Raw genomic sequence first — 282,227 nt, 5'->3', positions numbered from 1 at the left:
ATATTTGACAATATAATGAAACCTATCAGCATAAAACAAAGACAAATATACATGTTCTCTATGCCTGAAGAGTTCACAGTCTAATGGAAGAAAAAGCACATGCATAGATAATTGTAATATTAACTGATGAGTGCTATAACAAAGGTATTTCAAAGCTTCTGGAGTAGAAAGTCTGAGGGATGAGGAGGAATTCACAGGAAAAGTGAAATATTCCCTGGACCTAGAAAGATGACCTGGGACAGAAGAAAAAAATATTTTTTCATTCCCTGAATGGACATCCTTTTGGATGCACACACTAGGATTATAATCCAATATATGGCTGACCATCCCCACAACAAGAATTGACCAAATGATAGGGAAAAAATTGCCCCATACATTCCACCACTGCCACAACTATGTGGGTATCCAGAAGGAATTTCCAAGGGCAAGATTAATGGCTTGCTGCCTCACACAGTTTAAAAACTATTTAGAGCAAGGATCGTTTCTTATTCTGCTTTCTATTCTTTGGCACATAAAATAAAAATTATTGTAGACCGCTTAAAGAGCTGGTCTCTTGGTCAGAAATGAGAATTCCCTTCATTTTGTGGTGTGTCCTCTGAGTCCAGAATTTAATCCTCACCAGGCACTTCACTTCTCATTTTTGTAAAGCTTGTTAATTTTGAGAACTTAAGACTTTTCTCAAAATTAACATCCATTTTCTTATTGCTCTAAGAGGATGTGGTGATGGCTGATACCATTATATTATTTAAATTCAGTTAAGTGCTGAATCCAATGTTACACAAATATTAATTTCTATTACTCAAGCTACAGAAATCAAGAGGCATTGATACATCTTAAGATGTTATGGAGAAGACAATGGGCAAGAGAAAATATCAACAGAGGCGGCCCATAAACAGGATATAACTGACTCTGGGAAGTTGTCCAGCTAAAACAGTAAAGGAGATGATCTTGAAGAAATTGATCGTCAGTGGATTTTGTGCTATGTATTTCGGCATAAGAATCTGTCTAACCCTGGGAAACCTTTAGGTTAGGAAGATTAAAGTCATTCTAGGACTCATTGTTTCAAGCATTTGGCTGCAAACTTTGAAATCTGCTCTAGTACCTCAATCCTAGAGCAGTTCATAGCTCTAAACAGCGAGCAGGATTTTTGCAGCCTGAGACTCTGTAATCAGAGCCCAGTCTTTCCAAACCTCCATCTCCCAGGCTGGTTGGCAATCAAACAGACCCAAAGGAAATAAACTAAAGGCACTTAGAGTTTTCTAATTAAGGCTACTAATAACAGAAGGGTTTCATATGCATAGCTTAAAAAGAGAAAGGGGTAATTGGAGACTATTTAAAGATAAAGTAGGACGGTTCGGTAATAGTCATCTATAACCAAAAGCTGTCTTAGCTCTACACGGAAGCTTTGGCAAATACTAACATTCTGACTTAAAAAAAAAAAACTTAGCTACGTGAGCCTAAAATCAATTTTGGAAATATGGAAATACATGGAAAATTAGTTGTATATAAATATTATTCACAAGCAACATTTGCAAATCAATTATTTACTTGGAGGAATTAGAGAGGATACTTGCCCAATGTATCCTCTCTATGTATGTTTAGAATTTAAAGTTAAAGGCAAAATGAATAATTTTAAGAATCTGGAAGGGTTGAACAATTCATATTCATTACCAGTAAGGAAGAGAGATGACATTTTCATTGCCTACTTTTTGATTCATTTGAAAAGCTTCATGCTAAATAGCAGGGCAACTGCCATTGTAAATACATCTGTCAAATAAGGCCATGGAAAGTCACTGCCACTGCTGGGACAGGGTCTTCTAAAATGAAATTTTAAAAAAATAGAAAACTAATTCTGACAAATATTGCTAATCAAACAACAGTGGCTCACTTTGATGACACTGTGCTAGGTTCTCCATTTCCTCCAGCCAGAGCAGGCCAGCGACGCCAGGCAGGGATCTAGGCGAGGCCGGGACGAACTCACAGCTACAAAATAACATTGCAAACCCCTGAATTTGTATTATTCATTCTTTAACTTTAAAAAACAACAATAAACAAAACGGGAAAAAAAAGCTTCCTTATTAATAATTTCTCATAATCCTCTCAATAACACTATGAGACAGAGAGGATATCAATTACTTTACAAATGAGGCATAAAAGGCTCCAGAAATTTGCATAACTTGTCCAAAGTTCCAAGACCTAATAAATAGAAATCTTAGAACTAAAACTGATATTCTGCCACTTGAAGTCAAAGAAATCTTTCTAGTATACCAAACTATGTGCCGTCTTGTCCCCATTTTTAAGTTGATGAGCAACAAAATTGATTTGACTTCTCCTTGCAGATGTTTCATGGAATTCTTCTAGCATTTACTAAATATTAAAGTATTAAAACCTTGGTTAAAGCAAGATAGAGAAAACCTGGAAGTCATCCTGCATTTGTTTTTGTTACACATGGGAACCAAGGAGACAACAACATCCACTGGCCCAACTTCTGCTACCAGTAGTTGAGTACTGGTATTTTATGTCCTTGATGGCCATATTTGATTTTTTTAAGAGACAGAAAATAAACAAAAACTTTATGTGCTGTTTCCTCTGTTTGCAAGAACTGTGACCTTTGACTCTCATAAATCTATTCAAAGCTGAAGTCTGGAGATTGGGTGTTTCAGGAATGTTCAAAATATAGCTTGAGATTTATAGAGCTGCAAACTTTTCTTGGCTTTTCTTGGTTCCTTTTATTTGATAAAAGTTAACTGGTAAACAAAGTGGCTGCACATCCTCTACAAAACATCCATTAGGCTATCTTGCTTTATACCAAACTAGAGTTTGTTTGCACAAAGAATTAATGAGAGGGGTTATTGAAGGACTTCAGTCTCTTCCTCCACTCGGACAAATTATTTGCAATAGCCGCACTAATGAACGCAAATAAAAGTAATTGATATTCTAATGTATAACTCACTCACTTTTAGGGAGTCTAGATCCACTGTTAAAACAGGAAAAAGTATTTCTTTTAAAAAGTCTTCGAAGGGGCTTAGTGTTAAGACAGTTGAAATTTCTATTAGTGTATCCAAAGGCCATAGTGCTCCAACTAGCTCTGAGCTAGATCTCAGAAAGCTGAACACAGCAATTTTCTCAAGTGGTTTCAGCCTTGCTGTTTAAAATGTAGCTCTATAATTAATGCTGTATATTATATCTTTCAGAATGAGTGTATTGCTGGTATTTAAATTAGTTAGAATTAACATATTTCTGTATCTAGAAACATTTCAAGTTTGAGAAAAGCCTCAAAATATATTTTAAGAATATATGATTGGAGCAGAAGACTGAAATAGTGTTGTGTACCAAGCTACATGGTATAGATAAATGGCATTATTGACCTTTCTGTCTGAAATCACAAGTCCTCAACATAGAGATAGAATGTCTTGCTCCCATCTTTGGGGAGTCATCCGAAAACCTCACTTGACAGCCATACCCAATGTGGAAAGATTTCTGACTACCCTGTTTCGTTAGAGCAGCAGTTTCTCACGTGGAGTGCGTGCATTCCAGAGAATACACAAGGTGGTCCTTTTATATTAATTTTTAACTTAAAAAGTAAGAAAGCAACTAAGTTTACTAATATTTAGTATGCAGACTGAAACTGGTTCCATCATCAAGCCTAAAGGTCAGAGAAATTTAGGGATTATATTATAGTAAATTTCAGGATTATATTACATTGAGTAGAAAAATATTTACAATTTGTACTGAAATGAGGAACTGACGTGAAAATTCTAGGTACCATAAAGAGACTGGTTGTCTCATAGAAAAATCCTTTAAAAAGTTGGAGAATTTCAACATGAGTTACATGTTTTTCTCTTACAAAAAAACAACCGTTCCAAATTTCTGAACTTTTCTATGGTTAAAAATGCTTGCTTAGCAGTATTTAAACACACACACGCCCTTAATATGTCCCAATGTAAAAGAGGCATTTTTAATAAGAAGTGAGAAAATGATTGTTTTGGAAAATAATTTCTGCTATCAAGACAGAATTTCGAAAACAGATGTTTGGCAATGTTTTCATCATTATGCAATTTTGTTACTGCAAACAATTTGTGTGTCAATTATAAAACACTCATCTGCGTTCTTTGAAAATTAAATGCTATATATTTTATAGAAACATATAATGTTTGTTAATTTGTGTTAATTCTTTATCTAGAGTTTTTGCATCTGTGCTTATAAAACAGGTTAGCATATGTACTGCTTTCCCCACCTTCCCTCTGACTTTGGTTAGTAGAGAAACTTCCTTATTCCTCAACTTTTGAAAGTGTGCCCAAAATAGATGTTATCTATCCTGCAAAGATTTAGTAAAACTTGTACTTAAAAATTGTCTGGTTTTGTGACCATTTTATGAGTAGATTCTTGAGTGCAGACTAAGTGACTATAGATTAATTAGATTTTTTTAAATGTCTTCTCCTGTCAATTTCAATAATGTAGTTTTCTAGAAAATTGGCCAGTTCACCCAAGTATTGGTATAAAAGTTCCTTATTGAATTTACCATTCATTTGTAATGTTTCTGTTCTACCTGTAGTCTTGTTCCTTTTTTATTCACAGTATTTTTATTTCCTTTTTCTTAATAAATTTTGTCAGAGAAACTTCTTCCTAAAGAAATAGATTTTAGATCTATGTTTCTTTGTTTTGTATTTAATTAATTTTTGTTCTATCTTCTCTATCTCCTGAGCTTACATCCCGAGTTTATTTCCTGAGTTTACTTTGCTTTTCTCTTTCTAACTTTTGGTGCTGAACTCAAAGAAAATTACATTTCAATATGTCTGCTACACTACTATACGAATTTAGAATAAAACTCCCTACAAATCATTTTAACTGCCTTCCACAAGGTTTAGTATGTAGCGTTTCATTACTGTTTAATTCTAACTTTCATTTTGATTTCCTCACATTGGCATGGTTTAAAGCATAGTATCTGAAATCAAATTGTCTGGGCTTTCAATCTTAGCTCCATCGTTCATCAGATCTGTGCTTTAGTTTCCCCATCAGCAAAATAATAAGAACAGGAGCAGAACCTACCCCTAGGGTTTTTTGAGGCATATATAACGCAGATGGCACAGTAGGTGACTCATGCTGAGCACTCTAAATTGGCTGGAGCCATCATCATCATCTCAACATTATCATTATTAAATCCATGAAATATTTTAGACAGTGTTGCTTTAAAATTCAAAATGTATGAGTTATATTCATATATTCAAAGTATATTGTTATATAACTTTATTGCCTATGATCAGACAGTATCATATTGATTCATTGATACTTGTTGCAATTGGCTTTGTAGCCTGGTATATGATCAATTTTTGTCTAAGTTTCATGAGTGTTTGAAAAAAATATTTTTATTCTGTAACTGTTGAGTGAAGGATTTGGTATACACACATTAGACCAAATGTGTTAATTGTGTTACTCAATTTGTCTGTGTTTGTAACAAAATGTGTATGATCGATACCAATACTTCACAGAGTTGTGTTAAAATCTTCTATGTGGATTTATTAATCTCTTCTTGAAATTATTTCAATTCTGGCTAATAATGTGTTGGAGGCTATGTTGTTAGTTGCACACAGGTTCAAACTGCTACATGTTCTTGGGAAATAGTAGATTTATCATTATAAAATGATCCTCTTTATCTTTAGCAAAGCATTTTTGGTTTCAAGTCTATTTGGTGTGATATTAATATAGTATTTGTCTAAGACATTTTTCCATCTGTTTACTTTCAACCTTTCTGTGTCATTTTTTGCTCTGTTTCTTACAAAGTACATACATTTTTAAAAAATAAATAAAAATTTCTGTGCTTTGATTGGTCCAAGGTTTAATCAGTTTGCCACTATTGAGGAGTTTTTATATTTGGATTCCTCTCCACCATCTTGTGATGCGTCATTCTATTTTTTTGTTTTCCTCTCCTTTCCTGACATCTAATGAATTAATTGAATTATTTTTATTCTCTCTTCACAATTTTGGAAGTTTTTTAATGGAGACTCATGTTTTGTTTTTAAATTTTGAACATATGAGTCTAATTATCTACTAGACCATTCACATGGAAATATGTGGTAACTGAATGGAAACAAGGGTCATAAATTTAAGAAAGAGGTAAGTATTTTAGACCAGCATTTTCATTTAAACCAGTTTAGGTTTGGACACTCTCCAGATTGGAACACTTTTTAACATCGAAAATAAAACTTCTTTGCCAAAATTTTTTTTAAAAAAACAATTTATTGAGACTGGTTTCCAGAAATTGTCCAAATAATTTTTTTAAAACATAATTCAAGGTTTTTTTCCCCATTTCTTTAAATCTCAAAGTTTCTTTGGCAAATTCATCCAAAATACTCCATTTTTATTTTAGAACTTATACTTTACATTTGTGTAGCAGAGTGTCCTGAATCGACGTTCATAAGGATATCTTCCTCTAATCACTAGTGGCTTATAACTTCCCTTTAAAACATATAAATATCTTTTAATTAAGTTGTCATTCTCAAAGATGTTTTGTAGAAATATTTATGAATCATACATCTATAAATTCTTATTCTTTGCTCTCTCTTTCCCCTTTGCACCACTTAGATGCATAATTTATAAAGTACTAGAGAAGACAAGGCTGTACAGTAGACGGGCCTCAGTCCCTGGCACTGTGTGGAAGACCTTGGTCCCTGAAACTACCTAGGAACACCTGATCAACGTTTATGTGAGCAAGAAGAGAACTCGTATTGTGTTAAGCCATTGAAATTGTGAAGACTATTTGTTACAGCAGCTGCCGTTATCTTACTGATACAATTCCATGTTAATTTTTTTAATTCACTCCAACAATTTGTCTTTTTAATTGATGTATAAAAACATTTAGAGTGATTATTGATATAGTGGAATTAATATCTATCATGTTTAACTGTTCTAATCGTTGCTTTTATTCTTTGTTTCTTCTTATTCCTTTTTCTGCCTTCTTCAGTTTCAAGTGAGCATTTTATATGATTCTGTTTTATCTCCTCTGTCAGCAGATCAATTATACTTCCTTTTAAGTACTTTTAGTAGTTGACTTAGAATTTCAAATATGCATTTTTAACCAATCTAAGTTCACCTTCAAATAACTATGCTACTTCACATGTGTATACAAGTATCTTATATGAGTATTTCCAATTCTCCCTCCTGTCTCTATTCATATATTCATTTCACTTATCCGTGTCTTATAATAACCCAATACATTGTTGCTATTATTGCTTTAAACAAATAGTTATCTTTTTAGTGCTATTAAAAATGAGAAAAGTGAAAGACTTCATTTTACCTTGATGTATTACATTTCCAATATACTTCCTTTCTTCAGGTAGGTCTGAGTTTCTGACCTATATCATTTTCCTTTTCCCTGAGAAGGAAATATTTTAATATTTCTTTCAGAGTAGGTCTACTGATGATAAAGTGCCTCAGTTTTTGTTTGTCTGAGAAAGTCTTTATTTTTCCTTTACTTTTGAAGAATAATTTTGCTGGATATAGAATTATATATTGATGTTTTTTCTTTCAAAACTTTAAATATTTCCCTCCACTCTCTTCTTTACATGGTCTCTGAAGAGACCACTATAATTCTTCTCCTTGTTCATCTATAAGTAGAGTGTATTTTTTTCTCTGGCTTCTTTCAAGATTTTCTCTTTGTCTTCAATTTTCTGCAGCTTGAATATGATACACCTAGGTGTAGTTACTTGGTAGTTGTTTGTTTTTGGGGGGGGAATGAGGGGGTGGGGAGGGTGGTATTTATCTTTCTTGGTGTTTTCTGAGCTTCCTGGATCTGTGGTTTAGTGTCTGTGATTAATTTTGGAAAGTTCTCAGTCATTATTACTTCATATACTTCTTCTGCTCTGTTTCCTCTTTCTTCTCCTTCTGGTATTCCAATTATGCATCTACTACATTTTTTTTTTTTTTTTTTTTGCAGTTGTCTCACAGTTCTTGGATGTTCTGGAACTTTTTGTTCTTTTTTTCCTTTACCTTTCAATTTGCCAAGTTCTATTGACCTGTCGTCAGTCTCACTAGCTCTATCCTCAGGCATGCCCAGTCTACTGATGAGCACATCAAAGACAATTTTCACTTCTGTCTTGGATTTTGAGCACTTCCTTTGATTCTTTCTCATAGTCTCCTTCTCTCCACTTATGTTACTCGTCTGTTCTAGCATGTTTTCTGCTTTTTCCTTTAGAGTCTCTTACTTATTAACCATAGTTATTTTAAATTCTGATAATTCCAACATCTGTGTCATATCCAAGTCTGATTCTGATTCTTGCTTTGTCTCTTCAGACTGTGTTTTTCTTGCTTTTTGGTGTACTTTGTAACTTTTTTTTGAAAATCAGACGTATTATACTATTGTCTGCTATAAAGGTAGGTGCCAGAGTATTCCATTTCCTCTAGTATATTTGTTTTTATTTTTCCTGTTGACTTTGGTCTTCCCTAAGTATTGTTCTTCAGAGACAGTCTGCATTTTACAGCTCTTTCCATTATAATCCACTATCATTACATTGGAGCCCTGTTGGAGTGGTGATAGTGTGGAGGAGGGGAGGCATTCTATAATCTTATGGTTCAATCTCAGTTTTTAGTAAGCCTGGGCCCCTGGGTGTGACCAAGTACTTCTCCATGGAAAAACTTTCTTCCCCCTTAGGTGAGCCCAGAAGGCTATCTGCAGTGAGAATACCCTCCCCCTAGCTGGGACAAGGCTCTGGTAAAGTCTTATCTCCTCTAGCACATGCCTTTGTTATGGAGAACTCTCTGGAAATATTTCACAATGATTACTCTTCCCCTCTCCATGCCAAAGCCACAAGAGGATCTTTCTTGTATCTTCACTGTGAAAATCCAGTGGGGTTACTGGACTTTAAAGCTCAAGGGGGGCCCATAAAACCGAAGCCTCCACAAGTTTCTCAATCTCATGCTAGTCTATATCGAGCCTCGTATATTTCCATAAAATTATCATGAAAGTGTCTCTACCAGATAATGGCACCAGGAACTCCTGCTCCAGGTAAGTAGATCTTGGCTGTGACTCTGGATTTGCCCATCTCACCAAAATTTGGGGTGAGAGTTTGCCCTGCAGCCTCTGTTCTCTGAATGGTCCAAGAAAAGTCATTAATTTTAAGTGCATTTAGCTTCATTGTTCTAAGGACAAGAGTGATGACTTTCAAGCTTTGTTGAAACTGAAATTGGAAGTCTTATTTTTAATTTTCTACTTAATTGATAATTCTTCCTATTGCACAAACTAACTTCTCTTATTCATTGCCTATGTGTCAGTCTCACGTTTTTAATGTGCTGTGGAATAAGAATACACAGAAGTCCTTCTTTCTTAATGTGGAACAAAATCACTCACAGAAGACAAGTCTTTGGAGATTTTCTAAAATCATAAATAAAATCTGTCTCTAGAAAGCAGGGGTGACCATGAACAGAGCACTTGCCCTGCATGCCAAAGAAAGAGGACCATGGTCTTTTTGAAACATTTTTTCTAACTGAGCTTAAGATGGTCACCTAGACTGATTTATGGGAGTGTAAGTGGAAGCCAGGGCAGGAGTAGGATTTCCTCAAGCATATTCCTTGTGCCCTTATATCCTGCCCTCACCACATTGATTCAGAGCTAAGGGTGTGTCTGACAAATGCTTAAGGCATGTTCCCATAATACTTCATTATGTGCCAAGGTAGTCATCATCCCCTGCAAAGTAGTGGTGTCTGGGAACCAGTTATCATTCTCAAATAATAAAGGCCATTCATTTTATTGACATTTAATATGCATGAGAACATTTATGACAGAACTCATATATATTTCTCACCATGAATATGTGGCATTAATTATCAATACTGCTCCAGGGAAGAATATGTTTATGACATTATGAAGCAGATCTTTCTGTTAAATAGGATGTTTGCACTTGGTAGGAAATCATTGTGTTGGTTAATTTGGCCTAGTCTCTGAGGACGTCTTTCTGCAACCATCAAAATTTTTCTCCATGGGTTGCATTTCAAAAATATTTGATATTACATTGTATACCATGCTGGTAGAAAGTTGTGTTTAATATTGTAAAATATTACAATTTAGGCATTACTTGACTAGAATTGGCTATCTGAGTCAGACTTCATTTGAAAACAAATGTGATACAGTAAAGGAAAAAGAATATAATAGTCACTATTTCCGTATAAGATACAATGACAAGTAAGCGTATTAGCTGGCATGCCTACAAAGACCATATAATGATAATAGTAATGGCAATTTAAGAAGTAATATTTTCAGGAATGAAAGACCTGGAATGAAAGTTCTTTCTGGACCTTTCTGGAATGAAAGACCTTTGACTCCCCTTATTTTCACAACAGTTTTTATTTGGATATTTTTGTGAAAAGCAGAGAAGCCCTATAAGGGTCTTTCAGAATAAATTGATCCCTAGAGTCCTTTCCAGATTAAAAAGGCAGTGGTCCTATATTTGTCGATCAGATGAGTAAAGAACCTATCGTGGAACGATCTGCCCTAAAATTCTCGATTCATATAGTAGGATCAATTACTGAAATATCAACCTTCAGTGCCAGAGCTTGGAAAGTTTAAAATAAAAGACAAGTTTCAAAGTGTTACTTTACTTCATTAGACCCAGCCCAGTAGAAAATGGCTATGAAGATGTCAGAACTGGCTAAGAGAATGAATGTTTCCTGTCATTTTTGGGTTCTTGTCCCAACACTTCCACTTATTAATTTTGTGTCTTAGACGAAGTCTCTGAACTCTCTGAGCCTCAGCAGAGAAACCTTCTTCACGTCCTAATCTCTAAGATGAATTTAACAGTATCTCCCAGGTGGGCAGTGGTGAGCATTGTATGAAGCAATGTGAAAAAAAAAAGGTTCAGCATGAAGCAAGTCTTCCAGTAGCTACTTAACGCTCAGACTTGTCTCCTTTTTTCTTTCCTTCCTTTTAATCCAACTAACAAAAGTATTTTCAACTTACTGGTTGAGAAACTGGTATAAAATTCCCCTTGGGGCTATATTTATTTAGAAATGCTCAGATAAATAACTATTTTGTTTAGTGTTTCAGGGAACATAGTCCAGGTTTGATGTGGTCCCAGATGCATGATTATGGTTTTATAAGGGAAGCAGCACAGACACACATACCATCTATAAAAATAGGGGCAACAGGGGCCAGCCAGTGGTGTAGTGGTCGAGTTCACAAGCTCCACTTCAGTGGCCCATGGTTTCCAAGTTCAGATCCTAGCCACCACTTGTCAAGCCACATTGTGGTGGCATCCCACGTAAAATAGAGGATGATTGGCACAGATGTTAGCTCAGCAACAATCTTCCTCAAGCAAAAAGAGAAAGATTGGCAACAGATTTAGTTCAGGGACAATCTTCCTCCAAAAAAAAAAAAAAAAGAAGAAGAAGAAGAAGAAAAGGAAACAAATAAAAAAGAGAAAAGAAAAAGTAGGAGCTACAATGACTACAAAAGTGATGAGTAGTTGAGAGGATCCAGAATTGTGTTGGTGGTTTGGAGGTCACTGGATCTTAGAGATATTGTCCTGGAAGAAGTGAGCCCTAAACTATAATTTGAAGGAGAGAAAGGGAAGTGATGAAGCAGAGGAAAGACATTATCCAGAGCCAACATCTGGGTTGACAAGAAGTATCAAGGTCAAGTGGAACATGGCTGTTAATGTGGGCAAATACCCACCCAGGCAGAGGCTCAAGATTCTTGTTCTACCTAATGATTACCCAGAACTCTCAAATAGTCCATACCTGAGTCTGCCCTGAGCCAGAGTTATCTGTGCTGCAGGCTTTTTTATTTCCCTCACTTCTCTCCATTCCATCAAACTGTGCCTGTCCCACATCGAGTACTGCAATATCTTCTTTTCCATTTTTAAAGCAGACTAAGCTTGTCTGACATAATAATATTTACTAATGTGAGAGGAGTGTATTTATGAAGTCCAAAATCCAAATTACCCAAAAAAGTAGTAATAAAAACTTCAAAATTTTCCTAGAGCTATCCCAGAATCCACTAATCAGAATAAATAGAACCTGTAAACAAAAAATAAAAATTGAAAACTGACAATTTTCTATTCCAAAGAATGAACTAACACATACTTGAGATATGTGATAAAGATGGTGAAATAATTGCACATATATTTATTGAAACCATTATGAACTGAGTTGTAGCATAATCTAAAATTATATAGGCATTTACTTAGATAGCAAAAATACTTAATTGTAAAAAAATTCTACCTTTGGGGATATATTATAATAATTTATGATATGAACAATTGAAATCATAGATGGTTTAAACAATCAAATGCCATAATGTTTTCTCCTGAATTTTTAGACTGCTTCAGAAACAGAGGTAGAAGTTCGTCTCTATGTTCAAACTTCATGCTTGAAACTATCTACAACTATTATCACAAAACATCATTATCTCAAAACATTATCTCAAAGCAACATGCTTGAAACTAGCTACAACTATCTTCTCATCCAAGAAAACCAAAAAGTATGTACTCCATAAGGCATCAAAACATAAAAGGTTATAGTTGCAAAAAATAAACCTATTTATACATTTTTCTCTTGAAAATATTTTTATATTAGAATGTATATTCTTACTTCTAAAAGGTGCATGCAAACCTCATTGAATTTAGTATCTTCATTATACACACTCAGAAGCTTTTAGTAAACCAAGTTAAAAAATAACTAGTACTTTTTCTCATATTAGTTAGTAATCACACACAGAAAACAAACTCAAACAAGAAGTAAGACAGTCACAGCATCCTCTAGGTGGTAACAATATTTTTTCTTTAATTAATGTCTGAAGGCTTTCAAGTTCTTAGAGAACCATATGTCCATTTTACATCCCAGATTTAGCAAATGTCAGACAGAGATCTCTGGTAAGGAGGTACAGACATGTGACAAAAGTCACCTCCTGATGCCACTGCTAAGTTTAGGATCAACATCCTCTTGCCTTGGAAAGATGGAAGTGAGGAGATGTCTGTCTCAAACACTTATCATCGGTGTCTGATCAATGCCACATATTTAATATATTTTAGGAAAGGACAGCCCTGCTGTGTGGATGCTAAGCCATTGTGACTCTGTATGTCTTGCTGGAGAGGTTTTTGTTCTCCTCCTCAAAGCCCCAAGTATAGTTGTATATCCTTGTTGTAAGTCCTTCTAGTTCTTTTATGTGAGCCGCTGCCACAGCACGGCAACTGTCACACAGGTGGTGTGGTTCCACAACCGGGAAGCAAACTTGGGCCGCTGAAGTGGAGAGTGCCTAACATTAACCACTACGCCATCAGGGCTGGCTTGAGAGTTGCTTTGATTAATATACCTGTTTACCCTTGCCAGATTTTAAAGCCCTGCAGCACTGAATATAAACTATAAATTTTGAAATCAGGAATGGAAAAGAAATGTTGGTGGGGGGCCCACTGTGTATCAAAATCTTGCATGTATGTATATCCTTTGATCCAGGAACTTTGCTTCTGAAAGTATAAAGGAAATAATTAAGTATAAACATGCAATTATATGGACCTTCATTGCAGAATATTTACAACAAAGAAAAATTGTTCTCGAAGTGTCCAAAAATTAACAATAAGTAAAATGTCCAAAAATATAAGATAAATAAAACAGAGTATTTTGCAGCCCTAATAAAAGTGGTATTCCAAACATATTTAGTCACATGGAAAATGTCCATGTAATAGCTACACAAAAAAATGAGTATAAAACAGTAGGTTAAATGTGATCCCATTTTTTATTGCAAAGAACATATGTATATACAAAATAGTGGTGCTCTCTGGAGGATTGGATTATAATTGAATATAATTTTATTTTTCCTTACCTACATTTTCAGGTTTTATTCAATTAACAGCTATTACTTACATAATGAAAAGTTCCAAAATAGTGCTAATAGAAAATGGGGGTAAAAAGGGGCAAAATAGAGAGGTTTTCCTCTTGCCTCTCTCCTGTAGCTTAAAATATACATCAGAGAGAAAAACAGATTAAGTACATTAGAATTAAAGCAATCAACAATAAGCACTAAAATAATACAAGTAAAATTTGACCTACTTAAATTTGTATAAATATGTATGTCATATCGTGAAAAACAATCACGAGATTTAGGGGAGATTAAGTATGTTCACATCTGACTTTCTGTTGAATTTCTGGATGATCTTGGGCAAGTCACCATTACAGTCATCATACTCATAGAACAAGATGCGAGGAGTAGATGATTTTTGAAAGCCTTTCAGATCTAATATTCTACCTATGACTGGAAAATCCTCTTAATTTGAATTACACTGTTGACTTCCTTCAGCCGTAGGGGCCCAACACCAGTTTCAGCAATTGTGCACAAGGTCGCCTGGGCAGGGACTGTGTCTTGCATAAATATTTACCCTTTAAATAAACTTCCTTCAAATAATAACAGCTCAATAAATATTTGGTAATAAATCATTCTTCTTACCACATTCATATTTTCATGCCCTCAGGAAACCTGTCCCGAGATATTTCCAAAAATTTGATTGACTTGTCTACACAAATAGCAATGGCTAGTCTAGTCTAAGATCCAATACTAATGTAAAAACTAATTATAACAGGACACAGTACACACTCGTTGAATAAGCTGTTCCCATTCAATTCTCAACATGAGAGAATGTGGCACCCAAAAGCCACTGAACACCATTGTTCTCATGCTCTGTTAAAGCACTAAGACGTCTTTCATAGTGGCTCTGTTTGATCCATCTTCCTGATTTTTCCCTTCCCTCTGTTCTTCAGAGGAGCATAAAATTGTTTTGGTAATTTCATCAGCTTCAGAAGCAGCCAGGGTAAGTGTGCTGGTTAAAATGTTCAGTGAGCACATCTGTCAGCATGTTCCACATGAGAAACAAAAGATTAAGGCTGCAATCATAGCTTTAGGAGCTAGCAGGCAGAATGGGTAGCTAGAGCAACTCAAAGTCAGAAAACCGACAGGCGAACGGCATGGACACTAAGGAGAGACAGCCCCAGAGCAGACAGCTCCTCATTGACCAGCAACGGGGCAAAGTGAAAAGGTTGGGGAAGATTGGAAAATGAAGAGCCATCACTGTACTAAACTGATGCAAATCGCATTCCCTGTTATTCCTCTATAATTTATTTTTATTTATTTAGTTTTAGATTGGTAAATGGAAAATATAGTATATGGTTGAATTAACAAAATTAATCAAAACCTTCGAGACTTAGTGTGGTGACCATTTTGCAATACATACAAATACCAATTCATTATGTTGTACACCTGAAACTAAAATAATGTTATATGTCAACTATACTGCAACAAATGTGGCCTAGTGGTTAAGACTCAGTGCTCTCATCACCATAGCCCAGGTTCGTTTCCAGTTAGCGAACCACACCACCCATATGTTGGTTGTCACACTGTGGTGGCAACATGTTGCTATGATGCTGAAAGCTATGCCACCAAAAATTTCAAATACCAGCAGGGTCACCCATGGTGGACAGGTTTCAGTGGAGCTTCCAGATTAAGACGGACAAGGAAGAAGGACCTGGCCATGGAAAAAAATTGGCCAGGAAGACCCCATGAATGGCAGCGGAGCATTGTCTGATAGAGCACCAGAAGGTGAGGGGATGGCGCAAAAAGACCAGGCTGGCTTCCATCTGGTGTACGCAGGGTCCCTAGGAGTCAGAATCCACTCAATGGCACTAACAAAAAAATAACCTTAGAAAAAAGAAACTTTCAATTTTCTAGTTACCATGTAGTGCTTAACGTGTTGTAAAATATTTAGTAAAACTAAAGATACTTATTTACCAGCATTATATTTACTTTTGAAAATAAGGATCAAGAAAGAGATCAACTATTAAAATAAGTGCAGCGAATTATTTTAAGTAGAAAGATACACCCAGAAGGAAAAAGAAGGGCTTCGAAGGCAATCGGAAATGTTTTCTGGGACTTTTGGTATAAAAATCAGGGGTTCAGCTCATGGGTCCCTTTTAATACTCCACACTTAATCACAACGGACTTTGGTTTGGAAACCTTTTGTGTTTTAACCATCATCAGTCAGGTAAGTCAAAACAGCAATGTTCAAAAGGCGTCTGTTGTTTAATTCTTGGCTACGTATAAAGACTCCAGATATTGTACATGTGTATGTACAAGGTACAAAGCTTTTCCTTTCAGCAGTGTGCTATCATTTGTAAACTCACGTAAATGTTTCTAATTGTGGCTATGCAAAAAACACGTAATAATGCCTCTAATAAAGCCTCTTCTTGAGAAATAAGCTATGGTGATTGCATTATGTTGCATACATATGTGTCTATTATATAGCATACGTGAGAATATAAAATATGAGGTAAAACAGACCCAGAGTAATCAACTGTAAAATGTATTTCATCTAAGCTGCATGGAATTTGAAGAATACTGCTGATCCATGAAAGTCTAGTTAAGATGCTGCTTGTTCCGTGAACATCCCAATTCACCCCCTGGAAGTGATTTTTTCCTCTTTGAGCTCCACCAAAATTTTATTTTCATCTCCTCTCTACATAGTCTAACTATTGTGTTATGCATTTCAGGATTTATTTTGGATACTTTGTGTTTCAGCTAGATTGTCAATTCCTTGAGAGAGAAAAGTACAACTTAAAAATATTTATAAACTCCATCCACACCCATACACGTTGCTTACCATATTCTAATCGCTTAATAAATATTTGTTGGATGAATTCTTACCTTCTTTTCCCCTAGACAGCTCTAGAGTTAGAGGAACAATGACCTTTATAGCTTTTATTTATTCTGATTTTCTCCTCAAATGGAATGACCAGGAGATCTCAAAATCCAGTGAGAGACTCCAAACAGAGCTGATAAGAAGTGTGCAAGTTTGGGGCCGGCACATGACCCAGTGGTTAAGTTCTCATGTTCTGCTTCAGCAACCTAGGGTTTTGCTGGTTCAGATCCTGGGCATGTACATGGCACCATTCATCAGGCCATGCTGAGGCGGTGTCCCACAAAGCAGAACTAGAAGGACTTACAGCTAGAATACACACCTATGTAGTGGGGGGCTTTGGAGAGAAGAAAAGAAGATTGGCAGCAGATGTTAGCTCAGGGCCAATCTTTTTTAAAAAAAAGGCACACAACTTCTCACTGAGTGATCTGTAGAGGAGCAGCTCTCTCTAGCCCCTCACCGTTCTCAATCATTTCTGTATATGACTTGAAACAACGGCACAGTTCATCATCCAAAGGCAGAAATTTCATCCTTGTGAATAACCTGGAAGATAGCAATGACCACTCAGCCAGAGGCAATAAGAAGTTTGGAGTAAAACACAATGATGAAACAGGGCCAACATTTTCACCTTGATTGAGGCCTGGTCCGCTGAGGGGTGGAGAACCATGTGGCTACCTGAATTAGATGTCAGTGGGGCACAGAACAGAGAGCACTGGATTGGGAGCCAGAGGCCTCGATGCCAGTTCTTATCTGCCACTAGGTGATTCTTGACTAAGGAAACATCACTTAATATCACTGGGCCTCAGCGTGTTTTCGGTTCTCTTCTCTTGTAAATTGAAGAAGTTAAAGTCCTTATGCTCTGATGTTCCTATAAGCTATTAAATTCTATGATTAGGAATGAAATATATCTGAAGCTTCTTGGTGACTATTCAACCTCACGCAGTATTTCGAGGATTATTTTAGGCATGGTATCTGAGTCTGGAACAGATGATAATGATAGTAATAATAATAATAGATAACATTCATTTACTTGATAGATATTTGTGAGGACCTACAGTGTGTCAGGTGCTGTTCTAGGCAATAAGGATACAGCAGAGAACAAAACATGTGTGGCTTCATGGAGCTTACGTTATAGTCCAGGGAGATAGTGTTTAACAAATAAAATTCAGTGTGTCTGATTGTGATGAGGACCACGGAGAAAAATAATACAAAGATTGGTGATGGAAAGTGCAATTCAGTGCATAATATTGAATACTTATTAGGGGGCACACGTTTGACATATATTCTCTCATTTTATCCTAACAAAAATCCTATGCGATTATTTCTTCATGCCTATTGTACAGATGGGAAACAAAAGTGGGCACAGAGACATTAATTAAATGTCCCAAGTTCACAGAGATAGTAAGTAATGAAATTACAGAGTCTGTGCTCTAATCACTATGCAGGACTGGCTTCTGCCAGATGATATTGTAGCACAAGTCTATAATGATTTCATGAACCAAATTAAGCACACAAATTCTGCGCATTTAAAACTCTTTCTTTTTCCCACTACATTTATTGTATAGAGACTACCGAAAGAATGTCAAAATTTTTAGGAGTTTGCATCCTGATGTGATTTTGGCTTAATCCGTGCATCCTGGGCAATAAGTTTCAAGAGCAGTGTATAACAATCATAATTAAAAGATCAAAATTGAATAAGAGAAAAATCATTACCGAGGCTCAATGCTGTGGTCCTCAACCTTCAGCCCTACTGGGATGGTGAAGTGTTCTCAATGGATAGACCCTAGAATACCCAAAGCATCCTTGTACATTGAGCCTATGGAAGAAGATACATGAGTCACATTTCAATGGAGCTTAACATCAGAGGCTGTAATAGAATCAGATTTCACATGAAGCAGAGACACACAGGGTGACATGGAGGAGTGGTTACGTACGTGGGTTCTGTACTCAAATAGACATGGCTTCAAGCTTGCTCCCTCACTAGCTCTATCCTCTTAGAAAAGCCTACTGACTTCTGTGAACCCTAGTTTCCTTAACTTAAAAGAGGAATAATTGGTAATATCAACATTATATATTTTATGTGAGAATTTAAAGAGATCATGTATGTTAAAGGCTTAACACAGTACTGGCACTTAAGAAATCTACAACAAATGCTATCTACTATTATTATCATGAATAGATGTAGCAACTTCAGAAAAAAGAATTTGCATCCCCAGGAGATAAGAGGTTGACACCTAACAGGATACTTAACGTTATTTTTCAAAGCACACACTCTACACATGAATGTAGTAGGAACCACTACTCCCCCTTCCCAAATTACTGCCTGGGGAATATGTTTAAACACTAATAGTTAACAGTAGCAGCATTTCCAAACAAAAAAGGGCAATGACATAATTTTGACTTGTTTCTGTACATTTATGTAAATGTCAGCTAATGAGTGTCTTACAATAAGAAGGAATGAAGATGACTCCACTAGTATGTAAAAATATTCGTATAGACTCAGCCCCCTTTGTCAACTCACAATAGCCACTGATGATCTGATCATTTCCTCTCATCTGTGTTTGGATGACTTGAAGGCACTTCCCAGCAAGTAACCTCATAATATTAAAGCAATGTTCATTCCCAATTTATACCAGATTTCAGCCCATCGTATCAACAGCCCATATAGCCAAAGAAAGAGCTCTCTTACACATTGTTTCCATGGTGTTTATGTGTTTCTACCCTAAACAGACAGATGCAGATTGAGCAATGCATGTCAATCCCATTATGAGGCTGTGAAATGGGCAGTTTTGTTACACACTCATGCAATCACACACATTGTGAACATCCTGTTTATTTGGCTCATCCTCTGATGATTGGCTGTGGTGTATCAGCACATTACTGACAGCTGGGAATTTCTCCAGTGGAACATGCCTTTCCTATGACAAACATCCAAAGAGCAACGGGAACATGTGTCTGCCCACTGTGTCCATACAAAACAGCACAGTTTCTCCAAACGCAGAGCATGTTGGGTGCTTGGGTTTTGTTAGCTCGCCGCCGAGGGGCCCCTGATGACCTTTAGAGGCCGTATGAAATAATACATTCTTGGACCCCTATTTCCGGACTGCTTTGGGCAAGGTCAGGATGGCAGATATCCCACTTCCACAATATCAGATGTTACGGTAATTCCTTTTAGCTAATGTGTAAGAGCAAAGGAATGCCTTCAAACCTCATCTAGGCCCTGTGGAATCTGTTGAAAATGCATGACAGCTGTGGGCTTTGGCGAGGCTGTCTGTGAATGTATGAGATTTGGAAACAATTCAAAGCTAGAAATAACTGTACAACTCATAACCCTGCACCACTGCTCACTCTCTCTTCCCATCACTCATTTCACACACACTGTAGCTGGGTCACCATCTCATCCTCATGACTTTCATGCATTCTTCGTGGCCGGGAGCTAGGGTAACATCTTCCACGTACAAACACAGATGTGAAAAGAAAAAAGAAGCAGGGGCAGAGGTCAAAGCAACAGAATGATTTTAATAAGGCACAAGCACAGGAAATTGAGAAAGAGCCTTTTTTTTAGTATCCAACTGGGAGTTGAGAAGCAGCAGCAAACTTACACACTTGTTTAAAAGCCCATCTGCAGTTAGAATCATCATCGAGTTTTCCCGTGATTTATGGAGGCACTCATTTTCTTAAACCTGCATTATTTTTAAAGGCTGTGACTATTTACACTTAGCTCTTGCCACTTTTGTATGTATTCTATGCCCCTCACCACATACTCTCTCACAGCAAGAGTTTGTACATAACGTTTTTGAGCAGAGTAGGATAATTAGGGGAAGGGACTGAGAGAAATGGGGTCTGCTCAACAACTCTGTTTTCTTAAATCAAATGACTAAGACCCAAATACCTTATTGATTCTGACCTCAGAATTCCTCCTTTTGCCATTTTGTCTTAAATAGCATCTCAAGATTCAAAGACATTCTGCACCTGGATTCATAAACAATATGACAGCCCGGGAAACACTGGCTCCCCTCTTGTGACTTCTCTTACTGCTGCATATATTTAACATATTACCTCCTGGCATAATCAGTTTGCTCTAGGAGAGTTTTTCCTTTCTAGTTAACCCCAGCTTTGACACACATGGTGGCTGTGTGTCACTCACTAACAACACAGACTCCTGGATGGTCTAAAATAAGCCACACATTATCATGATCCAAAGTTTGGCCAAGATAACTCCCCTTGATGGAAGATTTAAAAGTAAAGACTTATTTCTAAAGCTAATATTGTCCCATTGATATCCTAAAATAAAACAAAAACACACATATAATATTTAAAAATAACTTAGGGAATGGAAAACAATGTAAAGGGGGAAAATCAATTCCTACTGAGAACTGGCTGGATGCTGTCAAGCTCCTCATCAGCCAGCTGGATCTATTCAAGTGTTCAGAAGCAAAGAAAAAATTACTCTGGCCATCCATGCACTAAAACTTCTAACACCTAACTCAAAGAATAGATTCCCAAAGAAACTCACTTGAGGGAGTTTGCTACAGATGCTCACTTGGGGACATTTACTCCCACATTAAGATCAATTCTAACAATCTGTGTTATTTGGATTCCCAGGTCACACTGGATTAGAAACAGTGCATTAAAGAAAGACATGAGAGTAGAGTGCTGAGGTACAGGAGAGTGCTGGCAACAACCAGAAGCACAGCTGGCCAGCTCCTAGCAAGAGAAAAGAGCAAGGGTTCAGCAATGTGATTATTCAGGGCGTTTAGGACAGAGGTCCCAAAACATGCAATAGAGCACAGAAAAATAATGGATGGACATAATGTTGATCCGCGGTCATCGAGGAAAAGATATGGTCTATACAAGGATTCATGGAAGTGTATAACACATTCAAGTCATATTCACATAAAAACCATATAAAATCAGAAATGTAGGTACTTCAGAGGATCTGATTTCCTTTATGTCTAAAATAATGTGGAATACCTCACTGACCCCAAGGAACAAATTTTTTTAATTGCTGTATTTAAATACAAAAGACTTATAAATAAGAATTTAATATCAGTGTTTCACTTTTCTTAAGCTCATACTCCACAAGATATATTTACCTGCCATCAACTTTATTTAAGCACTTCCTAAACAACTTCAAGAATATTTTACCATGAAAACAAAACTAAAGAGACAGAGATTATGTTTCTATCACCTATCTAAAAATTGTGAACATTGTGAACATATCCTTCTATACACACACACACCCCACCACGCCAACGACAAGTAGGACTGAAAGGAGAGGTGTGCCTTCCATGTCAGTTTCACAGAGAGAAGGGAAGCAAATTAGGCAAGTGAGTGAATTAGGCAAGAGTAGGGGACAGGGGCATTTCAGATGGAGAGCATTCATGCACAGAGAGTCAGGCAAGAGGTAGAAATGCTTAGGAATTAGTTTATCTAGATGGAAGAGAGATAGTGTTCAACTCCCTGTCTCATTATCCCTACTCTGTTGTCTGGATTTCACACTGCTAACTCTTCCTGGCTTTGAAATTCCCATGCCTTGTCATGACCATCAAGGGAATACACCAACCTGGCTCTCATCCTCTATCTACGACTCTACAAGTTTGTAAACTCCTTTTATAAAATCTACAATGGACATCAGCACCACATCCCCTTCTTTTGATAACTACCCTTTATCCCATTGTATTCATTTCCTAGGGCTGCCATAACAAATAACCACAAATTGAGTGGCTTAATACAACAGAAATTTATTCTTTCATAGTTCTGGAAGCTAGAGGTCAGAAAACAAGGTGTCAGCAGGGTCATGCACTTTCTGAAGGCTCTAGAGGAGAATACTTCCTTGCCTCTTTCAGTTTCTGGTGACCCCAGGCATTCTTTGGCTTACGGCAGCATAACTCCAATCTCTGCCTCTATCTTCCCATGCCTTCTTCTCTGCGGGTCTGTGTGTCTCCCCTCTTCTTAGAAGAGCACCAGTCATTGGATTTAAGGCCCACCCTAAATCCAGTATGATTCATCTCAAGATCCTTAGCTAATGACATCTGCAAAGACCTTATTTCCAAATAAGGCCACATTCTGAGATTCTAAGGTGACCAAATTTGGGAGAGACACTATTTATCCCACTATAGTGACTTCCAAATCAAGCACACTTTATAGTATGATTCTATACGTCTGGCTATGCATAAATATTCCAACGATAGACATCTGTGGAAGCAAATTGGTGCTCATTCAATAGCCATTCTTGTCCCCTTCTTCCCTAGTCTTAGAGATCCATCTCCAAAGTTAACTGCTGAAAGATCTGGATACTTGCTTTCCCAAGCTCCAGGAGGCCAGGAGTGACCACATGACTCAGTTCAGCTGCTGTGATGTGAGAGGAAGTGCAATAGAGACTTATTTCCTAGGAAGTTAATGAAGCTTGAGCTTAGGATCCCATACTCACAATGACCCAGGCCAAGGCCCTACGCCTAATCTTGTATTTTTAATATTGTTCTTTTTTTCTTAAATAAGATCCCGAAAATTTTATTAGTTGAGGCCCTGCTACACCTGAAATGTGGTAGTTTTTCTCCTGACCAAAACAGAATTTCTCACAGAGAGCTTTCTTTTCTGCCTCTTTTCTTCCTGCTTCAGACACTGCCGTAAGGATATGATTATTACAGTAACAGCGGCCATCTTTCTATAATGAGTGGAATGCTGAAAGAATCCCAGATATTCTGCCCCTTGACATCATTTAGCACTGAACCAGCTCTGGAGCCATCTCCCTCCAGATTTCTTGTTATGTGAGAAAAATATGCAATAAGGGGTTATTTAGGTTTTCTCTGACATGCAACAAAAAGTATCCTAACTGATTTGGCACTGTTGTTAGTGCCATTCAGGGGATTCTGACTCCCAGTGACCCTATGTATGGCAGAACAGAACCCTGCCCAGTCTTTCTGTGCCATCCTCTCACCTTCCGGTGCTGTATCAGATAATGTTCTGCTACTATTCACAGGGTTTTCATGACCAGCTTTTTTCAGAAGTGAGTGGCCAGGTCCTTCTTCCTAGTCTGTCTTAGTCTGGAAGCTCCACTGAAACCTCTCCACCATGGGTGAACCTGCTGGTCTTTGAAATACCAGTGGCATAGCTTTCAGCATCAGAGCAACATGCAGCTGCCACAGTATGACAACAACAGCAAGTGGTGTGGTTCCCTGACTGGGAAATGAACCTGGGCCGCGGTGGTCAGAGTGCCGAGTCTCAACCACTAGACGACCAGGGTTGGCTCAGCCCTTAACCTGAGCCAATTAGAGCCTTACCAGAATTTTTGGACTTGAGACCCAGAGAATCTTTTCAGTGTCCCTTTGTTGGCTGAAATCACAAACTAAAATTCTGGAACATTTGGTTAACCGAATTCTTGCCATATGGATAAAACCACTCTGCAGAAAGAGAGAAGAACGAACTTAACACAGAGATAGAAGCATGTCTAAGAGACAAGAAAGAAGCCTGATACTCTGGGCCTTGATTCACAAAGTGATGAGAGATTGTGGCCTTTCTCCAGTCGTGGTTGTCCAATTATTTCATAACTTATCTTCCGATTAAAATCCTCTCTCTTGTTTAAACTAATTCAAGTGGGATTTCTTTCACTAATGAGTTAAATAGACTAATTAATAAAGCTTCCTTTCCTTCTCCCATATGGTACTATTCCCTGTGTCATTTTATTCTCATCTCTCTTTCCCTTCTGCTAAGCAGCCGGAGTCCAACCCCATGGCTTCAAATGCCCTTAGTGATAAAGAGCGAACTATGCAGTCACACACACCTGTGTTTACTTCTTGGTTCTGTTACTTACTGGCAATGAAATGTTAGCACGTAACCAGCTCAAAGCCTCATTTATATTATTTCAAAGAGAAGGATCATGGTAATATCAATCTCATATTGTTCTCAGAAATAAATAAACTGGTATGTTTAGAGCATTGATAGCATTAAATGTATAGAGCATTTAATAGAGTGCTTGACACATAGTAAACATTTATGAAATATGCTGATTATCATCACATAGGCAAATGTTATCACTATAATTTCTGAACCACAAAATTTTTCCAGGCATTAGGAAAAATTGCAAAGTGTTTAGAGATTTCAGAAGTAGAGATCACTCTTATCCTAAGTACACTTTCTTTTAGAGAGTATTACACTTGAGTAAAAAGGATGTCCTCATTTGGGCCCGACACTTTAGAAAGTCCTGTGCATTATAAACACACAAACCAAACCTATAAAAGAATACATGAATGCCCTGTCACCTAGGATCCAGTAGGTAGAGCTGATCCAGCCCAAACTATAAGTTTAAACACTGGCTCTCATGACAAACCTCCTTCAGTTCCCAAATAATCACTTCTTCAAATCACTTGCTATTTGTCCCCAAAACAAAAGATGACTGTATCTGTATGCCATGGTGTGTCACCAGGTCAGCTACTGCCGACTTCAGAGATGATATTGCTTCACTACGTGGCAAAGAACTGAGCATCAGAATCAGTTAGGTAAGAGAAAACACAAATTAATGAACTTGTCATGTCCTTCGCAGCATGGATGCAATAGATTCTTGCATAATGAAGCATCTTCCCCCAGGTGTTGCTAAGCGTGCATTTTCCTCTCCTTATGTTCCAGGTGTGACATCTAAACATATTCCTACTTTAGTAAATTAGGATATTTGCAATAGGTGCACATGGAAGCTGAAGAACAGTTCTCAATATTAAACATTTCACATTTTTCTTAAATTTTAGTAAATGTAGCTCTAGAAGTAATATGCATGACCTGTGCTATTGATTTTTTTATATTACCATATGGATTTAGATATTGCTTTAAAAGATGGTAAAATCAATATACTATTGATAGTACTTTATTCAAGGAAGTTAAAATATTTTCTATGATGGTAATATTTTGTCATAAACTTCCATTAAACCATTAAAAAGGTTGAATGTGATGTGTAAAATTCATGATCATTTAGAATTAAATGCTGCTTTCAGAATTTTGTTGGCAGTTCCAGTTAAGATACCCTCGATAGATTTCTCCAAATTGAAAAAACAGAAGTCTCGGAGGGATTAGATCAAGATAGCGGAGTAGGAAGATCTTTAGCTCATCTCCTCCCACAGACACACGAAAACTACAACTACATGAAAAACAACTATTGCTGAGAAAGAGCTGAAGACTAGCAGAACAGATTTTCCATAACTAAGGATATAAAGAAAAAGCCACAGCAAGATGGATAGGAGGGGTGGTGACACAGTCTAGTCAGGACCCACGCCACCAGCACAGTGACACAAAAGCAGGAGGGATATCACAACTGCAGAGGTCTTCCCAGACAAGCAAGGGGTCCAAGCCCAAGAACAGGCTTCCTGGCCCAAGGGACCTGCACCAGAAAGATGAGACCCCATAATGTCTGGCTTTGAAAACCAGTGGGGCCTATGTCCAGGAGAGCTGGAGGGCTATAGGAAACCAAGACTCTGCTCTTAAAGGGCACACACACAAACTTAATCACTCTGAGTCCCAGTGCACAGGCAGTAGTTTGAAAAATACCTGAGTTATATGTGAAGGAGATTCATCAACCGATTTTAGGACACGTGCCAGAGGAGCAGGGATCTGTCAAAACTTCCTCTGGGCAAAGAAGCACTGACAGGCAAAATGGGGATACAATGGAATGTGCTCCAAACAAAAGAACAAAACAACACCTCATAAAAAGAACTAAGTAAGATGGAGATAAGTAAAATACCAGAGAAAGAGTTCAAAATAATAGTCACAAAGATGCTCACCAAACTTGAGAGAAGAAAGGATGAACACAGTGAGCCATTCAACAAAGAGATAGAAAATAAAAAAAAAAAAGACTCAATCAAAAGAATACGACAACTGAAGTGAAAAATACACTAGAGGGAATCAACAGCAGATTCAATGATGCAGAGGAATAGATCAGTGATCTGGAAGACAGGGCAGTGGAAATCATCTGATCAGAACAGCAAAAAGGAAAAAGAATTTAAAAAAATGAGAACAGCTTAAGCGACTTCTGGAATAACATCAACTTACTAACATTTGCATTATAGAGGTCCTAGAAGGAGAAGAGAAAGAGAAAGCAACAGAAAACCAATTGAAGAAATAACAGCTGAAAACTTCCCCAGCCTGCTGAAGGAAACAGACATCCAAGTCCAGGAAGTACCGAGAGGCCTAAACAAGGTGAACTCAGAGTCCCACACCAAGATACATTGTAATTAAAATGTCAAAAGTTAAAGAAAAAGAGGGAATTTTAAAAGCAGCAAGAAAAAAACAACTAGTTACATACAAGGGAGCCACCATAAGACAATCAGCTGATTTTTCAGCAGAAACATTAGAAGCCAGAAGGGAGTAGCATATTCAAAGTGCTGAAAGGACAAAACTTACAACCTTTAATACTCTACCCAGGGAGGTTATCATTCAGAAGCAAAGGAGAGGTAAAGAGTTTCCCAGATAAGCAAAAGCTAAAGGAGTTCATCACCACTAAACTGGCCTTACAAGAAATGTTAAAGGGACTTCTTTAAATGGAAAATAAAAAACCATAATTAGAAATAAGAAAATTATGCAAGAATAAAATCTCACTGGTAATGGCAAAAATGTAGTAAAGGTAGTGGTACAACCATCTATACAGATAGTTTGAAGGTTAAGAGACAAAAGTAGCAAAATCATCTAAATCTACATTAGGAAAGAGATATAAAAATAAAAAGATATAAATATGACACCAAAAATGTAAAACACTGGGAGAGAGTAAAAATATAGTGCTTTTAGAATGTACTCAAACTTCAGTGACAATCAAAATAAAATAGACTGCTACGTAGGTTGTTATATATGATCCTCATGGTAATCACAAACCAAAAACCTATAATAGATACACAAAAAGGAAAGAGAAAGAAATACAAAGATAACACTAAAAAAAGTTGTCAAATTACAAGGGAAGAGAGCAAGAGAAGAAGAAAGGAACAGAGAAGAACTGCAAAACAATAAGAAAACAATTTTAAAAATGGCAATAAGTACATATCTATCAGTAAGTATTTTAAATGTAAATGGACTAAATGCTGCAATCAAAAAACATAAGGTCATTGAATTGATTAAAAAAAAAAAGACCCATGGGGCTGGCCCCGTGGCCGAGTGGTTAAGTTCGCGTGCTCCGCTGCAGGCAGACCAGTGTTTCGTTGGTTCGAATCCTGGGCACAGACATGGCACTGCTCATCAAACCACGCTGAGGCAGCGTCCCATATGCCACAACTAGAAGGACCCACAACGAAGAATATACAACTATGTACTGGGGGGCTTTGGGGAGAAAAAGGAAAAAAATTTAAAAATCTTTAAAAAAAAAAAAAAAGACCCATATGTGTGCTTTCTAAAAGAGATTCGCTTCAGATATAAAGACATAACAGACTGAAAGTGAAGAGATAGAAAAAGATGTTCCATCCAAATGGAAATTAAAAGAGAGCTCGGGGAGCAATACTTATATCAGAATACATAGACTTTAAAACAAAGACTGTAACAAAAGACAAAGAAGGACATTAAATAATGATAAAGAGATTAATCCAACAAGACCATATAACACTTGTAAATATCTATGCACCCAAGAGAAGAGCATCTAAACACATAAAGCAAATATTAATAGACATAAAGGGAGAAATTGATGGTAATACAATAATAGTAGAAGACTTTAACCTCGCTCACATCAATGGATAGACTATCCCGACAGAAGATCAATAAGGAAACATTGGCCCTAAATAAGACATTAGACCGGACGGACTTAATAGGTATCTACAGAACATTACACCCAAAAACAGCAGAAAACACATTCTTTTCAAATGCACATGGACATTCTCCAGGATAAATCACATGTTAGGCCACAAAACAAGTCTCAATAAATTTAAAAAGACTGAAATTATGGCAAGCATCTTTTCTGATCACAACAGTATGAAAATAGACATCAATTACAAGAACTGGACAAAACACAAACACATGGAGGGTTACCAAACAACATGTTACCAAACAACCAATGGGTCAACGATGACATCAAAGAGGAAATCAAAAAATACCTTGAGACAAAGGAAATTGGAAACACAGCATTCCAAAATCTAAGGGACACAGCAAAAACAGTTCTAAGAGGGAAGTGCATAGCAATGCAGGCCTACCTCAGGAAACAAGAAAAACCTCAAATAAACAATCTAACCTTACCCCTAATGGAACCAGAAAAAGAAAAAACAAAGCCCAAAATTAGTAGAAGGAAGGAAATAATAAAGATCAGAGTGGAAATAAATGAAATAGAGACTAAAAAAATAAAACAATAGAAAAGATCAATAAAACTAAGAGCTGGTTCTTTAAAAAGATAAACCAAACGGGTAAATCTTTAGCTAGACCCATCCAAAAAAAAAAACAAGAGAGAGAGAGGGTCCAAAGACATAAAATCAGAAATGAAAGAGGAGATACTACAACTGACACTACAGAATTACAAAGAATCATAAGATATTACCATGAACAATTATACCCCAACAAACTGGACAACCTAGAAGAAATAGATAGATTTCTAGAAACATACAATCTTCCAAGAGTGAATCAGGAAGAAGGAGAAAATCTGAACAGACTAATGACTAGCAATGAAATTGAATCAGTAATCAAAAAACTCCCAACAAACAAAAGTCCAGCACCAAATGGCTTCATAAGTGAATTCTACTGAACATTTAAAGAAGAGTTAATACCTGTCCTTCTCAAATTCTTCCAAAATATTGAATAGGAAGGAATGCTTCCAAATGCATTATATGAAGCCAGTGTTACCCTGATAACAAAACCAGACAAAGGCACTATAAAAAAAAAAAAATTACAGACTAATATCCCTGATGAACGTAGAGGCAAAAATCCTCATCAAAATATTAGCAAATCAAATTCAACAATACCTTAAAAGAATCATACACTATGATCAAATGGGATTTATTCCAGGGATTCAAGGATAGTTCAATATCCACAAATCAATCAACATGATATATACCACATTAAAAAAGTGAAAGATAGAAATCATATGATCATCTCCATAGATGCAGAAAAAGCATTTGATAAAATTCAACACCCATTTATGAAAAAACTCTCAACAAAGTTGGATACAGAGAGAACATACCTCAACATAATAAAAGCTACACATAGCAAATTCACAGTTAACATCATACTCGATAATGAAAAGCTAAAAGCATTTCCTCTAAGATCAGGAAAAAGACAAGGATGGCCTCTCTGGCCACATTTATTCAACATAATATTGGAATTCCTAACCACAGCAATCAGATAAAGAAAAAAAACGTAAAATGCATCCAAATTGGAAAGGAATAAGTCAAACTGTCACTATGTACAGATGACATGATAGTATATATAGAAAACCCTAAAGACTCCACCAAAAACTATTAGAACTAATAAATGAATTCAGTACAGCTGCAGGATACAAAATCAATATACAGAAATCTGTTGTGTTTCTACACACTAATAATGAACAATCAGAAAGAGAAATTAAGAAACAATCCCATTTACAACTGCATCAAAAAGAATAAAATATCTTAGGAATAACTTTAACCAATGAGGTGAAAGACCCATATTTTGAAAATAATAAGATTTTGATGAAAGAAATTGAAGATGACACAAATAAATGGAAAGATACACCATCCTCATGGAGTGGAAGAATTAACATTGTTAAAATGTCCATGCAACTTAAAGTAGTCTACAGATTCAATGTAATCCTTATCAAAATATCAATGGCATTTTTCACAGAACTAAAGCAAAGAATCCCAAAATTTTTGTGGAACCACAAAAGACCCTGAATAGCTAAAGCAATCTTGAGAAAGAACAAAGCTGGAGGTATCGTCATCCATGATCTCAAACTATATTACAAAGCTATAGTGATCAAAACTGTATGATACTGGCACAAAGACAGTAACAGAGATCAACGGAGCAGAATAGAGAGCCCATAAATAAACCTCCACTTACATGGTCAATTACTCTATGACAAAGGAGGCAAAAGTATACAATGGGGAAAAGACACTCTTTTCAATAAATGGTATTAGGAAAACTGGCCAGCTACATGCAAAAGAATGAAACTGAACCACTGTCTTACACCATATACAAAAATAAACTCAAAATGGATTAAAGACTTAAATGTAAGACCTGAAACCATAAAACTAGAAAACATAGGCAGCCAGCTCTTTGACATTAATCTTAGCAATATTTTTTGGCGATCTGTCTCCTCAGGCAAAGGCAACAAAAGCAAAAATAAACAAATGGGACTACATCAAACTAAGAAGCTTTGGCACAGTGAAGGAAACCATCAGCAAAATGAAAAAGCAACCTACTGAATGGAAGAAGATATTTGCAGATGATATATCCAATAAGGGGTTAATATCTAAAACATATAAAGAACTCATACAATTCAATATCAATAAAATAAACAATCTGATTAAAAAGTTAGCATAGGACCTAAATAGACATTTTTCCAAAGAACATACAGATGGCCAACAGACATATGAAACGAGGCTCAACATCACTAATGACCAGGAAAATTCAAATCAAAATCTCAATGAGATATCACCTCACACCTGTCAGAATGGCTATTACAAAAACACAAGAACTAACAAATATTGGTGTAGATGTGGAGAAAAGGGAATCCTTGTACCTTGTTGGTGGGAATGTAATGATGTGGCCACTATGGAAAACAGTATAGATGTTCCTCAAAAAGTTAAAAACAGAATTACCATATGATCCAGCAATTTCACTTCTGGATATTTACCCAAAGAAAATGAAAACAGTAATTTGAAAAGATATATGCACCCCTATGTTGATTGCAGCATTATTTACAAAAGCCAAGATATGGAAGCTACCTAAGTGTCCATCGACAGATGAATGGATAAAGAAGATGCGATATATATATATATAATGGAATATTCCTCAGCCATGAAAAAATGAAATCTTGTCATCTATGACAGCATAGATGGACCTAGAAGGTCCTATGCTAAGTGAAATAAGTCAGACAGAAAGAGACAACTACCAGATGATTTCACTCATATGTGGAATCTGAAAAACAAAACAAATGAACAAACAAACCAAAACAGAAACAAACTCATAGTTACAAAGAATAAATTGGTGGTCACCAGAGGGGAGGGGAGTGGGTGGATAGGAGAAACAGGTGAAAGGGATTAAGGGGAACAAACTCCTAGTAATAAAATAAAAAGTCACAGGGATATATTGTACAGCATAGGGTAGGCAGTCAATAATATTATAATAACTTGTATGGTGACAGATGGTTACTAGACTTGGCCATGGTGATCATTTTGTAGTGTATATAAATGTCAAATCACCATGTCGTATACCTAAAACTAGTAATGTTGTATATCAACTATACTTCAATAAAAAATTAAAATAAAACAATAAAGGTACAAGCCCTGAAAATACACAACCCCAGGGGAAGCAAAAGAAAAGAAAAGAATTCAGGAGGTTGGCTACACAATGATCTGAATGTACTTAACACTACTGAATTACACTTAAAAATCGAGAAGATAGCAAATTTTATGTCATGTGTATTTAACCACAATTAAAAAGAAAAAAATCACAAAAGTCTCAGAATTGTGATGACTCAATAAATGTTGTCTAAATTGGCATCACTGCCAATATATCATAATTACATAAAAAAACCTTGATTGTAACAAAATTACTGATTTTGCTGAAATGAAGACAAGAAAAGAAATTTAAGAAATAAATACATAATAATTTATTACTCGTGTTTTTATTTCATTACTTATCCAGACAATGCCAGTTGATCAACACAGAATATAATAGTATTGTGATAATAGTAAATTTAGTAATCTTGGGTATTATGCCAATTTTCAGTTATATAAACACCATAGTCTTACACATTTTTCAATTTTCACATTACCTAGCTATCAAGGTCCCCGGCTAGATTTATGTTTTTTAAACATTTAGACAAAGGATATATAGATCTCATTCACACTTCAGTCCTAGGCCTTGTAAATGTTAACAGCAAGTCTAGTTTTGAAAGCACTTTATGGGTTAAGGACAATCTGAATTCAGCTTTGAAGTACAGGTACCAATTGAAGAAATATCAAATAAAGTTGGGATTGGGCAAACATGTAATGAGGCACCACGAAAGATGAGCAAGCATGCAAAGCTGGGCATGCCCAGGAGGGGCCAGAATGTAAGGGCCATGAGAGCACAAAATGTGTCTGTTTTGTTTATTGATGTATCTTTGGAACCTAGAACAGTGCTGGGCACATAGTAGAAACTCATAAATATTTATTGAACGAATGAATGATAGCAAAGAGACTAATTTGAGTAGAAGGTATATATAAATAGAAGGTATATAAGGTATATAAAAGGTGTATATATATATAAAGGTATAGAAAAGGTATAGAAGGATGGGAGATAAGGCTTAAAGGATGGGGTTAGAAAATAGTTCAAATGATGTTTTATTGAAATCATCAGAAAACAGGATTGACAGACATCCTCACCCTTCTATTTTCTCTTCAACACAAGGACAATGTTGTTCTAGGCATGGGAATTTTCATTGGAAAGTAAAGAGATTATTGGAAAAGAGAAAAGAAAGAAAGAAGAACTTCACATGAAGGATCTTCAGGAGCCTAGGCAGACCTCTAGAGGTTTTATTCGTATAAGGACTCAACACCTTCCTGGGAAGAACAGTGTGAAAATGCTTGGGAAATGATTGTGAGTTCAAAGACTGGGATGACTAGACAAGCGGCGAGGGATAGAAGCCACCTCTTCACCTCTTGGGACACGTTTCATAAAACACAAGAAACATCCTTCAGTGGGGCATGTCTCGGAGCCATGTCCTTGTCCAGAGATAGCGCTCAAAACAGTGTTCACAAGGAAGAGGACTGTGGAGTGCAATATTACTGGTTTCATTTACTGCATCTTCTGATTCAGTCCTTAAAGGAACCCTAAGGTCCCCATGAAAGAAGAGCTTTGGATTAAAATAGAAGAGTGATTTGCATGAAAGAATCACGACATTGAAAGAAAAGGAAAGAGATTAAGAAAAGTTCCTCTATAGAACCCACCAAAAGATTCTAAGGGTATAGAGGAATGTGTGCAGAACTTTATAGCTAGAACTATGGAAAGAAGAGAAAAAAAGAGAGTAAATTTCGTGAAATGTTCAATCCTCCCAAATATTCTAAGTTGGTTGTGTAAGTTTTAAAGTTTTCTGCTCAGCCACCAAGTGTCTACAGAATTCTCATAAATATTTCCCTTTTAGTTCATAAATATTTTTTTGTTAAAATTCAGGCTTTGGTATATGCCTCTTAACCTGGGTTCAGATTTCATAGCAGAAAAAATATATAAAATCTCAAAGGAAATCATAGCCAAATTGTTGAGTTTTAGTTGGTTTTAGGTCAGAGTGCAAGACTCCATCGATTTTTATGTAGTTTCCATCTAAAATAAAGAAATACCCAAATTTGCCTAAAACTTGGCCCTAATTCTTCACTGTATCTGGGGCCAAGTTTTTCAGTGAATCTGGCACAAGGATAGAGCTTTTAACAACACCTGAGACCAGGTGAACTTTTTTTAATGATTTTGATGCTAAAATTTTATAAGGTTATAGAAAATAAAAATTTTCTGTAGGCCATATATTCACTCGATGAAGCTTAAGGACAGAAAATAAAGTTTCCTAAAGGAAGCTATCATACCATACAATTCCTTTGTACTTTAAACTGATGGTTTCCCCAAAGCAGGCATATAATAATTCCATGTTTCCATGTGGCTGAAGTCTCAGTTAAGACTTTGAAACATAGAAACAAAGTTCAAATATTCCTTTCCTATTAGTGATTCCTTCCATCCAAATTTCATAAGCCAAGGTCAATAAGAATAAAATGTAAGAGTGAATGGAGGTTTTGAAGCAACAGATTATTTATTCTGTGGTTGTGATGAAGACATTAGGTAGGGAAGTAAAATGAAATTCTATAAACTGACTTCATGAAAGTTAACAGTTTTCTTAAACTCAGAAACTAGAAATTCCAGTAGGAACATAATTTATCTTAGTTCTAAAGTATTAGTAAATTGCTGAGAAGTAGAGTTTGATTCCCTATCAGGGGGAAAATAGTAAATTTTTTTTTTTTGAGGAAGATTAGCCCTGAGCTGACATCTGCTGCCAATCCTCCTCTCTTTGCTGAGGAAGACTGGCCCTGAGCTAACATCCATGCCCATCTTCCTCTGCTTTATACGTGGGATGCCTACCACAGCATGGCTTGCCAAACAGTGCCATGTCCGCGCCTGGATCTGAACCGGCAAACCCTGGGCTGCCGAAACAGAACGTGTACACTTAACCGCTCTGCCACCTGGCTGGCCCCGGAAAACAGTAAAATTTAAATTTTAAGCCAAGTTATCTTCCTCCAAAAATATGCTTATATTCTAGATGTTTCTACTGGGGATTAAGTTAACAAGTCTTTGACAAGTTATTTCCATATTCCCAATACATACACCACAGAAGACATGAACTCTAGCCTTCAAGGTGTATAATTTAGGTGAACCAAGCAAGGCAGATGAAGAACTAACTACCAGAACAGAAAATAATCTGCAATCCAAGTGCTAGATTGTACGGAATAGAATTGGATTTTAGAGAATCCAAAAAAAAGTTGTTAAATTTTAAGAACAAATAGGTCTTGAGTTAGAGATTAATTGACTCATATCCCACTCTTAGTGAATAACTATCATTTACAGATACTGGGTGAGCTTGTGGAAAGTCAAAGATGACAGAGTCCGTACTCTTTACAAAAAAGGTCTACGGGGGACACAGACATATACATGGGGAAAAAAGACAGTAAAATTCAGCAAGTAATAGAAACACGTTCAGGGTGCAGTGAGGCACAGACGGAAGGCACAAGACTCCTCCAGGAAAGAGAGTGGGCGGAGGGTGCACTTGAAGGAAGCTTGGGCACCAAACACATAAAAAGGAAAGGGAGGTGGTGCTAGGTAGAGAAACCATTTGAACAACAAAGACAGTAGTTAAAATGATCAAAGCTTGTAGGATAGGTATAGGGTAGGGATCAAGAAATAAACAGAAATACTGTTGAGAAGCACTGGGAGGTAAGGATGGATAGTTGAGCTGGGGCTGGATATAGTGGGGTAAATTCAATGGTAGCCCCCCAAAAGATATGTCTATATCTTAATCCCCAGAACGTGTAAATGTAACCTATTTGGAAAAAAGGTCTTTGCGAGAATAATTAAGTTAAGGATCTTGAGATGAGGAGATCATCCTGGATTATCTGGGTAGGCCCTAAACCCAATGACAAGTGTTAGTTTCTAAGAGTGAGGCAGAAGGAGATCTGTCACCAAGGAGAAGGTACAGACAAGAGGAGAGGCACGATTAAGACTGATGCAGAAATTGGAATTTTGCAGCCACAAATCAAGAAATGTCAACAGCTACCAGACACTGGAAGAGGCAGAGAACAGATTCTCCACTGAAACCCGCAGAGGGAGCACGACCTTCCCGACACCTTGATTTTAGACTTTCGTCCTCCAGAACTGTGAGAGAGTAAATTTCTGCTGTTTCACTCTGCCTAGCTTGTGGTAGTTTGTTATAACAGCCCTAGGAAACTAATCAAGAGGGCCTTGAGTTCCACACTGAGTCTAGGCTCTAGATTAGTGGGCAATTATTTTATTTTGCTGTAGAGGTGATTTAAAAATGGGATACAAGAGGGGCTGGCCCCGTGGCCGAGTGGTTAAGTTTGCGCGCTCCGCTGCAGGCGGCACAGTGTTTCGTTGGTTTGAATCCTGGGCACGGACATGGCACTGCTCATCAAACCACGCTGAGGCACCATCCCACATGCCACAACTAGGTGGACCCACAACGAAGGATATACAACTATGTACCGGGGGGCTTTGGGGAGAAAAAGGAAAAATATAAAATCTTTAAAAAAAAAAAATGGGATACAAGATTGATAGAGAGTTACAGCATGAATTATAGGGAAGGAAACCTTTTAATAAGCTATTATAATAATTCAAGAAAGAGGTCGGAAGATTATTGTCAAATGTATTATTTCCAAAGTCATAAGACAACATAATTCTCACACAGATACATAGTCAGGGTTTTACGGATTTATTTATAAGTAAATCAGCAGGACGCAAAACTAGATCATCTTGCCGATTAGTTATACTGAAACCTACTAACCAATGTATGTAGAATTAGTGAAGGAAGAAAAGAAATCTGTAATGAGATTGCTAAATTACAATGACAACAACAATAAAAAAGATTACTTTCCTTGAGGACCAGAAATCATAAATTTTGGATTATCTTCTTTACTGGGCTGAAAACATTTGCGTTACTACCAGAAAAATAAACAGGTGAAACTTCTCCATTTTCTACAAGTTAAGATTTGTGCTTACAAAGTTATAAAATGTTTGTATGGATACCAGTAAACATCAAGTCAAGGAAAGTTACATTCTTAAGACAAATGACCTTTAGATAAGCTTGTTAGACAAGCCATAGCTACAACGCAAGTCACACAGTTATCTTTTTGTCTTACTTCCAAGTTTGGGAAAATTTTTTCTTAGTATTTTAAACACAAGTTGACTCAAGAATAGAGGGGACATCATGTATTTTAGAGATCTTGCAAAGAACGAATTTACAAGGCTTACCTTATTGTTAGGAGAATTAAATAAATTAATACATGCAGAGCCCTTGAAGGAGCACCTTCTCCAATATTCCTGGAGATTATCTTGATACAATTTGTTTGGAAAATCTTCTAGGAGGATATATATATTGGTGAGGAAGATTGGCCCCGAGCTAACATCTGTGCCAGTCCACCTCTATTTTGTATGTGGGATGCTGCCATGGCATCGGAACCGGGAAACCCCAGGCCGCCAAAGCAGAGCACGTGAACTTATCCACTACTATGCCACTCGGCCAGTGTGTGTGTGTGTGTGTGTGTGTGTGTGTGTGTGTGTGTGAGGAAGATTGGCCCTGAGCTAACATCTGTTGCCAGTCTTCCTCTTTTTGCTTGAGGAAGATTGCCACTGAGCTAACGTCTGTGCCAGTCTTCCTCTGTTTTATGTGGGATGCTGCCACAGCGTGGCTCTATGAGCAGTGCTAGGTCTGCACCCAGGATCCGAACCTGTGAACCCCAGCCCACTGAGGCAGAGTGCATAAACTCAACCACTATGTCACCAGGCCAATCCCTCCAGGATATATATTTTTTTTCATTGAGTTCATAATACTTTACATCATTGTTAAATTTCAGTTGTACGTTATCTCTTGTTCATCACCATATAAGTGCTCCGCTTCACCCCCTCTGCCCACTCCCTACTCCCCTTCCCCTGGTAACCACTCAACTGTTTTCTTTGTCCATGTGTTTGTTTATAGTCCACGTATGAGTGAAATCATATAGTATTTCTGTTTCTCAGTCTGGCTTATTTCACTTAGTATAATTCCCTCCAGGTCCATCCATGTTGTTGCAAGTGGGATGATTTTGTCTTTTTTTATGGCTGAGTAGTATTCTTTTGTGTATATATATATATATATATATATATATATATACTACATCTTCTTTTTTTTTTTCTGCTTTATCTCCCCAAACCCCCACTGTACACAGTTGTATATCTTAGTTGCAGGTCCTTCTAGTTGTGGGATATATACCACATCTTCTTTATCCAATCATCGGTCAATGGACACTCGGATTGTTTCCATGTCTTGGCTATTGTGAATAGTGCTGCAATGAACATAGGGGTGCATGAGTTACTTTGGATTGTTGATCTCAAGTTGTTTGGGGTAGCTACCCAGTGGTGGGATACCTGGGTGATATGGTATTTCTATTTTTAGTTTTTTGAGGAATCTCCATACTGTTTTCCATAGTGGCTGCACGACTTTGCATTCCCACCAGCAGTGTATGAGTGTTCCTTTTTCTCCACACCTTCTCTAGCATTTGTTATTTTTAGTTTTAGTGATTATAGCCATTTTAACCAGCATAAGGTGGTGTCTTAGTGTAGTTTTGATTTGCATTTCCCTGATGATTAGTGACGTTGAATATCTTTTCATGTGCTTATTGGCCATCTGTATACCTTCTTTGGAAAAATGTCTGTTCATATCCTCTGCCCACTTTTTGATTGGGCTATTTTTTGTTGTTGTTATTCAGTTGTGTGAGTTCCTTATATATTATGGAGATTAACCCCTTGTCTGATATATGATTTGCAAATATTTTCTCCCAATTGATTTGTCTTTTTGTTTTGATCCTAGTTTCTTTTGCCTTGAAGAAGCTCATTAGTCTGATGAAGTCCCATTTGTTTATTTTTTCTTTTGTTTCCCTTGTCTAAGAAGACATGGTATTTGAAAAGATCCTTTTAAGTTCGATGTCAAAGAATGTACCATCTATATTATCTTCCAGCAGTTTTATGGTTTCAAGACTTATCTTCAAGTCTTTGATCCATTTTGCATTTATTTTTGCATATGGCATGAGACAATGCTCTACTGTCATTCTTTTGCAAGAAGTTGTCCAGATTTCCCAACACCATTTATCGAAGAAACTAGCTTTTCTCCATCGTTTGTTCTTGGCACCTTTGTCGAAGATTTGCTGTCCCTAGATGTGCAGTTTTATTTCTGGGCTTTCAGTTCTGTCCCATTAATCCGTGTGCCTGTTTTTGTACTAGTACCATTTTGTTTTGATTCCTATGGCTTTGTAGTACATTTAGAAGTCAGGGATTGTGATGCCTCCAGCTTTGTTCTTTTTTCTCAGGATTGCACCAGCAATTCAGGGGTCTTTTGTTGCCCCATGTGAATTTTAGGATTCTTTGTTCTACTTCTGTGAAGAATGTCATTAGGATTCTGATTGGGATTGCATTGACTCTGTAGATGCTTTGGGTAGTATGGACATTTTAACTACGCTTATTCTTCCAATCCATGTGCATAAAATCTCTTTCTATCTCTTTATGTCATCATCTATTTCTTTCAATAATGTCTTATAGTTTTCATTTTATAAGTCCTTCACTTCCTTGGTTAACTTTATTCGTAGATATTTTATTCTTTTTTTGCGATTGTAAATGAAATTGTATTCTTGAGTTCTCTTTCTGTAAGTTTGTTATTAGGGTATAGAAATGTAACCGATTTTTAAAGATTTTTTTTTTTAAAGATTTTATTTTTCCTTTTTCTCCCCAAAGCCCCCCAGTACATAGTTGTATATTCTTTGTTGTGGGTCCTTCTAGTTGTGGCATGTGAGATGCTGCCTCAGCGTGGTTTGATGAGCAGTGCCATGTCCGCGCCCAGGAATTCGAACCAACGAAACACTGGGCCTCCTGCAGCAGAGCGCGAACTTAACCACTCGGGCACGGGGCCAGCCCCTGTAACCGATTGTTGTAAGTTGATTTTGTACCCTGAAACTTTGCTGTAGTTGTTAATGATTTCTAATAGCTTTCGGATGGATTCTTTAGGGTTTTCTATATATAAGATCATGTAATCTGCAAACAGCAAGAGTTTCACTTCTTCACTCCCTATTTGGATTCCTTTTACTCCTTTCTCTTGCCTAATTGCTCTGGCCAAAACCTCCACTACTATGTTGAATAAGAGTGGAGATAGCGGGCATCTTGTCTTGTTCCTGTCCTCAGAGGCATGGCATTCCGTTTTTCCCCATTGGGTATGATGTTGGCTGTGGGTTTGTCATATATGGCCTTTATTGTGTTGAGCTAATTTGCTTATATCCCCACTTTGTTAAGAGTTTTTATCATAAATGGCTGTTGGATCTTGTCAAATGCTTTCTCTGCATCTATTGAGATGATGATGTGGTTTTTATTCCTCATTTTGTTAATGTGGTGTATCACATTGATTGATTTGTAGATGTTGAACCATCCCTATGTACCTGGAATAAATCCCATTTGATAATCATGTATGATCTTTTTGATGTATTGCTGTATTTGGGTTGCCAAAATTTTGTTGAGGATTTTTGCGTCTACGTTCATCAGTGATATTGGCCTGTAGTTTTCCCTTTTTGTGTTGTCCTTGTCAGGCTTTGGTATCAGAGTGATGGTGGCCTCATAGAATGTGTTAGGAAGTATTCCACCTTCCCTAATCATTTGGAATAGCTTGAGAAGGATAGGTATTGAATCCTTTCTGAAAGTTTGGTAGAATTCTCCAGGGAAGCCATCTGGTCCTGGGCTTTTATTTTGAGAGATGCTTTTGATTATTGTTTCAATCCTTTACTTATGATTGGTCTATTCAGATTATCTATTTCTTTTTGATTCAGCTTTGGGAGGTTCTAAGCGTCAAAGAATTTATCCATTTCTTCGGGATTGTCCATTTTGTTGGCATATAGCTTTACATAGTATCCTCTTATAATCCTTTGTGTTTCTGTGGTATCCATTGTTATTTCTCCTCTTTCATTTCTAATTTTATCTATCTGAGCTTTCTCTCTTTTTTTCTTTGTAAGTCTGGCTAGGGGTTTGTCAATTTTTTTTATCTTCTCAAAGAACTAGCTCTTTGTTTCATTGATCCTTTCTACTGCCTTTTTTGTTTCAATTTCATTTATTTCTGCTCTGAATTGTATTATTTATCTCCTTCTTCTGACTTTGGGCTTTGTTTGTTCTTTTTCTAATTCAGTTAAGTGTGGTTTGAGGTTGCTTATTTGGGATTTTTCTTGTTTGTTAAGGTGAGCCTGTATTGTGATGAATTTCCCTCTTAGTACCACTTTTGCTGCATCCTATATAAATTGGTATAGTATGTTTTCATTTTCATTTGTCTCCAGATATTTTTTTATTTCTCCTTTAATTTCTGAAATGATCCATTTGTTGTTCAACAGCACGTTGCTTAGTCTCCACATTTTTGTCCCTGTCTCAGCTTTTTTCTTGTAATTAATTTCTAGCTTCATAGCATTGTGATGAGAACAGATACTTGTTATTATTTCAATCTTCTTAAATTTATTGAGGCTTGCCTTGTTTCCCAACATATGGTCTACCCTTGAGAATGTTCTGCGCACTTGAGAAGAATGTGTATTCTGCAGTTTTGGATGGAGTGTTCTATATACGTCTATTAAGTCCACCTGGTCTAGATTTTCATTTAATTCCACTGTTTCTTTGCTGATTTTCTGTCTGGATGATCTATCCATTGATGTGAGTGGAGTGATGAGGTCCCCTACTAGATTGTGTTATTCTTAATATCTCTTTTTAGGTTTGTTATTAGTTGCTTTATGTACTTTGGTGCTCCTGTGTTGGATGCACAGATATTTATAAGTGTTATGTCCTCTTGATGGAGTGCCCCTTTGATCATTACATACTGCCCCTCTTTGTCTCTCTTTACCTGTCTTATCTTGAAGTCTACGTTGTCTGATATACATATTGCAACACCTGCTTCCTTTTGTTTATCATTAGCTTGGAATATCATCTTCCATTCCTTTACTCTGAGCCTGTGCTTGTCATTGGAGCCGAGATGTGTTTCCTGGAGGCAGCATATTGTTGGGTCTTGTTCTTTAATTCATCTCACCACTCTGTCTTTTTATTGGTTCAGTCCATTTACATTAGCTTGATTATTGATATATGAGGGCTTAATGCTGCCATTTTATCACTCGTTTTCCCATTCTCCTGTATTTCTCTTGTTTCTTATCCTGTGTGTTTTGCTCTACCAATTGAGTTATGTAGTTTTTTATGTTGAGTTTCTTTGTTTTCTCCTTATTTATTATTTGTGTTTCTCTTACGCTTTTTTGTTTAGTGGTTACCACGAGGTTTGTATGCAAAATCTTATAGATAAGATAGTCCATTTTCTGATGACCTCTTACTTCCGTGGACTAAACTGATTCAGTCTCGTTCCTCTTCCCCTCCTGTTTCTGTCTCATCTTATTCCATCTTGTGTGTTTGTGGTTAAAATGACAAGATATATTTGTTTTTGGTGATTTCCTTCTCTTCATCTTTAATGATATACTTGAGTATTTGCTAACCTGTTTTCTGATTTTGTCTACCTGTTTATCTCCTTACTCGTTTGTAAGTTTTGTAACCACTTTCTCCCTTTTTTTTTTCAAGTACGAGGGCCTTCTTGAGGATTTCCTGTAGGAGGCATCTTGTGGCTATGAACTCCCTTAGCTTTTGTTTATCTGAGACAGTTTTTACTTCTCCATCATATAGGAAAGATATTTTTGCTGGGTAGAGTATTCTTGGCTGAAAGTTTTTGTCCTTCAAAGATTTGAATATGTCGTTCCAGTGTCTCCTACCCTGTAAGGTTTCTGCAAAGAAATCCACTGAAAGCCTTATAGGGCTTCCTGTCTATGACATTTTCTTCTGCCTTGCTGCCCTTAGTATTTTTTCTGTCATTCACTTTTGCCCATTTCACTACTATATGCCTTGCAGTAGGTCTGTTTACACTGACATATTTAAGAGATCTGATAGCTTCTTTCACATGGATTTCCATCTCCTTCGCCAAGCTTGGGAAGTGCTCTGCTATTGTTTCTTTGAACAAGCTTTCTGCTTCATTCTCCTTCTCTTCTCCTTCTTGAATACCTATAATTCTTAGGTTGCATTTCCTAATTGAGTCAGATATTTCTCAGGGACTTTCTTCATTTCTTTTTAGTCTTAGTTCTCTCTCCTCCTCTATCTGGAGCATTTCAATATATGGATCCTCGACTATGCTGATTCACTCCTCTATGATGTCCACTCAAGTGTTCAAGGAATCCATATTTTGTTTTATCACATCCATTATCTCATTCGTCTCCAATATTTCTGAATGATTCACCTTTATAGTTTCAATCTCTTTTGTGAAGTAGCTCCTGAACTCATTGAATTATTTCTTTACCTTCTCTTTTAACTTGTTAAGTTTTTTGATGTTAGCTATTTTGAATTCTCTGTCATTTAGGTTACATATTTCCATGTCTTCAGGACTGATTTCTGGGTACTTGTCATTTTCTCTCTGGTCTTGAGATTTAATGTAATTTTCTGCATTCCACTGGGATCCCAGGCACTGGAGCCAACCCTGGGCAAGTTAGGGGTAAGCGCACTTTCTTCTGCATGCTCTCACAAGCTTACTCACTCTGCCCTCACTATCTGCTCTCTTGGGGTGTTGGCTTGATGAAGTGGACCCTCGTGATAGATTTCACCTAGTAGGGGGTTTCACCTAGGCTACGTGGATCTTTGATGTTCGCACTAACAGGCTCTCCATCCCTCCTTCCTTCCCTCTTGGCAGCTGCATGCAGTTCCAGAACTCAATCTTTTGCAGAGAGAGTGAAATTTTCTCTTACCCCATTCCACCTCCTCCAAGGGGGGCTCCAGTCTTTTCACCCTCCAATGTATGGCTGCGTGGTTCTCTCAGACATCTTTTGTGTTACATGAATGTCCTCTTTGGAGTAGGAATGTCTTTTTTATTGTATCGTGGAGGGGAGAGATCCCAGTAGAGGTCACTCTGCCATGATACTGACATCAGTCCCCTACAAGATATATTTTTAATAAAATACATTTGTATTCCTGTATTCAATAATATCTGAATAGCTACTGTGTATATAAAGTTACATGATACTTTCCTTCAAGGTCTTTATCATTTTGCTAAGATTTGAAAGTATTAAAGGTTTAACAGATGAAATAATAAAAGAAGAAAATATTATATAATAAATGTCAACCATATTTAATTGTGTCAAAATACACAATTTTCTTTTTATGTAGGGCTTAAATGTACAGTTTCTTGGAGAATTTTTGTGTGCTCAGGGAAGTTAATGAGATATGATTATGAAGCTAACAAGATACTAGGTTTCATAAATGACCAGGAAGAAGAATCCTGATTTTGCTTGAATAAAACATAAAAGGGACAAAATTAGGGCTTGATGAACTCCATTCACTTAATTTGTCCTCAAAACAGACTTAGTGACACGATTAACTTCCTCAGAAATATGATACAAGCAGAAGCCTTTGTTGGCAGCTGATGAAAAAGTATCATAATTTTTTTGTTAAATAAAACAATTTGAGAATTTTAAGAGGAGCAGTAAATGTACTAGCAACTTCTATTTTAGTGGCTTCACAAAAGAGAACTTTATGTCAACTTACATAATTAAATTTTGACTTTAACATTGGAATTTGTCCAGTACTGTCCATATGATCCAACAAACATAAGAAACTTGTTTCCAGGATGCCACTTCTGACCCATGAATCCAATGAAAGTGCTTAAATTTAGTTCCCACAGTGCCTGGTTCATAACTATTAGAGCACTTATTGTATTGTATTATATTTTTTCTTACTGTCTCCCACAATGGAATGCTAGCTCCTCAAAGACAGGAACCATATTGTTTTCATCACAAAATTCACAGCGCAGTGCCCGAAACATCCTAGATTCTCAATTAATAAATATTAAATTGTAAAGGAATGTATTCATAAGTAAATGATAGATTTGGGGGCATTTGTCACAAAATGAGATTAAGGTAAGTTTGCTAATATTATATATATGATACCTCTAAAGATGATTTACCTCATTTTGTACCATGACTATAGAAAAGTCCCCTCAAAAGGAAATATCGTTAGGAGTTTATAATCGAAAGTATTAAAATATCTACACAAATATATACGGAGAGATATATACTGAGCGAAACCAGAATATGTCACCCTAAAATATACCACTTTGGCGTATTGATTATCTTTAATTAAAGGCACTCAAGAAACAGCATGTGCAAGGACACTCGGACCCTCCTCTGTTTCCCTTGTGTCTCTGGCACTACTGAAATTTCTGCTTTCAGAAGAAAAAATCAATTAAAATTGGTGACTTCCTGGGGCAGCTGGGCTGTGTAGCAGTTAAGCTCCTGCACTCCACTTTGGTGGCCCAGGTTCACAGTTTGCATCCTGGGCGTGGACTTATACATTACTTATCAGGCCATGCTGTGGCAGGCATCCCACATATAAAATGGAGAAAGACAGGCACAGATGTTAGCTCAGGGCCAATCTTCCTCAGCAAAAAAGAGAAGGATTGGCAGCAGATGTTAACTCAGGGCTAATCTTCTTCTTAAAAAAAAAACGGTGATTTCCATTTCTTTAGGCAATGCCTCCTCTAAACCCAGTTACTGAAATCAGATGATATAATCAACAAAGTAAGATGTTACAGTAATTTAGCTGTGCCAATGGAGGATGCTTTTAATGGTGGTTTTAGTCGTGTTCCCATTACACCCGGCAGTGGTGTCCCCCTCTGGAGCTTCCAGTCATAATTGTGATGAAAAGAATTGGAGAAAAACTTAGTGAAAATGATTAAAGATCTAGGAAACAGACACCGTGGTGAAAGCCTAAAAGAATCAGGATTATTTCATTCCCAGAAAAAGTTGGCAGATTAAAAAATGGAATGGTATGGATGGTGAGCAGTTGTTCTCCATTCCCAAGGAGCATAGGTAAGGGAGGCAGGATTCAAGATCAGCAGAAGGAGGGATTATTCTCCCTATCACTCCAGTCCAACATACTGTCTGTCCCACTGCCATGTGTCTCAGGTGGCCTCCCTTCTTCTCAGTGGTAAGCCTCTTCTATCTATCTACTCATGGCTCTCCTTAAAAGTCCTTCTCTTGAAACATTTTCTCTAGCTACAAAAGTTGGGGAAAACTCTCCCATCACACTACCTTTATTCTCTGCAGCAATTATTTGAACCTATCTTCTCTGAAATCTTTTCAAAGCATTTGATTAAGACAGGAAGCCTCAAAGGGTCTCAGATTTCTTTAATGTCTTAAGTCAAAAACAAAAATGTACTGATGTAAATGAAACACATACACATTTTCCAAAATATTGGGATACGCAATCAGGAAGACAAAATTTTTAAGGAGATGGATGCCAGGTTGTGTTGTTACCTAATGGCTCAAATCTAAATTCCTTTTCCTATCTTTTTAAACTCTCCATCAGCTACAGTCCTGATTGGAGGCGGGTGAGTGAAGATGGAAAGGATGAGGTTGCAACATCCCTTACAGACTTAGAATAACAAGTCCTTGAAATAACATAGGGTCATCAGTGTTCATTGAGGCACTTATGATAACTAACTTACTGCATGAAATTTGTCCCCTAATCATGGGCTTCTTTTCCCCTTCCTGATACTGGCAATAACCAAAATGACTACAGAAAAGCCCAAAGAGAACAAGGACGGATGGTATTCAGAACATCTTATCTGACTTCAGTATTTGTAGCCACTGATGGTTCTGAATGATGTTTTCAAGCAGAATGATTATTTTCCTTTGCTGATTCACCACCAAACTATCATGAAGAACCAGTGATTTGGGTACAAAAGATGTTTAATAAACTGAATTAAATTCAGGCTCTCCCATGAGTTCCTCCTTTTAAATAATACTACCAATCTGATACCCAATAAGATAATTACTGTTAATTTAAGATTAATTATAAATCTTAAAGTCCAGTGCAACAATTTATACAAAATCCCACAAGAACTCAAATAAATTTATTTTAGCATCAATTAATAGACAACATATAAAATTAGCAGAGACTCAAAACTCTTAACTACTTTTATCTTAAAAATATAAAAATGAAACCCTTAGCAGAGTTACAATTCTCTATGAGGACAAGCCAGAGTCATCCCATGTTCTTAAAATTCTAAGAATGATTTATGTTTTTGAATTTTAGTTGTACGTGTGCTTGTGTATGTATATGCATGTGTTTTTAAAAGGAAGACGATAGGTTTTCTGTGCTTCCACATGTGTCAAATTTTTGAAAATATGTAAGAGCTATATTTGCACCGAAAAATTCGAACCCAAAGGGAAAAATATGAAAAAATCAATTAAGAGGGGATTATAATAAGACCTGATTTACAAGCTTAAGTGCACTTTTCAAATATTCTAAGTCACATGAGTCCTTTGTATGATTTCATTTTCATCACACAAAACTGAACAGAACAAAAGTTATGAATAACAAAACACTTACGATCACTCAAGTGAAAATAGACACCAAAAAAATCAATCCAAGTAACTTTGAGGCTCAGTGCTAACAAACAATTTTATTGCATGTGACCAATTTTGTGGCAATTTTTTGTAGAGCTAATGACATTGAGGCTGCCACAGTATTTCGTCTTTTGGTCTGCATTTATAGAACAGATTGGGAGGAAAAATGCCTATGTCAGAGTCCAACTAAAAAGAATTTGTGCAATGCTTCCAAGTTTCTAATTGTATAAATATTCATGTTTCCAAACTGCATGTAATAATTAAAGTAGTGTGTTCTACCTCAAGAAAATCCATATTTCACATTGGATGTTGCCCATGGTAACATGGACTAGGAGCACATTTCTGCGCTGTTACACATGCTTTTCATTTAGTGGCTAAAAATGATATAGCCATGTGATAGGCAACCAAAAAAAGCAAGCTGATGGAAAAAGGCCTTGGAAGTATAATATCTTTTTTAATAAATGTTTTTATCAAAATAGATTAAACTATAATTTTAACCAGGTCGAGGCTGCCTCCTCAAAGCAGCATAGGAAAGTTTCACCCAAGCGTGTGATAATCAAAGTGACCCCTTATTCATGTGATAGAGTAATAAACATCCAAGAAACACAGCTGCCTGTTGGGCTAAATTAAATGTACTTCCCTATTGTGAGAGGTCTTCAAGGAATCTTACAAATAAATGGCTATGAATCTGGTAATATCTCATTGGTTCTCCACGTTTTTTCTCATCCTTGTTATTTCTTCCTACTCTGCTCCCTCTAGATCCACAGTCAGATAAAGTAAATGGGAGATGATCAAGCCACCTGGTACTTCTGGATAAATGGAACTAAAACCGAAAAATTAGGGAGCTGAAATGGGACAAATGTGACTATTTTCCCATAACGCTACTTCTTATTGGGCTTCTACCAGATGCCAAAAAAGGTGCTGGACACTTCATACGTTGTCACTAATCCTCCTTGTCAGTAACAACCTTCTGATATATGTAGCAGAGACAGCATCAAAAGCCAGGTCTCTCTGACTTCAAAACCCACATTTTTTCCACCATGCCCAATTTCCTTCCTTTGGGGCCTACGCTGGAGCTCCAAAAAGGTACAGGGTTCCAATGTTCCAGTTGAATTAAATGATTGAGCAAAACAGGTTTGCAGTCAACAGAGCCAAAAATACAGAAGACAATTTCTTCCCTATTTGGAAGAATATCTCTTAAAGGTCAGTTGTACTCACACAATTATGATACAATGATTTTATGGAATAGGATCCCGCTCACACAGATAATAGAAGCTAATTGACTTAAACCATCACACGGAAAGAGATCACCTGTGGTTGTAGTTGCGTGTATACACAGCAGAAAAGCAGAAGTCTAGTCTCAGGGTGTTTGAATGTGGAGAGGGAGTAGAGGTTGCACAAGCAGCCGCAGGTGAGGCCTTTGCCTGAATCACATATTTCAGGTGGCCAGCCCAAGAGCGAGAAAGGGCATGATGCCAACTTTCCCCATTTCAGGGGCTGAGGAATGTCAGACGAATGTGAAAGATACCAGGGCTGTGCTATCGCACCTCACAATAATGCGTGTCTTCAAGGTCAGATCCATCTCTATTTGAACGTAAACTATACGTGGCTCTTTTCATGGCTCCATCCCTCCAGAGAACCAAGATTTCTCCTTGTGCTCTAGACAGACCATCTGACAATTTACCTAGCTTAATAGACCCAATAAACAATTCTTGCATTTTGAAAAGTTCTGCTCATATGCAAAAGGAGAGTTTTCTTGTTTCTTATTGAGCAGAACCCAGTTACTGCTATTTATTTCCTAACACCAGAATCTTATTGCAATTTTTGCTAAAACAAATATTCACAAAAGGAATTAATGCAAAAGGGAACTCTTCAGTTTGATTTATAAGACAATCTAGGAAAATGAGTATGCTTTAATATCTCTCTTACCAGGCAGATTTGTGCATTACAGCAAATCAGCCTGATAAGATTATTGAAGTTTATTAATGAAATTCCCTAGGAACTAGCCCTTGGCATTACATAATAATACATAAAATAATCCTAAAAATGAGGTTATTCTTGGTTCATTCTGTTGTACTTTTTCAAATCATTCACGGTATTTAATAGCAACATTAATATGTTCTGAGGACTTGCCACATAAATACACTCATTATTATCAGATAAACGCACATTGCAAGATATTTGGAGTTGACGTTCATGTAATGCTTTCACATTGGAGAATAAATCTGTTGTCCATTTTTTATAAGTGACAATAAAGACAACAATTTGCCTGTGAATTTTTTCCAGCTGCATATAGTATTGACATCATGGGTAGGAAATATCCCTACGAGAGTAAACTAGATAGCAAGAAATGGCATATATTTAAAACTCCATAATACAGCATGCTATGGGAATATTTTTCTTGGACATTGACTATTATATAAATATTTTCAAACGTTTACGTTAAGTACATCTCTATTCATATTGTTTGAAAGAAGTCCCATCTTAAGTTCTCTGAGAACCTTTGAAAAAGATTAAAAGGTTCTCAAGTGACTATGAAAACTAATATAACTTCTGCTGTCTCCAATTTCAACAGCCAGATTCACAAGCTTCATCTGATTTTCAACGACTAATTTCATAGATTTAAAAAAATAGTCCTTATAATAGCCAAGGTTCCAGTAAGCTGTTCTTCAGAGGTCTGGTTTGATAATTACTCCAAGCTCCATGAGAAATGCAGTATTTCCAACACATATCTAGCAGCACACCTGTGTCCTCTGTGCAGCCTGGTCTCCTGTAATCTCCATGTGAGTGTTTCCAACCCCGTTGTGTCTTTTGGGTCTCCTCCATTCATAGAGGGACACAAATGGAAACGGTTTGATGTATGTTAATTGATGTTTGTCCAAGCATTATAAAGTAATAATCCACAGGAGCCACAGAAGCTTTTACAAGGCAAAGTCAAGGGAACAATCAAAGTTTGGAGTGGATTATTACCAGTCCACACCCAGGCGAAGCTGACTTATGGCTTTTCATCCTTCCACAATGATACTATAAATAAAGCAAAGAAATTTTTGTTCTTGTCTAATCCCCTCTATTATGTGGTCTTGCATGCCGTCTCACGCAATTGATGCCGTCTACACTGCAAGCTCGCCATGAGGCAGGGGTAGGTTACAGGGCTTGTCTACTGATCTCACACCGTAACCCACTGGGACCTTAGGGCATAGCATGTCCCTGTTAGGTAAATCTCTGAAGTATAAGAAAAGAGTTCATAAATCAAAAGAAAGAAAACAGTTTGGAAAGTTGAAGTTAAAATGCCCCAGATGCACTCTCAGGAAATAACAGAAACAGCTAAATCTAAGTTGTTGCTCAGTGGAACACTCCAGCTTTTGCTTCCACTCAGCAAAAACAAAAACAAAGATCGCTCGTATGTATAAAATGGTATCCTATGCTTCTCCTTCAAACCGTCCAAAAAACAAGCTTTAGCTGTCCATAAACGAGGAATGAGAACACTAGAACCATCAGCACAACTGAGTAAATTGTTATATAATCATTTCAGCTGCAGCAACCAGGATATTTGAACACCAAGAAAAGGCATGAATTAACTCCTTTCTTTTCGGTTCCTTATTTGTGTAAAAGGCCTCAAGGCATTAGCAACTTTGTGTGTTCACTTAATTTCTTGGAATTACATAAATACACATATGTTCTAAGAAAAATAAATTAAGCAACACCTGCAGGCCATGCTCATTTCAGCTGCCTTTAGTCATTAATATTTTGTCCTTTAGAAGAATCAGAGTGTGAGTGTACAGTGAGTGCATGTGTTTGTGAGCATGTGCTGCGTACATCCCTTCTACCTGGCAGAAAGCCCACCGCACCATTTATTTGGTCATGATACAAAGCTAACAATCATGCCTGATTTAAGACAGACAATAGGGAGTCAACATATTAATAACATGGTAAATATAAGCGGTTTGGGGAAGTACTTAATCTGTTCTAGTGCCACCACCCTGGAAAAGTGGGTATAGACATTTTATAAGGGTTATTCAGAAGTTACTCACATCATGCCATAGACGACAAAGGTTTATGACAGTCAACTCAGCACTACACGCCCTGGAAACAAAAATAGCTATCTGTTAAATTAATGAATAGACATCAGAAAAACATAATATTGTGAGTGTGTGTGTGTGTGTGTGTGTGTGTTGTCAGTTAGTTGAGTCTAAAAAAGCTAGACTGGAAGAAATTTAAGGAAGATTATTCCAACTTGAGAATGGATAGGAAGAATTAATGTCTACATTACTGTCTAGAGGCTGTAGCGCTGTTAATAAAAAAAAAAAAAAGAAATCTCAAAAAAGAGATTTTGCTTTATCATTGATCAGCAGAGAGATTGATTGGCCTTAGGTCAGATGTTCATTCAATGACTGGGAAGTTGGAAGAGGCCATGGGATCATGTTGCTTTCCCAGGACTGTAGGAGGACAAGTTTTCCTAAAAACGGGTGTGAGCAGGACAGGCAGTGAAATGGATTAATAAAGACATTATCAAGATAAAGTTTGGAAAAAATAGCAGAAATGTTTACTCATAAATTTGCAAAGAAAATGACCAATCTTTCCAGAAAGTGTACATAGCTTCAGAGTGGGAGCAGTTTTATACCCAGACAGACACTTGATGATTTGAGGAAGGGCAAGGATTGTTTCAACGATTCAAATACACATGAAGTGGACTGTATCCAAATGTCACCTAGAGAGGCCCTCACTTAGAAAAAGGCTTTGGTTAATAAGCCCTCATCTTCACCAAACCAGGATTCCATGTGTGGAAGTCAGATTGATTCTGAGAACTGTGCAATGCAATTGGTAGAGAAACCGGTCTGGTCTGACAAATGTTACCACAACCACTACTGGTTTGATCAGTAAAGACTGAGGATTTTTCAAATATTGAGAGGTAAGAGAATCAAATTTTCTCTTGAAATCAGAAGCCGCCTTGGCTGCTGAGCCTGCCTAGCTTTATGACCAGGGTAGGAGCTAAGGGAGGATCTGGGAGAGGTGAAGGTATTAGTACAAAGATTGAACCTGGAAAAAGGGGTTCCCATTGTCTGCGGACTTAAGCCCTAACCCTTTAGCATGGCATATAAGGCTGGTGTGTGATCAATTCTTTCCAATCTTCCACATACACCCTGTGCTTTATGCATATCAGAAGTCATTTTATCCCTCAAATGCACCATGTGCATTTCACAACTCTGTGCATTTGCATATACACTCCACTTTGCCTGGTTTGCCTTTTGCTACCTTTCCCAACTTGTGAATTTCTGCTCACCTCCCAAAGCCCCAGATCAAATCCTGTGTCTTTTCTCTAGCTCTTCCTTATTTCCAGGTACTTTTAACATTCTTTTAGCATTGCACTTATCGCATTGTACCAGTTATTAATTTGTATACAACTGTCCTCTGAGACACTGAGCTCCTGAAGGATTAGGACATTTTCTTATTATCTTTATGTTACCAGCACAGTGCCTAGCAAATAGTAGGAGCTCAATAGACGGTTTCATAAGGAAAAAAGGAGATGCAATTCAGAGAATGCAGAAAATATTCACAATCAAAATTATTAACGCAGAGAGGATTTTGGACAATTTTTAATGTTTACCAAATCTCCCCACCTCCCAATACAATATGTCTAAGTTTCTCAACAGAAGGAAAGTTTCTCAATTAGCTTTAAAAAGTTGTGATAGCATGAGCATGGTTAAAAAATTAAGAAAAAAGGCAAAAGCATCATGACAACAGAAGAGAGGACACTCTCTCACATCCATAAGACTGTTGACCAAATGAAGGAGCCCTCAAGACAGACTTTGTCATAGAATGAAGCACCTCAAGGTTAACATCATAAAAAAAAAGAAAGCCTCAAGATGAAGATGAGAGTGATGAGAAATAGCCTCATAAGATTTCCAAGAGGCAGAGAAAGTAATAGCAGCAATAGAAAGTAGCAAGGGAATGAATCAAAACCAACAGCAGTGTTACAGCGTGATTTTCATAGCCGTTACACTGGAGAATAGATGTTAAAAATATAGAGTCTAAAGTCTGCCTCCCTAAGTTTGAGTTCTATCATTTACTAATTATGTGCACTTAGGAAAATTACTTCTCCTCTGTGTTACTGAGATGCAAAATGAGGATACTGATAGAATTATTCCATTATCCCTCATCCCATTGCTGTGAGGTTAAATGAGGAAGGATGTATCAGGACTTACACCAGTACCTGTCAAAAATTTTCTTGATGATCTTCCTTTAAGAGGGCCTGTCCTGGCAAAGCATAGGTTGTACGTGTTATAACACCAAAGCCTTAGGAACATAAAACAAAGATGCATAACCACAGATTAACCTCTGCTCTAAACAAACCAACCAGGGGTTTGATACCCAGTGAATCCTGAAAACACGTACTGATTTTCTTTTGCATGGAGCACTGAGAAAAGGGAAGTTAAGCCACAGGGGCAGTTTGATGCCCAAGCTATGAAGCAAAGGAAGTCAAGTTCTTCAATAGACCTGGATAGGAATATTAGCAGACAATGGTGTTCTAAATCGCTTCACCATTCTTCCATTGGTACGCAAAATCAACACTCAAGTACAGAGGGAAAAATTGGGCTTTTAAATAAAGTAGATCTGGATTTAAATCCCAGCTCTGCCAGTTATTATGTATGAGAATGAACCTCAGATAGGCCTACAGCCTGGGCCTTCTAAGAAATGGCATTCCTGGGGAAATTGACCTTTGATTCACCTGGTTCCACAATAACCATTCAAGAATCTGCTAGGGTTATTTTGTACCAGTGACTTGCAGATGGTCACCCAGATTGAAAAAAAAAAGCTCATCTGGCAGAATCATCACCCTCTGCAGCATGTATTGACTGCACCTGCACCTCCATCTGGGAGTAAACTTTGTGGCCTCCTGCTTTGTGTAATTGGTACCATAAGCTTCTACATCCTTTGTGATTAAAGGAAGTTCACATCCTTTCACTTATGTCTAGGTGTCTCTCCATCCATCATTTCCCTATACTGTGATTACACTATTGTGACAACCACATATTGACCCTGGACAAATTACCTAAACTTCTGAGTCCCAATCCCTCATCTGCAGTACCTGGTATGTAATAGCAGCTCGACAAACGATAGCGATGATTATAAAATGACCTTTTATAAGCTCTCAGCTTCAATATGGTTTATCTTTGTTTACACTCTTTCTTACTTCATATATTTAATTAGTCACCAAGTTCCATCAATTTATCCTTCAAGATATTTATTCTATGAGACTTCCTTTTCATTTCCATAGGTTTATAAAACACTATATCCCCTACTTTCTTGGAAATTTATGGTACATGTTAGTATATTAGAGATTAATAATTCCTAAAAGAATACACTTTAATTTATTTAACTCAATATTTGCCAAATGAAATTGCCTTTGGAATTGTTCTTTTCCCTACAAAGTTACCTCTCTTCAAAACTTTCAAAATTTATGTTCCATAGGACAAGATTTGAAAAACCCAGGTGTATCTATTAAAGCCAAAGCTCCTTGATTCATAACCCGACATTCTTTACTTCAACACTCTAATCTGACCAAAATCTCCTTTAGTGCACTATCTTGTCTCCTTTCCTCCATAAAACCTCTACTAAACTCATTTATTAATCATTTTCTGAATAGATTCTACATTTTCTACCTTTAACTTTTTCAACTTTTTCTACTCAGCCCCCTAATCCACTCCCTAGACAATCCTGGAATGTCAACGCCTCTTTCCCCACCCTTCAGATCTTACCTGGCCCCTGAGATTCAGCTAAACCTGACCTCTCTTACCCATTGGATTCTGAAGGACCTCCTCCCTCCGTACTTGTAGAACATCTAATTTGACTTTAAAGTACATATTTCTTTATTTAAAACATGAGCAGTTTGATATAGTCTGTCTCTTCAACTAAAATATTAGCTCCTTGATCATATGTCTCCATGTCTTCATATACCTTATAGCATCTGACATAGCATCTAACACAAAATATTAACTCAGGGGCCGGCCCCGTGGCCGAGTGGTTAAGTTTGCATGCTCCGTTTTGTCAGCCCAGGGTTTCACAGGTTCGGATCCTGGGCTCAGACATGGCACCGCTTGTCAGGCCATGCTGAGGCAGCATCCCACATGCCACAACTAGAAGGGCCCACAACTAAAAGTATATACAACTATGTACCGTGGGGCTTTGGAGAGAAGAAGGAAAAATAAAATCTTTAAATGGTGTTGGTTCAACTGGTTATCCTGCTGTAAGAAGTAAATTTGGACCCCTATCTTACTTCATACACACAAATAAACTCCTGATGCAAAAAAAGATAAATGTAAAAAATAAAATAAAAGTTTAAAAAAATATAATAACTCAAAAACTATATGTTGATTTGCTTTACGGAAATTATCTTCTCTCTTATAATGTAAATAGGCATGTAGGAGCTTTAGCCATTGCATGAAAATCCCATATTTTTAGCACTCTGTGGTGGCTGTAGTCAGACCACACAAAGATTCAAAAGCTAGGCTGGAAAGCTTTGAAAAGAAATTGAATTATTCTGAAGTTTTATGCTCTTCCATCATCAACTAAGATCAAACTATAGGCCATGAAAAGCTTTGGCCTAAGAAAAGATTCAGAATAAATGAAGGTAGTTTTCTACTTAACTTTACAATGATAAATAATCATACCAAATATTGATGTTAGTGAGGGTATTAACAACATATTACTAAAGGATTTTATCTCGCTAAATTTGACTCGTTTTTATCTTGACTTATGTTACAAAACAAAGTAGTCAAAATTTATACTCACTGATATTGTAAATTTTATTTTAAAAATCTACCTTTGTAGAATAGAAATAACAACTACTATCAGTGTTACTTTTGCTTTTCTCACCAAATATGATAAAATTCCAAAAATTTAGATCTAGGAAGAAATTCCGTCTAGTGATCTTAACCCAAGCCATTTAGTCACCAAAACAAATAGAGTTTCTGTGACTCCTTGTTTGCTTTCTAGTTCCACTATGTGTGGAAAATCAATACAAAGCTAGGGAAAGCCAAGAGAGCATATCCTCTATGTAGTTGCATGTTAAAAATGGAGCAGTTTTAAAAGTAGATATTACATGTGTGGGAAAGTATGATGAGGCCACACTGGAAATGAAGGCTGTTACTATTCAGAGATTTGGGAGAAAAGTCAAAGACAAAAGAGACAAGGTAAAGTGGCCGTTAACTATAGGTTAAGGGTCAGCATATTTATAGGAAGGTTAAATAGCTGCAGTTTTGTATGAGATTAAAAACTTGTTTTTGCTCTGGTTCTAATCAACGTTAGCCTATAAATAGGAAGTTTCTACTGTTATTTTAGATCAATTTGTCTTCCCAAATATGTTGCCTCATCATATAACTATTTAAAATGCTTCACTGAAAATTAATGCAATAAAAGTGAAAAAGCAAAATCCATTTAGCAGTCCACTAAAAAAGAAAGATTGGGTATGACCTTTCTTCTTCTGGATATTGTCCCCAAGGAAGCAAACTAGAAATTGTACAGAAATCTACATGTGGTACTTGCATATAATCTACATGATATATCACGTAAAATAATTTTCCTCTCATACATTTTTGGGTGATTCATTCATACAGTAAACTTTTATTAAATATGTTATTTAAGAGAGAGACTATTTTAGGTATACATGGTCTTAATAAACATGGTAGAGGACCACAGTTTAACAGAAATTGTAGCCAACAGAAAAAATTGATTAAAGCAGAGAATCACCAAAAAAATGATGCACACATACCTTAAATACTTCGTTCTAACTCAAAACATATAAATGCATATTCATTTGCCAATCTTTTGATGTTGGGCCAGATTTTTTTTTTAGTTTGAATCCATCCTTTTTCTGTCCAGCATGAACCAAATACAAAATGTATCATTTAAGATTTCCATTTGTGCTCTTTAAAGTGAAAATGTAAATATATTTGAGAAGCAACATAAGTACATATCTTTCCTAGATGTTTGCAACATCTTCCAATATTTTACAGTTGTCTTGGTTACAACTAATTTGGCAGCATTTTTTTAGTATCTATCTTTATTGACTCTTTCAAAGCAACGCTTTTCTTGTTTGTTTCGCGTTCATATTCTCATTTCTTTAATCTCTAATTAAATGCTTCAATTCCAAAAGAAAATATACCTGATAAAAGTTGATCTTCAAAGATACTGTTAAAATTGTCCTTAGACTTGTAGGGTGGCATTAGAACAGAAAGAAGATTCTTTCTTGTGTTTACAAAGCCTTTGTGTAGACAGCAAATGTATCTCACATTTCATGTTTCCTCCTTCTGTAACTATAAAATTTCTGGTACACTGGAGAGTAGTTATTTTGTAAATAGTTGTTGACTGAATGAGGGTGCACAATTAATTATCCAATCTTTACAGTACATGCAAACCATACATGCATGAAACAGTGTGTCTACTACTAATTCTTTTAGCAAGCAACATGACATACTGAAAAGAGCGTGGATATTGTTGTTAAACAGACCAAAATGCAGATGCCAGCATATGTGGCTTCTGGTGAGTTATTTAACCTAAATCTTAACCTCTCATCTGTATAAGAGAGCTAATAACACCAACCTCAGGAGTCATTATGAAGATGAAATAAGATAATATACTGAAAGGGGTCACAGGTGGGTTCTCCAAGAAGCAGACTCTGAGAAGGAGTTGGAATGTAGAATGTTTATTAGAGAGTGCTCTTAGAATCAGCACCCATGGCAGGGTAGGGAAGGAAGCAGGACTGGGCAGATGGAACATTGAGCTTTGACCCAGGCCTGACAACAGTTTCAGCTGACTCCTCAGAGAGTTTTAGAGCTAAAACAGGCCATCAGATTTCCCCAGGTAAAGCCAAAACGGTTGGACTTTTATACCTACCCTTTGATCAGTCATTGGGTGTGGGCCTCCCTGGGAATGGGCTGACCTTAGGCAAGGTGGCTCTGTGCAGCTGAGGAAATCCCTGGAGGGGCTGACAGCTGAAGGCTGCCAGTGGACAGCTCTCCCAGCAGCTGGGCAACACACTCATTTGAAGAGGATCTGGGCCCCCAATCTCCACATTCACCACAAAAAGCCTGGCACATGACGTCAGAAAAACAAAAGGTAGCTCCCTTTCCTTCCCATCATCAGGCCCTCTCAGTCATAACAGAGTACCCAATCTCTTTGAGCCTTCTCCCAAGTCACAATCGCTGCCACCACGCCCTCCATTCTCAGAGAAGTTTACCTACTTCTTGGCTTTTTAGCATTGGAAGTACCCCCTCCCTGATCATTTACTACTTTCTCTATCTCAACTAAACACATACTTTCTCCCTCTGCACTCACAAACTTGTTAAAAGCACCTATATTTTTTTCTGCGATAAGGTCTATTATTTTACAAGTGTATTATTTTATATTTTTGTTCATCTGAATGGTCTTAATTTCTCTATTTGTATTACCTGTAAGGATCTTAAAGAGCAATAGTGCATTTAACACTTGATAATATTTTAAAATTTTGACCTATGCATCAAGAGGCCAGCACCATCATTTCAGCCCATATCAAACATCCAGTCCATATTCCTTGAAGACCGAAGAGACATCTAGAACGGGGGCAACGACTTCTAACCAGAGCTCCCGCTACAATCAGTTTTGGAAATTGGAGAATGAATTGAGCTCTTCTGAAATACAAATTTTTCTAGTAAGTAAATATCAGAGTTTTGTGAGCTCAGAATGTATCAGGGATTTTAAAAGCCCAGCAGAAGTTAAGTTTGCATAGTCCTACGGGTGTCCGGGACCTGTTGCTGCATGAGACGTAGGTCAGCTAGTCACCCCATAAATGAGACTGCCTTCCCTGAGCCCTCTCCCTTCTATACATGGGGCTTTCTTCTCTAATGACCTCCCCCTAACCCTGTAATCTGCTTTATGGTTTAGTTTTGGAGGGTTGGAGGGAGGGGTGTTTGTTTTGTAATCAAAAATTAACTAAAGGAATGAAATAAGGATCATGGAAGCCTTCAGAATCATCAGAGAATAAGAATACTTCAGAAAACTTGCCCCATTCCCCTAAAATTGAGATCATGATACCCTTAGCTATGTGAGAAAATAAGAATAAAAATCTGATCAAAGTAATCAACTACCATACTATTTCTGAAAATAGTCCAGCCTGTGGCTATGCAAGGGGTGGTCTGGGTCTTTCCACAGATAGCAAGGACATGACATCATCCTCCTTTGAACGGCCATTTGGTTGGAGGGGAGGAGAGTGCTGTTTGCTTTTGTGTTACTTACAGTCACTGGGCTGCTTTTGGACTAAATTTGCTTCTGATGTTGCATTAGGCAGCTTTTATAGTGAAAGAAAGGTCTGGAGTTTTCAACAATTCAAATAAGCATTGACTTTGAATCCTAGTTGCCTCTGTGTGTGTGAACATTCCCCATCGTACCTGTTGTTAAGAAGTCTGAAAACCCTGGGAAGAGAAATGGGAGAAAGAAGAAAGGAGGAGGGAAAGAAAGTATTGGGGAGGAGTCAGGAGTGGGGAGAGGAAGAGAAAGGAAGAAGGAGGAGAGAAGGGAGGTATTGGAAATGGGAGGAGAAAGGAAGTGGAAGGAGGAGGAGGAGAGGGAAAATGGTCTCAGAGAAAATCAGAAATAGAATGGAAACTCCATATGTGGCCAAAGCCTGGAAAAGTTGTCTATATACACACACATGTATGTTTGTGTACACATGAAGCCATTCATGCTCCTCAGCTATATTATACACAGAGAACTAGGAGAAGTAGGTAGGGAGAATGAATACATAACGGGTTCTCATGGGTTCTCATTATGTGCCATGTGCTGGCGTTGGTGCCTCACTCTCATTAGCCCGCACATCAATCCTATGAAATAGGTGTTACCATTTACAATTTACAAGTAAGGAAACCAGCGCTCAGATGGGAGGTAACTTACCCAAGGTCATAGAGATAGCAAATGGCAGAGTGAGGACAGAAATCCAGTTCTTTTTGACTCAAAAATCTTTGCTCACAGTGAAAAATGACTAATGTTAATTAAAGATCTCATAATTTCTCATCAGTCATTCTAGCTTATAGTTGGTCATGAAATAGAATATGTGGCAGTAAAGATCAGACGTGTAGCTGTCATTGGATCGAGTTCCTAACACAATGACAGCTGCATCCAGGACAGTCTCACTATAGAATACTCCTTCTCATCTTAGATACTGACAGTGTTATGGCTGGTTATGCCTGAGGATGTTAGGAGTTTTCCTATCTTTTTGTGTCTAGCCACAACTCTTCACATTGTGGGAAGAGATTTCTCTCCCATGGACAAAAACCAGTGCTCAGTCTCTGCATCTATCACTCAGCGTTTCCATCAGAGGCTGCGACTTGAGTGAGAGCTGCAGAGCAGACGCTGCCTCAGGCATGTGCTTTAAGACGGTGGAAATCTCCTGCACCAAAATAAATATCTGACTCACCTGTCAGTTGAAATCTAAAGTTCCACAGTTATCATCTTAAGCCAAGCAGAAAACAAATTTTTTGTAGGAGCACAAAATAAGGTTGTGAACCCAATTTACAGCGTTCTAAAACTTCCTCCTCTCAGTTTGTACCAGGAATACAGACGCTGGGAGGACATTATCCAAACCCAGCAGTATTGTCAATCACCAGGCACCCCACTTACTCATATTCTTCCTCTGGAATCCATGTTTCTACACATTTTTAATACTGTCTAAAATTTCCTCTACATTAAACCCATATGTTGAACTTTTTATCTATTATCTGTGTTCAATTCTTTAACATGTTTTTTGAGAAGCTTGGAACATGACACAAAAGAAAACTAAAGTAAGAAAAGTCAAGATGTTGCAAATGTTTAGCTGATATAATCCAGGGGTATGGAAAAAACTTCATGGGTATTTGCTACAAGATTTTGGCATTATATCCTCGTAAGCTATCCTATATTTAATAAGTATGATTGGTGAATATTCTCTACTAATGAGTAACAGAAAAACTGTGAAATAAAATAAAATTCCAAGGATGTTAAAATGTTATGTTGTGTTCAAAACATATAATAAATTTCTAATTTTGAAGGTTAAAAAAAGGCATTCAACTTTAGGGCTGGGATTTGTTTAATATTTTGTTTTATTTTGAAATAATTTTAGATTTACAGAACAGTTGCAAGGAGAATACAAAGAATTCCTTTATAGGCTTCACCCAGTTGTCCCTAATATTAACACTGACAGAATTATGGTACATTTGTCAAAACTAAGAAGTGGACATTGGTACAGTACAATTAACTAAACCACAGAATTTATTCGAACCACCAATTTTTTCCACTAATGCCCTTGTACTATTCCAAGATCTCCAGGGTACTACATAGCACTTAGTAGAATTTTTTTAAAGGACCATCTGCTTATTCTAAATCCATGAAATAAATGGTGGACAGATAGTTCATTTAAACGCCACCAGATGCTTGCAATTCTGGGTCTTGTCCTCATGAGGGAAAAACTGTAGGAAAGATTGAAAGAGGATGTTCAGACATCTCACAAAGACAGAGGGCTCCAACTACACCCTCAGCTGGACCCCAGGCTTCTAACACCAACACCATGTCCAGGTTCACAAAGAATTGTCATCCAGCTATCTTTCTGTTGGATCCATGCTGATTATTTACCTGGCTCGTGAAGTGTCTAATAATTTATAATCTTTTTAATGAATATTTGAGTTGTTTCCAGTTTTGGTCTATTATAAATAGTGCTGTTATGAACTCTTATACATGTCTTTTAGTGAGTACATATTTCCATTGAATACATACCTACAAGTGGAATTTCTGGCTCATAAATTTTGCATATATTCAACTTTTAAAGAGCCTACCAAATATTTTTTCAAAGTGATTATACCAATTCACACTCTCACTAATAGCACCCCAGAATTCCACCTGCTCTACCGTTACCAACATTGGATATTGTCTTTTAATTTTCATCCTCCTAGTCGAGGTGTAGTATTATTGCATTGTGGCTTTAATTTAAATTCCCTGATGAGCAATGATGTGGGGCACATTTTCATATGATTTATTAGCCATTTGGATACTCACTTTTAAGAAGTATCTATTCAAGTCTTTTGCATGTTTGTCTACTGGACGGTCCTTTTGTATTTTTAAATAATTCTTTACACAGTTCTCTACACATTCTGGAAAAAGGGCTTTGGTCAGAAACACACACATACATTTGTTGGCTGGTAACAATTCTCTCCACCTCCACTCTGGTATTCTTCTTTCAACTTTCTTTTCTGTAAACCTCTTCTCACCTTAAAAATTCTCTACGTCCTATGGTTATTTTCCAGCCCAATTCTTACTTCGCCTATCTGCTCCATTAAACACGTGTAAAAGAAAAAAGACACTGTCAATGAAAATAATCCATAACCAATCTATAAATGAAAATTTCGGTGAGTTTATTCTGAGCTGAAATCTGAGGACCACGGCCCAGGGCCTTTCTTCCAGAAGGAAGAAAGGGCACAAAAGAAGTGAGGTATACAGAGTGGTTGTATACCCCCAACCAGGACGTTTCACATATGATTGAAATGTCCCTCCCACAATAGTCACAAGATTGCCCTGTCGGCACAGCACTTGATGGACACAGCAGGTAGTGGGTCTGCTATCTCAGCGGGCATAGCAGGAGGCACGCCTATTGTCTCGAGCTGGGTGGTCACAGGTGAGCGCAGCAATCAGTTCCTAGCCTAAGGAAAGATGCTTAATCCTTAAGGGAATGCCAACTTGGGAGTGGGAGGGAAGTTGCACCTTTATCTCAAGGGTGTTTGTTCTTGCCATAGGGAATATCTAAAGCAGATAGACAATGCGTGCTCAACAGCCGGTCAGGCCCTTTTGGAAAGACAGGGCGGGGATTAGGTTTATACCAAATGGCTTCCTCATATTCTCCAATATATCCTATTGCTTGCCATTTTTATTTGTCAACACACAAACTAAATATATAAAGCATACATTAATTTTTAGCTTTCTTGTTAAGTGACGTTGATGGAGAATAACAAGTAATAGAAAGTAGGTGTCATACTGCTTTAGAAACAAGAAAATGAAAGTAAAAAATATTCTAAGAAAAAGGGGCCTCCGTCAAAAACCAGAACCAAAAGTACAAGGACAGTGAGAAGCACACAGTTGAACTTAACATGAAATGTCACCAGAGAACTGAAACGTAAAGGGACCACCGGGCCTCCCAGGGTATAATTATATGATAATGAAAGGACCCCATAACGTGATCCCATTGAGGTTCTCTGATAGGCAGCTCCCTAAGATTGCCTCAGGGAGGGACTGGGCAGGGACCTGGGCGGAATCTTGAGTAGGAACAAAGGAAGGAGTGTTTTATGGCTATGCAGAAATATGTAAATTCAACCATCAAAATCCATGCAGGTCTGAGAACTTCTGGGACACCTCAGAAGTACTGCTCTTCTCGCAGTCCCTGATCAGGTCAGCATGGCAATAAATCATGTAGCTGCCTACCCAAATTGCCCTCTGTTCAAATAAATGGTTGGCATTAAAGAAACCAAGGACCAGGAATTGTGACACTCGCTTATCTACTGCCCTGTTCAAGCTGGCCTGTTAAATAAGTCGGAGCGGACTGCATCTTCACTTTCTTCCTTGCCCTTGTCCCCTCTCTGGAGACCTCTGACTGCCCCGAGTGGGGAATTGACATGTTGCTGTTTTCCTCTTCATTGTCACCATAACGGTGTCCATCATATTCTGTTTGGGGGAAAATAAAAGTTTAAGAGAAGAAAATATCATTAATGACATTAATCCCCATGAACACAGGACCATTCTTTTCTTTGATTCAGGTCCATACCTAAATGTCTTCTACAGAGGCAGGTATAAAGTGACTACTCATTTAACATTCTAATAAAAACAGTGATTTTTTTTTTTAACAAACAGAAAAATGGGCAGAGTGATTTAGTAAAGGAGATATCTCTACTCTGGGGGATCCTATCCTAGGATGATATGGGGTTAGGGTACACAGATAATACAAAATATACCTTAGAGTTAAGGAAAATAGGCCAAAAGAGGTGAAATCCTACTTGAAAACCATTTGGTTCAATATATTTTAAAAAATCATTTTCATAAATAAGCAGATGGCCCTAAGAAACTGCTTTGCCAATACGATTACAGGTAATTTTATTAAATTCTCAATAACAGATATCTACCAGGCCTACTTATGTGAAATACTCTGCCATTTGTCATCTAAGTTGTAGCTGCATTTGCCTTCAATATTAGGAGAGTTTTAAAATGATGGCCAAAACCAGTGTCAAGAATGAGTCAACCACCGGAAGAGCTAAACCAACAGGACTTAAACAAAGTTAAGAAGACAAAATGAAAGAACAGAGTACAGTATGGACAGGGAAAAACTTAAGTGTAGAGCCAAAATACAAACAGGAAAACGTGGAAGGAAACCTCAATACCCAGTTCATACGGCTGATGCTGTTGATGAAAATCTTCAGCCCAATGGCTCCACGTAGACGCCTCTGTCTCACTCTTCACAGTTGGAATTTGAGAGATAGGAAAGAAAATGCTACCTTCACTTTTCTCTCCACTCCACAAGCAAAGAAGTTTTGGTTCATAGTCAAGATATTCAATGAAATCTCAGCAAAATCCTGTGTCAGGAAATTAAAATTACTTCATAAGGAACTGAATAGGTTCATGAAAATATATAAAGATGGTATCTTACAACTAGGTAGTGCTATATACATGTAAACCATAACAAATGGCCATTATTATAATCATTTTATAGGGAAAAAGTTATTTGGAAAGTTGTAAATGAGTTAAGATTTTAATATGCCTAACATAGCGTTAGGCGTGGAGTTTATCTTCAATAAATGCTAACTGCTACTATTAAATCATTATTATTAAAACATAGTTACTAGGGATCATGGATCATGTTCACCAAGCATTAGATAAAGTTTTGTGATATATCTGATGTAAATAAATAGTAGAAATTCAAATTGTAATCAGGGTCCTGATTTCCTAATTCTTATTCCTTTAGATTACCTAGTCTTTGATCCTAGGGAAGTTACGCACTAATGTAATTATAATGATTAAACATAATGTTAAAATAAGTAAGCACATAGTACCTATCATTTCACCACTGCCCCTTCCAAGCTTCTCATTCCCACAATTTACTGTAAAAAAAAAAATCAGTTTATTTGAAGTGGAAGATTATGGTGCAACTGGAACAATTCCATGTCCATTAAGCATACCAGATCCACTGAGACTGAAAAATCCCAGCAACACAAGGTCAAAATATTTTTTAAATTGTTTTTCTTCCAAAAGTTTCTAGAAAGCTACATCTTTTTCAAGCATTCAAGTCATCCTGGTACCATTGAAATAAAACCAATGTAAATACACAAATCTGAGAATTTACCTCTCTTTGTCTTTCAAAAAAGGGTGCTGCATCCCAGATTCAGAAAGAAAAATTCATCTGGACACTGTGAGATTTCTGGAATTCCCAATTTTGCAGCAGGTAAAACACAGTGAGAAATCTTTTCTTGGTAGCCAAACCAGGAGGAATGCACCTGAAAACAAAGGTGGAAAATGTTTCCTTCAGAGTGTTGTTTTTTAAAAAATTATGCTGTTTCCCATAAAGGAAGATGGTACAGTTGGTTCATTATCAAAGGAATGTGTGTCTTAAGCTAGTCATTATTCATGTCACCCATTTGTACCAGGACTAACTAACCCAACTAGGCCTCCTGGATGCCCCAATCCCCATCAAGCCAACCAACCTATGCTCCTATTCTCTCCTGGAATTTCCATTGCTCCTCACAGATCAGTTATTCTCTGAAATGCCACATACTCCAAAATTACCTTTCCTCATTCACTCCAGTTCTGTGAAATAATAGGAAAAAACGGGTATATATATAGACTGGTTTCTTCCCCCAGTCCCTGGCGTATAGCTCCTAAAATCCTTATAATTTCCTAAGTGATAAGAATACTAGGAGCATTTTTTATTAGGATATTTGTCTTTGATCCTGGTTCCTGACACAGAGCTCCTAAATTCCTTGGAATTTCCTGGATAATAGGAATGTCTTTCGTTCTAATGAGGCAACTCTTGGTGGGCTCCTGGATAGTTTCAGATAGGGGCTGGTCACCAGAAAGGCCAAACCATGATCATTAGAAGCTTGGAACTCTGAGACCCACTTCTCTTCCTCCAGGAGAGACTGAGTTAATGATTGATCATGCCTATGTGATGAAGCCTCTATTAAAACACCCCAAAGTATGGGGTTCAGCAAGCTTCCACGCTGAACACACGGAGGACTGGGAGGGTGGCGTGCTTGGTGAGGGCATGGAAATTCTTGGTCCCTTCCCTCAGAACTTGTCCTGTGCATCTCTTCCATCTGGATGTTCATCTGTTTATTTTAATGATAAAAGAATGATACAGTTATCCTTGTATAATAAACTGGTAAATATAAGTGTTTCCTTGAGTTCTTTGAGCCATTCTAGCAAATTATCAAACCCAAGGAGGGGGAATAAGACACATTCTGTGACAAGCAGTGTCAGAAGTGAAGTGAAATGTGGCAGTAGTGTGAGAGTAAAGGAAACACACAGGAGTGTTTCTCATATACAAGTCCCTAAACTCTTAGTCTTATCCCAGGCTTCCCTCAATAACCCATCTCCCCCATCAGCAGTTTCCAATTAGGAGCAAGCCAGCTAGTGAAGCCAATTTAATCTAAGATCTAAGATTTTGAAGGGACTATTTGTTAATATAAATGACTCTCTAAGTGGTAGGGCTTAAGCAATTTGGGGAGAATGGGAGTTTGGGGTCTATCCCAGTACCCTGAGACCGGTCCTTATACCCTCTAGCCCTGATCTTGTCATTCTTCTGTTAACATTAGATCCTCCTGCTGACCAACAACAAATGTTTAAAAAGAGGTTACCCAAGATTCAGAATGCAGTCAATTCCTTGAATCAGACTTAAATTAACTTGTTGGTATTGTTATTAGACCTGACATCTAGGCCACTTTAGCATCACGCTCTAGTTCCTTGGTACCCAAGTGTGGTCCACAGACCAGCAGCATTAGCATCTCCTGGGAGCTTGCTAAATTTGCACAATATCAGGGCTCCCCCTTAGACCCACTAAATCTGCAAGGATTTGCAGACACAGTAAAATTTGAGAAGCTGCTGTAATTTACAGAGCTGAACATCACTAGCAAGTTTTTAGCAGGTGATATGTGGTTGCACTAAGTGTGTGAGCTGATCTCCTGCTCTTTGTATTAGCAGGAATCACGGGGATGTCTGCAGAGCATCTTTGTTCCTATCTGGTCCATGTGAAGTAATGGGAGAAGAATGTCCTGGCAGTAGCAACAGCAGAGGCTGGAAGCAAGCTTTGTTCTGTTACCCTCATCTCTTCTCAGCTGCTTTCAGACTTCAAAAATGAACTTTCTGGTTTCAACATTCACACCATCTTATAGTCATTATGGCAGAATGATATCTGGACTCCGCCTAGGCACTGTATTGACACCTTGGCTATGCATTAGGTTACAAAGCCAAAACCAAAGCTAAGGGGCGTTCAACATAATTGCTCCAAATGACAGAAATACCCAGGCATAATTCTTTGATGGGCCTTTCTATTGCAAAGATATGTAGAGAGAATCTGGTTATCTACAGCAACTATCAGATAATTCTGTCATGTTCATTTCATACTTTGGGAGGTAGAAGAGTGAGGATGAGAGATATAAAATGAATGCACTGGCCATGCATATAAGTCAGCCATATCACCTAGAATGAAAAAATTATCAAGTGGTCTCCAAATAAGGAGTAAAACCAAGTCTCATGTTTGATTCATGTGTCTATGGAAAACGTATTTATTTCATTTCTAGGGACTACGTAGGCCATGAAAGCTGGTAATGTGTCAATAGTCAGGCTTCTAGCCTTCAGACTCACATTTGGGGACAAAGAAAAAGAATTCTTGGGATCTCAATAGCAAGGTCTAGTGGGAGAATTGCATGTGTTCCTCCTAAAACTCTCCCAGCTAGCCTAATGGGAATACAGAATAGCATATAATACGTATTTCTGCACAAGTTTTCCATGAACAGAAAAGGGGCCATAATGGAGAGTGTATACAGGAAATCAAGAGATGATCAGAAAATTATAATAAAACACAGTCTGTCTTAGCAGAAACGGTAACCTGGTCAAAACCACATCCTAGTAAAATATTTTGCCAGCATCCTCTGGGTATTGAGTACCTTTTTTGCTTTTGCTTTCTCATTAGAAATGCAAACATTATGTGTGGTTTATTTTTTCCCTCAAGAATTTCCTCAGTGGCCTTTTCCCACTAGTTTTGATGTCCTCATGAAATTAAGAGAAAACAACTGTGGGAAAGGAATAAGTGTGTATAGCAACCAGCAACCCATAAGCGCATAATCAACCCATGCCTAGGTCTCTAAGGCTTAAATACCATCACAAAAGGTGCATAGAAAACATCGGGCACTGTAGTCCATGAACACTTGGTCTGTACAATGTTTGCTTTTCACAGAAACCTGTCTCTATAATTTCCCTAGCTCAGGCTCTGCTATAATTACTTCCTCCACAGCTCGTACACTACCATGCATGCCTCAATATTACTGTAAGGACATCTCCTGGGCAAGGGTCGTGTCTTTTAAATTCTTCCTACTGCCACAGGTCAGAGTTTGGTACAGTGCACACAAAGGCACTCAAGGAGTACTCATTTTTTAAAATGCATGAAACTCTCATAACTTTCTAAGGCAGGAACTCGAAAGGAAGGTTAAATTTTTCTTTGGACAGACGCAGAGGGTTCAGTATGGTGAAGCAATAAAAGTGCTGTGGGCCAGTGAGCAGTACAGCCAGCCCATAGAATTTAACTATACGTACATGCACGAGGCATGCTGGGAGGAAATTCTTGGCCTGAGCTACCTGAGGCCCTGGACCCTCCTCCAGCCATTGAGAGGGGAGAGGTGGCCTTGGCTTTTATGTCTGTTGGCTTTGACCTAGTCAGGGAAGATGCCAAAGTCAGGTCTGGATTGCTGATCGTTTCCTTGGACCCCCAGAACCACAGGGCAAGCTTCCTCTCATACTCATCATATTCATTTGTCAACAGCCCTGAAAATATGAATAAAGAAAGGAGAGACGGAGAAAGAAGGAAAAGGAGAGGGAGAGAAGCGTAGGAAAGAGAGAGAGAAAGGAATAGCCCCCATCCCCCCAGACACACACACACACACACACAACATAGCCCAGGTCTACCAATTTGGTTTAAGAGATTTAGTTAAAGCTGCACTATCTTCATTAATGCCATCAAGAAATTTCAACTTTAGGCAGCCTTTATCTTCATGGCTTTTTCCTTAACTACAATACCCTGCTACTATTTTATTTTCCATGCCAATTCTGCATGACTTATTTAGCTGTCAGGAAAATGCTGTGTTACAGTACCACAGAAGACACTAAACTTAATAGAAAGTCCTCTAACATTTTAGTCCTGAATTTTTACTATTAAGCTTTCTTATTCAATCCCAAAAGAAACAGTGAGTAGGGTAACAATGTTTAATTTAACTACTTCTTTGAATTTTGAAAATGATTTCAAATTAGCCCCTGCTTATATTTGGGGAAAATGTTAAGTAAAGTTCTAAAGTAACTTCACTTGACAGCAAATTTTCAAAATAAGTGATGACCATAGAGCCATGTCCAACTTCGGATAGATGTGTGTAAGTTCTTCCCAGAAGGTTGACTACCCCTGGCATTGCTAAATCAGGAGGGGACAGCCCACAAGTCTCCCTTTGGCAACAAGCACCCACACGTAGTCAGAAGTACATAAAAGGAAAAAGTGAAAACATCCTCTGTTTTGCCAAAAGCTTGTCTCAGTGTCTCCTCCGTTCTGGCACCACTTATCTTCCAGAGCCTGGACCCCACCTATTTTGATAACTCAGTGATGAAAAATTCTAGCTACTGATGCTTATCCTCTGGACTTGACCTTTTCTCCTTCTAACCTCTGACATCCAGTACTACCCTACTATGAATTCAAACTCCTTCCCTTAGTCTGTCTAAAACCAAATAAGCCCCTCCTGCCAATTCATACTTTTTGTCTTGCTCATCATAATCATTCCTGTCCTACTGCTTCCCAAAGGGATAGTTGGGCATGAGTTTGCATGCTACAAGGACTAGCACTCCCCAAACAGAAGACATCACATACTTCTCAGAACCAATCACACACAAATTATCTAAAGAGTCCATTCAAATACACACCCCAATATTAAAGAAAATGTGGTGTCGCTGTTAAGATTTCTCCAGAGAGGAACTTGTGGTGAAAACCTTAAAAGGTGGGAATGAAAGGGCACAGCTTTCACTATATTAGGCACACTTACTTGACCTTGACCACAGAGAGGTTGAGACTCAGCTATGAAACAGGCCAGGAGGGCAGTGAATACTCCACTGTCTGTTCACCTCCATCTTTGTGGCCACCAAGGACCACGTTAACTCCTTCCCAAAGTTAACCCCATCACCAGCTGAGCTTTGGAGGAGAGCCCACTATCTGCTCCACTCGCAAATACCTTCTTAAACCACCTTATACGAACAGTTCAGTTCTCAGGCTACTCCAGCACAGCTGTGGCCAGCTGTGCACAGCCTCCAGCCCCGCCGTGGATTATGTACCAGATGATTCTTGTCCACTGAAAATACTAGAAACAACAAGGAATACATCGTACTGCTGAGAAATTGGATCCACCAAGACAGACCAAAGGAAAGCTATGACATTCGAGGAACAGGCAAACATTTCTCCTGTAAGCATTTACTGAAACAGGTATATTGTGAGGAAATTAATCTCTCGGATTCCCAGACACACATTTATTTTTTGCTTCCTTTGTTTTTAATTTTCTTTCTTTCTGGTGGGAGGAAGTTTAGGAGAAGGAGAAACCCTCTTATACTTTTCCCAATATGTTTTCTTTTCTTCTCTGTCAAAGACTGTAAAAACAACTTTGGATACCCTACTGGAATGTTGTCACAGCTCTGAATTTGGAAACTGATATAACCATGGCCTTAAAGGACAAGGAACAGAGGCTCCACGTGGCCTCATGAGTAACACTTTTTAAAACTCAAAAAACTGACCAAGATGTGAGAACTAACTTGGTCCAGCCAATTATTTCTATGTATAAGAGTAAACAATTAAAATTCTAATTGCTGCTTTTAGATAGATAATTGAAACGCCACGCAGTAGCTCGGTGTCTTCAAGGTAAAGGTAACTCAGAAGCATTAACCATTTGAGCATTATTAACCTCTTCAAGACGTTTCTTGGCAGAGGTTTCCGATGGCTTTCTCTGAGGTTCTGTCATTCTTTCCCTCCTTCTGCTCTGTGTCTTCCCACACTCAGTGAATGGAACATTTGGATTATTTTTAAAGTAGGTGAGGGAAGACACTGAGAAAAAAAAATAATTGGAGACCAGAGTTACTCTCTAGTAGTAATAAATATTTAACTTAAAAAATGCCTAAAAGTAAACCTCATCTATATGGGCAGACGCAAGGCTTTGAAACTCCTCCTTTGTTCACATACAAGATCTTTGGAAAAATAATCCCAGTATTCAACTATAAGAAGTTGAATGAGCCTCTATTTGATTCACTTTTTCCCGATGTACCAAAGTCTACTAAAGTTTTCCTTTTCAAAGAGCTAAGTGAATTCCTGCATCTTCTCCTTACTTGCTAATTATTGAAAGAGATGATTCAATGCCAAGTTTGAAAATGTAAGAAGCTTTTATTACTAAGGGTCAATATTCAGAGCATAGCAAAACAGTTTACTTCATGATACTTCTTAAAATTCTTTTCCCACTGACAAATTTGGCCCTTTCACAGAGGCAGGATCAGTGAGCTTCTGGAAGGAGAAAGCCTCGGGTTTGCCAAGAGTCTCCCCTACTGGGCTGATGACACCTATTAAAACTCCAGAAAGGAAAATCCTCCAGAGGTCAGGCAGCAGGAGCTGCAGTCCCAGGTCCCAACTGTTTCTCCATTTGAAGTGAGTCAGGCAATGGCGCACCAGCAGTCCAAGTATATGAAGGAACCTGAACTGTTCTGCCACGTTAAAGGCATCCTCATGAAGGGAAGGGGTCATGCAGAGACGATGCTACTGTTTCTGTGAAATTTTAGTAGGACCCAGAGCAAGCTGCAAATCCACTTGACATTCCCCTTTTTTAATACCAACCTCAGCCCACAATGTGTCTCAGGGCATTAAAAGGTGTTTTTGCATCACAGAAACAAATTTAAAAGAATAGGTTTCATCAAAGGCATGTTCATTCTGCATTTAAAATTACAGACAAGTAGGACTCGGGGGCAGACAGAAGAACGGGAGTCATCTGTGGCAGAAACTGCTACAGTCGTCCCTCATTATCCATCCTTTCGTTTTCTATAGTCATAGAATTCCTGAGCTAGCTGGGCATTTGGCCTCCTGGAATAAAGGCTCTTTTTCCCAGCCTCTTTGCATTTAGGTGTAGCCATTTGTCTAAATTCTGGCCTGAGAGATGTAAACAGAAGTGATATGTGCAACTTATGGTAAATATCCTTAAAGAAAGAGGGTGAGCTGATCTCCTTCCTTCTCCTTCTTCCTGCCACTTGAAATGTGACATGATGGCTGGAGCTAAAGCAGCCTTCTTGGACCATAAGGTGAGCTTAAGAGAGATCATGCGTAGTGAAACAGCAAGCTCAGAGGCACCTATATCCCTCAGAGTTTCGTGGAATGCAGCCTTGCTAATAGCATCGTACTTCTTTCCTCCAGACATATGGCAGAGGCATAAACTATCTCATTTTGAATTTCAGTGTTACTTTAAACCAACTCTTCTCCCAATATATCATCCAACACATTTTTGACAGTGTCTTAGCTCGAAACGTTTCCAGATGCAGTTTGTTTTTGTTTTTGTTTTTTTAAATATCTCCATAGCTTTAAAAAAAAAAAAAAAAGCCAAAGTTGCCATTGACATAAGAGTTTCCTGCATACTTATTTCCAAGCAGAAGAAAATTAGGGAGTTTTTTCCTCTCCCTCGCTTGCCATTTACTTTCATACCACATCCTATTTCACTTTTCTCACCCAGTCTATATTCTGGAGTTTTTAGCCATCTACAGGATGGATTTTTCAGCAGTTATAACATGTACAAAAATGAAGTGTTCAAGGAGCTTTAGAGATCTTTAAAAACACTTTTTTGAGAACAGCCATTTTAGTACTGCAAGGCTTTAGACCAATTAAGAGATCAGAGATCAGCACCAATATCTTCTGAGAACAAACTCGCAGCCTCCCAACTTAGTAGGAACTTATTGAAAATTTTTTTTAAAAAATCTAAATATTAGGGGCTGGCCCTGTGGCTGAGTGGTTAAGTTCGCGCGCTCCGATGCAGGCGGCCCAGTGTTTCGTTGGTTCGAATCCTGGGCGCGGATATGGCACTGCTCATCAGACCACGCTGAGGCAGCGTCCCACATGCCACAACTAGAAGAACCCACAACGAAGAATATACAACTATGTACTGGGGGGCTTTGGGGAGAAAAAGGGAAAAAAAAAATCTTTTAAAAAAAAAATCTAAATATTAATCAGTATTCCCCAAATGTGTTCACTCATGTGAGGAGCTACTACTGGGAAAAGTTATTTATGGTCAAATAAAGTTCCTTGGTTATGTCCATCCTGCACACACACACACACACACACACACACAGAAGTGTAATCTTTGTGAGGTCAGGAATAGTGCCTGGCACATGTATTTATTTACTCATAACTATTCGTAGAATGAATCAGTGCAAAGCTTCCTGGACTGTTATTTTTATTCACCTGTTTCTCTCTTCCATCCCCCCTCTAAATGTGGGTTGATGGCAGGGAGGAGAACAAGAAAGACTCTCAGGACAGGCATCAGGATAATTAAAGTAGAGGGGCCACTGACTAAAGTACGAGATCTGCGACATTCTCCACTCAAAGGGACGCCACCAGACACAAAGATAGCCTCCTCCCCTCCAGAATTAGACACACTCAGCTTATTCCACCAAAAATTCTGCGTTGATCTAGTCACACACTTGCTTTAAACCTTCCATACTTGGCAACTGGTTCACTATAGCACCATTATTTAATGGTAGAATAGTTGAAAAGAGTCTGGATTTTGAAGTCAAGGAGAACTGAGTTCAAAGCTCTTTCATCACTTAGTTGAGGGAGTAAATTCACCCCTCTAATGTTCTCTCCCTCTCTTTTTTTCCCTGTTAAACAGGGATGATAATGTTAAGTACCCCACTGGATTATTGCAAGGATTAAATAAAACACTGGTACAGTGTCTAGCACGTGGCACCACCGAATGTACAAATGATGGTGGTTGTGGTCAGGAGTCCTTGCGGGAGGCTATCCCAGAGCTTGTCTGGGAGATGACTGGCTGACTTCCCTGGGTGAATGAATGGGCACGTACCAGGTCAGCTGTCTAGATCTGCCTTTCTCTTCTGATAATTAAAGACTTGAACAAGATAATTTCTAGGAACTATCTATCCAACTCTTATATTTGACTCTGTTAAAATAATTGAAAAAAACATTAAGCACATATTTCTTTTTTCTTAATCAGAATGTGGGGAAATAGCATATTTGTATTGGCTATTTCTCACTTGTGACTCACTTGTTGGATGACCTTTGTCAAGTCTAAATATATTAAACTTCATACCCCACATTTATCAAATAATTGGGAATCCTGTGATTCACACAACTGAAGGGAGTATTGAGAAAACCGTTAAACAAATCCAGAAAGAATTCATGCAAAAGACTTGAGTTTGTTATCCAAATTGAATGATTTTCTGAAATAGTTTTATAAATTTAACATATAATGTCATTATCTTTTGTGAAAATTATTTTTTACCTAAAATTGCTCACTGTCTATGTCAACCATTTGAATCCATGAGCTGTGTTAAATAAGTGTGGGATAATAGAATATGTTGGTCTCTGCCCCCAGTTCCCGGCACAAAGCTCCTAAAGCCCTTAAAATTTCCTAAGTGATAAGAGACTAGGAGCATCTTTTGTTCTTATGTTTGGTCTCTGCCCCTGGTTCCTGACACAGAGCTCCTGAACCCCTTGTTTTTCCTGGTTTATAGGAGCATCTATTGTTCTAATGAGGTGACTCTGGGTGGGCTCTTGGATGGCTCCTGGATGAGGGCTGGTCACCAGAAAGACCAAGCCAGAATTAGAAGCTTGGAATTTTCAGCCCCACCCCCTATTCTCTTGAGAAGGGACAAGGGAGAAGGGCTGAAAATGGAGTTAATGATCACTCATGCCTACCTGTTGAAGCCTCCATAAAGTCCCAAAAGTACAGGGTTCAGAGAGCTTCCAGGTTGGTGAACACATCCACACCGGGAGGGGGATGCACCCCAACTCCACAGGGACAGAGCTTCTGTGCTTGGTACCCTTCCAGACCTCACCCTACGTTATCTCTTCATCTGGCTGGTCATCTGTATCCTTTATCATCTCTTTTAATAAACTGGAAAATGTAAGTAAGTTTTTCCCTGAATTCTGTGAGCGATTCTAGCAAATTAATCAAACTCAAGGAGGGGGTCACTGGGACCTCCCATCTACAGCCGGTTGGTCAGAAGCACAGGTGATAACCTGGGTTTGCAACTGGCATCTGAAAGCCGGCGGGGGCCGGGGTGGGGGGGGGTGGCAATCTTGTGGGTCTGAGCCGTTACTCTGTGGGATCTGACACTATCTCCAGGTAGATAGTGTCAGAACTGAGTTAAATTGTAGGACACCCAGCAGGTGTCACAGAGAATTGCTCATTGGTGTCAGAGTAAAACCTCCACAAATGTGGTGACCAGAAGTGTCAGAAGTGAAGTGTCCTGTGTGAGCAATAAAGGAGACACATGGGGAAGAAACACACAGTAGGGAAGAACTGGGTTTCCCCACAACAAGCGAGAAAGACTGGGTTGTTCTTCCATTTCAATAAGTGTATACCTTGAGATTCTAGAAGCATTTTTCTCCTAGGCAAAGTATAGAATATGCTAAAGACTTTTACATCAAAGACATGAGATTTTTGGAAGTGTAGACAGTGAACAGGAAGCATTTTGCTTAAACTATGGCATATAGGAGTCTAAGTGACTTTTCTATCATCTATGTCAGAAAACAATCTACACTGCATGTGGTTCCATAAGAGTAAGATACTTTATCCTTTGAAACGTCTGGCATTCAACTCGTCACCATTAAAATGACTAAAATAGCATGGCCTGCTTCTTCACTATAAAAGTCGTGAGTCAGCCCCAAATCCCTGGGTGCCTGTTGTCCTTGAAATACAGAGGGGCTGAATGCTCAGAGTAAGTGCAAAAAAATTAGTTCTGAAACTTTTGGACAAATAAGGAGAATCACTCTGAGCAGAGACTAAATGGGACTGGAACATATGGTTGGTTTCTGCAGCCAAAGTACATAATCAAGTATAACAAGACAAAAGCTTAATACCAAACTTGCCAGGGGAACTTGTTTTGTCGTTCTGAAATCTGCTCCACTTTAAGTAAATCTTCCCCAAACCAAAAACAAATATCTAATCACACACTATGTTATTTATCAGTCTTGATTCACAGCACTGATTATGAAGGTAAGAAATCGGTCCACAAGTTAGAGAAAATCCTGATTACTTAAATTTAGTTCTCTGGCAGAGAAATTGCTTAATTTAAATGTGTCTTACTGAAGATATATCTTATACATATCTACAATACCCCATGAGGTACACTTCTCAAATTACTAGAAATCAATCAATAAGTCAATCTCTTTATGCACTCAACACTGAGGCAGCCACATTGAAAGACATAAAAGACAAGGCCCCCATCCTCATGATTGCTGCCAAATTAATTGCACAGTTACTAATATTTGTAAACGCCAAGTCAAAGAGCTTAATAAGCATGCAATCATTTAATATAATGACTGGCAATTCCAGTTCTCGAGTTCAATTGATTCAAATAATAGTATTCTGACATTAATTTATATGCTTGGAAATACCCCCTAACTTGATTGTCACCGCTCAAAATATCTACCTACATGTGGAGCCATCCTTTCTGTCCCTAGCACTACTTCTTCCTGGAAGTGGCTTCTGTTTCTCATTTAAAACCAGATCTTTATCTTCGGCCCATTGTTTCCAACACTCCTCTTGGTCTAGCTCTGGCCTTTCCCACTTTCACAGGCTTTTCATCCTTTCCTTGAGTCCTTCCTCCTCTCTCCTCTAAAAGTCAGACGCTAGTATCACGTCCACATATCTAACACCTGGAACAGTACACAGCAACATTACAAAGTTTATATACACATATCAAATTTGAGAATAACTATGTATGTTTCAAAGCCAAGCTCAAGCCTTACCTTTTCCCTATTAGAGTTGACTGTTTCCCCTAAGAGGAATAAGCCCCATGTTATGCCCTCACCGATATCTGTTCAGATTTCTGCCATGGCACCTATGATACTAGGGTATACATCGTTTATATAGTTTGGCAGTCTGGAGCTCTTCTTCCAGAACTGCCCTCCCCATCTCTATCCATGTAGCTATTTCAAAAGCAGCCGAATTTTTACATGACCCTTTCCCAATGGCCGCTCTTGACTGATCCAGAATTGGATGCCTGGTCTAAGCCAAGATGATCAAAGAATACCTCAAGAATTTTTTAAACTGAAGCTTCAAAAGATAATTGATCCCTCTGCTTTGTGGAAATCACAGCCCTGATAGTGAAGAGTTGCAGTAGTGAGCTCACCACCACCGTGAATAAATCTGGCCTGCAATGAGGGACAATAAAGGTGTCACTCTGAAGAAAAACACAGAAGTAAAAGAGGGATATTCGGTCCTAGTGGGAATTACTGTTGCCAGTTGTCCTCAAGGCTTGGCTGCATCCCTGTCTTTTCATGCTTTGTTTGTTCAGACCTTCACTGGATTCTATAGGCCAATAAATTCCCCATTTTTCTTAAACTAGTTTAAGTTGGGTCTCTGTCACGTACAATCTAAAGAGTTCCAGCTACATAATTACCCATATTTTTTCATATGCCTGTTTTCCTTCCACATACTGCAAGCTTCTGGAATGCATGAGACAAGTGTTATTCCTCTCCAGTGCTAAGCATGACTCCTGGCACACAGTAGCCGCCAAATGAATAAATAAATGAGAGAATGAATGAGTTAAGTGAATATACCATGAATTAACGAATCTAGATCAGTAGCTAGTTATTCTATTCAGTAGTCACATATATTTTTACTCTGGCCATTGTCACTGTCTTAGGTCCTAAAGTAACTAGTTTAAGCATTTAGTCAATCTGAGAAGGGAGATGGAATAGAAAACATATACAAAGATAAACATGTAAACATAACTAGCCATGGAAATAGCTACTTATCTTGTTTATTACTGGTTAAATAACAATTTATATTAGGTAAAAGAAAAATCAACATCCTTTCTAAGCTTCTGACAATTTTAAACTTGGGGACCACCATGATACCAAAGCAGATACTAAGTAAAAATTCTCTCTTTTTTCCTGTCTGACTTTAATAACATCTATCTCAATACATTTTCACACAGATCTTTAGAGACCCAATAATTATAATACCAACGAAAGCTTTAAAATTTGAGACAAATGTCATTGTAAAGATATTTCATGAAATCATTCCTTTAACGGAGTAACAAAATGTTTCCTACACAAGGATAAATTTTTAAGAGAATAAAAGGGAGCTTGAATGAAGATAGTGTGGTTGGTTTATATCCTTTTCCCACACACACAAAAAATATAACTGGTGGTGGGAGTGGCCTGGGTCTCACAATACTGCAAGATGACTTGTATGTGAACCACATAAACCACCCACAATGAGATGTTCATTCGTTCAGTTCAACGCAACAGAAAAATAAGGAGGGCTCTAGTCCTCCAAACTTCACAGGGACATATCGTCCTCTGAGATTTCCACTTTGCTTCTGCTTTTGTCCAGATTATCTTACATTCCGGAATTCTAGACTTAGCCAACGCCAGCTGGGTTTTTCAAGTTTACTAAGGTCTAAACTTGAAGCCCACAGGAAATAGTGTGAGCAGCTTGAGGGTTTGAAATGTGGAAAGGGCTCTCAGGGGCTTGCAAATAACAGCTTTTTGTCAAATCAGCTCAATTTAGCTGGCAAGAGACTCACCATGCAGCTGTGGGGAGGTACGCGGACAGTCCCCCAGCTACTGTAGCCATCAGCCAACTATTCTTTCTCAGAAAGGATTAATCAAAATCATCAGTGTTTACTCCTTAATGTCTTATTTCAAAACTATTAATATTAAATTTCTGAGACCTCTAAGAAGAGATTTCATACCACCTTTTGTAACCTGTTTGAACGTTCCATCACAATGTCAGGAAATCTTGATTTTAAATTAAATTCCTCAAGTTGCAGCCGAAGTGTTTTTCCATGTTGTCTTCTTGGGGGAGATAAAGTACAAATAGTCACCCTCTTCAAAGTCTTATTTTATGATCAAATAACCATCTGTGTGATTCTCCTCAGAACCGTTCCCAACTTCATCTTCATAAACTGTGAAGTCTTAAACTGGATATAATGCTCAAGAGGAGTATTTTATAATCTCCCTTAACCAAGGTTAATTTAAGTCACAATTTAGCTGTGAACCTTCAAGGAGTGCTCCGCCCTCAACATATATATCCTCACAATACACACCGGCACTTCCTATAATCTCACAAGGGAGTGTCCAGAAAAAGCCATCCATGCTCATCCTTTCCTCTCCCTCCCATACACCTCAGCCCAGGATAATGTGAGTTTTGCTCATACAATTAAAATTGTTCTTGCCAAGATCTGAGCTGACAAATCTAAGGAAGATTGTGCGGTTCATATCTTAGTAGACTTCTTGGCAGTGTTTGTCTACCATGCTTCCTTCTGTCTTGGTAACATCACTTTTTCTTCTTCTCAAGAAGCCTCTTTTAAGTTTCCTTCAAGGAGCCTCTTTGGCTGCCTTTTAAATGTTGATTATCCCCATGGTTGTGGTCCAGGCGCCCTCTCTCTTCTCATTGTCTTTGCTCTCCCTGGGCCGGCCCTCTTACTCCCACAACTTCATCTACACTTACATACCAATAAGCATTAGATCAACATCTTCAGCTCAGAACTCTCATAAATTTCAGTTCGTTTTATACAATGCCTGCTAGAGATTGCACCCACAAATACTTCAAATTCAACACATTCAAACTTCCATTTTTCATAAGCCTATAAGTCACCCTACATTACATATGTAGTAAATGGCACAGCATTTACCAGACTCTCAAGCTGGAAATCTGAGTCATTCTTGCCTCTTTTTTTATTCATTCATTCATTCATTTATTCACTCAACAACTCTCCATATTTTCATTTCCCTTGTTTCAGTACTTGTGCAATATACTTGGGATAAAATAGTGAACAAAGCATATAAAGTCCCTACCCCTGTAGAATTTACAGATTAGTGACAGAAAAACAGGTTAAATAAACTTCCCCATAAATGCATTAGTGTTACAGATTGTTATAAATTTAATGAAGCAGAAGTATAGAGTGCAATAAGAGTGTAAGCAAAAGAATCTACATCGGGCTTTGAGGAAGTCACAGTAAGTTGAAGGATGAGTAGTTAAATCTCCCTGGTTCTACGCCTCTCTTTTAACTCCTTGACAACATACACATGTTCATTAGAATCCTCATAATTTCTTCTGTGCCTAAGCCAGAGCATAAATCTTTATTTCTCACCAATTACAACACCCATTCTCCTAAAAAGTAAATCCGATTCCTGTCACTCTCACACTAAACATCCCTCAGTATCTTCCCTTCAGCATAAGGTCAAAATCTAAAGCCACTCAATAAGGCACATAAGGGCCTTCACGATCTGACTAGGGCCTTCTCCTTCTATGGAAACATTTGTGCTTGCAGAGTACCTCCTGTGGGCTGTCTTTCCCCTCCTCCTAACCCATTCATTGATTATTTTCCATTCATTTTTTAGTACTCATTCTAAGATTACTTCAGTCCAGGACATCTAATTACCCAACTCCAGAAAGCAACCTTCACATGGGCTTCAGGAGGTGCCATTGGCAGGGAATTCAAGGTGAATAGCGCACATCAAGAGATGCACATGGATTCAGTCCTGCCCCCAATCGTGGTGTAGGATCCCTACAGTAGAGATGTCATGGGGCCTGGACACAAATCTGTCAGAGTGCTCACATCACTATATTGCTCCTGCTTGTTTTCCGTGACTTCCCTAGGTTGACCTCCCTGAAGGCAGGCCATGTGTTTGTCTCTACGTGGAAGCACATAGCAGCATGCCTGGTACATAGGATACATTCAAAGATCGCTTTTGGAAATTTGAAACAAAATTAAATACTATAAAACAAAAAGGAAAGAAAATAAAATAATGGACAATGGATTTTGTTATTCTTATGCAAGTTGGTACGAGAGATTATGTCTTTGATTGTCAGGCATTTTTCAGTGAGTGCCTTAGGGCATCTTCCTCTTTTCATTCTTTTGCCCCTAAGAACATAACTTGTTAATAATCTGCTTCCAGTATTGCACGGCCCTACCTCTCCAGAGATAGCTCCTCCGAGGACACTCTTGTAATGTAATCAAGTGAAAATGTTCTTTCTTTTCATCTAAATTGGAAAGCTGTTTCCTTGACCATAAGAAGAAGATGTATAAAACAGGAAACGCTTCGTTACCATACAAGTGCACACTGGTTGCATTTTAATTACTAGTGCCATCTCCCTTCTCTCTCTATCAATCCTAGGAACCTCTCTGTACATCTTGTCTCTTCTGAGGGAGTTTGGTCGCTTACTTAAAATAATAGATTCATATTATTCATACATAATATATGTTATACACAAACATATGTATATACACACGCACATATATATGTAAATGGATGCATAAAATCTTGGGTTTCCTTACAATTATATTAGTAATACCTCCTCATTGCAAAACAAAATCCAAATGTTTGTAATAAATAAATTTCTCCTACTTTCCCCATCCAAAATTTTTTGACTTAAAAAAAAGTGAGAAATCTAAGTCCCCTTTTACCCTTTAAGATCTACTCTCCAGAGGAAACAAATATTAATAGTATTTAATAGTGTGATATTTTCCTCAATTTTTACCTATGTTGATATCTTCATAATCATACACATATATCGCATATAGAGTTCTATTTATTTTTTTTACAAAAATGGAATTATGCTATATATATTGGTCTTCAACATGGTTTTTCATTTAATATATCATGAAGGTATTTCCAGGTCAATATTTTAGATTTGACTCATCTTTTTAAGACAGACTTATAAATTTCTACAGCGTGGATGTATCATAAATTTAAACATTCCTCATTCACAGCCTTTAATTTATAAACACTTCCTTTTGTTTTGGTGAGGAAGACCGTCCCTGAGCTAACATCTGTGCCAATCTTCTATTTTGTATGTGGGATGCCACCACAGCATGGCTTGATAAGCAGTGTGCAGGTCCGCGCTCAGGATCCGAACCCACAAACCCCAGGCTGCCAAAGCAAAGCACCAGAACTGAACAACTAGGCCACCTGGCTGGCCCCCTATAAACACTTTTTAATTGAGTTGGGGAATGGGAAAAGAAGAATAGTTAGGCCATAGGCCAGGGGCCGGGTCTCCCTATGCTGCCATGTTCCGGCATGGAACATTAAGAATTTCAAGAATTCCAAACTCAAATGTAATTTCCTGGTCATTAGGAAGGTATATTTTCAAAGTAGGACAATATAACATATTTTACTTAACATTTTTTTAGTTTAACTTAGAATTTTTAAATATTTAAACAAACGATATGTGGACCTTCATTCATACTTTTACAGCAGGCCCCACAAATGTCAAGGAAAGCCCTGAAATGTAGAAATCATTTCGTAATACTAAACAAGAAAAGAGAGAGAGAGAGAAAATAACAAAAGTAGAGAGAGAACCACAAATACACAACATTAAGAATGGAAAGTGGACAACATTACTAGATACAAGAGAAATTAGAGAATACTAAGAAAAAGAATGTTATTTAGACAACTTCATAGGAAACGTACTTTACCAAAACTGCCTTATGTTTAAAGAGAAAGCCAAAATAGTCCTATAACATTAAATAAATTGAGTAAAAAAAAAAAAAGGAGAAGGAAAAATTTATCATGAAGGAAAAATAAAATAACTGGGATCAGATAGTTTTACCAGTAAGTTCTACCAAAACATCCAAGAGACAGAAAATTCCAATATTATGCATATTTTTTTCGGAAGAAATAAAAAAACAAAAGTTTTCCATTCATTTCATGAGACTTTTAGACTTTAGATTTCAAAACTAAAGAAGGATATATAAAGAAGGAACATTACAGGCTAGTTTCACATACAAATATTGATGCAAAAGGCTGAATCAAACATTAGCAAGCTAAATCCGGTAATTAATAAAAATAGCATGCTATACCAAGTTTGGTTTACCCCAGAAGTACTGGAACGATTTGCCATTAGAAATTCTATCAATAAAACTCATTACTTTAATAGTTTTAAGGGGGAAGAAAGTGTGACCATCTCAATAGATACAGAGAAAGCATTCAATAAAACTCAAATTTGAATCATACTAGAAACTAAGAATGGAAGGATATTTCCTGAAAGAGATGATGAGTACCTAAAAAAAGAGAAATCTTCAGCAAAAGTTATATTGAATAGTGAAACACTAGAATAAGTATTCCCATTAATATCAGAAACAGGCCAGCCCCGTGGCTGAGTGGTTAAGTTCACGCACTCTGCTTTGCTGGCCCAGGGTTTCGCTGGTTCGAATCCTGGGTGCAGGCATGGCACCGCTCATCAAGTCATGCTGAGGTGGCATCCCACATGCCACAACTAGAAGGACCCACAACTAAAAATACACAACTATGTACCAGGGGGCTTTGGGGAGAAAAAGGAAAAATTAAAAAAAATCAGAAACAAGTAAAGGAAAAGAAATGAAAGGTTAATTCCTAGAAGTGGAAGAATTGAGCCATAGGGAATAAGTATGTTTAATTTTAAAAGATACTATTAAATACCCTCCCAAGGTTTTGCTATTAAAACCCCCACTATCAATATATGAGTACCCATTTCCCCACATTTCTATCAGCATTGAATGTTGTTAGTCTTTTTAATCATTGCCATTTGATCAAAAAGAGCAAATTTCATTTTAGCTTTGTAAAGTGCCTTTTTATGTTCTTTGCAGAGTCTTACTTATACTTGAGGTGGCTGTAGCATACTATTATACAATTATTACCAAATTGAGGGGGAAGGGGAGACTGAAAGAAGTTGCCAGTAGTCTTAACTGAGCCTGATGTTTTCAGTCACAGAGGAAAAGTATCTTGATAAAAACTTGACCAAAAGGAGATAACAAGCTTGTGCAGCAGAACAACGTTATCTGCACAGAACTTGAGCCAGGAAATCCTTATCTCTGCCTGATGCTCTGCTCCAGCCACCATGCCCTTCCTGAGACTTCACTGGGGGCGCCAATGAGATAGTTCTGGTGCTCCCAACCATGGAACTCTCACAGCCACAAGGGAAGGCCTCTAAGATCCCAACCTGGAGATGCTGCCCTCAAGCAGTGGCCCTTGGGTGAATGTGTGTGGTACAACTTCTAATGTCTCAAGTCTAGAAGTATCCTTGAGACAGATGTACCAACATATGTACTCTCCATGCTCCCAGAATCTATGAAAACTCAATGATAAGAAAATCAAAGAGCCAAATTCTCTTAGGTTCTTGTTTTAACTTCTTTCTTCCAGCAAAGACCCCTTTTCTGGATGGATGAGCTTCGACAGAAACCCATTCTGTGACCATAGATTCAGGATGAGAGTTTATAACCTAAATCTTTTGCTTAAACCACCAGGAACAGAAGAGCTGAGATACGTTTCAGAGTCGGATGACTTTTGAAATCCTTCCTAGCATCTAGGCTGCTGTTATTTCTTGCTCTCCTTCAGGGACAACCATAGTCCTTCCTCACTGAGCATACCAGGGGTAAGATTTAAGACTTCAAGCCAAGAAGTCCTTGGATTCAGATAGTGCTGGATTAAACAGCAGCTCCTCCAGGTAAAGGCAGTGTGACCCTGGGCAAATTCCTCCAAACCTTCATTTCCTCACCTGTCCTATGAAGACAATAAAGCTCTTCACTGGGTGACTGGGAGGATACAAGGAGGTAAACGCACTTGAATCATTCCTGTCTCTTAATAAGTCCTCACTAAATGGTAGCTATTATCACTTTTATTTCTCTCAAAGAATTTTCCCTTCTAGGTTCCCCAGTCATTTCAGTTCTTCAGCAGTTTTCGCACCTCATCAAAGAGCTTCCAGATCCAGCCTTAGATGAACTAAGAATCACTGTCACATATCTTGAGCGCAATTCATAGCTATGTCCATGTTGCACCCTCTAGTGGTGGCTCAGGGACTATCTGACTCTTTGGAGGTGCTTGCTTATGGCCTCTGGGATGACTTTAGGGGTAAATCTAACTTGCAATGTCAGGTTCATGCTCTGCACTCCCAACTTCACCCATTGCTTGGCTGTGGTGGTGCTCGCAGGGCACTGATACACCCTCAAGTCTGAGTGAGGCTCACACTCTATAAGGCAGGATGGGGCAAATCGCCGATCACTTCTACCAGGCAGCAACCAGGAGACTCAGTTACATCAACACATTCACCATCATATGCCCACCTGGGACCATTGGGTACATGGATGCAAATTTTATCTAGAGATAGCCCTGAGAATCTCATGGTTCTACAACACAGATGACAGATGACTAATAAAAGCCTATTAATTAATAGCTTGAGATTATATCTACACTTGGGCTTGGCTGTTCCAAGGTAGTAAAACCAAAACATTGGTGTAATTATAGAAGACCCTTGACAAATTTGTTGACACAAAATTCCAGCATAGATTTTCAGTTCAATATGAGAAAAGGAAACAAGAGCCAACACACTTGCTCAGTGTTAAATGCTATTCTAAGGGCCTTGCATGTATTGGCTCATATAATCCTCAAAACAACATTACAAGGCATTTATTTTCCCCACGTTTCAGATGAGAAAACTAAGGCACAAAAAGGTTAATAAATTGCCCAAGGTTAGCAGCAACAAAATGGCTGAACTGAGTGAGTGACAAATGGCATAAAGAATGCTAAACTACAACTTTAGAAACCTCACCATTGAAAGAAAAGAAAAGACATATGACATGTCTTAACACAAAGCAGACCTCTATCAATGTAACTGGATGATGACAGTAGGATGGTGAAAGGACTCAGCATGAGGAAGGGAACTTTGAAATTGCTGAAACAATCCAATCAGCTTCTCCCTGAAATTCAGACAGTGGTTAGATCTGAGGTGAAGAACCACCAGGAACTCCTCTTGCTCTGCGTCACACTTCCTAAACTCAAGCCACGTCTCCTGACATAAGACTCTAAAACATACATTCCACTAGGAAAGATGAGAGATGTAGCGATTCTCCCTAAGAGGCTCCTTCACCATTCACAAAGATGAAAATGTGGACAAATATCCATGTTAATCATGCTTTGAGAAGTTACTAATATGATGTATTTGTTGAGAAGTGACTTAACAAGCTAAGAAATTAACCCTGAAACGTGCCGTTGAGTGGAACTGATTTTGCACTGCAAGCAATGGTTATCTGGTTCACGAGTCTCTGGATCCTCCGTTATCAAATTATTTCATCTTGGCTGCAGAGGACCACTGGCTTAGTGCTAACAATGTGGTTTTCAACTACTGTCCTGAACTGAATCTGCATCAGTGAAACTTTCCTTGGCTTTTACAGCTTAGAGGAAGTGAGTCCTTTTTGAAGTACAGTCCCTAATAATCCTACACTCAGAGGTGGGGATCCTCAATCAACCTCAAACACTCTAATAGAGCCCTGCAGAATCCAAGCCACCAATATTTGCAGGCCCAATCACATTGCCTCGTCATCTCTCCCCGACAGGAGGTTTTGTAGCATAGACACTCTTGACCTACTTAAAGAACTCTAAGCTCCTGCAGTAAAAACACATGCATAAATATGTACCAGATGCACAGATCAAATTTAAGAGGAATAGATTATGGACACGGAACTGTCAGCATGGCCCTCACAATGACGTTTTTTCATCCTCCCATGTGGTGTCCACCTGCGGTGCATTGTCAGTGGGTTTGGTTGGAACTCAGTAGGTTCCCACTTTCAAAGCTGGCTTTGTGCCTATGGGATTTTTTTCAGCTTTGTTTTCAACAATGTGCCTGAACAGAGAACTAAAACCATCTTTTAAACTGAATACTTCTCCCTTACAAATTCCTCCGTAAAGGAGGATTGTTCTAGTATTACCATTAGAAAGATTTTGGTTGGTCTCATTTTTTACCATTAACAACACAATAAAATTACACCAGGTCAACTATGGGAGCCCAGTATTTTATTTTTACAACTACCCTCCCTAATGAAAATGCTTCCTATGAAACATGTACCAAAAACTTTTCTGAATAGAGCCTTAAAAAAATGTTTCAAATATAGATAAAATAGAACAAAGAATATGGGGTCCATTGACCTGGGGTCAGTTCCTAGGTTCATCTTGGACAAAAGAATAAATTCCCTTTGTACCAATCAAGCATCCTGCCTCTTTACCACCCACGCGTGTTGAGAAGCAATTCTGGCAGCCTACTCAGCTATTCAGGAAGAGAGCGTAGATACGAAAGGCTCAGAACAGCTCTTCCAGGTTTTGTGCTTCTCAAAGACGAGTTCTGATCCTGCATTTACTCATATAAAGAGCTTCATCAAACTGAATGTAAGTTCTCTGAAGTTCTTAAAACCAGACAATCTCCTGGCTGCAATTACTAGAAGTGGGACTATTCCCAAAGGAAGTCAATTACGTGATAAGAATATTGGAATCTCCTACCTCTTTGTTGCATAGCTAACATTTACTGAAGAGTACCACGATATGTGCTGGGCTCTTTTAGCTACATTGCTGCTAGAGATGTAGAACCTGAATCTTATGTTATTTAACCAAGAATGAAAGAACAGGAATAAAATGTCCACCCTGAACTCATCAATTAAATTGAAAGATTCCTTCATTAGTAATAATCAGTCACTAAGGTCCCTCTATTTGGCCCAAATAATCAGAGATCCATCCCCTTCCCTCTATTCCCAACTACTGCAGCCTTAGTTCAGGCCCTCAGTGCTTCTTGTCTAGATAATTATAATAGCTTCACACTTGTTTCTCCTGCCATCAGACTTGACCGCTCTAATCCATCATTCCCACAGCAATCTTTATACGGCATAAATCTAATAATGTTTCTCCTGGAATTACAATACTTCAATGGCTCCGATAACCTTGTAGATAAACTTCAAACACCTTATCATGGTTTCTAAGGGACTTTAAGAACCAAACGGTACCTGTTTCTCCAACTTCGCCTCCTGGGCTTCCCACACATTCATCCTCTCCCTAGGCAGGTTGGCTCTTTGAGTCGGGACCTCAATGCTGGGATAGGCAGCAAGTACATAAAGCCAGAGGGCAAGTAGTGAAGTATATACAAGGATAGAAAGTGTTAAGGATCACAGACCCCCAAAAGCACTTCAAAACAAAGGATCAATGAGGTGACTGTGGGTGCTTAAGCATGGAACCAAGGAGACAGTGGGGAGTGAAGAAGTAAGGTTAAAAATTGAGAGCAGAACCAATTATGCAAGGTGAGAAAGTTCTGGAAATCTATTGTACAACATTGTCCCTATAATTAACAATGCTGTATTGTACACTTAAAATTTTGCTAAGAGGATAGATCTCATGTTGTGTTTTTACCATAACAAAATAAAATTTTTAAAAAATGAAGAGTGAAGGGCAGTAAACCTGAGAGACAGTGGACTTCTGCCCGCCCCAGGCCATGCTGGTTCCTTTAATATACTCTCCTCCCTCTCTTTCCTTGCTCTCACCTGGTTAACTTCAAGACTCATCGCATATATCATTGCCTCTGAGAAATATTCTCCAAACTCTCTTAGTTGAGCTGGACCTCCTGTATGTGCTGTCTTAATATTCTGCTTCTCTTTATTTCAATACCCCTTTCCTCATTGGTATAATTGTCAATATGGCTCCCCACTACCCTTGGAGAGCAGCACATCCTAACTATGTGTCAGCAAGTAACTTCACCTCTGAGCCATATGTGATATTACGGAATTAGAATCAATAATACTTGAGGAATATTTTCTTTTTTTAAATTCTACAAATATATTACTATTTCTTTACATGCAAGTGGACCATGAGACAATTTGAACAAAACTGATATTAAACCCATCACTATAAAACCAGGACTGCTCAAAACAATTCAATCAGGTGCTATTTATCACAGCATCTCCTCTGTTCTCTGTGTAAGAACACGGGAGCACAGACCTTTCCAAAGATTCCCACAGGGTCCTAAAGTTTATGATTTTAGAGGAGAAGACACAATTATTTTCTTTAGGAGTTCTAAGTCCTGAAGTTACCAAGACAGCCTGACAAATCAATCTTTCTCCTGATGGATATAAAAATCTCAACCGGGCTAATTACCTCAGTTCTCCCAAAAATAAAAGTAAAGAATCACCTGTTATTATCCCACTTTGAAAGTTTTAAAAATTAACCCCATGATTTCACAAATATTTTGGTTTTATTTTATCCTCATTGTCATACCGTATTTTTAAAATACGTAGAGTTTTCGTACTGACTTTAGAGATGAGAGTGCAGCTGAAAAGGACTTAGAAATGTGTCCAACATTATCCAGCAACCTAAAGGCAAGAAGAATACCTTAAAAAGCTAGCAAGGCAAAAAGTTGGGGGTAGGGCAATGGGGTTTTTTTCTTAATACCAATTTGAAAAAAAGCATCCTTCCTAAAATTGAACCTGATTGCTTTTATCCTTGTCTTCTTCTGAACTTCACATCCAACACTCTTTCACACTGAACTTGGACTCTATTCAATGAACTAGCATTCCATAATTAGCCTGGGAACCTGAGATGTTTCCCAACTAGTGAATCAGTGAATGCAGAGGACATTCTGATTGTAAGAATGAAATAAAGGTTGGTACCCAAGTAAACAGAATCGTGGAAATGTCATGGAATGGATAGCAAGAAAAGAGAAAAAAACATTATATATAACCAAGTCAGAGTTATCTGGGGAGGAGAGGGGTAGAGTGGTGGATATATCAATAATTTTTTTTTTTTGGAGGAAGATTAGCCCTGAGCTAACTACTGCCAATGCTCCTCTTTTTGCTGAGGAAGACTGGCCCTGAGCTAACATCTGTGCCCATCTTCCTCTACTTTATATGTGGGATGCCTACCACAGCATGGCATGCCAAGTGCTGCCATGTCTGCACCCAGGATCCGAACCAGTGAACCCAGAACCGCCGAGAAGCGGAACGTGCGAACTTAACCACTGCACCGCCAACCCCTCAATAATTTTTATAAGATGTATGAATGTATAAGATTTACAAGATCAAAGGCAAACGAGAATCTTAACAAATTGTTTCTTGCTGATAGTTTTCAGTATTTTAATGATTCTGATCACCATAGATTAGATGTGCCTGGTCTGCAACTTCCTATCAACGGAGTCTAAATATGTAAATAAATCTATATTGTTGTAATATGAGTAGCTTATTATTCTATATTGCTGAATAATATCCATTGTATGACTGTCACAATTTGCATATTATAAATAAAGCTGCTATAAACACTCTTGTCAACAGATTTTGTAAACAAATATTTTCACTTCTCTTGCATATATACCTTTTAGTGGAATTGCTATGTCTTAGGCAAATGTATGTTTAACTTTATAAGAAATCGCCAAATAGTTTTACAAAGTAATTCTACAATTTTTATGTCTTCTGGTGGTATATGAGAGTTCCAATTACTCCACATCCTTGCAAACATTTGGTGTTGTTTTAAATTTTGTTCATTCTACAGAGAGTAAAATGCCACATCATTTTGCAATCTCATTTATTTACATCTTATTTGCAAAAAAATTGCATTTTCCTAGTGATCATAGACTGTCATCTTTTAGATCATTGTCAATCACTTGGACATTGATATATCTTTTGTGAAGTTTCTGTTCAAGTATTTTGGCCACTTCGAATTGAATTTTCTGTTTTTTATTATTTTTATGATTATTTTATAAATATTGGTTGCAAGTCCTTTGTAAGAGATATGTATAGAGAGTCAGTCTGTCACTTGATTTTTCATTTTCTTAGGATTTTTTTGATAAAGAGAAGTTTTTGATTTTATTAAGAGTATACTTATTTTGTCTTTTATGGTTAGTGCATTGTGGAACTTTAAAAATCTTGTGCATGTACAGTCCTGAAGATACTCTCCAGTGTTTTCTTCTAGGAGTTTTATGGTTTTAACTTTCACGTTTAAGTCTATGATCCATAAAGGAATAAAAGATCATGTTTGTTGTAAGGTAATAATCAAAGTTCTTTATTTTTCATATGTTTTTAATGCGATTGTAATTTTTAAAAATACGTTCTCCAATTGTTTGCTACAACTATAAAGAAATGCCATTGATTTTTTTAATATCTGGAAACCTTGATAAATTCACTTGTCAGTTCTCGTAATGATTTTGAAGACGTCGTAGAATTTCCTGGGTAAACAACTTGTTGGCAAATAAAGACAGTTTTATTTCTTCTTTTTCTATCCGTTTGTCTTTTTGTTTATTGCATATTTGCAAGCTAGGACTTCTAGAACGATGTTAAATAGAAGCGGTGACAGAGATTTCTTTGCCCTTTTTTCAATCTTAGGGGAGAAGTGTTCGAAATGTAAGTCTGATGCTAAGATACCATCTATAGGCTTTTCACAGATGCTTACTATCAAATTGAGGAAGTTCCCTTCTATTGTTGGTTCTTGAGAGACTTTATCAAAAATTGAGGTTGAATTTTGATAAATGCTTTTGCCGTATTTATTGAGATGATCATATTTTTTCCTCCTTTATTTTGTTAATTTGGTGAATTGCATTGATTTCTTTTCAAATGGTAAACCAACCTTCTGCTTCTGGGATAAACCACAACTGACCATGATGCCTTAACCGTTTTATCTATTGTTGGATTCAATTTGCTAATATTTTATTGAGAGTATTTTCATTTATATTCAAGAGAGATACTGGTCTGTAGTTTTGTTGCAATGTCTTTTTCTGTTTTCTTTATCAGGCTATTATTGGCCTCATAAAATGAGTTGAGGAATAATTCTTCCTTTTTTTCTGAAATTTTTTGTAAATTTGGTACTATTTTTTTCTTACATGTTTGATAGAATTTACCAGTGAAGATATTTCGGTCTTAGTTTTCTTGGAGAGAAATTTTTAATGAATATTTCAATTCCCATAATAAATAGAGGACTACTAAGCTTTACCATTTCTCCTTTTGAAATCAATTTTGGTATTTGTGATTTTCAAGGACTTTGTCCATTTCCTCTTAGTTGTTGGCATAAATTATTTCAAATATCCCTTTATTCTTCTTTCAGTGTCTAGAATCTGCAGGTATACACCCTCTTTTAATTCTGAGACTGGTAATTTATGTATTCTGTCTTTCTTTCTTGATCAGTCTTGCTAGGGGTTTGTATTAGTTCCCAATGCTGCTATAACAAACAAATAGCCACAAATGCAGTAGCTTAAAACAACAGAAATGTATTCTCTAAATTCTGGATGCTGTAAGCCTGAAATGAGTCTTACAGGGCTAAAATCAAGATATCAGCAGGGCTGGCTCCTTCTGGAGGCTCCTGGAAGTAATTACTCCTTGCCTCTTCCAGTTTCTAGTGGGTACTGGCATTCTTGAGCTTGTGGTCACGTCACTACAGTTTCCGCCTCCTTTGTCACGTTTTCTTCTCTTCTGCAGTCAAATATCCCCTGCCTCCCCCTTACAAGTACACTCATGATTACATTTAGGATCCACTCTCATAATCCAGGATAACCACTCATCTCAAAATTTTAATTTAAGTACATCTGCCAAGTTCCTTTTGCTATTCTATTCTATATTTTATTGGTCTCTAACCTTACCTTTCTGTTATCTTTCTTCTAATTACTTTGGATTTAATTTCTTCTTCTTCTAGCTTAAAGTAGAAATATATCATTGACTTTAAACATTTTTATTTTCTAACATAAGCGTAAGAGCTATCAATTTCCCTCTACACAATATTTTATTTCTATCCCAAACTATTTTGACATATATTCTTTAGTTGAGTACATTCTCTAATTCACCTTGTGACTTCTTCAACCCATGAGTTATTTAGAAGTATTTTTTTGTAATTTTCAAGTATTCAGGGATTTTTCTGGTTATGTTATTGTTATGGATTCTAGTTTTATTCTACTGTGGTCAGAGGACTGTCAAGGACTGTGAAAGATTTGAGAATTTGCTTTATTTGCAAGCTAAAAAGTTAATCTGCCACGAATTTGTGGATGCTGGTAGAACATTCTAGATTCCTAGGTCAGAGACAAAGGACTTTATTACCTACAACAATAATAGCAACCAGATGGGGCCAGCCTGCTGGCATAGTGGTTTAGTTCATGGGCTCCACTTTGGTAGCCCAGAATTTGCAGGTTCGGATCCTGGGTATGGACCTAGTACTCCTTGTCAAGCCATGCTGTGGTGACATCCCACATAAAATAGAGGATGATTGTCACAGATGGCTCAGGGCCAATCTTCCTCATAAAAAAATAATAATAATAGTAGGCAGAGTATCAGCATTTATGCCAGTTCCCTGAGCTTTAATTCCCACAGAGTAATGTAAAGAGAGCCGGGCGATACCTGCACATGCAGTGGGTTGTGATATAGGAGGGAAACACCAAACTTAGGGAATTAGAATCTTTCATAATCAGCAGGATGCCTACCTAACCTTTTCCCTATAGGTCACTAAGACTCCATTCATTTATTTTTCAGTATATGTTCTCTGTGTTCTTCAAAACGGATAATTTCTATTGACTTGTATCTAATCAATTTCATTGACCTAACCCTTCCTTCTGCTGTCTTCAATCTGCTATTAAGCCCAACTATTGAATACTTCTTTTCAGTTATTGTACTTCTCCATTTTAGAATTTACATTTGGTTCTTTTTCATAGGTTCCATTCTTCTGTTGAGATTCCCCATCTGTTTCCTCATTATGAACATCTTTTCCTTTAGGTCCTTGAACATATATGGCTACTTCAAAGTTCTTGTCTGCTAATTCCAACATTTACGTCAACTCAATCCATTTGTACTAGCTGCCTTTTCCCATGACTAAAGGTCATATTTTCCCATTTGTTCACAAGTATAAAAAATTTTTCTTGCATACAATACATTGTGAATGATATATTCAAGAGACACTGGATTTTATTATATTCCTCTGAAGAGTATTAATTTTTGTTCTAGCTTGCAGTTAAATTACTGGTTGACGAATTTGAACTTGAGGAGACTACTTTTAGGGAACCTCCATAATTGTGGAGACTTTGTTAGGTCATGTCTTACAAGTTTAGCCCTTTGTACTAAAGTAAATTTCTTAAAGAACTTAGTCTACTAAGTGTGGTCCTTTAGGGGTTTTAATAAAAAGCCCAAGGTCTTTATCAAGTTTTTCTAAATAAGCAGGACTCAAACTCCAAAACATGACTCCCCTCTGGTGGGCTCTGTTAAAACATTTGTTCAGTTCTTTCAGCCTTTTAGCATTTCTTTCTACTAGATTCCTTAAAGTCTCTGCTGTGCACATTAAGATCAAAGCTCAGACAAGGATTTGAAAGACTTTATACATAGAATTTAGTGCTCACTCATTTAAAAGATTTCCTCCCTAAATTTCTAGTCATCTTTGCAGCCCCAAAGTCTATCCTCTTACACTTGCTTTGGGTCACTCTCCAGGGTTTTCAAATAATGGGGGAGGGGGTTATTATATTTGTGCAGAGTTTATGATTGTTATGTATAGGAGAGTAAGTCTGACACAAGCTACTCTGCCCTCAGCGGAATTGAAACCCAACTCCACTCTGACTTAAAACACCAAAGAAATATAATTATCAAAGCATATGCATAATAAGTAAATGGAAATAAAAGATGATCCAAGGAAGAGAAAATTTTCCCATCTGACATCTATGAAATGGGTGAAGCAAACCAATATAATCTACATTGCCAGAGATGGGATTAACACTATAACTAAAACTATCATATTTATTTTATTAGAAATAAACCCGGGAATAAGAAAAAGGGGAAGATAAAATCATTGATACCGGGGCTAGCTAAGTCTCATTTGGAAATTAGTAACATCATTTAATCCTGTTCTACCTTGATTCCGTGAATGTTTTCTTGTAGGTATAACAAAGCCAGAATTCTATTTTGTGTGTGTGTGTATTCTTACCTACAAGTGTAAAGAGAATACATAATCCATACTAGAGGTGGAAGGGAATCTAACATTTTCATCTTGGCTGACAACTACGGGTGAAAATAAGCAAGCTTTTTACATATCATTTCCAAGTACGTGGGGCCAAAAAAGAAATATATATTTGAAAAATAATGCAACTATTGAAGCCAATAGTAAAGTCAGAAAAACAAACAAACAAAAAAACCCACATAGGTAAATGGAGACATTTCCAAAGCTAGAAGTATTTAATGCTGAAGAGCAGCCTACCACCTGAAGTTTTCGTTTCTGTGAAAAACATACACGAACCCATAGCAAAATGTGTAAATATTCTAAACTCTGTGGACCTCTCCCATCACAATTGCTACATCCTGAAAAGGGTCAGTGATGCCCATAGACACAAGACACTGCCTGAGGCAGCAACATCTATCACAATGACAATTTTCTATAGCAATGCTTTTCAGAATTTAACTTGGATAAAAATCACCAAAGATCTTCCTAAAATGCAGATTTTGTGTTGTGAGTGCCTCCTTAAATTTTGCATCCTAGGCACCTCTCTGGCCTGATTCTAGTCCTGACCATGCTGACCACGTGAGACAGTTAAGACAAGAATCGGAATGAATTGGAGAATTGAGACTTCAGGAAGAAAAAAGAAATACCAAACAGGGGAAGGTTGATTAGACATGTGACATAAATTTCATCCACTCGGAGTTATACTGGTTATAATTCTTCCTTAACTCCTGCAGTACCTGGGAACACAGGAAAGGAAGGAGTAGGGCTCCAGATTTTGTATTTCTAACAAGCTCTTAGGTGGTACTGCTGGTTCAAATCCACACTTACAGCAGCAGAAGTCTGGAGCCCAGATGGATTATTACTCATGATCAGGGGTCAGGCGGCTAACATCATGTCCTGATTCCCAGGGATTTCATTTCTTTAAATAGGAAAAATCAAGACAAGGGCAGTTCTTAAAGCACAAAATCTCAAGAGGCACTCAGTCTCAGGTATTGACCTTGCACTTGAATGACGCTGAGAGTGAATGCCTCCTTAAATTTTGCACTCAAGGCACCTCTCTAGCCTGACTCCAGTCCTGACCCTGGGTGATAGTTAAGACAAGACTCAGAATGAATTAGGGAACTGAAACTTCAAGAAAAAAAAGGAATACCAAAGAGGAGAAGAGAGATTGGAAATGTGACATAACCTTCATGCACTCAGAATTACACTGGTTATAACTCTTCCTTAATCCCTGCAATGTCTGGGAGCACAGGAAAGGAAGGAGTCAACCTGCTCACTCAGAACAGTAAGAACATCATAGTAGTGGAATACTGCAGAAAGTACCCCAAATTTTTTTGGTGGCTCAGAATTTATACTTAAGCCATTAAATATTTCACAAAGTTTGAAGAAGTTTTTCACTGAGCTTTTGAGTGACAATTTGCTAATTTTATAAGCAATTGAAATCAAACAATCAAAATCAAACAAATTCAAGAAAGAATAATAAATAAGAACCTTGTTTAACTTCCTTGAGGGTTATGAATTATGCTATTTAAAAATTATGAGTAGAGTAACATGGAAAAGTGACATAATGTAATGTTAAATGAAAAATATATACGATATAAAATTGTATTTACAATGTGATTACAACTATCTTTTGAAAAATTATGTATAGCAGAAAACTATAAAACACTTCAATTTCAACCAATGGTTTTCTTTGAGCAACAGAACGATGGTTGATTCATTTTTCTTCCTCATATCCCTCTTTTAACAGCATGTGTGATTTTTTTTAATTAAAATGTTTATGTGTTATTGAGATGACTCTCATCCAGGTTTGTTCACACAGAGATTCAATCAACAGAGAATCTAACAACTCATTTGTCAATTATCTAGAAGTTTTGTTTGTTTGTTTCTCTGTTCTTGCTAGGAAAGATTGGCCCTGAGCTAACATGTGTTGCCAATCCTCCTCTCTTTTTTTTTTCCACCCCAAAGCCCCAGTACATGGTTGTGTATCCTAGTTATAAGTCCTTTTTTTTTTGAGGAAGATTAGCCCTGAGCTAACATCTGCTGCCAATCCTTCTCTTTTTGCTGAGGAAGCCTGGCCCTGAGCTAACATCCATGCCCATCTTCCTCTACTTTATATGTGGGATGCCTACCACAGCGTGGCTTGCCAGGTGGTGCCATGTCTGCACCCGGGATCCAAACTGGCGAACCTCAGGCCGCCGAAGCAGAATATGCACACTTAACAGCTGAGCCACTGGGCCAGCCCCTGTAAGTCCTTCTAATTCTTCTGCATGAGCTGCAGCCGCAGCGTGGCTACTGACAGACGAGTGGTGTGGTTCCACGCCTGGGAACCAAACCTGGGCTGCCAAAGTGGAGCATGCTGAACTTTAACCACTAGGCCATCAGGGCTGGCCCAAGAAGTTTTACAAAGCCAGTCCTTACATTAAATTTATAGAGTTAAGCATCAACTAGAACAATCATTACTCTAGACAGAATTCTAGTCAACAAGGAAAAATTTCAGGCGAAGTTAAAATGGAATCTGGTCACCCTACAGTTCATGAAAGTCAAGAAAAGAAACATGAGGCATATTCAGGCAACTGCCCTAGACTTCAAAAGAGCTGCTGTTTAAAAGTTTTAAAAAAATTAAAACATACATGATTCTACAACATTAGACTCTAAAATGTGAAGGCAGATCAAGAGGATTAGGAGTGATCACAATGGTTCTGGCAACTGGAAGCAGAGAGTTCAGGCTGCGATGGGATTACACAATGAATCAGAGGCTGTCAGGTAAAATTTTCAAAAAGCTAAAAACAGGATTGTCATATAATTGTAGAATAAATAGACGTCAAAGTCTTAATTAACTCATTAATGAGGGGACCAGTAAGAGGAAAAGCTGCTTCAAAGAGCATTTGAAGAATTAGGTATTCACAAACATTTTTAAGAGAGAGATTTAAAATAGTCTTGCTAGTTAGGAACAAAACTGGTTAATGTCCTAGATGGCAATAAAACTATGATCTTTGGATTATCATTTCTACTACACAGAAATATACAAGTTAATATGTAATTTCACATTGTCTAAACTTTAATCAAATAATAACAAAGCTGACACAAGTGCATTCTCCTCGAGATAAATCATCCTTGGGTGGAACAGCTGAACAATGCTATTAACATTAACGTTGCTCCTCTTTTGTCTTATTTCTGTTTTTTGGATAGTTTTTCTTGTAAGAGGTAAGAAAGGCTTCCCAAAGAAGGTCATGTTTAAACTGCAATTAGAAGACAAACAGGAGTTTGCTGTACAAAAGGGCAGGCTGGGAGCATTCCACGCCAAGGGAAAGGCATGCTTGAAGACACAAAAGGAAAAGAAAATGGACTCATAAGTAAGGACAATTATAAGGATGCAAAAACTTGCAAAATGGTGTTAGGAAGGCTAATTAAAGTCTCATCTCCCTGCCAGCAGTCTTGCCCCTTCTGGTTTATTCTCTAGACTTCAGTCAGTGTGATCTTTTTAAAGAGCTCATTGTAAATTTGATCATTTCAGCTGTGGGTTTACAACACTCCAATGTCTCCCCTTTGCTTACTGAAGATGATCCAGCCCTCATAGGCTGATTCCTAAGTTTTTTATTTGGAATCTTCCTAACCATCTCTCTCCATCTCCCCACTTGGATCCTGGGATCCAGCCTCGCTCAGTCATTTAGTTTCCTTCCGTTGCGTCTCATTACTCTCCTTCTGAAATGCCTTTCTCACCTTGTCTGCCTTTATCAGTAATTCTCAGCCTTGGTTGGCTGCACATTAAAATCATTGGAGAACTTTGAAAAAATACTGATGTCCAGATCCTAACTGCAGATCAACTAAATCAGAATTCCTGGGATGGATCGCTATGATCAAACTTTGTAAAGTTGCCCAGGTGATCTGAATGTGCAGCCAAGCTTAAAAATTAATAATATCAAAGGGCAAAGCCAAAAAGTCACTGGCTTATATAAGCTCCTCCTGGTCCCTCAAAGTTCCTCTTAAATATCATGCCCTCCATGAAATACTCCCCAACTGCCTGCTCCTGCCCTGCAGGATTACTTATCCTGCTCTCAATACTCCCACAGCCCTCGGAACGTGCCACCTTGGAGTCTGCAATGATTTATAAGTAAGTATATCTCAATGACAAGGAATTAAAAACTCCACTATGTCAGAGACTATATGTACTCATTTTTTAATTTCTATCATTTAGTACCATGTCTTACCTATAGAAAGAATTATGTTAATGATGAATGAATGAATATATTAGTGATGAATGAAAGGAGAAAAGGAAAACAATTTTTAAAAAGCTTCACAAGGATTGAGGTTTGCAACAAAGATGCTCATGGTCCAAAAGGGAATAGATCCTCACCTTGAGACTGACAGTGTATAATGACAAGCGATGAGAGAAATTAAGACTCCTCAAGTTCACTCTACAGTCTAATTAGATTGCTACATCAGGATCCTGACACAAATACAAGCACTTAAAAGGTCCTAAGACTGTCTTTTTAGCTTTTCACTGAAGAAAAAACATACAAGAAGAAAAAGTCTTATCATATGTGTACAGCTTGCTGAATTTTCACAAATTAAACACAATTATGCAAGTGGCCTTCAAATCGTTACCAGTATCGCAAACTCTCTGGCCCCTCCATACTCCCTTCCCAGTGCCTATTCACCCCCGAAGTACCACTGTCCTCACTTCTAACACCATAGATTGGTTTCACCTGTTTCCCTAGTTTATAGAAGGAACCATCAAGTTTTTAGTATGTATTCTTTTTTTTTTTTGAGGAAGATTAGCCCTGAGTTAACATCTGCCGCCAATCCTCCTCTTTTTGCTGAGGAAGACTGGCCCTGAGCTAACATCCATGCCCATCTTCCTCTACTTTATATTTGGGACATCTGCCACAGCATGGCTTGCCAAACGGTGCCATGTTCGCACTGGCGAACCCCAGGCCGCCGAAGTGGAATGTGCGCACTTAACTGCTGCATTACCAGGCTGGCCCCTTAGTATGCATTCTTTTGTGGCTTTTTCATTCAACATCGCAAGACCTTTCCGTATTGGTGCATACTGTGTAGATCATTCATTGTTATTGTCATATAGTAACCCATTATTTGAATAGAGTACAAATTATTTATCCATTCTACTGTGTATAGACATTGGTTATTTTCTAATTTTTGCCTATTATGAATAAACTGCAATGATATTCTAACACATACCTTTTTGTGATCGTAGGAATGCATGTTCGCTGGGTATATACCTAGGAGTAGAATTACCAGGTCCTGGATGTGCATATGCTCACCTTTAGTAGACACTACTAAGCATTTTGCACCAGATTTATTCTTCACCTGCACTACATGAGAGATCCAGTTCCCTCACCAACACCTTACATTTTCCACCATTTTCACCTAGGCTTTTTGGTGGTATCCCTTTGTGGTCTTAGTCTACATATCACAATGTTTAGTACAGTTGAGCACCTTTTCATCTGTTTATTGTACACTTGAATGTTCTCTTTCATGAAGCTTTTGCCCACTGTCTTATTGGGCTGTTGTCTTTTTCTTGCTAATTTGTGAGATTTCCTTATATATTATGAGTACAAGTTCCTTTTTAGATACACGTACTACAAGCACATTTTCAGTCTCTGATCATGTCTTTGGGTAAACAGTTCTGACTTTTATTATACCCCATCGTGTCACTATTTTCTTCTATGTTAAGGTTATTGATTCCCGTTTCAACAACTTTGTCTACCCGAAAGTCAGAAAGATGTTCATCTATATTTTCCTCCAAATGTTTTATTATTTTATCTTTTACATTTAGATCTACAGTCCATCTGGAATTGGTTTTTGTATATATGGTGTGTGACACACTTTTTGTCACATGAATATCCAATTAATGCAGCATCATTTATTGAAAAGAGCATCCTTTCCCCACTAGACTCCAGGGTTACTTTTGTCATAGACCATTTGACCATATATGTATAGGTCTGTTTCTAGGCTTTCTATTCTATTCCAATGGTCAGTTTGTCCATTCTTATGCCAATATCATACTGTCTCAATTGCTTACTATATCTTTATAATAAATCTTTATATAAAATAATGTAAATACTCCAGTTTTATTCCTCTTCAAGTTTGCCCTGGCTCTTATTAGGCTTTTGTCTTTTCATGTGAATTTTAGAATCAGTTTATCAAATTCAACTTCTTAAAAAAACCTACTCACATTTTTTTGATATTACATTGACTTTATGGATTAGTTTGGGAAGAATTGAAATATTATCAGCGTTGAATCTTCCAACCCACGAACATTGCATTCATTTAGGTCTTCTTTGACTGTTCTCAATAATACTTTAAGGATTTCAATGTAGAGATATTGCATATCTTTTATCGTATTTGTTCCTAGTTTTATATGTTTTTTGTTATCATAGTAAATTATATTTTTGTCCGATGCCCCTAAGACCACCCCCATGTCCAACGATACTGTAGGTGGACTCACAGGACCCAGCATATGTTCACAGTCATGGCCATGATTTATAACTGCAAAAGGGGACAAAGCAAAATCAGCAAAAGGAAAATGTTCACGGAGCAAAGTCCAGGGAAAACCAAGTGCAGGCTTCCCAGGGTCCTCTTCCAGGAGAGTCTTACAGGACATGCTTGATTCCCCCAGCAATAAGTTGTGACAATACATGCAAAACGTTGTCTACCAAGGAAGTTCATTATAGACCCAGCGCCCACCATAGCAAAATTTCAGACCCTCGGAAGGAAAGCAGACGTTCAGAATAAACCCCATTGTTTGCACGGTTCAGGCACAGTGAACAACTCTTACCGGTTAGGGTCATTGGAACCCTCCCGAAATCCAAGTTCCCAGACAACACTAAAGGCCAAGCTTGCAAGCAGGCCGTTTTAGGGATAAGCATTCTCAAGTCTTCTGTGTTAACTCTTTTCTGAACAGTATTTTTTAGAATTTTATTTCCTATTTGGTTTTGGCTGGTATATAGGAATATAATTGATTTTTAGATATTCATATTATATCCAGTGACCTTGCTAAATTCACTTATAAAAGTGTATGTACAGATTCTTCTAGATTTTCTAAGTACACAATAATGTGGCTATTGACTTTGTTTTTAATAGAAATTTTGAATTCCTTCCCCCAGGATGGAAAAAAAATAATACAATGATTTCATCAAGCTATAATTTTCTATTATTACATAACCACAGTGTGAAATGTAGTACAGAAAACAGCCAAATACTTCCTTCCTCTTTCAAATTTACAAAAATGAAGGAGAAAGAGAGGTATAGACATTCCCAAGTTTCAGAAAAGCAAGGAAGCCTATTACAGTATAGTATAATAGTATAAGAATATAATATAATATAGTAGTACAGTACATAGCACAATACATGTTATAATATGTATATGCATAACCATTCAGCATTCCCAGTCAGAGACATTTTGGAAAACAATCCTTTAGGTATGGATATATAGTCTTTCTAATTTGGTTTGCAATTGGTGATAAAATTATCTCATTCCAAAACAAGTTGAGAAGCTCTGCTCTAGGCGAGAATGGAATGGCAAGCCATTTTTCTCTACATCCTCTTATTGTTAACCCTTTTTACAATCACTTTATTCTTTCTTCATAAATTTTCCTTCACAAAAAGACTTAATTAATGTATATAAGTTCAGACTCCCTTATGCAAGTGTCATACATCTATGCAGCTTAAGCAAAAAGGAAATTTCATTGTTAGAAAAATGGTGTCTTGGGGCCAGCCCAGTGGTGTAGCAGTTAACTTTGCGCACTCTGTTTCAGCAGCCCGGGGTTCGCCGACTCGGATCCTGGGTGCAGACCAACACACCACTCATCAAGCCATGCTGTGGCAGCATCCCACACACAAAACAGAGAAGGATGGGCACAGATGTTAGCTCAGGGCTAATCTTCCTCACAAAACAAAAAAAAAGAAAAATGAAGTCTCACAAAACCTGTAGATAAAATTGGGGCTGTGGCTCAGGAAGTCCTGATAACTCTCTGGCCATCTTCTCCAGTCTGTCTGCGTAATTTGCTTTCTTCTCTCTCACACTCTATAAAATGCTTTCTTTAGCTCTCTGATGTACAGAGCTGAAAATCTGGCCTCAAAAAACTCTTGAACTGTAGTATTTTAGAGCTTCCGTCATCAGATGGATATCACTTCCTTTGTCTCCCAAATCAGAAAAGATTACAAAAAATATATGTCTTTATCTAGCACAGATTTTATCATCTATGTAGCTTCATTTCATGATGATGATGATGGTAACGGCAGTGGTTAGATTAGAAGTATATTGCCCCATAATCATCCATGAATCTCAAGGGCCCAATTTAATTGCTGGTGCTCTGATCACCAGTATAGGACCACGTCCCACCTCCTCATCACCTCAGCTATTGATGGGAAAAGAAGACCCTTCACAGGATCAAGCTGAGCCCCATCAATTTAAGAACTGAGCACGGCTAATTCTGGACAGGTAGATGCCAAGATCTCCACCTTGATGAGTGCTATGTACTGAATTGTGTCCCCCCTAAAATTCACATGTTAAAGCTCTAACCTCCAAGGTGACTGTATTTGGAATATTGCCTTTAGGAGGTAATTAAGATTAAATAAGGTCATCAGTGTGTGGCCCTGATCTGATAGGATTAATGGCCTTATAAGAAGAGGAAGAGAGAGAGAGAGATTTCTCTGTCTCTTTCTCTCCATGCACACACACCAAAGAAAGGCATATGCGGACATAGCCAGAAAGCAGTCATCTGCAAGCCAAGGAGAGAGTGCTCACCAAGCACCAAATGGACCAGAACCTTGATCTTGGACTTCTGGCCTCCAGAACAGTAAAAAAAGAAATTTCCATTGTTTAAGCAAGCCAGTCCTGTGGCGTTTTGCTTTGGCAGCCCGGCTGACTGAGAAAGTAGGCATAGACAAAGACCAACAAATCTTCTTTGTAATTCTGTCTAACCCTACTGTCTAACCTTATTCCAGTTTCTGGTCTTTCCCACTTCCTAGCCTAAGTCTGTTGATCTCATCAGTGACCCTATCAGACAACCCTGATTTAGCCTCCCTCAGCATCCCATCCCACAAGCCCATAGACACAGGAGTCACTCTGAAAAATCCACTCTCTTTTCACAAACTTGTGTTAGTCATCACTGATGAGGATTTTAGGCTGGTTACTTCTAAAACTGCAGATGAGAAGCAGGCTCCAAGGACTGGAATTTGCTTGCTCTATGAGAGATATTTGCATTTGTGAAGGAAGGGGGGATGACCTTGTAGGGACCTGAAATTGGCCACCCCAGGATATGTCTCTTTGGCATCAGGATTGTTTGGGGCTGATTGCTTTTGATAAACTGGGACAGGGAGGGAGGCTCTGGGCAAGGAAACTTGCCTTGTTAGGACACATTTACATTTGTAAGGTAAATCTCTATCTGTAAAAGGCGCCTCCCTCTCTGTACCAGGAAGAAGAAGAGAGATGACCTTGCCCCTAGAAACTCTTAATGGGGAAGGCAAGAACTAAAGTTGGTTGCTGTCTGGCAATCGCATGTAACTGATTTAGGGTGGTGGCTTCTGACCTTTACTTAATCCAATTTGATTCTTGTCTAAAAGTCATGGGATCACCAAATGACCAGACCCCACCTGCACTGGTACCATTTTAACTTTTTTTTCCATGTTCTTTCCTTTGTCTTGTAAAGAGATGACTCACATACCCATTCCTTATAAAATTAGCCCTAACCCTCAACTCAGGGCAGCAGCGGCTCCTCCTGCCCGTGGGCCCTGTCCCCACGCAACAGCCTGATTGCCCATGGGTCCTGTCCCCGTGCTATTCCACACTATTCTTTAAATAAAAGAGCACTACTGCCAGATCTTGAGAGTCCAAGAAATCTTTCTTTTGACTCCTCGGCTCACCGACCCCGCATCAATCACCAGATTGCTTTTTCTCCTGAGTCCTCCTATCTGGGCACCATTAAATTCCTGAGACCTCTACCTTTTCTCCAGTTTATCATTCTAAGTCTCAGGCCTGCAGCCAATCTGTCCACATCTGCTGGACTTCAAGCTCCTGCCCCTGCAAGACCAAGGCAGCTTCTACATGTAGACAGAACTCTACATAATACCAGTCGTGAAGAGCAGATGGAACGCCAGCTCTTCCACTGAACGCAAAGGGATCAGCAAAGGAAGAAGGCCAGTCCCCAGACAAGTCCCATTACCGATCCTGGAAAATGTAAGAGGGCTAGCCTGCCACTAGCTTATTGTAGTTTATTTTTCCCCTCATTCTGCCTACCTAAGACCCTTAAACTCCTCACTTTTCACATATCTGTAGGCTAATCCCATGTGAGAAACACTTAGATAAACAAGTGTGACAGCTCTGCTTGAGGCCCAGAAAGAAGGCTCTTTCTAAAAGGGGCCTTTTGGTTGTTTTCCCAGGTAAGATGTTTAAGCGTTGATCCCTGTTGCCTGAATTCCTTTCTCACCACACCCAAGGTCATTTTAATGAAAATTCCAAAGTCCAAGCCAAGAGGATAGAATTGCTCTTAATCCTTCAGCAGTGCAGTCATTCGATCCCTAGACCCGCTGGGGTGATTATTGTGTGTCTGCAGAGAACAGCTAAGCAGACAGAAGAAGGAAGTGGCCACCACTGCAGGGGGCTGGTTTCCTGACCCTTAATTCTGTGTTGATGTGCTGTTGTCACTTCGCAAGACTCAAGGGCCTATAGTCCGCCCAGCAACCTTTCTCCTTATCACCTCAAGAAAATGTTGACTGTCATAGTTATTCCTCCCCTTTCAGAGAAGATCACAAATCCATTGATATTTTGTTAATGTTATTTATTTTATTGAGAAAATGGAATCAGAACTATTTCCTGGTTTTCTCACGCCCAGAGGAGGCTAAGGCTGATGTGAAACATGAAATTATACTTCTCAACACCCTGATATCTGTTGATGAGGATTTTTAGGCTGCTTAATTTTAAAATGGCTTATGATGAGGATTTTTAGGCTGGTTAGTTTTAAAACTACAGATGAGATTCAGGCTCCAAGGAGTGGAATTTGTTTTGCCCCTTTGTTGGGAAACATTTACATTTCTAAGGGAAACCTCTATCTGTGAAGATGCCTCCCTCTCTGTGCCAGGAAGAAGGGGGAATGGTCTTATCTCTAGAAGCTCTTAATGGGGAAGGCAAGAACTTAAGTTGGTTGCTGTCTGGCAATCTCATGTAACTGGTTTAGGGTGGTGGCGTCTAACCTTTCTAACCTTTACTTAATCCGATTTGATTCTTGTCTAAAAGTCATGGGATCACCCAATGACCAGACCCCACCCGCACTGATACCATTTTAACTTTTTTTCATGTTCTTTCCTTTGTCTTGTAAAGAGATGAATCATATACCTATGCCTTATAAAATTAGCCCTAACCCTCAACTCGGGGCAGCAGCAGGAGCTCTGACTGCCCGTGGGTCCTGTCCCCACGCACCAGCTCTGCCTGCCCATGGGCTCTGTCCCCATGCCAGCGGGGGCAGCAGAAACTCTGACTGCCCATGGGTCCTGTCCCCATGCTATTCTACTCTCTAAATAAAAGAGCACTACTGCCAGATCTTGAGAGTCTAAGAAATCTTTCTCTCGACTCCTTGGCTCACCGACCCCGCATCATCTGTGACTTAGCATTTCACTGGAATGTTGAAAAACCCTGTTGTAAAAGGAAATGGAAAATGAAAGAAACAACTAGGGTGCTTTTGTATTTTTTTAATTTGTTTTTATTTTCCTTCTAACTTCCTGAGTGATGGGGGAATGTAAAGGCTGACGACCAAATGTCTGGGATGTTCTGGGACCTCTGTCCCCTGAGCCAGATAGGCGTACATTCCCCAGTGCTGCAAAGACTAATCACCAGCCTAGGTCTTTCCGAACTCATGACCAGACTGAGCGGCAGCCCCCAGCTTCCTGTCACGCTGAACTCTGGAAGTCACTGATTGCCGTCCTGGCCAACCTGCCGCCAGCCTCCAGCAAACCCGCCAAAGTCATCTGCTTTGGTATTTTCTTGCCTCTGAGATTAAAGGGGCAGATGCTTCCCAATAACTCGTCGAGCGGAAGGCAGTTGGGGGAGCTCTGCTTCAGGGTGAAAAGCAGACTCTTTTCTTTTCAGGCCCTCGAGGCAAACATGACTAGGGAGTACCCCTCTCAACAGAAGAAACGTGCCTTCTGAGTTTACTAACACTCAGGTTTAAAAAGATTGGAAGCTTGAAGAGACTTTTGGAAACTGAACATCTAAGTCAAGATAAAATTTGAAGAATGAGCATTGTAAATAATGTCTTTAACTTTCTCATTTTTCCTACCAAACACAAAAGTGCGTAGGGAAGATAAAAGTGAATCTGATGATTTTTCTCACACGAATGGTACCATGTCAACCTATGTTCTGTACTCTCTTTCTCTTCCTCCATCCCCCCAAATTTGCTCCCACTGGTCCTGTTCAGACAGAAAGGGAGGCGAGGAGCGAAGAGGCAGCCTGTGGCTGTAGCAGCCCCTCTAGGCTGGGGGCATGTGGCGCTCCTGCCATTCCTCAGAACTGGGCCACCTACAGCCCCTGGACTTTGACTCTCAAAAGGCACAGTACAACACAACAGTTTAATTCAAGCTGCTATGGACAGTATGTTTGAACTCCTGGATTTACTTAGAAATATGCCTAACTTCCTTAAAGAAAGTGAGAATTTTTAGATTTTCTTCTCATTCTTGCAGAAAAAAAGGACAAGTTAAAGAAAATCAATGTTATTTAAGTCTGCCAAGAACACAAAAGATCCCTATCCCAGAAGACCCTCTATAGCTCACTGCCTGTCCCCTTGCCTCAGCCTGCACCTGTGCATGCACACGGAACCATGAAGCCACTTCAATCATGCCACTGCTACAGTCTTCTGACTTTTTCAGGAAACCCGAAATAATCCTCTCCATCTAATTGTTGGCCCCATACACAACCTCCTAAGTAAACCAATAAATGTTTGAACATTCCTTGCAGTTTTTAATCCCACGTTAACTTCTCTGGTCCGCCAAACACCCTGAGAGATGTGATTTTCCTTTCCCGGTTCCTCAGAGAGGGAACTGAGGTTCAAGAAGGCAAGAAAAATAAGGAAATGGAGTAAAGATTGGAACCCAGGGCTTCTGGCTCTGAATCTTCAGTCAGATTGTAGTCTTATATCTGTGGTCACTCACAGGCCATTTGGCCTTGGGTACATTGGATCAAGTATCTAGGTGTAGATTCCTTTATTGCCAAAAAGAGGAGAAGAAGGAAGCAGAGGACAGTTGAGCCAGCTGATGTTTATGGTCTCTTAATTTCTACAGTTCCATAAATTCAAGAGCTTTCTCAGGATGCCTGACTGGCCCTGGCCTCTTCCCAGGTTTCTTGAGAGTAATCAATAACGACTTTTTGCCTCTTCTTTGTATAAGCAAGTAATCAGCTGAAGTCGCCACAGCTTTTGAGAGTTCCATCAAACTGGCAAATTCCCATCCAACGGGAAGGCTGTTGCCCTTCTCAAAATCCCTGCAGACCTATGTGGCTTATGCCCACTGAAATCTAGACTCTACTCTAACCACTAGCAGCTGTTATTTCCATTTTTCCAATGAAGACTCAGATGTAAGCCACCGTCCCCTCTCTTCAATTCCTCCCCTACCCCCACCAGACACCACTCACTGAAAGCATTGGATCACCTACCTAGCAGATTTCACTGAAGCTGAAGCTCACCAAAGAGGTGCCATCACAGCACTTTAGATCAATACGCATTATGACATAGCCTCTTCTTAAAAGTACTCTGCCACCCTAGCCCACACAACGTTCTCATTGGCTGGCATGTCGCAGGCAACCCCTTGCCAGCTGTCTTGATGCTCATACTCTCTAGCACCACCACAGTCAGGGGAGGGGGAATGGAGGGCTGGCCTTTTCATTCAAAGGACACAACAAGATTTTCTAAATAAAAATCCATCACCTCCAGTGAGTGCTTCCCTCCTTTTGGGTGAGATGTAGCTGTAATCAGCTGTGTTTTAAAATGCATGCTTTTTCTCTTTGCCACACTGATGTCAACCAACGTGGTAGAGTGGAGAGAGCACTCGGATTGCAGCCCAATCCTCTTTTCACATCTGGGTCTCAGTTTCCCTGTCTGAAGGAGAAGGGGCTCAGAAAAGAATGAATTCTTAACTTTTTTTGGAAGAGGAATTCTTATGAATTTCTACCAAACTTGAGCGTGTTGGAGAGGGGAGGGAAGAATGCAATGCAGGCCATGGGCTGCAGGTGACCGCACAGCTGCTGAGATCAAGGACAGGGCGAAGCAGAAGGAGCCCACTAGCTCAGCAAAAGGAAGCGAGAGGTGCTAATGCCCTGGACCGAAGGCAGCTGACCTGGTCCTAATCCTAGCTCTGCATCACTTTTAGAAGCGTTGATTTTAGTCAAATTGCCTGACCTGTTAAGATCTCATTTTACTCATCCGTGTGAAAATGTGTAATCTCTGCTGCTTCTATCTCACAGGGTTTATATGCAACTGAAATGAGGTAATGTGTGTGAAATTATATAAAATATTACCCAAAATTGATAACATTGACTAGGAGCTGGCAGTCAGTCCCACTTCACTGGCCAGCAACATCAAGGAGCTACCCAGGGTAAACGGTTCATCCAGTGTAGATTTCGTTAAATGGATCACAAATCCTACTTACCGGGATTGTCTTCTATCAATTTTATGTCAGTTTTGTAAAACATAAACATCTTAGAAAATATAGATAGTCATATATAATGCCGGTGGGTGAAATCTGATTGCAATTGTCATTTGTGGTGAAATATTGACACAGGTAGGCTGTGTCAGTGTCATATTTGAAACATACGTTTTTATGAAACTCATAGGAGGGAATAGAGGAAGAAACGTAGTATTCCTCCTCTATATTTTATTTTCGAAGAACACAAAATTTGGAGTATTTCATTATTATTATGGTATTATTACTATTTTTATTGTCCTGTTTATCATTATTATTGTGGTATATGGATTATTTCCCTTTCTAGCCATTAACCTAGATAATCTAAAGCCTCATCCTTTAAGATCAAAGGAAGATTTATGAGATATTAAAAAATCATTGCAATTTATTATATTAATTTGTGCTATCAGTTGCATCATTCAGAAGTTGTACAAATTGAATTCACAAATATCAGAGCTTTGACAGATCAAGAAATAGAAATTAGGTTTTGAACATAGAGGTTTCAGGGAAGAGAATAATAGGATTAAGATTCAAACCGTGGTCAAATTAAAAAATAAATATTCTCCACACAATAATTTATTTCCTTCAAGTTCAAGGGACTATGAATATTGTTAACTACATATACCATGCTGCATTTCAGCATTATTTACTTCACTTTTTAAATACAGATTATGTGGGCTTTTTACTGGAATTATAAAATTTCTACATGATTACAAATGATAAATAAAGAGAATAAAATCTACCCCTGAGAGGTAACCACTGTGTAAGTTCCTGGACTGAAGGAAAGGCCCTTGAACACTTGGAGCTTACACCATTCAAACTACCTTGGAGGAAAATGGCTTCAACCAGTGTCATCTCTTCCTCCTCGTTCCCTTTCAGTTGCTCTGGATTTGAGAGCTCGCCTTATGGAGCAGGGCTGAAGTCAGGCACGGCCCCACCCCGGAGGATGGAAGCAGGGCCCACAGCACTAACCAAAAGCACAGCTGGAGGAAGCCTGGCCCTTCCTTGGACCTCTGCTGAAAGAAGTGGTCTCTCACACTGAGTGGCACTAAACACACCCAGGCAGACGCTCATTTTATGAAATACAAGCGCAGAGTGAACAAAGAATGTTACAAATCACTCAGCCTGGATAACTGCTGCCCCAGCAACTCTGCACTGCTTGTGAAGGCTGCTCCGCATTCCAGAAAACCAAAAAGAGAGCCCTGATAAGATAACCAGGTAATTAATGAGGCAATTTCCCCTTCCTGCTCACATGCTCTTTTTTTTTTTAATATAAATTCTCATCATGTTAAGTAATAATACACTCTTTTCCTGTAACCTTTAAGAACTTGGCCAAATGGAGGAGTACAAACATGTTATTCACACTTTTTGTGTCTATTTTTTCAGTTTTTAGCCTATACACACACAAAAAAAGTCTTATACATATATTCAACCTTTTTGGGTTTTTGGGTTTTTCTTTGCTTTATTTTTTCTTTTTTACAGAAACGATTTCATCTTCTAGTTTTAATCAGCTTTTTTTTCAGTTACATAAAGTGGACATTTTCCATGGTGTCAAATATTCATTTACTATAGTGAATTTTTAAACAATTTTAGCAGCAGAATTATTTTCTCAGTAAAATTGTATGTGGACCTCAATGTATAAAAAAAATCAATAAAAGCTTAGCTATATTAAAATAACGTGATGGCGATGGCCTACACCTCACTTACGCCGTCCCACCCCTTCCCCCCACTCAAACTGCCCAGGGAAGACAACAGAACGTAGGTCAAGAAAACCACTTCTGCTGCATCGTTTGAATGAACATATGGCATTACATATCGCTTACTGCTCAATTAAAAAACATTCTTGTACATTTTTTAACCTCTTTAGGTAAATTACTTAGACGGTCAGAAGAGAAATCATTAGGCTCAGAATTCCATATCAGGCAAAATCATTAATGACTACCTGGCAAGGGTCAGGCATGATGTAAAAACACTTTCCCTGCCAATCTGTTTCACTCCGGATCCTGAGCTAAAGTATTTTTACAATTTGAGATTCTGAACCTTGGCAGATAATTCACGTATGCCAAATTGTTATGTAATCATTGAAATAACAAGGCTTTGGAAGCACTAAGGAGATAAATAGAGCAATTTGAGCTTTTTTTCTGGTCTGAGCAGGAAAATCTATCTTTGAATTACCTGTATGGCCACACAGAGCATAATTTCCCAATGATACTGTTACTCAGCATATTCTCTCCAGTGGCAGCCTGGCCTCCATCCTGGTCATAATTCCACTTGAAAATAATGAGCATCATAAAGAACAGTGGGTCCCCTACAGAGCATCTTAGTTTAAGAGTCTGAGTAACTGATTGAGTATGACCGAGTTTCACCAGCACTCTAAAGTGTAAAGATAGCGTCATGTTCTAAAGAGACTTTTCTGATAGACTATTGGTACATTTCAGTAGGATAAGAATTCAGAAGATTGGTGCCGCAGATGTCAGAGACTGACACCAGTTGATGGAAAAGAACATGGCACCCTTGTGTTCTAATAAGTGGTTAACTTGTGGTAAGTAGAATTTGCTGGGCTTCTTTGAAATATGACCAAACATGCTGCCCACCCTTTATGGGCAGAACCTCTAACATTTGTTTGCCAGGAAAAACAGTTGTGCGTGTGTATGTGTGTACAAACAAATGCTTTAAGCAATAAACTTCTTACTCCTTCATATCCTTTCTGCCCCTTTATGAAAAAGGATTATGTCAGGCTTCAGTTGAGATTTACTTCAATTTCTAATCAAACAAAATATATGTTCCCACCATATTCATATCCACATTAGACTTTGAACATGAAAAAAGCTACCATCCTAGCATTTGATTTTGAGAGCAACAGCAACAGAAGTATTCAGTGAACCATCTGTCAAACAAGAAAATCTGTGACAGGCCAGGAATGTGTTATGAAAGAGTGAAAGAGAGGTTAAAGAAATCAAGGGAGAAATTAGATGATGGGAATGAGAAAAGGAAGAAGAAATGAAAGCAGAAGAAAATTTGGAAAGCAAAGAAGAAATCAAAACGTTCTTTAGAAGTAAAGACTTGAGCAAAAATTTAAAGCATGGACACTGAGGTTGATTATGGAAAAACTGCTTAACCTTTGCCCCAATTTCTTCTTCTATAAAATGCATCCCATCTATATTATAGGGTTTTTCCCAGTGATAAATGAGGAAATGAAGGTACAGCATTAGCAAGATAGCCAGAGAGAAGTAGATATTCAATATATGTTAGCTATTGGCATTAGTCAGTGTAATTACCTTTAAAGGTGTTGTAATTATTTGCATTATTTATAGAACTTACATTACCATTTTATATAATTTCATCTTTTACTTGCTAAAAATGGATTATTCTAGATTTGAAATCTTGCCATTCTTCCTTCTTAAAAATTTTTTAATACTGGTCATAAAGTTTATAATATACAGAATAGTAGGAAGAAATTTTAGTAACAGTCGAACCAGTTCATGAGGTATAATAGTTAGTGATCTCTAGCCCAGCTCTTTAAATCAAATTTTTCCCGTATAAATAAAGCTGAGATCAATTTCCTATTTTTTAATGCCCTGCCCAAACATGGTTTGGCTGTCCCAGGATTTTAGGAAAAGCATCTAAGTCTTTCCCCAAAGTTTGTACTCTTCCCCAACTCCTCTTCTCTTTCCTGTTTTATATCACCAAAATCATTTCCAAAATTAAAAATCTCACTTTGCATAAGTACTCATCTTAGAAGGGGAATAATCTAATCATTTTTTCAGAGTAGTTAGCACCTCTAAATTTAAATTTACATCTATGTTCTAACCTGATTTTCTTTGGTAAAAGTGAGCTCTGAGGACAGAAGCTATATTTCCTTCCTTTATATTCATCACGGTAACCATTTCTAACCTGTCCATGGAGCAGATAATCAATTAATATAAATTAATGAATAATGTGTTTACTAAAGAGAAAAAGACAAGAAGCAGAGGTTAATTTCAAAGGTCATCCAATTTCAGATTCCTAATGAGAATTCACCGAGCCTTTTGGGTTTCACCTTTTTCACCATGATTGAAATGCCAAGTACAAGCTGACAGTCTGCTAACAATCCTAAAAGAAAATATATTACCGTGATTGTAGAGGGAAACTGGAAGCAATTTTCTCTTGGGTTGGAGGTTTAAACAAACAGGAAGCCCTGTTTAGGATTTGTCTTCATCATCTTTCATCACGAGTCAGCCTGACTTCCTGATGAAGAAATGTGGGACTGCTTTCAGATACTCAACCAAACTGGACAGAAATGCCAACTCGACAATCTCCAACTTTAAATCCAAAGTTGCTATTTCTGAATACCCTGTCTCCATCAGACCACAACTCTCTGAGTAAAATTTCGCCTCTTAATCTCTATGAGCAGTGGCCAGAAAATGAGTCTTTGTTGGTATCTAACCTCATAAAAGATCTCATTTTATTTCTACTATCAAGTAACAGGAGGATATGAGAAACAAACCATATAATAGAGAATAATAATTAATAATCATGGACCCCTTAAAGAGTTTTCTTCTCAGCATTAGTAAGATAGTTTTTGGTAGCTACTTAAAAATATTATTTATGAAAAGAAATGTGAAAGATTTTCTACTAAAATCTTGTAGTTATTTCAGGATGGAAAGTGCATAATATCTCAGAATTTGTCTCTAATTTATATATCAAAAATATACTTATCAAAGTTAGCAGTATCTTCTTAAACTTCAAATTTCATGAAACTATTTAGGTTAAACTACCATTCCTAAAATAACAAATACATCAATTTTCAGGGAAAAGTAAAACTTGAGGATTTTTAATGTTTAAAATTTTAGGGCAAACTACAAATAGAAACTTCAAAATGACTAGTATTTTATCTAATATAAAGTGGAAAATACAAAATCAGGACTGTTGTTACTATAAAAATTATAAAGAATTATCAATTCACGTAGTGGACTTTTATCTACTGAGACTAGATATTATTTCACCTGATGAATTTGCAAGAACTATTCTCACTGATATTTCCAAATTTATTCCAAGGTTCCATTCTCATAGTATTCTTGAAAACTTTAGATTAATGTAAGAGAAAAAGAGGGATTATAATACAGAGAGAGAAACCAAGAGTAGAGTCATCAAATACGATTTGTTCTAACAATAAGAAACATGTGCTATTTAAATATATCCTGACTCGCTTAAATTCTAGAAGTCATCGATTAATGTTGAAGCCCAGAAGAAGACAATGCAGGCAATGACCACATCACAAACCTTCCAGATGTTCCTTGAATCCACAGCTGTCTCCTCACGTCTCAGCCTATGACAACCACCATTCAATCTTTTGTACTGCCTTTCAAAATTGCATATTTAATATTTATTTTTTTTTAAAAAAAGGAGCAAAGTAGAAAGAGGAAAATAAACTTGAACAAAGACATATACAGTTTTCAGTCCAAGAAAATAAAATGTGCATTTGTTGAGAAACATGAATGAATTTCCTTAGAATGATGCAACACCGCCAAAAAAATCACAGGAGTCATCACCATGGGTGGTAGGATGCTGAGTTTCCCACAGGAAGCAGCTCAGGTAATTGCTTGTTTGTTTTTGTACTGAGAAGCACTCTATTATGTGCCCACGGGTTTCTTCTATGAGAAAATCTGCTGCATGGCCCATTTTGTTTCAAGTATTTCATAGGCATTTGTCTCATGCGTTTAGAAGGTCCGTCATCTTTATAAGTGTTCTGCAGAAGAAATGACTAAATGGGAAATACATGTTGTTGGCAAACAAGCTATATTACAGCATAAGAGAAACGTCTACAAATAACGTAAAGATAAGAATTCCAAGTTCGTATATATCGTCACTTCTGGAATAAGACCACAAATCCGAGAAGGGTTAGATGATCTGTCTGGCTAAGCTGCCTGGAAGGAATTCTAATGTTGAGGCCACTATTAGGCAAACCCCATGAAAGGACGTAAGGGTTACCGCAGCACTGCCTCCATCACTGCAGATCCCAAGGAGGTCAATTTAAGAGTTCTACAGAATAACTCTGGGCTGCGTACACTGCACCATGCACCATGCTCCCTGGTAAGAATACAGAAATGAATATGACGTGGTCCCTGCTGTCATGAAATTTAGCCAAGCAGAGAAAACAGACCCATAAACAGATCATTTCAAAGTAAGGGAGGACATAATGACAGAGCTATTCCCAGCAAGTGGTGGCATCCATGGAAAAGGAGGTCATTTGGTCCACTAAGAAGAAGGGAATTGAGATCTCCCAAGAAAAAAAGAAGAAGAAGAAGAAGAAGAAGAGAAAGGCTGTTCCAGAAGCTTCCCAGAAGAAACAATCCCCAGGCTGAGCTTTGCAGGATGGGTTGGGGACATGCAGTTAGCAAGGTTGAGATGGGCAGAGGAACATTCCAGGTTACAAAAGAGTGTGAGCAAGGACACATAGGCCCAAAGCAAGGTGGGATGTGCTAGCAACTACAAGCCACTGAGCATCACCAAGGTATAAACTTAAAAGTGGGAAGATGAGGCTGAAGAGGCCTGGGCCTCGGAGAACATGTGCACCATGTTGAGGAGCCTGGATGCCACCCAGTGGGTATTGGAAGTACCCAGAAAACAAAACTCCTCCAGTCCCGTCGCTGTTGCCCCCTTGTCACCAGCACACAGGACAGTTGTGAGTCCATACCTCAGAAAGTGGGGGGTGGAGAAGAAGTACCAGCTTGTTCTTTCTCCTCCCACTGCCATCCCTGAATTAATGTTAACTCTGCTCCTTTTACAGCCTCATTGGATTGAATACAGGGTATCTGGGACACGGACTAGAAGGCTAACAAGCGTCACAAAGAAGCAATATTGGAAGAAATGTTAATTCTAATACAAGGCAAGGGAAAAATACATCAATAGCTAGAAAACAGAGAAAGAAGACCAGCAGGAGCAGAGGAGCAGGCATGTGTAGTGGCATCTGTAAAAACGTGCGAGGACAAGATGGTGAACAACCGGGAGCACATAGGAGCACATAGGGCTCCTCCTGAGACAGTGTACCTAGGTTTGTTTCACATGTAAAGTATTATTTTGATGCTTAAATAAGTGATTTCCATACCTATTGTAAAAGAGGTATAATTATAATGAGATCCATTCCCAAAACTTCACATAGAAACTAGTCCCACTACTTTATAAGCTGCTCTGTATCCTCTTATATAAAATAATCAGAAGAGGAAAAAGAAATATATTTGGAAAAGTTGAAGGAGAGAGTTGATCTGAGAAAAAGAAAAACACAAGAAGGAAGGCTGAGAAAGGAGAAGAAATACAAACTCCGTCTGTCATAGTCCCCGATCTTTTGTGAATGCTTATGACATGCTACCACGAGGACCACACTAAAGGCCTGAACTGCACTGCATTTCGTCCTCAAACAGCCTTACTATTCTTTTCCCCCTTTTACCAATGAGGAAACTGAGGCTTAGAGAGGTTCAATAGTAGAGTTGGTAAACTGAAGCCACGCAAGTAATAAATGGTAGGGCTGGAATTGGAACCCAGGCAGTCAGAATCCAGGCTCCTGAGTGGGACAAGTTTGCTCCACCAAAGAGAACAACTCCGGGTTGAAAGCATGCATTTAATGAGGCAATTCAACCCCAAAAAAGAACCCAAAAAAGGCTTCCCTGAACACAAATGTCATGAATAAAACAAAACAAAAAAACAAAACTAGTTTTAATTCTCTTCAGAATATCTATGTTAAGAAACGATGATGTCTGTGCTATTTTCCACCACGCTTCAAGTGCAGGGCCATCAGTTTTGAGGCATAAACAATTTGTTACTAATAACAAAGCATCTTGGTTTGTAAATAAAAATTCTACAGAGAAAAAACAATTCTGCACATCTAGAAAGAAGCTATAAACTATACACCTTAATTTATGTATATACACATATCCTCCCATCTAAAACAAATATAAGCAAAAATATTTAAATAAACCACAGTCTAATCTGTCAAGATACCTTGAAACAAAGTTTACCTTCTAAGAGACAACCTTTGTTCTGTTTTCAGTATATCTTAACCATGTTCAGAAACCCAGCCCACATAATAAGATTTCTATTTCTAAGACAGTGGTGAATATGATGCCTGATATTTTTACTTTTTATTTCTAAATGCAGTCAAGTTCTAACTGTTCCTGCAGAGGAAGAAAACCCACAACAGAAATTATTTGCCTTTTTTATTTAAAATGTTACATCTTCAAGTCATATTTTCCACAATGCAAACATGTCCACTTGTTGACATGCTCCACGCTAGCTGAAGTGACACAATCATTTCAAGCCCCTGAATTTAAAATTGAAACGTCTTTTTCTTCTTTCAGAGAAGAACCACCCTATGATTAAAACTTTCCACAGTTGCTTTTAAAGTGCTTGAACTTAAAAAAAAAAAAGTTCTCCTCTATTTTTATCAGAAATTACCCTCCCCACACAAACACTGTGGCTGGCTCTGTGAGTGGTTGGCAAGTTGGGTTATTTGCAACAGGAGGCTCCCCTCCCTCCATCCCCCACTCTTTCCAGGAGCACAAATGGATAACTGCCTTTGAGGATTTCCTATCCTGTTCCACTGCCCCCTCCAAACACTGGTTCCTTTCCCCTTTCCAGCTGTGGCTTCCCTCAAATTGCTGAAACTGCACAGAATGTCCTCTTAACCTCACATGGTTGCCACAGAAAGTCGAGTCTTTGGATGATACAATGGCTAAACCATATCACCTATTCAAATCTTGTCAAAGAACAATCTCTCTGAATCGCTTTTGAGGTTATCATGTGTCCATCTACCCAGCCTTTATTAAGCCATTGTCATTATTAAATTACATATTCACCCAATACTTACTGGGCATGTATATTATGCAAATCACTTTACTAGGCCATGCAGGAGAACACTTATGAGATGACGTGACTGTCCTCTGGGAACTCATAGTCTCGAGGAAGTCAACGCAAGCCTACATAGACATAAAAGGGAAATGCTACTGATGTACTAGAACAGGGAAAACAAAAGGCAGAGGGAATGGGAGGGTTAGGAAGAGAGTAGGAGTTATTGACATTACCAAAGAAAGGTTTCATTGACATTTTGAGATTCAGCTAACTGAAAGATCAAAAAGCACATAAAATTCCAAAATAAAGAGGGACCACAATTCCAAACAACTAGAATACAAATGGCATTCTTTTTTTGAAGAGGGTTTGATCTAACAACATCTAAGTGTTTACAGCTCTGAGAAAAATCTGTGAGAAGTATAATAAAGATTCATATGAATCAAATTTTAAACCATATTCATTGAAAGGAATCAACTAAATGTCCCCAGGGAACTGGATGAGACTGGAACTTCTCTCTAGCTTATTTTCATTCTAATTGCAACAGTCTACACTAATTGGTGCCACTCTCCCTTCAGACAAAGCTCCTTTGGTGGTCTGAATGGCTCAGGTTTAATGAAGCCACCATGAGGCCTTAACCATATTCTTACACAGCTCTGCCACATTTGACCTTCATTCAACAAACGTTTGCTGAGCACCCACTACATGCAAGGCTCTGGGCTAAGAGAAATAACGATGAACAAAATACAGGCCTTACTGGTAAGGAGCTCACAGCAGGAAAGCCTACCCATAAACAGTTTCCTGAAATGAGATGGGGGAGGCATTGAGAGTAAGGAAAGGAACTGTGGACAAACAAGGGAGAGAGTATTTAAACGGAGGAGGGGAGAGAGAAATTTTCCAGGGAGATCTCACAGGAAGGTGACCGCTGAGGAGCATCCAGAAGTATGCTTGCTTTCTTCCTACAGAACAGCAACCAAATTTCTAGGAATGAAGAAAAGAGCCAGAGTTTAAAAGGTCAAATTAAAAGAGTTAAATATGCTGTGTAAAAGGATTTATACTTTATCCTCTAGGCATTAGGAAGAATTTTAAACTACTGAAGAACTTTAAACAAAATGAATGAATGTATATATGTGCGTGTATATATGCGTAGATAAATATATATGCACACACATATATATGTAGATAAACACATATGTATATTATATTTATATGTATACACATACGAAATGAATGGATATTTATGTTATCTATATCTAATATTATATTAATGTTATAATGCTTAAATGTTATAATTAATATTGTATTAATTACACATATGGCAAATTGGTGCAAGACAGATGGGAGAAATAAAGGTAAAAGCAGGAAGATGAACTAGGAGACTACTCCAGTAGTTCAAGTAAGAGATGAGGAGGATTTGAACTTTATAAAAACTGGAATTGAGAGAAAGGGATGGAGAAATGTTTCAAATGTATAACTGATAAGTCTTGATTACCAATTGCATGTGTGAGGCTGAGATACTAAGAGGAATATGGGAGGATCTCCAGGTTTCTGACTTACAGAAGGGGTGGGGACAGAATTGCCATTAAGGTATATTGAGCATAATAGAGATAGAAGTGTTTGAGATAAAAGAAAATAAGTTGATGAAGCCTGTTAACTATGAGGTGCCCATGAGTCAATCAGATGGATTCATCCAGAAGATATCCAGAAAAATTTATTAGAACATCCTGTTCCCCAGACAAAGGTACTTGGGGGAAGTGGAAAGAACAATCCAGATTGAGCATATCTTAGACTAAAAATAAACATTTAACAGAAAGGTAGCTGGAAAACTCAAAATACTTGGAGATTAAACAACACACTTCTAAATAACACATGGGTCAAAGAAGACATCTCAAGAGAAATTGAAAAATATTTTGAACTAAATGAAAATGAAAATACAACTTATCAAAATTTGTGGGATGCAGTGAAAACAGTGCTTAGAGGGAAATTGCAGAAAGGAAGAAACATCTAAAACTAATAAACTAAGCTTTCACTTTAGGAAACTAGAAAAAGAAAAGCAAATTAAATGGAAAGTAAGCAGAAGAAGCAAAACAGTAAAAAATTAAACCAGATATCAATGAAATTGAAAAGGAGAAATCAATAGAGAATATCAATGAAATCAAAAGCTGGTTCTTTGAAAAGATCAATAAAATTTATAAGCCTCTAGTCAGAATAACTAAAAAAAAAAATGAGAAAAAACAAAAATTACTAATATCAGAAATGAAAGAGGGGACATCACTACAGTCCCCATGGACATTAAAAAGATAATAAAGGAATACTATGAACAACTCTCTGCCCACAAATTTGATAAGCTAGATGAAATGGATCAATTTCTTGAAAGACACAATCTGCCATTACTCACATAAGAAGAAATAGGCAGTCTGAATAGGTCTATATCTATTAAAGAAGAGAAAGTACCGGGCCCAGATGGCTTCCCTGGTGAATTCTATCAAACAGTTAAGGAAGAAATTATACCAATTCTCTACAATCTCTTCCAGGAAATAGAAGCAAAGGGAATACTTCTTAAGTCATTCTATGAGGCCAACATTATCCTAATACCAAAATCAAAGATATTACAGGAAAAATACAGATCAATGTCTCTCATGAACATAGATGTAAAAATCCTAAACAAATATTAGCAAATTGAATCCAACAGTGTATAAACATAATTACATATTATGACTTATTAAAATGGGATTTATCCCAGGTATGCAAGACTGGTTCAACATTCAAAAAGCAATAATGCAATCTATCATATCAATAGGCTAAAAAAGAAAAATCACATAATCATATCAATAGACGCAGAAAGAACATTTGACAAAATCCAACCCCATTCATGACAAAAACTCTCAGTAAACTATGAATAGAGGGGACCATCCTCAACTTGATATGAAGAACATCTACAAAAAACCTACAGCTAAACATCATATTTAATGGTGAGAAACTAGAAGCTTTCGCACTATGATCAAGAACAAGGAAAGTTTATTCCGTCTTGCCACTCCTTTTCATCTCACACTGGAAGTGCTAGCTAACGCAATTAGATAAGAAGAGGAAAGAAAAGGTATACTGATCAGGAAGGAAGAAGTAAACTGTCTTTGTTCTCAGATGACATGACTATTTATGTAGAAAGTCTGAAAGAACAGACAAAGAACTCCCGGAACTAACAAGCAATTACAGAAAGGTTGCAGAACACAAGGTTAATATACCAAAGTCAATTGCTTTCTTATATATTAGCAAAGAACAATGGAACTTGAAACTTTTCTAAAAATACCATATATCCCAAAAAAATGAAATACCTCGGCATAAACCTAACAAAATATGCATAAGATCTAAACACTTAAGGGTTATAAAGTATTATATCGTCCTATATATGACTTTCTGCTAAGTTGAGAATCTTTTAGTTTTAAGAATTATGTAGTAGAGTATCTTCTTCAGGGTTTTAGTCCCGTAATAAATCAATTTATTGATGTGCATTAATTAAATAGCTTCAGTACTTACAAGCTACAAATGACTGTGCTGGGAACTGAGGACAGAAAGACCAGTAAGAGACTGTTCTGACCTTATTTAATTAGGGTATTGAAGAAAGAAAGGGGGAGTGAGGGGAAGTCAAAGAGGAGGAAAGTTTAGAGTGGCATTTGGTCTTTTATGCCCCTGGTTGCACCTACTTTATAGCTTTATTTGCCTCTTGGGGGTGGGGAATAAGAAAAGGCACCTAAGCCAGTTTACAATTATTCGGAGGTTTCCTATATGAGATCCTGTCAGCCAGATCAAACGTTAAGATGGCCAAGTCCTGGAACCACCCCACTAACAGAGTTTCTTCCCTAAGTATCACCTGAAAAGAGCAAATGTGTTGGCCTAGAATCTATGCCATAGGGTGTGGACATCAAACCAAGGATCTCTAAGACAGGAAAAGTGCTTATCTTCCCATTAGAAACACACTTCAAAGGATTAGGCACACACTTCAAAGAGTGTTTATCCTCCTGTCTCTTGGATGCCTTGGTCTAGTAGCCAGTGCTAACACTCCATTAACACCTCATTAGCCCGGGCTCAAGAATGCTGGAAAAGAGTCCTGGACCTGGGAAGCATCCCCAGACTGAAACTAAGAGGATTCCTCCATTTTTTTTTCTTTTTGAGGAAGATTAGCCCTGAGCTAACTACTGCCAATCCTCATCTTTTTGCTGAGGAAGACTGGCCCTGAGCTAACATTTGTGCCCACCTTCCTCTACTTTATACGTGGGATGCCTACCACAGCATGGCTTGACAAGCCGTGCCATGTCCACACCCGGGATCCGAACCTGCGAACCCCTGGCTGTGGAGAAGCGGAATGTGTGAACTTAACGGCTGCGCCACCGGGCCGGCCCCTCCTCCATTTTTCTTACCACTTTTGTAAATGCTCCAATGGTCAGTCAATCCCCCAAAATCATATATATCTGAATTCTAAAGTTGGTGTCAGCTAGATAAACATAGTAAGGTAGGACAAATTTTAATATCCAGGTATCATATATCCAAAATTTCCTTTAATAATGCACCGAAGTGGGCATCAGGTCTAAGACCAACTTTGGCAACCTGTGTCTCCAAAATCCTTAATAATGAAACTTTGCCCTCAATCACAGACTCTGACAATAACTTCTTGGTGTTTTCTACTTTCTGTACACTAGAATTCCTGTTGCCTTTACACCGTTTAATCCAACAAGTCATAGTACAACACCTTGAACGTTGCAAGCACTGAAATTCTCATAAAACAGTTCGAAACATTTGTTCCTCACAAAAAGAAAATCATCTCCCTGAGGATTCCATTATTAGCATGTGGAATCTGCTTCCAGAGCATCCTGCAAGAGAACAGGACTCCCTCTACAAATTTTCCCAGATGCATTTCACATAGTACCCACTAGACTGAACAGTCAAACCCACCAACATAAAAACTTGACATAAACTGTACAGTTGCCAGATAACTAAGATTTCCAGAAACTTGGTTATTTGAATGTTAAAGGAAGGTCAAGATTCCTAACTTATTAAGGGGAAAAAAGAGTGAGACCTCTTGACGCTGGTTTTTGTTCTAGAGTTCAGTACAGTAGTGACTTTCTTTAAGTAGCTAAAAAAAAACCTGGAACTATATGATGAAAATGAATGACTAATATCACTTTAAAGTAATGGACATTTCTGAGAAAACTGGGTCAGTGCACTTCAAATCTCATGATTTGAAATGACCTTGTTGAAAGGTCAAGTTTTCCATGGAATATTGAGCAGTGATTCCACTTGTAAATTCCAACTAATAAAGAATGAAAGGGAGACCGGACTCGTGACCAAGTGGTTAAGTTCACGTACTCCGCTTCAACGGCCCAGGGTTTCACCAGTTTGGATCCTGGGCGTGGACATGGCACTGCTCACAAGGCCATGTTGAGGCAGCGTCCCACATGCCACAACTAGAGGGGCCACAACTAAAATATACAGCTATGTACTGGGGGGATTTGTGGAGAAAAATCACATACAAGAAAAAAAGATTGGCAGCAGTTGTTAGCTCAGGTGCCAATCTTAAAAAAAAAAAAAAAAGAATGAAAGGAAAAACTCTTATTTGATATCTTGTGAAAAACACACCTAAGATAAATGTCATGTGTGTAATGCTCAGCGTAGGAGCTGGGCAATTTACTGACTGTGCAAATTCTATTTTGTTGTTAAGGATCTGATGAATGATTTAATGAAAATAATACAAATAATACAATTTTAAAAAGTAAAAGAAAAGTATACAAAAGGGAGATACAATGAAAACTGATAGTTTCTCCCAGTCCTAATGTCACTTACCACCATCAACAGTTTCTTCATCAAACACACCATTCATAAATTTATGCATATTTTTACTCAGCTGGACACATATTATATACACTGTTCTGAACCTTCCATTTTTATTTCATAATATATTTGAAGATCTTTCCATATTCATATATACAATTTCCTTTTTAATGGCTACATAGTATTCCACTCTCATTCAACTTCACTTTGGGTTATTTCCACTTTAGTAAGCTAGGTGTGAAATTTTCTTTTTTCAGCATCTGGTTTCAATGTTGTGGTAGTTTTGTAAAAACAAAATGGAAGCCTTTCTCTACTCAGCTCCAGTATGTGGAGCTTCGATATCTTTTCTCAAGGTTTGAAAGACTCACATTTAAAATACCATGAGCCTTGATCTTTTTTAAAGAGATAGCACTTTCATAAGTTTTTTCATTTTCTTCCTTGCAATTGTTCTGTTTGAGTTTACCTTCTCATCTGATATTGATTTTTGTCATATGCATGACCCTAGAAAATCATTGATGGATCCAGGTTTTCAAATGTATTTGTGAAAAAAACCTGAATATTTCTCACAATTTCCTCTGCATCTGGTTATTTTTCCTTTGGTTTCTAATTTTGTGTGTTTTTACTATCTTCTTTTTTCTTTTTAAATAGATTAGCTAGGGATTTATCTGTGTTACTGGGAGATTCATTTATGTATTAGTTCTACCATTTTCTTGTATTTTAATTTACTAATTTTTGCTGTTACTTTTATTAAATCTTTACTTCTGCTTTCCTAAAGATAGTTTTACAGGTCCTTTCCTACCTTATTCTGTTAAAAGATTATTTCACTTGTGCTCAAGGCCATGAATTGTCTCCTGAGCATGGCTTCAGCTTATAACATAAGTTCTCATATGCAGTGTCTTATTATTGTTATTTTCTACATGCTCTGTGAGTTCAGTTCTGATTTTTCTCTTTGGTCTAAAAATTGTTTGGGAGTTGTTTTTGTTGTGATTGTTGCTTTTAATCTAGATGGTTGGGACTTTATTTTATTTTTGTAATAAATGTCTAGTTTCAGTATACTATGATCTACTACTATATTATGCACTCTTTCTAGTTTATAGAATTTATTGAGAGGCTTCTTTGTGCCCAGATATGTGTTTGTCTGTTTGTTTTTAAGATTCTAAGAGCATTAGAATGAGACCATCTTCTCTGATTTCAAGTCAAGGAATTTGTATATATATATTGTTTAGATTTCATCATCATGTACATTTTTAAAGAAAGATGCATGGGTATTCTTTTCCTCGCCTTCTTTCACATCTGAAATGATCTGTCTGTGTCCTTTATACTCAAACAACTTGGCTTGGTCCAAAATTCTCAAATTCTCTGGGAACAGTTTCCTTCCTTCATAACTTTCTCTTCTTCGATTCATTGTTTTCCTTCTATGACCTTATAATTTCACATAAGTAATATTGTCATTAATCTATTTGATAGTGTGAAGAACTATATGTTTGAAATGGTTTTTCTACTTGGGGGCATAATCCTTATTGTGATGTGAATTAATCATCTGCCCTATATAAAAGCAGCAATAATAAAATAATAATAACTTGTGGAGCACCTTCTAGGTGACAGTTTACACGGATTAGCTCCCATTCCTCTTTTGTCTTTAACACCTGTGTATAGATCCCGTGCTCATTCTTTTCAGAAAATGTCTTTGAATGCGGATAGTTCTTTCAGGACCAGCTGAGATTGGTATGGGAGGAGCCAAGGCGGAGAACTGGGACTGCAAGTATCTTGAATTCAAATATATTGTCTCCAAGCACTTTCTCACTAATTCTGAGGTCTACGTGTATCTCCACTTACATGCTCCCTGAATTCAAGTTGTTAAACTTCCATTTGTCCCGTCCCCATGCCTCAGCACAGAATGAAGAGGACATCTTGCTGGGGCATTTGCAAAGCGTCTGTGGGTCCTCATAACCACTTAACTGACTATCCTAAAAATAATGTACGCATTTTTATATACACATACATTTTTGCATACTTGCCTTTTATATACACATACATAAGCTTATTGTAAGTTTTACAAATATAAAAGATGTATAGCACACAATTTACAAAATAATAATAAAAAAGGAATTGTAAAGTCCATATAGCTGATTGATTCTCCCAGAGTGCTTTCAATGAGTTTTGCCAAACCCCATCTATGGTTGTGACTGACAAACGTGTGGTTCTGACGTAAACACTGGACGACATTTTCATTTATGTTAACGAGTATGATGAAAGTAAAACAGCAAAGATGTACACTTGGGAACTTCACTTCTTCATCAATGACTTGAGCAACTTATTTGCTGAACCAGATAACAGATTAAAACACTACAGGAATATTTCCTCAACTTTTTGTGCTACAGGCATTCATTGTTAATTTTAATCAGCATTATTAACATATTTCCCATCACTTTAAATAATAAACAAAACAATAAATCAAGTGCTGATTTGTAGCATTTGCAGATTTTCATGCTATAATACTTCCACTATGGCTGATTTCAAACCACCAACATGAGCTCATTGACCCCAGGGTTGGGAAGAAATGCACGGTGGGGCACTTCTGCATAATATTTTCACCAATCAGATACAATCGATGTAAATATCTCAAGAACATAGATAAGAGTAAAATATGGTAATTAAGGAGTGATGAGTCTTGAGTACTTATTACCTTTGTTTCTAACGTAATTTATGGTAAGTTTATAATTTAATTTTTAATAATAACTGTGTTTAACAATCAGCTTGCAAAATTTCAAAAATTTACTAATTGGTTCTAGAGAGCAGACATGAGTTGGCTCCAGCAGACCACAGAAGTCTTCAGCTGTCTGTGATTCCCTAACAAATCTGTTTACCTTTTAACATCTTCCTTCTTCCTAGTGGTCACCTACTTGTGATGAAACGGTATGTCTGGGTAATTCTGTGTTTACACCCTGACCCTGCTCCTCCTTGGCTGTGTAAACTGGAATTCAATGACTCTCCTGCAGCCAGTCCAAACACCTAGACTTGGTCATTCCAGGGAGAGATGCTTGGTTGGGCCTTTTAGGACTGGACAGCCAACTTGTAAAGCTCTCTACTTACTGCCAGAGATCACAGATGTGTGTGCCAGCAGGCTGAAGCTATCTCAGTTTGGTCCTAATTTCCCTGTTTTGGGCACCTATATTTTGTTGTCATGGTTTACAAAGTTTGCATGTGCCTAGTTTCATTGAAGATGGCCTTTCTGATTTGTTTTTCATCAATGTTGTTGTCTATTATTCCAAGGAATAAACAGGGATACAAATCCATTTCCTCCGCCATCTGTAGTCAAAAATCTGCACTTGGTCTTATATTGAAACGTTTTTCACTTGAGAGCCAAGTTCCTCTTTACAAGCAATGCCCTCAAGATACAAGATACTATAAGAAAATTAAGTACAGAAGTACTAAAATAAATGTCCCTCACAAAGAAAGTGCTGAGTGTATAGAGAATGATTACAACAGTGAAAAAAACTACTGTATGTGAGGACGTTTGCCGATCATATACAAACGTTTAAAGAACCAGAGCTTTTTTAAAATCTCAGCTGAAATGCATTACACACATTGTTTAATGATAAGAAAAGAGGAACTCTCTGCATGTGTTTCCCCTATAAATAGAAGAGACAGTTTTTAAGGAGGGAAAACAAGGACATTGACTCAGTATCAAGTCATTCCAAAGTGGTGGATTCTGTGGTATTTGTTCTCTGTGTGTGGAACGTTTACAATTAAAAAAAAAAAAAAAAAAGCCCACACCATTCCCACAAAGTCTTCTATTTGCTGAAAGGAAACATGTCATTGGGCAGAAGAGCACTAAAGAAAAAGCAGAGGTATGTGATTAACATTCTCAGTGTTTCTTTTTTTAAAATACAGATTTGTTTCAGAACACTTTCAGATATATCCTAATATTATAACATGGAACTACTTGAACAAATGTCCATTTTGGGTATATCCCTTCTTCAAAAGTCACCTCCAAATGAGAAAAAAATGATGGTATGACCTAGCGCAAGATAGAAAACTCTGTTTCTGGGAAGGATGTGGAAGGATATGTGAGACAGCAAGAACTCACTCAGTGTGAAACTGCTTATCAGGCCAAAAGTCCGCTATCTTCCCATAGGAAGTTGTAGGAGGGGAGTGCTGGCAAATCTTATCTTCTAAGGGAGATAGATGGTCCCTGGAGTAACAGTGACTCCATCAAGTTTTCACTGAAGAGTTTCCAGATACATAATATCTTTCCACAAATAATTTGCTCTCGAAAGGCAGCCCCCAGACATGGGAAGCAGAAAGAATGGCTAACGGCTGTGGAATTTTCTGAACATGAACAGTAAAGAATGTAAGTCTTTGTAATTAAGAAATGAGATCACTTTGAAAAAATAAATGTCTAGAACCAGGGCGATTGCACGAGTAGGCACGTTTTTGGAGCCTCATAAAAATGCATTCTAGAGATTAATCTGTACATCTGTTTCCAGAGACTTCATTCAAAAGTTGACGCTTTTGTACAAAGAACGCCCTGGCGCTGAGTGTGATGAGCAAGCAGCGTTGCCAGCAATGTACTCATAAATCTGGGGGAAATAGTGCATATAGACTGCAGCCACCCTCACGAAAGCCCTGCAACCGCTCCTTGCCCCCGAAATTTAGAGGCTTGAGTAGAGGGAGAAAATAAAAGCAATATAGAGTGTGAGAAGAAAGTAGCCTAATATATAAAATAAAAGACAAAAGCAGACTGGATTACGCCAGCAAACCATCTGCACAGCTGAAGGCTCCTTCAGGCAGAAGAGGCTCCAGTGTTCCTGAATCAATTGCTTCCCATTCACAGGCTCGCTGTATAGGGCTAAATTCAAAATGGCTCTCGGGAAATTCCTGCCAATCCTGTGGTCTGATTTTAGGCTCTATTTTTCCCTTTCTTTTTAAGACCCGAGGATGTAAGTATGTATCAGTGCTGTAACCTTGCCAGCGTTCACTGGAATGAGTCAAAGGGACCTGGCATTAAATCACAGGGATTTGAGTTGCTAATAAATACAGCAGGCCCCATCCATTGTTGATTAATTCTGACTGAAATCTAAACACCAAACAACAAACACTCTTCTGAACTGCTCTGGTACCCATTAGTTTGATGTGTTTATTAGACTGGGCTGTGTTCTTTCAAGTTTATTAACAACAGATTAAAAAACTGCAAACAAATCTAGGTTTCCTTTTATGATTTAAAAGCGCGGGTACCATTTACTAATGTTTTTAGGGTTTGACAGTAAACCTAAACAAAACTAAAACATACCATCATGTCAAATTAAGATCTTGGTACCAAGTATGAATAGTTATTGTCAATGTGCAGCTCCCATTATTCAAACAAATAATCGAAATTTCTCTTAATCCTATAACTTTTAGAATTGTCATGTTTTTCAAATCCATCCTTGATTTTTAAAAAAATTATATATAATTTATAATAAAAGATTAATAAGATAGTTTCATGGGATTCAATTATATTTGTCAGATAGCAGAGTTCCTGTAGGTTAACTTTGAATTGGGCCGACTGACACGTGGTCATAAATATGATGCATATTATTTATTAGCAGTGCTTAAAAGTAAAAAAAAAAAAAATTACAAGCGAATTTACAGTGTGTAAAGATAATCAATGTGCCTCAGTATCAAAGGTTCAAGAGATCAAAGACCACATGGACAAATTGTCAAACTTTTTGAATGTATTAAATCTGACTATTAACACCTAGGTGGAACCATGGGAATTTCCAAGGTGTATACTTTTAACAACCTGTGTAATAGACACGAAAGGCCCATAGAGAGTCTCAAAAAAGGCTCAGTTACTGCTATTTCAAGTTCATCAGTGGAACTGAAGATACAGAGACACATATGCCATATTTATAGCCTCAGGAAAATTACCATAAAGGCTATTTACCTTAATTCAAGCTGTCTAAAGACTATAAATAGATTTTACTGGCTTAAAGACCATATATTTATATCCTGTTAATAGTTTTTGCAAACCATGTAATTTTAAATAAGTCTTTTTAAATAACATATGAAGAGGAATAATTTTCAAGTTTTGGCTAAACAGAAAACTTCTTGTCAAATCTAGAGCCTTGGAAGAATCATCATGTCTTAAGGTCATGTGAGGCAACATCTTGATTGGAAAAGCCTTCCATAAGTGCATCTGCTATTGCATTCACAAAATATTCCAACCCAAATCTGTCACGGCAATATCTGGATTTTCCCCAGAGCTTCCCAGACCACCAGAGCTCAGCTCAGCAACTCCAGAATTAAATCATTACCTCCTTTCATCTTAAGTCATGTCCTCTTAATTTTTACAGCATGTAAACTACCAAGCTTCTATTCTCTGTTTTTTTTTTCACAAATGCGTAAAAGCCACGACAGTGAAGATCAGAAAACGAGTATAACGGATTACAAAATTGATTGGTCTATTCAACCCAAAGGTTACTGTTATTATGGTGGTATTGATGGTGATTATGATTATGTGAGCCAAGAGTAATGTTTGATTTTATAACATCTGTAAACAAATTCTTTTTACCAAAAGAAAGCATTATAAACATTTCAAAGACCATATGGTATGAAAAATACAGCATTGTGCCTAAAATGGTAAAGATCCAGGCACCTCATGTAAAAAAAAAATCATTGCTACTTGGCATCTAGTATATGCCCCCATGAATAACTGATTGATTGATAATCAATTGAATACAGAGAGAACAAAAGAGCAGAGAAGGGAAGTGGAGAAGAGGAGAGGAGAGGGATGAAGTGGGGAAAGGAACAAAGAAAAGGAGAAGGGTGTACTGAAGCTTTTATAGTAATAAACAAATAAAACTAAAAGAATAAAAGGATAAATGACACTGATGATCAACAATGAATGACTAAATATTTTGCTGTTACCAATTAGAAAGCTAGCACTTTATAAAACTGAACCTCACATTGTCAATTTCCTAAAGAATAGATACATATAATTAGATCTTGTTATCTTTCAAGATAGACATAGATAATGGGGGATTTTATGGGAAATTCATCTAGTTTTCTTATAATCTTATTTGAAACAAAGTTGCTTATCAGAAAACTAATTGGCATTTGAGGTTGGTATCCTAAGCCTTTAATAATGTGGCCCTAATAAATTTTCCAGACGTTTCCCATGGTGCCGTGATTTCCCATTCACGTGGTCTTGGCCCTGTCATGTGTTTTATGTAGAACTCTCTCCCTTTTATATACATCTGTCAACATTAAACCCGTTCTCCAAAGTCTACCTCAAAGGCAACAGAGTTAATGAAAAGAATATCAGCTGTGAGAGAGATGACCTGTTCCAGAAGGAAACCTAGATGAAGAAAAATGAGCAATAATTACATGAACCAAACTATCTTAAAATTGTGTGTGCAGCTTCCTCCAGAAATTGCGCCATGAGCAGGATTATTATAGATCTCTATTCTCTCAGTTGAAAATGAATCTTCTTCTAGAGCTGTTAACTATTTATTGAGCACCTACCATATGCGGAGTCCTATGATCCTCGCCCCAAGGTGTTGTTATTAACTGCCTCGTCTTCCTGCTCCCCAGGTTTGTTCTAAACCATCACTTTGAACCTCTGCTTAGACATTGAATACGTTCTGCCTTTTTTGGTGTTTTGTTTTGGTTTTGGTCATTGTTGATTTTTCTCAACACCCTCTATAGAAAGTCCTCAAAAACAAAGAATTTGCCTTTAGAGCCCCAATGTCCAGAGACTGGCACACAGCACATGCTAAGTGATTATGAGTTGAATTAAGTGAAGACATAACACTGACTTTTAGAGAATGAGATCCAAAATACAAAATCCACCTTAGCACCACTGGGAGATCGCTAAAGCCCAAATCACAAAACATGTGAAAGGATTCCCAAAAGCAGTGGAGGCGGGATCAAGGAAAGGTGAGGGGAAAGTTCCAAGAGGGTTCTAGGATGACAGAAAGAGCCGGCAAAGTAGTCTTCTCAGAGACGAGGGGCACACTCTACGGTGCAAAACCTAAACCCCGATTTTTGTAAGAGTTGAAAGAACGTGTTCCATCTGGTCTTAGGAATTTCCCTGTGCCTGGTTTGGTTCCAAGAAGCAAAGAAGATGGGGATCAATGAGAAGCCACACAAACAGGCCATATTTGCAGGGAGCAAGGAAGAGAAAAGGAAAACTTTGTACTGTAAAGAGACAAACATATACACACAGAGAGGACCTCCCTAGACAGCTGCCCATCTCCTGAGGAAAAGTAAAGGCTAACCAAAGTTGTACACAAAAGCCTGAGTTATCAGACAAATTTCAATTGTCCTGAAACAAGCCCTGACCCCTCCCCAGTGTGAGCCTCCTACAGGTACCTGGCCCCATAAAAACTCATCTCATTCAAATACAGGTTACCCAAAAAGACATTTACAACATCGACTCAAAGTTACTTCACAGAAAAGGAGTAAAGGAGCAGAAATACTGTCAGTGTCGCGATCCAATGTACACACCAGGATAGATGAGGAGAGGGCTGATAGCCACTCTGAGTTTATTATAACCAGAGTTTCAATATATACATAGCTTACAGCTGTTAAACATACACAGGTGTTCTGGACAATGTAATTAGCGGATGCCAAGAATTCTTAGTGATTTCTCAAGGAGCCCTCCCTTGGCCTCTGTTTTGATATTATCATGTTATTGCTGTGCTTGTATATTTTATCTCAGAGCAGGCAAGTCCTCCTAGGCAACTGCTCCTCTTGCTCCTGATATCAATATCGTGTCTCCATCTGTGCCCCCAGGAAACCGCGCCCGGCTTAGGTTGCCTCCCCCTGGAGGTCTTACCCATCATTGGCTGACCAGCCTTCTCACCTCTGGGTCACAGTTTGTTGGCAAGCCTTTTCCAGTGATTATTAACCCTTCCTGCATCAGAGGCGGCTACAAATACTAATGACAGACACAGACAAATGACAGACACGGACTAGTCTCCAGAAAAATTTGCCATTGAAGAGATGAATACTGTGACTAGACATTTTCACCGTTAATTTGAAAACCTCAAGGAGGTGATAGCTTCTATGATGCTGGAGCACAAAGCTGTAGGTACAAGAGTCAAGAACTCAAGAAACAATGAGGCTACAGGAGGCAACGAAACACGAACATATGGCTTAAGGAAGGAACAGAGGAAAAAACATGATTATCCAGAAATGAAGATGAAAAGAAGGTGTGTGAGGGAAAATAGACACTGCTGAAGTACAGCAAAGGACTTGGAGGATAAAAAGAGGAAATCAACCCCAAAAATGGAAATAAAGAGATAAAAAGGATTAGAGAAAAAGTTTATAGATAGAGAAAGTAGTGAAAAGAAATTTTTCACAACTCAAGGAAGAAAACTAAAATAATGGAACCACACATATTCTTAAATATAATTCAAGCAACTTTCTGAAATGACAGAGAATTTGAATCTATATGCTAAAGAGTACAGTGTGTCCCAAGAAAAATTAGCCCATAACTGTCAACAAGTAAATAGCAACAGGTAAAATTTAAAGAAGACAAGAAAATAGGCACTGAGAAGCCAGGCAAAAACACCAAGTGATTTACAAGGGAGAAAAAGTCAATCTCACATATTTCTCAAAAGCAAGATAGGGTTAAAACATAGTGAAGCCCACTTATGATAGAAGATAGTGTAAATGTAGCTGCACCACATCTGGAAGATAGAGAAGCCACATCCAGAAACTCCTCAAGGAAAGACAGTGACCCTATGACTTTTCACCCAGACAAACTGTCATTCAAGGATAAAGATAACAGACAATTTTGCACATTGAAAAAGTCGAGGAATAATCTTCAAGAATATCTGGCCCCCTGTTATTTCAAGGAGATTCTGGTTCACTTTTTCCCTATCAACATTTCAATTTCTTAGAAGCAATCTGGCAAGAATATGAATTCATGTTATGTTGGAACCCATAGGCTCAGACCCCTTCTCTCAGCTACCTTAGCCTTTCGGCTACAAGATATGAGAGATTCATCTAGAACAGTCAAAGAAGTTCCCTGGACCCAGTGCCTTGAGCCAGAAAAGCAGAACGTTGAGCTCGTCCTTATTTTCCTTAAGTTCTCTAGCATAACGGGAAGCAACTAACCTACCTCATCTTGAATTTTTCATTACTGCCTTCACGGCCTAACGAAACAACAGACACTTGGTCTGACAAAACACACATTTCACACAGCACCTGGTTCAAGGATATCACAAGCGATACTTTAAGTAACTGCTTTGCCACTACATGCCATGAACAACCGGTATCTCATTTTCCAATAGTAACCAGATTATAACTGCATTCAAATCCAACCAGCTCAGATAACCAATCCCAATTTTCTGTCTTTAAAGGCCTAGTGCCATCACCCCACTCCTAGTATTAAATATGGTATCCATGGAGGTTGAACTCAAGAAACAAAAAATGTTCTAGCTATTGTAAGCAACAAAATATTTAATTCGGGGACTAGGACACTTTTGAAATCAGTGGAAAGTCTAGAATACCAGGAGTTAGGAGTTTGCCTCTGGAAACATTGAATTCAAGAACATATGACAGTGGCTCTACTTTGGAAATCAGGAAGCCTCAGCAACTGCCTCTCAACACCCATGAAAGTGGTGATCAGACACGAGAACACTGAGTGCATCTCTACAACCATTGCAACTTTGACCTCTAATTTTACAGGTCAAGTAAAGTCTCAGTAGGCTGCCCATCTACTTCAATCTTAGGGACCAATGGAGCCAGAAAAACTGATTCCAGCCACTCACAATGCCTCTTGATATTCATATCTCCATGACTTTGATTGACATTTGAAGCAGCAAATGACTTCTGCCTCACTTCCCCTCTTCTCAATATCACACGAGTGCATCTAGTTAGCAAGATCTGGTTGGCATCCAGAATCCTATTGAGCAAAGTTCCAGAGGCAGAGTGGACTCCCTGGAGATCACACATCAAAAATGTGGTCTTAAAGACAGACCCGGGGTCACGGTAAGCCATAGGACAGCCTGAGGATTCTTCCCTCTGTATGATGCACAGGCCAAAGGGGAACCCCATTGCTCTCTGCAATCTCTCAGCCTCACCACCACTATCACCACCATTCACCTAGCCCACACCCCTCTCTTACCACCATTCAGCCCTTTAATTTCTTACATCAACATATGGTAGGAAGAGGCATATTCTGAGCATTTCTATCACACTAACCATTCAAGCACTCACTCCCTTACTTTGCCCAGATTATGTCAATAAAATGATGATCTGAGATGTAACCAAAGCCAGCCAAAATTGACAGATTTTGACAAAAACCCAACTAAGGTCCAGTTTAGGATCCTGTAAATACGAAGCTGTTATTGAAAACTGGAAGATATAATAGGAGGCTGTGTCGATGAGCTAACAGCATATTCATCTCAGATATAAAAATAAAATGTCATTACTAATGGTAATATAACATGGATTCTTATACTTGAGTAAGAAACTTCTAGGCTCCATCGTATACTTCTAAAGATATCACACCTCCACAGGACTTCAGAAAAAGAAAGGATTTTAACAATCATCTTGTCCAAGCTTAAAAATATGTTACCCAAATAAACCTAGGGCACCATATAATATCTCAATATAGTACCATTTTGGTGAAAACAGTCCAGCAGCCAAAATTTTTAAATGTTTTAGTTCTTTATTCAATCTTTTAAAGAAAGACCAGAAGGAAATTTATATTCTTTTTACGGAGGAATCCTCCAAAAAAAAAAAAATCCTCTGTCCTCATTACTGCTTTTGTCAATATTCTACACAGACTTTGCAGTTGTTCTCCTGATCTCATACCATCAACAACTAACTGTCAAAAACAGACACCCAGACCTAATCCCACCCCTGTTCTATTTATTAAATAGATCTACTTAGCCTGTTTTCATTAGTTTTTATCCCTACTTTTCCCAAAACTCAGAGATCCTAGGAGCTGATCCAGCCAACAAAACTTATTCCTCATTGGGAAATGTTTTGAATGAGCATCCATGAAAAATTGGGGGACCTTGCTGCATATGTATTTATTCAAAAGACAGACCCATGTTAACCCTGGTAATTGAGCAGAAAAACAAAACTTGAATAATTGGTTTTTGAGCTTCTTATGTACTAACCAGCAAATTTAAGTTCCTGCTCCTTAGAAACACTGTATTGCCAAAAAGAGAAAACTGATCAGAAACAATCTTTGGATGTGAACTAACTTGACAGGTAAACAACTGTACTGTTACCAGTGGCCAAACTACAATAGCATAGAAAAAGCCATTTCTCCCTGATTTGGTCCCCCCAAAAATGAAGAATATCCAATGACACAATTCTTAGTCAGTTAAAAAGGTTTTATCCAAGAGTGATGTGTAAATCTCCATATAGGTTTATTTCTTTGCTAGCAAAAAAAGAGAAAAAAGCAAACATTTGTTATTGTTGGCCCTTAGCAAAATGTTTCCATCAGGGGTAAAGTCAATTTCTTGCATCTGTTTGAGAAGAGCCCATAGACTGGCATATCAATCGCAATAAATTCGTTAGAAGCCAGTTATCTAGTCAAACAAGAATTAGCAAAATATGACACAATCCACTCCAGATACTACAGAAAAGGCAAAAAGATGAATGGATTCTGGTCCATGCAAGAAAGAAATTTATTAATGTAGAACAGAGAAACCTGGATCTAATCCTCAAGAGAAAATTATATCTATCAAAATGTACATCTCTAATGCATGTTACCAGTAGGAGTACAAGTTAAAAAGAAAAATTTTAAATATTTCCAAATATTTTATTTTGCGCATACATAAGAACTAATTTCTTAGTGGTAAGAACAATGGTTTGGGATATAATAGGAGCTCTAATTGGCTTCCAGGCTTACAATTAAATAGTTGTATACTAAAGGTTATACATTTTAACTTGGTCAGCTTGTCAGTAATGCAATTATCTTCTTATTTGCTAGATGTCTCAAATGAGACAGATACTACTCAAAGTAACAGAAATTACATAGAGACCAAAACAAAAGCTGCCCCTCTCTGATGGAGCCTACCTGCGGTTTGAGGGGAAATTCGTACACATAAATAGTATCACCAATAAATATATGATCATTAAGAGATAGCCTAGAGGGAGAAAAAAGGAGGCAGGAGAGGGAGTGATGCTTACTTTGAGACTTGATATGAGGAGTTAGCTAGGCAAAGGGTAAGTAAAAAGTACATTGCAGGCAGCAGGAATGGCATGTGCAAAGGCCATGAGCCTGAGAAGAGGTATGTTTTAAGAAACACATGAAGTCTCATGCTGTTGAGTTACGGTGAGCAAGGAAGAGGGTGACTCCTGACGGGGTTGCAGAGGGTGGGCTGGGGTCAGACCATACAGGTTTGCGCTAGGTAGTATAGAGGGTATTCAAAGAACAATAACAATTGAAGGTTTTTAATGATGGGAGGACTTGTTATAACTAAAGGGAACCTTCTGTAACTCTCCTCAAACTTGAAATCCAAACTCCTTACTGTGACCTAGGTAGTACAGCATCATCAGAAAATATTGTCACACAAAAAACCGTCCTAGGACCAACTGCAGTGGAAGCTTTAAAAAGAGTCGCTTTTCCCCTATAGCTGGTACTCTGCCATTAGTGAAATCTGTTTGTCCTGCAGAGGTGGGTGGATGTGCTGTTAGGAAACCATCTGGTAGCTATATTCCACATTAGAAAGTCAGAAGATGAAAAACACAAACATCATAAGAGAAACAAAACAAAACAAAAAAGAGCGAAGGACATCAAGAGAATTCACATAAGAGAAAATTCAAATAGTTAAACTTATGAAAAAGTGTTTAACCTCATTAATAATCAAAGAAAAACAAGTTATAATGAAACAAGATGCCTTTGGACCTCTTAGATTGGCCACTTGGATTTAGATTGGCCATTTAGATTGGCTAACACTTTTTAAAAGCTCGTACATGCACGGTGGGACCGACGCTCCCAGGCTCTGCTAGTCTGGGTTGCAAATAAGTGAAACCTTCCTGGAAAGCAAAGTGACAGTATGTGTCATGATCCCTAAAATAGTCAGTAATTATACTCCTAAGAGTCTATCCGGAAAAACAGTGAGGAGAAATATGATTTTTTTTTTTAATTTACAAGTTCAATGAAATATTTATTTTAGTGAAAAATGAGGAATCTAACATTGTAAATGTTCGACTGTTGGGGAACAGTTAATGAGACACTAAATGACAGAATATCGTGCAGCCAAAAAAATTTGCAAAATAATGTCTGAGTATCACAATTGAGAACAAAATGTTTTTAAGACTATGTGTGAGCTTTACAAGAAGTAACAAAGCCATACTAAGATACACTCAAAATAAGTGATCAGAATATCAAGATGGAACTATTTCTGACAGTATGAAGGGCTAAGGAGACAGATCCAAATTCTTAGCGATTAAAGGGTATGGATTTCAGGGCCGGCGTGGTGGTGTAGCAGTTAAGTTCGTGTGCTTCACTTCGGCAGCCAGGGGCTCGCCAGTTCAGATCCCAGGTGCAGACATACACAACACTTATCAAGCCATGCTGTGGCAGGCATCCCACATATAAAATAGAAGAAGATGGGCACAGAAGTTAGCTCAGGGCCAATCTTTCTCAGCAAAAAGAGGAGGATTGGCAGCGGATGTTAACTCAGGGCTAACCAGGTTCAAAAAAAAAGAGGGGCGATGGATTCCAGTGAATCTTTCCCTTGTTGACTGGATTGCTAAAGGACTACATCCTAACAATTAGGATGTATCAGAAGTAAATAGGGCCTCATAGGAACTAAAGTTATCCTTCAAACAATTTCAATTTCCAAAATTGAATTGGAGTAATCCCTGACTGCTAGTGGCTACAGATGCCTAGATGAAGAAAATACAAATACTTTTAGGATAAAGATAACATTATCCTAGGCCTAGAAAATTTTAAAGCAAACAAAGAAAAAAAAAGTATCTTCAAATAATTAAAACGAAAGCTGAATTCTCAACAGAAACAATGGAATAGATGGAAAATTATGAAAGAAAAGACCACCAACCCAGAATTCTATACCCACAGAAAACGTCCTTTCAAAAAGAAGATGAGACGAAGAGAGTGAGAGAGAGACAGAGAATTCTCCTATATTTCTTCTAAAAGTTTTAAAGATTGAGATCTTTAATCTACACGGAATTGACTTTTGTGTGTGGTGTGAGGTAATATTTCAATTTCATTTTTTTCATTCTGTAACCAATCATGAAATAGATACTCTTTCCCTACTAAAGGACCATTCCACTGTTACAGTAAATCAAGTATCCATGTGTGTCTGGGTCTATTTCTGAGCTCTTTTTTGTTGTTCCACGGATCTGCTTAATTCTTTAGCCATACCAAACTGACTTAACTACTATAATAAGTTTGGTATGTAGTGGGGCAGTGTACATCATTCTTCATCAAAAATATCGTAGCTATTCGGGACCTTGGCAATTGTACATAAATATTAGAATCAGCTTGTCAAATTTAAAATAAGGAAACCTATTGGAAGTTTGATTCTTCCAATCCTTGAGCATGATAAATGCCTCCTTTTATTGAGATATTTTGTCTTTCAATATAATTTTATAATTTCTTCCATAAAGACCTTGCGCTATTTTACAAGATTTATTTCTAGGTACTTGATACTTTCACACTATTGTAAATGACATTTTTAAATTTCACTTATTAAATGCTTGCTGATTTATATAAAGGAAATTTACTTTTAAGTTGATTTTATAAATGGCAATCTTGAAATGCTTTCTTATAAACTGACAATTCAGCTGTGGATTCTTGGGAATTTTCTAGGTACACAATTAAATCATCTTCAAATAGTAGCCGTTTTCTTTCTTCCTTCCTATCTTTACAAAATTTATTTCTTTTTCTTGCCTTACTGAGCTAAGATTACCGATACAATGTTAAAACATCCTTCTTTTATTCCCAATAGTACTGAGAATGTTTTCAATACCTCATCACTTGGTATTTTATATTTAGTATAGTTTTTTTCCACACACCCTTTATCAGGAATATGCCTTTAATTCCCAGTTGGCTAAGAGTTTTTGCCATAATAGGATGTTGAATTTTATCAAATGCCTTTTCTCTCACATTGAAATGATTTATATGACTTTTCTCTTTAATCTGTTAGACACTAATTGATTTTCTAATGCTAAACCAAACTTACATTCATGGACAAATTCCAACTTGGTCGTGAAATTTTTTCTAACACATTGTTGGGTTTGGCTGACTAATATTTTGCTTAAGAATCTAGTGTATACGTTTAGGAATGAGTCTGATTAGTCATCTTTATTCTTTATGCCCTCTTTGTCGAGTTTTTGTTGTCAAGATTATACTAGGCTCCTAAAATGAGTAACTGATTTCCCACTTTTTAGACACCTTGGAATAATTTGCACAATATTGGAATTACTAATTCTTTAAGTATTTGCAAGGACTCTCCAGTTTAAAAAGCCTGGTCCTTGAGACTTCTTTGTAGGAAGAGTTTTTAGCCACTGGTTTGAAATCTTTATTGGTTAGTTTTCTATCTCTTCTTGAGTCAGTTTTTAAGAGCATTTGGCCACTTTAAGTTTTCAAAGTTTTTGGCATGAAGTTCTTGAGAGTAGCTTTTGATTATTTGTTGTTATTACAGCATCAGAAACCTGTCACCCTTTTTATACTCTTCATTGGATACTTGTGCCTTCTCTCCTGTTTGCCTTGCTTAACCTGACTAGACTTCTTGAGATGGAGCTTTTTCTATCAATTTTTATCCTTTCTTTTATAATAAAAGCATTTAAGACTATAACCCTGGAGCCGGCCCTGTGGTCGAGTGGTTAACTTCGCACACTCCACATCCAAGACCCAGGGTTTCACCAGTTTGGATCGTGGGCAGCCATGGCACAATTCATCAGGCCATACTGAGGCGGCATCCCACATGCCACAACTAGAAGGACCCACAACAATTTACTGGGGTGATTTGGAGAGAAAAAGCTAGAAAAAAGAACATTGGCAACATTTGTTAGCTCAGGTGCCAATCTTTAAAAAAAAAAAAAAAAAAGAAGAAGACTATAAATCCCTTACTAAGTAGCACTAGAGCTGAATGTCACAATATTTTATATGTAGTATTTTCGATAATGTTTAGTTCTTAATATTTTCTAAACTGCATCATGACTTTTTATTTGACTCATAAAGTATTTAAAAGTATTTTTCTTTATTTCTAAACCTATGGAGTTTTTCTAATTTTCTTTTTGCTATCATTTCTAACAATTGTTGTCAGAGCATGTGGTCTGTCTGACATCCATCTTTAAAATTTATTGAAACGTTTTATAGCCCAATGTGTGGCTAGCTTTTATAAATGTTCTATGTCTATTTGAAAAGCTGTGTACTGCTTGTGAAGAGACTCATCAGTTTTCCCTAACAACGTCTTTCTCTTCATTTGTGAACGATAGTTTTCACTATATACAGAATTCGAGGTTGAGAGTTATTTTCTCAGAAGATACTATTCCCCCCAGCTGTGTGGATTCAGCCTGCACATCAGCAAAGGGGCTGGGCTGTGGCTACCAATTCTCAGGGATTTTTTTTCCCTTACATTCAGAATCCAAGTTTGAGACAGGTAGTTTTTCTTGAAGTTCCCATTTGGGGGTTGGGGGAGACAAGGAAGGTTGTATTCATCCTATTCAAATGGTGCAGTCCTATGGTATCTCGACTCTGTGGATACCCCTCCTCTTAGACAACTTGGGGAGGCCTGGGCTTTGGCCCCCACCCTCTGAGCTCAGGTTCAGTAAATACCTTCAGGGTGAAAGCCATGTTCGTGGCTGCGCTTACCTCTGAGTGCCTGCTCTCACTCAGTACCTGCTCTAAACACCTTCTTAGGTTGCCAGCACATGGATGCATTCAAGAAGACTTTTATTTATCATTTTAAGTTGTTTTCAGGTGAAGAGTTTATTCTGGTCCCTGGAATATCATGTTAGAGGAAAAAATTGTTTCCAGTCAGCTTTTAGTGCCCTGCTTCTAATATGAATACACAACCAAAGATCATCAGACATTTGAGGAAAATCTCTATCATGAAAGATGTAGACAGACAAAAACAGGAGGAAAAAGCAGCTTGGAAAAACAGCAACAGTACAGGCAGAAAACTTCCAAACTATTAATATCCTGAGAGACATAAGAAAAGATGTTGTATCTGTGAAACAAAAATCGTTTAACAGGTATGTCCACAGAATCTAAAAGAACTTGGGAAAAATTTTAAAATCTGAGAATGGAAATGAAAATCTCAATAGATGTGTTAGAATATAAACTTGAGAAAATCTACCAGAAAAATAAATTTAAAAAATAAACATGAGAGTAGACAGAGAGAGACTCTGAAACAGAGAAGAAGAAAAAAGATAAGCAAATCAGAGGGGTAGTCCAAGAGAACTAACATTCAACTAATAGGAGTTTTAGGAATAGAGAACAAAGAAAATTTACCAAAAATAAAGGACATGATTTTTCAGATTGAAATATTCCTTTGGGTGCCCAGCAAAACATACAAAACAGGTACATATTAAGACATATTGTCATAAAATTTTAACATACTGAGGACAAAATATGCTAAAGTATGGAGTAGAGGGGACATGTCGAAAACAAAGACTCAAGAGTTATAATAGCCCCAGAATTCTCTAGTGTTACATTAGAAGCAAGTCGAAACTGGCACGATGGCATCAAATTTCTGAAAGACATTTATTTCCAACCTAGAGTTCTATGACAAACTCCCAGTAAAGTAGGAGGATAAAATAAAATTATTTTCAAACACACAAGTTCTCCAAACATGTACCCTTGATGCACCCTTTTCCAAACACATTCTGAAAATTGTGTTAACCAAAACAAGAGAGTAAACCAAGGAAGAGGAGTATGTGGTTTCCAGGGAACAAGAAGTCTAACATCAGAGAGAATCAAAGAGAATTCACGGTATGATAGTGAGTGATCGCAAATAACAAGTGCAGAGCCACAGGCCCAGAGAGATTCTCCAAGAAGATGAATTCCACAAAATACATGTTAGCATGTACTGAAGGGGGAATTAGAAAAATGACCTAGAGTTTGCTGTTGATAAGAATGCAGAAAAACAATCAGATACACAACCAGAAAACGAAGACAATGGTTAACTCCAGGAAAAATAAAACGTTGCGCAGGAAAGGAAGAGTAATCGTAAAAAACTGCATGGTTCAGTCAGAAATAGTATTTACATGATCATAAGAATGTAAACTCCCGGTACGAACCTAAGCAAAATTGTAAGTAAATGTATTGAAAAAAAATGTAGGACCAAAGTGGGTGTGTGTAGGTGACGGGGTTTGTGAGAGACAGCTAAAGTCTCCTTACTCTCTGAGGAAGTAACAAGCAACACCTAACCTGAAATATTAAGAAGCAGCAACAGAAACACGTCATTTGAAGATGTGGAAATAAATACAAAGAATCAGCTTACTTTGTTGAAAATGATGGCCTCTGAGAAGGGGAAAAAGGGAAGAGAGTTTAGGGGGAATTTGTGTAACAATGGTTTTGTGTAATAAAATTCATAGAAAAATTGACACTTTCAACATACGCATATTATAATTTTAATTTTTAAAAAACTTCGGAAGATTTGGCCACTACTCTGTTTGGGTGTTTAACGTGGGACATCTGAACACTATAACATTTAAATGTTTTTATTTATTCTCCCATTTTACAGACTAAAACCAACCTAAGACAACACTTATGCCAGGACACCTGTACCACAAGGAGCTCAGGTTACACTGGAGAAGGGAAGAACGTAAGAAGTCCTGCCATGTTCCTCTTGGCTTGAGTGGCCACCTCCTGAGACGCTGCCCTGTGGCATATGCTGATGCATTACTGGGTCCTTACACCTGACAGCGCAGTGGTTATGAGAAATATGTATGGTTTTCCTTTCATATGATGTAGTAGAATCTTGCCAATAAAAGGCACTTTTCACCCACTTTGGGTATCATCATCTCTTTCTTATACTTTATACCTTTACAAGAAGCTTCTCTTCCACCACATAAGAGGCTTTTCCTACATTATTTCTACTGTCCTGAAAATATTTTTCTCACCCACCCCCTCATTCTGATATGACTACCAACAGCATTCGTGAAGCTTTATGCACACTTTGGGGTGGGGAGGGTGACAGTGCTCTCTGGTTTTTACTTTACACAAATCATTTCATATGTTTCACATTTAAGGAGGTCGGACTTAGTCACTCATTCAATCTTTCTAAAGCTCTACTATGTTGTGGTGCCAGAGCCCATAATGACCATAAAACAGGTTGATTTCAAGCCGAATTGCACTGGAAAATGACATTTTGCATTTTTATTGGCATTTTGCAGAGAACATATTCTTCTCCAGTTATTGTACTTTTAACACTAAAATACTGAGAAATAGTCTTTCCATATGTATTGTAAGAAAAAATATTTAAAATTTAAGATTTATTCCCTCCTATTATAATTTTTATTAGCATTTTAAGCAAGTTCAGTGCCCATCAGACCCGGGTCCAGTTATTTTTATTGATGCCATATAGACAATCCATAATCAAAACCACCAGCAAAAGTGCTATGTCTCCTCTGCTTCTGCCAGAAAATTGGCAGAAAATTCTCATTTAAAGCTTGCAAGAAAAATCCAGAGGAAGCTTGCAGAAATCCTTTATGCTATATTTCCCAGCAACCGAATATTTTCCTGCCTTTGAAAACTCAATTAAATTTTACTTCACCAAAAGTGCAAAAACCAGGTGGCACCTAAGAATCCATCCCCACTCTGATTTATCCTTATAAAAATAACACTGTGATCTTTTGCAACAAATACTATAAATCCATTTTGACCACCCTAGCAAAACGTTATGTCAGAGACCATGAATATGGAATATTGATTTTCCCTCCAAGCATGAGAGGAATAAACTTGACTAGAGCATAAATCTCTTTCTGCTCTGTGTACTTCACCAAGAAAACAGTTATTCTGCCACCCTATGTGGTCCTATTGCCTTTGTGTTCCAAACTCTCCGGGGTGTTCTGTCTTACAAAGGATGCTTACGTAAGCTCAAGCCACATTTTGAAAGAAAATTCCTCAAGTGACCACTTAAGCCCCTAACTTCCCCTAAACTTCACCCAGCATCTGAGCAAGCTGAGATTGACCTCATCCTTCTTCAGGGAAACCCAGTTACTGTTTCTTTGCGGGCTTAGAAAGGAGAGCAGTTGGGTTTCATTTTTCCTGTACTTATGCTCGATTAATATTAATCTAACTGGACCAATCTTCCAAGAGGCCTGAGCTGAAGAGAAGCAAACTACGAAGACTTCTGGCAGCAACACCAGCTTTTGTAAATCTGAGAATTATCTCAGTTTTGCTTGGTTCTGCCAGGGCCAAAGTTGCATCCACACTTTGTTTTATTACCGTGTCGAACTGGTAGAGACAGAACCACAAAGCAAGTCAAAGTACTCAGCAGAGTTCAGAATGCCTTCAGCAGGTTTCTTGGAGAAACTTTGCTTTGGAGAGTCTGCCGGGTTTCTCAGGAAAGCCTGGTGAAGCCAAGCGACTGTTCAAATTCACTTAGAGGGTTAGGGCAGCACCGGGTCTAGAACCAAGTTTTCACATCTCCCTCCACCCTGTCAACATTAAATGGCAATCCTTAGGCGCTAAACTTGACAAGCCAAAGCTGACATCCTGCTGCAACCAGATATGGGGCTGGATTCACATGAAAGGGCTGAGTTAGAGGGAGAAGTTTAGAGATACACAAATGAGAGTTGCAGCCATTAACTTTCCCAAGAAAGAACACATGAATAGGGTACATTTAATCTGAAAAAGAGTAGTCTTAAAATTTGTGGTTGTGACCACTGGTGAATAAACTTGAAGGCCCAAGACACGATGATTTGAAATTTTGCTGAGATTGGAAGGTTAAGTGGCCTGTGAGCCGAGCCTCAAGTCCAACACGCATTGCTCAGCAGAGCTTTTTTGTTCTGGATTTCTCCTCTGCACAAAGTAATGCTCATAGCGTTACATTATTTTTAAGTTACTTTATAAAGAAACATGGCCTAGGAGAGGAAGTCAACTAGACGTGTGAATGAGGAAATAAAGCAAAAGCAAGAATATCTGAGGAAACGATGTTCCTTAGGGTGAAATAGTAGGTAAAGTACATACTATTGAACTTGAAATGAATAGCCCCACAATCATTCAATCAATAAACCAACAAAAAAGTATTCTTTGAGTTCCTAATACATGCCTGGGCTAAGTCTTAGAGGTACAGTTGTGAATACGTAACACACAGTTCATGTCCTCAATGATTACAAATAACCAAATTCAAACAAGATGAGTGTTATAGAAGAGGAATACAGGGGCCTCAGGACCATATCACCAAGGAGCCTGACATTGTCCTACAGGTCAGAGGATACCTACCTGAATGAAGCTAGGACCCGTACTCCACATGGAAAGAAGAGTGTTTCAGCAAATGCCTCAGTCAGTTCAAAAATTATATTTTATGGAGAAAATGATATATTTTAGAAGTCTTTGCAAATATGAGACTTCTCGAAGTTCTAGAACTGTTTATCCCTTAACAACATTAATGATGTGAGAATGGCTGAGGGCTGGCAACTGTTAGGAGGTAAGACGATGAAGAGGATCTAGAGATGGAAACAGAAATGCGGCGGAGAGATGAGAAGAGGCGAACAGTAGTGTGAAATGCTTCAAGGGGTTTAAGCAGAATAAGGAAGAAAAAAAGGTTTCATTAGACATCTTCGAGACAGTGGTTTAAGTGGAATGGAGGGGTCACATGACTGCAAGGGTTTAAGAAGGGCTTATGTGGACTGGAAATGGAGGGAGCAAATAAATCCTCTCACTCCTTCGAAGTCGTCGCACATGTTCATGCTTCCTTCCTTCAAGGACCTCCTGAAATCCCACTCTTAAGAAATTATCTTTAATGGGAAGAAGAGAAGAGGAACACTCTTGCTTGCTTTTCCTCAAATGTCACCACAAACTGTCACTAAACATTAGCATTTTCTAAACATCTATCTTATTTATTCAACATTTATTTCACACAATCAAATGCTTTTAGATGGGCAGCACACCAGAGAAAATATTTGTGGTTCTGAATTACTGATGATTAAATCAATAAAATCACTGCTATTCGGGACTGTTCTAGGAACACTTCCATATAGAGAGTCTTAAAAGAACGCCCCCCTCATAGCTGAGCCAGCTCCACCTCTCGTTCTGTAAGGCAAAGCAGCCCCACTGTTTCCCACGCTCAGGCGACTTTGCCACTCACTCACAGCTCTTGGCTGGATCACTCTCTGCTCAAAAGCATTTCAGATTTCCTTTACCTCCATAAAAAAGTGAGCTTACCTCAGCTTGTCCTAAAGGGTCTTCCACAACATAGCCCCAGCTTAGCCAAGTTCCAAAATTACCTTTTAAAAATCTTCCACTTCTGTCCAAATGACCTACTCCCTATTCCTCATGCCATTCCCTCCTGAATGCAAACCAATCTCCTCCCTCATGTGCACACATTTCTACTGGAGGACTCTGCCTCATGCCGTCCGTTTGACCATAATGGAGAGAACATAGAATATTTGTAACAGTGTCTGGCAATGCTTGGTACTCAATACATTTTCTTTCCTTTTCCTCGCTTCGGTAGGCTGTTATTAATGAACCGTCAGTTGATGATCCAGCTTCTATTATATCCTGTATGCATCTTGCATGATTACTTATTGTCTGCTTATCCTTTTTCGCATGTTATTTTTTTGTTTTAAATTTTCTAAATTCCGGAAAGTAGAAATTCTGTTTACTGCCATTGTAAAGCTTGACTTTTAGTCACCCCATAAATACTTCTGGATGATGATGGTAGCTCATTTTCCTCAAATGAATTAGTATATACAATGCACGTAATTAATTAAATTATAAATTTATCTATCATAGGATTAGCATACAAGTAAGTCAAAGGATTACATTTATACTGTCCATACAAATGTCATTCTACAAGAAAATATGCTTTTATTTCACTTTAAAATCAAGCCTATCTCCCAATAACTTTCCTGTTTCATCCTATTTCATGTCACTATGAAACCCATGTCTGGGCTTCAAGAGAGATTCTGAAATTTTTTAAGTTAATATTTTTTAAATCGAATATCAAGTACAAGTTAGTGGTATGCAAAAAAACTACCTCTCCTCCTGTTTAGGCAAATCCTATTTTCCACACAATAAAGTATGCTCAGTACCTTAAGGAATATATATAAAATCTCTACGTTTTAGTTTTCCAATAAGTTCCATTTTCTGCAAACATATATAACATTATGGTCTTACTTCTCTGTTTAGGTGGCTACATGATAATGACATAAACATTCTTAACCCACATTTATTATAGAGTAAAGCACCATTTTTCACACTAAAAATAACTGCTAGTGAAGTTGTACAAAATTCAATGATTGCTTCCAAAACCTTTTTCAACTGCTCTGTTTCATAACCATAAAGTTTTGAACCAAAGGGGTTTGGAAAGAAACTGAAACCATGTGAATCAAAGAAGATGGGAACAAGAATAATGAAAGTTGACTGATGTGAAACCCACAAATCTCTCCTAGTTTTAACCAAAAAACCATATAAGATGACTGTGCTTTCCTCTCCTCCAGCTCCTCCCTTCTCTGACCACCACCACCACACATCCCTACCAGGACCTTCTGCTATGTTCCATGACTGTAACTACACTGAAAACTCTAATCTCTTCCCACCTCTTGAGAAAATGAGCAAATGCTAACCACCTGGTCTAGTAATTATCAATTCCAAACTATAACATCCTTTGCAGGTAGCATTCAATTATTATTGATTAATTCTACAAACTCCTACTGAGGAGATGACTTTTTCTTGAACATTTGCAAACTCTGCCTATATCTACACAACACCACACCTCAGTTAATTAAAAAAAATTCAAATACTTAATTAGCTATTTTGTCCATGTAGTAGCATGCAAAGGATTTTTGGTTTCAGAGGAAGGTTTTTAATTAATTAAATATAAATTTAATAGCTAATACGTATTAGATATCTATTAATATCTAATAGATACTAAATTTTATTTTAAACACACAAATCCCACAAGCAGCCTAATACTATAAAAACTCGAAGTAGAAAAACCATCTCTATAGGCAAGGTGGTAATATATGAAAAAAATATATATTAATACAATACTGACAAACCCAGCAGCTAGTTCTTGGTTTTCTTGCCTTCTTGGTATGACTGGACCATATTTGGTATGGCCATTCCATTTCATGGGCAAATCTTCGAGTGTTATAAAATGCAGACTGGGACACCTCAGTTTCCACCTACTGCTTAACAGGCTAAGAAGAGCAGCCTGCTTGGAAAAGCATAAATAGTACCAAGTACATTTTAAGTTGAATTTCTGGCCTTTCTTAAAAGACAAATCCTTTCTTGACTCCTTGGAAATGCCTGATTTCCCTGGTGTTGCTTCTGTCCAGAGTGAGTTTTCCCCACTCTGCGTAGGCGCTGTCTCAGAGGCCATTCCTGTGAAATTTGTCCGCACAGAAGGCAGCAGAGTGTGAACTCAAAGTCCCACCGTATGGAGCTGTCCTGTTGACAGTGGAGGGGTGGGAATGTGGGGGAGTTATGGGATTTGAGATTTAGAGCCCCTGAGAACATTCTCTTAATTTCCCCCGTATACATGCATACCTCCAACTGATAGCTCTCTCCTAAGTCATCTACCATAGATACAACTCTCCTGATGTACAATTCAAAGTTACGGAGAGTAGTTTGAATGAGTATTTATTTACTGCATAAGCAAAATCAACTCATGATGGAATTATTAGCACTACAGTACTACCATCAAAATTATAACAGCTTCTAACGAATAAATGAGCATGTGTGAGAACAGCCGGAACCCCTCATCTCCAAACCGAGTTGAGGGGAAAATAAGAAAAATACTGTTAGAGCAGATCAGATTGAAACCCTACATCTTGTCCCAGGAAGAGAAAAAATGTGAAAATGTCCTAAATAAAACAGAGCATCTCTTTACTTGCTGATTTATTGAAGTTATTCAGTTGCTACTTGCTTTTTACCTTCTAAATACCTGAAAAGTAGATAATGAAAGAGGTAGAGTGAACAAAGAAGAGGCTAGAACATTTAGAATTATTGCCAAAAGCTATCTTCAAACCTCCAGTTCAACCATGGGTCAAAATAACGAAACAGTAATTATCTAGTATATTATCATTATACAAATTTCCTGCAAAGCTTATAGGCAAATAACGGTAGGTAAAATAAATTTTCTTTGATGAGAATTACCATTTCACATCCTAAGAGATAATTCTTCAATCATTCACAGCTCTCCAGTGTAATCATCCTTACTCTCCCGACCTTATGTAGCTCTATCCTAGGAAGTCTGAAGATCAGAAAAGTAATCAGCAGGGCCCAAAAGGAGTGATTAAGGAAAAGTTTTTATATGAGTTCTAGGATACTCAGACTTTAACTTTCAGTAAATTAACCTTAATTTCTCATCAATATTGTCTTAGATTATTAATATAACTTGTTCATGCTTTTAATCTTTATGAATATCTATATGAGCTTAGTGAATAATGAAAATTATGGAGAAACGTAATGCATTTGTTTACGCTGCTGCTGTTATCATTTTAAATTACAAAAAAAGAACTTTCCACAACCAAAATGTCCATCAATAAAGGATTTATTGAATAAACTATGGCATATCTGTACAGTGGGATACTATACTATTCTAGTGGCAGCTCTAAAAGGAATGAGCTCTCTCTCTATATAACTCAGTGATCTCCACACAACATTATTAAGTAAAAAAAAGGAGGGGGGGGTGAAGAAAAGTGTGTAGAGTTTATAAGGGTTCATCTGAGAAAGAGTAGATATAAACATATACACATCCTTATTAATAATAATAAATGAAGGATTAAATCATAATTTTTCAGAAAGTGAACACTGACGAGGGAGGGAGGCGGGAATGAGGCGAAGGAGACAGGGTGAGGAGCCAGGCTTCCTTGAGTACGCCCTGTTCTGTACATTTGACTCTGGGACCACAAAAGTATTTGCATAATTATAAAATGAAACTACATTTTTAAAAAAGAGGCCCTAATAATAAAAGGAAACAAATAAATAGAAATACGTATCCGGTTTGTGGCAAAACCACACAGGGAAGAACTATTTCAAGTAAACCTGAAACACAATACGTCAACAGTGAGAGAGACTCTAGGGATTAAAAAGACACGCAAAAACACAACCGAAAAAAGTGCACTTTTCAATAGTAATTTCACTGCTGGTAGTGTTGGTATTGTTATCCTGAAATTATTGTGTATGTGTATTGGGGAATAGAGGAAATGGGTAGTTATATTGGTGTCATTGAGAAGAAACTGGATTTTCAGCATTAAAAAAATGCCCTAAAGTCAGAGGCAACCCTGTTGCCCTGATTTCAATTGCGTGTCTCAAGATGAACTCATAACGTAGTTTATTTTTATTTTTAACTAATTTTTGTAAAGGCTAGAAACAATGACCAACCCAATAGCAATGATCACCCCTACTGCCCAGATTGTATGTTCTTGAAATACCATTGACCACTAAACGGAACTAGGACTTTTTGGAAAAATACCTCACTTCAGATATGAGGCAGCAAATGTACAAGATGGTTTCTGGAACACCTTATCGCATACAAGAAAGCCAGGACACTACCAGATACGTAGGATCATATCAATAACACTCAGGAGACAGTTTGAATAGACCTCCGCTGGCCAAGGATGGACCAATCTAAGCATCAACAAGAATAACTGCAATAAATTGAAACACAAATTATAACCACATAACAACAACAACAACAAAATACCCTCATACATCGCCTCTGGAGACTGTTAGGGAACCCACTCATTCCCTTTGACAACTGATAAATATTGGGAAAGAATGAAGCGATGTTTTTGCCTTTCCTGTACAAACTGAAGCTCATGGTAGCAATGTAATGATAAGAGGAAGTTTCTCTTTTAAAATATTCCAAATAATAAATAAAGAAAAAAATGAAAGAATAATAGCGTTACCATTTTGCAGCCTTTAATGAATTAATGGGTCTGGAGCTATACGAACCAATATGGTAGCCACTAAATCTGGCTATTTAAAGTTATTAAAATTTTAAAAATTAAAAATTCAGCTTCTCAAGCACACTAGCCACATTTTAAGAGCCACATGTGGCTAATGGCTACCATATTCAGACACAGAACAGATAAGGAACATTTAGTATAGATATAGAACCTAGTATATAGAATATAGTAATGACATAGAGCATTTCCATCACCACAGAAATTTCTGTTGGGAAGTGCTGCTCTAGAGTCTACCCTAGACAATGAACTTCAACTGCTGCTAGACATTGAGTGATAGAAATACACAATAGGACCTTGCCAAAAAGAAAAAATCAAACCTGAATAAAATTAAGCCTCTGGCTCTAGCTACCAATTTACAGGAAATATAGGGAACAGAGGAATGTATTACACAACACCGTGGGGATCTAGTCAGCAAAATTCCAGATTGTGGAACACTATCCAGAACAAATGACACAGCTCTGTTAACAAAAACATTACAAAAGAAAAATTAATGGAGGGAGAAACTGAAATCTTGTAAATTTCATGAGATTTAAGAAACATATCAAATAATTGCAATATAGCCCTTATTAAAAGCCTGTTTCAAACAAACTATAAAATAAATAATTATAAATTTTAAAACGATTGTGAAAATTTGAACAGGACTGGATATTTGCTGACATTAAGGAACCATTGCTGACTTTGGTGAGGCATAATAATGATATTAAGGGGATATTTTAAGCATTTTTACCTTTTAGGTGCACACTGAAGTATTTACCGATAAAGTGATACAATGCTAGTACTCTGCTTCAAAATGATCTGGAGGTGAGACCTTGGGGAAGCAATAAAAGAAACAAGATTGGCTATAATTCTTTGTTTGGAGCTGAATAATGGGTACATGAGAGTTCATTATTTTTCTCTCTACTTTTGTGTGTATTTGAAATTTTCTGTAATAAAAAGCTCATTAAAATTTTTCATTCCGTCAGCCAATTATAATCCACTGTCTTATAAATCTGTTAATTACAGATGAACTAGCAACAATATTTAACCATTCCTCATCTGTGATGGAACAATTTATACGGCAAATCTTGATAGAGCTCATTGCAACACAAATCTCCATTATAAGATGCTTAGACTTTATATTAAATAAAAGATTTTTTCCCCCAAGTAACAAAGGAAAATATTTATCTTAATTAGAACATTTCTCAGTTTAAAAAAAAAAAAAAGGCAGCCATCACTCTTAATATGACACCAGTAGGGGGAGATAGATGCTGGATTTCCTCTGGGAAAATCTTTTCAAGAAACAATCTATGTTTAATCTGACAGTCTGGATGATTGGTGGGGGTAGGGGGCTGGGGGGTGGGGAGAGAACACTTTCTTACTGTGTTTTCGGTAAAAAGCGTGTCCTCATTCTCAATTCTTTAGCCTTTCGTTTCCAAGAAAGGAAGTGTTCATTCTGCATCATTATAATCCATTTTCCAGTCTAAATATATGTTCAAATTACAGTAATAACTCTGTCCGTCCTTCTGTTCCTGTCTTATTATCTCCTTAACAGACTTTCTAGATATTATTCAAGTACTTTTTTAAAAAGTAACCTCTTTTCATCTCCCATGTATAATTCTAATTTAACATTTGAATTAAGCCAGTATTCTTGTAAATAATGTCATTCATTTATACAACTATTTCTTGAATGTCTACTATGTACAGGGTATTGTGGTTAGTGCTGGAGTTATCATGAATAAGAATTTGTTCCTACCCTCAAGTGGATTATAGTTTAGTAGGAGAGCATAGCATACAGTGAGATAAGATAGGGGATGTACATGACAGTATGGGAGCCCCTGGAAGGGCAGCTAACCCATCTTGGAGAAAGACTTCGCAAATGGAATATGCAATAATGTCTTTCATTTATTCATTAGTTTGTTTAGTTACTCAACATATACTCATTTTATCCATTCAACAAATACATACTGAGCACCTTTTATAAAAAAGATACAGTGTTCTCTTTACCCAAACCACCACAAATTCTTCTTGCTTGAGATATGCCATCTTTGACAGAGTGTGCCTGACTATAACAATGAACAGTTCTAAACAATTTTTCTTCATTTTGTGAAATTGACATTTTCAATATAAATTCCTCCTTCCACTGGAAAACCCCAGTGGTATTCAAATATCACTTCTGGGTATTTTGTACTAATTTTTAAAAGTATTTTATGCTATGTCCCTATTTAAAACTAAACAGATGCCGGTTACACATTCTCTCTCTTCAAAGGTTACACAATTTCTTATGCTGTTTAACTAATTCATTTAAAATACTCTTGTTGTCAAGGCCACAACTCTACAGAAAAGACTTCTTTGTTATGTTCTCCCCCTTCACTAAACCAGAGTGAATTTACATAGTCATCTCATAGCCAATAAAGAGAAATTTCTCTTCCAGGAGTTACATCCCTTCGGCTACGGCCTTTTACTCCTCTCTGAAATTTCCAGGTGTTACCCCTCCTCCACCCCACCACAGTCCACACAAGTAGATAGCTTAACATGCACTTAACCCTCTTATTTTGCGAGAAAATTTGACTTACAGAATAGTCCCTACTTGGCAACAGTACTGGGTATTCAAAAAGTTCCACAAGGGGCTCTCTTGTACTACTTTTATTTTATGTCTCACAAAGGCTCCTCTTTGTAAACTTCCAACCTAATCTCAACTCCTTCCTTCCCTGGGTCCAAGCTGATAATCCCATTCTGAGATTCCTGAGTATGGGATCTTTATCTATTTGGCCCCAGACCTCCCAATTCTCTTCAGGTCAAAATGGTGTCTGAGCGGCTCCCCACCACCACCTCAGCCAGCATCTCCCTGAGTGGTCCTTTCAGGGGGTCTCTGATTAGCCTTTAGTTTGCTTCTGGGCATTAAGCTCCACGTTCATCTTTCCTTTCTCAAAAGTGCTTTCTGAATTTTGTTTCCCTCACAGCCGCTTTCCTGTTTTCTGTTTATAACCTGCCCTTGCTTTCGTGTTGCTTCAGCCCTTCCGTTATGGATTATCTCCATCGAGTTCTCTCAAGCTTCCTCCTCTCAAAATTTCACTAACGTGCTCTCCTATCTTTTTACAATTCTGTCCTCTGAGCTATTGAGCCCACTGGTCTAGTCTGCAGGTCGCATCCTCTGATGGACAGTTCTCTTAGGTTTCCAGATACTCCTTCTCTCACATAACTTCCAGCCACCACCAGACAACAACTTTTTAAGGGGGTTAGTTTTCTCTTCCGAAGACCATGCCTCTGAACTTTTCGCTTTCTTTGATCTAGCCATTCGCCACACCTCGCATGTCAACTGGGATCTAGCACACACAGTCCTTTCAAGTATGCAGCTATTTTTACTCCAATAGAAAGGACTGTTAGGATACAAACTATATCCAGATGAGTGAAGTTACAAATATGTGGCTCCGTGTTACTCGGCTTGGCAGAGGTTTACAGCATTAGTCTCTTCCAAGCCCTTCCTGGGTTTACACCATTTCTTGTCACAGGCAACTCGCCTCACTCTGATCCTTGGGGGGTTTCTTCTATTTTCACTTCCTGGGGCAGGTCTTGTCACTCCCTGCAATTGTTCGGTCCTTTTCTGCCTTGACCTCCAGGGCACATGCTCAGCATAATCGTCCTTCTCAGATCATATCCCTCAGCAGTTTAGAAGCATCCCTCACGCACTGGCTCTTTCCTAGTTCCTTCTAGACCTTCTTTGCTCTTCTTTTCAATAGAGGTCTTGTTTTGAATTCGCCAGCAGATTCACTTTTCACTTTCCGTCAGTTCATACTGGAGCTCCCCTCTCTCACTCACTCAAATTTTTATTTTCTCTAAAGCTTCAAGCTTATTTGCAACTGTGCTGCCAGCATTCCTAACCTCTTGGATGAAAAATCGCCAGGGTCAAACCAGACACACTAACATAGTGACTTTCAACCAACCCTCACTCCCGAATTCTGATCAGGGATCTAACTATACTAATATTGTTTTAACCTTAATTACATGTGTTCTTTCAATAGTCTATCTCCGTTTTATTACATCTAGTTCATAAATCACAGCGTTTTGAAGGGGAGTATATTTTGATACAAGTTTTCTTTTGGCAATCCCTTTACTGTGCCCTCATTATTGTACTCTGGGTAAAGGACATAAATACAGTGTAGTTATGCATATTGATTTGGAATAAGAAAAAACAAACCCAGGAACCCTGAAGTGAGTTACCTAAAGGATCGAAGTCCGCCATCTAACCTGGGCTGCAGATCAGAACTGCCTGCGGAAGAAGATCTGCCTCTCCCTCCCCCCAGGGATTCAGACTCAGGACCTCTGTGGGGAGCTCAGAACCGCTGGTCTAAAGGATTCTTGAGACAGTGACATCAATAATCACAGCGAAGGTAAGGAGCCTGGAAGTCCATCTCTGTGAACGAACTAACGTAAGTGATAAGACTGGTACTCTGTGCTTTTGCTTTGCCCTCATGTTGCCTCTTGTCATAGAACTGCACTCCACATGTGCTCCCCCACTCCTTTGGAGTCCCCTCCTGACCTTCTAAAGTAAACTGATTTTTTAGATGAGTAAACAACCTAATACTGCTTACTAAAAGAAAAGAAAGGGTGAAGGGTCATCACACTCAATTTTTACATTGTGTTTTGTCATGCTAATTTATCTTTGGGGATGTATGAGGATTTATTTCTGCACCCAGAATGTCCCTTTAACTAATCTGTCATTTCATAGTCATAAGGTGGAGATGGCCAAACCAGGATTGAGAAAAGTACTTGGGGGAAGAGGTCTCCAGAGAGAATGGAAACAAAGAAAGTTACCTAAGACCTGACCTGTTCATGCACCACTTATTGGATGACCACTTCTTGTCTACAGAATGGCAGACACTGTTAGTCCTTGCCAATATCTACAGTCAAATTTACTAGCCCCTTATTCATTTCAGGAGACCAAGTTCATAGGGAAAAAAGGAGGGTGGCTAGTTTCTATATGTTTTTGTCAGACCCAGACTTATTATTCTACTACTTATCCCACCTCCCATTTTCTTTCAATGTTGTATATACAATAAGCAAGAGAGGGAGAACTTCTTTCTCTTCTAAGAAATAGCAAGAGATCTTAAGTAATGATCCCTCTGATATGTGTCAAGTGCTCTTGCTTTATTTCTGGTTTTGCTGTTGGATTGCTAGCTGTTCTGACATTACTGATGATTTTTAGGTAACTTACACTCCCCAGAGGTGGGGCAATTTACTCTCTAAAATATTTGAGAAAGTATGAGGTAGAAAGGCCTAGAGCAACAAATCTGGCTTAATCTTAGCCACATCTAATCATCTATGTGGTTCGAAGGAAGCCCTTTATGCCTGAGACTCAATTCACCCCTCTGTAAAATGGAGACAAAGACCTACATAAAGGATGTTGAGCATCTTAAACAACATCCATTAAGTACCTAGCATAGTTCCTCTCTCATAGTAGATGGCAATATTATCATTATTCATCACAACTCTTAAATGTCAGCAATAGTTTTTGAGACTCATATATGAGCACCACCATAAGCCATAAGTTTTAGGAATAGAAGAGTTTGTCGCTAAATATATCAATGGTTCATAGATGAATACTTCAAATAATCTATCACACAGCCACACCACTCCCTATCATGCTGTCAAAAAGCTCTTATCAAGCAAGAGGATATGTCATATGAAAGAGACCAAATATACTGACCCATATTACATAACTACCCTGTTTTAGTTTTACCACTGAACTATTTGTTAGACTGAATGTTTTGTTTTTGTTTATTTTCTGTTATTACTTGCAGCTGTTCCAGGAAAAGGAAGGAAGGAAGCCTCTTCCTTTGGATGCTGAAGCTTTAACTTGCATTTAATTTTGAATAGAAAGCAAGGAGGAAATACGAGTTATCAACTCAAACTCCATTTTTGCACACCCCAATGGGTTGAGTGGCCCCTTGCCACCATCACACACAGATCATGGACCTAGAGCTGGGAGAGAAGAAATCTCCCTAACAGCAAACCTGCCTGGATACAAAAGAAATAAATAGTCTAAGTGGCATTCACCCATTCGTGTCAAAGTAAATAATCCCAGAGAAATCGGGAGGAAAGAATTTAACCTACATTCTTTTACTTCACAACATAGTCCCAGATATGGTCCTTGGTTTTATTTTCCTAACAAGTCATGTTCTTAACATGATACTGCATTAAAATGAAAACAGTCATTTGTCATGGTTCCAAATATTAATGTCTAAGATAAAACTGATGTTTCTATTAATTTCTAGCTGTTGGAGTTTCTGTTTCCTCAAATCTCTTCTAGTTCCAAAATTCTAAAATTCTTTGAGGCCTTGGGGATGACTTGATTCACTTTCCTTCTATTGCATAGCATATTAGACCTTCAGAGAGGCCCTTCTCCCTATTCGGAGAAAAACTCACTCAGATGGGGGCCGTGTGTCTTCAAAAGCGGATTACCTGCTGGCGATCACCAGAATGGTAACACCCAGTCAAAGAGCACCAATGGACCGGCTAAGCATTTTAGATATAGTAGTTTACTTAATCCTCCAAACACCCTAGAAAACAAGTTTTCACTTCCACTTGTCATAAGAGAGGCTTCAAGAGATTAAGCTGCTCAGGTCACAGTTTGGTAAAATCTGGAACTAGTAAAATCTACATCTCCCTGACTCCAAAACTTGTGTTCTTTTCTTTCTGCTGCACTACCTAGAATAAAAAGCGACATGTGCAAGTAAATTCTTCCATCTGACAGTGTGAGAACCTGAAAGCTGACTACAAAGTCTACCCCCAGCAAATCAGGAGCAAAGCCTGAGGGCTGGATCCCAGTAGCCCCGAACATTCAACAGCCATGTTCTCATTGATCTTCACAACGTCTGACTTTTATTCTAAAAATTTAACTGCCAACATTTAAAACTGTGCAGAATTCACCTAAAAACCAGAATAAGTGGCAACCTGGGCTCCACATTCCCACGTGGCAGCTATGGAGGAAGCCGAGCAGCAGCCACCACTTTGGATGCGACACTGCCTCCCCCATACGCCGCAGCCTGCCCTTGGCTCACTTCGCTTCTGTGCCTGAGCCCTAGGGCTTCCGAGTTTGTGACCCCTCCTTTTCTCCATGGCATCCAATCCAGAGAAATGAGAAGGGCAAAATGTTCTCAACTTCATAAACATACAGTGTGTCAAAAACCATAAGAAAGGAAGCAACTTGTACCTTTTCTTCAATGGTTTCCTCTTGGGGATGACCCAGAGATTGTGAGGGTTTGGAGAACAGCCGAGGGCCTTCAATTAAAATAGTTTTGTCTTTGGTTACTACCGGAATAAACCTGTAAGCAGACAGCTGTTTCATGCCAGATGAAATTCTAGTCTTGGGTGGGATGGCAGAGGTTTATGACTTCAGACGAGAAACAGGCAGGAACAGATTATATTCTTATGCCAAGTTCCTTTCTTTATTGTCATGGAAGCAAGAAGAGAAATGCAGAAAGGGGAGAGCTTTGCTAGACCGGTGTTTCACTCAGGCTTTCTGCTAGGCATCAGGAGCTGCTCAAGATTTTGCAAACACTTTTACAGGAAAATAAGGGCTATAGAAAACCCCTAAAATTAAAACAGAGCTGGAAAAGAATAAAGACCATGCATTTGTCTTTAAACTCAGAAGTAGGAGCCCCTGGGATTTGGTATTCTATAACAAGACTGGAAACATTATTAACATTAATAAGTAAACATCTGGATTGACTTGCAGTCTAAATTTAAGTGTCCTAAATATTTTGGCTCTATTTTAACTATACTGCATTTTGCTAAATTCTCCGGTGTTTCTTTTGTCCTTAGCTTACACTTCATTTTCTTCTGGCTCTTTTAACTCGGGTCTTGTTTTCCATGAAAATGAAACTTGTTATATAAATGTTTAAGCACCAAATGTCCATAAAAAGATACGGAATTGGTCTTGATTTCATTCCTCATATTTGTACAATGTGGGTCCTTTACACACTCATGTCCTTTTAATTGGAACCGTATAATCACACCATTTGCTTTTCTTTCTCTCATGTAATACTTTGTGCTATATCTAATTCTAAGAGTGTCAAAATTTACCAACAAAATTTTCATTGAGCTAAAATTAAAACTTGAGGTCATTATGAAACTGTTAATTCCATTTTTTTAAAGTAAAATATAGCCAATGTTAGCCCAGTTTGGGGTAGTAGTAGGGAGAAAACACACAAAACATGGCGGCATAAACCAGATTAAGTCATAATCGTGGCCAAGTTTCACTTGGATCCTCAAGTGTACTCCAAAAGCAAGAATAAATGTAAAAGTGAAGGTCAGCAAAGCAAATCTCCACCAAGAAAAGGGCAATAAAACCAATGCAAAATTGAATGAGCCAGCTACAGAGAACTGCCCTCATAAACACAATGCTTAGACTTAATCTGTTCCTCGCCACCTTCATTTGAGAACACTGGTCTCTCCAGTCCCTGGACTGCTGTTGCTGCCTTGAGCTTTTTTTCTAGTTGTAAGCCAAGGGGTTGCTATGCAAAGTCCCAGTGCATGGAACCAGAGTTAATCATTCACAGGCCCTTTTGCCTGAAATAAGATGCTTTTCATTTCCCTTGGCTTATGTGAATAATGAAAAAGGAAAACAAACAAAGGAGATAACTGCACTATGTTAAAAGATAATCCCTTAGCATAACTATTGTCTAGAAGGCTGAGCACCACAGGCAGGCAAAAATCCAGTCTGCATTCAGTGACGACGCTGACATTTATTTATAAGAGATTATGCCGTGACAGAGCTTCAAGTCATTTAGAAATGCTCCTATTCCCCAAGGCCTCCGCTATATTTATACGCAGGATCCCATATTATTTTTCCTGGTGTTATGGCAACAAAGATTTCAATGTTTACAGAGCTATCAAGTTCTGACAGGCCAAGCTGGGGACTTTGCATCACTGGCTCGCATTAAAATAGAGCAAGGGACCTGGGGAACCAGGCAGAAGCTCGGCTGTCTGAACAACTAATACCTGAATGGGACAGAGGGAGGAAGCAGGCAAGCGGAGCACTCACACAACGACTCTCCCCCGCGGGAATTTGCCCGCATGATCCTGTGGTTTAAGGAATATTTTACAAAGTCGGCCCGACCTAGCAAGTCATCTTAAACCCAAAAGAAAAGCAAATCCCAAATTCTTACTACAGTTTTGTACCCCGCGTGGATGTTTAAAGCTCTGTTGAATAGAGAATGTTAGAGTCCATTATTAGACCTCTGGGTAGAGGAAGGGGAAATGAAAATGCAGTGGGCGAAGAAAGGGGAGAACAAGCACCCTCTCCATCCCCACTTTTTGTTTTCAACTACATGATGGAGAGGAGCCCAGAGCGCCTTCGCATCTAATTCAGTCATTGCCCAGGGCTCAGTAGTTTCTAGCACAGTCCCACTCTGGGGCTAATTGCTGTATGAAGCTGGCTATGAAAACGTCCTAGAAATATTTGTATCTCGCAAACAAAATTATTTTGAGAACTTGCCACCTACTCCGTGAAATAGCAATGTGTCAACAGGACCTCACCGGCTGAGGTCCTCCGCATGGAAGTTGTTTTGTAGAGTTTGCCCGAACCCCTCCAGGCTCCGCGACTGACACACAGAACTAGAAATCATTAAAACACAAGTCCTTCCAAGCATATTCTTTGGATATCTTGGTTCTGGTGGAAGCAGGAAATAAAGGCCAAAAGCTTAGCTTCAGATACAACAAGCCACCTCTTTCCAGTTCTAAATGTGGGCCAGGAAAACAATCAAGTCAGAGGAAAACACAACAAGAAGTTCTAGGCCATGTTTCTTCCTTTCTTTTCTTTTCCTTGAGTATGTGTGTTCATAAGGGTATTGGTGCTAATTTGGTTACAAAAGTGTAGGATGGACTTTACAAACGTGTCTAAATTTTGTTTTTTTTAAAAGATTGACACCTGAGCTAACAACTGTTGCCAATCTTTTTTTTTTCTCCCCAAAGCTCCCCAGTACGTAGTTGTATATTTCAGTTGTAGGTCCTTCTGGTAGATGCTATGTGGGACGCCACCTCAGTGTGGCCTGATGAGCAGTGCCACGTCCACGCCCAGGATCCAAACCAGCAAAACCCTGGGCCGTCAAAGTGGAGTGCGCGAACTTAACCACTCAGCCACGGGACCAGCACCATAAATTTTTTTAATTTGAGATTTTGTTCTGTTTAAAATTGTAAATAGCAAGAAATATGCATGTTTCCTAATGCTTAAAATGAACAATCCAAAAAATAATAAACTGTGACTTACCATGTAACGTAGGACATGTGAAAAAACATTGTTGACATAGTACGGACTTTCAATTTACATAAAATAGACGTGAAAGTATAGGGGAAAGACAGACTAGGAAAAAAGACCTGACCACCCACTTCCCAGAAAATTGGCCACAAAAACCCTAGGAATAGCAGCGGAGCATTGTCGGGTACAGCACCAGAAGGTGAGAGGATGGCGCAAACAGACCAAGCAGGGCTCCGCTCTGCTGTACACAGGGGCACTAGGAGTCGGAATCAACTCGACAGCATTAACAACAACAATGGAGGAAATGGCATAAATACTAATTGCAATAAACGTCTCTGTGTGTCTTTCTAGATAAACTGGACATGTATAAGAAAATAGCTAGAAATGAGTAAGTGTGACATCACAGTCTTTCTCTTTGGAAGTCAGTAGGGTTGACAGGGCTACTCCCCAAGACTAGTCGGAAAGACTAGTTGGAAAGCCTGTAAGAAGAGAGTTGGACATTTTGTTCTCTATACACGTCAGGCCCATCCTCTCGTTAGCAACGGTGACCCCTGTTTGCAATACCTGTTGCTGTGACTTTGCCTTTGTTTCCTCAAAAGCTGACTTGGTTCATGGTTTGCCAGCTCCCTTCAGATCCCAGCAAGCAGGCTAGATTATCTGTGGCTGGTCTTCCCAACAATCAGAGACCAAAGGATATTGTTTGAAGCTGTGCTTCAGCGTGCCTTTCTTATGTCTTCTGGTCAATCCACTTCAGTTTACCACACGGCAGCTGCAAAGGCAGCTAATGTTCTCGTCTTCATCATGACAACAGTCTTCATCAGCAGCAAGAATTTATTACAAACACAATTAATGGCCCAGGTATCTTTCATAAGCACTCTTTCAAGAAAATTACATAAGCTTGAGTCTTACCATGAACTCTGCAAATGTATTATTCATTCATTTAACAAATGTTTCTTCCTTTAACTTATGGTTGACACGACACAGTACACTAGGGATGCAGCCATACGCAAGGTAAACAAGGTCTTTGCCTTTGATGGAGCTTCAATTCTATTGGAGATAGCCAACAAATACAAGTAAATCAATCAGTAACACAATTGCTAGTACTAAATATGCTAAAGAGGAAATCAAGAGGACATTATGATAGAGATTATGGAATATCTTCAGATACTGGGTACTTAAGAACTTCTTCCTTGAACGACATTTAAGAAGGGACTTGCTGGATAAGAAAACAGTTCTGAAACTAAACAAACTGGAAGCATTTCATTGATGGTAAACATAATGCTGTTTAGGGCTCTTAGTGACTACTTAAAAAGTCAAATAAAATATTTCTGGCACATTTTAAATCTCTCAGTCTTCTGGAAGATTGGATAAGATAATTTGGGGGGAGATATGTCTTAGTCCAAAGCTTGATGCTACATTGTTAACTAATTCCATCTGTTGACTTCCTGTGGATATTTTGGCTTCCACGACAAAACCGGGACCTTCTTTTACTGAAGGAAGATATAGAAAAGAGTTTTGTTGTATTTTTTTTTAAAGATTGGCACCTGAGCTAACATCCATTGCCAGTCTTTTTTTTTAATTTCTTCTTCTCCCCAGTGCCCCCCAGTACATAGTTGTATATTCTAGTTGTAGGTCTTTCTGGTTGTGCTATGTGGGATGCCGCCTCAGGAAGGCTTGATGAGAGGTGCCGTGTCCACGCCCAGGATGTGAACCGGTAAAACCCTGGGCCACTGGAGTGAAGCGTGCGAATTTAACCACTCAGCCACGGGGCTGGCCCCCAGAAAAGGGTTTTTAATCTGGCAGACTCATGAGGGAGTTCCCTTAGTATCCATTCTGAATTTATATGCAAAGTAAACCATGTATGGTTGATATATACAATTCACTAGTGAGAACATCTAACACATTTATTAGTTTTTTAAAGGGCTCTGTGACCCAAAAAAGGATATGGTCATTCAGACAAAATGGGTCTAAAGTAGTCCATTGCTCTGGAAATTTTTCAAAGAGTTGACTTGTTGTATTCAGGCCTTCAACTAATTGGATGAGGCCCACCCACATTATGGGAGGCAATCTGCTTTACTCAAAACCTACCAATTTAGATTTTAATCTCACCCACACAAGAATACCCTCACAGAAACATCCAGAATAATGTTTGACCAAATATCTGGACACTGTGGCCTAGAAAAATTGACACATAAAAATAACTGTCACAAGGTATATACTACATCCTAAAGGACAGTGGTCCGGACTCACAGGGTGTCATTTCCAAGCTGCTGCCTTAGGTATGCCTACAAGAGACCATTCCAGAGCCCTATCTGCCCACTGCTTCTGGATGATGGACAATGTGACATGTGGTAAGATGGGGTCCCGTGGTCATTTATCCATTGCTACACCTCCTTTGCTGTAAGATGGGTCTCTTGGTTCAAAGAAATGTTTTACCAGAACTCACGTCAATAAATGAGATACTCTGTGAGCCCTTGGATTGTAGGGAAGTTCAGGAACTTCAGGCAGGAAAGAAAATTCATACCTGGAAATACATGTAAATGCTAGTCATGACAAATCACCACCTTTTCCATGAAAAGTGTCCAATATAAATAACTTGCCATTAAGAGGCTGGTTGGTGTCCTTGAAGGTTAGTATTATATTAGGAGTCTCTGCTGCAGACAAATTGCACATTCAGCAGCAGTAGTTAGAAGAACATATGCCTTTGTCTCCGCCACCATATCTACCCAGTTCATGGGCACACTTTGGTAGCCAAAGACAAGATACTGTGATAGCCAAAGATTAAGAATGGCTAGCATCCACTGGGTGAGTCATCCTATCCACCTGATCCACCACTGGATGGTCTCTGGTGGGCATTACACGCAATAGAAAGATCCCAACACTTTGTGCCCACTCTCATAAGTCCATCCAACTGCCTCTAACCTGACCTCTTTGTCCTCAGTCTTCCAATCTTGCTGCTTTCAGACTCCGGACCAAACAGGAAAACCATTCTCTACCATCTGGAAGTTTGTGTGAGTCCTTACATAGGGCCACTTCTCCCTCTACACAAAGAGGATAACCAGGTACACTGCCCAAAGCTCTGAGCACTGGAAGAAGTACTTTCTACCATTATCCTTCTGGGCCATCCATAAATGGACTTTGCTAAACCAACATACTGAGCTGATCTATCTGTGAACCAAGCTCAAGATTTTTTCCTCCTCTATCAGCTAGTCATGAAGCTATAGGTGTAAACTATGGGAGAAGCATTATTGCCATAGCATAGGTGACACGGGGATTTGACCCACATATTTCTCAGAATTACACGTGCCCTGTGGACCTTCTGGTGCCTGATTCTGGATACAGTACTTCCATTGTATGACGGATCACTGCTGAGTCCACTCAACCTTATGACTAGTGGGTCTAAAAACACCCAACTCAAGATGGGCAGTTCTGGTCATGTAGTCATTTGATGTCCCATGCTCATATGGCCAATCTCTACTAGGGCCAGTAGTAGACCAGAAGCTGCTTTGTGAATGGTGTATAGAACCTGGTTGCAGATGGTTGTTCTAGAAACCTGGGTTCTGCACTGTGATTCTCCTATTAGATCTTGCCAGAGACTGCATGTAGCGTCTTCATGACATATTCCTCTAGAACCATGGGATCTACTCAATCAAAAGACCCATGAAGCAGGGCTGTTTGTACTATAGCCTAGACCTACTTGATAGCCTTTACTTCTCTGCCTCACTCAAAATTGGAAGCCTTCCGTATTATCTAATAAGTGGATCCGGGCAATATTTCCAAGTGTGGTATATGCTGCTTCCAAAACACAAAGAGGCCTAACAAATGTTGTGCTTATTTTTTAAGTGGTAGAAACTTAAAGGTGCTAAAACTTATTCTTTCATTTAGAGAGTGTATTAGGGTTCTCCAGAGAAACAGAAATAGTAGGATATATATACTTATTGAAAGTATACTTACTAAAATACATACTTATTATGGAAAGGATACTTATTGTGAAGAGTTGGCTCACATGATTATGGGGGCTAGGAAGTCCTGTAATCTGCTGTCCGCAAGCTAGAGAGCCAGTGGTGTAATTTGGTCCTAGTCTGAAGGCCTGGAACCAGGGGAGCTGATGGTATAAATGCCAGTCTGAGGGCTGGAGATGAGGTGAGACGTCCCAGCTCAAGCAAGTGAGGCAGGAAACAAACAAACAAATTCCTCATTCTTCCAGCTTTTGTTCTACTCAGGCCCTCAAAGGACTGGATGACATTCACGCATGGTGGAGAGTGCAATCTACTTTACTGAGTCCACTGATTCAAATGTTGATCCCTTCTGGAAATACTCCTACAGACACACCCAGAAATAATCTTTACTCTGGGAACACTGTGGCCAGCTAAATTGACACATAAAATTAACCATCACAAGTCTACCCTTTGTCAACTTAGTACCCATATAGACCTCCTTAAACCCATACTTAATCTCCAAATAAAGACAATAACAAGCACATAATTATGCCTAAGGTGCAAAACTCTCCTGCATACAACCAAAAACCTACTCACCCCTTCCCCAGAAGAGGAGGTAAAGTCCTCGAGTGATGTTTACTCTTCCCTTGATATCCTATAACTTAAATACTGTGATGTAAAATTAACCATACCTAAATACTATAATATAAAACCAATACACTTTATATTACACAATAAAGGAATAAAAGAGGAAAGAAAACAAAGGTTGTAGCTGGTATTTATAACTACCTTCTTCCACTATCCATTCTGTATTCCCATTGCCTTCAGGAAGCACTCCAGCTGGTAGTGGTTCCTGACATTGTGGGGTGACCCAAACCTTCATTCCTGAAGGGTCTGGCCTATTAGTAGCCCTGCCTGGATTGGGTTGTTGTAGTTTTCCATTGACGTCAATCACAGGGCATGCTAATACTAAGAGAGGCCCTAAGGGATCTCCTGTATCCCAGACATACTCTTCTTTACCTCCATTCTGAAGTAGAAGTCCAATTTCCCCTTAGTAATTGGAATCAGTCACCCCAGCCAACACAGTAGCTCGCTCTACGTACTGATTCAGAGACATCAAGAACCCAAAGAGGCTGGGCAGCAGTCTTACAGTTCAATGGAATCAGTTTTGTGTCTCCTGGTGGCAGTATACCTCCCTCTGGAACTAAGAACTCTAGGCCAGCAGAACATGAAGTTGCAGAAACAGGACGCAAAAAGTTTGATAGTAGGTCACTAGGAGTAATAGTAAGTGATGCCACTCTGTTTCCACTCCTTGATTCCTGAACCCAAGAATCCTGGCTATTGGAGAAACAGCACCATATACTGGACACTGATTCAGAGCATATACGGTCTTCTGGAGAACCTCGCTCCAGCACTAAAAGGTACTGCCACCTAGCTGGGGCTGTAACCAAGTCTTCAAAAGGTCTTTTCACCATTCTATCAAACCAGCGGCTACAGGATGCTGGGGAACATGGTAGACCAGTGAATTCCATGAACATGGACCCATTTCTGCACTTCTTTTGCTGTGAAGTGAAATCCTAGCATGCCCCAGACTATTGGAGCCCTAACAGCTTTACTGATATGGCAGACTCCTAAATCTTTGTACTTTCTCTCAATCTCTATAGTATGTGTGTCTTACCAGGGCTTCCAAAGCACTTGTCATTTCCTGTTCATGTATGATTAACATGCTGCCACCAATATAATGAATCAAATTGACGTTCTGCAAAATGTCTAGATGATCAATGTCCCTTCAAACTGTATTATGACAGAAAGCAGAAGAGTTAATTTAGGCCTAGAGAAAGTCTGTGAATGTACTGTTTTCCATCCTGGTGAACTGCTTCTGATCCTTGTTCAAACAGGTATTGAAAAGAACACATTTGCCAACTCAATAACCATATATTACCAATGAGAAGCAGTGTAAATCTGTTCTAATAAAGATATCACATGCAGCACAGCAGCTGTATTGAGGCTACCACTTGGTTAAGTTTCTGGTAGTCCACTGTCACCTGCTGGGATTCATCTGATTTCTGCAGGAAGTAGAATGATGTATAAATGGAAATATAAATAGGTTGACCATCTATGTTGGTTTTAAGTCTTTGAGGATGGTGCTAATCTCTGCCATTCACACAGGGATTGAGGGACAGAATTATTTTTGATTTACTGTCTTGACCTGGGGTGACTTCTACTTGGTCTTTTCTATTAAAATAGCTCTTACTCCATAGGTTAGGGAACCAATGTGAGTATTTTACCAGATGCTAAATATGTCCACCCTGATTATTCAGTCAGGAAATTGGAAAATGACTACCAGATGGGTCCAGAGATCCACTGGACCCAATTTGAGACGGGCCTAGGCCAGAACTTCATTTATCACCTGACCTGCATTCTCCCTCACTCTAACAGAGAAGCCAGGAGAGTGTTTTGGGTTCCCAAGTAACAGTATCATCTCAGATCCTCTACCCATCAGCCCTTTAAAATCTGAGTGTTCCCCAGAATCTGAGACAAAAACTCCTGTGCAAATGATCTATTAGGAAAGTTCTCTCAGACAGAACTGCAAAGGGACTGGGAGAAGAACGGAGTAGGGGGAGAAGTGGAGGAAGAGTGTAATTTCAGGAAAAGTTCCAGCCTTGAACGAATCTGACAGATGAGCTTCCAAGTTGAAAATTATAACCAAGAGTAAGTTATCCAGATGGGAGGCAAGGGAATTGGTTTTTCATATTCCTACATCAGTCAGTCATTGCTTAAGTGCCACCAAGACACAAGGAAGAGAATCAATGTAAACTTCTAGGCACTTCTGGCTTTCTTGAGGTGGAGGCCCCAGTGACAGACAGTCTTCTGAAGAGAAGTGCAGGTATGGCTTGTCAGCTGCAGAAGCACATGAAGCTCAGGGAGAAGGGTACGCAAACAAAGGTAAACGGGGTCCCAAGGGTCCTGGTGAAGCATCAACTATATCCACTACAGTAGTTAAATGGCAGACAAGAGCCGAAGGGTGATAAAACTAGAAACAATTAAAAGGGACAAAAAGCTGGTGAAGGAAAAGCTAAATATGGAGAGCTAACATTAGTGTGAATGGATGGTCCAAGACCAAAGGCGAAGTGGGAAAGCTTCCCATAATGCAAACATTCACCTCTCCCCACCCATTTCTCCAACAGCTACTGACACACTCCCCATCCCCACCACATCCCTCAGAACCATTACCAACCAAACAAGCACCCACACTGTACATCCCATTAAACTTGTTTTATTGGTTTACTTGCATCTTAAGAGGAAATACTGCCTCTGTAGTGTAGCTTAGTACAATTAAACATACAGAGGGCAGACACGCTGGTTTGGGGGAGCTAAGGGGCCTTGTACAAGTTGCTTAGCCTCTTCAATCCTTAGTTTCATATTTTAAAATGAGGACAATAATACCCACAACACAAGGATTTTTGCTGGTTAAGTTTTAAAATCTATCAAGAAATGACTAGCACAATGCCAGACATATAGTAGGCACTAAATAATAGTTTCTTTATTTCTTTAGACATGGTCCGGAACGAGACTGTACATTTTTTCCTTGAAATTCTTGAAAACAACTGGATTCCTGTTCTGACGTGGTCCTGGGGCAGCCTATTAAAAAGCCCAAAGCCTGAAGAGTGCAAGCTGATGTAATGCTGGAAGATCTCTCAAAAAGAAGGATCTCATCATTTTTCTCTAGTTTTAGTTTCTATAGTGAGAAAAAGATTATTTTTATAGTGTATTTGAACAAATAGAACGGATTTATGTTTCAAAATATACGAAGTCGATTTCATGTGTGATTATATATCATAACCTCTGACATTTCAGACTGTCACCATTGTTTTCCTCTTGAACATCAGGATATTAAGTTTCAGCACATAGGTGTCGAGGAGAAAGGTCTCATAGAGTGTGGGGACATGAGGCCTGCTCTGACAATGTTCTACAGGAATCTATATCTCCACCTAAGTTGAGCATCTAAGCACCAACTAGCAAGGAAGCAATAGTCCCATCTATCAAATGAGTCCTGAGAGAAACAGAAAGAGAAAGCAGGTGATGAGGAGATGAAGAGGGAAAATGTGTAAGACACAGAGGGAGGGAAAAGGAACAGAGGAAATTATGCGAATAGATAATAAATTAGTGAACAATAATTATTGGCAAAGCAGTTAATATAAGATGGACAGTTCTGGCCTACTACTTGTAGTTTCTAATCTCAGAATCAGTCTTCCAGGCTGGATGAATGGATGGATGAGTGGAGAGATATTCATAGACATAGAAGAGATAACCATTGATCGACAGCTGTTGAAATGAATTATTAAGGAGGAACATATTCCAAATTTCTAAACGGTTATGCACTATAGCTCCCAGATGGAGGCTTTATTTTTCCATGTATCTTTGTCATTTTCCTTCTCTGTCTTACCACCTGGTGCCTTTTTGTTCCTCAGCTTGGCCCCATAAGAATGCAAGTTGCTTGGCAACTGATCCATCCACTCAAGTGTCTTGAGGAAATAACCCTAGTTCCTAGGATGGTGCATGATCCAAGTTATTACAGTAAGCTCTAGTGTTTACACCTAAGCCTGAAGAGATAATCCTTGTTCACAGTATTTCCATTGCAGTCTACGAAAATCCACGTACAAGCCAAAAAAGGCAAATGAGAGCTACATGACTGTTCTTTCTTTCAAGAACTATTCATTTGACAATATATGAACAGATGCTGGTGCAAATTAGTCTAATGCTGAAATCTTCCTTGGTCAAATATAACCAGGAAACTGTGTGGATGCAGGTAGGCAAACAAGATGACAATTTTTAGGTATTTCCAGTGTTCTAAATAATAGAAGCCACATAATCCATATATGACTGAAGTGCTGTATTTTTTGCTTGAAACCTTCAGCATCTCCAACCTAGAGCTTACAAACACATACATACACACATACTCTTCTAGCTGAACTTCCTACTTTCCACACTTCTCTGACAGAAGAGTAAAGCACAAAGAGGAAACTGGTAAATTAATGTTTTCTTCAAAGGTTTCAGGGCTCAGAGAGCTAGAGACAGAGGTCATTTCTTCAGGATCCACGAGGCACAGAGAATGGAAAGGGTCCATTGGTTTATATGGACAAATTTATTAGCCAAAAGTACATAAATCTGCTGAGCCAGACACAGGTGGGTGGCTTGGAATGCTTCTGTCCCATTCTGTTTTCAGTATCCTGGGAGGGAAACTCCCACACACAGCACAAAGGCCAGGTTCATCCCATTATACCCATTACAGCTAAAACATTGTTTGTAAACTTATTTTTTCCCTTAAGAGGCATGTTACTATGTGCAGGAGTTCTTAATAAAATAAGCATTCCCTTTCCCCAAAATTTAACCATTTAGATTCTCATATATGGAGTTTTCTTAAGCAAAACACGTATATCTTTGTCATTAATTGGTATTTAAAAAAAAAGCACGAAGAATTGAGTGAGTAAAACTCAGACACCTCTATAAAATCTTTTCCAAAACTAATAAATGCACACAAGTATGGGGCCATTTGGAGGCAGTCTCCAGAGCTGATGTGATGAAGTTCTATTTTGAGAGGAGTAATCGTTTTATTTTTATTTTATTTTTAAGTACTATGCAATAATGAAGTCTTCCCTATAGTCTGTAGTAAGTGGTGTGATCTCAATCCATCCAAAATCTGACAACAAAATCAGGACATTTTACTCTGAATTAAGAATATCAAAAATGTGTACAAGAAAATTAAAATAGTCAGATTTTTTTTTCCTGAGGAAGATTGGTCCTGAGCTAACATCTGTTGCCAGTCTTCCTCTTTTTTTTTCTCCCCAAAGACCTAGTACATGGTTGAATATCCTAGTTGTAAATCCTTCTAGTTCTTCTATGTGGGATGCCTGCCACAGTGTGGCTTGACGAGCAGTGTGCAGGTCTGCACCCAGGATCTAAACCGGCGAACCCCGTGCCACCGAAGCAGAGTGTGGGAACCCAGCCACTATGCCACCGGGCCAGCCCTAGATTTTTTTCAACTAAAAACTTGGTAAAGATTTTGAAGGATCATGCCCAGTATTGCTGAGGAGTCGGAAAGATTAGCATTTTCATGTATTATTACTAGAAGTGTAATGTGATGTCAACTTTTTGGAGGAAAATTTGTCAATATACATCAATTTTTTTTAATGCACATAGTTCAATCTAGAAATTCTATTTCTAGGAACTTGCACTTAGAAAAGTTGAGTACTAAGAAATAGCTGAAAAGATGTCCATACATATAGTTTATAATAACAAAAGGAAACAGCTTATAAGTTCAATAATAGGAGATTTGTTCAAGCATTCATTAGACAATTTGTTTTTCACATATCCCACTCTTCTGGGAATACAGCAGTAAATAAAAAGAGTTCATTGCTTTCATGGAGTTTACATTCAAGTGAGGGAAACAGACATAATTTAAAAATTGCATAGTTTATAAAGACAACAAGAGCAGTTGATTTAATTGATATGGGATGTGAGAGAGGATTAGAGGTGAATCTGAAGATTTTGGCCTGAGCAACTGAGTGAACAGCTCTGGTGAATCTCTCAGACAGAAAATATCACTTCGTCCCACCCTGTGCTGTGTCCTCAGGTGAAGAGGGGTAATGAAAAACCCAGACAAGTTTGAGAGTGTCTAAAGAAAGAGGAAATAGGTGCCTAACTCCCCAGGGAAGTTAGGGGAAAAAGTTTCACGAAGAATCCTGCACGCACAAAGCAGTCACCACAGAGAAGGGCAGCTGGCCCCGTCTAGGCGGAGTGGGAGGATGGGAGTAGAGGCATCTACTCCAAGAGCATCCTAAAGTCTGTGTGCCACCAGCGATGAGTGTCTGAGAAAGAGCAGGGTACCCTGAGGAGTCTAGTGGAACAGAAAAGGGGGAAACAAACTCACTGATGAGCAATTATGACTGGGCATCATGGCAGGAGGGTCATGGACAACAATAGAAAGAAGCATGTTAGAGTCAGCAGGTGCCAACAGAGGAAGGCGTGGACTGGAAGTCTGCTCCCCGCTGGTTTCATGGTACAGCGGTAAGCCCTTCCCCCACTCCCAGTAGTCAACACAAGAACAAAGACAGAGAGGAGGAACCTGAACTGCGCTCACCCCTGGAATGCTTGAATATTACTGAACTGACAGTTTACCAGAAATAAACCAGATCTGCCATTCAGAATAAAGGCCCACAGGAGTCCAGGTTGAGTTACAGAAAATTAATATTACTCCTTTCTTTCCCTTCCTTCCTTCTTTCTTTTTTTCCTTCTTTCCTTCCTTTTTTTTCTTTTTTACTTTTTGTATGCCTGAGTTTGAGGCTAAGAAATCCACACCCAAGATATGGAATTCAAATACCCTCTAGGTGCTCCAGCTTATGGGTCCCAGGAAGGACCTGTTTAACAATTACTCACTAAGACAAGACATAGCAGATGCTGGTGAGAATGCTGAGAAAAGGGAACCCTTGTACATTGTCGGTGGGAATGTAAACTGGTGCAGCCACTATGGAAAACATTACGAAAGTTCCTCAAGAAATTAAAAATAGAGCTGCTATATGACCCAGCAATCCCACTTCTGGGTATACATCGAAAGGAAACGAAAGCATTATCTGGAAGAGGTATCTGTACTCCTGTGTTCACTGCAGCATTGTTCACAACAGCCAAGGTATGAAAACAACCTTAGTGTCCACCAACAGGCGAATGGACTGAGAAAATGTAGCACAGATACACAATGGAATATTATTCAGTCTTTAAAAAGAAAGAAATCCTGTCATTTTTGACAACATGGAGGAATCTGGAGGGCATTATGTTAAATGAAATAAGCCAGACAGAGAAAGACAAATATTGTATGGTATCACTTATATGTGGAATCTAACAACAACAACCAAAAAAAACCTCATAGAAAAAGAGAGTAGAAAAGTAGTTTCCAGAGACTAGAGGTGGGGGAAAAGGGAGAGGTTGGTAAAAGGGCACAAACTTTCAGTTATAAGATGAATAAGATCTAAGAATCTAATGTATTACATGGTAACTATAGTTGATAACACTGTGTCATATAATTGAGATTTGCTAAGAGAGTAGAACTTAAATGTTCTTACCAAAAAGAGGTGAGGTGATGGATATGTTAACTAACTTGGTGGGGGGAATCTTTTCACAATGTGTATGTACATTGAATCCTCACGTTGTACACTTTAAATATCTTACAATGTTATTTGTCAATTATACCTCGATAAAACTAGAGGTGGAAAAAGGCCGAATAAATTAATTAATTAAATAAACAAACAATTACCCCCTAACTCTTCTGGATCAATAGTTGTACTTTCAAGTGGTAAAATATGAGCCCACCACATCTGAGTCTTTGGGACTTCCCAAAGAGCTGGCACTATGACACTGGTGGCTCTGCAGCCTTCTGCCCTGGTTGTTGCCCTGACCACACTGCCCCATTGACTCCCTGCCCTTGACCTGTCCAGTCCACTCTCATTGGGGCAGTGTCGCTGCTCAATTGTCCACGTGTTACTGATGAGGCAATGTTTTAATAGGAGGGAATTTTTCATGACTCAATATGTGAAAAAAAATAGACTAATTCATAGTAAGAAAGTGTCAACAACGTTAACACTAACTAAAAGATGCTTCTGCTTCTAGAGGATTTTTCACTTCTTTCTATATAATATCCATGGTGAGAAGAATAACCTTTAGGATGTTATAGATTAATAGAAATTCCCCCGAAAGACCACCAAACATTTTGGCTCTAACTCAATCCTAACCTACCTAAGATGAGGCAAGACCTTGACCCAGGGTCAGATGTGTCTCTACATACATTAGAGAAGTGGGATTTTTGATTTTTCAGTAAATTCCTGGTAAAGTTAGTCACTATGAACAAATTCCCCAGAGCCAGAAACATCCACAAACCTGAACCAGAATGATCCACATCTGCCTCAGGACTCAGGCTTACTGGTACTTCACAATAGATCCTTTTTCCTTAAAAGTTTCTGGAAAGGAAAGGTAAATGGAGCCTGCTGGAACATCATTTGAAAATGGCCCTATAGCAATAAAAGCCCTGAAAGTTAAGCCAATAACAGGACTAAATACTAAACACAGTTACGAGTTCGAAAGCCACAGACCCCATTCCCTCACCCAGCAGTCCAAGACTTGGCTCTCATAACCTCCTAAAAGAAAACATGACAAGTTCTCAAAATCTTAGTTTCATTTCTGAGTTGATTGCTCTAAAATTCCAACATCAAAAATAGAACAGGCTGAATGCTAAAACAGTCTAGGTGAATTGCACATCTTCTGATAACCCTGATTGGATTTTCACCTATTACATATTTATAATTAATAAATTTCTGCCAGATGATGCCTTTAGAAGGAAACAGTTCATTATATAATCCATAAACTCTTTTTCCACCCTGGTATGAGATGATCAAACACTTTAAATTTATTTGGGATGAGTGGGGATAAGTTTCTTGGATTGGAAATTCATTTCAGAGAGTTCTGTGTATAGAGTACCAATTTGGCTGAACATTTTTTAAAAAGTAGCACTTTCTACATGCCTATTTCTGAGCTCCAGAGAAAATGGAAAATAAGATTTGAAGCTATGATACAGCTATCAGGAATCCAAAAACCACTCTGTACATATGCAGTGCAATCCTTCTAACTATCTGGTCATATAGTCTGGTCGATGTTCTAAGATTTTGTAAACACTCAGGACAACCACCTGAGAGCTACACGCTGTTGTGTGGTCTTAATTCATCGCAGCCATAATAAGTTCCATGTAGGTATGTTTTTTGTTTGTTGATTTGTTCTTTTCCACCCCAGCTCCAACTTTTCATGTAAAGCCAAAGAAGGACACCAAATTAAAACATTAACTTAAGAGACAGATCAGGCAGGAAATTCCAAAGTTAAGTTCCTCACTGTAATTTTAACTTTCCCATGATACACATTTTCTGGACTAGTTAGCATCTTGCATGTGTAGCTTTGGATAAAGAGTCAGATTCTGACCTCAGTCACATTCGTTTTATTTTTACTGAAAATGTAAGAGGGAGCAATGAAGAATCAAAGTGGGGTCAGAGGTCAGCAGGCTGGAAAAGAATTGCTGAAGAAAGTTATGGGAGGCACACAAATGGGGGAGACTGGAAAAGGCAACACAAGGCACAGACGGAGGTGTGTTAGTGAATATGCAACTGCATTTCAAGATTTCTTAATATGCATGTTTTCATGTACTTCTTTTCAAACATCTGTTAAACAACAATTTGAACCACATTAATGTGGTTTTTTTTTTAAATTTATATAGAACTTGAGTGTTTGGCTCTCTTTGATTTCACCTCTTGCTTATAAATTTTCAGACCAGTCATTAACTGCTTGTAAAGCCCTGGCACCTCATATATTGTCACTTAATTACGTTATGCTACAGTGGGCTTCCTAGGAGGCAAAAATTCTACACAAAAACACTTATAAAGAAAGCCAGGGCAGACAGCCTGACTAAGCCAGTAAGAATAAAAATTGTTGCTGACAAGGGAATAGAATTGACAACTAAAGGGGAAAATGAATAGTCAAGACATTTGAATTGTTGAAGGAAAGGATGTTTCAAATCTAGGCAAGGGGGAGGAACAGAGTATAAAACTGGAAATGGAAGATTAACCACTAAGCCTGCTCAGAATGAATCATAAAGAGAGAAAGGGGATAATTAGCCCAAAGGATCTGGGCAGGAAGGGCCCAGGGCAAAGCCGCCTGGTGCATCCTGCCTCCAAGCCTAAGACGTTGGAAACTGTACACTGTGGGAAGAAGGGCCTCACTGGGGTGAGCCTGCCCAAGACAGGAGGCAGTAAGAAAGGCCTAGAGGAAAACGGATTCAAATTGTAAGGCACTATTAAAATGAAAAAAACTGTGACCATTTCCATGAGAATACTCAATGCTGGAGAAGATGTGGTAAAGCTAGCACCCATGTATTACTGGGGACAGCATCAGTTAGTACAAGCTTTTCAAAAAGTAACTAAAAATATGTATCAAGAGCCATAAAACTACTATCAGCTTTAACATAAAATTTCTTTTTTTGGTCATTTATCCTAAAGAAATACCTCAGGATATAGAAATTAAATATAGAAAATATAGAAAAATCTCTATTCACAGAAATATTTGGGACAATACTATATATAAAGTTAAAAAAAAGGAAACAAACTAAATATCCAATAATAAAATACAACAAGTATTATATTATTGTGTATACACTCAGTGAAAACGAGTGATCATAAAAATCATGATTAGCACAGTAGCACCTATGAAGTGTTCCTGTCAAAAAAATAAAAATAAAATATTTGAACTTGAATCTACTCAAACTTTTAGATAAAACTTCCAATTTACAGAAAATACCAGGTTGAGAAGAACAAGTTAAACAGTCCATAAGTAAGTAAGTAATCCAGAATTACAGACAATTGACCTAGTGTCTTTAATAATTCAGCAATCTGGGGGTAAGTGGGGGAAAAGGTAATCTTCTAGAGTCTGTTGTCCGATAGAACTTTCTGCAATGATGGAAATGTTCTGTATCTGCACTATCCAATATGCTAATCACTACACATGCATGACTACAGAGCACTTGAAATGTGGCTAGTGTGACTTATGATCTGAACTTCTTAATCTCATTTAATTTCAATTAATTTCAATTCAAAAAGTCACTCGCAGCCGGTGTTTACCAGGTTGGATGACATGATTTTAGGTTAAAAAGATTTAAGAGACACACAACCATATGCAATGTGTGGATCTTGCTGGATTCTGAACCAAACAAACCAATTTAGAACGTCCCGCCCGGGTCTTTTGGGGAAACGTGAATATGGCCTCAGTTAGGTGTAATTTTGTTAATTGTGATAAAGTTGTTGTGGTTATGTGAAAAATTACTTATTTTAGAGACCCATGCTGAAATGTTTAGGGGTGAAATACCAAAATGTCACAATGCCTGGGATTTCTTTAAAATGCTTCCATCAAAGAGAGAAGAAAGATGAAGCAAGTGTGACAAAATGTGGATAATTGTTTCATCCAGGTGAGGGGTCCATAGGGTTCATTATCGTGCCCTTTTTTGTGTGTGTGTATACTTGAGAGATTTTCATAATAATTTCTAAAACTCATAATTACACAGCAAATGCTTATCAACAATACTAAATGAAAAAGGAGAAAAGAAATGTGCCTGATCAGCACTACTATAACCATTTAACTAGCAATGAGCTAACGTCTTGACATTCATTTGCAGGTAATCTATTGAGATGTTCAAATCTGTAAAGGATTGTACTTGCATTTCAATGAAGTTGGTAGAATAGAGTCAATGTGCTAGGAAATGCTTATAGGAATATTTTAAGTATGTTTAAGCAATCATTCGTTAAGTATGGCAGGAAAGAAAGAGTTTGAGAATCACTGTTATCAACACATAGACATACCCACACATGACCATATACAAAAAAGAGACTGGATGGAAAGCCAACATGTTGCTTATTCCAGAATAGTGGCTTCGTTCATGCAGTTGAACTAAATAAAGAATCGACAAATTTTCTTAATGTGGTTATGTTACTTTTAAAATAAGATTAAAGCCACACTTAAAAAAGTGAGATCTATGGTTTGGTATATGGAATTATTCTTAATAGACCCTAACAACTTCTACTGCCAAAACACAAATCTATTTCTCCACACTCTACTGCCTTTTAACTGTTTTCAGAAACACGCAAACAGAATAGAATAAGGATATTCACAAACGTATTTGCAAATGTAATGTAATGTGAAGAGAAAATTTAATGTAATGTGAAGAGAAGGGGGTAATTTACATTACCTTAGAAGTTGAATAAATTTCTCCCTTCTTCTGATGTCAATGGTAATATTTAACATTATTTAATAATTAACTAATTAGTGGTACTATTCAATATTTGCCATTTATATAATATACAATATATTTAATATAGTCAGGCACTGTTTCAAGCACTTTACTTATAGCAGTTCTCACAACCACCCTTTGTGGTATGGGAGATCATTGGTCCCGTTTTGAAGCTGGTGAAACTAAGACACAGAGAAGTCAAGTAACTTGTCTAAGACCACATAGCTAGGAAGTAGTGGAGCCAAGATTTAAACCCAGGAATTCTGCTCCAGAGTCCATCCTTTTAAGCACTATGCCACGTGAGCTCAGGTACTGTCTCTATTGTCTTTGTTCATTCGCAAGTGAGAAACAAGTACCTTTGTCTCTCATTGCAACACGCATTCCTCTTTCTGCAGGCCAGAAAGGTAAGGACCTTGTAGCATCTTATGAAAAGAATAAGTAGTTGAGACAAAGAGAGGGACCATGGTTTGCTCTTATCCAACCTACATTTGAACTAACCTCCCACTCAGCCCTTGGTAACTAAACCTCCCCTTCATGGATGCTGAATCATCCTCACAGTCTCACCCTCAATGAGCCAAAGTTGTCATTGATGGCAGGTCAGCTCAGGTCATGCAAAAGAGCAGACCGTCTTCTAGAATGCGTTTATTGCTGTGGTTTGTTCAGAAGCAAATAATAATTTTAAACCTGGTCATGCAATAGACGTTTTACATGTGATGCTTTTATAAGAACATCTTAATTCAGCCTCACTGAGAAGTAAGGGTTTTTTCTGCAAAGTTAATTTTCTCAATAACTGAAGTTTAGTTTTTTAAAGAGACCCAATTTTTTTAGGAACATCTTTCTAACCAATAGTAAGCAGCACACTGCCTTGTGTGATAAAGTATATGGAATATATTACAATCGTGTCTTCCTGGTGAGGCCATTTTATCACAGCAGGTGCAGAATTGCAGTATATCACCCATCCTTGGACTAGACAGACATGTAGGGTTTCTCAGCCCCACACTGCACGCTCTCAGGCAGCTGTGCTTTTTGAGTTCCCACACCTGTCTCTTTTGATAGCTTTCTGGGATTCTCAATGGCTTGTCAGTTGTCATATGAGTTGACATTCTTCCCGTCGTTTTTCTAGCAATCATTCCTCTCCTAATCTGTTGTGGTTTTAGAAGCCATATAATCATTCAGGCTGCAAGTATGGATCTATGAATGTATTAATGTATGAATTTATGAATGTGTGTAGACATACATATCCCTTTCCACAAAGGATTTGTGACAGTTTTTTAAAATTATGCAATTAAAAAGAAAATGATTGTTGAGGGAATTTGAACAAAAGGAAAACAAGAATGGGTAAGTAATAAAGCCAAGAGTGAGCAGCACACAGACTGAACCCCCCGGAGCCCTCCCTAATCGCCAGCACTAAGTAGCACACAGAGCTCTAAGCTTCCTGGAAGTCAGAGCAAAGATGGAAAGGTGACCAATTAGTTCCAACTTCACAAGGCTCAGGAAATAAAAACAAGATGGCTCTTCAGAAAGGCTACTACCACTCTTGACGTGAAGACCTAAGAGGACTTTTTTCATGGCCTTCATAAAAAGGATGATATAAGACAGAATAGACAACGTCTTCACTGGCACTCTGACAATAGCTAGTGTAATATATTTCAAATAGTGTTTCTTTTAACAGACCTTAATATAAGCCAAAAGCAAAGACTCAAGGAAAAAACCATGTAAAGTAAGAGTGAAAGCAATTGGACTGAGGAACTCTGAGACTCAGTGAGCAACGTGTACAAACTTTAGTATATGAACTCTGTGATGACTATTTCCCTTGATTGAAGGCTGCTGGCACATACTTCCTAATCGATGGCCCTGTTCCAGATATGTAGGTTTATAAACATTTGTACATATTTTATGGGGAAATCTATTTCTTTTGGGTACTATCCATTTAGAAACCACTACAAGCCCCTAGCCATTAGATTTAGTTGGTTCTCAGTTCCAGCCTTGCTGTTATCTTCATTTTATGAGAAGGGACAAAGAAGTCTTATTTGAGCTCTCTTTATAATCTTCAGCTTCCAAACCTTCAATAAAAAGGATAAGATTGCCAGAGTTTTTAAGAAAATTTCTCAATTTGTAAATTAGCAAAGGGAATTGAATAAAGACATACTCTAATTCACACGCTAACTAGGAGATATTTTTTCATTATGAGCCCTTCTCTGAAGTGAATTTAATCAAAGTTTATTCACTGAATTTCAAAGCAAATCCACCAGCCCACTTTACCTTCCATTTAGGTCCCTAACAACAGGAGTTGAGGACTGTTCCTTCCTTTCCGTCTTTACTTGAGCCTACTGTATGCAGAGAAAGTCTGCAAGTTTGGATTCTTTCACAACACAATGAATTCCCTACACCACACCACAACACAATTGCTCAGCTATCAAGTAAAGCTTTTTTATCCTGCTGAGTTCAAAGTTCAAAATTTATTTCTTAGCTTAATGCAACGCTAGTGCAAGTGTGTTTAATATATTCATTCTAAATGCCATCACAGGACGGTGGTGTCAACATTTTGGCTTTGTTTGGACAGCTTTTGTGCAAGTGCAAACACTGAGTGTATGAAATCTAATGAGATTAGGCGGTTACTGCAAAATTAAAGGCAGGCGACCAGACTTCAAAGACATTGCCGCAGTGCAAATCCCTTACTATGTTTCTCGGGCCATTTCAGCAAACTAAAGTTTGAGAATCACCTTTACCAAAAGATTTTCTTCATAGCAACCCTTTATTAGAATACTTGATATTAAATACCTCCTAAAGAGTACCTGTTTTCTTAGTTTTTTTTTTAAATCATCATTAAAGAGTACTATAATTAAGGAGGATGAAATTGAATTAAGACAAGTAAGAATTAACCAAAAGCTGTTTACAGACCCAGAATTAAACCTGAATCCTCTAAAAGCTGTGGATTTTGAGTGTGGTTTTGCTTTGTTTTGTTTTTGCAATAATATAGAAAACAACAAAAGAAATTTGACCTCATCACAACATAATAAATCTTCCGATTTTTTTGAGCATAATTGACATTTAATAAGGGCTTACTATGTCCCTAGTGCTGTTCTAAATGATTTGTATATATTAAATTAATTCCAACCACAACCTTACGAGACTGTTAATATTATTAGTCCCAATTTATAGATTAGAAAACTGAAGCTTACTGAAATTAAACTGTGGTTTATTAAACTAGAATAATAGACCCAGGGTTGAATAGGAGATATACACTGAAAAAGTGAGAAAGAAAGAACCTTGTGTCTAATCGCAAGCATTTTTTTAAGCAATTTTTTTTTTAAAGGTATGCTTTTTTTGGTGAGGGAGATTGGCCCTGAGCTAACATCTGTTGCTAATCTCTCCTCTTTTTCTTTTTTTCTCCCCAAAGCCCCCGTAGATCATTGTACATCCTAGTTGTAAGCCTTCTAGTTCTTCTGTATGGATGCCGCCTCAGCACGGCTTGGTGAGTGGTGTGTAGGTCCATGGCCAGGATCCGAACAGATGAACCCCAGGCTGCCAAAGCAGAGCACACAAACTTAACCACTCAGCCACAGGGCCAGCCCCTAAGCACAAGCATTTTCAACTTCAGGCAAGAGATACAAAGGACCCTCCAAAGAAGGGACAATAAACAAACGCATGTTACCTAAGAATCAGTGCTCCTGGGCATAAATCAGATTATAAAAAGAGGCGTGTAAGCTTCATTACGGCAGGCCAGGGATAACATGGTTAGGAAGAAGAAAAAAGCAGAGATTAGCTAGAAGCTGTCTCTCCTGAGGGGAAATGGAGGGGTGGATGGAGGAGGGTGCCACTGCAGATGTCTCCAGTATAACACACCTGCCAACCAAGTGTCCAGCACTGTCAATGAGAGTAAGAGGCTAGTTAAAGAAAATGAAGGTTTGGAGAAAGCAATAACTTTGGGTGAATCATAGAAAGTAGCTATTTGACCATTTTTTAACCTACTAAATTGGTAACTTCATATGGTGCAACCTAAGGTGTTGGCATTTTCAAGTGGAGAGGCTTCTGATACCAGTGTGTTACATTGGACATGTGGCCAATCCAGCAAGAACTACATATATGGATTTATGAGTCATCAAGACATGGCCGATAACTTGAAATTATGTCAGAGGTTGCATTTCCAAGGGTAAAAAAGAAGGGATTGCTGGGAATACTCAGTTAGAAGAGAGAAAAAATTATGGGTGTGTGAGGATAAATATGAAACTCTGCGACCACTAATGTCAGACCAGAAATGATTAATATTTTGGAAGGCAAAATCAGAAGCAAAAACTTTGGGTAGAGACAAAAGATGACCATGGTATAGTGATTTCCGTCGAATGGTAGATTGCAGGGGCTGGGGGGCAGGTAGGGTGCAGGGCAGATAGTGAGGAAATATGGGTATAAAATGTTTACACACATTCCTTGAGAGGCTTACTCTTGAGAGGCAGGTAAACACGATTTTCTCTTTCTTAATGAGATGTTATTACAAATAAAAAGGAGTGGAGACTACTTGGTAGTTTCTTGAAGACAAAAGATCCAGGCATTTTTAATAGCAAAAAACAGAAAATGTAGGGGCCAGCCTGGTTGGGTTCACAAGTTCCACTTCGGCGGCCCGGGGTTTGCCAGTTCAGATCCCCCTGCAGACCTACGCACTGCTTGTCAAGCCATGCTGTGGCAGGCATCCCACATATAAAAAAGTAGAGGAAGATGGGCACGGATGTTAGCTCAGGGCCAGTCTTCCTCAGCAAAAAGAGGAGGATTGGTAGCAGATGTTAGCTCAGGGCTAATCTTCCTCAAAAAAAAAAGAAAAAGAAAATGTAGATGGTAAAGCAGCAGACAGTAGCCAAGAGAAAAGGTTAAGAACACAATATGAATTTACATGAGGCCTAAGGAGGAATCACGGCCCTAGAATGGATGGAAATACTGGTAAAAGACTGGAGGTTCCACAGAAGGAGGAATATTTCTGCTCTTTATAACTTCATGGTACAGAAGCTTTAAGAAAAAATGTTGATACCAGTTTTCAGTAAGAAAAATCTGCCTTTATCCTCAGACGATCATGTTCTCAGAAATGATTGTAAATGCTAACGTCCATTAGGTAATCTTGCTCCTATGTACACGTGGAAAGCTGCAGACTGTTAAAAGGCGGTACCGGGGGAGGAAGGAAGAAGTTGATGATCTTAACAGTCTTCCTGAACATAGTGGGATTAGTCTCCATCAGGGAAAGATCAAGAGTTTAAGTCACTGGAAGTTGTAAAAATTCAGTGAAGTTGCTGGGAGAGAAACTCATAAAGGAAAAATGGTAAATGACATGCTAGTAACGGGAAGGATGGACACAGAGCAAGATAATATATCATATCACCAAACTTTACTTCTATCATTTTTTTGTCCCCATTTCATGTTACTTATATCCTGCCACACATAGACCCTTAGAGGGCAGGAATTCTTATTCATAATTCTATTTTGCAAAAGACCCAGAACAGAGTCTTGCACATAGTGGACATTTAACAAACATATTCGATGAAAGGGGCGAACTGATAACAGGTTACTAGTTTTGATAGTTAGAATTTACAACAGAATGGTTTAAAAATATTTTAGATTAATGAAACTAAATCTAACAATAATAATAACTAACATTTATAGAGTACTTACTATGGGCTAACTTTTTACATAGACTATCTGATTTAATCTCCATAATAACCCTAAAAGGTAGAAACGATTATTATCACCACTTTACAGCTGAGAAAAAATGAGGCGGTAAGAGGTTAGTGGTAGTACAAGGATTCCAACGGGGGCTCTCTCAAAGCCAGAAGGTACACAGAACACCTGGCCAAGCGCCAGGTTTCCGTGAGATGGTACATGAAGCAGTCACTGTAGTACAACATGGGCCCCAACATGACAGCCAGCCTGCAGCTTGACGTTCATAATGACCGTGTGGCTTCATCCGAGGCACTTTCTATTTCCTTATCTGTGTAAGAAGAAATTGGACAAGATCTTCAAAGTAGCTTCCAGGTCTGAACTTCTGCAACTTTAAACCTATTCCCCATAATGGAATTAAAAGTAGTTAAAATTCTTGCATCATCTTGATTGGCTGATGCCCAAAGGCACTGAGAATCATGTTTGTAAAACTGAAAGGGGTTGGTAAAAGTGTGAGGCTTTGGAAAGTTAGTTGCTTGTCTTAGAATTTGTTATTAAGATCAGATAACTATTAATGTCACCAACAGACAATAAAGCAAAAATTCTACAAAATTTTATTTTTCTCATTTGTCTTAACAAGCAACCTACAAAGCAGCAGCCAGAGAGGACGTACGTAACGTCAGGAGTGAGGCAACCACAAATGAAATAAAACCGGGACTTTGTTAGGAAGGACGAGTGCCCTGTCCCAAACAACCATATGAATTCAGTGGTGCAACTTTACAATTGCTTTTATGAGAAAGCAAACATTTTTAAAGCACGAGGACTCAAATGATAATGGTATTTTAAAAGGTAATGCCAGACACAGCTCTCTACTACAGTTCCTCAAATGATGCTCAAACAGCTCATAAGACTGAAACAACAGGTAGAAGACACAATTGAGGGAGCAATGGCCCTCCAACCAGGAGACTGGAATAATCGAGCTCAAGTGCCCAGGCCCAATAAGTGCACACTTAGTTACAGAATCCAAGGTCACTGAAAAAGGACCTTTGCGTTTTAATTTGAAAAGAAATGGATGAGTGGATTCTATTTAGTTTGCCCAAGGAAAAAGTGGCTTCCCCCAATGCAGAAGTGGCCCCCCCCCCAAAGGTAAAGTTCTCTTTTCTCCCAATGAGAACAAAGAATTTTAACTCTACCATATTGTTATTTCCTTATAGCAGCTCACTGATACACTGATTACACCTAAAGCATATGAAGGTAGATTGGCATCAACTAGAAAACTATTGCTGTCCTTGTTGTTTCTCCCCTGTTTGCCCCCCAAATAACTTAGTCTGGCCCAAACCTCCAATGTTGCAACAATTTCTCTTTCAGGAATTCCAAATCCTTTCTAAAACTATAGATTACTTTTTCTGCTCACTAATAGAAGGGGAAATCCTGCCCTTAGTCAAAGCCACAGAGAAGTATTTGGTGGATTGCCACAAAATATGAGAAAAAAATGTAATGACTTCTCATCTTCAGAAATTACTTAGCACTTTACTTGCAGTTCAACTCAGAGGGAACCATTCGTAGAAGAGAATAAGGACTAGAGGTATATTTTCTCAAGTTATCAGACGAGGTGGGGGGAGAGGGGCACGCCCACCGCTCCTGCGTGTGTGTTCATGTTAATTTAAAGGAAGTCTCACTTTCACAGGAAAACCACCCGCGGTACGAAAGATGATGACTCTGACCCACCAGGTTGGCAGCGGGGTGCAGATTCTTGGGAAACCAGTCTCTGTGGTTCACCTCACTCCCTGATAATGACAGGCCCTTGCCTTACCCTCAACCCTAAGAAAGAAAAAAATCAACACTCTAAAAATAAGAAGAAAGAAAAGGGGAGTGATGTTCTTGCCAATGCTAGTAACCAGGAGGCCTAGAAAGAGGTCACTGGATACCCTGCTATTTATTACCCATTTCCACCCATAGGAAGCTGGGCTGAGAGCTTGCCAAAGGGAAAGAGAAAATAAAAATGTTCTCCATCCTTCCTGTTGACATTAACAGAACCAAGGCACGTACATGATTCTAGCTCGAATATTTTCCCCTTCTACATAGAGTAGCTTTTTTAGGTCAAAGTTTTTAAGAAAAAGAATTTAAACTATATCTCCAAGTTTTAAACCCATATCTTTCACATATCTTACACTTTCTTCCATTACTCAATTGAATTTATGGAAATAAAAGACTACTTTAATCCCTTATCTAAGAGGCCATGTTTTCTCGTTTTAATGAATATAAGTTAAACAATTAGAAGCTCCCTTAGTCTACCACTCCAGAGTGAACCAGCCATTTACTGAGATTGAGTTTACACTTTTAAGAAAACATCTTCCCACAGGGAAAATAAGGTCAAATTCCTAGGATAAGAAATCATAATAAATTCAACTTTACTGCCGAAGTCAGTGGTTTGAGGAAAGTTCAAAACCAATCCCCAGTCCTCTAAATCATTCTATCTTTAAAACAAAGAAAGTAAACACTGTTAGTGATACATAATTATTTGTATACTTCTCTGAGCAGGAATTTTACCAAATAGAAGTGTTCCCTTAAAAACAAAAGAATCTGACTTATTATAGACGGTAAAGCCAACATGGAGATGGTGTGCTTTGGGGGGACTCTTTCAACTTTTGCTATACAAACCCGGTATACACAACCAGCATGCCAGCCTTCTCTCCGCTGCTGCAAAACTTCCAGATCCTTGCCTTCTCCGGGTTTCACCACCCTGTTCCCTCAGCCTAGACAGACCTGTCTTACTCATTCCCTTTGCTTCTCCAGCCTATCTGGTTTTTCTTGTTTGGGTGTAAATGTCACTTCCTCAGGAAATTCTTCTCTGAATTCCCAGTCCCAGTTTATCCCATCCTACCCCCACCCTCACCTCCACTCCCCACCATTATTTGCTCTCATGTACTCTCACTTGTGTTTCATAGCCCTTAAAATTAGTTCTTTGTGTAACCATATATTAATGGCTATGTAATTTTTATGTCATGCCTTCTGCACTTAATAAGCTCCAACACAGCAGCGGCCACATCTTTCTTGGTTACTGCTAGAGCATAATGTAAATACTCAATGAAACGTTCTGAAAGAGTGACTAAAGATTTGCATGAAATGTTCATTGCTGTTCTATCAGCTCCATATCACTTTCTGAAAATCCTAGAGAGTAAAGATTGGAAACATTTCATCAGAAATCATCCTGTCTGAAGCAATAGGATTCAAAAAGGAAAACAGTCAATGAATCCCTGACCTGTGAAAAGGGAACCACAGATAAAACAAATCTTGCCAAACAGAGGGCCGCTGAGTGGAATGGATGATAAAGCTAGAAAACAAGTTGGGGGTGGGAGGGTCAGATTATGGAAAGTTAAATTCAGACTTGAATATATTATAAACAATCAAAAATGTTTGCGTAATAAAGTAACATGACAAAGTTGTGAGATTATTCCAGAGGTAAAATACAATATTGATTCAAGGGGTAGAGGCTGAAGGCAGCAACCAATTAGGAAACGAAAATACTCTAGGTTTGACATAAATAAGGACCTCAGTGATTGTGGTATGAGTGGCAATGGGAAAGAAAGACCTGATTATGAGAGTTCATGACAGAAGGATTGATAAGACTGGGTGAGGAAGGGCTCAAAATTCCTAGAGACATCAAGCTGGGTGGAACGGAGTAGAGCTCCATTACAAACAGTTCTTCCCTCTGCTCTCAACTCTCTGGCTGACCTTGAACTTAACCTCTTCAGCCTCATCTTCTTCATCTATAAAATGGAAAGACTGGCCCAGATGATCAGCAGCATTTGGCGTTCTCTAAATTCGGCTATTCATAGAAACCAGAGAGTCAGCAAGAGTCATAGTCACGGAAACAAAAGAATTGTGTTTCGTATTGGATATGTTGAGCTTGAGGTAAAGTGAGACATCTTGAAAAAGTTCTCCAGCAAGCAGCTGGGAACACAGGATGGACAAGCCTAGAAGAAAAGCAAGCTGGAGACACAGATTTGAGAGTCAGAGGCCTCAAGGGTTACTTGAAGAGATGGGAGTGAATAAAACAGCAGAGGGAGAGTGTGAAGAGACAGGAGAGAGTGGCCAGCTGAGATCCTCCCTAGGCCAGGGAACTCCAATCTCAGGTCACTCGTGCCCATAAATCTCCCCTGGAGGTAAAGGGTTCATTTCTGCTCCAGCACAGAGCTTCTGATCCCACTTCTTTAACTCAGACTGGTGGCAAACTGCAACCAGTAAGTAAGGCAGGACTAAAGGGAGCTAAGATCCGGCATTCCCTATTGGTTCCTGTGACAAGTGGAGAATCCCCGAAGTCGTGCTGCAAGTGCAAATAGATTCTGTGGCCTTGGGTTGCCACTAAAAAGACGTTTAGCTGTTCTGTCCTCCCTTTCCTCATGCCCCCAGTCTGGGACCACTTCAGTTACCCAGAGGCAAAGCTGACGACGGTGGGAGAGCGGTCTGCACAGCATTCATGCAATGCTTCAGTGGCGGTCCTGGGAAGAGCATCCTGGTCCTCTGCCTTTCAATCCAATTCTCTTCTCCAGCAATCATCCCGCCTATTAAAAGCATATGTGCTACACCTTTAAAAGTCTCTTTGCCCTTAACTGTGAATAGTGTTTCATTGTCCACTGCCATCCTACCAGAGAGGGAGCATTGTGCAGTTCGACAAAACCTGCACCCTTGAGCAGCTGAGAGCTCAGTTTCCTCCAACCATCCGCAGGCCGGCGAACACTGCCAAGGATGTGATTATATATCAGCTCTCCTTGAATCGCATATAGGAATATTGTTGCTCTGTGGCCTGAGCCAAACAGTCCGAGTCACCTGACATCCTCCATCCAACATTTAGGAGTCATCAAACTTAATTTCCCCTTTGTGCAATAAAACACCAAGAGGAAGCTTTAATAGATTGTATTATGTAACGGTTCTATAAAAATAGCAGGCCAGTGCTGGAGCACTTCCTTCCTGGGGCCCAGTAACCTATGCTGAAAGGATACACACTGGTTGCCCAGGCAACCATGAGAGATGACACTAGGGAAAAAAACAGCAACAAAAGGACCATTTTTTGGCTCAGTCAAATGAGGTCTGGCTTCAAGCTTGTGATACAGTGAATACAGACAGCCCAGCACCGAGAGAAGGAACCAGTTAGCAATTCTACTCAGGCACCAGTAGCCTTGCAAAGCTGCCCTTGCTTTCATTTTTTTTTTTCCCCACTTCTTTCTTTAAAAAGGAAAAGAATGTCTTCCCCTAGTAATTTTAATTCAAAAAAGCATAATCTTTGATGGGAGTTAAACTGTAGCAATCACTAAACAATGTTTATTCTATTTTTCCTTTCTCTTCCCAGGAGCTCAAAAGATAATTTCAGTTACATGCAATTGTCTTTTGTTTTCTCCTAGTTTGTTCAGGATTTGATTATGCAGGAAGCAACTGGTTTAATGGTAACAAGCTTTATAAACAACCTATAAATAAATAAAATAAATCAGGGACACAGCCGTTTTTATGCATTTTAAAAGTGAATAATAACCATTTCTGGGATCCCTCCCCACAGCAGACATCAAAGGACTTTCTTTTAACAGACTACAATCTCCTCTCTCCTGCTGTACTGAATTAGAGCCCCAACATTTTATTGTCATCATTACCATCATTGATATTATTGCTTCACAAAAGGGACTGCCATTTTAATTTCAGAAAATTGGTTTTCCCAATATCCTGAGACTAGTGGGAGAATGTGTGTGAGTTCCTGACTCGTACCTAAACGTTTTCCCTTTTACAAGGAGGAAATGGGCCCTCGGGGATTTACAAACATGATTTGGAACCTCTGGAAAATAAAACCAAGGATGAATCAGATGAGATTAAGCTCAGCTCTCTAATACAAAGCAACGTCAATAGTTCTTTCAAAGCAATTCTTGAAAACAGTGCTCATAAATATGTAATGAATTTTTATCCAAAAGACTTGTTTAAATCCTCATATAGTAAATGATTTATTTCGAGATTAGGTATGCAGCACAAAGCAGACATCCTCTGATCAAGTGGGAATAAAATCTGTGAAAGCAAGTGGTAAAGCATTATGTAAATATAAACGGCTGGGATTATGATCACCCTGTGAACTGGGATGTTTGAAGGAGGAAAGCCAAAAAAAATAATCAACGATGTATTCTTCAGAAAAATATCCTCTATCTGTCCTGTCTCTTCCGGTTTCGTTCCTCCCTCTTGCTGCCCTCCATCAGTTCATTCAAATCTTCACAGCATCCGTTAATCATTTGCCTGCTGGCAATTAGCTAATATTGGCTGTCTTCACAGACCAAAGGGAAATGGAGAGTCAGAAATTATTCATTTATTTTTACCCATGTACATTGTCAAACTGGAGATTCTGGTCTCTGAAGGGTACCATTTAAGGCAAAATTCCAGTCCTTCCCCTAAAGTGGGTCTAATCATGTCTGTTTACCACATCTGGGCTCTTCAAGATGGATTTAGAGACAGATTAATCTTTAAACATCAGATGCTGTTGAAACACAAAACATCCTTTATTATCAAAGTTGCAAACTTCAGGCTTAAGTCCTTTAAGACCTGGGACCCTGTATCTTTGGATAAAACTTATGCAGAATGCATGTGCCTTAAAGTTACTGGGCCTTATTTTCCTTTTGTGCTAAGGGTTTTGAAATCAACAGGATTAAGTTGCAGATAGTTGGGTTTTATCCAGATCTTTATTTTGACTCTAAAAAAGGATTGAAGAAGGCTTTGATGAAACGGACGTGAGTTAGCATTCAATAGGAGCTCAACTGCAGGGGAGAAGCCTGACTTTGAGGAAATAGAACAGTGTATCTCCTTAGTTTTCTGGTCTGTGATTTCAGTTTACCAGCACTTAAGCACATGGCACAAAATAAAGTGTACAGGAGTTAGAAAGCTTGGTATATGACATTGAATCCATAAATCCTTTTCAGTTATTATAGAAATACTAAATAAAATTAAGCTGGGATAAATATTTCTTAGGCTTCAAGTTCTCAATTTAGCATGTCCTCTGATTGCTTCTCGCATGGACTATGTCAATATGAATAATGATGTTGATCGTATGGCCATTCCTTTTAGAGGTTACAGATTATAGTTCTCTAAGTATATTTATACAGGAAGAAAAGTACATAATGAAGCATGAGAGAAAGTACCAGTGTTCACTGAAATTTGCTATATGCAAGGCTGTTCTGCCCTGTAGGAACTTACAGTCTAGACTGGGCTTTAAGAACCACTGCTAGGCATTCGGTAAGCCCTAAAGAAGTATTATAGCTAAGAAATGCCAGAGGAGCTTTTTGGGAAACAGAGATCTCTGTGGGCTGGACAGACCAGCGAAGGCTTGGCAAAAGAGTGGGACCCGAGGTCATCCTGAGAAAACAGATAGAATTTAAGCAAATAGAGAGGAGAGAGATTGAGAAGGGAGAAGGCATAACCAAAGGGGCCCAGAGCCTAACATCCACGGCTTCTTCAGGGGACTATGGAGAGACAGAGAGTGTGGAAGTAGAAACAGCGCTTGGAAGAGAGAAAGGCAGGAAATAGCATTATTTGGATTTATAGGAAAGAAGATGTAGATCATTCAACATTTAATATTGAGCTACAAGGAAACTTAGACATCATTTTCATGTGATTTGGGGAAAGATTCATTCTCTGCTTGCCTCAATTTCCTTGTCTGTAAAATGGAGATAATAATAGTAATAATGATACTAACTTATAATGCATTAAACGAATATAAGTTGTCATGTTACCCAGGTCCCTCAGTCTGCATTTTAATTTCAGTTAATATACCATTTCATGTGGATTTACTCAGTCTCAAATTGTGATGTCTATTTGGTGAGATTAGATATCCCCAATCCAGCCCACGGCCATGTCCTTTGTAAGAGATCAATTGAGGAGTTGAGGCCAGTAAATTTCCCCCACTGGCTAGTAGGAGGGAAGAGGCCCTGAGAGAGCAGGGCTCTCTCCAGATTGAGTCAGTCCCCAAAAGAGATCATGCCATTTACCCACTAACATCCTCATCCAAATGTGGCCAAGAGGAGGAAAGGGTGATGGTTTAGACCAGAGGAAATGCCTGCTGGCAGCTTCTTCCTCCCGTGGCCAGCCAGCTCTCCGACTTACTGTTTCAGGTTCCTGATCAAATGCATCGAAGGTGGTTGCCTGGAACACGGACTCCAGTTTCTCAGGCTCCTGGAATGGTTCTGACGGCCGCAAAAGTTAACTCATTTTCCAACACTGGCACTCTGTCAAGGGCCCCAACAGTAGAGAAGACTCCCTTTTGCCCATTTCTTTCAGAGCATCTTGATTTTTAGCAATGCCTCTCTCATCCCTGTTGCACATCAAGCCGTAGACTCATGGAACCGCTTACTTGTGACCCACTTCATTTTGTTTACTTAAAGATTGTTTTTGTGACTTTTAAAAAGCTATGCTTGCATCTGGGATTTGTAATTCTAAGTCAGAGAAAGACAGTTGTTATGTATTGTTTAAAATTTGTTTAATAAAAAGGAATTTCTTTGAAAACATCAGGCCAAGCTTATGATGTAAATTTACTGTCTGTAAATTTACAGTGTAGTGACAGAAACTATAACACAGTATGTTAATTGATCAGTGTTGTAAGAAACATTCACTACAGCAATGAAAGAGTATATAGTGTTTTGTTTAAAAGATATTAACTCAAGATGAGAAATAAGATGTTTTTCTTTGGGGTAATTTTCCCTTTTATGGTGTTTTTTTCTTTTTGTCCATCTATATTTGCTAACTTTCTTATAACAAATATAAATGTCTTACATAACTAGAAAAGAAAAAGCAAATAAGACGCTGATAATGTGACTTCAGACTCTCCAGGAGGTAATTTCAACTGAAAATTTCCTCTCTCAACACCAAAGATCTTTTCCAGCCCTTCCTGCAGATCTGGATAAGTTGATTTCAGGTATGCTCCCGAGGCTGACCAAGCCCAAGTTCTAACATGATATACCCACCTCTTCCTTATCCATTTAATATATTATTGCTTAAGACTAATCAGAAATTAATCCCGGCCTTTGACTATAATCCTTTAGAAGAGGAAGGGTGAAGCTTTTAAGGAGGAGTTTTCTTAATGCCACCAAGTCGACAGTTTACTTTTCCATATGGGCTCAAGTTAAAAGATAGCAGGAGGTGGTAAAGTCCTTTCAGAGACCTCACCTTGGTTTTGTGTTACGTAAATTCTACCTAAGACCTTCCTCAATACAAAGCAAATCCTGGGACTTAAAACCTAAGTTGCTGCCTAGCATCAAGGGAAAAGCCACTTGGAGCAGACCCTTACCATCTACTCAGTAAAACATTTACAGTCATGCGTTGCTTAATGATGGGGATAGTTCTGAAAAATTAATCATTAAGCAATTTCATTGTTGTGCGAACATCATAGAGTGCACTTACACAAACCTAGATGGTGTAGCCTACTACACACCTAGGCTGTATGGGACTGATCTTACGGGACCACTGTCACATATGCGGTCTGTCATTGACTCAAATGTCATTATGTGGCGCATGACTGCATGTCTCCTGAAGGAAGAATCCCTGGACCAGATTAGCCCATTGATGGAGGACAGGCAGATGGTAACGGGTCTGTAAACATCTGTGTTAGGTAGAATACTGCTTTATCATTGCACCCATGGAGAATTTGCTCAAATATGTGATGCTATATATTTGGCAAATATTATCTATTTCACTAGCAGCTAAGACCTAGGAATTCTAGAAAAACAGACTGAAGCAATGTAGTCCGAAGAACTTGCCTTTTCATAAAACATTTACTTGCCACTTCCTAGCTGTGTGACCTTGGGAAACTTGGTCACACCTTTTAAAATCTTTAAAATTAGTAATACCACCTAAAGGGATTAAATACACTAGTGTGTATAAGGACTTTGCAAGGTATCTAATTCACAGCAAGTACCCAATAAATATCAGTTTCTTCCATTAGCATTCCAAACTAGATGGAGGTACATATTATTATGCAATGTTGTTTAATATTCTTTGAGAACCCACAGTGTGGATTTATAAATCTAGAATTAGATAAAATACTTTGCAAACATCTCTGCTGATTTCTGTTAACCTATTTTTTCTAAAATCACTTACTACTAACTTAGTATTACTACATATACTTTAAAAATTAAAAATTTTAGACAACAGAGTAAAGTTGTTCCTTGGGAACTTGGTGACATGGAAAAAGCTGAATTAAGAGCCATGAAAGGTCATTATGAAGATATTCCATAGCAAACAAATATTAACCATTATGAGCAGAATGAAGATGCAGGAGAAGAGGTTAGAAGTTCCACAACTTCCTTCAGCTCCTCATTCAAGACTGACAATACTCCATTGTGGAAGATAGTTCCTGCTACCTCCTTCCCCAACCCTGATACACATAAAGTTGGGCAGTGAAACATTTAAAAGAATGGGGTTGGAGGGGCCAACCCAGTGGCGTAGTAGTTAAGTTTGTGCACTCAACTTCAGCAGCCCAGAGTTCGGGGGTTTGGATCCTTGGCACAGACATACACATCACTCATCAAGTTATGCTATGATGTGTTCCCACATATAAAACAGAGGACGTTTGGCACAGGTGTTAGCTCAGGGGCAAGCTTCTTCAAGCAAAAAGAGGAGGATTGGCAACAGATGTTAGCTCAGGGCCAATCTTCCTCAAAAAAAAAAAAAAAGAATGGTCGTCACAGCGTATCAAACGTGGCTCACACTCTGAACCAATAGCCATATACAATCACCAACAAAGCCTCTTTCCAAGGAAGTGGTGCCTGGGGAAGACAGTCTTTTGATAGGAGAAACATACTCATCCTGGCAGATACTAAAGCTCACGTGCTAAAGACTGAGTTCAGGCTCAAATGTACTAAATACTAAGAAAACATACATTGTCAATATTTTGTGTTCCTGTGCATTTTATTATTTTTCACAATAACATCAATAAATAGTTGTTATACATGTTTTAGACACTACTTTTATTCTTTACAAGATAAACTTTTTAAAAAATTCTTTGGCATTGTAGGAAGAAATTCCAGAAATTATGATGATGCTGGCACTGTATGTTGCTTTGTTGTATCAACTATAACTTTCTTAAAGACTTGAGAAGGTCTCAGCTTCTAGGGCTACCACATAAAATAGCTCCAAGAAATATTACAAGCTTAGTTCATTTTTGAGCCACCAGTGGATAGCAAGATAAATAATTTAGTAAGTATCATTTTGTTAACATAAATTCCCACACCAGATAAATTAAATAAATTTCTCAAATAAATTCCCATGCCAAAAGTGAAAAAAGACAACCAACTGTTATGGTGCATGTACTCAGAGTTCGTATATGTAAGACATGCATCTTACTTATTAGAACTGAGCTCCAAGCTCATTTTTCCTAAACACAACAGCTTTTTCCTACCAGACCGTGACATATTCAAGAATGAAGATTCAGATCACCGTATCTTCTGAATAGCAAAATTTCAGAGCCTAACCACTCTTGCTCACCGTGGTCCAAAGCACAGTTACAAATATTCAGTAAATTCTATGAGTGTTTCATTCAGACGTTAGTCTCTTCGACTACTTAAAAGAATTAAACCGTCTTAATCTGGAATTCAAACGACAGGAAAAACAAAATAGTTCTGAATAGCCAAGCAAGTTATCCAATATCCTTATTAAAAAAAATAAAGAAATAAGGAATCTAGTTAACTGGTGAAAGAACATGTTCTTTAAAATGTAAGATTCTTTTGAAGAAATCAACTGTGGTTTAATGAAGTTGCCCTGTAATTCATTTTCATCGAGTTTATTATGAAAGAACATCCGCAAAATTCCAACTTTTAAGAATCCCACTGTTCGCATCTCTATATGTTAGTTGTTTGTTATCACAAGTTTAACACTTTTTTTTTATTAATAACTGCAATAGAATTGATTACTGATAAAGAGAATAGGGAAAAGTTTAATCGTAGAAGGAAAAAAGATTCTATCTAACTAACAGCATTATTATTAATAAAGCACGCAAGAAGGAAACCAGAAAATATCTTGTTCATTAGAATTCCTTCCAAGGAAGAATTTTCCAAAGGATATCACAGGCCTCAGTCATGACTGGTTCTTAAATTATATATTTACATGCACTATGGCATTTTTTAAAGTTTACCAATAACCCAGAAGGCTCTGGGCACAAATACAAAAAAATAATTTTAAAAATGCCACAATTGAATTAGATTCTGTTACAAAGAAAAAACTCTAAACCTTAAGCTACCCCATAAAAGAAGAGTAGAGAAAAAATTAACTCAGCTGGATAGTTATAGAATGCCAAACCAAAACTATACACTTTTGTCCCATGCCCTGAATGTCAAAGAATTTAAGATAAAAACAACCACAACAAACAAGCCAACTTCCACCGTACACAACCACATTATTGGCCTACAAACCCTACACGTAGTGTTCCAGCACTAATCATATGTATAAGTCCGGTCAACCACTTTTTCAACATAGGAATGACCTATAGATTTCATCCCATCTTTTCTGATGAGAGAGACAAGATCCAGGTCTGAAACCACACCCTAGCCACTTCCTATCCTCAAACACGCTGGCCAGCGAAACCTTTGGGAAACAGGCCAAATGGTTATGGAAACCCTACAACTTCAATTTCCTTCTCCTCTGGTCCAGTCATTTACCAGAACTGTAACCAAATAGCAAAATGCACTGGTTTGAGTTTCAGCTTTTTTTGCTTTCCCTCGCCCACCCTCTGGTAGAGATGCTAATGAGCGGTAAAATCTCCCGAGGCAGGGAGCCAGATAATAACCACCACGCTCAGTGATCTCCCTTCGATAATCAAAAGTCGGCACCAGCGCCTGGAGGAAGCTGTGAACGTAAAACACAGAGGATCCTACAGGAACAGCTGAGCTATAGCTACGGCAGGACGCAGACTTCCCTGCGGAGGAGAATCGGGTCGTAGCACTGAACAGCAAAATACGTGCATTCTAAACGCCTGTAGTCCTTTCAAATATGAGATTGTGAAGCAGCCATGGCGTGATCCATTTCATCAAAGTACCCAGGGCCAGAGGAGACAGGAAAGTGGAGGGCTAGAGAAGCAGAGTGAAGAAATGTGACAGTGGACAGCCTTCTTGCATCCACTTTCCCAAAGTGTAAGAAGAAAATTACTACTTGATTTGTATCACAATAAATACAGTAATGTAATAAAACTCTAGCACAGCCCCTGGCTTGTGTAGGTGGTCAATAAATGATATCAACTTGATTCATTCATTCGACAACGCTGATGGAGAACCTACCTACTATCTGCCAGGCAGTCTGTTGGACACCAGCATTACAGAGACTGAAAAACCTATTGGCTGCCTTCCAGGATCTCCTTAGCCCCATGATGATGAAGGTCCCCCAGAGCAAACCAGAAACTGGAGAACAGCTGTACCATATGCAACTGTTCTACCACAGAGAACTCGTCGTCCCATGGCTTGAGTCCTCAACAATTCTAAAGAGAGCATGAAAACGGCCAAACTCCAAGATTTTGTGAAATTCAATATGAAGATGCTACTAAACAGGACAAAGGAGGCACCATCATCGCACCATCTTACATTTGCACATCTTAGCATTCAAAAACCATGTCTTAGTTCATTAATACTCCTGATAGTTGACTACAAATATTTCCTTTCAGAAGTCACGATACTACACAACTTCAGAACCAGGAGGAACCTCGAACATTAACTCCTCATTTCAGAAATGAGGCTCAGAGAAGTAAAGCGGCATGCCCAACCTCAAGTACCTATTAAGACAGCAAGCACAAAATAAGGAGAGAGGCAGAGACAGGAAGGGAAACAAACAGCATTTGCTGAGGGCTATTTTGCCAGACATGGTTACACTATAAACATCTAATGCTCACAACAAAATACAGCAAGGTAGATATTATCACCCTATTTTACAGAGGAGGAAATTGAGGCTCAGGTTAAGTAACTTGCCCGAAGACACACAGCTAAGAAGCAGAAAAGCGAGTTCATTCAGTACCTCACAGTGTTTATGGAGGCTGCTCTTTTTACAACTGCCTCTATAGAGAAGTCAGCTTATGGTCCTTGTCAGCTTCCAATTGCTACTGACCGTGAATCTTGAGGACTGGTATGATGAAAACAGAGGAAAAACCGTTCACTAAGGTTTAGTGACCTTTCCTAATCCACAAAAGGTGATATCGCTCAGACAAAGCTGATATTGTCTCGCTCCCAGGCTACTCCTTCACAAAGTTTTCTATACAATTCTAACTTTCATTTTCACAACAAACCTCAATATTCACCACGTGCAAGTATTTAGCTTCTAAACCTCAAAATAATCAATCTCTATCATATTATTGTTCTTCAGCTGCCAGAAATCCCTTCAGAGGCTTTATTAGAAATGTCGGTAATCCTTCAAAACGCCGACTGGTGTCTTTTTCAAACGGTTCTGTAATAGCATCTCGAGCATCATCCTCCACGAGTACCTCCAGGAGGATTCCAGCCAATACTTTACTAAAACTCTTCCCTACACATGTGGGACTAGCCACAGATGAGCGGCTGTGATATATTTAAGAGATCACTGGAAATGCAGAAAGGAAATAGCTGCATATGCTATTCCCTCAAGACAAAGTCTGCTTACAGAAATTACTGATAAAAAATATTAAGACAACTTCTGTATCACAGAGCACCTTCCTCGAGTGACTACGTTCCCCAGTAAAATTTGTGATTAAAATATATCTTAAAATATGTCCCACATCTAGATTTGAAAATACCTTAAGCAGAGCAGGAAATCTTGAATTGTTTTGAAGGGAGTTAAAAAGAAAAAACAATGAAAGGGTAGCATAAAGAGAGATTTCTTACCTTAATGGCCATAAATGAGACTGCATCTCAAAATCTTTTTTTTTAATTTACCAAATTGTAGGGAGAACGGAGAAATTAGAACTCAATTATCCAGATTCTTAAACAACACGTCCAGCAGTCTCTAATTAATTGTCTAAGCCTTCATTTCCTTTTGTCTGTGTGTTGGGTTGGGAGAGAGAAGGAAAAGAGAAAGAGAACACGTAGAAACAGATGTGGAAATAAATATTTTTCAACACAACATCTTGGCAAACTTTGATCTTTATATCACCCTCGCACTCTATTTTCTAAGTTTCTTAGTTTTCCCAATCCCCATAGAATTCAGAGCTAGAAAGAAGATAAAAACCTCTTAGAGGTTTTCCATAGTGTTAGAGAAGCTTCTTTGGAGAATTCTGATTGCCTCCCCCTGAATCTAATATTAATAAATGTTTTTGACCCAAGGAATTTCTGCCAGAGAATAGAGGAAATAAAAGGTTCATTTAGCTGGTTTGTCCTGTCCTTGGACTTCCAGGCAGAATAAACAGCACCTTGTGACAAAGGCGGACCACACGCTGGCTGAGCTCCAGGCAGACACTGGGGGACGCAGGCTGTTTATCAGACAGCACATTGTCTTACCCGGGATGTGGTCGGCCTTTGTAACAAGAAGTATGCAAATGAGTTTCCCAGAGACCCAACACCCTGCCCCCGCTCCACTTGTTCCTTCAGGAGACGCAAGCTAATGGTGACTGTCCTGAGAACAGAACAGAGAGCCACAGAAAGACAGGGGAAGAGGAAGCATCCAGAATTAACCAGGGCCCAAGAGAACTTTCCACTTTTCAAGAAACATACCACAAAGAATATAATTCCAAACCACCCTGATTCCAGAAAAAAACAAACACACACACATTTTAAAACAGGATTGCAAGTTTTTTAACGTTCAAAAATTAAAAGAATTCTGAATCTGGTTCACTTATTCTTGATGCAGGGCAATGCAGCGAAGCTTTAAAATGCTCCATTTTCTCGTAGGAAAATTGCATCCCCAGACACTGCTGCAAACTGCCGCCAGGAGCATCTCTCTTAACTTCAGTTCCTTCATATATAAAACGGTACTAACAATAGTATCTGTGACATTTGGTTGCTGCAAAGATTAAATGAGGTAATTAATGGAAAACAGTTTAGCACAATGCCCAGCACATAGTCTGGGCTCAGAAAATGTTAGCAGGTTTTATACTATGCATATTATTGAGCTGTGTATCATAAAAGCACAAAGAATGAGCCAAGAGTACCAGAGGGGAAGAATGTGGGGCAATAAAGGCAATTATGGAGAAGAAAGACCAGTGCCCCACTGGCTAGTTTAAAGGAGTTCAATGAATTGCAAGTTTGTATCCTATTTGAGTCTCAGTTTCTCTACCTGTAATATAACACTCACTTCATATGGGTTATGAAGAGTAAATGAGACACACATTCAAGTGCCTAGCACATCGCCGTGCAAATCATAGCCACTCAATGGTGTTAACTATTTGCTTGTTTTATTTACATAACCCTATGGTTGGGTTCAAATTCACACTTTGTACCTGTGTGATATTAGTCAAATTACTTAACCTTTCTGGACCTCAATTTCCCTCTCAGTAAATGGAGTATAATAATAATACCTACCTCATCACGTTTGCTGTGAGGATTTCATAAGCTGCAGGGCCCTTAGACGGGCTCCTGGCTCAAAATGAAGACTGACCATTATTGGTTGTAATTGCAGTCTAATTCCTTACTTGATGCATACAGTTAATCTCACTTGGCTGCTAAATTCTGTGAAGCATGGGATGGTCACTTGGCATACCTGTAACCAGACTGCCATTTCTGGCCTTCAGAATTGCACTGGCTATCTTGGCAAACTTTCACATAGTCCTAAGCACTGACATTAATTATGCCTCATTATTTCAAAATGATTTCTTCAAAGCAGGCAGATAATGGTTTTCTCCTGATGGTTGGGTTCACCTTCCTCCAGGCCCCTCACGTCACCTTTCATCTGCGAAATCATTTCTATCCTAGCCAGGGTAAAGGAACAGGAAACAAATATCGAACTCATTTCAGAAGAAGAATCCAGTCTCAGACCTCAGTTTCTCAGTGTGTTTTCCATTGGAAAAGTTTCATCTCACTCCATGTTTCTACAATAATGATGCTAGATACCTAAATCGGCAAATGTTGACAGCCCAACAAATATACTAAGGAAGACAAATCAGGTTTTTCTGATATATTCTAATACAGAAAGATTTTTACATATAAATCAGATGCCTCACTTACATGCTTTCCTAGCCCCTCTTGGATGCCTGGAACACAAAATTTACCAGGCTTTGTTGTGAATTTTCTTTCTTGCCCATCCTCCCAATCCTGAGTATTCAAGAGGAGTGTCTCTGCCTTATCCGGATCTGTAACTCCTGCGATTGGTACAGAGCAGTGTAGTGTCTGAAGCCACCCTGCCTGGGTTCAAGTTCCAATTTTTACCATCGAATAGCAGTGGGACCTTTGATAAGTCACTGAAATTCCCTGTGCTTCAGTTCTTTCAACTATAAAATGAGGATAATAACAGTACCAACCTCCTGAGGTTGCAATGAAGAGTAAAGACCTAACGCATGCAAAGAGCTTAGAACAGGACCAGACTGAGGAATCGTAGTAGATGCTATTTTATTTTGCTCTTATTATTATTATTATTATTAGCGATAACTGACAGACATGTTTCTACTCTCATGAAGCTTACATAACTCTGCTTGAGACACATAAACAAACAAGTAAATCAGTAAGATTAATTCAGTAGTGGGGCAGGCCCCGTGGCCTAGTGGTTAAGGTCAGCAAACTCTGCTTCAGAGGCCCAGGTTTGGTTCCCAGGTGTGGACCTACACCACTCATCAGTGGCCAGGCTGTGGTGGTGACCCACATACAAAATAGAGGAAGATTGGCACAGATGTCAACTTAGGGCAAATCTTCCTCAAGCAAAAAGAGGAAGATTGGCAATAGATGTTAGCTCAGAGCCAAACTTCCTCATAAAAAAAGGGGGAGTGTAAAAAAAAACATTAATTGGGTAGTAACATGTGCTGTGATGAATATGAAAAGGAGGAAGGTGATAAAATGCAACTGGAAGACAACTTAGATTGGACAGTCAGAGAAGGCCTCTCTAAGGTTGTGGCAACTGAAATTAAGATCAGGAAAGAGCCAGCCTTAAGAAGTCATGGAGAAAGAGTGTTTCACAGACAAGGAAAACTAGCCCCAAAGCCTTAGCCCCCAAGCCTTAGGCAGGAAGGAGCTTGTCTAGTTCCAGAACAGAAAGAACGTCAGTGTGGTTTGGCTGGAGTGTAGTCAGCAAGGAAGAAAAGGGTAGGAAATGATGCTCCAGAGGTAGGCTTCGGTTAGAGCACACAGCCCATGTAGCATCGGGTAGAGAATTTGAGTTTTATTTCCAGCCCGAAAAGATGCCTTTGTTGAGTCTTGCAAACTCAGATGATCTCATTTATGTTTTAAATGATCACTCTGGCTGCTATGTAGATTGGAATCAGGGAGATAAATTTGGAGGCTCTTGTGGTAATCCAGACGCAAACAAAACAAAGGAAACGAAGGTAGGTTACATTAGGATGGTGGAGGTGGAGACCAAAAGTAAACGGAGCTGGGACAGGTTCTGAAGACAAAGTCAACAGGATGTGCTGATGGAGCAACACTATAGGTCACCGAGGCAAATCTACTTATTAAAGGAAAAGATGTTCAGATTACATTGTTCTCTTTTTAAACTGTGCTTTAGATTTCTCTCTCATTTAAAGCACAAAGCAACTCAGAAAAGTCAAAAGTTCTAAAATGGACATAAAGAGGGATAACACTATAAAAACACTCCAATAAGTATGAAGGGAAGCTGAAGACATCAGAGCTGGTAGCCCTCTTCCCCCAGCATGACTACAGAAGGCTTCGAGTCCCAGGGAAACCCTTCTCCCTGCTTGGCGCCTCGCCAACGTGACGTGGAACAATAGCCAACAGGGACCAACAGAGGGAGGAGGCCGGGCCCATGAACCTGGGATAGTAGGTGGCTCCTCAAAGTCTGTGTGTGGCGTGCAAGGACCCAGAAGTTCCTATGTTCCGTAGTGGGGAGCCCGGAAGAGGTAGACAAGTGGACTGAGCAACAGAAATGGAGTAGCAGTAAAAGGAGAAGCCACAGAATACGACTATTTCTCAACCCAATGCCAGCACCCCTAAAAGCCCAGGTAGGAATAGTCCTACCCAACAAAGCCTTGTAACAGAGACCAATAGAGATTCAAAGAATGGCGACAGATCCTGCCATGTTATGTAAAACAACCTCTTACACCAAGATGCCATCTGGAGGAGATGCAGGAACAGGAAAGGGGCATCCAAAAGACCTGAGCATTTACCCAAAAGAGCATGAGGAGCCCAAAGGGGACTGGAATCCCTTTAACGGGCAAAGTCCCAGTCTTCTTCCTTCCTAGCAGGGTGAAAGGCTTATGAAGAAAATTAGCTCAGATGTGAAAAATAAAGAAGCTACAGTTTTCTTTTTCATCTAATTGATAATTATTACATTTGTAATGCTATCATAAGTGTTGTCAAGTCAGACAAGATCAAATTCAAGCAAAAAGTGTCAAATAAAACAGAAAACTTTATGATAAAGAATACAATCCACAATGAGATTATAGCAGTCTTGATGCACAAAATACTTATGTTAAATTCATAATACATGGACTATAGGAAATGCAAAGGGAAATAGACTAAAACGTAAGATTAGGAGACTTTAAATCACAATTTTAGCCCATGAAAAATCAATTGGACAAAAAAATAAGAATGTTAGGTGTCAATTACATAATTGATGAACATAACAAATACGTAGAACTTGCTATCCGAATTTTAAAAAATACACCTGCTTTTCAAGAATTCATGAGACATTTATAAAATTCTGACCATAAATAAAATCAAAAAGAAAACTAGAAGTAGCACAGAACACATTATCAGACTGTGACCTCCAGGGATATTAAACTATAAATAAAGAAGAGGAAGAGAAGGACCAGAAGAAGAAGGAAATCAATCTTATGAAAATTAAGAAATTTACTTTGAACCAACACTTGAGTCAAAGAAAAGATCAAAACTAAAATTGCAAAACATTGACAAAGTAATAAGGAAATACATTGCATATTAAAAAAATACACAACAAGCTAAAACTTAGAGTTAAGTCCACAATCATAAACACATTATTACTTAAGAAAGCATGAAAATAAATTGAGCATTCAGGTCAACATATAAGAAAAATAACAACAAAATAAAATTTTCAAAGTGTAAAAAGAAACAATATGAATTAGAAAAATAAAATTTGTTAATATTAGAATTCAAAAAAATAAGAGTATTAATGATAAATAAACCCAAGAATTGATTCTTTGAAATAACAAACGATTAGCTGGCCTAACTCAGAAAAAAAAGAAAGTTAACACAATTAGAAGGAAAGAGAAATAGCCACGAATACAGAGGAATTTAAAGCAATTATGGGAGACAGAGGAATATGTTTTTAGCCATACTTCTTGGAGCTGGTCAAAAACACTTCTTATATATTGTATTTCTTTTTCGTGTTCATACTATCAACATCAAAAAATGTTACAGCAAAGCAATTTTAACATTCTTAAATCAAGAAAACCTTCAAAATTGTTTAAATAATACTTCTGTGGATTCTTGGTTTCCATCAGTGGCAATTTTTTTTTCTCAGAGCATCTCTCACTGACTGGACTGATTACTTCATGGTCATAACAATCATTGGGCTACACATCTTAAGCGATTTTAACCTAAATATAGAATTCTCTGACAGGGGTGAAATCTTAGCATCAGCAGGAAATGATATGTTAAGTATATTCTCATGCCTCCAACCATCCCCAAAACTACTGGTCAAATAAATTCCACCAATTTACTCTAATTAAAGCTAAAAAGTGTCGTGTGTGCTTTAAAAGTCAGTCAATTTTGAGGTAATTACACCCGAAAACAGGACTCCATCAAGGTCTCTTTTTTAGAATTAAATTCAGATGGGAAGTCAAGGAGTCAAGGGACATTTGCAGATAATTCGTTCCATGCCTATATCTTCCTGGGCTGTTTACTGACAGTGGAAGGATGGGTGCATTTTTGGAAAGATACATAAGGATGTTTTTGTTTTTCTCCTCTCCATTCCATTTTTTTCAACCGGGTCAATTTTATCGTGAATTTATAAGAAACTGAGATTTCAATATGAGGAAAGAATATGCAACCTAAAATATAAGAATAAACCCTTACATTTGTAGAAGGCTTTGTGGTTCTCAAGACACTTTTATGGACACCGTTTCATTTCATTCTCACAAGAATTCTTAAGGTAACATTCTCCCCATGACCAATAAAGAAACTGAAGATTAGTGATTGAAGAGGATCAGAAAATGCCACCGCAAAACATGCTGCTTTGGCATAAGGATTATTTTGAGCTGCACACAATTAAGAAAGAGCAGACACAGGAGAAACTCTCCACCCTCCTTTCTTCCTAAAAGCAGTTAAGTTTGCCCTTGTGAAGGTGTCCTCCTTCCCCTCTCCCATCCAGGGAAGAGGAGGACGACTCAATCACCACCGACGGCTTTCCTAACTCAAGCATCCTTGAGCCTGAATAACAAACCTTATTAAAATAACCCTTCTCTTCCATTAGTGTCCCCCATACATTTACCTTCCCACAATTTACCACCCCAAGAAGCCCAAATCCCTTTTCCTTCGTCTTACTACTTCTCCACAGTTTATTACCCTTTGTTAAATGGTATATAAGCCCTCAAGTCTAACCACTTTTTTGGGTTTTCACTTCTTTTTCTGTGAAGCTGCCATGTGCATGCAAAATAAACCGTTTCTCCTATTAACCTGTCTTCTGTCAGTTTAATTCACAGGCCTCAGTCACTAAACTTAAAAGGATAGAGGAAAAGTTTTTTTCATTCCCTATGAGATCAAAAACCTTGCTACAGGGGCCAGCCCCATGGCAAGCGGTTAAGTTTGGCATACTCCACTTCCTCGGCCTGGGTTCACACGTTCAGATCCCAGGCGTGTACATATATCATTCATCAGCCATGCTGTGGCGGCAACTCACATACAAAATAGAGGAAGACTGGCACAGATGTTAGCTCAGGGCAAATCTTCCTCAGCAAAAAGAAAAAAATTTAAAAACACTCAGTGCAACATTGTACCTCAAGCAAATTTGCTGTATACGCACATACTGCCTCCTCACACCCCTATAGCAGACATCACCCAATCATCAAAGTACTGTTTCCTGCTGAGGCTAAACATTCCCCAAATCCTTTTCAACACAGTTTCCATGCAACCACTTTGCTATGTCTGCATTACGACTTCCTAATAATGTGCACAGCATATTGGTAGTTTCCCACCTTTGCTCCAGGGAGAGCCCTCCCTGACGACGGAAAAGCAACTCTGAATCTCTTTCTTTGAGAAGCTTTATCCACATTACCTTATTCTAAAGAATTTTCTGAAATTAAAACAAAAAAAATGCTTCCTGCAAAGTAGGTGATACCTCCTAGAGTCTCTCACCTCAAATCTGCAAAGGACTTTTTCCACAGAATTGATATGAGGCAAATTATTGGGCTCTTCTCTTTGAAGAATCACCCTTTCATCTGGCTGACCATTCTCAGTTGGCCAGGGGACATTCTCCTTGACCTCTGGGGAAAGCCAGTGCGGTCTGGCAAAGACTCTTTATAGAGGGAACTCTCCCTTGAGGACATATCAGTTCACACATGTCCCAAGGTTTGCCAGTAAAATCATCCCCATATCTACCTCTCACTTGTCACACCAATTTCCTCAGGACAGAAAAGCATAAGAACTGAGAAAAAAAGTGAATCAGACTTAGAAACTACTGACGTGGTCTCCCACTGTAAAATTGTTTTATCTTTAAATGCACTACATCAAAAGTTCATAGTTCACATAACCTTTCCATTCATTCTACTTTTTTTTTTTCTTTTGGTGAGGAAGAGTGTCTCTGAGGTAACATTTGTGCCAATCCTCCTCCAATTTGTATGTGGGATGCCATCACAGCATGGCCTGATGCGAGGTGTGCAGGTCCACGCCCAGGATCAGAACCTGCAAACCCCAGGCCACCAAAGTGGAGTGCACAAACTTAACCCCTACACCACCAGGCAGGCCCCCATTTCTACTTTTTGATATGTTCTGATAGGCCATCAGAAAAGAGGTTTTATCCAATGAGTTCAAATAAAATCAACCATTCTCATTGCTGAAGTTTCTTCGTCATCAAGATTACACGTCCTACACACAAAATTTGAGAAAATGAGGCAGTTGATGATTATTTTTTATTGATCAGTACATTCTAGAGAGCACACAGCGAATTTGCTGCAGACTCCAGAAAAGGAGTGTCAGTGTTACCAAAATAGAGTGAGAAAATAATATAGCCAAAGAGACAGTAAATTACCACTCTCCTTCTTTTTAAAAGCATCTGTTTGGGGCTTCATTCCCTCAGAACTTTATCTCCGTTAGCCATGATACAAGCAAATCTGTGAGAGACTTTAATGGCCAATAATACCTCTCTGCCATATAAAATACATATATTTTAATATGTCCAAAGCCAAAGAAGCAACTTTTTCAAACACTAAAGAAAAAAGATAATATTGCACAACAGGTTCATTCAGCACCATTAGAATCCCACCGTGTGCGGGTCTCTGTTACACCTAAAATCAGAGCCTCGGGACAAGCTACAAGGTTGAACAAAACCAAATGCAGTTGAACCACACTTCTTTTTAGCCTTCTATTATGAAGGATAATTGGAATCAGAAACAAAGATAAAAATACGCAGTTATAATAGGACTACAGGTCCACCCATGTCCTGAATTTTCTGAAACAATGACAGTTTTATTTCATCTGTGCTCACCAGGGAAAGCTGGATGTTCAGACTTGAAAGTAGAACTAGGGAAAATGGATCTGATAGAATTAGTCTTACCTCATCTTAGGCTGGGTCAATCCTCTGACGCTAGAGAAAAAAGGTTAATATACATACACTTGCTTTCACAGACATTTGGTTGTTTAAACACACAGAAACCATAAGATAAAGTCATGGCTTAGCTTAGAATGTGTTTGTCACTGGACATCCTGGAATTTCTAAAACATTCGATAGGACCAACTGAATGTCTCCAACAGAGAGCTTGAATATTCAGAGTCTCATTTTAATTTCAGAATTTTTTTTGACGTAGAGTAGTACAAAAGGAAAGGTGCATAATAATTAAAAAGAGTGATGAATACACCCACAGAATCAAAAGAGAATCTGTCTTGACCTTCATTACTATATATTATTAGTTTTTTGTTTTAAAAACTGGTCATTTAATGATGGGTGAGTTGACACTGAGTCGTGGGCCACTGGTGCTCAAGCTTTCTTCTCTTAACTTTAACACTGACCCTAACTCTACCATAAATTGCATAATAGAGGTGCAATAAATGTTTGTCATTGATGTTGATAATGATGTGGTTGATTACAATAATTTAGACCAGGGTTCAGAAAACTATGGCCCCAAATCTAGCCCACTGCCTGTTTTTGTAAATAAAATTTTATTGGAGCACAGTACACTCATTCATTCACACATTGTTGACAGTTGCTTTCATGCTACGAAAGCAGAGTCGAGGAGCTGGGACAGAAACCTCAGGGCCCACAAGGCATAACATATTTTCTATCTGGCCCTTTACAGAAAAAGTTCAACAACTCTTGATCTAAAAGTTCCCTTAGGAGTGATTAAATAAGTGGTAATTGTGGCAAAGTGTTTTTGTGTATAGCAAGTCACAACATAAAAATGTTCTTCAGAATTTGGTGTCTTCTTATCAATTCACCAGTCTCATCTTCAACCTCCCCGTGTCTAAGGCCCTGATGCCTCTCTTATTCGCCCCCTTGCCACACCTGTGATTATTCAACAGGGACACATGCCACCATAGATCTCCTCCTCAGTAACCACAACATAATGAATATTCAGGGAAAGATAATGGTAAAAAGATTCTTATAATGCATTAGATGCAATCAGTCGGGATTGCAAGTAACCTTTCATTCTCATTTTATTTTAGTTTAGTTTTTTTGCAGGGAAAGATTCACCCTGAGCTAACATCTGTTGCCAATCTTCCTCTTTTTTTTTTTCTTCCCCAAAGCCCCAGTATGTGTTTGTGTATCCTAGTTGTAAGTTCTTCTATGTGAGCCACCACCACAGCATAGCAACTGACAGACGAGTGGTGTGGTTCCACGACCAGGAAACGAAGCCAGGCAGCCAAAGTGGTGAGAGAGTCAAACTTTAACCACTTGGCTATCAGGGCTGGCTCTATTCTCATTTTAGATGGGATACTTGACATAACCCATTAAGCATCCCTCTGTGACATACCTAAAGGATGTTACTCTGAAAATGGAACTAGCAAAATCAAAAAAGAAATATGATATACAGGACAATCTGTGATCAAAAAAGCTTGCACCTCTGCTTTAACCAAGACATCCCAGTCAAAAATATATTGCTTAGAATTTCAAAGTCAAATGCTAGACAAGGTCAAGGATAATGTACTTCATCTCACGAGAAATCTTATCCCTGAAGCATACTAATTTTCCACATGATATTCTGGAATTGGAAAATAAAATCTAAATACTGATTTTATAGGGTTAATAGAAGATTTTCTTCTTTCCTTTGCAATTGCTGTTAAATTTAACACACAACGAGAATGACAAAAATTATCTTTCTTCTCTCAGAAGAGTTGGGAAAGATCAGAATTTTGACCTGGAAGAATCTTCATCCATCCTCTGAATGTATCCAATGAAATTGAGGCCCAAACTACACATCTAGCTAGAGACAGAAACTGAACTAAAATTCAGATCTTCTGACTCTAGTCAAAAATTCTTTTCTCTGTGTCATGGTGGATAAATTTCTCTTCACCTCTTGGGTAGGTCAGCAGATAAGTTACTTGATGAAGAGGAAGTTTTGTTCCATATACTTCCTTTGTGGTGATGCAAGTCAAATTCCAGGCCCCCAAGCAAAACTTTTAGAAAAGGTCCCATCACTCTTGATCAACTGCAGAGGAACTGAAGAGTAACAGCTGCATAATAAAAAGTCCTTTCCCCCACGCGGGCTGACCTCACCAAGATGCGGGCACCGCTCCGGCAGTAGTTACGACCATCTGCCTTTGGAAAAACTTTTAGTTCTTTTTTCGGTTACTGCCACTGCCCTTCCTGTTCCCTAGAGTGCACAGTAAAGACTAGATGCCTTCTGTATAATGACTGTGGTCAGCTATAAATACAAGAAAAATGCACATGCGCCATCTTGATGTCAAGCTAATTTTAGCTAAACAGTTTCATTTTAAGTATGCCCAACCCAGACTGGGCACATCATGGTTCAGTCTAAGAAGTTTTAAAAATGGAAATTACAAAACCACAGCACGGAACCAAAATTGTTCCGATGGTAGTAACCGTGATTGAGATGCTCTTGGTGGTGTTGCCAAGAGGAGGCCTCTCAAGACACCGTGGTGAGCTCCCAAACCACATGGATAAATAGATTCGGTCATCGCTATGAGGTGAACAATAGACCTTGTGTTGTGGCTTTGGCCTTGTTGTAGTGAATGTAAATAGTTTCTCAGCATTCAGATGTGGACAATGCTCTATGTGTTATGGAACCCAAGCGGGGCGCAGGTGTGATAAAACTTTCTTACCAAGTTTTGTGTACCGCCTTCTCAATATTTTACCTTCACTTTTAGCATCAGCAGAGTGTCTGACTACTGTTTTCAATCCACAGAACAGCTACAGAATATGTCTGAAGATTCCAGCCTGTTATTTTTCTTCAAATCTGGGTTTCAATCTTGGTTAATGTTTGCCCAGAAATATGTAATTGCGGACTTCCTCCTCATCAAGCCTTCCAGAGTGGAGGCTGCCAGCCCTGCATACTGTTATTATCTCTCCACCTCGGGGCTTGCACAGGGTGTGCCCTCACAGTCACAGGACAGATAACCTGCGCTCTGCCAGGAGGCCTCTATGGCTAGCAGCTGCAGCAGAGAAAAAGCACAGCTTGCATGTTTCCAGGAATGTCTGTTTTTCTTCTCCTTTGGATAAACAAATCTTAACTGGTTTCTTTATTAAAAACTCACACTTGCCTTTTCCCTATATTTTTTGGGTAAGTCCTCATTTACTCTGTTTACATTAGTCATGTGACTTGAATGTACCTGCTCCCCTCCCTCACCCAGCTTACCTTACTAGGAAGGTTTTTTTCACCCATCAAATGTCACTTCCTTTGTGAGGCCCTCCCTGCTTACATACCTTCCCAGCCCCAAACACGAGCACACACACACAGACACAATGAGAGTTTATTGCAACCTTCTGGATGCCACCCTAGCACTTTGTTACATCCCTACCAGAAAATAGCATGGCCTAACTCGTCTTATATTTAGCTGTGTCCCTTCAATCTGCTTCTTCAGCCAGACTGACTTTACTAATCTCTGTATTCTCAGTGCTTAGCAGTTATCTCAGTCCTAGGATGAACTTAAATAATTTTTTTAGTTTTGTATTAAGGTGTAATTTACATGCATAAACTTCACTCTTTTTAGTGGACGGTTCTGCGAGTTCTGACAAAGGCACACAGTCATGGGACCACCACCCCCACGATCACGGTACAGAGCAACTGCGCTGCCCCACAGACTCCTCCAATCCCCACGGAGTCAACCCCTCCCCTCACGCCCAGCCCTGGAAACCACTGTTTTCTTACACAGAGGTTCCGCATGTCATAGAAACGAAATCCTACAGTTTGCAGCCTCTTGAGTAAGGCTTCTTTCCCTTAGCATCACGCATTTGAGTCTCTTCCGTGTTAGTACTGTGGCAGTGCGTTCCTTTTTATTGCTGAGGAGTTATGAACATACCACATATTTATGAATATACCACAGTCTTTTTACCCATTCACCACTTGAGGGACATCTGAGTTGTTTCTAGTTTGGGACAGTTGTGAATACAGCAGCTATAAACATTCACATTCAGGCTTTTGTGTAAACATAAGTTTTTATTTTGTTTGAATAAATGACTAGCAATGGGATTGCTAAATCAGATAGTGTCTGTTTAACTTTATAAGAAACTGCCTGACTGTTTGCCAAAGTGGCTGTTTCATTTCATATTCCTACCAGCCAAACATGAATTCCAGTTTCTCCACATCCTCACCAACACTTGACGTGGTCAGTTTCTTTTTATTTTAGCCCTTCTAATAGATGCGTAGCAGCGTCTCACTGTGGTTTTAATTTGCATTTCCCCAGAGACTAATAATGTTGAACATCTTTTAATGTGTTTATTTGATATCCGTGCATCTTTGGTGAAATGTCTATGCAAATATTTTGCTCATTTTTGGAGGGTTGTCTTATTACTGAGTTTTGAGAGTACTTTTAATAGTTTAGATATGAGTCTCTGATCAGATATGTGAATTGCAATTATTTTCCCCCAATCTGCTTAATAAATATTTTTAAATGGATTGAAATCTCATACAGAAAAAAAAAACAGTTCCTTTGAAAAAGGTTTATGAGACTTTAAATCCACAAACGATGCCACTCTAAATACTTTTACCTCTTCCATAAGTCAACAATATGCTCAGAACAATGTAGTAAAAACGTTGATAGTAGCAAATCTAAATTTCTACCTGTAAATTATTAAGTGCAACACACAGGGAGATTTGACCGGAGGAATATATATGCACATCCCCAAATCGCTGAAAAAAAAATGATTTATCATTTAAGTACTTCTCTTTCTTTGAAAGAAAACCATAATAGAAAATATTACATACATTTTTACTGAGCAATCAGATATTAGTCTTTCAAATAACTTCTATCATAGATATCAACTATTAGACTAGGTATGTATCTGTACCAAGACAAGGCTAATGGGTAAACTGTTCAGAACTAAACACTGGCTCCTGACTCCCATTGAAATCAGTCTGTTGATTTATTAAAGGATTATGCAGTCAACCTTTGTGTGTGGACAAGGATAGAGGATCCTTTACCATGAGGGCTGTGGACCTGACATTCCTAAGAGGATCTTCAGTCCTATAAGAAAGTGTTCCGTTGTCAAACCCTACTGGAAGGGGTGGTTTTACAGGAAGAGGAGGAAGTTTCATTACTGTTTCTGCAAATGAAGTATTCTGACATTGAGTGAATACCTACTTGGATGACAGGACCCCAATATGCCATAAAATGTTGCATTTTTCAGGCATATTTCTTCTCAAGCAATCAATAAGGATGTACTGTTTGCACCACAGTATGGACATCACAGAAGAACTACTACATGGGGCTGCTACCCTCAATGGGAATTCCTTCTAGTTAAGGAGACAAGAAAATAACACAAAATATTAGCAACAACACAAAACAGTTGACTATTAGATAAAGACCAAAGAGAGAACAAGGGTAGTAGACTGGGGGAAGAAGAGGAAGCTATCAATACAGACTTATTTCCACCTTGCAAACTAGCTATTTCTCTATTAACTATTCAAAAGTGGCACCAAATATTATTCTAGTTACAACAGTTGGTCGGTGCCATGAGATTCAGGTTTAATGATATGAAGTCAACTTCTAAATATTATGTTTTACAACTCTTTCTGGTTGTAAGTAATGCAGTGATTCAGAAGAGAGCTAAAACCAAAGTCTAAGGGAGTCAGAGAAATTTCACAGGGAAGGGGGAATATAAACTGAACCCTGAAGCATGGGTGGATTCTGCTCAACAGAAGAGAGAGAACAACATGAAGGAACCAAAAGAACTAAAAGGGAAGTTGTGGAATTTGTCATTCCTTGGTCTCGCAGCACCTGACGCCTCTGCCCACCACAGAAGCTAACAGTGCCAGGTATTTGCTTTCCGAGTCTCCCTGGCTAGCACGCGGCATAGGCTCTGCCAACTGAAACCACTCGCCCCAGGCTTGGACTCACCATCCACTGCTGTGTCAGGAAGAAGCAGGGAGCACACAGCATGTGTGTGGACCATGTGTGGCTACATCCTTATCCTAGAGGCAGCCAAAGCAGGGGCTCGAGTAGCAGGACCCATGTCAGTGGGGCCAGTGGTATTGTCAGCAGCACAGAATTATCTTCACTGGGGTCATTCATAGTGTGATTTGGGAAACCGTTCCTGAATACATGGTCCCTGAGCCCAGAATCTTTCTGGAAATTCCATGAGCCATCTAATAACTTTTTAATGTTTATTTTCTGCTTAAATCAGCTAAAATCAGTTTCTGATACTTAGAGTAATAATGGGCATTACAATGGAAGAACCTCTTTATCCATCCTCACATCCCTGCAGAAAGTATCAATTAGTATCCTATCCTGATTTTTCTTAACAGGTAGCATAGCATAGGAGTCAAGGGCATGGCTCTGGAATCTGATGGCCCTGGGCTCAAACCCCAGCTCCATGGAAAAGCAAACCTATAGGAAATCTGGGGCCCTTGGCAATCTGTATGACCACAACATACGCTTTCACACTTCCTCTCTCATTCCCAGTACATACGTGCTTGTTGAATACGTATTCAAGGGTCCAAGAGTCTTTCCACTCATACGTCTCATTAGAACCAATATGGCTTTTCTGCCTGTGAGTTATAGAATTACAAGATAATAAGGAATAAACTCAGCGACCTTTGGTATAACCCATTCTTCTAAGCTCATTAAAACATGGCCCAGGTTTACAACTCATTAGCACATTGCATTTCTTCTAATGGTATTTAACTTCTTGTTTGCTATTTAACTTTTCATCAACTGCCTCACAAATAAGTTTGTCTCCTGGAGGACAAAGACTGTCTGTATCTTTGTATCCTAGCATTATACCCAGCACAGAGCTGGGCATGTAGAAGTTACTCAATACATATTTCTTGAATGAAATAAAGCCTGTGGAAGTACCTCAATCACCATGGAATAAACTGATTTGCATGCACATGCCGGAAAAAGCACCTATTCCTGTATTTGGGCCACTTAAGAGATGTTTCTCAGCCTAAATACGCAGCAATAGAGGACCTGTTCGATGCACTGTGGTAGCCACACAGTGGGATGTTTCCCAGCTGTGCATAACTATCCTTTTAAAGACTAGACAGCAACATAGAAAGTGGTAATGATACATTGTTTAAAAAACAGAAGATAGCAATATGTGTGTAAGTAGATGAGCACAGCTAGAGAATGAGCACAGCTAGAGGACACGGTGAGCTGAAAAGGTAAGTGATTTGATGTGATCTTTTTCATTATTCAGATTTTCTTTTAAGGTCTGAAAAACAGGTCAGTAGCCTAAGAATAAGGACTTTGGGTACATTTCTTTTAATTTTATAACAATAGTTGGTCCAATAAATAAAAAGGAAGAGGAAAATGCATTTCTGAGGGATCGTTCTGTAAGATACAGGCAAGCGTAGTACAGCAGATACTGTTGGTACCCCAGCCTTATCCTCTCGCCCTAATCCTGGCTGGACTTCCAGCTGCCAGTACCTCACTTCTTTGCCTAAGAGCTGTCTGTCTCCACCTGAGCCCACTTTGTTCACATGTTTCGCTGCCCAGAAATACCCGGGAATTAGCACCCCGGAGCAGCCCTCTGCAGACGACTGCATAGATACCGCAGCTCCTTCCTCACTCAGGTGGAATAACCCTGAGACACATGTTCTAAATTATTTCCCAGAGTTCCCCGGGGATTAGATTCCAGTTGTCCAGAATGGTAACTGTCTCCATAATGCCCCCCTATTTCTCCTGCCCTTCCATTCCATTTCCCCACTCCCCTACAGGGGTCTCCTGAGATCACCTTCCAAATAAACTATACTTGAATTCTTGGGCTTGACTGTGTCCAGCCTTTGGAAACAGACAGGCCTGGGTTCCACGCCTGTCACTGGCGCTCACTAGCTGTGCAGCTTTGGGCAAATTCTCCAAAGGCTCTAAGCCTCCACTTCTTCATGTATATAATAGGGATGATAATACCTATATTGCAATGTTATTCTGAGAATGAAATTACGTGCAACAATGTACATAAATCACTAGCACATGGCACCAAAAGTGGGTGCTGTCCTTTGGTTTTTAGTAATAGTGACAGCAACAGAAGCAGTAACAATAGTGAGCAGTAAAGCTTAGAGCAGTCTTCCTCCAACTTTAATGTGCACTGGAATCTCCTGGGATCTTGTTAAACGCAGGTTCTGATTCAGTCTGGGGCAGAGCCTGAGATCCTGCTTTTCTAACAAGCTCCCAAGCCATACCAACGCTGCTGGTCCTCAGACCACACTATGAGTAGCAAGAAGTTAGAATACCACCCTCTGTGAGGCAAGGAATAAGGAAGATAAATCATCTGAATAAGGACTCACTCTAGGGCCAGTCTTCAAGTACTATATGGCTGTACACACATATACATACACAGACATACACACTGTCAGGTGTTTTCAGATCAGCAGAGGAATTTCCCTTTGCACCTCGACATGATACATGTAACTACTTAACCAGCTAATTCTTAAAGACTTCTTCAGGCAGGTAGGCATTCCTTCAAGTCTTTCCACTTCTGCTACCAAATTCTGTTCCACTTACCCATTTCTGCATAACAAACTGCCTCAAAACTCAGTGGCTTAGAACAACCATTTCATCATCTCTCACAGTTTGGGTCTGTAATTTGGGCAGGGCTCAGCTGGGTGATTCGTCTGTTCCACGTGGTGTTAAGGTAAGTAATCCAAGGGTATTTAACGAGCAGCTGGGCTTGTCTGAAGGGTCCACAACTGCTTCACTACCAAGTCTTACACCTTGGCAGGGATGACCGGAAGGGTGGACTCAGCAGGAGTTGTTGACCAGAACCCTTATGAGAGGACTCTCCAGGACGATGGTCTCTGAGTGGTCACCTCTTGCTTGGCAATGCGAAGTGGCCACAGTGGACACTTCAAGGCTTGGCAGTTCAGGGTTCCAGAGCAAGTATTGCAGTGAACCAAGAAGAAACTGCCAGGTCTTATATCACCTAGCCTTGGAAGTCACACAGCATCATTTCTGTCATACTCTATTTTTCAAAGCAGCCGTAAGTCCACCCAGATTCAAGGAAAGTGGACACGACCCCATGTCTCAATGAATTTGCAGCTGTGTTTTAAAACTGCCACAGCTATCCCTCTGGCCACAAATGCTACCACGCCTCTCACATGAAAAATATACTCATTCCTTCCCCAGACTGTCCACTATGGCGTCAGGCTCTGGCTTAGGCTCAGGCTGGAAGTACAGGATCCGATCATCAAAATCAGGTCCTTATCAGGTGTTTCCTAGAGGCAACTCATTGATAAACCTTCCATCTTGTTTCTGTGAGCTCAGTTAAACATCAGGAACTAATCTGTAAGTTAAACGGAGAATTATATTTTGAGTGAAAAGATAGGAGAGACTAGAAAGAAGCATTTTAAGGAACGCTTTCAATTTACTTCAAATAACGTATCAAATAATACAAATAATAAACCTCAAGGAGCTAAGGTCTACCCCAGGGCCTTATCATAAATGAGGGACTTAGACAAAGTGCAGTGAATCTCAAGCCACCATGAGACCATTTAATGTTCCATATAAGGCACATTCCTGAGCTTCTTTCTTATTCCCAGGAACATTGCTCATCAGCTAACATTTCTTCAGTACTTCAAGGTCCTGACCTGTCATTCAAGTGCCATAGGGGTTCACCCAAATACGTTTAATCCAAACACACCCGCCTTCTCTCCTTCACCCAGTGCCAATGACAACGAGCACGCAATTTATGGTGCAATTCTCCTGCTGCCCTTAGAAGCTTAAGAAGAAAACAAAGAGGTCTGGGGGATTTTTAACATTCCCTTGATGAAAATGTTGAACAGGCCACAATAGCAAACAAATTGACTAAATTATAAACGAATGGGTCATTGCACACAGATGAGGCAGGAGAAAAAATGGCAGGAGATGGACATGGGCCCTGAACACATGGATTCAGCATCTGGTTTAGCAAGGTACTTAACCTCTTTATGCCTCAGTTTCTACCAAATGAGGACACAAGGAACTACCGTACAGAACTGTCATAAAGATGAAATGAAGTAAAAGAGGGAATAAATGTTAAAAACCTTGAAGCACTAAATAGAGATAAAGTGTCCTAAGACTTTGATTCACTTCCATAACCATCTTTCAGTTAAATCTCCACCCAGGCATGTGAATTTGTGGTGGCCACCTCCCCTCACAGCGACTAACAAACATGAATATGTGTTGAACACATTTATTCCTCATTTAACCTTGGACTTAATGTCAGGCCCCTGTGATTTCCATTAATAGGTTTAAAATCAGATCCATCAGTGATGTGTGTCACATTATATTACAAGTGTATTAAGTGTAATGTGGCAGAATACACGCAATCTGTCTCAGTGTGCTTCCTGTCATCACCTCCACCCAGAGCAAGCCCCATCACCTCTCTCTAGACCACTGGCCTCCTTCGGAGTTTCTCCAACATGTGTTTCATCAGATTACAATTGGTCCACATTGCCAAAAAATTAAGTACCAGTTCCTTATTCTGGCGCTCAGAGCCTTCCAAATATGTCCCCAAAATATCTTTCCAGTATTATTTCTCAGAAAACCCCTAGAAATACCCTATAGTCCAATGAAAGGAGTCATCTTGCTGTTCCTAGGACCTTTTCTCCTTGCCTGAGCAATCTTCCACTTGAAAACTTCTGCACCAATCCAACCAATACTTTAAGGCAACTTTCTAACATGCGAAAACTGAAATGAAGCCGTGCCAATAATGACAATGCATTGCCCCGAAAGTCACAGGAACTAGTTTGGTGTGCCAGGCAAGACCACCACTTACAGATATCTACAGAACTGGAAAGATAATGTCAGCCTCTGTTACAGCAAGAGTTTGCATCGTTGCTGGCATGAGAATTTTGGAAAAGCTCCTCACCCCTGGAACTTTACTATACTGAACAAGTAGACGGTACCCAAAAATCTGTCAACTGTGACAATAACTGGCTGTCTTCTACGTACAGTTCTCATCACATAAGCTCAACGTAAATGTGCCAGAACAATCCATCATTTTGTTTTATTTGGTATTTTAATGCAAAACAGGTCTCCCAAAAATCTCTCCAAAAGTTGTATTTTCCAGACCTTTGACAAAGAAACTTCTTAGTTGTTTTGTGTTGTTTTTCTTTCTTCTGAAACCTTGGTAAAACAACTCAAGCACATATTGTCTTGTATTTTTTGTCTTCACAGGGGCTTTAAAAATAATTAAAAACCTCTTAGCTTTATAAAGTTTGGGCAAAGAATCTATAGGCAAGAAAAAATAAAGTTAGATTAGATTTTAAACCATCTATTACTCAAAGAGAAGTTGCCGTATACTGCCCAAGACAGATTTATTTCCCAAAGCTTTCATTGGCTCCAACCTTTTAAAAGTATGCTAGCGGCGAGTGATGAACTCAGTGCATACAGAGCTACAAGGCCATAAAGGAACCCTCAGACGGAGGCTGCAGGAAGAAAGGCCATCCTCCCAGGGTAACTAACCAAAGTCCACAGAAGATGGCTGGAATTGGTGATCCGCTGCCGAGCCACTCAACCACTGAGGAGGCAAAGGGAGTCCCAGCAAGGACTACTATGATTTTTACGTCCATAAAACTTGCCAACAATGACAATATAACAACCATGGCCCTTCTCAGAAAAATAAATGAGCCTTTTATTTCCTCTTGTGGTAGCTATTACAGACAAAATATTGACAGATGCTATTCACAAGATGATTTCCCCAAAGCAACTCACCTCACAATGTGATTTGGAGATTATATGCCACCGACATGAAGGAGTCTTGCTCTACATCGTCAAGGAAAAGGCCACTTCACGCGAAATCAACTAGTCAGCATGTCTACTGAGTGCCTATGATGGACGATCCCTTAGAAGGAAGATGAAAGCAAAACGAGGCAAAGAAGTCAACCTTTCTTCAGCACCTGCTACCAGGTATGCCATTCCAAGGGCTTCACATCTACCTCACTGAACCCCTATGAAACCCCTGAGTTTGGTATTAGCATGAGGATTTTTACAGATTAAGAAACTGAGGGTCAGAGCAATTAAGCAACTCTCCCAGGTCACAGACGCACAAATTGTGGTCAAAAGCAGCCAAAATTCGAACCCAGGCCTCTCTACCTCAAGGCACATGCCTCTTCCAGGACACACCTGCTTCCCTGAAGCACAACTCTTGCCCTCAAGGAGTTTACCATCTGGTAAATCCGGAACCATTGAGAATCATGATATGTAAAGAGTGTTGGAATGAAATAGTTCGATGGTTTAATGATATAAGCAGAGGAGCAGTACCTTAAATATAAAAAAAGCAAGAAAAAGAGAAAAGAAAAAAATTTAGTGGAGTTTTGCTGACACTGTCTGTGAAAGAATGGCCCTCTTGAACCTCGCTCAGAGCTAATTAAAATAGATTGCCTGCTTGGCAAGTACGTCTTTTTAGTGGAGAAAAATGATTCCAGAGAATAGCATAGCTGGAAGAAAACATACTTTTAAAGCCATCCAACAAAACTTATCCAAATCATATTTACGATATTTCTGTTCTAAGTCAGATGCTCAAACACAAATACACCAGCCAGCTGACCCAAACATCCAATTCATCAAGAAGTTAGAATTTGGGATAGTAAATTCGTAAATTGGCCTTTTAAAAAGTAATACCTAGTTCCTTAAAAATTACACAAGTGAGATTCATATTACCCGACCCCCTTATCTCTAGAAGAAATAATAAAATCAAATATCTGAATCTGCTCAGCGGTGACCCTGACCAAGGCTTAGAACTCGAAGTGCCACCACTAGACAGAGGACCAGCCTTGACTTTCCTGCTTCCCTTGGCATTGTCAAGAGACCTGTGGAATTTAATCCTCCACCTGATTGCAGGGACACGTTAATGCACAAAGGGACAAAATCAGCTCCCAATCAACATCCTAAGAACCTCGAGGAATGGGTTTGCCTTACACCACCCTAGGTGAGGGAACAGACAGTCAGAGACCATAGGGTTGTAATTTAAATCAGGATATTCTAATTTTCTTTTCCAATAAAGGGCATTTCCTCATCTATTTGTAATAATTTTACTTAACTGCATTCCCTCTTAATTTTATATTCATTAAAAGCTTGGATCCATTATGCCAAGGATGAGTCCTGAACATATCTTTAAATTTTGGAGGTTGAACCCTACGAAATAGCCAATAGTTAACCATTTTTAAATACAAAAATAGCAATTTCATATGTACAAACAAAATGGAATGAAAAATCCCAAGAGTTTCTGCTGTGCTAAGATGTCCTTAAGCAGGACCTTTCTTCCTCTGGGGGATTTTCAATGTTTCCTTGAAAGACGTCCAGGTGCCTTCCAACCCCACAGCTCTGTGTCGCATGTCCATCCTCTGACAGCCTCGGGAAGTTTTGTTTTGGAGAAACTATAAAGCAGAAAAATCCAGCCTTCTTTCAAGGGATAATTCCAAAACCATAGGAAATAATGAGAAAAAAAAAACAGGACCCTTTAACTTGTGAAGGCAATAACAACGCGTTCCAAAGTGTAAACAGTTTAAGACGTTATAATACCTGGCTCTTCTACCTCAGCAAAGGAGTTTGTTCCATCTCTGCTGAGGAAAATCTCCCCCAAGACATCACAGGTGATTTAGCTCCCTAACTAGTTGGGTCCTGTATGAGCTCCACCAAAGTGTATTTATGGACTTCCATAAAGTGAAAGCATCAAAGCCGCTTCACCCAGGTCCCCAGGCCGGCCTGGCATCGGGGTCAATGAAAGCAAACGCCTGATCCCATCATTCGCTGGGCGCGCGGCTCCCCAGTCCAGCTCTCTGCGGCCCCTCCCCACCTCCCCGGGAAGTGTAAATGGAGGGATTTGGTTTTATCCCCCCGGAGGCACCGTATAAAAATAAAGTATATAGGACAAGATGCTTACTCTCTGGGGGTGTAAATGTTTACAACACACACGCTCACTGCAATCCTGCTCTCCCTCCTACCCGCTCTCTTCCGGCTGGCCTCCAATGTTGCCAAGGGAGAAGGTCGCCTAGGCCTTGCCTTGCAATCGCACAGAAATCACTCATCTTGGTAAGGTTACGTATGTGGGGATGCATGCATATAGAGACATATATGCTCAGAAGAACGTGTGCCCAATCCTTCTTCTCTAGGCCACGCCTGTTCCGGCCAGGATGATGAAAGTTTGGTTACTCTTCACTGAAAAGGAAAGAGCAAAGAAGCTAAGGAGGCCTGGCTTTCCCCAAATGAAAGAATGGTCATCAGCGGCCACTAACATCACAAAAAGAGAGACAACCGTTACTAGGCACATCTTTGGAATTATTCTTGCTAAAAAATATATAATCTACCTAAATGAGATCAATCTCTAAATCTAACTACCAGTTCACAGAAAATGGAGAGGGTTAGAGGAACAAAAAGCAGAGTGCACGGGTCCAGACGTAGGTCAGGTGGTAGACTGATGGCGGCAGCAGGTGGAAGCTGTTTTTAATCTCTAGACCAACTGAATGCCCAGCGCTTGGATCTACCTACAATACCCCTGCCGTGTGGGCATTCCCTCACTATCTCTAGAGACATCTCGCACTTGCACAGACTTAAAATTAGCCCTTTATTTTTTCCTTTTTTGGAGCAAAAGCCCACCTCTTTTGCGCTGGGTACGCAGTAGTCAACGTGATTAGTCTGGCAACTACACTTCCTGGAATTCCCTTCCTTCTGGGTTCTGGGTTAGAGTTGCCAAAAGAGGACTTTGCGAGGCAGAGCGAAGCCTTCAGTCAGACGTGGGGACAGAAAGATGCAGAGCAGCCTGGCAGATCTCCATCATCCTCACGGCCCTCTACTCCACATTTAGGTTTTCGTCCCAATTATGAGCCCTGCTGACCAACAGCAGCCCACTCCCAATGACTTGGTCGCCGACCTTCTGGAGCTATCTGGAGGCAAGAGCTTCCCAAAACACTGCCCTGTCTCCCCCTTCACAGGCCCACTTCTGCAGCCGCACAGGCTCGTCTCCTCAGATCTCCCTGCAAGCTCTGACTCGCCCCCCTAGGCCGGGGCTTCACTCATTTCTAAGGGAATGACTCCTTCTCTGATCCTCCACCTCCCCTTTGTGGACCTTCCTTTCCCCTGATCCTCCCACAATTGTGTAAGGTTTAATTCGTATAATAAATACCTCAGCCCACTCTGGGTGTGGCACTGCTTTCCTGCAGAACCCTGGATGATACACCTCTATCGTCTACTGGATCCAGTTCTGCTTCCTGGAGCCTCCCAAGATGAACAGTTCTAATCCTTCTCCAGGAGAGCCTGTCGATGATGGAGGGTGACCATGATTCTCACCAGCGACCTCATTCCTCTGGCTGTCACACCCAGCACTTCAGTATTTCCGCTGGGATGTGTTTTCAACTCCTCTCACAGTGCGTCACTCTCTCTCCTAAGACCACCCAGGGCATTTAATCAGCTTCTTTTGTTTAATTGGAGCTCATTTATTCCAACTCTTCGCATCATTTTTCCTAGTGGTTTATTCCACACATTCAGTGTTTCTTCCAAATAGTTATATTTGACCAGTATGCTTTCCTATCTTTGTCTAACCCACTGATCCATGGGAAGGGGCCAAGAAAAAATTGCTGCTGTTACCAACTCCTCTTAAGGAGTCTCTTTTGGATAAGATTGTCATGTCTAAGTTGTCATGTGACTCCAGGTAAATCAATATCTAATCCAAGAGACTTGGTCAAATCAGGCAGTACAAAGTTAAATAAATACATAGACATACACCACCAACAGCTTTAAGTCTGGGAGAATAGTGCATCATTGAAAATAGGGACAGACAGCAAGGCAGAGGTTTTCACATTGTATGCAAGATATCCAAGAGATACATTTAATTTTAGATGCCCTAGGTCGGAGGTGTATGGAGAGACACCTGAGCTGAAGACGGACGTTTGCATAGAAGTGATATCTGAATATGCAAGGGTAGAGTCATTCTTTAAAAGATAATAGATAAACAGGTAAAGACAGAAAACCAGGGGAGGCCACGGACAGAACATTAGTAATGTCTGTGTCATATGAGTGTATGATCTCCCGCAAGTCAGTGGCCACTCCTAGCACACTGCCATCTACATGTGAAAAGTTAAGGTGGGAGAACCCCACCAACTTGGATCTCCAGACTGGGAACCACCTGGGTAGTTAAGAAACCACATGACCCTGATTCTTCTACGATTATTTCCCTAAGCCTAATATTATAGAAAGGGAGATTCCCTTACCTTATACATACCATAATGAATAGGAGACTGACTCAAATTGTAGAACACATTTTATCTCATTTTGCCCCTTTGCCGGAATGGGACCTTTTCCTCCACATAAACTTTAAACTTTGATCAACATATGGACAGACCTTTAAGTGAGACTGGGAACAACTGAAATGTCCATCACTTGGGGACTGATTAAACAAACTGTGCGGCTCTCAAGGGGATGAGAAATATCTGTGCATGCCGCTAAGGAGTGACTGCTAAGACAAATGGCATTAAAAAAAGGCGGAGGAAAACGTGTATATTAAGCTAACATTTATCTAAGAAAGTAGAGGTGAGGGAGATACTAATATCTATATATACTTATTCCTATAAAAAAATAGAAAGATAAAAAATGAAGTTTACACAAAATTACTTTTGGAAGAGAAAGGAGACAGAAATGGAAGCCAGACTCCTCTTAATACATCTTGTTTTACATGACCTCAAAACAAAATTAAATAAAATTTAAGATAACTACAACTCTAAAGCAAAGTGAAACAAGTAAATTTAACTGCCTAGCAAGTTGGTAGACTTTACGGAGAAGAATTCATTTCAAGTGTCTTTAGAAGAAAATACTTTGACCGTATATCCTAGTGGTACCCACTCTAAAAATGAAAAGAACTGCAAAAGAAATTCAAACTATTTTTGATAATCATACTTTAATAATATTTTATATTATTATTAGTTTTATATATATTTACATAGAAAGGTAAAACAAGTAATTATCAGTAAGAACTCATTGTTTAGTTTCTCTTTAAAAACAAAGAAAAGGAGGAAAGGTGGAAAGAGGAGAGAGGAAGGATGGAAGGAAGGAAGGAACAATAAGCAGTCTGGTAGCAATAAGCACTCCGCATACCCAGGTCGTGGTCTCTAAATAATACCGTTTCCCATAAACGAATGCCAGCTCCTTGAAAAAATGCCTAATTCCAGGCTTAGGGCAACAAACATACCAGATGAGCCTAGAAAATCTTGTCATACCAGAAAATAAGGCAGCTGTTGAGGATCATTGAAAGACTCAGAAGCCTAACTTGAAGAGGCTTCCACTGGCCAAAATGGGGCAATTTGAGCATTGATAAGAAAAATGCATCAAATATGTTTAAATAGCCACATGTTCATTATGATTCTTTAAACAAGCTAAGTGATCAACTTTGGCTGATGTTAAGAAACCAACTCTCTGAACTGGTGAAAAAAAAACAAGGAAGGTGGCTGTGAAGCTAGCATCTCGCCACAAAATTGGATGAAGCCCCAGCTTAGAATTTCTATGCCTTCACACCCTTAAGATTGGCTCATGAAAAATTGTTCTTCCTTCCTCTTAGTGAGGAGCATAACATAAATCCAGCAATCTCCTTGGCCCCACAGAAGAGCTAAACAGACTACAAAGATTGACCAGTCTTTCACTTTTCACCATTTTGACACTATTTTCTGCTCCCAAAGAAGTAGAAGCTTCAAGTCAATGCTACATCCTTATCTCTACTGCCCAAGGGACTGCTTTCTTTCTCTCCCAACACCACCTCCAGGGCTGCCTACAAGTCTGCCCCTGAGACCTCCTTCGGTACTGTAGTTCAGGAGAAAACCCAGTGGACTGGAGTCAAAAGCCCTGGGTCCTCATCTTGCTTTGGTCCCTGAAGAGCTGTACAACAGTGGATAATGCTGGTTCTTCCCAGAATTTGGATAACAAGATGTTGCCAACATTTTTGGAACTCTTGTCTTGAAATTCCCTTCGGAGACTATTAGAAAATTCTTTAGAGTACCCTTAGCTAATAGTAAATCTTCAGCCTTTGGGGGTAAAATCATAATCTCACACAGCCAAGATGAATTGAATGAGGTAGATAATAAAGCTGTCTTTGGTTTAAAACCAGATGTAACTATTAAGGGAGATCAAATTTCTTTTAGGAAGCATATACTGAATTTTAAAAACATTCCAAAAGAAAAGCAGTGACAGAATTCTCAGATTAAACATAAAGAGCTTCTTCGGAAGATTTCTGCCTTTGAAAATTTTCCTTGAGGTGTGTTTGCTAATTTTTCTTTAAACCATTTATTACTTTTAAATCTCACCTTAAGCAGAATCACAGTCATGCCATCTACAAAGTATTTCAGCGTGTGGGCTCTGTGCTTTATGCAGCTGTAGCCATACAGGCAAATTTACAAGTCAAAAATCACAGAATTATTCATATCTCAATTAAACAGCTTAAAGAAACTCAGTACAAGTAGGAGCTAGGTCGGTTCTGTTTCATCCTCTGCAAAATGGGGCTAATAAAAGTGTCCCTAACCTTGAGGGTATGATGTTAAGCGAAACAAGCCAGATAGAGAAAGTCAAACACTGTATGCCTCCACTCATATGTGGAAGATAAACAAACACAGGGACAAAGAGAACAGATTAGTGGTTACCGGGTGGAGGCGGGGAGGGGGGTGGGCACAAAGGGTGAAGGGGCGCACCTATAAAATGGCTGACAAATAATAATGCACAACTGAAATTTCACAAGGTTGTAAACTATCATAAAATTTAAAAAGTGTCCCTACCTCACTGGGTTGTTTTCAGGATTAAATGAGTAAATAGATGCAAAGTATTTAGACAAACTAGCTCATAATAAAAACCATGTAAGTGCTGGCTACTATTACCCTTATTAATATTTCACTGTGCCCAGTGCTCAAAAATGAAATATCTCTCATTGTCTTATTTTTCATTCATCCTGCTTCTGGCAACTGTAGATTCCTGTCACTGAGAGCACACACATTTCTGAGGATTTGAAAGGTTCAAAGTTTTTTTCTGTATATTTAGGCAGGCATTCTTATCTAGATAGATAAGCTTATATGCAAATAAATTGATTTCTACTTACGGTCTCCAACACCTACATTAATTATGGGATGACTACATACTGTTGGTTTTCAGAGAATATCTATCAAAACCCATCAATCCACAAATATTTACTGCATGCCACTTACACCCAAGTTAACGTGCTAAGAACTGTGGAAATTCAAGGAAGGAAAAGGCACAGCCTCATCGTCAAGGAGCTTTCCAGGTGAAGAAAGGAGAGGAGGAGATGCACACGAGGCTGGAGGACGGTTGAAGGGAGCACAGGTGAGTCTAAGTGACTGCGGCAGTAAGGTAATGATCTCCACGGGAAAGAACAGAGGCAGCGAGAAGGCAGAGAAATCCCTGGGGACCAGGACAACGCACAGTCCTTTCAGGGAAGAAGGGCTTGAGCCAAGACTTAAGGGATGAGTAAGATTCAGAAAAGGGAAAAGGAGGGAGAAGGAGAGATCCTGAGTGGACCCTGGAAGAGCACACGGACGAAAGCAGAGAGACAGTGAAAAGAAATAGAGGAGAGGACATTAGCAGAAGTATCCAGACCCATGCTGACCCGCCTACAGAATGTCAACCTTATCTTAGAAGAGATACAGGGTCATAGGGGTTTTTGAACAAAGCTTTGACATGTCAAGTGGCATTTTAAGAAAATTTCTAGATTTGGGCTCCACAGAGCCTCCTGTGACTGAATTATTTGCAGATACAGACATTTGTGATTCCCTTCTCTCCTGTTTTCGACAATTTTGTGGTCCACTTGCCTGTGTTTACAACACCTTTGGTTCACATAATCCCCCAGATTTGAGTTCACCTTTCGAAAACAGGAGAGGATTGCAGTAGCGGGCATGTGATTTGCCGAAAACTAAATCCATCTTGTCCTCAGATCGCATGGCCAAGCTCCCCCTCCAAATTGGGTAATGACGGTACAGATTGGTACCATACGAATTGGGTACAAATAGGGTATTGACAACTCTCAGGCTCTGAAACCTCTAGGAGAGAGAGACATCTAACCAAATGAAGCCCCTCTCCCTTTAGCAAAGAGTTATGGAAATAGAAAAGTATTGCTTTTTTCTTTTTCCCTTATAGTAAAAATATTTTCTTGTTTTTCCTGATTACATGAACAATACATACTTACTGTCAAAAATTCAAATACCTCATAAGTATAAGGAAGAAATCACCTGGAGTCCCAACCCCCCTGAGACAAACACCATTAATATTTAGAGGCTCATATTTTAATCACCTCATCATGAATATACACATACATGTATATTTTGTAATTTTTTTTTTTTTTTTTTGGTGAGGAAGATTGGCCCTGAGCTAACATCTGTTGCCAATCTTCCTCTTTTTACTTGAGGAATATTGTCACTGAGCTAACATCTGTGCCAGTCTTCTTCTATTTTATGTGGGGTGCCACCACAGTGTGGCTTGACCAGTGGTGCTAGGTCCATGCCTAGGATCCAAACCTGTGAACCACAGGCCCCTAAAGAAGAGCATGCAAACTTAACCACTGTGCCATCAGGCTGGCCCCTATATTTTGTAGTTTTAATCATGATATTGGTAATATTTTGGTAATACAAATATTTTATTATTTAGTCATTCCGTTGTGTTCAACTTTCCCGTCTCCTCCCTCCCACTCCTGAATCCTGCTCTTTCCACACCTAGTTCTATACACCTAGCACATATCTTCTACAATTTCATGTTCTTATAAACATATTAAGCATATATATACACATATATATAGGATTTTTATTATTGTCGTTAGATTTATAAAAGTAGTATCCATTACATACACTTCTCTGCATCATATTTTGGTCCCTAAACAATGCACCATGGAAATTCCTCCAAGTTAAGTGATACTTAATTCATTCTTTTTAATATTTCATGAAATAAGAATAATATTTATTGAGTACTTACTAGGACTGTTCCCATATATGTTGCCTATATTATTTAATTCTCTCAAAAACCTTATGAGATTGGAATTGCTATTGTCCTCATTTTAAGAATGAGAAATCTGAGACATAGAAGCTTAACACCTTTCCTGAGGCCATTCATTACACACTTAAGATGAATATAGAGAGTAAAGACCAGGCAGCCTGATGCTAGAGCCATGCCTTTTACCCCTCCGCCATGGGCTTAGCCAGGCGTGGTGGAGCTCCCAACCAGCCCATCACTACTGGGCATTCTCTTGATTCCAGTTTTTTGCCACTACAATAACACTTCATAACTATCCTTGGACATACATCCTGGTCTATGGGTGTTTGATTTCTCCCATTCAACAAATATTTAATGAGGGCCTACTCTGTGCTGGGACTATTCCAGAGGCTAGAGTCCTGGTGATGAGGGAGACAGGTGCAGTCCTTGGTTTCACAGAGCTCACTGGCGGGAAAACAGAACAAAGGAATGAACGACTGAATGAATGAACAACAATAAAAACAGGAGATGATGCCATTAGGTCAAATGCAGAGAATTAAAATAGGGTGATGTGATAGACAGCCACTTGGTGGTAACTGTAGATATTATCTACATGATACAGATCCAACCCCCAAGTGTGGAACTGCTGGGTTGAAAGATACGCTTTTTATTTTTTGGATGAAAATTAGCCCTGAGCTATAACATATGCCACCAATCCTCCTCACTTTTGCTGAGGAAGACTGGCCCGGAGGTAACATCTGCCCATCTTCCTCTACTTTATATGTGGGACGCCTGCCACAGCATAGTATGCCAAGCAGTGCATAGGTCTGCACCCGGGATCCAAACTGGCTGCTGAAGCAGAACATGCAAACTTAACCACTGCACCACCAGGCCAGCCCCAAGATATGCTTTTTTTTTTTTAAACTTTAATAATTATTGCTACTTTGCTTCCTAAAAGGCATATTTCCTATAAATTTATTTCTACCAACAATAGAAATACAGATCTACAAAATAAACTTTTCTTGTCGTCCTTTCTAACTCACTAGGAGAACTTTAAAGGATTTTTCTTTGTCTGAGAACTATGCAACTCAAATCCAGCACATATAAATGCACATCAGTTAAAAGGTAAACATCAAAAATTACTTTATGTCACTTTGTTTACTTTTAAAAACTGCAATATATACGGCTGTTCCTACGAAATCAAGAACACACAGCTCACGGAATGCTCTCAAAGGAAACACAGGTGCTCATTGGGGAAGGGGCGGGTGGGGAACTGCCTTATGTTCTTAACACAGATAGTAAGAGTTAACATTTTTAAAAGATGGTTGAACACAACTGAGTTTAATAAAATAGTAAGGAAGCAAGTCTAATAGGCTGAAAAGAGACTCTTACAAATAAAAATCTTGATAAACATTAAAAAGCAATACTTGAGGGGCTGAGGTATTTTCAGGAGTAGCCATCAAAAGAATACCACCAAATCTACCATCCATAGCCTGTGGGGCTGGACTTTCCCACCACATCCCTCCCTTCTTTATAGGCCTGCCTGGTTATCACAAGTTCTCGGGGACTGTCATCATTTAAAGGACTCATAAATATGCAACAGGTATTTCATGGGAGAAAACGCAAGTGAATAACTTCCAACCACACTAAGATACAGAAAGGAGGAGAGTCTGTCTTCCCGGCTCTCACCAGTCCCAGGACCCCTTCAGACATTCCAAGCCAAAGCAGGCAGCTCTCAGGATCTTCCATCCGCAAAATGCCCTGCCAAATCCGAGTGAGAAGATGGCAGCCTCCATCCCAAATCTACCATCTCACTCTAAAGGGCCACACGCTTTACGTGGGCAGCAAAGCAGGGTTTTACTTTGACCGTGTTTCACAAGCAAAAGCGATGGAAAGAATTCTACGCCTAATCTTTTTTTTTTCCTCCCTTGAAATTTGATCATATTCCTAACTTTAGTCATACTGCCTGGTTTCCTCTCCTTAATGGAGTGAAATTTATGTCTGTGATTAGAGAATTGGCTTGGGAAAACCATTTGAGTTTTAAAAGTTATACGTTTTAACAATAATAGATATGGGAACCCTGGAAGAAAACCAGTGTGTTTTGGATGTTAATTCAGACATCATAATGACTTGCTATTTCAGTCCACAGTCGGTAGGTAATGGTGGTATTAGACATATTTGAGAGGGAAAAAAAAAATTGAGTTGAAAGTTTTCACAAGGATAGCATAGTGATAAATTTAAAATTATAGCCTCGATGTAAAGCTTTTTGGCTAAGATGTCTGGGATTATTTTGAAAACAAAGAATAAGGCGACATGCATTTAAAGACTAGCTTTTCTGGGAGTGTATTCACTACAAGCGTGACCCTCAAACTCTAGCATTCATAGATCCAGGAAAAAAGGTAATCAGATGTTCCTTGCTTTATGCAATAGATATGCTCCTTAACTCAACCATATTTTTCAGTGTATCAGGGAAACTCACTATAAATGAAAGGATGTGGGCAGACCTCGAGGGGAAGAGAGGCAGGGCCACAAAATGCCTTTCACCCAACCACAAACAGCCCAAATGCCTCCTGGTTGGAGGATACGGGGGAGACCCAGGAGATATGTCCTCAGAGGCACACAAATCCGGATGTAAATCCCTCTACCTTCTTGCTGTGTGACTTAGAGCAAGTTACTCAATATTTCTGAGCTTCATCTGCAAAATGGGATGTCCTCAGTACCTTACCTCAGAGGGTGTTGTGTGAATTGAATGAGATAATGTACGTAAAACAGAGAAAACGTTTAATACATTTTAGTTCCTTCCTCCTTCCCACCCACTTGTTACGCTGGCTTTGGGATAATTGAATTGGAAAAAAGGAGTCCAAAAGAATAGAAGAGATAAACAGAGTGACGAAAAGGAAGAACTGCCAGGGAGTGGTGTGCTTGCTCGGCAGAACAATCTCAAAGAGCCAAAAACTGCCACCCATACCTGACACGCAACCTATAGCCAAACCCTCAATGGCAGCAAAGAAAGCTTTTGCAATATGAATAATTGCCTCCTGCTGCTTTTAACTTCTAAGTTTTTCTAATCAAGGCGTAGGCATTCATTCATGTAGCTGCCCTGGAGTTTAGCAATACTGTAAATATATTGGTTGCTTCATTTCAATACTGTTCGTTTAAATGCTATGGGCTTATGATAGTGCTTGTCCCAAAACAAATAATCAATATTTATTCATTCTAACAGCATGACAATCTCAAAAAATATTTTCCAAGATATCCTAAGCAGAGCAAAAAGGAAAAAACCAAATTTACAACCCCAAGGGGTTATTTGACATACAGATTCTCAAATTCTTAAATATCACTGTAGCATATAACATCCTCCAAAACGCAAGACGGACATTTGAGAAGTCTTAAGTGACTCTTTAGGCCTCTTAATAAGTTAATGAGGTTAAAAGCACAGGATTAAAAATTGTACAAAAGTATTTTCTGGCTAAGAACTTGCATTTTCCTAGACCTTCACTTGTCATTTCCATCAAATTCTCCGGTGACTCTGTGTAGAGGGCCACTTTTCACCAAGAACCAAATGTGGATTGCGTGAGAGGAGTTCCTGGCTGCATCAACTGGGATGTGTGAAGAACAGCAGAATCGCGCCGCGGTAGCTGAGCAGTTTATTCACTGCATGAGGGGCTTGTTCTCACACACAAGGTGAAATTTCAGAGTTTTGGGCCTGATGGAGATTACAAATTATAGAGATCAGGGGCTTTTAGGGTGCCTCATGAGTAGGTGAAACTGCCGGCGTTATCTCCATAAATGCCAAAGGCCTAACATCATAGAGAGGAGGCATGTGCCCAAGTCACTCACACACACAGGAACTGAGAGGAGGCAATTCACACTTTAAATCAATTTTAAAGCTAGTGTCTTCTGCAGGTGTCTGTCTCGTTTTGAACAGAGATGTGTCATACGCAGATTTGTGTTGGGAAATCCACGCCCTGCCTTAGGAGAGCTGCCTGACGATGAGAAAGCTGCCTTTACTTCATTCAAGAATCAAAATCACCCAACTTCATGACACCATGGTGTGAGAAGTCATTCGGCAAGGAGAATTTTTAAGTTCATCCCCTTCTTTGCTCTCCATTTCCCTGAGACTGACCTACAGAGTTAGCTAGGTGCCTGGTTTTCTAGACAATTTGCCACAAGTTGTTTTTTAAAAAATTGTAACTAAAGACCACTGAAGTATTTGAGACTCTTTTTTATTCCACTTTGTAAAAACAAATAATTCATTCATGTAAGTTAAAAACAGTCAATTGGGTAAAGGGGGGAAATTACACAAATTCATTATTTGTGTAATACAAGTCCATTCAACCAGACTGTCTCCCACCTTCTTTTAAACTTTTAACTAGTTCTTTTGGCATCCTGTAGATACATATTTAGGTGGTTTTAAATAGCACCAATCCTCTAACAAAAATATTTAAATAAGATTTCATACTAACACGACTTTACGCTAGCATTTCTTAAACGAATGCAGAAAAAAAATCCATCACAGTCAATTCTCTGCTCCCCACTCCCACCAACATCCCCTCCATCGCCACCGCCAGCCCCAAATTGCTTTATTGCAGTGGAATAATGTTATAATGTTAAATTGCTATAATTCAAGTTTCCAGGCTAGAAGAAAAGTAGCACCTATTGTCAGTCTTTCTGAGGCGAATTAGCAAATGAAAAGACGTGTGTTACAGGAGAACCAAGGAAGTGGGGAAGGAACTTGGTGAGAGAAAGAAGGAAGTAACCCCCCAAGACTATTTCCAGGCCCTTCCACCTCCCTCATCCGTGTGTGTATCCTGGGGTTGGGTCTGGTTTTGTTTTTGTGGATTTAAGGGTGTTTGAGGTCATGGGAGGATGATTAAAAAATGATTGCAACTTGTTGCTGGGGCTAATGAATCTTGAAGAGCTCAACTCCAGCTCCCACTACTTCTTCCTTGCTCCTGATACCTTCCATGCTCAGCTGGGTCCTAAGAAAAGAGGGGCTGATACAGGCGCGGGAGCATCCATTTTTGGAAGACAATTCCTTGTTGTGGAAAATGAGTTGTAATCAAATCAATAAAGCACCGTGGCTCTGAGCCTCTACCTGACACAGAAATTACACCATTCTAGCAACTGCTTCTTTGAAATGAGATTCCACTGCTACTCAGCCCTTCACTGAGTAAAGATCCATTCAGAATTATTATGTGTCAAGTCCTCTGATAGACACAGGGGGGAGACACAAAGATGAAATGACATAAAGATGGGCTGTGCCCTCAACATTCTGGGAAGGGGGCGGTTGAGAGAACGAGAGGAGCGTAAAATCTAACTTCTCTTTGTAGCTCTTTTTCCCCTTTAATCGAGCCCACATGTTTAACACCAGCGAACTAAATGTGGTGAGGAGGGAAGGATTATAAAAATGTTCACTTTCATCCTACAGATATGAGAAAACAAGAACATACTGCCATTACTCGACAACTTTATAGCTCCAAATAATGCTAGCACGCAGTAAATCAACGGAGAGTTTGCTAGCTGCACGGCATGGGCACCTCACATTGCTCGGGGAGGCAGCCGCTGTGATTGCCAGGCTGCCCATGACCTGGGATAGGACGAGGGGAAAGGGCCAGAGCAGACAGGAGGAAGGGGAGGCCCCATCTGCTTTCAAAGCCAACAAAAGTCCTCCAGCCCCCGGGCCCTCTGCAACCTTCCTTCTCTTCTTAAGAAATGACAGAAATCAGGAAATATTACTTCGGCTTGCAGGCTTCTGTCCTGGCCTATCAAACCCACAGAGAAGTCCCAGCAAATTACTGGAAACTGCACTTTGAACTTAGCCCCTGGCAAAGAGCCCAGCCCAACAGAAATGTAAAAGCTCCTTTCCTGGAGAGGCCCCTGCACCAGGGTGTCCCTATAGACACTCCAGAGCTGATTGCAACAGGTTGGAATGAGGCCCTGCGCCAGGAAAACAAGCCCTGACCAGTATGATTTCCTACTGCCTGTGTTGTTTCTTAAAAAGGTTTTTTTTGGCTTGTTCTCCCTCGTTTTGTTGGACTGGGTTACAGGCTCAGGTCCCATCGAGGAAAAGACTGGCACCATTTTCACAAAATGCCTAGCCCTTGTTTAGTTCACAAACGCCTCCATCAGCCCCACCGGGAAGTGCAGTAACGTTGGGGGGCGGCGGGGGGAGGGACGGGTCAGGCCAGTTGCTAAGCAAATTCTCTAAACTCCCAGGGAATCGAGAAGTAATTGACTTGTAAACCCTGCAGATATCTCCACCTCCAACAAGGGAGAGGATATCCCTCTGCCCACCAGACTTCACTACACGGTATTAAACCGACAACAGGGACCGCCATGGCATGAACAGCCTCTGCAGTGCCCGGTCCCATGGCTGTTTCTCCTTCTTAAGGGGAAACAATCAAAACATTGGCCTCTTTCGAGCTCTGTTCTATTTCTCTCTAAGAAAACTCAATTTGCACAAGCAAATAAACTGACTCATTATAAAACTAAGAGGTCAGTGAGAGACAGATAAAACTAAAGGTTAGACAGCTGGAGAAACAAGCCTCTATTCCAGCTGTAGCGGGGAGCTCCTTGGAGGAAGCAGTAAACCCCCCCCCCCCCGGGATCCATCAGCAACCTGTGAAGGGGGGGCACACTCAACGTCCACTTTCTGTTCCATCAAACATTCCTTTCCCAAGTACGAAAACCGATGGCACTCACCACCAGAGCTGGCCAGCAGGGACCCGACTCTCCTAATGCGCAATGATTCTAACTGCTTTCTCATAACGGCGGTTTTTTCCTACAACATTTGCACTGTTTTATATGCAGAGTGTGAACAGTGCAGGGATCTACGCTTCTTATAATTTCATAAAGAAAATTCCCAAATGTGTTTTTTGAAGCCCTCTGTTCACACGGATTGGTAGAGCTGCTTGTTCCATCTCTAAACCCATAGCTCCCCCCTTGCCTGCCTTCCTGACCTCCGACTGACCCAGTTCTGCAGTAATCAACAGTCAATGAACACCACACGATTCCCCCAAAAAAATGCTACTGGATAAAGTCTCGCGTTAGGGCACTCCTGGCTAGCTCCATCTTATTCTAGCCAGGTTTCCAGAGCTTTTCCACTTTCATTGTTAAAGCTAAACTCTTGCACGGAAATTTACCATGTTTCCCCCTCTCCGACCCGCCAGTGGTTGTAGTAGAAGTAACGCAAGAACAACAAACCCAGACTTCACATCAAGTCTACAAAGACAGCAGGCACGGGGTGGCTTGCTCTCTCATCTGTGTGTTCAATATGCATTCATGATGATTCTTTCCAACAAAGCAAATCTTACCATACATATTCCTCTCAAGCTCTGTGTCCTCACCTACAAAACGACCTGGGAGAAAACTACCTAAGTCCTGGAGATGTTATGTCAATAGCTGGCAAGTGTGAGTAGTCACACCCAGCACAGAGGAGAGTCCCTGTGAATAGCTGGAAATAGAAGATTCGATGCTAGACAAGGGGTCAGAGCTGAAGCGGAGCCTTGGGTGCTTTGCAGGAGTGCGAAGCCTGCTGGGGTAGGAACTGCCCCAGAGAAAAGGCCAAGGATGTGAAATAGAGGCAGGAACTGAGCTCAGTGGATATCAGGAATTAGGGCAGCATATGTTGAACTCTAGTGTGCAAGGGAGGCCCCAAGAGTGCCTGACCAACAGGCAGACCCCTCAGCCACCCCTACCCCGCCCCGAGAGGTTCTGATCCAGTAGGTCTGCTTAGGCCCCACGTGATTCTGATGCTGGACATCCACAAACCACACTTGGAAAAATACCAATTTAGAGAGGAAGAGAAGGAAGAAGAATCAGGAAGGGTGAAACAGAGAGGCAAGAAAGGCAGCAAGACACAGCCTAGAAGGGAAGAACCAAGACGGTACAGCAGTAGCACAGAATCTAAGGAGAAGAGAGTTTGCTAAGGGGCTGGGGAGGGCAAGGGCATTGAGAACTCTGGCAAAGCCTTGAGTCTCCATAAGACAAAGATGGGTTCCGTAGAGGGTGGAGGTAGAAGATTATTTTGGTTTATTTTGTTAAATGCTCAAAACTACAACAAACAAGCAAGCATCCTTAAATTGCTATTATGCCAATATGATATTCAAGTGAAAATATTCTAAAACTCAGATTAATCCAAGTTTCTTTCAGAAAAGCAGCTCCATTCAAGCAATATAGGTAGTCGGCTGCCTGAAGTCATACAACTAAATCATCAGGATCTACACACAACCAAAACCACTCAATGAATACGACTAACAGCAGGTTATTCGTTTGTAATCATGCACTCTTCAATTCCTTAGTCACGTTACTGACCCAAAGCATGAACGTACGCTCTAAGCCACAGAGACATGGAAAGCTAGAAGATCTGAGGTTGCAAAGAAGGTCTCCATTCCCAGTGAGACATCCAAGGAACCAATGAACTTCAGGTGCGTCAAGTCACGTGGAAGACTGGAGCGACGTGGGTGACAACTAACTGCAAGTGAAGGGAAAATGCAGAATACTTCCCCACCAGACAAAGTCCTCGTGCCGAAAGACCTTTCCCATCCCCACGCCCATTCATTGGTCCATGACCACCCTTTTGATGACAACAGAAAAAGATTTTTTAATTGCCTTATAAAGAAGGCAATAATAAGATCCATAGAACATAAAGCAAAGGCATGGAAAATAGGAGAGAAAAGATGTCAAGGAGATCCAACATGTGACTAAGAGCATTTCCAGAAAGAACAGAGAATAGATCATGGAAGAAATTATCAAAGAAATAGTATGAGAAAATTCCCCATATCTGAAGGACACAAGTGAGGTCCCATTAAGGGAACAGGACACTGAATAATAAAAGATATACCGCAGAGCACTTCAAAGACAAATTGAGAAGATCCAAAAGCTTCTAGAAAGAGAAAAAAAGGTCACAAATAAAACACCAGTTGTCAGAATTGCTATCACACCCCTCAGCAGCAATACCTTCAGCCAGAAGACAATAGAACAATGTCTTTAAAATTCTGAAGGAAAGGGATATCCAATCTAGGTTTATATAACCAGGCACACTAGTAACTAACAATACACATGACACTCAGGCTGGGTGGAGACTAATCTCTTCTTTCACTGGGCATGCCTTTTTTAAGGCTCTCACTTGGGGTTATCTGACCAAGGCTGTCTCTTCTAATGAGCTGCTTTTACCCAGGCAAGATGCATTAAAGCTTTTCCTATAATGCCCATGCTCAGTGGATTCAAATTCTGCTGCCTGAGCTCATGCCCCCTTGCCTTAAGCTCTTGGCCACCTTCACGATTACCTTTCCCACTCCCCATCCAGTCTGAGCCCTCAGCTCCACATTTTCATTGTAAGTTTTTCTCCTGGACCCAGGGATGCTGCATATGGCTCTTGAAGTTCGACCCTCCCGAATTATAGGGGCAATGCCCACTTAGGCTGTGCCACCCTAACAATGAGCCTAAGACAGGGAAGATCAAGTGGGGCCAGGTGGAGGCTCAGAGCAAAAGGGAAATAAGGCAACCTGCTACTAAGAAATGCCTCCGGACTATAATTGAGAGTTTTGTGTTTTGTCCATATTTGAGCTCACTAGTGTAGAAGAACACACAGGGATTCTGGGCAGAAGCCCTTTCAAGAAATGTGCATTGGCCTAGAACATCACCCTTGTCGTAACTCTCTGGATTTTTAAACCCAATAGTGGGAAAGAACCTCTATGGAGCTCGGGTTCAGCAGAGAAGAGATAACCTCATTGCCCTACTCCATCATAATTAACAGAATGTCCCTAAGTAACAACTTATGAAGCCGAGAAAAGCATCCAAACAATTAGGACATCCTAGATATTAGGATTAAAAAAAATTAGGTGAACTTAATATTCACTTGGAAATGTACAATACGCATTCCCCCAAGCTCCAGTCCTGGTGTACCACTGGCATCACCGACTCAACACATCCAAAATCTAATTCATGACCTCCTTTCCTAAAACGCCTCCTCCTCCAACTTCCTCATCTTAGTCACGGGCCTCCCCAGCATCCCTTTCACATCGTTCCACAACTAGGTGCGTTCTTCGCATCCTCCCACTCCCTCGCGCCCAGCTGACAAAATCCCGTCAAACCTGGAGAGTCCTGTTGGCCCTCCTCTGCATTAGCTCCCCCTCCTTCCCTCTCCCCATCTTCCCAGGGTCACTCCAGTTCAAGCCCTCATTCCCTCCGCCTAGTCCATAGGTTCCCATCTATGGCCGCCAAATAAATGAAGCCAGGGCAGAGTTCTGATCATTTTCTGTAGCCAAGAATACGTATGTGCTGCTTCCCAATATCCATTTTCCTTTCTCTCTCAGTAACAAAGCCCTGATTTTTAGCTAGTCACATTGCTGCCCAGAATAAAGTGTATGCTTCCCAGCCTCCCTTGAAACTAGGCGTGGCAACGAAACATTCTGGCCAATGACATGTAAAACAATGGGTTGTGAGGGGCTGCTGAGAAGGCTGCTTAAAGTGAGCTGACTCAGCTGGGATGCATACCCCTTTTCCATTCCCCCTACCTCCTTTTAGGCTGAAATGCAAGCATGGTGGGTGGAGTCCAGCAGCCAGCTTGGACCATGAGGTAACTGTGAGGATGAAAGCCTGCTTCACTAGAACAGAAAAGCAGAAAACTAGGAGGGGCTTGGATCCCTGAAGACTGTGTGGGGTTCACACTCCTGCTCTGAAGTGCTAATCTCCAGAGGCTTTTATATAAGGAAGTAATTCTTCTTTGCTTAAGCCACTATTTTTCAGGTCTCTGTTATTCACAGTTGCACGCAAATCGTAACTGACAAAATTTTGCTTTCAAAAATCGTTGATGGCTCCTCAATTCCAATAAAATAGCGTCCAGATTCCTTGGCCCAGCACCCATGGCAATCCCAAACCTGGACTGCAACTTCCTTTCCAGCCTTGTCTTCCACTCCTTTCCCTCATGCAATTTATAATCCAGCCAAACTAAAGCCCTGTGACTCTCAGGGAACATGGCCATCATCACGTGCTTTAACAGAATTGTAGAATGTTAGAGCTGAAGATGCGAGCGAGCCTCTGGCGCAGTGGATTTACAACAATTATGATCAGTGAAAACCACTGGGCTGGTCCAAGTTTTCATTTTATTTTTCTTAAAGGAGAAGAGACTGAGGCCCATACGAGTGGCAGTTGGTATGTACAATTGGTCCAAGGCTGGCCAGTAGCAGGCCCAGAACTAGAACCTAGGTTTCTCAATACCTACTTTGTTCTTTCCATTATTTTTACCAATAAGTGATGCAAATAGAGGTGCTCAATAAAAGCAAAATTAAGTGCAGCAAGTTTTCAGTTACTCAAATTTCGGGTTAAGAGAAGATGGAATTACACTAAATAAGAATTTCCAGGCCTTTTCAATCCCCATCAACTAGGTTGATCAGGAATACAACATAAAGAACAGTGGGCTTAAGGTTAATTCCCATCAATCTGGAATTTTCCAAACACCAGAATTTTCCCATTCAGACCCATGCCCAAGGGAGCCGCTATAATTAGCCCACCCAGAGATGTGGGATTATATACCAGGTCAAAGGATGTGTCTCCCATGATACTCATAAAATCCTATTGGCTGGTGCTTCACACTATTAAAAAATATCAAGACGTTGGCTTACCTGAGAAAACCACATTTTTCTCTGTTTGGTCCTTTAGTCATCACTAGTGGCAAATTGAGTTGAAGATGCTGGACTGTCAGACCTGCCTTTGGGGTACTGATGAAAGCCTGAATCTACCCGCCTCTGTTTAAGGAAGGTCACTGCTCCATGTGAAGCAGAGAGGGAACGAACCATTGAACGCTAGCGGAAGGAACTTAAGAGACCACCAAGTCCCACTTCACTGGGGTGAAGTTCTGCTTTGTATATCTACGCATGTCGAATTAGGTGTCTTCTACTTGGATAACAAAATCACAGAAGACAAGATGTATGTACAAGGTTAATGCTGTCTAAGGAGAAATGACCTGGGTTGTGATTGTTGAGTGCCCAAAGACAGAGGAAGGGAAGGGAAGAAACAGAACCTGTGTAGGGTCCCAGGGGGCTGTGATGGCTAAAAAACTTCCTTGGGGCTGACCCCAGGCAGTTTCCCTACTTTCCAGAAAGAGGGCAAGGAGAACAGTCTCGGGACCAGAGTGGAGATGATGAGGCCAAACGCGACTGACCACTCGCCTTCACTGAACGCTGCACAGATTTGAGCTTGCAAACACAGCTCCTTCCTCTGCAGTCAGCCAGGCCTGTATGCACAGTCTGACTTGCCCGCACACTGTGTGACCCGGGGGGCAAGTGATCCTGCTAAAAAGTCTATAAAATGGAGATGATAACACAGCACATACTTGATGGGGTATCAGAGGAGTAAAGGAGAGCGCCACACTGAGCCTGGCACACGGGGCGTACTCCATAAATGTTGGCTATTGTCATGTTTTATGCTCATATATACACAGTTCATCTCCCCAGCTAGCCCATAAATGCTTTAAAAGCAGAGACCATGCCCTTGCTTCTCCACAGCACACAGAAGCCTTGCCACAGGTTTCCAGTGTTGGATGATTGATTAATGGGCACTGGAAGAGGAGGCCGAGCTCGAGCTCGTTAGATTACATGTGACAGCATGTTCCTTCCAGTTCTCAAAGAAACTCTCTACAAGCCCTTTATTTCGGGAGAAAACAGTAAATCCCCGCACCTTTTGAAGAATATCAAAGTGTCTCCTATTGTCTCCCATTTTACAGATCAAAGAAGAGAGCTGTCAAGGGCAAGCTGGGGAGGGCAGAGGCGGGAAGTGACAGCCCAGGCCTGCCACTGGGCTCCCCGTGCAGCCTGCGGGCAGCGTGGCGCCGCAGCTCCCGGAGCACCCGCGCGGCCTGCTCCTCCTGGACTGACGGACAGACGGACGGAGATGACGCTGCCTCTGTCCCGCAGCTTCGTTCACGGCCGAACACTCCACGGCCAGCCGTGCCTTTTCATTTGTAAGGATCAAAGTGGAAGCTGTGGGATGCAGAAGCAAGCGCGCTTTTAGCAACTATATGTTTTTAAATTCAAACTCCAAACAGTCCTCTGGGCTCACCTGTCCCCTAGTTTCTGAATCAGGTAGGCCTGGCCGGTGGCGGGCCGGGAAGGTCACGTGGCGCCCCCGGCAGCCCAGCCGGCCCCCGCCCCTCCGTCTGGGGAGTCGGGTTACCTGGAATGTCGGGCGCCGCTCCGAGGCTGGGCGGAGGCCGGAAGGCCTGGGTGCGGGAGCGGAGGGCTGTGGGGAGACTGGGTGGAGAAACCAGAAACTTGGGAGGAGGGAAACAGGTTTCCTTTTTTAGGGCACCCGTGCTGCAGGCACATGTGGTTGGGAGAAGAAAAATGCCAGTTACTTTTGTTTGTCTTGAGACAAAGGGAGAAAGGGTTTTCTTTTTTCTGCCTGGAAATATATGTGAAATGCATACCTGAAGTTGTACTGGGTGGGGACCGAAGTCGTTGGCAACCACGCTGTAAAGGGGCAAATCAGAAGGGTCATTGTATGAGCAATGGCTACTGAGAATGGCTGCATAATAGGCGCATTATGGAATGCACACCTGGCTCCTGCAAAGCCCGGGAGTGAGAAATCGCTTTTATAGAGCCATCGGGTGAGCAAAAGGATGAAGGGCTTCCGCTGTGTCAGAACAAGCTGGTGCACTATACACAATTCCAGGTATGGTGATCTTCACGGGAGCCCCGCCCAGGCACAAGTGTGCACGCCAACCACGTGGGTCTTCTGAACATTCCCACGATTTTTCCTTAAGACAAAGGAGGGACAATTTCATTCCGGTCTCCGGTATGTGGAGGAAATCAGGCCCTAACAGGCAAGTTCCTCCATCCTGTCTTCTGAGTTGACAGTCAGCAGTCTGCGAGGAGGGGACGGGAGAGTTTGCCATTTAGGAAGGCAGACGCCTCTAGAGGGGAAATGGGGCACCTTCAAGATTAAAACTTAACTGGAAAAGGAAGAAAACTCAGATAATATCCTCTCTGCCGTCCCCTAATACCTTGAGGAGTTCAAAGGTTTTCCAAGCCTGGGGCACTTGGCAATTATAATTACACAGTAAAATACCTAAGGTTAATGAATAACCTCTAAAGGAAGTTACTTCGCATAATGACAGCAATTTCTCTGAACTAAATGTTAATAATAAGGCCTGTAATACTATGAGAAGGAAATGGTGGCAATTGGCAAATGGAACTCTGTTGCTTGGTAACAAGACCTGAGGTATGAACATTCTCTACCTCACGGGAAAAGGGTGGGTGGAAAGATTGCAGCTCCAGCCTGCACGTTTGAGAGGCGGGCAGCTTTATGAAGACACCCGCTGTCCAGAGGTGCGTAAAGTGGAAGCATATGTGGCCGATCACTCTGTTAGCAGAGAGAATTTGGAGGGGGAATAATTCCCTAAGAATTACTTAGCAGCGTGGTAAAGGAAATGGGGTGTAATCTGTAAAGAGACTGAGGGCAACCTAGTTCACTTTACCCGGTACAAATCACTGCTACACAAATAGAACATTTCAGCAAAATCTGCCGAGAGTTCAGTCTTCTCCCCGCCTCTCCGCTTCTGTTTGTTCCAGCAGAGACGTACACTTTGATCCTCTTGTTTGTTTTTTCTGTTTTGGAGTAACTGTGCCATTTGAGAGATGAATTAGCAAAGAATGCAATTAAGACAACCTGAGAGTGCAAGGTGCCCTGCAGAGGAACTGCAGGCGTATCTTTGGTTGGGTAATTATTGGCAGTCTGAACTGAAAGATCCTAGAGACAACTTCTTCCAGCTGGTCATTAATCAACAGGAAATCGCCTACAACAAGGTCATTATTACCTTAAACTCTTACAGGAGCATATTCGGTGAGAGGCTGAGATAAGGCTGAGTTTTAAACCCCTGTTTGTTTTATGGCAGTGGTTCTCCAATCTGCCAGAGTATCTGTTTCAACTGGACAGCTTTTGAAAATACAGATTCCTGGGGCCCCACTCCTGGCTGTTGATACAATATCTCTAGGGTAGGTACCCAGGAATCTGTCCTAAATTCTCCCTGGCGTTCTGATCATCAGCCAAGTTTGGAAACCACTTGTTTTGTAGTTTTTTGGTTAGAGGAATGATAGAAAGTGAGAGTGAATAGTCTTTTGCACTTGGAATTTAATATAGTTTATTTCCCTAAGAGAAATTGACCTACACATTTTTTAAAAGAAAACTAAATATGCTCATTCTAAGTGCATTGTTTTATCACGTTTTGTTTTTTAATATTAAAAAGTTTTAAAACTGAATGTCATACCAAAAATAATCAACTTTCTGACTATACAATCATTTAATTTGAGGCTATTTACTATAACGTTAGCATCTTCCTACGTAGGCAAATAAAATCATCTGCCCTAGGAGACTTCAAAGGCTCACAAAATGAGGCTTGCAAAATCACAAAATCGGCAAAATTTGTCCCCCAGTCTTGGTTATTTTTCATGAAGTTTCTTGTCAAGAGTTGGCCAGTGCTTTCTAGAAGCCCTCAGTAGACTTCTTTTTCCCAATTTTCCCTTCACCACATGCTCCCTCTGACTTCTCCTCTCTTTGGCTCTATGACTTTTTTAAAAATAATAATACTATATTATTTAGCTACAGGTCTTAATGGGCTAATGTTATAATGGCCAAATAACACAAACATATCTTTACCAAAAAATGGGTGAGGAGGGACTTAATTCAAAGGGGTAACTCTTGAATAGTAAGATGTTTGGGGCAGATTAGCTTCTGGCCTGAAAATGACAATATCTTACACGTGAATTGAGCCCTGACTCATTAGGATGTCTGCATTTACTATGCACAATGCAAGGAATTACATACAGTCATGTGTCACTTGACAAAAGCAATACGTTGTGAGAAATGCATCATTAGGCAATTTCATCACTGTGCGAACATCATAGAGCTTACTTACACAAACCTAGATGGTATAGATGGGATAGCTTACTACACACCTAGGCTGTATGGTACTAATCTTTCAGGACCACTGTCATATATACACGGTCCATGATTGACCGAAACATTGTCATGCAGTACGTGATTATTAACAAGACTTTCTAACTATATTTAGAGAAATTAGAAGCCATTCACTAAATAGTCAAGAGAAATACCATCAAAATAATTAAAAATAAAACCATCAGAATGTGTGGATTGCCTGAGCCACTCACAAAGAGTGGAATTGACAACTTAACAAAAGCCATTTCCACTTGCCCCAAATTCCACAGGGGTCATTAACATGATTCTTCAGAAGCCAGAGGCAGGTTTACTTTAACCTCAAATCCTAATTTATTGGAAATCCTAACTTATCCTAATTTTTATGAATCTCTCTAAAAAGAGATCACTACTCTACTCTTACATCCATACTCTGGGACTAGTAGAAACCTCTGGAAACGTCCACTGTGGGGCTGATGACTCTCTCGATGTTTAGAAGAACACCTCTCATCCCGAGGGCTGCACCCAAGGACACACACACCTGAAAGATCACACGGATGTGCTGATTCACCAGCCGACTTGAACTGAGGTTGCCCAACATGGTGGAAAGCTATGAGAGCTATTTGACCTTCACATCTCGCGGCTCGAATAATGTCAGCCTTACAGAATGTAATGGCTAGGCAAAAGGGAGCTACCTCTTCCCCATAACACCTCTGCCTCCCCCCGCAACCACCTCCCTCTGTGCTCTGGGCACCTGTGCGTGACTCCAGCGATGCCTTTGCCATGACGGTGTTGGCTTGTCTGTCTCCTGTGTTGGAATAGAACCTCCTTGAGGGGAGGAAGTGGATTTTCCTCAGTCTCACTTTGCAGGGTAGAGCACAGCACTGTAGGTGCCATAAGGGGAAGACAAATTTTACCTCTGCCCTCTTAGAGTTTCTGGTTGGGCCTGAGAATTAAATTGACATAAGATAGATTAACAGGAGAAAAGCATAGATTTATTTAAGATAAGTTTTACAGGACACAGGAGCCTTCATAAGGAAATGAAGACCCAAAGAAATGGCAAAACCTAAGTGTATATATATAGTAGGTTGAACAAAGAGAGTCACTTGTGGAAAAGTAAAATACATGGGGCAACTAAAGGAAAATGAGTCATTTTAACAAGGTTTGTTTGTACAGATTTCTCTCAGCCTCCACTTTTCCTCTCTGGTGATGAGTGTTCTTTTTCTTCTGGTACAGGGAGGGCATCTTTCACTTGAGAGTCTTGTCTCCTGCTTTCAGGAAGAGAAGGGGAGGTCAGAGTGCCCTTCTCGCACATGCCGTTTTTTGGTGCCTTTAGCTCATAATAATCCATCTGCCTGAGTGGCATATTTTGGGGAGGCATATTCTGCCATCCTTCACTATCGAGTACATTAGAGAGTTAGATGCTAATAACTAATGAGTGCATGAAGGTCTGTGCTGCTAATGGTTGCTTGCTCTGTGTTAGCCATTGTCTTCTCTTATATTTTTCCTTTGAAAAGAAGACAAATATTTAGTGATGCACTTAGTCACTAAAACCTTAGTGTGAATTATTACAGTTGGTGGTTCTTGCCCAGGTTAGAAACACTAACGGACTTGAAAATGTGAGGAGAGGAGAGGGAAACAAAAGTCAGAATAAAGAATAATAGCTATGACAGGCAACCTTTTATCAATATTTCACTCTATCTACAGGTTGATCCTGAACAGAGTTCCCATTCCAGTTCCTTCCCACTCCAAAGGACAGATGGTGATAGAGTGGCCTGGTGATTTACTTGAAATGAGTTGGTCCCATGAGCTATAACTAGGATACTGAAGATACAGTATGTATGCATCCTCGATTAGAAAATCCAGGCCTGAAATGGATAGTGATAGTTTCTTGGTGAATTACTCATCCTGTGTAAAAATGACTATTCAAAATAGACCTATGGCAATCCTGGCACTAATTTGTAATATATTCACAAGGAGAGTGAGAGAGTTGTGGGCAAGGTCCAGAGGTTTGATCATAGAATCCAGAGTCAGACAGATCTTTATTAAATTTCTGGTTCCGTCATTTACCAGTTGGATAACCTTGGGTAGGTTACCTAAGCCCCAGGTCTCTCATTTGTCAAATGGTAATAGTAACACCCTTACCTTCCTGCAAGATTGTTGAGAATCAGAGATCACATAAAGCAACTGGCAACTGGCACATAACAACAGTAGATATGATACTATCATCATGTGCTTAATAAATGTCCACAAAAGGGAAAGGACTATTCTAACGTATTTTGGAATCCCTCTGGCCTAGACACATTAACTCATGGCTAATACTTCTAGCACGCACAGCCCACTTGAGACTCTTCATTCTTAATGCACAAGAGTATTAGGTTTTGCTAAAGGTTGAGTCTTCATAACACAAAATGAATAAGACATTCAAATATTTTCTAGTTAATTTGATCATTAAACATGGTTAGACCACAATATTCAAATTATTTCTTGGTTTGACTCACTAAATATGCTTAAAACTGTAAAACTGCTTCTGCTGGTGGGCATGAGGGACACAGTACTAAGAAACGTTGTTCTTTAAATCGTGGACCTTGAAAAATCCGGATGTTTGAAATCCTATCAGGGAATATATGAGCAAAATGAAATAGCTTTAATCTGAGTAAGTTGAAGCAACCCAGCTTTGGTCCAAGAGCCAAGCAACATTACCCCCCGATTCTGTTAGAGCTAACAAAATTATTTCTCTCTTCTGTTAAAACTCATCAAAACCCTTTGTACTGGGCCGGCCCGGTGGTGCAGCGGTTAAGTCCGCACGCTCCGCTTCTCGGGGGCTCCAGGTTCGCCGGTTCAGATCCCGGGTGCGGACATGGCACCGCTTTGCAAAAGCCATGCTGTGGTAGGCGTCCCACATATAAAGTGGAGGCAGATGGACATGGATGTTAGCTCAGGCCCAGTCTTCCTCAGCAAAATGGGGAGGATTGGCAGTAGTTAACGCAGGGCTAATCTTCCTCAAACAAACAAAAACAAAAAAAAAACCCCTCTGTACTCACTTAAAAATGTCCATAAGTCCTGCTCAAGCAACCTTTAAATAAACTATGCCCCAATATTCTGTCTCCCTTGCTCAACAAGATAAATTCAGCTTTTTTTTCCGTCAGAATTGACAGTCTTGTTATCAGAACAATGGAACCCATAGTGTTTATAGTCCTTAACACCTCTGTGAAGAAGCCCTGATCTTCTGAGTGTCCACTTTTAGGTACTTCATGCCATTATTACTTCAAGAATTAGGATTTCTCCTCCAGAGATCATGCTCCTGAAATATTCTTGTTCCTGTAGACTTCTTACCCCTGTCCTATGTCCTCTAAAATATAGCATATATGGTCACTGCTTAAACTCTGAACACTGAGGTGATATCAGAGGATACAAATTGGGTAACTTCCATGTACTGGGCTTATTGAGCTTGACCTAGATAGACACGGTTAGGATTTTAATGTTCCTATTCATTCCCATTTCTAGTTCAATCTACTTCCCTTCAAATATACTTCCCAAGGGGTGGGAGGTGGGCAGGGTGGGAGTGAAGGAAAAGTCTTCGTACCTCAATTCCAGGCCCACCCCATGATTCTGATTGAAACCACCTTCCTTCCGGCCACCCAAATCACGACACTACGGCTTCCCTGGAGTCTACTCAATTCCACTCATTCTTCCATTTCTCTGGGCAGAGAACTCCAGGTCTGTCCCCATGAGCTGCCCCTGCTACATGGCTTCCTCACGAGCCCACATGTTCTATCAAGCTCCATGTCCCCTCCCAACTCTGATCCCCATCCACCTTCCCATCTTAACATGCCTCCAAAACCTTATCCAAGGTTTTAATCTCATTTTTTTCTGACTTTGGGGAATCACCCCTTTCAAGCTCTATACCTCTCCCAAGTACCAATATCGGCATAAACATTTCTAATCCAGTCATATTTCATTCCTCATCAAGGATGGGGCAACTTCGATCTCCTCATGAGTTCTAAGCAAAGTCAAGATCCTATTTTCCTGAATTGTCAGTGGGTATAAGTAGTTTCAGGTAGTATCCCAGATATAGCAGCACAACATCAAAATCTAATCCTTTGGCAGTGTCTGAATTTTCTAATTTGACCATTCATTTGCTAAAATTAACATAAGTGGTTTCAGATTTCCACTTAGAATACTGCAGACATACCTGTATCAAGATATACTAAATGAAACCATTTTTATCTCTTTAAAAGTAACATATTGAGCATACGCAGCAGCATACTGTAAGCTATGCGTAGAGGAGGAGAAACATCCCTCTACTCTAAGTTCAGTGACTGAGGTCTGTGAATTAAACTGACAAAAGACAGATTAATAGAAGAAAAGGTTTATTTCCTATGTACACAGAGGGGGGCTTCACAGAAAAGAAATGAAAACCCCAAAGAGGTGGTTAGATCTGGAGCCTGATATACCATTTTAACAAAGGGCAATAAAGTGTGATGAAGAAACTAGACAAAGGAGAAGCAGGGGGAGGGACTTCTGGGGTGGAGGAGAGTTTTAGGAAGATAACTAGGAAGTACATGGTAAATAAGGGTTGTTTAGTAACGTTTGTTATGTGGTCTCAAGTTATCTGAGGTAGTAAGAGCTCTCTCACTGAGACTTACTGAAGAGGAGAATAACTTTACAAGTGGAAATTTCCCTTACAAATGTAAATTTCCTTTACAAAAGAGAAATTTATACCCTGCTTTTAGGCAGGAAAGTGGGGGGAAGAGAGCACCTCCTATATTTGCTGTTTCCTGATTGCCTTTAGCTCAAAATAATCCTTGTGACAAAGTGGCATATTTCCAGGTGGCATATTCTGATCCTCTTCATATGCAAAGACGAATAGCATGCAGACCTTACCCTCAAAGAATTTATGCAAAAATGAATTCATTAAATTCCACCAGATTTGATATTCTAGGAGAAAGAATGATGGGGGGGGGCATCATATATAATGTACTGTATTTTAGTTATGAGGCAATTGCTGTGGTTTAATCAACATAATATCCAAATTTAATTAGTTTACACAGGAATGCCTCATTATCCTATCCTGAAAAATATGTTGCATAGTAACTTTAATCCTTTCCCCAAAATGGGTTAGCTAATTTTCAGATGACAGGAACTATAAATCCATTCTTCCTCTTTTTTTTTTTTTTTTTTTTTGAGAAAGATTAGCCCTGAGCTAACTACTGCCAGTCCTCCTTCTTTCTGCTGAGGAAGCCTGGCCCTAAGCTAAAATCCATGCCCGTCTTCCTCTACTTTTTTATATGTGGGACGCCTACCACAGCATGGCATGCCAAGCGGTGCCTTGTCCACACCGGGATTCAAACCAGCGAACCCTGGGCCGCCAAGAAGCAGAACGTGCGAACTTAACCGCTGTGCCACCATGCCAGCCCCTAAACCCATTATTCTTAATAGGAAAAATAATAAGCTGTTCCCAGTGTGTCTTAGCCCAGCCAATTTCCCCAAACATCACTGAAACACTCTTAGACATCCACGTAACAATGCATCAAAGATTCCTGCATGCCACAAAACTTTTAAAAGACCAATTATCTAATTATTCAACACGTAATGAACTCATTAGTGGGTACATTTGTATGCTGTACTTGGTGATATTGTACAGAATCAGATATGAATTATGTTTTTCCTTCTGTATTTCCATAAACATGCACTGTAATCTAAATAAACAATGAAGTGATATGTTAAAGATACGTCAAAGTTCAAATAAGACTCGACAAAATAAAATAAACAAGACAATTATTTTTGAATGGCTTCTGCTTGAAGAGTTGCCTGAGTGAGGCTCGGGGGCCAGGGGCCAGAGACAGAAGTCGGTGTGTGGTCGCTGTTGGTTTTTGGAGGTGAGAGAAGGTGAGAAGGAGAAAAGAAGCGTGCTTCATCATGTGAAGCTTTTCTCCTAGGAGGCAGCTCTTCCAGACTTCTTGGACTCACCCAGAGGCTTTTGCACTATCTTAAAAGATGTTTCACTGAATAATGTGGGAAAGATGACAGCAATAATGCGCAATTCATTTTGTCAATACACAAACTTGATTCTATTGAGAGAACAGATGACAGGAGTCTTGCTCAGACTCCAGGACAACTCAAAGTTTTGCTGGCTTGTTTGTGGACTGATGACGGTAAGTTGTAATTCAGATAATGAACTTCTTAATGCAGGAAGTTCTTAATTCAGGAAACAGGAGTTGGTGAAATTGAAACCAACATATTAAATTAAAGGAAAAGCAGATACAGCCAAGTACTTAGAAATTAGAACACCCAATTTTTAAGAAGGTTTGAAATAGAATAGCAAGGGAGCTACAATTCTTCAGTTTTTATACTGTACTCTAATCCTTCATTCTAATCCTCTGAAGTTGTTTGGTAAAAATGCAACAGATATCTGAGGAAACCAACTTGACCTCAATTTTTAAACTTTTGCTCAAGATTTAGGTATAAACATGAACATTTAATTGCATTAACTGGTAACAGCCTATATAATGGACAAGGCTTGTATTTACCTGCACAGCACCATATTTTCCAGTCTTCTGGAACCAGCCTCCCCATATTCCCTACAAAGAAAAAGTGTGCCTCCTCCCATTTGAATGTCTCTAAATCCCACACCCTTGTCTGTCCCCTTGATCACAGGGAGATCGATGACGAAGGCCCAGGCAATTGGAGTAAAGCCCGCTGGCTCTAGCAATTGGTCCAAGAGTGAGCACCTGTTGAAAAATGAGCCTTTCTTTTCCAGAGATTCCCCAAACTGAGGGTTAGAGAAAGAGTCCCTCTCTTTTGGCATCACTAAGCCTTCCCCAGGGATTGTCTATACTCTGGAGCCGCCTCTGGAAATCTCCATTCAAGAAGCCATCTAAAGTTATGGAGAATGAGTGATAACAAAAACGAAGCCAAGACTTAAGGCAGAGAAATAGAAAGACAGTCCTAATACCTCCAGTTCTGGATCCAGGTGACTTTGAGGCCAACCCCACCCCTTCTTTCCCTTTATCAAAAGTCACAAAATTCCCCTTTTTGGATAAATTCTTTTGAGATCAGTTTCTGTCACTGCAGCTGAATGCATTCTGACCAATACACCTATATGTCCAACAGGATTGGTTAAGCAAACTATAGTATATTCATAAACTAAAACTAATGTGGCCCTTAAAATGATTTTACCAAAGTATACCTTTCAATAAAAATTAAATGAATGGATGGCATGCAAAGATGATCTGATATACTAAGTGAGAAAAAGCTAGCTCTAAAACAATATTCAGTATCAACTAATTATGTTAAAAAATAGATGGATAAATAGAGACAATATTTTAATGGTAGCTTTTTTCCTAGGTATTGGGATGTGTGATTTTTTAAATCATTTTCCATATTTTATAATTTTTACTTTTATAATAAGAAAAATGATACTAAAAACCAAGGCTTTGGTCCAATCTTTTTACAGGTCTATGTACAAATTAAAACATAATCACCCACCAATTCACTCTGAATTTTACCATGCTCCTTTATTTCTAAACAAGTTACCATAGTAACACATCATCCATTTTCTTTTTCAAGCATTAGGACTCTAAAAGATGACATTTATAAGGATGGTAAATAGGCAGCACCTTCTACCAGCATAGTTTATGGCTTTTGGCTAGTGTAGCAATGCACAAAAGAAAAATTTTGATCTAAATGAAGTCACTCAGTAACTTTCTAATTATTTTTCTCCATAGTAACACATGTAAAGTATGAGAAATATGTTTATTCAAGTTTTTTTCCTTCTCTTTAATAACTATTTCAAAAAGCTTAAGTGTGTTTTATACCTCCTTAAAAATTTCACCCTGTCGATTGGGTTCATTTTAACACTGAAGTCTAGGGCTTTGCACCAATAACCTGAGTCTATTACTGCATTCTTGATGAAAAGCACTAATAGCTTAAAATGTTTCTTTATTGAATTTTCTTTTTCTCATGAAAGTGACTCTGAAAGCTTTGGAAGGCATTTCTAAAATAATGTCATATGAAAAGTCAGCCTTTTATTAGACTTCAGACCACAGAAGAATCCCATGGACTTTTTTTCTAATATAATTTAACCCCTTCATTCAAGAACAAACTTAAGAGCAAGAGTGTGGGTTAATAGGTAGATTTAGAGGCTTCTGTGCCTCCAGTAATCCTCCTTTCATCAAAACAATGGCTATAATTAATATTTATGATTTTGCCTTTCACCTCAAAGGACTTCACAAATTGTTACCACAGGACTCCTGACACTCGCTGATGAAGAACTGCTCAGCCCAGTAGAGAAATTTATAATTACCTCAAGTTTACTCCATAACGATATGGCTACAAAGGAGGGTTGGTGGCGACTTGAGCCATTCATCTCCCCATCACCAAAAGAATGACTCAGGAATGGGAAATCAATCAACCAGCCCGTAATGATTTCCCAAAGCTTGCATAGCAAAATCATGTTTCGTCAGTCTGTCCCACTGTGATGTCATACAGGCGTAGGCAAATTATAACCTGAGGGCCTCTGGCCTCAATTTTATACACTGCTTCTCTCCCACCACCTCCTCCTCAGCTCCCAGTGAGTGATTTTTACATTTTTAAAGCATTGTTTTAAAAAAAGAAGAATATGTGACAAAGACTGTATGTAGCCTGCAAAACCCAAAGTATTCATTATCCAATCCTTTATAGAAAAAGTTCACATTCCCTTAGAAGCTAAGGCACAGTGAAAACAGTCCAACTATAAACTTTTGTAATTCAAGCTAGAAACATTGTCTACCCTTAATGAGAGAGTCACTCAGGAACTCGGGCTTACTGTACACATGAATATACTCTGTGGGAACACATTTCAGGTATCACTTAACTCTTCTCAGTCAGCACATTGCTCAGGACTCAGGGGATAGAGACCTAACAAACACCAAGTTCATGTACCAACATGCTTATATGAACACTATATACACATAGGATATTCATCAACAACTGGGATCGTCAAGTACTCCTGCCGGACCAGAGCACCACTCAACAACAGCACTGAAAGGAAAGGATAGAAAGGAACCGAAAGCCACCTGTCGGTGCACATCTGGGGAGACCTACAGGCAAGACTGAGCCCATTCAGGTCATTATCAGATCAAACAGAACACCAGCAAAATAGCAGCATGACAGTCCAACTGTCTACTTTTTTGTCTAGCTGTGGACCAGTTTTATCAGCCATTTATCTGATAATTATTCGCAAGCCCTACTATCCTTACCAACAGTGAAGACGACATTATTAGCTTCCTAATGTATTAGTAACAAATGTTTTTTGTGTGGGTCATTGTGCTAAATGTTCTACGTATATTATATCCTTTAAGTTTCCAATAAGACAGACACTGCTATACTCATTTTACAAGGACTCTTAGTGGCACACCCCACATCATGGAAACCACCTGAAGTAAGCTGAGTGAGTCTCGTGGGAACAGCCCCTGATTCATGTCAATCTTCCTGCCAAGTTCATTGAACATAGATCCCATGTGACCGATATTTCCATCAAGAATCCAGAATCCTATTGGAAACTGAAACTGATAAAATTTAGAAATTGTTCTTTGTTATCCCTATCTTTGGAAGGGACAGTTAAAAAATTACTCAACCACAAAAATGTACCCCATGTGGTGAAGATGCTATTTGCATCATGATTTAAAGGCCCGTCCTGCTCTAGCCCCTCAATGGGGACCTGAGCATCCCACTAAAGGTGAATGGAGGTCAAAAGAAACTGAATTAAACACAGAACTAGGCCCAAACTATTGAGGCCATTCACACACTTTGAAAAAGGACCTAAGACCGCTATTTTGTGGGTCTGAATGAATGTCCACTGACCCTCCCAGTTTCTGTTGTTTCTCCTACACTGAAATACATCAACATTCACACACATTTGCCATGCATCTGAACAGTACTCGGCATTTTGGAAGTGTAGTCCATTTCCTATTCTGGCATATTAAGTCAGTCTTCGTGTTTCTCTGTACATGTGGCGTGCCGTCCAAATGTGACACCTACTGTGGTGTCTGGCCTGTTTCGGCTCCTACTGGATAGCTTTTCAGTTTCCATGGGGAATTCATACAGAGATAAGAGCCCCTTCAGTGACATGGGAGATATTGGATTAGCTCCTAAATTCCTATTTAATCCACAGTGTAGCTGTCCAAGGAAACTAAGAGGAATCGCATGAATTCTTGACCTTAGAATTAAAGCTGCATGACTCAAGAAAAAACAAATTTTAAAAGGGAAAGAGATTTCCCCCACCCTCTTTCCTTGACATGAGGCTGGTTCATAGAAGAATTCTAAAAGGGGCAAAGCTTGCTTTGACAGCCGCATATCGTCCTTTCTACACCCTGTCCCACTTTCTGATACTCGAGTGAGCCTCCTTACCCCATCACCTTGAGGCTGCCCCTGTCTCCGAGTGTTCCATCCTCTCTCCCACTATCCCAGAGCTCCTTAAGAATAAGGACCCAGTCTTAGCCACCTTTGCGTCCCTAAAACCTTCCACAACCATTGGTACACAACAAAGTTTACTTCCATTTCTACTCTCCACAATCAAAACTGCCACCCCTTTGTGCTAATAGGTCCTTCACCTGGATGGAATGGAAGGTGAGGGGTCACACTTATTAAGTCATTTGGTACTAGAAATGGGATTGATGCTTTAAATTCATTATCTTATTTAACCCTCTTTTTTCTTTTTACTTTTTATTGTAGAAAATTGTAAACATCTACAAAAGTAGAGATAATGACATAAGGAACCTACTATACCCAATGCCCAATCTCTCACCAACCATCAACCTCTGTCCAATACTGTTTTATCTGTATCCCTTACCCTTCCCACTTGCCTTCACAGTAGGTATTTAAAACAACGTCCTAGATACTACATCATCTCGAATATATTTAACTATCTCCCTCACAAATGCAGAACTGGTTCTTTCATTCCAACTGCTATGAATTTCTAAATATAAACAGTACCTCAGTTTTTCTTCACTCATGAATAATTAAGATATAAAATAAATACAATTAAATTACATTTAATCACCTCACAAACACGAAGGATAAAGAAAGATTTTGCAGGTATGTAAACTACTTAAATCTGAGTTATTTCACATTACTTTTCCCGTTACCACTCTAACTTCACATTAGTTTTAAGACTATTATATAGATACGTATATTTTTAAGATAGGGAAAGAATATATAATATATATATTTGTAAAATATATATGTAATATATATTTGTAAAATGTATTATAAAATATATATATTTGTAAAGTACATTGTAAAATTTTACATATTTATAAAAATATATATTTGTAAATATATATACAACAAAATGGACAACACTTTTATACACAAAGTTTTGATTTTGTGTTCAATGCTGTATTTTAATCTAACATTCTAATCATTTTCTAGTGGGGAATCTGCCCACTGAATTATTAATTTACATGGTGATAAGTACAATGTTCAACCTAAAGAGACACAAATAAGAGTATAGAGCAATAGACTTTTCGATATGACAGCTTTAAAAACACCTTCACAATCTTAAACAGAAGAATTTAAGCCCAAATTTAATTATGAAACTTTTATATCTCAAATTCCTTAAGCTTTGAAAGTTATTTTTAAAAGCTAACAGCAGAATATTATCAATATGCTATATTTCAAATCACAAATATATCTTAACTACTTGTACTCACTCCCTAATTTTTTAAGAAAGGTTTTTATCATCCTGGTTTTGCAAAAGAACAAAGATTCTCAGGTAGGTAAATCACGCATCATCATGTAACCATTAGGTGGTGGAAACAGAGTTGAATCTAGGCTGAATCAGAGAAAAATCCCTTTTTTCTACATACTGACAACTCCTGAACCTTCCGAGAGACAACTGCTTTCTTGAAATATGATGTTTTCTAGTCTAAATAAATCTATAACTTGGTGGACCAACTTTCTTTTCCTGGGTTATTTCCTTTAACCCCAACCTACTTCTGAACCCACAAATTTTCTGGGAACTCCAAGTTTTTCACCAAGAAGAGCAGCTGTGGCAGGAGCAAAGAGCTCAGGCAGTCGCAGTGGTGGCCATCCATTCTGAGTGTTTCCTGAGTGAGATGACTTGTACAAACACAAACCCATAGGCAGGAAGGAAAAAAAAAACCCTCATTAAACAGCTATAACTAAAGAGGATTCAAGATAATAGGATTCACAATCAAAACTATAATTTAAGCGCATCATCAAAGCTAAAAGCACTGGAGGAGAAAAATTCATCACAAAGGAACTAATATCTTTGAAAGATTAGATTTGTTTATGCATCTAATCTGAAGTCTATTCCCTCAAAGCATCTGCTCCATGGTTATATCATGAATCCTAGACTGGCTCAAAGGCCAAAAGTTGGTAACAACCCAAATCCGCTAACAGCAGAATGGATTAAAATTTGTGGCATAGTTATACTGTGGAATATCATAAACCACCCACAACAAAATGGGTAAATCTTACATAATGTTGAGCAAAACTAGCAAGTCAGAAAAATAATTCATTACGATTTTCTTGATAGAAAATTAAATGGAGGCAAAACTAAACAATGGTAGAACAAGAGAGAAAAGATAGGAAAGGATTACCCTAGAGTTCCAATAGTGGTTACCTTTCTGTGGCAGGAAGCGGATTGCAATTCCTTAAGGACACACAGGAGGGAGAGGTGAGGACAGGGGATTTCCAGGTATTGGTGATGTTCTATTTCTTGGGTTGGATGTTGATTACATAGAAGTTCAATTTTTAACCATTTAACACATACATACATACTATGCTCTTTTATAAAAGTATCTTATATTTCACAATGTAAAATGTTTAATTTTTTAAATTGCTGGATGATCTTCCCCCAATTTGATTCCATAAAGCTGTAGAACGGAAAGAAAAAGAAGGAAGTTACTAAAAGTTCTCCCAAGGCCAATGTAAGGAGCTGTGTCTCTGTTTTCTTCTTTAGATTCTAAAGTTGCACTGGGGCCCATGGCTGCAATTCTTAACCCACATGGACTTTAAATAAATATTTTATGATGTTGAGGGCTTAAGTAATGATTTATGTAAACATCAGGAGCTGCTTCACAGAACATAGTCTCATGGCACAATTTTAAATTGACCTGAGATCTCAGTGTGGTGTGTCTGAGACTGAGCGTAGAATATAAGAAAGTCTCATTAACTTGTCAAGTTGACAGAGTTTGGGAGCTTGTTTCCGTGTTGCAAATCCAGTGTTTGCAAAATAAGCATTCTCATATATGGTCAGTGGGTCTATAAATTAGCACAATATTTAAGAAGGGCACTTTGGCAATATTCATCAAAAGGCATCAAAATATCTTTTGACTCAGCAATTCCACTTCTGAGAATTAATCCTAAAGAAGTAGTCATGGAGTTTGTATGTAAAGATTTGGCTATAAGGACATTTGGGATGGCATTGTTTGGAAGAGCAAAAATTGAGAAGCAACATGAAGGTCCAATGATACGAGAGTTGTTAGATTGTGGTTTCCCCCCTTCAATGGAATTCCACACAGCCGTTACAACTTTTGTTGTAGAGGACTATTTTAAAACATGAAAATATGTCCATAATATATTATTTTTTAAGTCTAGTTACAAAGTTCTGTGTGCAATTTAAGATATATGCATAGATACATAGCTACACGGATACATAGATACATAGATAGATACATGGATAGAACCCAACCACCCCACAACTTAGTAGCTTAAAACAATAACTATTTTGTTCTCTCTCTTGTTTCCGTGGGTTGGCTGAGAGGACCAACTGGGCTAAGACGAGCAGTCCTTGTGTTAGTCTCATTGTGGAGACTGCTGGAGGGTGCCCAGCTCATCCCACTTTGCCCAGGACTTTCCCAGTTGTAGCACTCCATGTCCAGGAAGGTCCCCTTGGTCCTTGGCAAACTGGGCCGGTCAGTCTCAGACTAGCTGCCGGAGCTGGACTCCCAGAATGACGACAGTGACTCTAGGTTGTGAGTTTATGGGTGAAATGTAATTTCTTTTATTTCACTTTTCTACATTTTCTACATTATATCATATGCTTCTAAAAAAAAATCAATGAAATTTTTAACTAAAACTTCATTACCTATAATTCTAATCATATAACCATTTTAGTTCAGCAGCAGGGTGAGGCTTACTTCTGTACCACATATAAAGAAATTGGATGGTATGAATAAGATCATCTGGAAGATGTTTAAAACCTTACGGTACGGGTCAGTAGTTCCCAGTCTTGTTTCCTGCCCCGCCCAACTGCAGGTATGACACATCCCTTCAATAAACGCCGCTCACCTGGCAGAGAGTCCAAACCAGGCGCGGATCGGGGAGAATGTTTGGGTTAAAACAGCCCCTAAAGTAAGTTCAATGTATTTTGGCTCATGTCTGCTTAAGGGTAATTAACCATTTCTTTACAGTCAGGTTTATCTATTTTTAAAAAATATATTTTAAAATATTTTAATAGGTTTTACTATTGCATAGCAAAATTATTCATTCTTGGCTCAAATTTATGAAATTTTACTCTATTTCACATGCTAGCACATACATTCTAAAACTTCACGTCGTACCATACAAGTCCATAAAAGAATAGTGTAAGGTTTCAGGTGCGCGGGCTGACTGTGGTAGGGACGTCAGATCCTTTATATAGTCTAGCATCCTTGTTATATACATTCTTCTTTCACCAGTTTGAAATTATCCTGTTTTCACTATTCATTAGCTGAGCAGCCACAGACTAGACTTATTTCCTTTCTGTAATGAATGTTCTCATAAGCTTAATCAGTCCAACTTGTTGATGACATAGTCAGGTGCAGAAATTAAGATAATAAACTGAGCTAGCATAATCCGCTCTCAGCAAATAAATTTCAGCCTTGTTTTTCTCCCTCTCTCTGAATTATATGCACACACGTACACCCACGTGATTTTGTTTTCTGGGAACCTGCCTTTCTGCATAAAAGATTTCTGACATAAGACATTCCCTAATGCCTTAAGAGAAATGCAATAAGAGGTGAACAATAAGCTGTGATGGAGATGGGGAGAGAAGCAGGCATAATATTCCAGTTCTACCAGTCAACTAATCATTTTACAGCATGCGAGCAATTTGATGCTAACAGAGGCCATAGTCTGTTCAGAATCAATTATTTCTCTTTCTATGCCAGCAAGTCCACATAAGTATTGTACACTGATAATTTAAAAACGAACAGCAACATTGTTCCTTCCTAACAATGCTGTGTAATTCTTATGTGGCAAAGACATTCAACATTACAAAATGGAATATTCTCTTCTGCAAGGTTCACGAAAGAATTTGGATTCCAGATGTATCGTTAGCTTCATTGGGGTTATATCCTTATTGTCCGGGCACCGGAAGGTTAAATTAGAACAGGGGTATTTTCCGAAGTAGCACTTGACCCTCCCTCCTGGAGTTTTATTTTACCCTACCATGTCTCACGGATTTGATTTCCACTAACACAGAAAACAGGTCCCAGCCCACTGGAAAGGAGCAAAGAGAGGAGCTACATCTCGCTCCGAGCGGGCTTTGGCCACAGTCTGGACTTGCTCACGCTCAGCCCCTCAGCCTCCTGAGGGCTCTGATTCAAATCCCCTGCAGTTTGCTATGGCTGTGACAAGGTCTAAGCAAGAGGAAACCAATTGTTTCAAAAGCAAGCAGCACTTTCTCTTCGTTTCACAAAAACCTTCTGATTAGCTGTCAGTGGATTAGCCTCATCCCTTGTCAGGTGGCAGGTTGACACAATGGAGGGGAGAGGCGGTGAGCTCTAAAACACTGAACCATTTTATAACGCTTATCTCATATGCCCTTAAACTTTGTGTAACACATGGGAGTCATGTGTAAGCAAAACAAATACAGACTGTGAAGGATGACACTAAGTCAGTGAGGAGACAACCAGGAAAAAAGAAGAATGACTAAAATCTTGGTTTCCTTTATAAGAGACTTTCAAAATAAGCTGTATTTTCTTTCAGCTTTGATATCTTGAGATATTTCAAGATACACATATGCCTGTCTTATAATCTCATATAACCTTAGAGTTGGAAAAGATCTTATAGGTCACCCAGCTGGGTATTTCACGAATATTGATGCACACTAGAATCATCTAGGTGAGCTTGGTCAAAATACAGACGCTCTGGGGCAGAACAAGCTCCCCAGGTGATCTTGTGGCATCCCAGCATCTGAGATTCACTCTTCTAGTCCCAGATTCTATCTCACGGGGCACCTTCATACAGTTACTGACGGACCACTCGCCATTGGGTCCTGCAGACAACTTCAAGTAATGTGAAATAATATTGGGCAGTTGGTAAATAATGGAAGTTTACAAAGTATCCTAATGTGCAGAATACGCTTTCTTGCTATGTATGTATATGCCTAACGTCTGCATATGCCCCCCTTAATATGACTAAACAAATAGAAACTTATTATTTAAATGAATAGGAAATGTATGAATTGTTTTCGGTTTTACTATTTTCAAAGCAAATCTGTTGTTATATGAGAACTTCTTCCCTGATTAGGGTTTGCTTAGCATGCCACACTTGGATAAATAGCAAGATTCGTGCAAATCATCTTGGCTTTTATTTACCACACGCTTTTAATCAACGTGGATGTTCTAACTTATGTAAATCGTAACAGTAGAATCCTAAACAATTTGCTAATTTTCCAATTATTCTTTCCACCTGTGGATAATGGTTAGCATTTGATCTTTAATTCTGATACAGATTTATATTATCCCACTGAATATAGTTCTTGACTATGTTAAGCTTTTTATGAATTCTGAAATTCATGAGAATTAAATTTTTGTTATGTAAATGAGCAACCACTTAGTCTAATAAACGTGAATTTAAACACAAGAAATGAGTGCAGGTGTTTTGTGGTTACTACTTGCTAATCTGACAACAGTTGTTAGTCATTTCAGCAGAGAGCCCGTCTATGAAGCTGCAAACTGAACATTTTCATTGCTGTTTAGGCTATCTGGCTGCCATTCCCTCATTCCAAAACACCAGCAATCCCCCCCCTTGTAATTCTGCTTTGCCGATGTTCAGAAGCCACGTACATACATCAAGAAGAACGTGATTATACAGTGCCGACACTTGACTAACTCTTCTTTTGGCAATCTACAATAGATTCTTATTCATTTTTGTTGCTTTGGTTTGGAATAGATACTTTTAAAACCCCTGAGACCCACACCTGGCTTTTCCGGGGATTCGGTTATACTGCAGATGAAACCACATCCCCCGAGGTCGTGGTGGTGTTAAGTGAGCTCTCTCATTGTGACGCTGGAAGCCAATAACGTGGGTGTTTTCTCTTCTCCGGACAACGAGTTACAATGGGATTTCACTATCTCAGCACTGGTCGCCTTAACACTACAAGTCCTGGTTAAGCACAGGCTTAAAGCTGAACCTGATTTTCCTGACCATTCGCTCTTTGGGTTAGCCTTTATAGCTGTGGACCAGGAGATCCTAGATGCCTGCAAAAGAGCAACGTATTTTTTTATAACATCCACATAGGACACAAAGTCTATTAGCACCAGTCATCTCAGATTTCTGCCACCATCAGGTGTTGCCTCTGCCAATCCATCTCTGGTCCTCCAATGTAACCTACATGGCAGCAACCACGTATGATCAACTAGGCTCGCTAATAGCCAAGGAAAAGACCAAACAGAATGTGCTCCCTCAGAGTGGTGGCTCGGCTTTCTAAATGTGACTTTCTAGAGATGGTGCCTCAGCTCCTGGTGTCTCATGTGGGATACTGACACTAAAGCTGAGCAGGGAGGGAAGCACCATGACAGGCGAATAAGGGAATGGGGGAGATATGGGTGGTAAGCAGAAGTTTGTAATATTCCTCAGTCATAACTCCTACCCTGGTGTTATACCTCGTATTACCCTAGGCAAAGATGGGTATCTTTGGGAAAAAATGTAAGCAAACATACCAACACTTATTCATCTGTTCAAATGCTGTTCTCCTTAGTGGGGGTATCTGGAGAGGTAATTTCAACAATGCTACCACTTGTCAAAACATTGCGGGTCTCCTCCTTTGCAATGGCCTTCAGAGTTTGCCTTTGGTTCAAAATAGCATTATCCAACCAGACCACCCTCACTCACTGAAAACTCTTAGTTGTTTTTAAAAACAAAATCCCTGTCATTACTTATTAGGGAAATGCAAATCAAAACCACAATGAGGTATTACTTCACATTATAAGATGGCTATAATCAAAAAGACAGACAATAACAAGTGTTGGTGAGGATGTGGAGAAATTGGAACCCTTATACATTACTGGTGGGAATGTATCATGGTGCAGCTGCTTTGGAAAATAGTTTGGCAATTCCTCAAAATGTTACACATAGAGTTACATATATGACCAAGCAATTCCACTCCTAAGTATATACACAAGAGAAATGAAAACATATCTACACAAAGACTTGTACACTGATGTTCATAGCAGTATTATTCATAATAGCAAAAAAGTGGAAATAATCCAAGTGTCCAAATGATGAATAGATAAATAAAATGTGGTATATCCATACAATGGAACATTATTTGGTCACAGAAAGAAATGAAGTACTAACACATGAAACATGCTCGATCAAAAACATTCACCCAAGTGAAGGAAGCCAGACAAACACACACACACAAAACCACATACTGTATAATACCATTTATTTTAAATATTCAGAATAGGCAAATCTGTAGAGAGAAAAAGTAGATTAGTGGTTGCCTAAGGCTGGGAAAGTAGGATGCGGAGAGGGGAGGAAGATGAGAAGTGACTCTAATGGATACAAAGTCTCTATTCGGGGTGATGAAAATGTTCTAAAATTGCATTATGGCGATGGTTCCACCACTCTGTCCACATACTGTAAACCACTGGACTGTGCTCTTTAAATGGGTGACCTTCACAGTACATAAGGATGTCTCAAAAAGCTGTTAAAAATACGAAGGAGTGACCATATAATTTATCATCCAAATTAGGACACTTTGACAGTGCTGAAAATGTTAAACCAGAAAGCACCCCGGGACAGCAGGGATAAACCTAAACTGTCCCAGGCAAAGGGGGATGCAGGGTCGGTCCAGGTTTTAATAACTGCCTGGAAATAGGATGTAAGGAGGGGATAGAGAGAGGAAAAGGCTAGAAAAGTAGAACAAGACCAGATGGTAGAAAGCCTTGAATGTCATACTGAGTGATATGGTCAGAGGAAAAAGATAACTCTAGCAACAGCATAAAGCATCAACTGAAGGAGTACAAAACTTAGGCATAAAGCCGGTGGGAAGACATTTCCATGGTCAAGATTAACAGATGGTAAGCATCTAAATTAGGACATGGGCTGTAGGGATGTCAAGAAATGGACAGATTTAGGAAATATTTTGGGCTAGAAAGTCTGAAGGCGTTTCCTAAAGGGGAGTTCCAAAAACAAAAAAAGAATCTTCAGTAATAGCAGCATCCCTGAAATAAGTATACAGCTTTCCAAAGTTATTACTGCAGAAGAGCACATTCTGTTCTGTTTTGTCTCCTACAAACTCTGCACATGTGCTGGATCAGACCTAAGCAGCCCAGGGCGTACACCCTAAATGTACGCACTGCTTTATAAAGAGCTTTCGTGCTTAAAAACTGGCCTGCATGGTTCACCTTTCTGCGTAGCACGCTATTTTCCCCTGTCAGAGAAATGGAAGAAAAGCAGGTAAACAGTGGTCCAGGTGGGGAAGGTGGGTTTGTTTTGTTTTGTTTTGTTTTTCTGATTGACAGTGGCTGAAAACTCAGCTCTCAAGAAATTTAAAAAACATACTGCATGGAAGTGGGAGTGGACTTCCATTGCTATGGTTCTAGGTAATTTTTTGAAAACTATATTTTTATAAAATTAAGCAGGTGTAAAATTAAATGATTTCATGATAATGTAAGTTACCAAGTTTTGTCATCCTTACACACTGTCAATAACTTTACCTGAAATAAACAGTAGCTATGGGCTCAGGCAAGTGGCTTGTAGAAACACAAGGCATGCCTTACATCAGATCACCCAAGCACTTATTAATCGAAAGCCAGAGGATATGAGAAAAAATTATTAACTACTTCCCTGGCAGATAGGGATCAGGGGCTAGAGAACTGGAAAGAAATGGACTCAGAAGAGAAACCAATGAACCAAATCACCTCCCTGCTTCCAACTTCAGGGCTGCGGAATGAAATCTTTGCCCCAGGGGCTCATAAACCCTTTTGCTTAAATTAGAAAGTTTAAAGTCTAGTCCTAGCAAAAAAAGACACTAGGGACTTAAAATAAGCACGGTAAAAAACAAAATGACTATGATTTTAATCCCGTAATACAAACAAAGGGATTGGAAAGGCTGATGACACAGCGAACACGAAGCCCAGCCTCCCCCAAGGTTATGGCCTTCTCTTCATAACGGGGGTTTCAGGTCTTATGCAGCATCTTGCATTAGATCAATAATAGAGGATTAATCATGTAAAATGCCAGAATGATTTGTGTAAAATCTATGGATGTTTAGGAGGTCACACAAAATAAATTTTCAGACAAACAGGCTACAGATGTATTCTACTGTTACCAGTTGGAAGTATAAGAAAAGTCTGTGGAAATGGGCTGGTGAGCAGCTGTTTTTCATCTCCACCAAGAAAATAGGCTGAATTTGTTTTTAAATACTAGGATTGAACAAAAGGAAGAATTTTCCATCCATAGTATTCCATCTAACGCTGAAATGACACAAGAAAGACACTGCCTATTTTCATCAGAGAGTTTCAAAAGACATTAGCTTGCTGGATAGGTCATCTATTCATGCGAAGGGAAGAGCACATAATAACCTGAGAAACACAGGAGTCCATGAATTCTGTCATGAGCAAGTAAAGGGGTTGGCTTCAAAATGTGGCTATCACTTAACGCCAGTTTTTGATGAGGTTTTTCTATTATCTGGTTACTCTTAAACTAGCAACTGGTTAACTTTATGATGAGAAAACTAAAATGAAGAAGGTTTTTTTCCACAGTTAATTTTCAGATAATTACTCTAAAACTCTAACTAGATTTTTCTATTAAAAATCAGTAAATTATTTGATACCAAAATATGTTTAGGAAAATAAACATAGATGAAGCCTCAAGGATATCCTAGAAAAAAAGTTGCTGAGGGAGTCTAGACTGGTGTGTTACTGATGCAGGAACTGATATGCAAATCAAGAGGACAAAGTGGAAAACCGGAACTATATCCAACTATTTGTAAGAATATAATACATGACAAAGTAAACTAACACAATGGAGTAAGGACGGGTTTTTTTAAAAAAGGGGTGATTAGGGTCACATGTGAGGGGATGCACTATAATTAGTGTTCGGGAGGTGAACATGATGTAATGTATCCAGAATCTGAAATATGATGTACATCCGAAAAAAATAAAAATTTAAAAAAATAAATAAATAAATAAATAAAATAACGTTGGAATAAATAGATAGCAAATAAGGAAAAAGTCATTTAGCTACATACCTTATCCCACATAACAAAGTGATCTTTAGATGAATTTATACATTCATTCAACAGACAATATGAAAGGCCAACTCTATGCTGGGTATGCAAAAATGAAAGACCCACTTCCTGTCCTTAAGGTGCTCACAGTGTAATGTGGAGAATGGTAAGTAAACACAGTTACAAAACAGCTTGATAGACAGTGGGAAGTTCAAATTGCCCATTCCACTGAGGATGAATGGAAAAGAAGAGTTCAGCCACGCCATGGTAGAGCAGTATGTGAGGACAGATTATTCCAAAATTCCAAGTGCTCTGTGACTGGAGCACAAAGTGTGTGCACCGGGTGGAGGAGGGAGAGGAGACAACAGGAGCAGGGAGGGAGGAGAGGGCGCAGCTGGAGGCTCTGGGGCTGGGGCAGAGCCAGCAGACAGATCACAGAGTCTTCTACGCTACGAAATGTGAATTGTATCTTCAAACCTATGGGGCTACACGGAAGGGTTTTAAGAGAAGGAAGTGGCATGATTGGGTATGTGGTTTAGAGAGCTCCCTTCGCAGCACTGTGGCAGACGTTTTGAGCGGAGAAGGACAAGCTATTTGCCATGAGATCAGTTGGAAGGGGAGGGCAGTTTTCTGGGAGGAAGGGAGGAGAGCCCGAATTAAAGCAGAACGGCGGGGAGGGAGCTAAGGAAGGCAGGAGTTATTCATGGAGTAAACTTGATAGGCCTGAGTTACCACGGCCCCCGCATTTTCATCGAGCTGGATGGAGGTACCATCCATCAAAAAAGAGAATTCAGGTGGGAGGCGGGTTTGGGAAGGAAGAGTGATAAATGCAATTTTGGACATGCTGAGTTTGAAAAGTTTGTGGGACATCCAAGAGGAGAGTTCCTACAAACCTTGTTTTTGCACATTTGAGAGTCATCAATAAAATGAGTGGTAGTTATTTAAACATTAGATTCACTGAAATATAAATATACAATGAATATCTACTACATGGTGAGCTCTGTTCTAGGTTCTGGGGATACAGCAAAAACCAAAACAGACACGGGCCCCACTCTCACAGGGCCCATGTGCCAACGGTGCCAGTTGGGTAAGGGTGGAGAGACATACAACAATCAATTACATATATAATATATACATTAGTTGTGATAATATCTGTGAAGAAAAACAAACTAAGGGACTAGAGAGCAACTGAGTATAGGTGCAGGGCCAGGACAGGTGAGGCAAGCGAGGTGCTCAGGGTACCAAATGTAAGGAGGCATGCAATTCGGGCGCTCATCTGAACTTACCTCATTAAATTTTGTACCCTGGGCACTTTGCGTGCCTCACCCTCATCTGGGCCCTGACTGGATACCTGTTATTTTCTATGGATAACCAGGGAAGTCTTCATTTGAAAGGTGACATTTGAGTAGAGAACTAAACAAACAAGCCAAGTATTCCCCTATCTGGGGAAAGAACAGTCTAATCAGCAACAAAGATGTGCAAAGGCCCTGAGGCAGGAGGGTACATAGTGTATTCAAAAAAGCTCTCCCAGAAATCTCACCATAGGAGAACGTACAGAAGAGATGAGAACCAAAGACAGAAACCCAAGAGAGCATAATAAGGGATGAGCAAAGAGGCAAAGAGCCTGTAAAGAAGACTAAGAAGGAGAGGCCAGAGAGGTAGAAGGAAAAACCAGGCAAGAGTTCTGTCACTAAAGCCAAGAGATGAGTTTTCCAAAAAGGAAGCAGTCAAAACTGCCAACCATGCAGAGATCAGGTAAGACACAAGAGAAATCTTTTACAGCTGGCAACTGGGAATTTCTCATGACTTTGGGGAAAACAGTTTCTGACTTAGAGCACTTTTCTAAACTAAGTCCACACCTGAATGGAAATTTTGGTGCGCATTTCTAAACAATCCTCTTTCTGGTATGAAAGGTCACCACAGTATTTTCATTTTGGACAAACCCAAGCAATGCAGAAACTACAAATAGCTCACTTTGAACACCTTCAACCCAGATGTGACAGTCTCCTAACTACAGCCTCCGAATTCAGGTCCCAGATGGCCAAATCCTCTCCCATCAATAGAGTCAGTTGCTGAAGTGGACTTTCCCTATGGGAACACACAGTCTCATTCTCTGATCTTTAATAGAGGCCCAGGTTGGTCGCTTATAACACACTGGACTTAGAAACGTACTGAGAATTCTTCACCCCACAGAATGCGGGTGCCCCCAGTCTTATGCCCCTGGGCGGATGCATGGCATCATTTATTAATGAGGAGTGAGCATGAAGCTGCAGGTTCAACTAAAACCAAGACTCTTTGCTCGATGGGGCTGTTTCCTTCTCACTGCATTCCAGTGCTGCAGGGAATTTGTGGCTTCAGAGTTTCATCACCAAAATTCACTTACCAACCAAAACGAAATGACAAATATCAGGGAGCGTGTGGGGTTTCACGGCTTAATCAGAATCAGAGGGAGACCAAAACTGTAATGAAGTTCAACAAAAGGTTCATTATATAAAATCAAAAGAAAGCCAAGAAACTTAATATGCTCAAGCTCACACCTGTCCAGGGAATAATAATAATAATAGTAATGTATTCCATTTTTCACCATTTGGAAGGAAAACCTGTAAAATTTTAAAATTCCAAGCAAAGCTCTCCTTCTTTTAACTTTTGGATTTCTAAACAAATTTGTTTACTGAACAATGCCTAAGCATGTACAAACACAGACCCTCCCACCCCCACATTTTTAATTAATTTCTAACAAGATAACTTGAAATCAGCTTAGACAGATTTTTCTGCAAAAAATATGAATTATAAGCCATGCCTGCTGGCTAACACCTGATTCTGGCTCTTTCCTGCTCTCAAATGGCTGACAGAAATGGAAATGAAGCAGGAATTCATAGCTAAGGGTCAATTCGTGAACGGGAGCCTGTGATGAAAGAAAGTACTTGGATAAGACACAGACATCCTTGCACTTGGCCACTTAGAAAGCCTTGTGGGGGCAGCCTTGGGTGGTAATGAATTCGCATATCCAGGCACTGTAGGCATGTTGTGTATATTCCCAGAGAGAGCATGTCAGCGCAACCTTAGGGCAAGGAGTCTGCAGCCAGGTGGCAGGTAAGAAACAGTCCCTTTTAAGAAAAATAGAAATGGATGGTGAGCCTTTCACATAGTCAAATGTTTGCATTAGAATTAGAAACCAAACAGACATCTGTCTCTTTGTATAAATATATTCACATGCCCAAGATTTAAACACCTTAAGATTAAAATACTTCTATTAAAACAATTCTGTACAATCTATTTTCTAACCTGTCAACTTTATCCTACCTTCAAAACCACAAGACAATAATCTGCTTCCTGTGTAATCTGTGCTGAAAATGGAAAATTATCTGATTTTTACCAGACAGTTGTCCATTCCAATATTTCCTTTAATTTGTTTGTATTACCACGGCTGGAAGAGTCCAGCAGGACCACGACTGCCACGTTTTAAACAAAAACTGGGACAAGAAAAATAGGTCAAGTGTGCGGGCAGTTGGTTGACCTCATTCCAAACTGACTTGGGGTGTGTTCTGATGTTCCTAGGGGCGCCCCCAGCCCTGGCTGAGAGTGGAGTCCTCCATCTCGTCAGGGTAATCAGGACAGAAACCATCTTGTGAAAGGTCGCCATGTTCTAGGGCTCTATGGGCAGAGTCTTCCACTGTTCTAAGATACTACAAGCGTATATGTACATCTCCACACCCTGATGTTGAACATACTCTGAATTACTGCTGTGCAAGCAGAAACACATGTGCGGCCCCAGCCGCAGCGTCCTTCCCCAAGTGGGGCGTCATTCCCCGCGCTTAGTGGCCCAAGAGGTCACTGCAAAGGGAGAAGTCTGAGGACAGGGCGTTTTCCCTTCCCCCTAGTTGCACGTGATACCTCCTGAGACCTCTGAACTTGATGTTTAATGTGAAAAGGGGCGGGCGCCTCTGAAAAAGAGATCTTGCGAGATTTTTGAAGAAATATCCCCGGCTGCTCTCTGCCTAAGCTCGAAGACACTGAAAGGGTACGAGGGGTCCCCGCTGCCACGATGGCTTTCCAAAAGTAGCAGACTCACTTCTTCCAGCAATTACATTTAAAGATATATATGCGGAGGCGCTACGGCAGGGCTGACCAGACCCATTAGCATCCTCGGGTCTGTCCTTGACGATGCAACGAGGGGCAATAGCAACAGTTAAAAGAGCGGACCACCTTAGGTAAATGAAAAAGCGCATTTCCATACTTATAAACAAAGGGGTTCTGCACCATCTGTCCCTGTGTGGGCGTCCCCCGCTCCACACTGAGAGGATTTGCGAGGGATTCAAGTGCACCTCACAGATTAAGTAGTCCCTCGGCTGCTTAGGCGCGGTGGCGGGACAATGGGCGCGCCGAGCAGCCTTTCCTCCTTCCTTCCTGTCGCGCGTTCCGCCTGACTACACCAGCTCAATGCGCGGCTCCCCGGTGCAAGAAGTGGACTTGACCGGAGCTAAAACCAACAAAGGCAGATTCTGGTGGGAGCTGCGGAAGCGCCGGGCACTGAGTCAACAAGCGGGTCTCATTGAAATGCAAATGGCGCGGCCGGGCTAGGCGCGCCACCGCCAGCCCCTTAACTTCTCACCCCCGCGCCGCGCCGCTGAATGGGCCATTGACGCGCGCCTGCCCGGCCGTCCGCGGGAGCCCCAGTGCTTGCGAGCTTGTGTCGTCGTTGGCATCCCTGTAAATCATCATCACATCATCGTCATCACCATCACCTCCCTTCCAGACCTAAGGAGGTGTGCAGAGCCTTGTAAATGCAGGTCCCCGCATTACTGGCCCAGGTCCAGAAAAATGCACTCCTCTGCTGAGTTTAAAACAAACAAACAGAAGTTCCAAAGTTCCACAGTGTCAGTTAGCTTTTTTTTCTCCCTAAGTATTTACTCACTTAACCTTAAGTATTTACTCACTTAAATCCTGTCCTCATTCTTTTATCCAGAAAAAAAACAGACCTGAATTTTTTCAGGTGCTAGGTAATTTTAGCCGAGAAGGAAGTTCTAGCTGAGGCTCTGTGACTGCTTAAGTCAAAACAAAGCCCATTTGGCATCTGGTTGATCCCCGCCCTCTGCCCCCGCTCCCGGTCCCTTGTTTTACTTTGACTAGATAAAAGCATCAGCTCGCTGTTTGTTTTGCGCTTTCCCTATGGTTTAAAGTTAACGCATGCACCGTTAAAACTCCTACAGGACTTCAAAGGGGGAGTATAGGTAAGTTTTTTCTTTACAGAAATAAAAGGCTAATTCAATTTTTTTTAGCAAACTGTGAGTTACTAGCAGTATTTTAAAAATAAAGCTAAAAAATATTTAAAAGTCACCTGAAAATATAAGATGGCTTTCTCAGGATACATATTTGGCTGCAGTTGCAGACTATTAGGAAGTAAGGATTGATATGACAAATACATATGAAGTAAATATTTATTTTTAAATCCCTTAGTTGTGTAAGTTTACCAGACTGTAACATATTTGAACATATATTAGATGTGAAATTCACTTAAATACCCAGATTATTTTTCTAAAATACAACTAAAGGGATATTTACACTCTATCGTCTGACTTCACATGAGAGTTTTTTTTAATGATTTGGTTAGGCAAAGTAGAATTTAATTTAAAAAGAAAGAAATTTCGTAGTTGACATAAAGTTACAATATTTTATGCTCCTTAGGTCTCTTCTGTCCTTTCTTTCTTTTTTTTTTTTTTGGTAGTGCCTCCTTACCCACCTACCCAACACACACACACACACACATGCACACACTTTGGGGCCTATAATAAGGGATCTATAATTGTTGGATTGGATTGAGCTGAGTAGATTTAAATTGAGTTGAGTGGGATCTACACAGCAAGACATTCAGAATTACACTAATGGCAGGAGTGTAATGGCGTTTCTTCTGTAGTGTACATCTGATAGTTCTGCTTGTGCTGTGTCCGTTTTCCCTAGATACAGCACCTGTTTTTCACCCAGAGGACTCCCCGGCTCAAAGTCCAAGTGGTTCACACCCATGGCTCTGGGGCCACAACTAGTCCATGGGATGCTATTGTGCATATTAGAAACATATAGCCCATCCTCCAGGCAGATGAAGCCCATGCCTGGCACCAGAACACCAGGCTTGCCCAGCAAATAGCCAGAACTGCACGGCCCTGTCAGCTGGAGACCTTGTACAGTTCTCTGTTGTACTCAGTCCTCCCCATTTCCAGCAGTACACTCATACTGGCAAATCAGCCTATTCAACTTCTCAGCCACAGTGAAGCGTTTCAGGAACAGGCTTGTGAACCAAGTTGAGCTCAAGAAAGTTAGCCAGAGAACTCAGCTGGACTTATTCGAAAAGAGGCATTCTTACTTCCCAGTGGAGTTGATTAAATGGTGGTATGTAGACTTGGAGCTGCACTTGGCTATCACCATCATCAGTGGGGCAGAGTCAGCCTGAGGCAAGAGAGAGAATTAGAGCCAGAGAGAGTTCATCGCATGGTATGAGCACCTGGATTCAGCTGCATCTGAATCCATCCCCTTTTCAGTTATGTAAGCCAATAAATTCCATCTTTTGAATACACCAGTTTAATGATTTCCTGTCATTTGCGATCCAAAAGAATCTTGACCAGTACGATTGTTACAGTGGGAAGAGGTAATTCTCACTGTTGATAATATTTATGTAACTGAATTGATTTTGGGTTTTGATATCAGGGCAGTTCATAATTCTTTGAGTAACAGATAAATCAACCTTGTAAATAACCATTCCACTTCCCCTGCCTTTTTTTCTTCAATATATAATACATTAAAATACATGAATGAATTTTTATTTTCTTTGGGGATTTGAAAACTTTTCTCTTGGCAGTGTCCATTATTTAATACAGTCAGAATATGCAATGAGGTGGGTAGGTGGGAAGGTTGGGAACTACCCACGTGGCTAATCCTCTTAACATGTCTAGTTTTAAGTAATGATATATGACACATTGAAATTGGTTTTAAAAAACCTTTTCACACCTACTGAGAAGTTTAATAAATTTGTAACTACACTAATAAATAAAAAGAACAGATTGCATAGACTGTGAGAACTTAGAAAGTGATAGTCACTGGATAACAAACAGTAAAACTTCATTAAGGAAAAGTTATACCAAACCAAATGCATTTCTCACTTGATAACCAACGTGGCACTTTGTTCTTTGTTCCCAGAAATATTCAAGTGGATGATAGAAGATGAGCCATTTGTCAGGGATGTAGTAGGAAGAATTCTGCTTTGCAGCGAGCAGTTAAGCTGTGTCTAGGTTCCTTTTAATTTTTGTATCCTGACTTTATGATTCTTCCTTTTTAGATGTAGCAGATATGAACTTGCCCCCAAATTAATTAGTATTTTATCATCTCTTTAGGATATCCCCTCGCATTTATCGTTCATTCATAATTATCATTACGTTACTTTGAATTATGTTTCTTTGAACCTGAAAAAATTAAATCTTGTTTCAAAAAAGTATAACCACCAGAATTAGTTCCAGTTTTAGACCAAAGCAAAGTTCCTGTTGCTGTTTTTATTTAAAAATCTAAGAACAGAGGATTTAGATATGAATGAAAATTAAGAGAAACTGCAATTCATTTTTTCAGGTTCCTGTTCTTTGTTATTCTTGGCTGTACCATTGTCACACCTTAGCAGACTGAAAAAAAGATGCCATTAGTCCTTTGTTTTATAAATAGTGACTTCTTTTCCTTCCTTGCTACAACGTTTGACACATCTGCTTTCTATTTTATGTTATAATTCTAGTACCTTGTCAATAGGTCCACTCTTCCTTTAAAATTCCTAATCTGTAAGAAGAAATGACCCACAGCTAATTTGGCCTCCTTAACTCCCACCTGACCTGCCTATGCTATCTGCTGAGTTTAATCAAGTGGAGAAAGGTCAGAGGTTTGACAGCTCATTCAGCAAGTGTGAACAATAACTAGAAGTTGAGAACCTCAGAGTTTATCTAACCTCCTTGTAGCTTGACTTCCTGTATTACACAGGCCAGAGCTGAACTCCACATTTCCCAGACTCCCTTGCAGCTTAGGGGTTCTAATGAGATCTAGCTTCTGCCAAGCAGACATAAACACTCGAAACTCCAAGATGGAAGTGAACAGCATGAGCAGTGGACACGTGGAGGGAGATCAGATCCCCTGGAAAGCAGAGACGTCCAACTCCTCCAGGGCAGCTGTGGTGGAGTTTCTGAAGTCTAGTTCTGTAGTTACAGGTTCAAAATGACAGAAGGTAATACTAGGAGTGTTTTCTTCAGAACATTCCTATGTCAGACTGATGTATTTCTTGAGGCTGCTCTGTTCCTAGCTGTGTAGCAACTACCCAAGCCTGGTTCTCTGACCCTCCTGACGATTCTTCAAACTACCTAGTACCTGCTTACACTGATTAGAGTGAATTCTGATGGATGAAGTAATTGGTAATGGTGACTTTTCAGGTGAGGGGAATAGAAGTCTGAGATTGGTTGCCTGACTGGGTTGGATTTGAAGGCACTGAGGATCTGATTATGATCAGGGGATGGGGCACAGTGATAAAAGTTGCCTAAACATTTACCTGCACCCACCGGAAGCACCACAATGCTTATTGAAGGCTAGGTTTTAGATGACCAAGTGACCGCTATTATAGGACAGAATGGAGGGACATAAGAAATGTAAAGTCTGTGTGGTGGACTAATTCTGATTGTACTGGAGTGCTTAGAGAAAGAAAAGGATAACATCAAGGTTTTAAGTTCTTGGTTAGAGGCATGGTCAGAGACCAAGGAGTTACTGTAGTTGCCCTGAAGACTTTTTATCTCTTGTCAGCCACATTTTTTATCTGACATAGCTGAAAATGTGATGTAGATTCTGATCATATGAGTGAATTATGACACAGGTGAATTTACATTCATTTTAGGTGTCCTATGTGGAAGTGTGGATTCGTTGTTACTCTGTCACCTCCGCCCATAACTGGAATGGGGGTATTAGGAAGGATTTAACTACAACTGAGTACTTCAACTGCCCGGCCCAGCTGAGCTACCCCAGCATCATCAGCCCCTCCTCCCCTATATGTTGAGATTGGAACTATCTTTCTTTAAGAGTCTCTAATAATCTCACCTCAGGTAAATAATTTGCAGTGGATGCCAGCTCTCCTTATGCTCTTCCCTTCCCACCGTTCATTGCCTCCAGACCTATAACTACAGCCTTATTCCAGCATTTGCTAGTTTATAAAGTTAAACTAAAAAGGGAAAGACAAACACAATTGCAATATTTTTCTTTTTAGATCGTCAAGAACATAGGTAATATGTGTGGGAATAGATTCTAAGCTTTCTAGTCTAGAGAGGGAGGTAAATAATTCCAGATCAGGTTGAATTAATCAGCATGGCTACACTTTCCAGTGATTTTTGCTTAAACAGCTGGCTGTCCTGTTTGTTCACTTGCTTTTCTAAAACCTGGACTCAGAGGCAGTCTACATGACATCAGGCTGAGATGCCAGAAATTTCTTTATACATTATGCAGGAAAGAACCTAAAGACTTAAGGAAATATGTAAGTTGAGACAAATTTTCATTTGCAAGCTGCTTGCCCACTTCCTAAGTATGTCTTCTAAGAGGACTCAGAGAACACTCATTGAACCTTGACATTAAGCAATGCATTGGCAAGGGACAAGGGCCAACATTTTTTGAAAGTGCAGTGGTGGCTGTCCTCTACAGGTTAGAAAAGAAGGTAGGAGAAAACCCTACTGAAAATGGATTCTTATTTAAATGAGGATGATTCAATCTTGGAATAGCAGAGGCCAAGTAGCAATATTTAACTGCCAGAGGTGAGGTAGATATAGTTCCCAAAGTAGGCATCAGAATCAAATTAAGAAGAAGAATTGTTTGAACAGCAAGAATCTTTGAGGGTAGCTATTGATCATAGGACTTTTAAGATCAAAATAGGGACCGGCCCGGTGGCATAGCAGTTAAGTGCGCACATTCCGCCTCGGCAGCCCAGGGTTCACCGGTTCAGATTCTGGGTGCAGACATGGCACCACTTGGCAAGCCATGCTGTGGTAGGCGTCCCACATATAAAGTGGAGGAAGATGGGCACAGATGTTAGCTCAGGGCCAGTCTTCCTCAGCCAAAAGAGGAGGATTGGCAGCAGATGTTAGCTCAGTGCTAATCTTCCTCAAAAAAAAAGATCAAAGTAGATTGTTCACTGGCTATTGTTCCCCAAATAGTTATAAGAGCTATTTCAGGAAACTGGAAGAACCCCATACATTGGAATTCCGACCTATGGGGTGGGGGGGGCTGTCATGGAAAAGGAAAGGATAAATGGAAGCACTGGAACTTATCCCTCACTTTCCATAATGTAAACTGAAATCAATACTGTTATCACTGGGGGGATCATAGAGAATAGTACCATCATTAAAGAAATGAAATTTAAGGGATAGTAATTCCCATGATAACCTCCTTTAACTCATTTGTTTGACCTATCAGAAAAAAAGAAATAAGTTTTTGAGAATAATAATAGACTACTAAGCTTTCTCCATTGGTGACTCCACAGCAGGTAGGTTTCAAGTGTGATCTCATTACTGCGGCAAATCAACACAGCCCCTGGTATCTGGAATGCACCTACTTATCCTTGAAAATGCTTCCTCCCATCCCCCGCTTTATGTCTACAGAAAGTTTACTTTCACATGGAAGGTTTAGCGTTATGCTTTCACCAACTTCCTTCAAGGCTGTGTCAACTCCCTGGTCCCATGACATCATTTAGTCTGCTGACACCTTGATTATCACCCTCCCACAGGGCATCCCTCTGGCCCTCTACATTGGTGATAATGTGCTAATAGGATTAGTGAATTGGCAGTAACAGGCACTCCAGACGTCTCGGAAAGATGTGAACATGCCACAGGGTGAGAGCTAACACCCAAGTGAATTTAGAGATCTATTCTCCATGAAGTTTCTGGGGGTTCAGTGGTCCAAGAAAGTCGGTATCTTCATTCCAAAGTAAGAAACAATTTGTTAAACATTGTGTCCCCTACCACAGTACTGTGGTAGTTCCAGCTTAGTAGTTCTCTCTGCATTTAGGTGTTCTGTTTTAACCATTGACAAAATAACCCCTAAGGCTTTATGTGAGAGTCCAGAGGAAGAGAAAATTTGGCAGCTCTTCCAGGTTAAATGGCAATTAGTCCTGTCTATTATCTCTTATGACCCTGTGGATCAGAACAACATATGGAGCCTGTGACAATAGGACAATTGCAATAAAAGCTCCAAGGATTTTGGAGCAAAGTCTCTTCAGCAAATAACTATTTTCCTCTTGAGGCCAGCAGATGCTTCACACTCCCAATGTATTAGTCCTGCCTCCTGGCTGTCCTTTCACCAACATATACCTAGGACCTCGTTGGCAATTCCCTATAACCAGTTGGCTGAGAATGAACTATTCAAGCCTTGTTTAGAGAAGGTTCTATAAGATATGCTGGCTCCACCTACAAGTGTTCTGCTGCAGTCTCACCCAAGAATGACTCAAAAGTACAGGGGATAGAAATGCTTACAAGCAGGCAGACCTTGGGCAGTACATCTTATTATCCACTTTGACTCTTAGGAGAAATCACTGGAAGTAGAAATCTCTTCAAGTGATGGACATAGCTAATAGTTTGGTCCAATGTCTGGGTCTTAGAAAAATCAAGTTTGGAGGATTGGTAACAAGGGGACTTGGGGAAGATTGATATAGATGGACCATTCAGAATATATACAAAGAGAACAGAGATAATTGTGTTCAAGGTCAGTATTCGCAATGGATTCCTCTGCAAAGGAAATGTCCAATAATCAGGTCATTAAGATTACCTATTTTGTAGATTCACTCAGCCATGCTTAGTTGGCTTATGAAATAGGAGGTTATAGGTAGGGGGTTGAGTGCAACGTGGATTTTCCTCCATCAAGGCTAAACCATCTCCTGCTATTACTAAGTTTCAAATTTCCAAGCAGCAACAACCAATGCTGAGCCCCTAATAGGGCAACCTTAACAGGAAGGAGCCACCTGGCCACCTGGCAAAGTCAGTTACACTGGATCCCTTTCATCATGGAGCCCATAGTAACTATCCTCACAGATGTTTATTTTGGATGTGGATTTGGCCACCCTGTCTGCAATAATTTACATGTGCTAAATGAATGCTTTATTCACAACATGATATCCCACATACATCATTGCTTCTGATCAAGGAGGGAAATTAATTGAAGAAAAAAAAAGTAAAGCAATGGTCACATGCCCATAGGATTCACTGGTTTCCCATCTACTTCATCCCCAAATAATTGGCCTGGTAAAAATAATTGTGGAATGGCTTATTAAAGACTTGCTTACAGTACTGTCTGGGAGATAGTCTGTGCACTTGGGGAGCTGCCCTGCAGGAAGTGGTGTTTTCTCTGAACTAGGAATGGTACTGTTTCTTTGGTAGCCAGGACACATGGTTCCAGTAAAAAAAAAAAAAAAAAAGAATGGAAAATGGGGTGATCTCTCTCTATTTAATTATAGCTAATGACTCATTTCCAAAATGTTTTTGTTTCCAGTCCCCTTGACTTTATCTCTGCCGAATTAAAGGTTTTATTAGCCAAAGATAGGATGCTGTATTTTCCAGGGGGATATAACAATATTCTATTGAACTGGAAGTTGAGACTGCCACATGGCTATTTAGGGCTCCTAAACCTCTGGATTAACAACTGAAATTTGGTTACCCCGTTGGCTGGAGTGATTGTTCCAGAATCCAAAGGGGGAAAAAGATAGTTGTTATACAGTGGGGCTAGAGAGGGATATATCTGAACCCAGCTACCCTCCAGGGTTCTTTTCAGTTATGTTCTTTCAGGCATGTGGTAAAAGTTAATGAAAACCATGAAAAAGATGCTCAATATCGTTAGTTATTAGGGAAATGCAAATCAAAACAATGATATACCACTTTATCCCTACTAGGATGGCTATAATCAAAAAAATGGAAAATAGCAAGTATTGGCGAGAATGTGGAAAAATTGGAACACTCTTACATTGCTAACTGGAATGTAAAATGGTGCAGCCACTGTGGAAAACAGTTTGACAGCTCCTCAAAAAGTTGAATATAGAAGTACCATATGATTCAGCAATTCCACTCCTTCATATATACCCAAAAGAACTGAAAGCAGGCCCTCAAACAGGTTCTTGTACACCAGTGTTCATAGAGCATTCACAATAGCCAAAAGGTGAAAACAACCCAATGTCCATCAACATATGAATGGATAAATAACATGGGTGTATACATACAATGGAATGCCATTCAGTCATGAAAAGGAATGAAATTCTGATACTTGCTACAACATAGATGCACCTCGAAAACATTATGCTAAGTGAAATAAGCCAGACAAAAAAAAGACAAATATTATATGATTCCAAAGAATACACAAAGAATCTAGAATATGCAAATTCAAAAAGACAGAAAGTAGAACAGAGGTCACTAAGGACAAGTGTTGGAGGGTGGCATGGGGAGTTATTGCTTAATTGGTACAGAGTTTCTGTTTGGAATGATGAAAAAGTTCTGGATATAAACAGCGGTGAAGGTTACACAACATTGTGAATATATTTGATGCCACTGAATTATACACTTACAAATGGTTAAAATGGTAAATTTTATATTGTATTTAGTCTGCCATAGTTAAAAAGAAACACCCCAAAAGACTACAGCAACCCCATGTAAGCAGGACCACCGAGAGCTCAGACCTCTCAGGCATGAAGATTATGGTTGAATCACCAGAGAAAGAACTCCAGCCAGCTGAGATGCTGGATGAAAGCATAGCAAAAACGGAATTGGTAGTAGAGGAAAGAAATTATAAATGTCAATGAACTTATATATAATAAAAGAAGAGGATGGTTTACCTCATTATTTTCTTCTTAATTTTTATTATCTACCTTCCTTTCCCAGTATCTTAAATATCCCATATCATTAAATAGGGTGCATCAGTGGTGTTACTTTTATAATTTAGTCCCTAGGATACAGGATAAGTAAATGGGATTGTGACTGAATTGAAGTAGAAACGAACATCACTCAGAGTGGGTGTGGTAACTGACTTTTTACTCCCCACTTTTGAGGAGATGATGAGAGTGCACTTGTGGGAGGAATCATTGCGTTATGTCCAGCAGGAGCATGTTGCTCCTGCTACTGCTTGGATGTTCAAGTATGGCGGAACACACG

The 282,227-nt window shown here is 39.1% G+C and overlaps 1 long non-coding RNA gene across 2 annotated transcripts; it reads right to left on the bottom strand.

The window, feature by feature from the left end:
• Positions 1-63,376: 63,376 nt before the first annotated feature.
• Positions 63,377-200,864, bottom strand: LOC124237025 (uncharacterized). Of its 2 annotated transcripts, none has more exons than XR_006887915.1 (5): positions 200,715-200,864; positions 65,919-66,069; positions 65,629-65,676; positions 64,960-65,151; positions 63,377-64,249 (listed from the first exon to the last, which is right to left on the bottom strand). It is a non-coding gene; the product is annotated as an uncharacterized LOC124237025 (long non-coding RNA). The 2 variants fall into 2 exon arrangements; XR_006887916.1 differs by lacking the exon at positions 200,715-200,864 and adding an exon at positions 199,876-199,947.
• Between the last annotated feature and the right edge of the window lie 81,363 nt (positions 200,865-282,227).

The sequence above is a fragment of the Equus quagga genome, chromosome 3, assembly GCF_021613505.1.
Source record: "Equus quagga isolate Etosha38 chromosome 3, UCLA_HA_Equagga_1.0, whole genome shotgun sequence".
In the NCBI taxonomy this organism is placed as follows: Eukaryota; Metazoa; Chordata; class Mammalia; order Perissodactyla; family Equidae; genus Equus; species Equus quagga.
Note: the sequence above shows the minus strand (reverse complement) of the source record. Positions and strands in the feature narration are given on the sequence as shown.